This window comes from Ptychodera flava, chromosome 16 (genome assembly GCF_041260155.1).
Source record: "Ptychodera flava strain L36383 chromosome 16, AS_Pfla_20210202, whole genome shotgun sequence".
NCBI lineage: Eukaryota > Metazoa > Hemichordata > Enteropneusta > Ptychoderidae > Ptychodera > Ptychodera flava.
Window position 1 is genome coordinate 26,673,889 of NC_091943.1, and position 260,839 is coordinate 26,934,727.

At 38.1% G+C, this 260,839-nt stretch overlaps 7 protein-coding genes across 10 annotated transcripts; all 7 read right to left on the reverse strand.

Moving 5' to 3' along the window:
• Positions 1–11,243: 11,243 nt before the first annotated feature.
• Positions 11,244–20,684, reverse strand: LOC139114993 (very low-density lipoprotein receptor-like). Its single transcript, XM_070676902.1, has 7 exons — positions 20,560–20,684; positions 17,556–17,627; positions 16,814–16,942; positions 15,775–15,882; positions 14,596–14,717; positions 12,067–12,141; positions 11,244–11,508 (listed from the first exon to the last, which is right to left on the reverse strand). Exons 2-7 carry the CDS (start codon positions 17,614–17,616, stop codon positions 11,362–11,364), a joined length of 642 nt encoding a protein of 213 aa, XP_070533003.1. The 5' UTR covers positions 17,617–17,627; positions 20,560–20,684; the 3' UTR covers positions 11,244–11,361.
• A 9,910-nt stretch (positions 20,685–30,594) lies between these two features.
• Positions 30,595–52,644, reverse strand: LOC139114442 (very low-density lipoprotein receptor-like). 2 transcript variants are annotated; one of them, XM_070676183.1, is made up of 7 exons: positions 52,554–52,644; positions 36,868–36,938; positions 35,761–35,892; positions 34,561–34,671; positions 33,475–33,572; positions 32,557–32,631; positions 30,595–30,879 (listed from the first exon to the last, which is right to left on the reverse strand). In XM_070676183.1, the coding sequence occupies exons 2-7, from the start codon at positions 36,926–36,928 to the stop codon at positions 30,733–30,735; spliced, it is 624 nt and encodes a 207-aa protein (XP_070532284.1). In that variant the 5' UTR covers positions 36,929–36,938; positions 52,554–52,644; the 3' UTR covers positions 30,595–30,732. The 2 variants fall into 2 exon arrangements, with proteins under 2 accessions (XP_070532284.1, XP_070532285.1); XM_070676184.1 differs by having other exon boundaries at positions 36,868–36,935; positions 52,554–52,618.
• A 7,305-nt stretch (positions 52,645–59,949) lies between these two features.
• On the reverse strand, positions 59,950–112,576 carry LOC139114444 (low-density lipoprotein receptor-related protein 4-like). Of its 2 annotated transcripts, none has more exons than XM_070676186.1 (4): positions 112,195–112,576; positions 109,537–109,662; positions 109,259–109,372; positions 59,950–60,373 (listed from the first exon to the last, which is right to left on the reverse strand). In XM_070676186.1, the coding sequence occupies exons 1-4, from the start codon at positions 112,421–112,423 to the stop codon at positions 60,354–60,356; spliced, it is 489 nt and encodes a 162-aa protein (XP_070532287.1). In that variant the 5' UTR covers positions 112,424–112,576; the 3' UTR covers positions 59,950–60,353. The 2 variants fall into 2 exon arrangements, with proteins under 2 accessions (XP_070532287.1, XP_070532286.1); XM_070676185.1 differs by lacking the exon at positions 59,950–60,373 and adding an exon at positions 108,303–108,712 and having other exon boundaries at positions 112,195–112,575.
• Positions 112,577–115,870: 3,294 nt separating this feature from the next.
• On the reverse strand, positions 115,871–139,578 carry LOC139114445 (MAM and LDL-receptor class A domain-containing protein 1-like). Its single transcript, XM_070676187.1, has 22 exons — positions 139,456–139,578; positions 139,158–139,179; positions 136,404–136,436; positions 135,862–135,978; positions 134,645–134,788; positions 134,015–134,209; positions 133,082–133,357; positions 132,438–132,539; positions 131,000–131,146; positions 130,147–130,500; positions 128,680–128,847; positions 127,731–127,988; positions 127,126–127,236; positions 122,732–122,884; positions 121,830–122,204; positions 120,205–120,486; positions 119,526–119,627; positions 119,015–119,164; positions 117,908–118,252; positions 116,934–117,059; positions 116,661–116,774; positions 115,871–116,299 (listed from the first exon to the last, which is right to left on the reverse strand). The coding sequence occupies exons 1-22, from the start codon at positions 139,528–139,530 to the stop codon at positions 116,280–116,282; spliced, it is 3,669 nt and encodes a 1,222-aa protein (XP_070532288.1). The 5' UTR covers positions 139,531–139,578; the 3' UTR covers positions 115,871–116,279.
• A 13,528-nt stretch (positions 139,579–153,106) lies between these two features.
• LOC139114446 (very low-density lipoprotein receptor-like) lies at positions 153,107–175,963 on the reverse strand. Of its 2 annotated transcripts, none has more exons than XM_070676190.1 (23): positions 175,853–175,963; positions 175,045–175,166; positions 174,213–174,338; positions 173,794–173,910; positions 173,085–173,201; positions 171,575–171,697; positions 170,968–171,087; positions 170,058–170,174; positions 167,793–167,912; positions 166,177–166,302; positions 165,501–165,659; positions 164,933–165,052; positions 163,319–163,447; positions 162,146–162,309; positions 160,280–160,506; positions 159,484–159,681; positions 158,509–158,705; positions 157,578–157,697; positions 156,771–156,969; positions 156,193–156,266; positions 154,604–154,691; positions 154,046–154,151; positions 153,107–153,465 (listed from the first exon to the last, which is right to left on the reverse strand). In XM_070676190.1, the coding sequence occupies exons 2-23, from the start codon at positions 175,103–175,105 to the stop codon at positions 153,322–153,324; spliced, it is 2,952 nt and encodes a 983-aa protein (XP_070532291.1). In that variant the 5' UTR covers positions 175,106–175,166; positions 175,853–175,963; the 3' UTR covers positions 153,107–153,321. The 2 variants fall into 2 exon arrangements, with proteins under 2 accessions (XP_070532291.1, XP_070532290.1); XM_070676189.1 differs by having other exon boundaries at positions 153,196–153,465; positions 156,771–157,059.
• Positions 175,964–177,885: 1,922 nt separating this feature from the next.
• On the reverse strand, positions 177,886–185,725 carry LOC139113962 (low-density lipoprotein receptor-related protein 4-like). The gene is made up of 9 exons (XM_070675435.1): positions 185,701–185,725; positions 185,087–185,215; positions 184,359–184,574; positions 182,743–182,914; positions 181,335–181,536; positions 180,262–180,454; positions 179,402–179,524; positions 178,731–178,950; positions 177,886–178,108 (listed from the first exon to the last, which is right to left on the reverse strand). The coding sequence occupies exons 1-9, from the start codon at positions 185,723–185,725 to the stop codon at positions 177,886–177,888; spliced, it is 1,503 nt and encodes a 500-aa protein (XP_070531536.1).
• LOC139114447 (low-density lipoprotein receptor-related protein 2-like) lies at positions 177,917–228,181 on the reverse strand. The gene is made up of 40 exons (XM_070676191.1): positions 227,870–228,181; positions 226,646–226,786; positions 224,465–224,587; positions 223,698–223,814; positions 220,668–220,784; positions 218,476–218,592; positions 216,969–217,085; positions 216,384–216,509; positions 215,699–215,818; positions 214,877–214,990; positions 213,941–214,072; positions 213,232–213,354; positions 208,682–208,810; positions 207,907–208,122; positions 204,053–204,221; positions 203,416–203,578; positions 202,560–202,794; positions 202,029–202,157; positions 200,883–201,041; positions 199,936–200,164; positions 198,377–198,574; positions 197,439–197,635; positions 196,751–196,879; positions 195,984–196,100; positions 195,503–195,613; positions 194,555–194,671; positions 193,230–193,352; positions 192,312–192,428; positions 190,998–191,132; positions 188,525–188,638; positions 186,514–186,630; positions 185,701–185,816; positions 185,087–185,215; positions 184,359–184,574; positions 182,743–182,914; positions 181,335–181,536; positions 180,262–180,454; positions 179,402–179,524; positions 178,731–178,950; positions 177,917–178,108 (listed from the first exon to the last, which is right to left on the reverse strand). The coding sequence occupies exons 1-32, from the start codon at positions 227,985–227,987 to the stop codon at positions 185,725–185,727; spliced, it is 4,461 nt and encodes a 1,486-aa protein (XP_070532292.1). The 5' UTR covers positions 227,988–228,181; the 3' UTR covers positions 177,917–178,108; positions 178,731–178,950; positions 179,402–179,524; positions 180,262–180,454; positions 181,335–181,536; positions 182,743–182,914; positions 184,359–184,574; positions 185,087–185,215; positions 185,701–185,724.
• Between the last annotated feature and the right edge of the window lie 32,658 nt (positions 228,182–260,839).

Sequence of the window (260,839 nt, forward strand, 5' to 3'; positions counted from 1 at the left end):
CTCATATGTACGTTTTCCCTCTCACTTCAAGGAAAGTACATTTATCAAACATACGAAAAGTACAAATATAGCTTGTTTTGTAGGGGAGAATTGTTGATAGTTTGCCCAATATATTCCAATGTATTATGAATGATTTTTTGTGAAACACCGTGTCGACCATATATTGCCTTATTATAGTTGCGCAAAAAATGATGAAACCTCCCCCAAAGGCATGCATGAAATTCCCCGACCCTTCATAAATTCTTGCACGAAATAGCGACAAACCCTGAAAATATACCGGTCCTATCCCCCTGTAATTTCCGTCCAGTGCTTTATACCTTCTATTTTTAAAACATTTTGGGAGGAAACACACCTTAGAAAACTAGCAAGAAGGCTTAAATTGGCCATAGTTTGTGGAAAAGAAAGATGGCGCGTGAAATATTTACCGTGAGTTCACATGGTTCTTTCTCGTATTTGCCCTCATAGTTACAGAAATATGGCTAATGTTTCTGAATAGTGTGCCATTCCTTACGAGTGTCCCAATTGATACATTCATAGCATCGTGGCCCTATGATAAAGAAGCAACACAGAAACGATTCTTTTGTACTCATTACATTCAGAATGAACATTGATGATTACGGATAAATTACCCACAATGTTTACTGAACAAAATAAATAAAATTATATAAACCCATAGAGCGTATACTTACCCGGTTAGAAATTCGGTATTTATCCTTAAATATTAATCGAACAAGGCCTATATAAATCAAACTTAAGTAAATGACAAATTTATTCGTCAAAATAAGTTATTTCCAAGGGATTTGAAAGTGAAGTGAACAGAATTTGAAACCACACTAACGTTCTGTTTTGATTTTTGATTAAGGCGAGAGAGAACAAAGATATGAAATCGTTAAAAGATATTTATAGATGCAGATAGAAACCACTGATGAGGGTGTATAAAGTACTCATGGCTAGTGGTCGTGACTTTGAAAACATCTGTGGAAGCCTGCACTAGCAATTCGACACAGTAAACTGACAAAACGCTCCATCACTGTAATCCATTCGCGAAGGATCATAGGTTGTTTACATTATGTTTTTATTTTTCAAATCGTTTTTCTTTCAAGCTTGTAACAATAGCAATCAGATACTCGTATTTTTCATCAAAAGAGGTGTTCAAATTCATTAGAGTTCATATTGTCTTTTGAACATAAGCATTATAGTATTGCACCTTTCAATTTTTTGTAATGTCAAACCTAAAGTAAAACAGAACAGCTTTGTTTTCAATTTTTGTTTTGTATTTTGGCAGAATGATTTTCAAAGGTTGTAGAAAATATTCCAACCTATCTACCTCACATGTGAAAGGCATGCTTGCAAGAACCAATCAATTTACTTTGCCCTAACGTCGTTACATGTTATTTTTATAGTGCCAATCGGCATAGCAATCTTCTGACTTCTAATGCATGTAAATATCACTACAATCGAAAGAAAAGCGAAACCTTCCTAGTGTGCTGTTTGACCGAAAACTGTTCTTGAAGAATGACAATGATTTTCTGACCAAATGTTATTTTAAGAGGTGTATCCGTCATACGTCAGCAAACATATCATGTCCATAAGAGGTATGTCTGTTTGCTTTTGTTTGACCTTACCACATATCTCGTCCTCACCGTTTTTGCGGTCGTTATATCCATCACATCTGAAATAGCCTGTGATACACACACCATTATCACACTGGAAGCTCGGCCATGGACAGAGCCCTCGAAGAAAATAAGCAAAGTGCATCGCTCGGTCATATTAAACCTATTTCATTATGTACGGGTCACGTTTCCATCAACATATTGGTCATTGTAATATTTTTTCTGGGCCCGGTGAGAAAATTAGGAAATTGTACACACAGTATGAAATATTTGAGCTTATTTAGCGATGTCAACCTATAAAGCCCAAATAGAGGCATCTTGCCGGCAATTTATCGCTAAAAATATCATCATATTACATTTTAACTTCTTTTCATTTACAACACATACTTACCAACATACGCTGCGTGTATTGACATGTAGGATTAGGCGTACGTTATGATCACATAATTTTCTGTCAGCACATACCATTGTTGGTGGCTAGCACCGACATAGGTTAAACAATTGCATTTTAATTGGCTTGTGCTTAAAAGAAACTGTCTATTGCCAAATGACTACAAGCATGATGACAATCGTTCCAAAACCTTCTTCTGAAGCAGGAGAACAAGACAATTCATGCTTCAAAAAGGACATGCGTAATAATGTATGTGAAAGTATTGATAGCCTTGAATGAAGCTGTTTGGGGTCCTGTTAGAATTCGCAACCGCGGTGTTTTTCGAATGCCTCATACATTTCTAAGATGGCCTGATGTGAATTAGGAATTGTAGACATAAGATAACGCCGGTAATATTTCTTTAAACCTGTAAAAAGTTTTCGTTGTAAGTGTTGGTCGCGCACAACAAAAACATATTGACTTTGAACGCGCATTGCTTAACGTTTACCGTAAAATATCAATACTTATATTTCAATGGTTGCAAGTTCAGCAGTCCAGATACAACTTATATTGCTCCAGGTAAATGCATGATAAAAGATAACAATGCAAGTCTTTCATTCTCGAAGATATAGTCAAAAGTGTAATAACTGTGCGTCAGACGGCTCTTTCCCTGGGTATTATAGAAATAAGTACGGGAGGTGTAAGTAAGGTGGAACGCGCCTCGGGGACAAATATTCGGACTCTCAAATTTCTACAATTCTTTTCCGATCTACCACCTGAGGGGCTCATTTTAAAGCTCTTGAAGAAAGAAAAACTTTCACCGTCTAAGTTTATCGGAAATCAAATATTTAATTTGTCCCCATATAGTTAACACAGGGGTGGTGGCCTTTTTGAATTTAAAATATCGCAAAATGTTGGGCAATATGTTTCGCTAGTTCCAAACTTTGCACAGTGACCCTCCGTTTTTATTGCTGATTTGGTAAGGGAATGGCTGAAAGCTTCATTCAGGAAAGTTTGAATAAAAGTTTAAGTCTTTCACTTTCGAGGCGCATACCACCTTAATATGCCTTTTTCGTCGACAGGGGACACTTTATCTTGATTTTATCGGAGAAATTGCCTATTATCTGACTTTCAACTTATCAACTGACATTTTGTTGACCATTTAATGTTGTATTTTGGCTTTTTTTATGTCAAAGGCGGAGCAATGACTGACATTGTATTGTTTGTGACCATAGCCATCAGCATCTTGGAATCCGCATGGTCTTTAGTATCGATATTTCCGAACCAATATTGCTTGTCTTACCCTATACCACGGACGATAGCAGTTTAAAATATTTCCCGGGATTACACTTAAACCTCACACAGTTGAGGCAAACCATCCGCTCCATGTACCAATCAGTCTGAGCAAAACTTCACCATTACCCTTGATCGAAAATGACACTGTAAGGCATAATTGCATATGTGATCGAATAATCATTTCTGAACTAAAGAAATATATATAACCATGCGTGGCTTTGTTGCGATGGCCGTGTTCTACAAAAATAAAAGTAAAACTTACTAACGAGTATCAACCCACCAAGACAAATTATACGGGGGCAAATTAAACGAATGGCCGAATTCTACTCTTGCATTTATACTGTTATGGTGTTCCCTTGCCAGCAATGGCAGCGTGCGGTCAAGATGAATTCCAATGTAACTCCGGTGAGTGCATTTCAGAGAGTTTGGTCCGTGATCAGTGGCCTGACTGTCCTGGAGATGAACAAGAGGACGAAGAGGGCTGGCCCATTGGTAAGTGAGAAAACAGTGTTTGCAATGAAAGAGTAATACAGAAAACATTTCGTCGGATAATACCGAGATAAGTAGCCACTTCGGAAGCCAAATATAGGTATAGATTCTTATGCAATATTTCTTCTCAATGTTTGAGAAGAACTAATTTGTGAACGATATAATCTCCGTCTAAAACGTAACATTACGCAAATCATAAAAATAGACACAATCGGTTACGTTCATTTTTTTGAACATTAAAGCGTATATGAATATTTTAGATACACCATAACAGTGATTGTTTAACGATAATATTATGTTTCGCTGAAAAGCCATTAGTAAATGATGGTGGCCAAGACATTTATATGAATCATCAAAAATGTGCACCAAATGTGATGACGGCAGTCAAATGACAGGGTCCTGACTTCTTCCCGGCTACGGTGGAGTGACAGGACGCACGTATTGCGTACAAACCTATTATATAATATGTACTCACGACGATTAAATCCGAGATGGTTTTGCAATGCAGTGAGGCTTATCTGTGGCCGCCATCTGTTCACTGACACCATTGTGTTGATGCTATACCTTGGTGACCGGTAGTAAAATATGCACTCAGTTTGACCCATACAAAAAACTACGGAACTAATAATTTTCAGGACGCGTGTAGGACTGTCGGACTGCTCGAGTGATGTACAGAGACTATGTTAGAAACCGTTTGAAAAATCTCTCTCTCTCTGTCTCTCTCTGTCTCTCTGTCTCTCTCTCTCTATCTCTCTCTCTCTCTCTCTCACGCACATATTACATAATATTATATATAATATAATATAATATAATATAATATAATATAAAATATATATAATATAATATAATATAATATAATTAATATAATATAATATAATATAATATAATATAATATAATATAATATAATATAATATAATATAATATAATATAATATAATATAATATAATATAATATAATATGATATAATATAATATAATATAATATGATATTAAATGTTTCATTCGTTAATAGCATACATTTATTGATTATCTACTGCAACCGCATGATAGTGATGATAATTCATGTATAGCTTGTCTGATTATTATTATTTGAGAATCCAAACTTTTCTGTAAATCATAGATTACATGATACCTGTTGCAAATAGGATGACGTCCGCTTTTCTAAGTTTCGGGCCACTTTAGTGCCGTCGTGTTTGCATCAATCACATTGGTAAATCCTTCGTGAAGAGTCAATATAACCTCACTATTGGTAATAATTCGGGGTGTATCATCTTAGCTTCAGATCCGTTTGTCTTATCCCTGAATGTTACAAGTCCTGCAAGTAAGTTTCAACTCTGAAATCGCGGTTAAACAAGTTCAGTTTATTTTACTTGTAACGTTTATGATATAAATGCGAATATTAGTATCAATTATTTTGGTAAGAAATACTTCACCCCAAGTATATTCTTATTTATATTTATATCGCCCCATGTGAAGGTTTACAGTATGCATTCAAATTCATGTTGCAACTATTGGTATTCTATTGTATCTGTCAAACTCTTCCTCCTATAATCGATTAAAATCAAGTAATCGCTTTATTTAAGGTGCTGTGACAGATAGACACTCAAAAACCACGACGTGTGTATAGTATTAAATTCATTGGTGCTAGTTATGTACAGTGGTATTCACACGCACAGCATAATCGTACCAATTTCAAAGACAGGCGTCAGCTGCGTGTTAAAACTAGGTACCTATATGCTGTAAGTGTCATAACTTTTGTTAATTTTGCTAATCTAGGGGCAGACCTCTAAATAAATATAATTTAGGTTTCATGGTGTGTTTTGGCGAGTTTGTAGAGGTAATAAATAAAACTGCGCAGCAGGTTGACAGTAAAAGGGAACGAAATCAATACAATTATACACTAAATAGTTTGATAAAGAATTCAGTCAGTGCTTAATGGGTCAATAAACCCTTTTTGTATAAATTTCTTTTAAAGTTCTCCTTGAGAGCAAGTTCGAAGCGGAATGACGGATTGCAGTGGATTCTCCACCATTTGTCTCACAAACATTCGTGTCACTGACGTATGAAATGATACGCCCCCACGTCATTATCTTTATGACGTTACGTTGGGCATTGATGTATACTGATTTTGCTTTACAAGAACCATAATTTTGTCAGCATCCTAGACGCATTATTGTGCGCAAACTATAAAAAGTGGATTTGAAAATCAAAAACACAACTTTTCCCAGCGATTGATGATTGAAGCGTAGAGTTTGCTAGTAATGTATCGATTTGTCGTAACTAAAAAGTGTTGCGTTTGTTTCTATGTTTATTGCATCTTATTTCACCATAAAAACGGCCAATATAGTGCGATGTTTATGGTCTACGTAATTAAGAGAAAAGAGTGCGTAAAATGCAACTCCTTTAGTGTATAGGTTTAATAACGTATGTACGAAGTGCGTCAGGCATCCTGTCCAAATTGCGTCCAACCCTTCTTACACAGTGATATTCAATATGTCATCAGCATGCCGCAAGCTTTTAAGAAACTGTGCTCCTTACTACACATTTGCTTTCATTTTGACCGTCCCAATCCGACACAAAGTTTTTTTGATCCTGAATGTAATTTCGACATTACTTTTCTTATCACAATTAAATCCCTGCATAGTAATATTTTAATAAATAATTGTTCATCGCCAACGATAAGCACCAAGGCGAATATTCTTGAAGCATTTTTGGTACCATCGACAGCAGACATTGTTATACGCTGTACAATTTGTAAACTCTTGCAGGGAATTTTGAGAGCAACACACATATATGCTATACATATCAGAGCGTACTAACCATATAAACTATGCATAACATTTTATGGAGGAATGACCTGTTCAGGAAAAACATGAAACAATGAAGGTTAACTATACAGATTATCTTCGATACCTGTGTAATATCATATGATTATGCTAATAGTAGGTAGGTCACAGTTCGTACCCTGTTTTCCGTATCGTACAATAGAAGAACCGAGCGTTGCCTCACCTCTAACCTTGAAAGTGATAAGCTAAGAGATGGGTCTTTAGACTGATAGCTTGCGAAGTAATGGTGTCAACTGCAATCAGACTTGCATCGAACTCTGAACGGATTACGTTAAAATTTTGTTACTAACGAAATGAGATCATCGAAAAAAGTACAGCATCACATCGCTGCAGTTCTCTTCCTACCGAAGATAGAGGGCATGATTATTCATCTTTGACACGCCAAAGACCTGGTCCTTGTTCTTAAGAGAACAAACAATTAAAATCTGGTTAGTCGTCGCTATCAACCGGAGTCAATAAGGAGAAGGTTTACATTGGTCTCACTGATAACACCTTTAAGGCACGTATGCAATCGTTCCGTAACAAAATGTATGATTACAGTACTGAACTATCAAAGTTTGGAAGATATGGTTCTAGCTTAAGAAAACATGCACCACAACTCGAGGACTTGAGACCCTTTCAGGAGAATGTGTTGTATATTCCTTATGGCGGATAATGTTAAATTTAGGAAAGTTTATCACTCCTTCCAAAGAATTCTCAAATATGACATCCGTGCGACGAAGATTTCGGCACGGAGAAGGAATTTACGCCTGCTGACAATATTCGTAATTTGTACAAGATTAAAGTTGATTTTTATGAAAAGTTGTCACAAGAAAACATTACTAATTAATAAAATTTTGCATATGATAGTGTTTACAAGATTAATGTTGAGGCAAATGACGCAAACGAACTCGATATTGCTGAAAGGATGGATACATAAGCGAGGCGATATACATACATACATACATACATACATACATACATACATACATACATACATACATACATACATACATACATACATACATACATACATACATACATACATACATACATACATACATACATACATACATACATACATACATACATACATACATACATACATACATACATACATACATACATACGTCAGTTGGTAAATTGAGTCATTCGGCATTTTAACCTTGCTGTTCATAACAGTTATAGCTCTTATGCGTCAAACCAGGAATACTGACATAGTACTGACTCTCTGTATCACAGCAGAAAGAAACCATAAGCACATGGTTAGAATCTCCGACACAGCGTACCGCATTTTTTCAATGGTCGCAACAGATAGGCTTTATTGCAATCTACCGTTAAATAGCAAAGTGAGAGAGAGCTCATCATCGATTTGACTCGTCTCGTAGGCTTTAATAGGCTCTCCTTAGTGATCGATTTTAATGTAGCCTTTCAATATTCGTCAATAAGCCTCCAATACACATTTGGAGCAAGATGTTGTCGTCTGGGTCCCCACACTGCGGAGTCTATCTGTCGGTAATTCAGTAGGCATACGTGTGCTTACTGCGTGCAAATGCTTTTGTTATTACAGAGAAAAGCTGCTCATATTACCTGTTTATGATTTCGACTCTGTTATCGACAACACAAAAGAACAGACAAAGACGCAGTGAATCACAGTTTTATATGTTTGCCCCGGTTTATGTTTTCCTCCTAAACATTAAGAAATAATAGAATCCAAATGCCGGTAGGCTTATGTGGAATGTTTAACACAGGTGTTGGGAATTCCTCTCTGGAGTGCGAGATATTCCATTTCGGATGTTGGATATTTTCCTTGCGCCCCCTCGATACTTTCAAACAGCTGCATTTACTGTATTTGTCAAAGAAAAACCACAGAATGGTTTGGCTTATTTCCACAAAAGGACAAAAGAACAAAAGGAATTTATTGCGCATTAGGTTAGTAAAAAGATACCTTTTAATTTAAATACTATCTTTCAATACGGCCGGTATGTTTATCTATAACTCTCATAGACATCGACACCATACAGCCTCTTACTCAATAGGAGTTAACTGAATACTAACTGTGTGAAAATATGTTTCGGATATCTGCAAGTTCATCTAAAATATATATAAAATTTTTGGGCGTGGATTGAATGTGTCGAAAAAGTAGCCCAGAGTCACAGAGTGGCAGAAAGGCAAAGTTGACGTCAAACGATGACGAGATAAACTTAATTAAAATCTAATCCGCCAACCACCGCCACTGTTGATTTTGAAATAATCTCTCACTTCTGGTATAGATGGATCTCGTGCCATGGTAATCCTGGCGACGATAATCGGGCCATAGATACTTGTGAACGTGCCTGTGAATTGGAGTCAAAAACGGCAAGTTAGGGTATTTGACAGTGGGTATCACACATGAAATTTCACATGTTGGGGAACTGACACTGAAGTGAAACAAATCATTTTCAAAACACATTTGTACTACTATGACGTCACAAAGTCTGTTGCACGCTTTGATTTGAATATCATGCGTTAATCCAAAAACCAACTCACAGCCCCAGTCATATTTTAATGAGCTTTTCATATTCCACAAGCAACCACTGGTATAAAGGTGTGCCATTCCTCTGAGATCCATTGTTACTGATGCATAGTAGCACAGACTGACTAATAAAAAGGCCCATATATATGCAGAGTTTCTTACGAGCACTCCATCAGGGCTCAGTCGTTATCAGGTACATTGGCATGAGTGATCATTTCCTTTGACGGCCACCGTGAGAAACTTCGAGGTGGACAACCACTACCGGTATGCTGTCCATATTTTAGGAGCCTCGCCTCCACAGAGGCTGGGAGTCTGCCAGTAGTAAGAGCACAAGATCACTCGATGATGCCGAGTGAATGTTGTTCTCTATATTGTTTAGGAAAGAAAAGTGTCAGAATTTCTCGCAAGGGCCAGCACCCGTGGAGAACCTCAACTAATGATGTTGGACCTATCTTCATTATTATCGTACAAGGAACAATTGCCAGTAGAGCTCTTCCATTGGTTCAACTGTACTCGATGTAGGTATGGCAATGCAGTGGATTACCAAACCCTCATAATTCCGTCTGTGGTTTCATTTGGGTCAAACTATTAGGTCGATAGAATGAAGTGCCCCCTGCCAGTAATCCAAAAATGTTTTATTATGAGAACAGAATCCAGACAGTGCAGGATGAGTGTGGCTTTAATAACACCTGCAAAGAATTAGACAGTGCTGCAAAATGGATCCGCAGTCCCAAGTTCTCGCATCAGTGCTTGTTGATATTGACTATTAGTTCCTTGTTTCTTTCTTGCAAACAGTTTGAGACAAAAACGTATGATGGCTTTCTCAGTCAACAGGATTCTGTCAAAAAACAAGCACCAGTTTCTTGCAAAGAGTTTGAGCAGGAAGAGTGGACCCGGCTGCAGCCAACAGGGAGTCCAGTACCATCAAGGATTCTTTGCACACTGGCCGGGGGCCCAAAAAATTTGTAATTTTTATTCTTGAATGCCAGACACTGACCATAAAGAAAGTCAAAACAATAAGCCATGTCCACGGTCGTTCGTCAATGAAACCTATATCACTTGCGGCAGGTTTTACTGTAGTTACAGTATTTCCTGGAATGGTAGCTGCTGTCGCTCTGAGAGCTAGAGCAAGTGGCCAACTGTTAGCCCCTACAACAGAACAGTTCAGCAAGGTTCACCTTCATGCACATTACTCTGTCATCCAGGACCCGCTGTAATGGGACCTGTACACTGAGAATCTTATCCCTCTCACTAAACAGTTTTTTTCCGCGCCAAGGGTCTCATTTACCAACCACAGCTCATCTTTGAGAACCCTGAATCCATTCTTCAATCTAGTCCTAGTTTCTACTAGCACCTATTCGGAAATGAGTAAATGTGTCTTGCAACAGGCTATGTCTGCTGAATTTGGAATAGTTTCCATGGGCACTTTAATTAGGGAAGGTCAATGTTTTTTTCAAGTTAGCAGCTTTTTCTGTACTAAAGTGAGCTTTCTTGACAAAAGCCCCTAGTTTTTGTAATATGATGTTCCATCTCAAATACTTGCATTAATTTAAAATCATCTGTAACTTAATCACTTCTACCTTCTGCTAAACACCAAAGGGCATGTGCTTGAAGAGCTCTTTTTCACTCCTGGGGGATGCTGTCACAGCACTCTCTGAGCAGGTAAAATACCTTTCTGCTCAGCTCAACAGTTTCCAAAAAAGGTGTCAGGCCCATTCAGAATGTTCTGTCTACATCAGTAATGAAGATTAAATTCTCTCGTATGTAAGTGTGTCTGGCTGTACCTACGTACATATATGCTCATGCAGGCATGTACTTAGGCGTGCATGGAGACATGCATGTGCACATACAAATTCATACAAATGCATACAATGATACGTACAATGATACAATGATACATACAATGATACATACAATGATACAATGATACAATGATACATACATACATACATACATACATACATACATACATACATACATACATACATACATACATACATACATACATGCATGCATGCATGCATGCATGCATGCATGCATACATACATACATACATACATACATACATACATACATACATACATACATACATACATACATACATACATACATACACAGGTAAGTCAGTCTGTATATGTAGTTACTGTTGTTGGTTTTATTAGTATCTTCTATGTATCCAGGTAGCAGGAAATCACAAGGAAAGAGTATCTCGTTGTTTCCTGGTAGTTTGACGTTGCTGCAGGTTGCAGAAAGTTACTGAACAGCAGTAACATTGTTCTTGTCCGGATATTCATTACAGAAATCATCATCGCAGCAGAACGTACACCCGTTCTCCCCGTCAACCTGTATAGGACTTTCATAGCAGCCTGGGCTGTTCTTCTCCATCAATTTTCTACACCTCTGTAATAATTTCAATAGAACATAATCACGGATTTCATGGGAACCGTTTTATTGAACCTGTTTGATTTGATTTTGAAGATCCTTTTTTCACTATTCAATGATTAGAAAAATATCGGGAAAGCTTAAGCTTATATACGTCAATAATCTTTACATTACTTGTAGAAAATACTAAAAAAGGCGCATGAGAGTAGATCTTTGGGGTCAAATCTCAATGAGCCTATACTTCATTAAAATAGTTTGACGGAATAAAAAATTACTATACACGTTAAATATCCTTCACATTAAATTAGGGATTGTGCTGTTGTCCGGGAAAATGGATAATTTTCGGAGCATATTTTCACTACGCGATTACAAACTTGTAAACATTGAGGTAGTTACATATCTCCGTATATTCTCGCGTAACATGATGTATTAGACACGAAGTTACACTGTGTATATTCATATCTAAATGGGAGCACTGAAAGTCAACATTAGCATTGTTCTTAAGCTTGAGCAAAGATGGGGATATTCGTTTTGAAAGTCAAGATCATTGCTACAAACACAAGTTCAATGCCTCACCTCCGCCTCCATGCAGGCAAGTGTCACCTTCACTTTGCCGTTTCTGCGCTGTTTCAAACGGGTTACACATGTTTCCTAGGTGGACGACAAGATGAGAAACATAACCACACAGCGACAGACAGACACGGAAGCGGACGATTGACATACAAATGTAAAAATGAAGAAAGGGAATGGTCATAAATATTATTTTTGAGTTCATCACTTTGCATCTTGTGATGTAACCATCACCAACACGATTGCTTACACGGCAGTGAAATGAGAAGTATTTCATTATTTCGACGGTATGCATAGCGGGTATTTTATGTATGCCCACAACGCCCTCAAGTACCGAAGTTGAGGGAGGAAGTTCGCCTCTGCTCACCTCAGCCGGATAAGTATTCTATCATGGTTTTCACTTGCCGAGAAAACTTATATTTCCATTTTCCATTCCCTCTCTGTCACAAGAAGTTTTTTGGAATTATTCTCTTTTGTGAATAGTTTTATCTTGTATGAGCATTTACATGCTCCACTTGCTCTTTCTGAGAACAATTCTAAGCATTCATAGGAGTCTACCTTAAGGTAGAATGCGCCTCAGGGACAGATATTCGGTCTATCAAACTTTTACAATTCTTTTTTGATGTACCACTTGTGGGCGTTCATTTTAAAGCTCTTGATGTAAAAAAACTTTTTACCGGCTTAGTTTTTCGAATTTCGAAAATTTTATTTTTCTCCATAGAGTTAACGAGGGATGGCAGCCATTTTTAAATTTAAATATCGGTAAATCTTGGGTTTTTGTTTCTCTAATGGCAAAATTTACACGGTGACCCCATGTAAATTCTTGATTTTGAAAGAGCATGTTTGAAAGATTTCTTAAGGAAAGTTTGAGCAAACGTTTAAGTGTTTCACTTTCGAGGCGCATACAGCCTTAATCAGCTTAATGCAACATTTACAGATAATACACATGGTCAGCAGAAGCACACCAGGTGAAGAAATGGACAATAGTCACGAAGATCCATGCATGTCAATGAATTTTTTCGTTAAGTAAAACGAGCATACATATAAGATACAAGTGCTTGGCAGTGTTGTGTAAACACGTGAGTTCTCAAAAAAATATCTAGTGCGCATGCTTAAACTCTGTCTCAAATCGTTCTTCCATGCTCCGCCAATTTGCCGCCCTACTGCGGTCAAACAAAGTTGCTTCCTTCAGTTAATTGGGATTTAGAGGCTAGTGTGTTCTTGCCAAATTTTCGCAACTGGTCTTGCACACAAAGGTTTATCAAGTATTATGTAATTAACATCAGGCTTCACTGCACACATAATGTTTAACTGTACTGTATTTTTAAAACTGACGCTGTACGAAAAATAACGACCCTTCAAAAGAGTTACGTTTGCTGGAAAAAGAGTGACCCTCCCAAATTTTCATGCACAAAAACAATGACCCTCCCCTGCCTGTCACAGCCTGTATCAATAATAACTAAATGACATATAATTTCTTATTTGACCTTTGAACTTTCAAAGAATACTTTTTAACCTTTATACAAATAGTCACTTGGGTGAAATTGCAATATCATATTTGTTGTTCATATCTGCTCTTTCAAACACCCTGTTCTCATAACGTACATCTATATAAATTACCAAACATTTGTAAAAGCACAGATTTAGCTATTATTCAGTTTCCCAATAGACTACAATGACCAGTGAATCACCATTTTGATGAATTCCAAATTCAAATTTTTTGCACACACTTGCACTCATAACCACATTTGTCTAATCAAGTGTCAATATCAATTATCAAGTATCTATAAATACAAAGATTTAGCTAGTTTTGTATTTGAAAAAATTCATCATAGTTTTCCTCATAGACTGCATTGTGTAGTGAATCAACATTTCAGTTAAATTCAAAATTCAAATTTCTTGTACCCATATGTACTTGTAACCACCCTATTCTTACTGAGTAGATTTATATCAATTATCAAACATCATAAATGCACAAATATTGCCAGTTTTATATCGGGAAAAAATGTTCATAGTTTTCTCATACTCTACCATGTATAGTGATTCATTATTTTTTAAAATGTAATCCAAAAATCAAATTTCTTGTACACATGTACTTTTTACCTCGCACTTCAAGCAAAGTACATTTACAAAAAATTATCAAACATACGTAAGTGTGCAGTTGTTTTGAAGGGGGAAATTGTTAATAGTTTCCCTAATAGATTCCGATGTATTAAGATTTGATAGTTTAGGATGAAGCACTGCATCGACCACATATTGCCTTGTTGTAGTTGGAATAGTTGCGCAAAAAATTATGAACCACCCTCAAAGGTATGCATGAAATTTCATGACCCTTCATAAATGCTTGCACGAAACCTAGCGACCCATCCCGAAAAAATACCGGTCCTATCCCCCCCCCCCCCTTGTAATTTTCGCCAGGCCTAAAACCTTCTGTTTTCAAAACATTTTGAAATAAAACAAATCTTAGACAACTAGCAAGAAGGCTTTAAATTACCCCAGTTTGTAGAAAAGAAAGATGGTGCCTGAAATATTTACCGTGAGTTCACATGGCAATTTTGCGTATTTGCCCTCATAGTAACAGAAATATGGCCAATGTTTCCTAATAGTGTGCCATTTTTTACCAGGCCCCCATTGGTTACATTCATGGCATCGTGGTCCTATGATAAAGAAGAGACATAGAAACGTTCCTTTTGTAAACATTACAGTAAGAATGAAACATTGATGATTACGGATAATAGTACCCACAATGTTTCCCGAATAAAAAATATCTATATCAAACCCTTAGAGCGTATACTTACCTGGTTAGGAATTCAGTATTTATCTTTGAATATTAAACAAACAAGGTTTATACAAATCAAACTTAAGGAAATGACAAATTTATTGGTCTAACCAAGTTATTTCAAAGGGATTTGAAAGTCAGGTGAATGGAGTTTGAAACTACACTAACGTTCTGTTTTGATTTTTGATTAAAGCGAGACAGAACCAAGATATGAAATCGTTAAAAGATATGTATAGATGTTGATAGAACCCAATGATAAGGGTGTATAAAGTACTCATGGCTAGTGGTCGTGACGTTGAAAACATCTGTGGAAGCCTGCACTGGCAATTCGACACAGTAAACTGACAAAGCGCTCCGTCACTGTAATCCATTCGCGAAGGATCATAAGTTGTTTATATTTTCAAATAGTTTTTCTTTAAAGCTTGTAACAATAGTAATCAGATACTTGTACTTTGCATCAAAAGTGATGTTAAAATTTATTAGACTTTACATTGCCTTTTGAGCATAAGTATTATAGTATTGCACCTTTCAATTTTTTGTAATGTCAAACCCAAAGTAAAATAGAACAGCTTTGTTTTCAATTTTTGTTTTGTATTTTGGCAAAATGATTTTCAAAGGTTGTAGAAAATATTTCAACCCATCTACCTCACATGTGAAAGGCATGCTTGCAAGAACCAATCAATTTACTTTGCCCTATCGTCGTTATATGCTATTTTTACAGCGCCAATCGGCATAGAAATCATCTGACTTCTAATGCATGTAAATATTACTACAATCGATAGTAAAGCGAAACCTTCCTAGTGTGCTGTTTGACCGAAAACTTGTTTTGAAGAATAACAATGATTTTCTTACCAAATGTTATTTTAAGAGGTGTATCCCTCGTACGTCGGCAAACATACCAAGAGGCATGTCCGTTTACTTTTGTTTGACCTTACCACATATCTCGTCCTCGCCGTTTTTGCAGTCGTTATATCCATCACATCTGAAATAGCCTGTGATACACACACCATTATCACACTGGAAGCTCGGCCATGGACAGGGTCCTCGAAGAAAAAAAAGCAAAGTGCATCGCTCGGTCATATTAAACCTATTTCATTATGTATGGGTCACGTTTCTATCAACATATAGGCAATTGTAATATTTTTTCTCGGCACATAACATATTCGACCTTATTTCACGATGTCAGTCTATAAAATCCGAATAGAGGTATCTTGTCGGAAATTTATCTGTAAAAATATCATCATATTGCATTTTAACTTCCTTTGATTTACACAATATACTTACCAAAATACGCCGCGTGTATTGACATGTAGGATTATCACATTATTTTCTGTCAGAACATACCACTGTTGGTGGCTAGCACCGACAAGGGTAAACAATTACATTTTAATTGGCGAGAGCTGAAAAGAAACTATCTCTTGCCAACAATGACTACTAGCATGATGACAATCGTTCCAAACCTTTTTTCTGGAGCATGCAACAAGACAAGTCAAGCTTCAAAAAAGAAACGCGTTTTAATGTATGTCAAAGTATTGATAACCCCAAATAAAGCTGTTTGGTTTGGTTTCTGTTAGAATTCTCAACTGCGGTGATTTTCGAATGCCTCATACATTTCTAAGATGGCCTGGTGTGAACTAGGAATTGTCAACGTAGGATAACGCCGGTAATATTTCTTTAAACCTGTAAAAAGTGTTGTGTTGGTCGCGCACAACAAAAACATATTAATGCTGAACGCCCATTGCCTGACGTTTACCGTAAAATATCAGTACTTATATTTCGATGGTTGCAAGTTCAGCAGTACAGATACAACTTATATTGCCCCAGGTGAATGCATGATTGGATGGCAAAACAACAAAAAATGCACTTCTTTCATTCGCGAAGATATAGGCAAAAGTGTAATAATTGTGCGTCAAACGGCTCTTTCCCTTGGTATTTTTGTGTACTTATGATTGCAAACATTGTTTTCTAACTTACCAATGGGGCAGCCCTCTTCGTCCTCTTGTTCATCTCCAGGACAGTCTGGCCACTGATCACAGACGTAACTCTCCGGAATACAGTCACCAGAGTAACATTGGAATTCTTCTGGTCCGCATTGTGCCGCTGCTGTTGAAGACAAATCACGAAGAGTCTGCACTTCTCGTCTTGTGGTACCAATTAGATATCTTTTAAATGTACGTCTGCAATATTGTTTTCTTTGTCTTTTCAGCAGATTTACGGCTACTGAACGCACGCGCTCCGAGGACAAATTTTTCGGATGCCAAGACATTTACATATTTGCAATCCTCTCTGGTTTGTTGCTTGTGTGTTTGGAGCCTTTGAAAAGTGTTTACACATTATAAGCAATCATTTTAAATTTCAAATATCTGTAAATTTATTTTTCGTCGTTAAAAGTTTTGTGCGGTAACCCCCATGTTTTAAAATTTCATGGGGAAAAGTTTAAGCATAATTCTGAGGCGCGTCTTGCTTTAAACAAATTGTATTTGATGCCGATATTGTCCATGCAAGCACCTATTTGTATATCCGTTTGATATTCGCCCTATTATACACAATAATGATTTCCATAAACTTGATGGATCGTGAATCACGGCAGTGATCACAGCAACAACTTTTCACTTCAAAATCCGAATGTGTTATTTTCAATACACTATTGATATTGTTGGGAAACCTTCCTACAGAATAATTGCTTATTCGAACAGTTGTAGAAATCTACACTAACCCGGTCTTGCCAATTCCAAGAAACCGACAACAATGACAACAGCCACCAGCAATTTAATCATATTGTTCTGCCCTGAAAGAAATGACAAAACACAACGACAGATGGATTAATTAGCTGATATGATATTTTACACTGAAGACTGTGATTATAGTAAAATGCAACGTTAGAGTGGCACTATTAACTCAATAGCGGGCGCGCCTTGTAGAAGCCATCGGGACGATTAAACAGCATATGGTATGATTCCATTTAATATGTTGAAATGAAAAAAGAAAGAGATCAACTTTGTTTTCAATACGCGAAAAAGCAGACATATGGTCCCTATATCTTCAATTTGTATTTCGAAAAAGAAATAATGCAGTGTAAAAATGCCCCCATGTTCATTACGGAAAAGACTTACTGTAGTCAACTATTGATACTGCCTATACTAAATGATACTAAATGCCTATGTGGACTTTTAAATATGTGTTTAAACATCTGTATCAAGTGACCTTAGATTTAGTGCAGTCATTCAGAATATAGATCGCGAATTGCAAACATTTATTCCCTGTTTAGAGGTATAACATTTGATGAAGTGCTTCTGGACATTCACAATAAATACAACAATTCATTTAGTATGAAAATCATCACTTAACTGACAGGATATTGCTAATGTGTTTGCGTTCTATTACAGTACTGTGAGATCAAGTTTTGTACCAAGTTTTATCCAATTCGCTGCAGTATTTCTGGACATATCACTCTAATACAAAAGTTTACTAAATATTCAAACTAGCAATTAATCGACATGAGTCTTTTCACGCAATTACAGCACTAAAACAACAACATCTGTACCACGTGTCATTAAATTTGATGCAGTATTTTTGGACATATCACACTAATCAGGAAAGTTCATAAAATATGCAAATAAAATATTAATTAACATGATACTAATATACGTCTTTACACACTGTTAAAGCAACGTGAACCCAACATCTGTACCAAGTTGCATCAAAATTTGATTGAAAATTCATTATTATGAAAATTATCTTTTTAAATAGTGCTAAATGTTTTCGCGAGATCAACAACTGTACCACGTTTTATCAGATTTGATGTAGTATTTCTGGACATATCACCCTAATTATGAAAATTCATCAAATATACAAATTAACAATTAATTGACATGTGACTGACAATTGTCTTTGCATGCTATTACAACACTGTAAGATCAACAATTGTAACAAGTTTCATCTAATTTGCTGCAGTGTGTTTAGACATATCACACTAATTATATGAAAGTTCATAAAATAGCAATTAGCATATTTTACTGCTAAATGTCTTTGCACACTATTTTGGGACTGTGTGCTCAAAATTTGTACTAAGTTTCATCAAATTTCCTGAAATATTTCACATATCACCCTAATTAAGAAAATACATCAAGTTTGCAAATTAGCAGTTGATTAAAGTATACTTCTAAATATCTTTGCACTCAAATACAGCACTGAGAGATCAACATCTGTACTAGGTTTCATGACGTTTACTGTAGAATTTCCATGCATGTCACCTTAATTACTGAAATTCATAAAATACATATATTAGCGACTAAAGCCCCACTCGCTGTAACTCTTGAAATTTGTTGACCTCAAACTATCTTCCTATTCTCTCCTGGTTTTCTCTAAATTCTACCCTCTGAAGGGATACGGGCTTTTACTGCATTAGGAAACCATTCCTTTGTGAAACATTTTACAAGCAAATTCAAATTTTAACCGTCATTTTGATTTCACGCCATTTTCAAAAAAATTTAATATCACAAAGGAAACAGAACATACAATGTCATACTTGAAAACATTCACCCCTATGCATTACATTGCACTACTCTGTGCAGTTTATGTGACGATTTCAGAGCAGATATGCACAGTATCCATGATTTTGCTTTTTCACATGGGGCGGCGATTTAATGTTCGGGCAAACATTTAATGGTAATGTTATCTTTATCTTGTTCAAAGTTGCATATACAGTCCCACGGGTAGTTAATAAAAGGTGTATACACATACCTAAATCAGTACATTCTCTCAAACTTATTTTAGCTTGAAAGTGAAATGATCATAAAAATAATGCTAAAAGATACAGCTAGTGGGGCTTTATTTGACATGATATTGCTAAACATCGTTGCATACTATTACAGTTCTGGTATATCAACATCTGTTCTAAGTTACATCGAATTTGAGTCAGTATTTCTTGATATATCACCTGAATTAGCAAAAATTAAATTAAATATGCAAATTAGCAATTAATTGACACAATACAGACATACATGTCTTTGTGCTTAGAGCTCTGTAGTGACCAACATCTGTACTAAGTTTCATCAAAATTGGCACATAGTCTCTCTAGAAATACAGCTCTTTTTAAATCACTAATTATGCATGCTACATCCAAACATACAAAGACGCGTATGTATGCCATAGTGAATTATCCCTGTACCAAGTTTGAAAGGAATAGGCTCAGTCATGTCCGAGAAATCTCAGTGGACGGACGCACGCAACCCAAATCATAAGTCACTCGGACTTCGTCCATTGGGACTAAAATCACATCACTTGCGAGTCATGGATCACATTCACGTATGGTTCTTAATGTACCTGTCGTCACAGTCATATACATTCACTGTCAAATGCAAAAAAACCCGAACTTTTTGGCATTGAAATTGACTGTTATGTCAATGCACACCTCGTGAGTGAAAAGTTATGACTTTTTGCTGAAAATAAACCCAAGAAGTTACTCCTTCATAAAATGCCACTGTCTTCAAGGTCATCTCTGAGAGGAAAATCGAAATCTACGCAACTTTCTATTTCTACAAAAACGAAAAGATGGAAACTCCCCTACCTCATATGAAAAAATCAGTTCACATGAATCTTGACCTAAACAAAATTGTAGCGATCGTGAAAGTCTTTCTCATGGAAGAATATTCCGCCTTGTATAGCAGACAGGCATGCAATTTATGAATCGAAAACGTATAGTATAACATGTTCAATACCTTGTGCACAATTATCAATGCGTCTCTGATTTTAGCAGTAGTTATCCTCGTTGTGAGAAGTGCGGTTTCCACTTGTTTTCTGGCCAGAGTAGAGGGTGACGGAGTCTGTACGGTCTCTGTCTGATAACACATGGTTAGTCGCAGCGCTTATTAAGCGGCTCGACACTTTCGTGCGTGGCTACCATCTGCTCCGTGGTGAGTAGGTGTGATAGGGCATACCTTGATACAAGACATGCCATTTGATTATAAGCTGAAACAGCAACAAAACAAAGAGCTTTTTCGATTGGCTCTGGTAATTTCGGCTACGAAGTGTCCTGAAGGCATGTGTACGCACCAGACATAGATATTAAGAAAATTTGTGGTCAATGGAGCACGTTGTTTGAAAACAAATCATAAAATCACCGGAATTGTTAACACGGGAATAATGCATGAGATTATAAACCATGTGTACAGAGTTATACATCATTCTTTGAAAAAGATGAAATTACAAACAGTTTGAGTAGCTTATGCGCTTCAAAAGTGCGATGAATTATAAAGGAAAACGGTAATATCTCTCTCTCTCTCTCTCTCCTCTCTCTCTCTCTCTCTCTCTCTCTCGCTCTCCTTCTCTCTCTCTCGCTCTCTCTCTCTCTCTCTCTCTCTCTCTCTCTCTCTCTCTCTCTCAGCTCTGTTATCCAAAACCTATCCTACAAGCAAAGTGTGGAATACGCTTTTAACGTGTTAGTCCTTAATTCGTGGTTGCCGAATTTGTTCAATTGATTGCCAAATGATAAAAAGAGAAATGTACATTTTCGATATAATCTTGGTTAATGTGAGTTTTTTTGTTACAAATGCGCTTGCGACTTTCCAGACAGGAATTGCGGACAGTTGACCCTTGTTGCAATAGAGATAACCATTATATTTTCATGCACGTCTCATACAATAGTAGTAGTTTGTTTTGATCGCTGACGTCATTAATATGTGAATAGATGCCGTAGGTTGTCATTTCAAATCACACAGAAAATGCATCTCATTGGAGTGTTATTGGATACATAAGGGATGCAGGGGCATCTAGGTGACCTGTTTTGAGCAAATTTACAAAGAGGTGTTTCACAAACAAATATACAGTCCTAGGGTTTTTTGAACAAGTTAATTTCGTATAGAAAATAGAAGCTGCTCTCAACTACTGCCACCCTCCCTTCGATTCCACAATTCCCCCCTTCCGCTTACTAGTTTTGCTCTCCCTCGAGAAAAACTCTCCACAGGAAGGAAAACTTCACTGGGTGTCGCATAAGTAGTCTTGTAGACACTGACTATTTCCATAATTTTTTTCCATAAAAATGTCAAGTTAATCAATTTGTTTCTCGGTTACACCTCAACATATGTATGCACTCAATCAACTACCAGTACAACCATCTACTGAGTCCCTTCAAAGAGTATTTTCAAAGTCCACAATTCATTTTGGTATGTCAGGCTTGCCCTACATGTCAGTGCAACTCTTATGTGTTCAAATCAGGAATACTGGCGTAAATGTATCAAAGGCTAAAGCAAAGAAGAAAATCGTAAGTTCAATGGCAAAATCGCCAACACAGCGCACCATTCTCTTCAGAACCAAAGGCGATCATGTTGCAGGCTTTATTACACATACCTTGAAATCTACCTTGGACATGGACAAACATAATTTGACTTTTGGTAGCACTGATCAATTACCCTACGGGAAAGCTTAAAGCTTATCCTGCCAATTTCATACATGCCACCATCCGGTCAAGCTTCAGGTTCAACATGATAGAAGCGGTGACCCTCGGAAAAAAAAAAGATCGCCATACAAGCCCTCACTCAAGAAGAGTAAACAGAAGATTTATTGTGCAAAATATATTTGAATATTTTGCATAAGTGTTTTATTTTAAGATACCATAATTAATGGTTAGCATGATTTCCTAATAGAAATGATTGGATATAGGATTGGATGTGCCGGAAACGCAGCCTAAAACTCACATATGGCCAGAATGTGACTCAACACATTTTACCAGAGTGACAGAAAGACAAAGTTGACGTCAATCGATGACGACAGAAATTTTAATGAAAAATCTAATCTGACAGCCGCAGCGATTTATGCCGACGTTATTGCACACTTTTAGTATGGATGGATCTGGTGCCATGGCAACACTGTCGAGGATAATCAGAAACCCATCGAAACAAGTCGACGTGTCTTGCATATTATAAACTGATGAGTGGCATTAGTAATTAGAGGTGATAACGACCAGTCTGGGTATTGTCAGTGGATATCAGATATTATTCGTCAAAAGCTGCACATTTAGGGGGAACTGACAGTAGATTTGGGGGAACTGACAGTAGAGCGAAACGTAACATTTTCAAACGTCATTTGCACTTCTATAACGTCACACAGTCTGTAGTTATTAATCTAGCAACGTTTTGATTTCACTATCGTCAGTTTTCTCACAAATCAGGTCATACAAAAGTCATATTTATGCCATTTAAAGAAAATTCCTTGTTTTCCGTCTTTGGACTTTTTATAAGCCTACCAGCCAGCCACGGATAAAGACAAACACAGACAAACAACAAAAGTGTATAAAACACATGCTTAAGTTTAATTTGGTTGCCTTTGGAAAAATAATATTTTTATTTGTAATAGTGTTTAACATTGTGGTTTGTTTCTTATTTTTCTGTGAAAACCTACCAGCTCTGGACGGCAAACAAAGAATTTTGCTTAAGACGCCTTACTGGACATTACACACTCCACTAGCAGCCACTGTTCAGCTAGTTAACTCTACGTATAAAGGGATGTCATTCCATTGGGGGGAACTGGAGTGACAGATACATTGTAGCGCTGGCTGACACAAGTATGGACACATCGTTACACCCACACGTCATGAAAGTAAGTATACACAGATATGTACATGTATTTGAATGAACATATGGTTATTATTTTGAATGCAACGATATCAATCCTATTCTTTGTGCAGATATTCACCGCATTCAGGTTTATTGTTATGGTAGTACCAATCTTGAAACACAAAGTTTCAAAATTTTGCCCAGATTTTCAAAGGTTTAAACTGACAAGCCAACTTTTACTGATATCTGATATTCAAATAGCTGTTCTTTCTATAGGTATACATTAGAATGGTTCCGATAAGAAATCTTCTCTTAATACCGTTAGAAAGCTTCTGAAAGTGTAAGTAGGCATCCGAACAGTGTAGGAAGAAATCTGCAAAACCTAGTAGTCTTGCCAATTCCAAGAAACAGACAACAACGACTATACGTTCACCAGAAAATTAATCATTTTTTCTACATTGAAGCAAATAGACAAAACGAAAGATGGTTAACTGAGGAAGATAGAACACGCTAAAGACGTTACTATCAAATCTACGGCAATTAAAGTGGAATTAACTATTCGAAAGCGGGCAGGGGTGCTTTGCAAAAAGAAACAGGAAAACTATACATAATCTCCTAATACTCTCTGTTTCGAAGTACGGTTCAATCTAATCTGCTAACACTTAATAAGAAAGTGGTCTACTTTTAATTACAATACGAAGAAACGCAGTTACATGGTCCCTATGTCTACTGTTCGCAAAATAAATCGTTTACTGGTAGAATCACGTCTATAAAAATACAAATAACTTTAACAAAATGTCCAGCATGAGAATACAAACAAGAAAGCAACCACGTTTCTAAGTTTTTTTCGACAAATTGAAAAGCAAGCAAAGTTGCAAGATGCCTAACGGTTTTAGTGATATTGAGCGTGTGTGGTTAACATATCGCAACATTTTTTCGCCATATTGTCATCAATGCAAGTGCTCTCAGAACGATTTACGACACGCATTCCCGTCCGATTCTTTATCGTTTGCAGGTAAGGGGTTGGGTGCAGTGGTGTTCGCAGATACATCCATTCGCTGTCGATGGCGAAAAAGACGGACTCTTGGCACTGAAATGGATTTCGAGTAAATACTCACATCTAAAATGATTTTTTTTACTGTTGCTATTTACAAACTGCCACCGTCTGAAAGGTTGCCTCTGGGGGGAACCTAATTTGTTCACATTTTCTCACGTTCTACGAAAACAAGTCAGTGAAAAATTCCTTACCCCTGTAACACAACTCAGTTCAAGCGAGTCTTGACAAAAAGAAGAAATTAGCGATTGTAAAAGTCTCACTCACTGAAGCATATTCTGTCGTGTAAAGTTGTACAGGACACAAAAGAACATGAAATTACAAAAAACGGATAAGTGTAACACGCGCGCACGTTCTATAACTTGTACAAGCTTGTCATATTTTTGTTTCTTTGTTTTACCAGTAGCTGTCCTTCTATCCAATTGCGGTTTCCGACTTTTCTTTTCTTTTTTGGTCTGAGTAGAGAGTGACGGACACTGCGTCGTCTACGTGTTCAAACACATGACCAGTCACCTCGCCGGCTTTTGCAGCAGCTCAGGGCTCGTGTGTGCTTGGCTGCCATCTGTTTGTTGGCGCGTAGACAGGGCATACTTCGATGTCAGGTATTTAATACACATGCCATTTGGTATTAGCTTGAACAGCAACAAAACACACATCCGTTTCGATTAGCTCGGGTAATTTAAGGCATGAGCAGTTTCAGATGCACTTTGTACGCACTAAACTGTAGTCCATTGGGCACTTTCTGTTAGACTATGTCCTAAACATCGCCTATCATTGTCATCCTGATATTATGCATTCAAAAAATAAACCACTTGTACATAATTTTAAACAATGCGTCATTCGTTAAAAGAACGAGGTTCCTAGGTTTGACAGTTTAAGTAGCTTATAAGCTTAAAATCTTCCTTTGAATAAAAAATAGGGAAAGTAATATGAAATTTCGCAGAAAAATTGATCATAGCAGACATTTAAATGAAATATGTTTTACTGATGTTTGAGGAAGACAAATCTCTGTTCAGACGTGTCTAGTGCAAACAAAATAGAATAATATTGATAGAAGATGAAAAATTACTCGCTCCCGCTGTCTCTCTCTCTCTCTCTCTCTCTCTCTCTCTCTCTCTCTCTCCTCTCTCTCTCTCTCTCTCTCTCTCTCTCTCTCTCTCTCTCTCTCTCTCTCTCTCTTCATATAAACACTCTGTAACCTTCAACAAATGCTATTTGTAAAGTACACTAAACTTTAAAACCTTGAGTCTTAAGTCCTGAAGCAAGATAAACACTCAATGGCATGCAAATATGTTTACACCAAATACATTTTATCTTGACAGAACTGATACATTTTGAGCAATACAGTGCTCTTAAAATTTTGCTGCATTTTTCCAATGTCCGGATATTGCAATTTTTCGACAGGTTTTCTTTTCTTTTCAAAGTTCTTCTATTTTTTTCGACAGAAATGCCGTCTTAGGTCTTCAGCTTACTTGCCTTTACTATGTTATGGTATTTCATATAATCACCTCTGACTAGAATAATTTATTTGCCTGGTGAATGGTACACCATATGTACCGGTACTGTTGCTTTGTGGAGTGCCTGTGGTTGGTCCGAAAGAAAACTTTTAGCCACTGTGGTGCAACAGTCTCTCCAGATTCAACCTTCTTGACCGGTCAAAAAAGCCTGAGTATTGGCAGTAACAGGGAGTAAACGAGAACAATGTGTCCACTCACTAGCTCGTGTTTCGATTCTCAGACCTTCAATCCTTCCATACAAGTAAGTGGCCGCAATATCAAGCCATACAAAACGTTTGCGTCGACTCCCTAAACCGTGGTTCGCAAAAAAATTAGTAGCTTTGATTACTGAAAAGCAAGCGTCCATCAGGCAAGAGTTCACGTAGTTTCAAGAGTTTTAAAAAGTGTACCGTCTCTAAATCTACCGGTACAAATTGTATAATATGTCTTTTAAGTTTACACATTATGCATTGTAGATTCGCATATTGAGGATGTCATTAAGGTAGACGCTAGACTCTGAGCCTTCCGTCGGTTGAGTGAACTCGCCGCCTCGCCTTTCTCAGCCCGATCGTTGAGGGGGCGTGAGAATAAAAAAACGTTGTCTGAGTTTTTCAAATGCCCAAATAAACTCATAAGGCGTTCAATGCCTCCCCCCTCCCGACTTGCAATATATTTGAAATTCCCCGCTTAGGGACTGGGCAGAAATTACAGGGGGAAGGCCGGTGTTTTTGGCCGTAGTTCGCAATTGTTTTTGCGCAAGCATTTTTGAAGGGCCATGGAATTTCACGCGTGCCTTTGAGGAAGGGTCACATTTATTGCGCAACTATTAGAAGGCAACATGTGGCCGATATAGTACTACGTCCAAAAATATCAAATCATAATACAAGGGAGTCTATCGGGCAAACAAATTAGCCTAAAAACCAAGTTATGTATTTATCTATATTTGATGATTTATGTAGAGTACTTTGCTTGAAGTGGTATGTAAAAAGTGCATGTGTACAGAAAATTTGATTTTTTGATTCCATCATAAATGTTGATTCACTATAGTCTATGGGGTAACTGTAAGCATATTTTCCCAATATAAAACTAGCAATATATGTGCATTTTTAGACGTTTGATAATTGACATAATATATGTGCATTCTTAGACGTTTGATGATTGACATAATATATGTGCTTTTATAGACGTTTGATATTTGACATAATATATGTGCATTTTTAGACGTTTGATAATTGACATAATATATGTGCATTTTTAGAACGTTTGATGATTGACATATATATGTGCATTTTTAGACGTTTGATAATTGACATAAATGTACTTGATTACAATAGGATGGTTATAACTCTTATGTATACAAGAACTTTGATTTTGGAATTTCACCGAAAATCGCACATGGTTGAATCAATTATACATTGTAGTAAATACTAGTACATGAGCAAACTATTAACATTTTTCCAACATAACATAAGCAACATCGGTGCATTTATACAATCTTGATAATTAATATAAATGTACTAGATGAGACTAGGGTAGTTACAAGGGGACATACGTACAAGAAATTCGATTTTGAAATTTCACTGAAAATGCTTATGGAATTCCATCCAAAATATTAACTCATTTCTCATGGTAGTCTATTGGTAAGCTATTAAATACTTTCCCCGACAAAATTTGCTATATCTCTGCATTTATGTGTAAATGTCGTTAAATATTGACTCTTTGGCAGTAATAAGTTTCTTGATAAACCATAATTGTGATGTCTGTACAATTACACGCCGAACTATAAATTAAACTAAATAACAGCTACAGCTATTGTCCGTTTTGCGATCACATGGAAAAGGTTTGGAAACAGGATGGCATCCCTAACCTGTCAGGAAAACTGGCCACAATTAACATTATTGTATGAAAAGGAAGCTGTACCTTTTGGTCAAGCATGTATGTTTTGTTCTGTGTATCGACTGCAGCGTCTTGTTCTATTCCCCGCAGCATGCTAGAATAACATATACATTCTGTTTGGCAAATATTGTGTATATGTGTAAAGATCATTGTTCTTGATGAAAAATAGATTCTACTCAGGACTTGAATTCAATTTTAAACAGCAACAATGCTGACTGTACACATATGTTGATAAGTTAAAAAGTGGACTTTTCATTACGCTTCTGCGATTAAACTGCAGTGGATACACAAACCACCAAAATTAGCCAAACGTTATACCTATAAATTGACGACCAAACACATATTTAATATCAGTAAGAGACACTTGTGTTTTAAGTCCCCCTTTAAGTCCCAAATCTTTTTAAATTGCCCCCCCCCCGACATACCCTTGACATTTTCAAATCCCCCGTCATTTCTCCCGCCCTCTCCAGAGTTGTTTGTAAATGCAGCCTCACAATGATCCAAAGATTTTGCAAAACATAAAGTTCATAGATAGCTGTACTGGTTATATGATATTTGTCGTTTTAGTCAAATGAAGTACCCCAAATGTCAAATGTACTCCAATGTACTCAAAGTTCTTTCTAACGAAAGATCATCTTCGTTTACGTCCAAATGCGCAAATATGCCTCCAGGATACAAACACAACTCATCAAACTTTATCCAGGGCACTTAACTAGTCCTATCTTTGCTATAAGCGAAATGTATGTATAGTTAATTGCACGAGTAGGTGTGCTGTTACAGTTGTAATCACCACACTTATGGTCAGGAACTTGTAAACGTCACGAGGCCTAAGGCCGAGTGATGTTTACAAGTTCCTGACCATAAGTGTGGTGATTACAACTGTAGCAGCTCACCTACGAGGTGCGATTAACGACTTATACCACGAAAAACAGGCCAATCTTCTCTTAAATTTGAAAATTACTGTCAATAAATCGTCTACTTTTGATTTGAACACCCACAATGGAATGGAGTGACCCATTGTACGTCGAAAAGTTCACAGAGGTCATTATGCACCTGGCATGCGAGTTTGGGAGAATGACCTATCCCAGACAAGTAGGACAAGCGCTCTGGTCAACTGCAATCTGCATTTGAATAAGGGCTACAGAGTGGTATAATGCACCTGTGTAGAAGTAAACTATTTTAGTTTGATTGGTTAAATAAAATGGCTTGCCTTACTCTATCTTGTTGGCTATTGGCTAGCGAGAAGGAATTCAATCTGTAGATGCATGTGATTGCCTCGTGGATGCATCAGGCTTTCAATACCATTTTCGTGTTTTCGACTGGTCAAGATGGACCTTGTCAACTTGTCTGATCTGATGACCCTAGAGTTCCATGGACGGCCATGTAAAAACAACCAAAGTGGATTTTACACGGGCAAACTGCCCTATAAGAGCAGCCGCTACTACGGAGCGCATAAAATCCACGATGTGTACTTCAACTTATAAAAAAGTACTTGGCGATGATAACACCGACGGGATGATACTATCGATGACCCTTGCCAAGGGATAATCAAGTTCTCCTGCCAGAAAATATACGTCTTTACACAAAGCAAATGTGCAAGATGGCTTGGCCAGACTGCCAGCACACTGGATATTCTGGCAAGGTAATTTATTCTTTTACTAAAATATTTATACACAAAACGAATTCTGTAAAGTTATTAAATTAAATTCATTGACCAAAACAATTTGTTGTGTGTGCGGCAGTATCACAGAATTTCTTTCGACTATTCCACAAACATTACAAAAGGGCTGTACTTATTTCCACGATATTTGTCACATATGTCTTGTGTGTTGATAATTTCAGGTGAATGCGGCAACATCTCTGTACCATCAGGGATTCGATGAGCAGCTTATCAGAACAAAACAAGTCACAGATCAGATGACGGTTTACGCGCCTCAAATGTATGTCTACTGCACAACAAAAGCATGTGTCGAATATATTACTACCACCTCCATCTAGTGTTAAATCAGAGGAATCTGTAAGTAAACCAGTTTCTTAAGTTACGACAAAACAATGTAACAAAACAGACAAGATTGGTCCAACCCTAGAAGACGCCGAATCTAAAGATGGACAGTCGTCATACAAATCATGTCGCTTACATTGAGCATGGTCCAAAGAAAGTTAAAATTGAATTATAAAATGTGATGCTATAACATATCAGTTGAACAAATTGTCTCCATTTTGTTATTGAATGTGTGTGAATGCTTGAGACATCTCAATTTGACCTATTGTTCTCTTGCAAATTAGTAATTAGTCATACTTTTTTTCATATTTAAATAAGTAATCACTACACTTTTATTGATATGATAAAATTTTCTTTCATTAAAGTGTGGTGATTACTTGTTTTACATATGAATAAAAGTATGACTGTTTACTTATTTTGCATAAGAACAATAGGTGTCAGTCGTGTTTTCAGGGATAAATGGGATGGCAAGAACAATAGGTCACATGACCTGGAGTGGTATAACATGAACAAAATGACACATAAAGATGTTCATAACGCTTTAATCATTTCCCTTGGCTGATTTCTCAATTACCATACATGGAAGATTGAACAGTTCAAACGCCTTCGCCTGTGGTACTACTGCTGGATCAACTCCGATCGAGTCTCTCTCTCTCTCTCTCTCTCTCTCTCTCTCTCTCTCTCTCTCTCTCTCTCTCTGTGTATGCGCAATGACTGTGACAAATATTGCATAAATAACCAGAGCTAACGGTATGTTGTTCGCATTTACCAATTTTTAATTGACGTTATTTGCCAGACTGAGTGAAACACAACTGTGTATAATAATGAAAATAATGATAAAACGACAGGTCTTTTCCCGCCCTCGTCTCAGTAGACATCACCAGGCATGGCCTTTAGACTGCAACCACTTCTTTCTTTGTCAGAGACTTGTTACAATGGTCGGTTTTAGCGCAGCAGAACGTGCATCCCCTTCCTTTAGCCACTCCTTTCGGTTCATCTTTGCAGGACGGCGCGTTCTTCTCCTCCAGGCGATTGCATTTCTAAAACAAGGTAAATATTTTTAAAAGGTAGATGCCGTGTCAATTACAAAACTGGAGGTGGGAGATATTTCTTTCCCATTTCCAAAATCAGGCGTTAATATTTTACTCTTTAATTTTACAACAGAAGCTTGAGCTTCCGTGAAGTGTATGTAATTCGCTGATAACAATCAGCTGTACCTGTCTTTCAAGAAATTCAATACCACGTCTGCCGTATCTTCTGTTGAAGAAACTGTTATTGATATTATACAACTCTAAAACGGAGGTCATTTTAATTCGATCTAAATTTGACCATTCACCAGCGCCTTTCACTGACATCAAGATCTGTTCCAGTGTTATTGAAACCACTTCATTTGCGAGGAACATCGGTGTAATATTTGATGACAATCATATATTCCAACAACATATTGGTGCCACTTGCAGTGCTATTCACTTCCTCCTTCGCAAAATTGGTCGTATCAGAAAGTACTTGTCCAGAGATTCCTGTGCCACCCTCGTCCACGCCGTTATATCTTCAAGGCTTGACTACTGCAATGCTCTACTATATGGCTTGCCCGATACACAATTACAGCGGTTACAACGTGCCCAAAACACAGCAGCTAGAATTGTTACAAAGACCAGGAAATCCGACCACATTACCCCCATACTTATGCAACTTAACTGGCTTCCAGTACATCATCGCATTGTATACAAACTTTTGCTGATTACTTACAAAGCCCTAAATGGACAAGCTCTACAATATCTCAGAAATTTAATGACACCTTGTGCCTCATCACGTGTTCTTCGTTCATCTGATAAATGCCTTCTGCACACACCTAGATGGAATCTGACTACCTACGGTCGCCGCTCCTTCTCTGTAGCAGCTCCTGTCCTTTGGAACTCTTTGCCCTTTGACATAAAAACCTCTCCTAATGTCAACATTTTCAAAAGACGCTTAAAAACTTACATCTTCCATAGAGCATTTTCATTGTAACTCTAAGCGCCACTGAGCATTGTTAATCTTTGGATATTAGGCGCTATACAAATTTCTAGATAGATAGATAGATAGAAAGATGTGTCTTAAAGGGCGGGGTTGTCGGAACTGCGCTTTAGGTCACATGGTGGCACGACCAATGTTAACACTGTATCCAAGGTACGTTGACGATAAAAGAACGTTTGTCAGAATGCGCATCACAAAATTTAAATGTCGCAGCTATGTTGACGTGTTATCGTTCATGATATACGTTGTTTGTAAACAAGAAAGTCTCACAAGCGTATTTCCGATGACCCCCTTCTCCCTTTATTAACTCTACCTTACGGCGTTTTTGCTGTTTTTTCTGAGGGCATAAAACTGTCAACACGATTGGAACTAATTTGAGATAATTGGATAGAGAAGTAATGTCGATTTCATCTACAAATGTAACCTCGTCTGCTTTTCATTTTACGTTACACACTTGGCTTTAGAAGTAATTTGTAATATTGCAACATTCAACTATAGGCCACCTAACATTTTTGAGAAATTTGAAAAATATGAAAATCCATTTATCCCAAATTAGTTCTAATTGTGTTTGTCACCAAAATGACTCAAAGTGAACTGTGTAATGCACCATATATTCAAAACAAAAATGATCGACGGAACGGGTACAAACGTTATATAGAAGATTTCGACGGCCGAAAAAGACATCTTATTACAATATTTACCCTTTGGTCCAGACATCCCAACCACACCTTCAGTACGCCATTTTTACTTTGCTTCCAACGGGTCGCACACGTATCCTGAGCATCGGAATGAGGAGAAAAGTCTTAAAATTGATGTTAATGAATGATTCGGGCAAAAAATTCATATCGGTTAGCATAGTTTATATTCACAAGATACACATTTCCTGCAAGTTCAAGTAATTTGACCAACTCACAGCCTACGTATACAAGTTGATTTGTTTGGAGTTTCGGTGATTGAAGTGAAGTAAAAGCTATTCGAAAGTTACAAGTTTTTTTGTTGGTGAATACTGCTTTAGGTATTGCGAGTGACATTTCAATCGCCCATTTCTAGTCGCTGGAGAGACCCAATTTTCAAATTGGGAAATGTTTGTCTTGTTTTTGAAATCCTTTGCTCAGCTAGTGAGCGGCAGTGTTCCCGGATACAAATGCATCATGTACAACAAGTTACCAGAGCAACACGAAACAGAAGTACCGTAGTGAAGTACAATTAACACGATTGGAACTAGTTTGGGATAATTGGATAAACATATTTTTCAAATGTCTCAAAAGTTTTAAATGCCCTATAGCTGAGTGTTACAATATTACAAATTACTCATAAAAACAAATGTGTAACTTAAAAAGAAAAGTGGATGAGCTTACATTTGCAGGTTAAAACGACCTTACTTTACCATCCAATTTTCCCAAGTTAGTTCCAATCGTGTTAATTACGAAAAGACCTACGATTACCAAGCATCTTGCAAACCAACAGTGACTGAATTATGCGTAAAGCACGCGCTTTGGGTGACGTGAAATGTCGGAAAGTCTTGGAGACGCAAGATACCAAGATAATTTGATAATTTTTCTCTCCTTTTAACGAGGGTATGACTGGAGAAAAAGGAAGTTTTTGGAACTTGTACTTACGCTGGCACTACATGATTCAGTGTACTTACTGACTCCACCACAGTCTAGTTCGTGGTTTGCCAGCTTTTTCCAGCCGTTACAGTCATTACATTTTGGGCCTGCGATGAACGAACAAATATGAGAGAGAGAGAGAGAGAGAGAGAGAGAGAGAGAGAGAGAGAGAGAGAGAGAGAGAGAGAGAGAGAGAGAGAGAGAGAGAAGACATAGAGAGAGAGAGAGACAGACAGACAGACAGACAAAGAGACAGAAAGAGAGACAGACAGAGAGACAGACAGACAGACAGACAGACAGACATACAGACATACAGAGACAGATAGACAGAGACAGACAGACAGAGACAGAGAAACAAAGACAGACAAACACACAGACACAAAGAGACAGACACACAGAGAAGAGGAAGAGAGGCAGAATGACAGAGAAGTAGAAACAAAGACAAGGAAGAGCAAACACACAGGCAGAAATAGACACAGAGAACGGAAAATAGTCATATTGAGCAAGAAAAAAGGGCGACATCCAGAGAGAGAGAGAGAGAGAGAGAGAGAGAGAGAGAGAGAGAGAGAGAGAGAGAGAGAGAGAGAGAAAGCTATGTCATTGATTGTCAATCAATAAAACAAACTAAATATAATTATATCTGAATTCATTTTTACGTATTGGATATTGGTATTGATTCACAACATGTTACCGTGAAGATGACGTTAGAAGGTCTATATACACTAAGTATATTTAGAGCCATAATGAACCGAATTCAAGTAGACAAAATGATCAAAATATGGAGGCGTTGACGCTATGTCTTTAAAAAAATCTTATTTGTTGAGACCAGAAGAATAAGAATAATATGCGTAAAACAGTCACATGCATAGTCGTATGTAATGATCGCATAATGTTAATGGCAATGACATTAGTCACATAAGGTATCCTTCTTCAGAATAAAGTACTTTTAAAAATGTTATTTCAACGATCGTAATTATTTTGCAGACAATGCATATGTCAGTTTAGCTTTAACTCCGCGCTTTCTCTGAGAGTTTGTTGGCGCCCTCTCGCGGCATTGCTTGTGCAGTTAGTAGTTAAAAACTACATCATACTCACCGCAGGCTTCATCTTCGTTTTCTTTGCAATCCTTGTAACCGTTACATTGCTGGTAACCAAGGATGCAAACACCGTTGTTGCATTGAAAGTCCCGCCAGTAAGAACAAGGTCCTAAGAGACGTTGAAATGACACCAAGAACGCGAAGTCATGATATATATAACCATCTATCTATCTACCAATCTACCTAGCCATCTATCTATCTATCTATCTATCTATCTATCTATCTATCTATCTATCTATCTATCTATCTATCTATCTATCTATCTATCTATCTATCTATCTATCTATCTATCTATCCTACCAATCTACCTAGCCATCTATCTATCTATCTATCTATCTATCTATCTATCTATCTATCTATCTATCTATCTATCTATCTATCTATCTATCTATCTATCTATCTATCTATCTATCTATCAATCTATCTATCTATCAATCTATCTATCTATCTATCTATCTATCTATCTATCTATCTATCTATCTATCTATCTATCTATCTATCTATCTATCTATCTATCTATCTATCTATCCTACCAATCTACCTAGCCATCTATCTATCTATCTATCTATCTATCTATCTATCTATCTATCTATCTATCTATCTATCTATCTATCTATCTATCTATCTATCTATCTATCTATCTATTGTATCTATCTATCTATCTATCTATCTATCTATCTATCTATCTATCTATCTAAGTATCTATCTATCTATCTATCTATCTATCTATCTATCTATCTAGCTATCTAGCTATCTAGCTATCTATCTATCAATCTATCTATCTATCTATCTATCTATCTATCTATCTATCTATCTATCTATCTATCTATCAATCTATCTATCTATCTATCTATCTATCTATCTATCTATCAATCTATCAATCTATCTATCTATCTATCTATCTATCTATCTATCTATCTATCTATCTATCTATCTATCTATCTGAATTTAACCTACTACCTATCTATCGTTCTACTGCTCTATCTGCAGGTGTTCGACATGTGCCCACTGATGTCATTTCGTCCGCCTGTTTGTCTGTCTGTATGTCTGTCTGTCTCTATCTATCTGTCTCTCTGTCTGTCTGTCTGTCTTAGTATATCAAGCAGCTACATCCATTTCATCTTTGGTCAACGAAAGAGCGGCTGCGTTTTTTGTTGCGATTGTTTGTATCAAAACAAAGAAAGTCCATAATACTTACGTTTTTCACATCCCTCTTCATCTTCCTGTTCTTCGCCGGGACAGTCTACCCACTGGTCGCATCGACTGTCACCGGGAATACATTGGCCTGAATTACACCGAAATTCATCATCTTCACAGTCATTACCGGCAACTAAAAAAAGAAGAAATTTACCGGGCGTGGATATTTCACCCCGTTAAAGCCCCACTAGCTGTTAGGATTTTTACTTCCAAGCTAAAATAGATTTGTAAGAATGTACTAATTAAGGTGTGTGTATACACCTATTCTTATCCACCCGCTGGCACTGTATATGCAATTTTGAACAAGTTAAGATTACACTACGATTAAATGTTTTCCCAAACATTAAATCGCAGCCCCATGCAGAAAAGCAAGAACTGTGGATACTGTGCATATCTGCACTGAAATCTTCACATAAACTGCACAGAGTAGTCCAATGTAATGCATATGGGTGAATGCTTTCAACTGTGACATTGTATGTCCTGTGTCCTTTGTAATATTACCATTTTTTTGAAAATGGCGGGCAATCAGAAAGACCGTTAAAATCTGAATCTTCTTGTCAAATATTTCACAAAGGAATGGTTTCCTAATGTAGTAAAAGCCAAGGGTAGAATTCAGAGAAAACCAGGAGAGAATAGGAAGATATTTTGAGGTCAACAAATTTTTAAGTGTTACAGCTAGTGGGACTGTAAGTCACATCTACCTGATAGGAATGTTAGAACACATAACAAAGCAAAGCATGGAATGTTTATACACGCTGTATGTGTGGTAAAAGTAAGTGAAGTTGTTTGTTAAGGAATGGACGTAACTGTGTGAGTTTTGCCGTAAATACCGTATAAACAAAGCCATACTGTGCGATTTGTTTTAAAGGAGGGCAGTCGTCGAAACTGCGTGTGTGCGACTTTCTTGTTTACAAACAATGTATTTCATGCATGATATCTAGATGCATCAAGTCAACATAGCTGCAACATTTAAATTTTACGATATTCATTGTTAACAAACATGTTTTAATTTCATCAATCACCAAAGTACCCTAGATACAGTGTTTAGGGGTCCCTTGCAACCTTTGAGCACAGTTCCGACGACTGCCTCCTTACCTTCGTTCCTTACCTTGAAGTGCCAGCTCCGATGCGCTGATGGCGATTGTGACGGCCAAAACAACTTTAAACATGTTCTACCTTCTGTAAAAAATGACATTAAATTAACAGATGGAATAAATAAGTGGACATCACATAGAATTCGTCCTGTTTGAATAGACATCAAATCAGGTCCATTAATCAATATCATTCAATGTAACTATGAAATTTACCAGGTCCAAGGAACATATCGAAAATGACAAAGGCAATGGGGGTCATCTTGAACCACGAAATAGTGGTGGTACCAGGTGTCCGGAATGGGTAAGCGTACCCTGCCAGCTAGCTGCACCCGTCAAGATTGACCCAAAGCGACAAATCCATTGTTATTTGGTGGATTCACAAAATTACTTTTGTGAGTCAAAATTTGGTATGCTGTCACTCATCATTCGAGAAACAGAAAAGACGCCAAGAATTTAAGCCGGCAAAACAAATCAACGAACAAAATCCTGCCCATAATCATTAATCTTCGATTCCGCCCGTCCTTTGCTCGGAAACAGACTTTAGTCGGCACGTTTTGAAATCGAGGGTGGGGTAATAAATGGATACAATTGTCGATTTTTAAAGCAAATCGCAGTAAGTGTGATGCAGGGGTAGGGCGAACAATACACACGCCCAGTGACTTTAACCTTTCACTGCAGTACAGTGCACTGCAGTGCAGTGCAGCGCAGTACAGTACAGTACAATACAATACAGTACAGTACAGTACAGTACAGTACAGTACAGTACAGTACAGTACAGTACAGTACAGTACAGTACAGTACAGTACAGTACAGTACAGTACAGTACAGTGCAGTGCAGTGCAGCGCAGTGCAGTAAGGGAACGAGAATTATAAACGGCATCATGTACCACGCCGACACACAACAGGAGCTTATGAAATTAGTCACTATATGTCTTATTTAAACATCTACCTTCAAGAGTACAATTATTTAAAGAGCATTTGTGTACAAGAAATTTGATCACTGAATTTTACCTGAAAGTGGAAATTCATTGTAAGTGATGCAAACTATGAACAATGTTAAGTCATACAAATTTAGCAACATCTGTGCATTAATGTATGTCCCACAATGGATATGGATTCTCTTCACTGGGATATGGTGATTAGAAGTGTTTATGTGAACAGTGGTTTTGAAATTTCATTCAAGTGTCATTTCACTATACATGGTTGTATATGGCGCAAACTATGAGCAGTTTTTTAATACAGAGCTGGCAATAATTGTGCATTTATGTCTTTGAAAACGCAAAGAATGCTGGGTCGAATTTTTAGACACGCGCCCTCTGTGTTCATAACTAGATGCAAAAATTGTCAGTTTTTAGTTTTCAGCTTGCAATTGGAAGTTTGGCAGTGCAGTTACTATTGCAACGATAATGATGGCACAATACGTCCCTTGTTAAACACAATAGGTTGTTATCATGGTAAAAACTGCCAATTTATGTCCAACATTTTTACACTTTGAACAGAAAATCTATACCTGCAGGGTCTGACATCGTGTACGTGTGTGAACTGTTGTCATCAGAGGATAAACTGGGCATAGTGGTCATACAAACGTATATAGCAAGTAATAATTAATTCTGTTTTATCCTTTACTATTACTAATCATGAATCAATACAAATACAATTTCTAATCTTAACTCCTGGCGTGACACCAAGGGCTGAGCCCTATATGATATTATAGTAGCGTAAAGTAGAGTAGAGTAGAGAGGAATAGAGAGAGCAGAGCAGAGCAGAGTACAGTACAGTACAGTACAGTACAGTACGGTGCAGTGCAGTGCAGTGCAGTACAGTGCAGTACAGTGCAGTGAAGTTTAGTGCAGTGCAGTGCTGTTTAGTGCAGTGCAATGCAGTAGAGTAGAGTACAGTACAGTACAGTAGAGTACAGTACAATGCAGTGCAGTGCAGTGCAGTACAGTACAATACAGTAGAGTGCAGTACAGTACAGTACAGTGCAGTGCAGTGCAGTACAGTACAGTACAGTACAGTACAGTACAGTACAGTACAGTACAGTACAGTACAGTACAATACAGTAGAGTACAGTACAGTACAGTACAGTACAGTCTAAACGCATAGCGCAGTACAATGTAGGCAGTTACATTATTAAATCATTTACAATGTGCCGATATACATTTTCGCTTATTTGCCTCATTGACGATATTTGACTCTTTTCATTTGCTTTCTGTCGATAATTTTGAGAATTGAAAAAAAAAACACGTCAGCCTGGGTGGCACACATGTTCATTAAACCATTCAGTTACTAGTCTAAGTTTTGTACGCAATTCTGAGTATCCCCTAACAAATATATTACCTGCTTTCTGAATTTTAATAGTAATCAAAATTTAAATACGATTTTTTTTTCAAATCTGTGACATCTCGTTCTGTCATGTGGCCCTCAAATTACAATTGTTGCCATGCTGCGACTAGCATGCGACATGTGTTTCGGTAGTAAAGTATAGGATTATGATATGATATTGTCATTCATATTATTTCCATTTGTCCTCTGCTCCTTTATCTTTATAATATTTATTTTCCGATTATATCTTGGATGTTTGTATTTACCTGTAGGGCCACTTAAAGAAAATTCCTTGTTTGCCGTCCTTGGATTTTTGACAGACCTATACCAACCAGCGAGGGAAAAAAGCAAACACGGACATAAAACACAAGTGTATTAATATAAGCTCAAGTTTAATTTGGTTTCTTTTAGAAAAATAATATTTTATTTGTAATAGTGTTAACATTGTGTTTTTTCATAATTTTCTCTGGAAACCTATCAGCACGCGGACAGCGAACAAAGAATTTTATTTCAGCGCCTAATGTATAAAGGTTTGCGTCCATTCACAAATTAGTATATTTTGACAGATTAATATCGACGTAGGCAGTTTTTAGCATCTAAAATAAATCGTATAAATTATCTAAATTTTTCCTTATTTTATTGGTTTCATCCAACAAGCAGAAAGATAAGAAAAGTTCCTGTCCCCTACCGGAAACACATAATTTATTTGGCCTAATTCGATAATGGTTCTTTAATATTCTTGAGCTTCCTGTCACATTTTTCACCTTTCAAAGTCAAAGAAACCTATAAGGCCTGATCAAATTCCCCTATGCTCCATAAGGATAAAACCAAAGTATGCTGCAAGGTGGAAAGGTCAAATATAAGTCACTGTTTTCAGTTCGTATGGGTTTTTTTTCCAAGCTATGTAAAGCTCGCTCCGAGTAACATAGGCAGAGTGGTAACGCCTGCATGCCTTTTGTTCCATGGTCGTCTCGGTAGACTATTGCCTTTTCATATTAAAATGAGCATCAAAGGTGTTAAAGGTGGAGGCTTTGTTTGTGGTTGATAATTACACGAGATTATGCGAAATATACGACGAGATGGCATCGTACTGCCAGTCGCGTAGCAACCATAGTTACTTTGTGAGCTCTCAGGCCAGAAACACTGCTTCACGCCAATCAAAACATAACACGCCAGCAGTTTCATAAACATGTCCTTCCTTGACGCACGTGTGAAAGACGGTATGACTGACCGTAAACCATTGAGTAAAACCAGACAGTATCGATAAAAGACTTTCAAATTTGGTTCAAACACACTCATTATATATTCATAAAAATATGAGAGAACTTTTAAAACGGTAAAACCCACTTTCCTGAAGCTCAAAACACTCCCGTTTTCGCCAGCACGTCAATTCTGCTCAGCACCACACGAAAACAACAACACAAACTTTGCCGAACATACTTTCGCTTAACATTGGCGAAAATCCGAAAATTACCGAAGGATTCATGGTCGGCACTCTTCGGAAAAAGAGGCGAGAGCAACCTGAGGCGAGGCGAACATGGATGGTTACGTAACCGCTTCACGCCTTAAACAATACCCGTTGCGACTCAATCTATCTTTCTCTATGTAAAGCTCGCTCCGATTCGACGAAGATCTCAAATATTGTTGATCATGCAATCGTGAATGTCATCTTTGCGAGTATGCCGAGGTTTGCCGAGGGTGATAGCTACAATGAAGCAACAGTGATCAATCACTAGTAACAAAGAGAGTAATAAAGGTTAAGGCTAAGGATGCATGCCCCTCAGGTAAATACGTATAGTTTTGCATAGCTTTTAGTTGCATGATCTGACAATGGAAAGGATTGAACGTGTGTTTTGTCAGTCACTCTCACCATGTATGTATGTATGTATGTATGTATGTATGTATGTATGTATGTATGTATGTATGTATGTATGTATGTATGTATGTATGTATGTATGTATGTATGTATGTATGTATGTATGTATGTATGTATGTATGTATGTATGTATGTATGTATGTATGTGTGTGTGTGTGTGTATGTATGTATGTATGTATGTATGTATGTATGTATGTATGTATGTATGTATGTATGTATGTATGTATGTATGTATGTATGTATGTATGTATGTATGTATGTATGTATGTATGTGTGTGTGTGTGTATGTATGTATGTATGTATGTATGTATGTATGTATGTATGTATGTATGTATGTATGTATGTATGTGTGGATGGATGGTGTTCACTTTGTCTCTGCCAATGTGTGCACATCATTCTATTCTTTGTCGATGATTCCGATGAACTAATAAAAGTTATTCATACCATGCTTGTAAAGCTCAAGCATGGTGAAATTCCTTCACAATAGTTGAAAAAGCTGTCTCCGTGTGATTTTTTAGAACTTTGAGGATCATTGTTTTGTTGAACAACTGCAATCCCTCAAAAGAAAGAAAAAAATCGTTACGACGACGGCCTACAGGGACAAGCAGAGTAAGGTGTCAAAGCGGAAGGTGACGACAGTAATGAAGAGGTGATGCGGTCAGTTTGTTTACAAAAAATATTTAGCTTTACGAATCGGATGTCGTGAAAATTGATGAAATAAGAATGTAAAATTAGAGCAAGGAATTTCAAAGTAACTTTTTCTTCATCGGCTGTGGCCTCTTTCTCCATGTGTGAAAGATAAACAGCGCTTCTATAGTCGTTGGCAAACAGTTTCAGTACATCATTTCATTATTTGTTCTTTTAATTAATTGTCTTTATTGCAATGAATAGCAAGAATAGAAATGTTAAAAACAAATATATATACAAAAACATACAGTTGTTATAGATAACATTAAAAAGAATAATACTGTATTGTCAACAACAGTAATGTCTGTCTCTGTGATAAAAGATAAATGTTTACGCACAGGAATTCAACGAACCCTTGGCGATGCAAAGCACTTCATTGCATGGCTAGATTTACTTGCACCATTCTAAAATCCACCAAATTTTTCCGGCTGGTCTCAGCGCCAGTGCAGTCGAGAAATATGGGGAAAGCGAGGAGGTGGAATAAATCGCGGGGGTTGTTAACTAAATGTGAACGGGAAACCCACCATGATCGGCGATGTTGATGAAGGTCATCAGAAATTGAAGGGGAGCTTGATACTGTATCACCCCAATATGTAATAATTAACCAAATATATAATACTAACCCTATATGTAATGACACTAACCCAATATGTAATACTAACCCAATATGAACGCGTAGTGGTGCCTTTCACTCGTATACGCATTAAAAGGGCCAGTAATATGAACTTTTGATGGTTTGTTCAGTATTTTTATTTTGTATGTCAATTGCAAGTTCTTATTCTACTCCAAAAAGAATGTCGGAACATCCACTAACTAGCGCGTCAACATATCCCATAGTATGTAAAATGCATTGTTATTGTTTTCATTTGAATTCTGGTCCGGACCAGAATTCACTTGTCAACAATAAAAATGCAGTTTCCTCGTGTACAGGGTGAGTTGAAAAGCTGAATGCTGTGTATCCCAACTTGCTGTCGGGAGTAGAACAAGAAAGTACAATAGACATTAAAAAAACAGTGAACGAATCATCAAAAGTTGGCATTACTGGCCCTTTAATGTAGGTTTCCGTGGACAATAAATGGGACAGGCAAAGAGTACAAGCGTGGAAATATCGACTAATCCTTACCAAATGTCACGAAAACTATTTACTAATTTTTAATCCGTTTATGTGAGTGATACAAAAAGTCTATACAAAGTATATTAAAAGCCCCAACATTACCACTAACGATTTAAAAAACATTTGCTAATTTAAGATCTTTTCTATACATCTCACACATGTTCTATTGCAAAGGGCACTGAATGGGTATTACTAGAGCCACAGTTTGGTGTTTATGAAAGGGAGTGTGGAGGACGTGGCGATGCCTGTAAAACATATTTAAACAAATTTTAGACATTATATCTTTACATGAATTCTTACAAGAATATAACGAGGCTAGCAAATGGGGTCAAAGATCTCGTGTTATTCTGGAATCACATCTGTTATAGGTTGTGTGACCGCATTTATCCTCCAGTGCTTGGTATCAGGGACATTTCACTATTGTAGTCTGCTCATGTGGAAAAAGGCAGCTGTTACCGTAGGCAGTTTGCAAATCAATCGGACTATAGTAAGCTGCAAATCTCTGCTCCGATTAGTATCTATGATCACCGTCCGTCCATCATGCTATGATAGAGCAATACGATCACCAGTAGGTTCGACAAACCTGTACGAATTTCTCCACTGTGCCACACAGCCTTTTGTAGTATGCCGTATTTCTACTGCTGGACTTTACTGTTTCAATAATGAGGCGGGAAACTGTCAATTTCATACCGGTTGTATGTTGTGCCCTCAGAAGGACGATTCTCAACGTGCCATTTGTACAATGCGCGGGTACATTTTGCGCGCCATACTGTATATGAATTTTAATGTTCCTAACAAACCAATACACTTTAGACATTGACCTATACCTTAATTTACCAGAAAAACGAAGACAAGGGCATATTTACAATTACTGGTCCTAATTCTGACAAAACAAGGGAAGAGTTGTTATTATCACGATTACATTACATTAGTTTAAGTATTTTCCTGAGAGGACCATAGAATTAATATATACAGAGCAAATTCAAAGATGTCAACCGTAATGGAACTAAGACAACTCGTCAGCTAATAAGAATGAAAAAGAACTTTATCAAGTCAACAAACATGACTTTATGCCTAACTTGGAAGAGCGTCTTGACTTTATCAGCTATTGATGAAGGTGTGGTCTTACAGTGTTCTACAATTGCATTACTCCAAGTTATATGTTGAATGATGACATAATTCGACCTCAATCTCATACATTATTAATACAGTGGTTATTTTATTCACTTCGATCGGATCCTAAAAGCACACTATCTCCTTCTTTCATATTTTCAATTTCGTTTCTCAAAAGAAATCATATCAAAGGGGCAAAGTTGCTGTCTTTTTCCGATTATTTTGGTTATGTTTGTTTCATACGAACAATTACACTATAGGGAAAAAAATGCGTGACTACAGCGAGAAACTGACGCTTTCTCGCAATTGGTGAGAATCTGTTCTTATTCTCACCACTGTCGGTGAGAAAATTTTATTCTCCACTGGAGATTGGTGAGAAATGGACTCCTTGGCGAGAATCAAGTGTGAGAACAAATTCTCACCGGCGAGAATGGAAATTCTCACTAAGCACAGCGAGACTTGACATTCACTGGCGAGAATCATCAAGACTCGTCCTTCACTGGCGAGAATCAGAAAGACTCCGAACAGCGAGTCTTCATGATTCTCGCCAGTGAATTTCAATTCTCGCTGCACTTGATTCTCGCCAAGGAGTCCATTTCTTACCAATCTCCAGTGGAGATTAAAATTTTCTCACCGACAGCAATGAGAATAAGAACAGATTCTCACCGATTGCGAGAAAGCGTCAGTTTCTCGCTTTAGTCACGCACTTTTTCCTATAGTGTTAGTCATGCGGGCCCTTCTCACTGAAACCTGTTACATTGTCAGTTGTCTGATCGTTAATCCCTGATTGTAGATATAACAATACATGTCAATGCTTCGATGACCTAATTATGACACATAGCAGAAATTGTCAGTGGCATATTTAATGTTTATTCGCAAGGCTTTGAGGACAGTAGAGTTGTGATGATTGACAATTCAACATGTTTCAGTCAGCAGAACAGAAAAAATAATTTCTCAAATGGAATGATTTTAAAAGATAGTGATTTTGTCCTTTTAACATTCTTGTCCTTTGTCCTTTTTCATTTTAACACACCTTGTGTGGTAAGTGGATACGGTGTGCAACATGTCTAATAATATATTGATACAAATATGTCGAGTTAATATATTAAGAACTTTGTTGGTGACGGTAAAGCGCCATAGAATTTTTTGCGCGTTCTTTTGTTATCTGGGGACAGCATGTTGTCTGGTGTTTTGACCTCGAGGTCAGTAATCCGCAGAAATGACACTCTTTCATAAAAGTGGCATATTCGTAGCGAACGACAAATAGACGTCCGAGATGAATTTAATATCGGGCCCTCAAAGTGCATAGATGTAAAATTCAAATATTGACTACAGTCGAGATAAAATAGGAAAATTAACACTTTGCGTTTCTTACAGTCTCGTTGCCAATTACCAAGTGCCTCTGTCTCCGTCGATCCTGCGAAATGAGCAATTGTCTTTCCTTTGTCAGTCGATAATTGGATTTAGACAATTGTCATATCATTATCAATAGAAAATTACTCGTTAGTATAATGCTATTAAGCTTTGACATTTTGCGATCATATTGTCCCGTGATTGATGTTATGGACCGTATGTCCACTTCGCGCTCTGAAATTACCATTCTCATTGTTGAATAGGTTGTATAACCGTTCAACACAAGAATCACTCTTATGACTATACTGAAAATACTACGCAAAGTATCAAACGTGAGTGTAAAGAATATTGGCATAACCGATACACCATTGTTGGAAAATCTTAAGGTGGACCGCACCTAGGACTCACAAACCTTTGTAATATTTTTTGTGGGGCTCATTTGAAGCTTATATGGAGTGAACTAAAATTATCACTTTTTTGTGAAAATCGAAAAAGTATTTTTCCCCATAGAATCAACACTGGGATGGTGGGCATAATTCCAAATGTCTTTAACTTTAATGTAATCGTTTCCATTATGGTACCAATCTTTGCTCCAAGATCCACGATTTTTATTCTTTATTTTGAAAGAGAATGATAAGTCTCGGTTAGGAAAGTTTGCGCAAAAATGTAAGTCTTTTGATTTCAAGATGCGTACTACCTTAAGGTAGAACGCGCCTCGGGGACAGATATTCGGACTCCCAAACTTTTACAATTCTTTTCTGATCTACTACTTGTGGGGTTCGTTTTAAAGCTCTTGGCGAAAAAAAACTTTTTACCGGCTTTGTTTTTCGAAAATCGAAAATCTACTTTTTCTCCGTAGAGTTAACCCAGGAATGGCGACAATTTTGAATATCAAATATCGGTAAATCTTTGATAATTTGTTTCTCTAGTACCAAAATTTGCACGTTGACCCCCGATTTTTATTCTTGATTTTGAAAGAGAATGGTTGAAATATTCTTTGAGGAAAGTTTGAGCAAAAGTTTAATTCTTCCACTTTCGAGGCGCATACTACCTTAAGTAACAGGGGTACACAGAACTATTTCTAAATTAGTTTAAATGCCGCAAGCACTGCAGTCTGCAACATTCCTCGACCATGTCTACGGAGGAAAGTCACACAGCATGGTCGTGTCTGAAATGAGTCTGGGTAATTCGTGTCAATTAATTTCGCTGAACGACTGCACAATAAGGTGTGTTAGGGAGCCTTCAGAAGTTAGATAGGGGTGGGCCATGGGAACTGGCGGGAGGGTCACTTTTTAGAAAACTGTCACTTTTTATAAACCTATCTTGAGGGGAGGGTCACTTTTAACAGAAGATAATTTTATGGCCAAACCCTTGAATGTCCATTTGATATTTCCTCAATAGGAAATCAACATTGATTCTTTTAGATATATACACATTATCGACAAGCTTCACAAGCAAGGAAGATGCAATAGTGTCCTACATTAAACATCTTGAACAGTTCAAAGTGATGAAAGACACGAGACAAAAACATATAGAACAGACGGCAAAGTGTATATCAATGATCAAATGTCTATAAATGCACAAATATTGTTAGTTTATATTTTATGTTGGCAAAAAACTGAGCATAGTTCTCTCATAGACTACCATGTATAGTGAATTCAACATTTCGGAGACATTCAAAATCTAATTTCTTGCACACACATCCATTTTTAACCACCTTAGTCTAATCAAGTATATTAAATTCAATAACCAAGCATACATAAATACACAGATTCACCTATTTTTGTACTGGAAAAAATTATTCATAGTTTCCTCATAGACTACCATGTATAGTGAATCGAAATTTTCAATGAAATCCAAAAATCAAATTTCTTGTACACGTATTCACGTTTTACTTCCCACTTCAAGCAAAGTGAATTGACATATATTATCAAACATATATAAATGTACAGATATAGCTTGTTGTGTGGGGGAAAACTCAACAGTTAGCCTGATAGACTCCCATGTATTATGATTGGATATTTTTTGGTGAAGCACTATATCAGCCACATCTTGCCGCCTTTTAGTTGCGCAAAATATGGTGACCTTCCCGCAAATGCATGACCCTTCAATAATGCTTGCGTGATAAATTGCAACCCCCCTCCCAAAATGCCAGCACTCCCCCTTCCTGTGTCCGTAACTTTCATAACAATTAAAATAATCGCTATGTAAATTTGCTGATACTGTTTCAGTTATTCCTGGAGAGAGTACTGCAGTTATCTGGGGAGGGTCAAGTTTTAGAATGCCGGACAAGGGGGAGGGTCACATTTTAGACATAAAGATAGGGGAGGGTCACATTTTACAGTACAGGTGCGCACGGAATTCCCCCTGGCCACCCCCTGTAATTGCTGAAGCCTCCCTTAATATGCCAGTTGTTCATTTTGTTTCACCATTCGCAAGAAAAATCATATGTCGAGAAGTAGATAATATTATAACACGCCACATGGTCAATATGTGTTGCGATTCGCCAGAATACGTCACGTGATAAAAAAAGAAAAACCTTGTCCCTTCTGGCTAAGTGACGAAAGAGGGTGTTTTGAAAGACTTTCCTAACCTAATTTTTTTTAAAGTGCCCCTTCATGTGACCCATACTGTTGGTATCGTTTGCAGAAATGAAAAATGGCGGGTGAACGATGAGCCTCTACCTAAAACAGCAAAATTTCTATTATTATTATTATAGACTTTATTTCGGACTCATTGTCCATATAACAACAAAAGAAAATCTGGTGATAAATATACACAGCTTGGTTAAGTTATACAAAAAGAAGCTTATTCCATAACTTTATCATTTCAGAGTTTAAATATAATGAGTCATACACACATCGTACAATATCATTACTGCTTCTTAGAAGTCTTTGCTTTAAACCATAAATTTGCCTTCGCAGCAAGGCATCAAAGTTATTGATTCTGTTAGATATAAACATAGAGCTTGCACTACTACGTTTATCATAACCCAATAAAAGACGAGCAGCATTATTATAAGCAACTTTCAATTTCCTCATAATATGAACAGAATATTTCATCCAAATTGGACCGCCATACAATTGATAACAATATGTTTTGAAAAGAACACTCTTGACTTCAAAAGTACACCGAGAAAATTTTCTCATAAGCATATTGGCTGATATATAAAAGCATCTCATCTGTCGCTCGATATCGTCATCATCACGAAAGTGATCGTTGAGAACAAAACCCAAATGTGTCTTCTTTGTGACAAATACTAATTTAACTCCATTGAGATACACAGAAGGAATGTGACGAATCATAGAAGAATCGCATCTCACACACATACATTTGGTCTTTTTGCTATTAAATAAAATATCATGAGTATCACCATAGTCACTACAAATATTGACTAACTTCTGAGTTCCCTTGACAGAAGGACTAATCAGACAAATGTCATCAGCATACATTAAATGATTGACGAAAAGTCCTCCAATGTTACAACCTGTTTTGGAATTAGACAGCATATTGCTCAAATGATCAATATAGATATTAAAAAGCTTTGGTGACAAGATCCCACCTTGCTTTACACCATTGGAGACAGTAAAACCACTGGAGGTACATGCACCCCAGCGAATAAAAGTCTGTTGAGTTCGATACCATCTCAGGAGAAATCTGACAAAATACACTGGTACTTTGCGATCAATCAACTTTTTGAAGAGAACCTAATGGTTTACTCTGTCAAATGCCTTGGAGGCGTCCATGAAAGTGACAATGACGTTACTACCATGCTTTCTATAGTAATTGATTACTTCTTTAAGTACAAAGACACACATATCGGTCGAGTGACCAGATTTGAAACCAAACTGGTAATGTGACGTTTCAAGAGAACATTCAATATTTCTAAGTAAAAATAATTCCATAATCTTAGAAGCAACTGTCGAAACTGCAATCGGACGATAGTTACTTTTGTCATTGATATTGTTGTTTTTGTCCTTTATGATGGGAACTAAAACAGTATCGGATAGGCGACTAGGGCAAACATTATGCACAAACATTGCCGTAAAACACATACTGAGTAAAATGGAAACTTTACTGCTAGCATACATAAAATGCTCAGCTGAGAGATAGTCAGGGCCAACAGATTTACCAGCCTGTAGTTTCCCTATGGCATCACTAATGTCACTGGGGTAAACAATGAAATCATTATCGAGAGTACACTTTTCAACAACATCTAACACAAACCTCTGGTCATGTGTCGTATTCACTGAGTTGTAAACGCCAAAGTAATGGTTACGCCACATATCAGCAATATTAGCTTCGCCAGTACAGCCACCCACATTGTTTGGCCTGGACGAACACTTTTTACTATTAATGGAGTGCCAAAATTTTTTGCGATTTCCACCAAAAAGATTTTTGGCCATAGCATCTGCTTTTATTTGCTCTTCATTAGCACGACACGCCCGTAACGGGTACTTAAAGCGAGCATGAGTACAACGTTTAAAATCATACAGTGGACCATGCTTGGGTTTACCAGACTCACGCCATAATTTAAATGCGTCACGAGCAATTTCAATTTCAAACGGCATAGGAACTTGAAGAGATCACTGACTACAAAGATCCAAGTGCAACGTACGGCCTCGGGGAATAGCGAATCATCGCCCCTCTGGGTTATATATGGGCGCTATAGCCCTCATGACCAGGTAATAGATGTTCATCGCCCATCGACTGGGGAAAAGGACATCAGAAGTTATTTTCTCAAAGACTCTTTCACTTGGGTAATAGTGCGAGCAAAAAGAGTCCGGTCATGTGACCACACCGGGTGTGTCGTCCGCAGCCTTGATACAATGGCAGACAATTGCAGACGTTTTCAACAATACTCTTTCAAAATCAAGAATCGGGGGTCACCGTGCAGATCTTGGTACTAGAGAAACAAATTTCCCAAGATTTACCGATATTTGAAATTCAAAATGGCCTTCGTCACTGTGTTAACTCTATGGAGAAAAAATGAAATTTTCGATTTTCGAAAAAAGTAAGACGGTAAAAATTTTTCTAACACCAAGAGCTTTAAAATGAGCCCCCACAAGTGGTAGATCAGAAAAAAATTGTAAAAGATTTGAGAGTCTGAATATCTGTCCCCGAGGAGCACACCAACAATTTGACACAGTAAGCTTTATCAACATTTTGGCGGGAATGTGACCTGAGACGGCATGTTTGTCAGTCACCGAGTACCGTCGTGCCTCTTTGCCCTCCGGTGTTCTCTATCGGGGACATGTTACGGTGACATTGCGCTCAATGCATGCCAAATTTGAACCTGCATCTGCTGCGGTCGTTAACTCGTAAATCAACTTTAGGGACCTGTTGTCTGTACGTGCTATCTGTATGATCATCAGCCGTGCTGGAAAAACGGCCGCGGTGATCGACTACAATATCATCAGATTGGCATGAACCACAGGCTAATTAGACATTATTTGTGTTGATATTTCCAGTTATGCAAAAATTAATTCTGAATATTGATAAATTATAAATATGAATGTTACAGAATAATGAAATCTTGCTTTTTTACAAACAATATCGTTTATTTTGTGTAAATACCTTCTGGAAACCCCATTGTTGTTATAATTATGATTATTAATAAATTATGATTATGTTTAATAAATCATATTTTACACATTGTAATCTGCTTATTGTAAGCAACCCCCTGGAAACCCTTATTTAGTTCACAATCTATGCCAAAATATACAAGTGACACCATGACCCATGTTCAGTTACGGCGAAAGTGTGCAGTCTACGGCGAAGTTACTACACAGTGTATATAATGAGATACTGGCCACATCTTTGCTACAAAAAACATGGTGACCCTTCCCAAAACGTATGTGTGAAATTTTATGACCCTTCGAAACTGTTTGCATGAAAATTGTGACCCACTCCCAAGAAATATCGGCTTTCCCTCCTGTAATTTCTGTCCAGTCCCTTACACAAATCATTCAGATTTTGCATCCATAAACTTAGCAATGTAAAATCTAACCCTCCTCCAGGCCAAGTTTTTAAAATGTGACCCTCCCCCAATTCCTCCTGCCCACCCCTTCATAATAACTGAAGGCTCCCTTATGGCGTCAACTGGGCCAAGGGCCGACGACTCAAAGCGTTTAGACACACACAGTTTGGGCCTAGTCTCATATTTGTATCTCCACTGAAACTATCCTTCAAGCCCGACATAAATTAGTCCGGTCCTGGGCCGACATAGCGCGTTCACATTGTGATTTTGAAAACCAGGGCCAACTCAGAGGCGACCTAAACTTCTGTAGTGTGGACGCACTAGATGAATGACTATATGCCTGTCAAACCATGCAATAACGATGACAAACTCAACCTACGACAGCAGTTTTAGTTTTACACAATATATCAACATGTTAGAATACAGTTTACTGAGAAATAAAACACATTTCCCACTAGTTACGTTGTAATCGAAAGGCAACAATAGCAGCCAATGTCATTTCTTATTGAGTCATTATGACAAATTGCCATTATATATATTATTAAACTTTATTTCAGACAGGTACAAGGACCGTCCATAGAATCAAAAAAGCTACACAGTACACCAAAAAAGCACAACACCAAACTACAAGAAAGTACAGGCAGATTACAAACACACATTAAAAAACAGAAACTGAGAGACAATAAAAAGCAATTCTAAGACTAACGATACAGAAGCTGTCTCCAATAAGATTGCAATCCAGAATACCTACAGTCTGACAAAAGTAAAACTCTTATATATATATATATATATATATATATATATATATATATATATATATATATATATATATATATATATATATATATATATATATATATATATATATATATATATATATATATATGAGATATCTAATCGTTTCCCACTGGAGTTTATGACTACATATGGCTGGTTGATGTTCCTTTTATACCAGTATAATATGATTATAGCAGAATTGGATTATCGGAAATGCAACGTGAATATCAAAGTACACTCATATTGTTACAATCGCATTTCCTGAGTTATCCATTGAAAAATATTCTTTGTAGGTATGATAGCTGTCACTTTTAATAATATTTTCGTCATTTTCACGTAAGTCAAGTGAATTTTATATACTTTTAGTTGGCAAAAGCAAAGTATTTGCATGAAAGAAGATAGGAAGGTATAAGGTTTGTGATCTTAACGGTAATAATACTTACTCCATCATGATAACCGTTTGAAATGTACATACCTCACGCTCTTGCAGGTAAGTATGTCGTGTCACGTCCGTAACGTAATCTTCGCCACCGAGATAGCTGTAATTATTTTGCTGGTGTGGGCGCATATATATAGTTGGGCATTGTCAGTCAAACTTCTCGGCCGCATGCGCAAAACTCGAGCCGCCGGGACCCCTCCCACTCGATGTGGGCGTGCAGGCAGGGTAGATCGATCGAATCAATGTGTTATTCAAATGGCAAGTGGCCTCATCCAACGACATTTCTGCTCAGATCACTTCAAGTGGAAACAGATGTGACATTTTTTTTCATCATAAAAAAACCCCGAGAGCATATGTCTGGTCCCCATTGACGCAAAGGAAACTCATTAAATCAGTGTTTTTGTCCGTTGTAAAGTTATGCATTTATGATTTGTCTTTTATGTCGCGAAATAAACACCGTACGGCGTTCAGTGGATTTATTAGCCTTCACAAGGGTAGTTTGATACAATATGTCGTGATAAAATCATTATGCCACGTAATGATAATCGTTGATTAACGCATTAATGAACTTGACGGTGCCAAACTGCATTAAAATGCCAATTAAATTACTGTCTGTCTGTGTGTGTGTCTGAGGCTACTGTGTGAGAGCCAATCTGTCACTATAGCGCTTGAAAACAATAATAACTTTGATCCGTGTATTGTAATATCAGCTAATTTGCATAAACACAGAGACTCTTTGACGTATTTACTTAAAGTCCACCAAAACTTTTCACGACAAAACTGCAGGAGTCGGAATAAATTAATTTTTGAGGCACATCGTGCATCGCACATTTTAACAAGGAATTTCTAGTCCGATGGTTGTAAATCAAGCTGCATGTTGAAGAAGAGCCAGAGTGGTAACCAGCAACGAAGGCGGCAACTAGAGTGACGAAATGGTAGCGTGAACTAATCAACATTTGATGGCTGGACGGTCAGCTTTCAAACGCAGATGCCGTACGAGTATTTCATGAACTGACAGTGACACAGAGCAAGCGGGAACGTTGCCATGGTACGTAATTCAGCGGCGAGGTGCGAACATCATCGACCCAGTTAATGCAATCCGCAAGAATGTCGTAAACTGCAAGACTTAAACTTTTGCCCGAACTATCGGAAAAAATCCCTTGTAACTATTCCCTTTTGAAATCGAGAATAAAAATCGAGGCTGATTTTGAAAAATTTGGTGTTAGAGAAACAAATAATATTTATTGACACTTGCAATTCAAAATACCTGCCATCCTTGATAACTATATGGGTGAAAATTTCCTTTTTCGCAAGAATAAGACGGCACAAACTTTATTTGCTCATTTAGCTTCAAAATGACCCCCACCCCAAAGAAGAGGTAGACTAAAAAGTACTGAAAAAGTTTGTACTGGAGTCACTACGGTCGATGACTCCATATTGACGACACAAACTTCGACATTGAATGCACAGTTCAAACACCCTCAGTCAATAATGTTAAACTGGAAAATGTACAAACAACATATGGTTGTATTATATTAGGCAATAGAAAGTTGGTAATTAAAATACCAGAGTAAAATAAAAAAAAACTAATCTGCATACAGTCAGGCACCAAATTGACGCGCCATCCTAGAATACAGTCCAGACAGTGCAATGCGCGTGTGTCCAAACACAACACTTGTTGATTTCTATTGAACATCTGTAAGGTTCGATGATTCTAATAAATTGTTTTCATTTCGAATGTAATTAATTATGCATAACTGGTATTTGTATCATAGGAGCGTGTTTTGAGATGTTAATAACGGTACCACCGCTAATTGTTGTGATACTCGTGTAAATTGTACCGTATGAGACACAGTAAGATATGTTTTGAGGTCTGTGAGCGGATGAAATCCTTGATCTTAAGTAATAGGATGATTGTTGTGGTGCGATACCATACAGATAGATAACTATAATACGATTGTACAAGTAGATAAGCTATTATAATGGTGGAATTGTAACTTTGAAAAATGGACTTTTCATCATCAATAGGCACTTCTGTACAGTGTGTTATCAAATTTAAGAATTCATAAACAGTGATCGAGCACGGGTCTTCAGATTCAGCGCTTTGATCAACTGTGGACAAGACCTGTTTGCCACCGCCTCACCCCTGAGAAGGATAGTTCGATAACCCATCATGATTGATGGTGATATAATGCCAGCGGCTACTGCAGTATCTCATTTTAGCCATCTCCAGGTCACATCGTTGATCTCTGCTATCCTGCTCGCATGGGAACCGAAGAAACGACTCAGTAACGGTTGATCAATGTTTTTGCTATATTAAATATGTCTCTCATGGCGGCCAACTTTGGGCTGCTGGTGTGCAGCGTGCTTGGAAGGTTATATCTGATTGGTCGATTGTCACTATTCACAGCAACTTAGGGAGTATATTTGTATCGTTCATTTATAACGGTCAGACTCAGCCAACCAAGTGGATAATAGCTTCCAAAATATGTTGCACATTAGCCCACTTTGGATAGAAGTAAGCGCATTCCCGTATTTGGACCTGCATCGAGATTATGCAAGTAAAATATGCATTATATTATGCAAGTAAAATATGCATTAAAAAACTATTCACGTAAAGTTCACGTAAAGTGGGCGACGACAGTTTGTAATTTGTTATTTCATGATTCAGTCACTATTGTCGGGATGATGTGCCAAAAGCTTAGGATGTGTCATATGCTATTACAATAAGTGATAGTTTGTTGTTCGTATCAGCCACATCAAATATTTACGGCGCCTGTTTCCATGCCATTGATATAAAAATCCCAAATTAAGGTCTATTGTTCCCATTAAATCATATCGTGCCATATGCTGTGCCGGTGGGCGACGATGGCTACGGATTTTCTCAAGTTTGGTCAGGTTTATTACACGGTCCTTCAGTAGGAAATTGATGGATCTATCTTGTTGATCGTGTCTTCTTTGGAAGATTATACACAGCTTGTGTTTCCACTGCATGTTGACAGATGTGGCACAGCACTTCTGTATTTGGCATCATTTGTGCTTCTTGTTTAATCTTGTCTCATCAAAACCTGAGTCATCAAGCTTGTAAGACTCTTGTTGGCGTGATACCATCGGCTTTAGCCTTTGCAAATATTTATTCCACAGTTTAAATTTGTTGTACTACATGACGTGTTGTAAAACATGATGTCATCGTATGTATCAGGTTTTAAAAATATGGCAATGCAAAACAAAAGGTTTTCAAGGTGCGAATTAGATTGATACAACTCCAGAACACCAAGTTTACTGAGTCAAGAAATATACGCCCCTTTAACCTTTTGAGTGCTGTAATTTTTCCCACCAAAATTTTACATTTTCACAATTTTTATGAATTTTTCTGTATTTTTTTATTATTTTAAACCAAACGGACATCACATTTCATTTGCTACAGGTTTTCATCAAATTTTTGGTAAAAATCTGAAAAAAATTGACTGAGGTACATTTTATAAAGGTGACAAAAGTTGACTTTGGCGCTCAAAGGGTTAAAGAAGTATGCGCCTCGAAAGTGAAAGACTTAAAATTTTTCTCAACCTTTCCTCAACGAAACGTTTAACTATATTATCCCCCAAAGTCAAGAACAAATATCAGGGATCACCGGGCAAACTTTGGTACAAGAGAACAGATTACTTATTATTTACCTATATTTGTAATTCAATATGGCCGCCATCCATTTGTTAACTAGACTCTATGGGGAAATAAAACTTTCGATTTTCGAAAACTATGGAAGATATTCATATGCTCCCTAGCAATTATAGATGATTGTGCCCCCAGCTAATTTTGCTTCTGTTTACTTTGTTCATTAGAACGATAGTAATACAGACAATCTGTGGCTGACGAACTATTTGTCCTTTCTATTCCGCGGTGTTGACTTTTAAACATAAATGTTAGTTTAGCGCTTTCTCGTCACGGCGACCGTCTGTTGTCACGCGGTCAGTTAGGCAAAGGTTACAAATACATACATAGAAACACATAAAAATATACATAAATACATACATACATACATAGATACATAGATACATACATACATACATACATAAATACATACATACATACATACATACATACATACATACATACATACATACATACATACATACATACATACATACATACATACACATAGACAGACCGACAGACTGTCAGAAAGACAGACGAACCGACGAACAGACTCACAGACATACACATATTACAGGAGATAGATAGATAAATAGGTAGATAGACAGACAAACAGACAAACAGACAGACAGACAGATAGATAGATAGATAGATAGATAGATAGATAGATAGATAGATAGATAGATAGATAGATAGATAGATAGATAGATAGATAGATAGATAGATAGATAGATAGATAGATAGGAAGGACTACGTTCACAAAAACAGTGAGGGGGTGTGAATTCAGGAGGATTCGAAAATATTGGGGGGCACTAGAAAGTTTTTCTCTGCCTATAGGAGGGTCTGAAAATTTGGGGGTTACCTTTTTACGATTCCATGGTTTGATGGCTAATTCAATGAAACTTTAATAACATTTCAATGTAATCCAATTGTTCTAAAGTTCGCAATAAAGGTCTAGAAGCATTTTGTCGCATTTCATTACTTTCGTCTGGAAACAATCTGAAAATGTATGAATTTTCGGAAAAAAAACAATCAAGTAGGCTTAGTGTTTGGGCAGAAGCTGCAACTGTTGATAATTTTTTCAATATTTCTATTCAAAGTATGAAATAGAGTTTCTTGCTATCTCCCTACAACATGCTGAATATATTCAGTTTGTCGGCAAAAGCCTGTGTATATGAGTGATAATTGAATTAGAGTCCAGACTAAAAGTCATTTGTGAATGATACAAATGCGGGGTACATATTCACAGGCTGTGTTGACAAGCTGAATACTAGACAGTTGCCCTGCTACTGCCTAGGGGTAGTGTCACCGTCACTGCATACTGGCAGTGACAGAGATAGCTCTGACTATGAAGTAGCTGAAGAAGAGTTCGGGTTATGTGACGCCAATGACAGTGAATATCCTTGTAACACTTGATCAGACCAGAGAGCAACACATGGAAGACCAGGAGACTTGAAAACTATCTGGGATTTTTGAATTCTGGTTCATTAGAATAATCAAATATTTACAAAAAAAGATGGAGGTCACCATGCCTATAATGTATTCTCCAAATTTGTTTTAGGTTCTTTGTTGTTGTGAAAGCTCAGCATTTTTCGGGGGAGCTGATTGTATTTTTGCTTGTTGTAGATGGTCCAGACAGAACCTCTCCGCGACGCTGAAAGCCCGGAGACTTTGAAGGGGCTGTACACTGCATCGCAGAGAACACGCTTGCCAAGATCATGAAAGATCCCAGTTTTAATAGCATCATTGAGATCGCGTGTGACTTCGAAACAAAATTTGGCCGGATTTGCTCGACTACCTGTGCGAAAGTGTATGTTATGTTGGGGTAGATTACATTCCATGGCCTTGGTACAGATTATTCTTTATATCTTCAGCGGTAGACCACTTTTCAGCGTTTGGAATTTATTATTTACCTTATAAAAAGCATGCAAACTGCTGCTAACAAAGTGACGTAATGGTCCTGTTATTATCGATTTAGCTAAATAATTTGCACAATTTTTTTTTCAATAAATACATCGCCTGATCACAACTAAAGTGAAGGTGGCGACAGCATTTTCGTCGTTTCATTCTGTCTTCTGAAATTCGTGTTAAAGACGTTTTGTTTACATCGAATACAACTGAAATATTGAGTGCTTACTTGAATCCAAGCTGGTTCAAGTTGTTTGTAAACGTCCTATTCAAGGCTGCTCCTTTGCACAACCAACAAAAAACCCAATAATAGCAATATATATTTTGTAGTAAATGAAATGAAAAGTGACCCATGCGGGACTCGAACCCACATCCCCCGAATACATTTCGGATGCTCTACCAACTGAGCTAATGGATCAGTCGGAATTACTGTGGTCAGTCCTGTCACTTAGATGGGGCTCTTCATTTCATGTGCGTGTATAGTGAGTTTTGGCTAAACTCATTACCTAATCTTTCTGCCTAAGGATCCTATGGATTCAACAGGGACTCGCACAGAAGTCACCAACTTAGGAATTGACTTTTTGGTAATGAGGATCAGTCATACGAATGATGCAAAGCCAGAGAAATGTAATTTTTGGATTTGAAATTGTGACATCACCCACTATACGAATTTATTTATTTTGTAGTAAATGAAATGAAAAGTGACCCATGGGGAACTACAAAATAACTACTACTACTACAAAATAGATAAAATTCGTATACACGTGTGTATGTACGTATATATATATATATATATATATATATATATATATAATATATATATATATACATACATACATACATACACATATATATGTATAAGCTTATTATATATATATAAATATATATATATATATATACATACATACATACACATATATATGTATAAGCTTATTATATATATATATGTATATATATATATATATATATATATATATATATATATATATAATATATATATATATATATATGAGAAATTCAAAATTTAATTGGGATACACTTAATATTGATAGACATGGAACTCTTCCCCAAAGAATTTTTCAAGTGCCTGTCACAAGATTTTGAAATGATCAGAATGGTCGAAAGTGATTAGTCGAAGATAGTTTTTTTCTTTGCTTTCATTTGAGCTTTGGCACGCCAATACCCGATTCTTTTGGGTTATGAAACAGGATACGTGTGCTTCATTGTCCTTTATTTCCTCGATTGTGGGCAGGCGCAAGGCCAATGTCCGACTACCTTAAATTGAGTACTCTAAGGCTCCTAGATCGAGGACCCTGGCATAGATATTGTTGTCGCGTGCAGTATGATTTTTCAAAACCTCCTGAAATTTTAACTGAAATTATGGAACGGATCGCTATTTCTTGAGACGAGTGGCATATAAATAATTATACAGAAAAAGCTGCATAGTGTCATGATAAATACCTTAAAAATAGCTTAACAATTGACAACTGACGTACAAACCAACGGACATTATAACGGAAAAGCAGTTGTACCTGTGTTACTCTGATTCCCAAGTGTACAATACGCCCTCTAGCGGACAAGTTCCTCACTTGTTTTATCGTAATTTGTAGCTTCTAAAACCCTTTTTTCTGAGATTGTTTCTTTCAAAACGCAATGAAATTACGCCATTGTACGCAATGAATAATGCCTGGCCATCTGGTCTCCTTCTGTTCAAAATTATGTTTTCTCTGTTTCTCCTCCGTCAACCATATAAAAACACTGGACAATTTTGGATTGTACTGATTTCACGCGTTGGGCGAGGCTCTGTCATCGGCGATTTGGTAACAGTATAGCATAAACGTGGCGGGAAAATGAAGAAACTTGTACGTATCAATACTTTCAAAATTGCAAGCGTTTGATTTATTTAATCACAAGTAAAAGTCGAGAACAATTCACGTGTTGTCACATGTCCTCACCAGTATGAGGTTTCCGTTGAAATTATGTATTGTATTGTTTCTCATTTTAGCCATGACGCATATTTACATCTTTGAAAGGCTAACTGAAGATTTCATTGTTTCGTTTGCCATATTATAAAATTTTAAAAGGCTGAGCTTTAGAGCATCCGATTGATCGGAATTAAATAGTCTATCAAACTTGTATGCTAAAATGTTCAGTAAATGAGGAGAATTGTACAGAAGAACGTGATTGTGCAAAAAATTGTGCATTTCGTGGATTTTCGAGTTACTACATTCTGAATAAGGTTCACGATTCTGTCTGCTTCAGTGCTATCGCACGTCTCTACGGTTTCACGGTGGTACCTGAAAGAAAGAGAGAAAACGTTATACAGTCAACCGTAATCTAAATATGCCCATATATGGTCAAATGGGCGTTCCTTGGTATAGTCTGGTTCCCTGACCCATTTCCCCGGTAGAGGGCGTGGGGAAATATAGGGTCAGGTACCGGCTAATGTAAACATGGACGCTATTGGGTTAAAATAAAACAAGCTGTGATTGGATGAAAGTAACACTTGTAATTTTTTCTCATCTTTCTTGGGTTTCGCACTTTCAGGCTCACTTGACACCAACTTCTTGTTTGTACCACAAAGCCGTGGAGGTAGAAAGAAAGACTTTCTACCTCCATGATTTAGCCACTGTGACTTAGGGACTGGTCAGTTTCTTCAGCCTGGGGGGGGCCGGTGGATTCATGGGGGGGGGTCACCCTGTTTTTGACTTTGGTGATAGGGGGGGTCACCATGTTTTTTGAAATGCCCAATAGGGGGGGTCAGTGTGTTTTTGAATTTTGACACAGGCTCATCATTGCCTAAAATGCTAGTGTCAGCCACAAAATTCATCATTCAGTTGTATTTTTCGGCGCGCCCTTCGGGCGCGTAACTTTAATAATCAGTCATATTTTTCAGCACGCCCAACTTTAACATAATGTATATCAAGCATACATACATCAGAGATATCTGTATGTTCAATATTTTTCAGCGTGCTCTTCAAGCTCATTACTTTAATATATCATACATCTTTCAGCATGCCCTTCAGGTGCATGACTTTAATATACAAGGCATATATATCAGAGATATCAGGATGTTTCATATTTTTTGGCGCGCCCTTCGGGCGCCATACTTTCAGAGATATCTTTATGTTTGCTAAGTGAAAGTGTACCATTATGAAATCTGCATTTCATATGAAAAGGATGACAAATTCCTGATACTTTTCTGTTCTCTCTGTGAGATTCAGTATGAGAAAGCAACATGCACAAATATTTCACAATATATATTTGATACAGTGACTTATTTTAGAGATAGAAAAATGACAAGATATCTTTCCTTCTCATTGATGCAATTATTTTCCTTTGTTTCATAGGTTTTCTGTAGAAAGATGCTTTTTTATGAACAAAATAACAGTTAAAAAAGGCAGTTTTTGTCATTATTAGCTGTGCTTTTATGGTTTCAATGTTACACAAGAAAGGTCCTCTCAGACACTGTACACATCAGATTTGGCTAAAAAAGCTCTCTATGGTCCTCAGTAGATTTAATTGGATGGTTGGCAAGTCTTAACACCCATCAAAGTTTTTGATTCACTGCTTTTTCCTCTTTGATATTAATGATTGACATCCATTTCTGTAAAACAGTTCAGGACATCTGGTTAAGCAGAGAAAGTGTGAAATACATTCACAGCTCATTCAAAATACAGCTCATTCAAAATGTACTGTATTTAAACTTTAAGATTGACACTTTGAAATTCCTATCTTACAACTGACATGTCAACAATTTCACTAAAACATAGAATGACTATTTAAAATATAAATATATGTAAAATGTAATATATATATATATATATATATATATATATATATATATATATATATATATATATATATATATATAAATTTATGTCCATCTTTTGTTTTACCTTTGTCGCGCCGGGGGGGGGGGGGTCACCCTGTTTTAGAAATTTGGAATAGGGGGGGTCACCCTGTTTTCAAAATTTGGAATAGGGGGGGTCAGCCACTTTTTGACGTCGGCAAAAAATAATCCACCGGCCCCCCCCCCCAGGCCGAAGAAACTGACCAGCCCTTAGCACACCTCTTAATACTTTTAGAACGTCGACATGATGCCTGGCATTTTTCACAAAATTTGGACACCATTCTATCCATCGAAATCAATCGTCGTTCACAGTTCCAACAAAGTTTGCTTTCAATTAGCTGTGATATTGCAGCAGTACTTGTGGCGTGTATCGAACGTGCTCGGGTCATTGGGGTCACGCCACAGTCGGCGATGACCTCAATGACCCTAGCGCGTTCGATACACGCAACAAGTACTGCTGCGATATCACAGCCAGCCTTCAATCACCTCTATTTCCCCGTACTTCTGGATTAATCCTTTCAGTTTATGTTTCCCGTCTTGTGTGCCAATGTTTTTGGTTCGGATACCAGTGTTCGAACATAATTCTGATCCAGTCGAATTTTGACCGGCGTTTTTATGGTAGCAGCCATATTTGTTGTAGCATGTTCTGTCAGGTGACTAACCTCCGCCATCTTGAACAAAATTCTGTTCAAGATGGCTACCCGGTACCTGACCCCATATTTCCCCACGCCCTCTACCGGGGAAATGGGTCAGGGAACCAGACTATCCTTGGTATTCAAAATGCCCATATGAGGGCGCTGTTATTAAATAGCGGCCACCGGCGTATAATTTGTGATTGGTTAGATTTTCTCTTTCCATGGTAACTGTGGCAAAATTGGAACAGGCGACAGTATACCTTTAACGAGGCCCAATATCAACGACGCAAAACGGGTTCGTAGCACTTTACCGCCCAAAAGACTGGCAGATGCTGTAAACCCAGCATGGCATGGCAACATTGATAATTTGTCAGTGCCTTTCAGCGTTTGACGTCATATCGTCTGCATGCAAATAGACCAACACTCACTGTGATATTTATTAGCCCCGTAACAAATGCATTGACACGCACGAAACGTCCATTGGCAAAAATGTTCAGATTTTAAATGCAAACGATATTATTTCTGGTAGAAATGTGTTCTGTTCATGGCATGTTTAATACTACTATGCACAACTACTTACTGCAGTCTTCGTCTCCCGTTCCCAGGACAGTCCTGAATGCCGTCACACACTCAATGATCGGGAATACACCAACTATTGTTACACTGCCATTGACCAGGGTCACACGGGGAACCCCTGTCGTGAAAGAAAAAATCACAACTTTTATACAAGATTGTAGATGAGTATGATGATATCTTCGCCTTCTAGAAGTTGGTACATGTGAATGTGTGTCGCCAAAAGAACTTGGAGATTTACAGATATTAGGCCCCCTACTTTTAACTTTTATTGTATAAAGCCAAAGATACCCACTGCATCCTAATTCGTCTTCGTTGTCTGGACAGTCTAGGATTCCGTCACACTCCCAATAGTCTGGTATGCAAGATCCATCATTGCACTGGTATTCTCCAGCGGAACACGGGGGCACATTGGGAGTACCTGGCAAAAAGGGGAACAGCAAGAAACATTTCCATGCTAGTTTCGTAATAACCACTTCCTAGATTGGAAGATCTGTCGCTCGAGGGCGCTCTCTTCGCCTCCCCCTTTTACAGTCGTAAGAGGGGGAGCGTGGGGAGCGTCCTCAAGCGACGGATCTTTCAGATTGAGTCTAGTCACTTCCCATTTCTTTCGAAAAGTTGTCATTCAGGGGCAGATCACCCCACCTCTTCCCAGCCCACGCCCACAGAGCTGAAACTTTTGCGCAGTTAGGGACCGTCTGAGCTAGATTGCCGCAGTGGTTCAAAATTGTGTCTGTTCAGAGCGTGTTAGGAGCCATTCCAATGCTAACCTTCACATGTTCACTTACGTTTGTTGCTGCAAGAATTTTTATTTAACTTTTGGTGATTTTTTGACTATTTTTACTTTTAATGTCAATCATAACTTCTTGTTCTACTCCCCAAAGCATGCTGAAATACACAGTACTCAGCTTGTCAACTCAGTCTGCATATAATTGCTGATGAGGAAATTTTGGTCCGCACTTTACAAACCTCCTCTATTCTATGGTTGATTGATTTAGTTTTTCTTCCTTCGTAATTTGTCAGACTTCATTTCTTTTCAATAAGTATTTTCAGTTATAAATGTTGTTGTACTGTTTCTTTTTTATTTCTTGATTTCATCCCTTTTCCTAAATTATGATATTCTTTGTTGCTCTGTTTTCCCCACCAATTCCGATTATTTTTTGAAGTTATTTCTTTATGTATTTAGTATCAGAGTATGCACCTATTTTGTTCTACATGTATAATATTTTTGCAACTCTAAATACCTTCATTATATAAAAAATTATATTTAATATATTTTGTTGGGGCCATGAAGGAAGATTAGTTCTGCTGAACTATATTTCATGGTCCCCACCTATTGTACATACAGTCATATTCATGAAATGTAAAACATTTCTTATGGTGAAATAAATTATTATTATTATTATTATTATTATTATTATTATACTTGGGCCTCAGCCCAAGTACATTTGTTTTCATTCCGTGGGAAAAAACTCTGTAAGGTATAACCATTTCTGGCTGAGTTGTTAAATGTCTTGGCTTCATCTTTCTTGGCATAATAAATGGCGTAATGATGTTAACTGAATGGAAGTGATGCTCTCAGCCAGTCTTGAATAAGTGAGATGTGAATATAAATGCTTCTCTATCTGAGTTCTGGCCACAAAATCTTCTGAATATAATCAAAATGTGCATCGAAATGCAACAATTAATGCACCCTCCGTTTCCTAGGCGATGGCACGACCCTTGCTACACCCACTGGACGAGCCAAAGTGGGAGGGGTAATTTCAGTTTGGTTGAACAGGAGGGCTCGAGACCAGAATTTAACATTTAAACTTGAAACATGTTTAATCGCTGACAAGATGTGGACTAGTCTTAATCAAAGTAAAAGTGTGAAAAGGAAAGGTTTTATATCCCAGACACAATGAAAAACATTACGACTGGAAACTGTACCCCCACTTGAGAATAGTAATGCCCACAGCGATGGAGAACACTTATCCTTGAGCTGAGAAAACCAGACCATCATTTCGAAATAGAGCTGCAGATTCGAGAAGCTCGTTCAAATAGCTAGGTACACCCCATATAATAAGGGGTGGTTTCGAGTTTTGAGGGCAAATTTCGCCTCCTTCATATAGAAATCGTACGTTTGTTTTTCCAGGAGAACACACCATTTGACACAAAATTTGCATGTAAAGGGGTCGCCAGTAAGCACGTGGTCAAATCTGGCATAAGAAACAATATGAAATGTTGGGTAAAGCCAGTCCAAAATAAACTGATTTGAACTTTTGTGTTTTGTAATTTATACCACTGCAGTAACATTACCTTTTTTTGACAACATCACACAATGTAATACGTTTTGAAACTGAATACTCCGAGAATTCTGTGTCTCCTTTGCTAAAAAATACGGTATGCCGATTACCATGTAAGGAGATGATGACGTCAAGACAGATTTGCAGTGCGTTTGGTCCTGGATGGTGCACGAAGTTTAGTCAAGGTGGCTTGTGTATTTATTTCCTAAATGGGAGAGATTAGGGTCGATCTAAACGAAGGCCGAAGAATGTTATGATACTCTAAGCGAGCTGAACTCTAACGCAAATGGTTGGATAATTTGGAGGATGTCTAGAATGATCTCGTCTCATTAAGATTATTTGGCGGTCAGTATTGAATTTCAACTGCGTCACAAGTTTGCGAAATGAGTATTCCGTCGAATGGTCAACGAACGATATTTTAGAAATCTGGAGACATGGCACATCGCATTTTTATTTTAGTATTTTATATTTTACAAAAGATTTAAGAAGCAATGATTTTGTCGAAAATTCTGAAAAAAATATATGAAAATTTGATCGCGAACACATTTTTACGTTGGGGTCAACTAGCCCTGCGTACGATGCTGTGTGTTCCGCTACAGCTAATCGCCCCGCTCACCACAGCCCTGCAAAGACCCGTACGTAGGGTCGGTGACTTCAAATCCATTTTGGGACTTGACGTAAAAGCCAAATTACTGCCGAAATTCAGCGTTCTTGGGCCCAAGTCGTATCCCACCCTACCTCAGCTACTCGATCGCTTCCAAAAATGACAGTCTTTTATTCACTTCTCGCAAATAACCGTCGATGTCGGCAACTCTCTCGCTAGCCCTGCGTACGATGCTGTGTGTTAGCTGTAGCACATAGCATCGTACGCAGGGCTAGGGGTCAACATGGGGTCGCAGCCATGTTGCCTCAAAACTTATTTCTGTCTGCACTCAAAACTCAAAAATGTCGGATATGAACCTGAAAAATCGATGCAATTTTGTCAAACTTCGGCGAAATTTCAGCCTATAAGGTAAATTTACTGAAATTTGATCGACAAATAATCCTGAGCTTGAACATGACAGCTCGCCTTCTCCGGGAAGTCAAGCATCCAGCTAGCTGCACATACACAGTTGCCCATATGGCCAGGTTTATGAGATTGTTTTCAAGCGACGGCGGCAGACCGTACGGGGCTCTGGATATGAACCTACCGCCAGTGTAGCTGTAATAACTGTTGCGTTGTTTTTAGTGCCCACGGACGAAGTCCTGGGGGAGTTATAGGTTTGGTCATGTCAGTCCGTCGGCCGTCCGTCCGTCCGTCCGTTCACGCAGATATCTGAGATATCTCAGACATGCCCTGGTCAATGTCTTTCAAACTTTGCACAAGAATAGTACCCAACCCCATACAGATGCACGTCGATTTGTTTCACAATGTGATCGAATTTGGCCGTGTTAGAGGACTTTTTAGTTTACACCTCCATAGACTCCCATGTATAAGGCCAAGAAAAATAAAAATTTAGTTTCTCATCGTATTCATATTGCCTAAAGGATGCAGTGACACAGTTTTTTGTCCCCACGGATAAAGTCCAGGGGGCTTATAGATTGGGTCATATCCGTCCGTGAGTCCATCGTTCATGCAGATATCTCAGACATTTTGACAAAATATCATGTGACCTTGGTGACCTTTGACCTCAAATATACATTATTGTCCATAACTCAGTAACCACAAGTGCTAAACCTTTCATATTTGGTATGATGGGACACCTTATGACGCCACATATTGTACTCCATTAATTATGCGCATATCTTATTTTGAGCGAGCCAATAGAGCTAGAGGTCTGATTTTTGGTATATAGGGATAACTTAGCAATATAATTTGTTTGACAAAACGTCACGTGACCTCAATGACCTTTGACCTCAAATATACATATTTGTCCACAACTCAGTAACCACAAGTGCTACACCCTTCATATTTGGTACGATAGGACACCTTATGACACCATATATTGTACCTCATTAATTATGCGCATATCTTATTTTGAGCGAGCCAATAGAGCTAGAGGTCTGATTTTTGGTATATAGGAATAACTTAGCAATACAATTATTATGACAAAATGTGACGTGACCTCAATGACCTTTGACCTCAAATATATATATTTGTCCACAACTCAGTAACCACAAGTGCTACACCCTTCATATTTGGTATGATAAGACATCTTATGACACCACATATTGTACCTCATTAATTATGCGCATATCTAATTTTGAGCGAGCCAATAGAGCTAGAGGTCTGATTTTTGGTATATAGGAATAACTTAGCAATACAATTATTATGACAAAATGTCACGTGACCTCAATGACCTTTGACCTCAAATATATATATTTGTCCACAACTCAGTAATCACAAGTGCTACACCCTTCATATTTGGTATGATGGGACACCTTATGACACCACATATTGTACCTCATTAATTATGCGCATATCTAATTCTGAGCAAGCCAATAGAGCTGGATGTCCGATTTTTGGTATATAGGGATAACTATAGGGTAGAAATCTAAATATGCCCATCTAAATATTAGACATCTACCATCGAGAACAAAAGAAATTTGCTGTAATTTGAATATTTAAGGAGTTTAAGCAATTTCCACTATAAATAAAGAACCCCTGCCTCAAACTCCACAAAAGTTGCTAGACATATTTTGCCGTTGTCATGCCATTGCTTCGTTTAATAACCAGTTAATCAAATGCCTAATTGACAGGAGGAAATTCAAGACCATATTTGAATAGTAGTATATATTGTCCTCAAAATTACTCTATCACGCCCAAGTACTCATTGCCTTCAGCAATACTGCCTTGTTATTATTATTATTATTACAAGTTTAGGGGCTATAAGTATTATATAGAAATCTAATAACAGTTCATTGAAGCTGTGGGAATTCTGAAAAAGAGGTGTTCGAATGCAGGCCCATCGTGGCAGTCTTGGGCGCGCACAAAACAAGGCACAGCGACTGTGGAGAGTCTATGCCAGTGTATTTGCTGCAAATATACCTTCACGCATGCGCACTCGTTTGCCAGTGTAGTCTGCCAATATGAGCATGCGCAATTATGTTTACCTGCTCGTGAATGTGTAGTCTGTACACTACGTCTCGTGCTATAATCTTGTCGTTGAGCTTTGCATGTTGACAGAAACTGGAATTACTGCAGAGAATACTTTTCAGAACATCAGAAGTGACTCCCTAAGGTAACAAGTAGGACGTTTAGGAAATCCTTTCAGAAAGTTCATGCCGCCTGTGGCCATTTTGTGGAGTATAAGCTTATACGTACCTGGAGCGACGGTATACAGTATTTCTACTGTACATATTGCCAGATAATATTTTGCGTTTCACGTCGTTCAATCATTCAGATGGAAATGCCGGCCTTCTCCAAACTTTGAAAAAAATCAGGGTGACAGACTTTGGAATGCTAACTCTTGTATAACAATGACGTTGAAGACATTTGTATTCGAGCTCGGCAACATTTTTTGATTTGAGAACTCTCATCATGGAGGATTCACTGAAACAGTGAGTATTCAACAACTTTTTCCTATGTCCATGTAGCACTTGTGCAAAAATAAGCGAGTCCAAAGGCCTTTGGCGAATCAATAAATGCGTTTTTCACCAAACTGAAAGGTTGAAAGATGCGTCGGTCACTTTGGGACGAGCTAGATAAATGCAGTCAAACCCAGCTGGGCATAGAAATTTGCCATAGTATGACTTTGTTCTGGAGACGACCGGCCGTGCGGTGGAACTTTGCAACAAAGTTTCCATATCTGAACTGACGTACTTGAATGACAGGCACAGGAAACGATGGCCAATAAAAACGCATTCTCGTTGCATATTGATAATAATGTATCAATCTAAATGACACGGAAATTATGCCTCCTCCCAACAGAAGGGCCATGGTCTATTTTTAGCCCTGCTACAGTATGTCTCAGTGCTGAAAAGGCCATATTGTTGTCATGTTGTCATGGCGACTTTTAAAATTTGCATACAACTGTGAGAGTGAAACGGGTTGTTTATAGGTCACAAAACTTTTGAGTCCCACTGTCGTCCATTACACCTGTTTCCTTGGGCATTAAAGGTGTGCAAGTGTACACATCAAAAGACTAGAAAATTCACTTCATGGGCAGAACCTTGTAAAATAGCCCTTTCTTGTCTGGTTAACGAAAAAAGATACCCCTGATCTAAAATATGCATGGGCTACCAGCCAGTGTCACCAGGATACCCACTTCAGAATATGGTTGCCCAAGTGGACTACCAGGGAAAAAAAGTTAATTTCGAACCCTGGGCAATAATAAACATGAAACATTTAACTTGTAATATTTCCCCTTGTCTTGGCCTGCTGGGTTTTAAAAAAACGTTTAAAGGTATACAGGGATCATGTTCAAATTTAGCCATTGCTACCATGGAAAGGGGAGATCTAGCTAATCATCAGAATCATAGAGTTTATGGGGTCACGCCAGGTCACACAAAAAATAATGCACCACTACATGGCCATAATTTTACTTTAGTTAAACAATCAGAAATATATAATTTGTCTTCATTATTCTTCCTGGAATGAGGCAAAGAAATCAAAATAAATTATTATAAAATGAACATTATTATACGTCGTTAATTATAAATCCATAAAATAAATAAGTACCAGTGAATTATGTTTTAAATGAAACAAAAAAAACTGTGCGCTACTGTTACTGCTTGTGATAAATATAATGGTACATTGGGTGATAAGGAGGATTGGGTTCGGATACTAGTAGAATTAATTTCAGGACATAAGGCATAAATTTAATTCGATAAATGCATAATAAGTTAGTAATATACTATATAACACTTATTTGGGATGACTGCATGAAACACAATTAAAAATGCTTGAAAAATTATTTCTGGTCTATGTAAAATTAATTCTAACACACTAAAATTAACGGAAAACATAATTTTGACCAAAATGGCCCCAATATACATTATCTTTATTATTCTTTCTAGAATGAAGGCAAAGAAATTACAATTATTGTTATTATTATTATAGAACAAATGTTAAAAGTTGTTACTTAGAAATCCATAAAATAAATAAAAATAGTGAATTATGTTTTAACATAGACCCTCTCGGGGGTCTATGGTTTTAAATAAAAAAACTGTGATTACCGAAATGGTTACTATGGCAACATAAAACAAAAATGAACATGGAGTTCATGCTGTTATAAATACACTTAGGAGAGCATTTGCATAGTAACTGGGATTACTTTTAATGGACTTAGGAAAAAAATTGAAATTTTAAAACGCAAATAAGTTACTATGGAAACACAGGGCAGTAAAAATAGATATCATATTTTGTCTTTCTAACCCGAAATAACCCTTTGGTATAATATTTCTGTTGATTACTGGATTTTTACACTGGATATTTGGTCTTTCTAACCCAAAATATCCCTTTGATATAACACATTCTGTTGATTCCTGGATTTTAGATGGAATCTTTGAAAAACTGGTAATTTTTACTCCTGAATGGTTGCCATGGAAACATCTCACATTAAAATGAGTGTGATTTTTTTTTGGTGTGCTAACCAGAAAAACCCTTATTATCAATTTTTACATCAATCAATAGTTCTTTAATAGGAATTAGGGAAAAAGTAACATTTTCAATCCCAGAATAGTTACCATGGCAACTCAAAACATTAAAATAAGTCTGGTTTTGTGTTCTCTGACCCGAACTCCCCCTGCTAGATAATTTTCATATCAATCAAAGTAACTTTTCATTGGATATTAGAAAAACTGAAATTTTCAACCCCTAAAATGGTTACCATGGAAACATGAGGCAGTGAAATCGATATCATATTTGGTCTTTTCGACCCAAAATACCCTTATAATGAAATTTTCATGGAAATTGAACCTATTATTATTCGCGTTATTATTACTATATAATACTTATATTAATTATTATTACAGAGGCCACGTTGACAAGCTAAATAGTGAATGATTCGACATAGTTTTGGTGATGGAACAAGAACTTGCAATTGACATAATAACAAAAATAATGAAAATTCATCAAAAGTTAGAGTTAGTGGCCCTTGGAAGCAACTTACTGTATTTGGCTTAATCATAAACGCGTTTTAGGGACTGGACACAATTACAGGGGGGTGGGCCGGTGTTTTTGGGGGTGGGTCGCCATTTTTCGCGCAAGCATTTTTGAAGGGTCATAAAATTTTGTGCAAGCCTATGGGGGAGGGTCACCTTTTTTATGCATCAAAGCTGAAATTGCATGTGCACGTATTAAAGAATATGGAATACTGAAAAAAGAAAAAATGCCTCCTGGCACTTTCATTTTCTGTCGTTTCCATTTTCGGCGCATCCTTCGGGAGCAAGTTTAAGGGTATAATAAACAATGTATTGATGATCCAAGCAGCCACATTGATTTAAGTTGATGTGACGTAGTGTCATGTGATTGTTATTCATGAGCTGTCATTACTATTCATGAGGGCATGTATATCTCTCTTGGCCCACGTGTACTCAAGTCAGTCTCCAGCTTACCATCACTCTATGTACGTAGCTTAGAGCTTAGTGTAATAAAGTAGCATCTTAGATTATATTGTACTCGCTGTTTCCAGTCGTCTTTACATCCTTTCATCATTGGAATACTAGCCTTGCCGGCCCCGACACGCTACCACATAACCGACAATACCAACGTAACCTCGGTTATATCACATTGGAGCCAGCGGTTGTGATTCTAACTCACATTCTCAAGACGGACTTGGCGGAAACCTGGTTGTAACAAAGTTTAACCCGTGAGTACTTTAAAGACACTATAAGCCGTGTGTAAGGCACACTCGGAACTTTGACAAATAACTGTGTGCTACTGAAAGCTGAGAGACTCGGAACGAACGCTTCTATGGTTGTTGTAACCTGACTTTGCTACAAGCAGCAAGTTAAATATCTGCCGGAACTTTGGAAAGTTATCTGCAGGGGGAGATCGACTGTCGTCATTTTTGTGTATGCATGGTATGTGGACATACCATCATAGCAGAATCTCCGATACCTGAGATATTCCAGTGGAACTGAATTTGCTGATCAACTTAATACTGGTGCAGACGTTGCCGTGTGGACGTAGCTGATAAACCAGAGACGAGAAGTTGGATTTTGTGAGCACTGTCAATCTTGAAGAGAACTCAACCATAAGCCAGCAGAAGCAAGTTCACAGAAGACGGGGACAATTAAAGAAGACAAAAGAACTTTTGTGTGAAGCGAACTTAATTGAACCTTGCCGTGGACACTGTCAATGAAGCAATCGGACTTGCTTTTTTATGACTTTGAAATTTCTCGAAAATTTCTGTGTGCAGAGAATTTTCACAATCTTTTTGTTTCAGTGTTTAATTAATCTTTCAGTATACGCGGGAAGACACACCCGTTGACACAAAAGACTGTAAGTACTAAGAGAAACACTTATTGAAACAAAGTCTTAACGATCTAAAGATAGGTTGTTTTTCTGGGTTGAATGCCCCTTAACTAAGTACCTGTGCAAATCGTACGACAAGAAATTTGCATTTCTGTGATTGTGCACTTGAGTATCTTTTCATTAGCCGTGAATAACAAAGATAAGAAGCCGTGGGAAACACTATCATTCAGTTGCATTCAATTAAGAAATTTACACTGACTGGGTGGGGTCAACACACTGGTGGTTGATACCATTGCATTCTAGGGGTGACCAGGTAAGTGCATATCTCTTACTACAGCCGTGTGCTAGTGAATGAATGAGTATGTCTGATATGGAGGGTGATCATGAAGTATACTTTCCCAGTATGACAGAAAACCAAGACCCTAAAGTTAAAAAAGAGCCTGTTGATGATTATGGCGCAACAAGCGGTTTAAGTGGAAAAGAATTAGCTGAAAACCTAATGCATCAAAAAGAAATTCTTCAGCTCAAATTGAATCTGTATAAACAGGAGCAGGCAAATCACGAGCAGCATTTAGAGAGAGAACGCATGCGTCTAGATGCAGAAAAACAAAGATTTGAGCTGGAAAAAGCAAAACGTGAGATTGAACTAAAGGCAGAAAGGGAACAGCGCGAACACGATTTGAAAATGAAAGAATTAGATGTACAACAAGCGAAAGCAAAGTCGCCTGATATGGATCGTGAGTTCAATGATTGGACTGCTAAGCTCCCTCAGTTCAAGGAAGGTGACAATGTGGACACACATTTGCGTACATTCGAGAGGCTAGCTCGAACGTACAGTTGGCCTAAGAAGATTTGGCCAAAGAAATTAGCTCCGACTCTTGTAGGTAAGGCCCAGGAGGCATATTCTAGTTGAGAGAAGACGATGCCCTAGATTATGATAAGGTCAAAGTTGCTATACTTAGGAAGTATGAGCTCACCAGAGAGTCATACAGAGTTAAATTCAGAGCTTGCAAACATACAGATGAGGAGACATTCTGTATGTGGGGTGATATTGTTGCCGACACTTTTGACCGCTGGATGGAAACAAGTGGGGTTCCGTCTTTAAGTGGTGAAGAGAAATATGAACGGGTACGTGAACTATTTATAATGGAGCATTAGTTGAAGGCGTGCCCAAGCAAATGCAAACATATCTGAAGGAAAGAGATCCTGAAAACTATAAGGAGTTGGTAAAACTTGGTGAGACATATAAATCTGCACATTCTGGCGCTGCTAGCGATCAGACTGAGCGGAAGCGAGGTTTCAAAAGTTTTAACAATAAACATAAGCAGCAAAAGGGTGAGGGAAAGAAGTTTGATAACTCATCCCAGAGTGGTGAGAAGTCAAAGCCCTCAGCTGCGTGTTATACTTGTGGGAAAACTGGTCATTTGGCAAGAAATTGTCCCGAACAAAAGTCTGATAAAAATGCAGGTTCAGCAAAGACAAAGGTCGTTGGCCATGTCAAAAGTCAGGATGACAAAGGCTATGATATTTGGGCTGAATTTGGTAACGATTATCTACTTGGGAGAAATACTTACATTGGGTGTTTAGACGGTAAACCAGTGAGTATACAGAGGGACACAGGTTGTTGTCAAACTTTGGTAAAGCCAGAGGTCGTACAACAATCTAACTATTTGCGTGGAGAGACTTGCAATATTAGTTTTGCAGACGAAACAGTGCACGAGGCGCCTGTTGTCAAAGCCCACATCGAAAGTGAAATTTTCACTGGACCTTTGCGTATGGGGGTATGGAAAGGTATACCCAAGGACGTTCTGCTAGGTGAGGACGCGCTTGCCTTGCAGGATCGCCGTGCGTTAGTGGTCACAAGACGTCAAAAGAAAGCGCAGGACGAGCGCGAGGCTATAGTTAAGCAAAATGAATTGGCGTCTGGCGTGAGAGCAATACCTGTTGAGGAATTGCCGACTCTCAGTGAAGCAGAAGAAAGTGATGATGACTTCGATGAGGAAGTAGAATCATCTGATGAAAGTAACAGTGCTTCAAAACACATTGACGAGGTCAATGAAATCCAAGAGGTAAATGGGTCACGTGACGAACACGATGATTCGCTGGGTATCTCTAGATTGTTTGATGAGGACAATTTAAATGATTGGAAAGCGGATGATGTAAACAGTGGGAGTGAGTGTAATGATACCTCCCATGATGCATCAGCCCTTGACGAGCCGTTTGATGAGAATTCATCAGATCTGAGTGACATCAGTGATGACGAGGAAAGTGATGACGTCACTTCAAAAGTGTCCAAGAATATTTCCATTGGATTAAAATGTCAGCAGGAATATGCTGAAATATTAAGATTAGATCGGGACAAGTTAAGAGAACTTCAATTGGCCGATCTTACTCTTGCAAAGGTGCGAGAGCATGCAGATGCAAATCAATCGTCGGAAAATCAAACTGGATTTTTCTGGCACGAGAAATTATTGTATCGTAAGTGGATTTCTTCACATAAGGTGCGTGAAGTTAGACAAATTGTAGTACCGGCGGAATGTCGCAATGCATTGTTAAGAGTGTCACATGACATACCTCTGTCAGGACACCTTGGCATTGAAAAGACTAAACAAAGGCTGCTACAATACTATTATTGGCCCGGTATTTTTAAGGATGTTGCAGAATACTGCAGGACTTGTAGTCCATGTCAAAAATCTGCAAGACGGAGAGCGTCTGAGAAAGCGCCTCTTATTTCGATGCCTATTATAAATATACCGTTTGAGTTAATTGCAATGGACATTGTGGGTCCATTGAAAAGAACTCGACGAGGAAATAAGTTTATTTTAGTCATCGTGGATTATGCGACTCGGTATCCAGAGGCTTTGGCTATGCCAGACCAGGAAGCCGAGACTGTTGCGACAGCGTTGATCGAAGTTTTTAGTCGAATGGGACTACCTGGTGAAATTTTGACAGATCAGGGTACAAACTTCATGTCACGCCTTATGACGGATATGTGTGCGAAGTTGAAGATCTCAAAAATTCGTACTTCACCATATCACGCACAAGGCAATGGATTAACTGAACGTTTTAATGGAACGCTCAAGGCCATGTTACAACGTTTCGTAGCGGAAGACCCGAAGGAGTGGGACTGATATTTGCCGTACCTTCTTTTTGCGTATAGAGAAGTACCGCAAGCGAGTACCGGTTTCTCACCTTTCGAGCTAATGTATGGTCGAAGTATAAGAGGACCACTCGCCGTGATCAAGGATCAGTGGACTGAGAAAAGTTCACAGGAGGAAAACTTGGCGCAATACGTAATAACGATGCGAGAAAGGCTTGCCGACATGAGAAAAATTGTCACAAAGAACATGGAAAAAGCCCAAGCACGACAAAAACGGTGGTACGATAGGGGAGCAAGGAAACGTTCTTTTAAGAACGGTGATAAAGTACTTGTACTCTTACCTTCCTCCACGCATAAGTTGAGTGCTCAGTGGCAAGGACCATTCACTGTGGTGAGGAAAGTCTCAAACGTTGATTACGAAATTGAGCGGGGTGGCCGTAGAAAACCAAAGCGGGTTTATCATATCAACATGCTGAGAGCATGGAAAGAAAGAAATAAACCGGTGTATTTTGTTGACACTGTTGATGCTGTGTGCAACAAGGACATAGAAAACTCTATGTACTACACACCGGAGGATCAGAGCACAGAGACTTGGAGAGATGTAGTAATTGCGGATTCGGTAACTGCGGATCAGCGTGCGGAACTGTTACGCTTACTGCAAGAGTACAGTGATGTTTTAACTGACGTGCCCGGTTGTACTGATCAGGTAGAACACGATGTGATAACTACTGACGAAACGCCAATTTGTCAGAAACCATATCGTCTACCGCAGGCAGCTAAACAGACAGTTAAAGAGGAACTGCAGAAAATGCTGAAAGCTGGAATTATCACTGAATCAAAGAGTCCCTATGCCTCGCCTCTCGTTTTAGTCAAGAAGAAACAGGGCGGAGTTCGATTCTGCGTTGACTATAGAGGTCTAAATAAGGTCACGGTATCTGACGCATATCCGATGCCTAGACCAGATGAATTGATTGAGGAAATCGGCGGATCGAATTATATATCAACGATCGATCTCACAAAGGGATATTGGCAAATTCCCTTGAGCAAACGTGCTCGGGAGAAGTCTGCCTTTATCACTCCTTTTGGACTGTATGAGTTTACTGTTATGCCATTTGGGATGAAAAATGCGCCAGCAACTTTTCAGAGGTTAATGGATAAGACATTTAATCAGCCCAGAGAAAAAGCATATATGGATGACTTGGGTCCACATGATCATTCATGGGAAGATCATGTTAAACATCTGCGTAGCATATTTGAGAGGTTGCGTAGTTGTAAACTAACTGCTAGACCAACTAAGTGCTATCTTGGTGGCAGTGAGGTTTCTTTCATTGGTTACGGTGCTGGAAGTGGAAAAATAAAACCTATGGCAGATAAGGTTAATGCTGTTGTCCAATATCCAACACCAGTGACAAAACGGGATGTCAGATCATTTTTAGGATTAGCAGGATACTACAGGAAGTTTATCCCAAATTTCTCTGACATTGCGACCACATTGACTGAGCTGACATGTAAAAATAGCCCAGCCAATGTTCAATGGACTCAGAGCTGCGTTGATGCTTTCCAGAAGCTGAAAGATGCTTTAGCATCATCACCAGTTCTGGCGGTTCCAGATTATAATAAGCCGTTTGTGGTGCAGACAGACGCGTCTGACCATGGTATTGGTGCGGTTTTGTGTCAGTATGATGACAAGGGAGAGGAACATCCGGTTCAGTATATTAGCCGAAAACTCCTCCCCAGGGAGAGAAATTACCCAACTATAGAAAGAGAGTGTTTAGCCATTGTTTGGGCTGTGGAAGCTTTGAATCCTTACTTGTACGGAGAGAGTTTACAGTTCAAACAGATCACAATCCATTAGTTTGGTTAGACAAAATGTGTAGTAAAAATCGTAGGTTGTTGCGATGGAGTTTAATACTGCAAGAGCATCAATTTAAGATTGAGTACAAGAAGGGCAGCGAAAATACAAACGCGGACGCATTGTCGCGAATGTGGAGCTCGGATGTACGGTAGTGTGTGAAAGTGCATGGATGATGTAGTGAAAGGGCTGTAGTGACCTGATATACACTGTTTTGGAAAATGCATGTTGAATTTTCAACCCTTATAGTAATGGTGTTTGCCCAGGTTACTGTACCCGACTTAGTCAGTAGTTTTTTTATTGTCATGTACTTTCCTTTAGATTCAGTAGTATTAGCATTGTATTATTTCACTTTGATTTTTGCTGATTTTCTGAATTATTTTGCCGTACTAGTGATGTAGACTCCCTGTCTCCATCAAAATAAGGAGGGAGGAATGTGACGTAGTGTCATGTGATTGTTATTCATGAGCTGTCATTACTATTCATGAGGGCATGTATATCTCTCTTGGCCCACGTGTACTCAAGTCAGTCTCCAGCTTACCATCACTCTATGTACGTAGCTTAGAGCTTAGTGTAATAAAGTAGCATCTTAGATTATATTGTACTCGCTGTTTCCAGTCGTCTTTACATCCTTTCATCATTGGAATACTAGCCTTGCCGGCCCCGACACGCTACCACATAACCGACAATACCAACGTAACCTCGGTTATATCACAGTTGTCATGATTCTACTTATCCAACTCCTCTACTGTACATATAAACTGACCCCTATAATGACGCTTTCAATAACAATTTGGGAGATCACTTATTTGATATCATTCTCCCGTTGACAATCCATCGGGTATAGGTCGGTGTCAAATGTTGCTGAAGCTGTATGTACATTTTTCATTTTTTGAGGACATTGACAGAATACAAACTACTGGTATTCAGAATAGTGCAAAATGTCATTAATAACAACTGGAAGCTTCAGGTCGAACAACTTTTGAATGTCAATTTAGGATCAGATAACCTACGAGTTATTTGTAGTTTCCTCATAGCCTACAATGAATCAACATTCAGTGAAATTCAAAATCAAATTTCTTGCACAACCATGGACTTGAAACCACTCTTGTCTAATCATGAACATTAATACTAATAATTAGGTGTACATAAATGCACAGCTTTACCTAGTTTTGTATCGGAAAAAAAATATTCATACTTTCATCATAGGCTGCCATGCATAGTGACTGAATGGACATTTTAGTGAAATTCTAAAATCAAAGTTCTTGCACAACCATTGACTTGAAACCACTCTAGTCTAATCATGAACATTAATACTAATAATTAGGTGTACATAAATGCACAGATTTACCTAGTTTTGTATCGGAAAAAAATATTCATACTTTCATCATAGGCTGCCATGCATAGTGAATGGACATTTCAGTGAAATTCCAAAATCAAATTTCTTGCACAACTATTGACTTGAAACCACTCTAGTCTAATCATGAACATTAATACTAATAATTAGGTGTACATAAATGCACAGATTTACCTAGTTTTGTATTGGAAAAAAATATTCATACTTTCATCATAGGCTGCCATGCATAGTGAATGGACATTTCAGTGAAATTCCAAAATCAAATTTCTTGCACAACCATTGACTTGAAACCACTCTAGTCTAATCATGAACATTAATACTAATAATTAGGTGTACATAAATGCACAGATTTACCTAGTTTTGTATCGGAAAAAAATATTCATAGTTTCATCATAGGCTGCCATGCATAGTGAATGGACATTTCAGTGAAATTCCAAAATCAAATTTCTTGCACAACCATTGACTTGAAACCACTCTAGTCTAATCAAGAACATTAATACCAATAATTAGGGGTACATAAATGCACAGATTTACCTAGTTTTGTATTGGAAAAAACAATATTCATAGTTTCATCATAGGCTGCCATGCATAGTGAATGGACATTTCAGTGAAATTCCAAAATCAAAGTTCTTGCATAATCATTGACTTGAAACTCTAGTCTAATCATGAACATTAATACTAATAATTAGGTGTACATAAATGCACAGATTTACCTAGTTTTGTATTGGAAAAAAAATATTCATAGTTTCATCATAGGCTGCCATGCATAGTGAATGGACATTTCAGTGAAATTCCAAAATCAAATTTCTTGCACAACCATTGACTTGAAACCACTCTAGTCTAATCATGAACATTAATACTAATAATTAGGTGTACATAAATGCACAGATTTACCTAGTTTTGTATCGGAAAAAAAATATTCATAGTTTCATCATAGGCTGCCATGCATAGTGAATGGACATTTCAGTGAAATTCCAAAATCAAATTTCTTGCACAACCATTGACTTGAAACCACTCTAGTCTAATCATGAACATTAATACCAATAATTAGGTGTACATAAATCCACAGATTTACCTAGTTTTGTATCGGAAAAAAAATATTCATACTTTCATCATAGGCTGCCATGCATAGTGAATGGACATTTCAGTGAAATTCAAAATCGAATTTCTTGCACAACCATTGACTTGAAACCACTCTAGTCTAATCATGAACATTAATACTAATAATTAGGTGTACATAAATCCACAGATTTACCTAGTTTTGTATCGGAAAAAAATATTCATACTTTCATCATAGGCTCCATGCATAGTGAATGGACATTTCAGTGAAATTCCAAAATCAAATTTCTTGCACAACCATTGACTTGAAACCACTCTAGTCTAATCATGAACATTAATACCAATAATTAGGTATACATAAATCCACAGATTTACCTAGTTTTGTATTGGAAAAAAAATATTCATAGTTTCATCATAGGCTGCCATGCATAGTGAATGGACATTTCAGTGAAATTCCAAAATCAAATTTCTTGCACAACCATTGACTTGAAACCACTCTAGTCTAATCATGAACATTAATACTAATAATTAGGTGTACATAAATGCACAGATTTACCTAGTTTGTATTGGAAAAAAAATATTCATAGTTTCATCATAGGCTGCCATGCATAGTGAATGGACATTTCAGTGAAATTCCAAAATCGAATTTCTTGCACAACCATAGACTTGAAACCACTCTAGTCTAATCATGAACATTAATACTAATAATTAGGTATACATAAATGCACAGATTTACCTAGTTTTGTATCGGAAAAAAAATATTCATAGTTTCATCATAGGCTGCCATGCATAGTGAATGGACATTTCAGTAAATTTCCAAAATCAAAGTTCTTGCATAATCATTGACTTGAAACTCTAGTCTAATCATGAACATTAATACTAATAATTAGGTGTACATAAATGCACAGATTTACCTAGTTTTGTATCGGAAAAAAATATTCATAGTTTCATCATAGGCTGCCATGCATAGTGAATGGACATTTCAGTGAAATTCCAAAATCGAATTTCTTGCACAATCATTGACTTGAAACTCTAGTCTAATCATGAACATTAATACCAATAATTAGGTGTACATAAATGCACAGATTTACCTAGTTTTGTATTGGAAAAAAATATTCATAGTTTCATCATAGGCTGCCATGCATAGTGAATGGACATTATCGATGAAATCTAAAAATTACATTTTTTGTACATGCATGCACTTTTTACCTGCCACTTCAAGCAAAGTACATTTACATGAATTATCACACACTTATGATTTGATATTTTTTGGACAAAGCGTTATATCGGCCGCATTTTGCCTTCCTTTTGGGAGGGGACTTCAAAGGTATAGCAAGTCAGAAGGAGGTCTTGAACACATTGCGGGTTTTAGGGGGGGGTATTGAGTAACAGGGGAGGGTCACTTATTTACATGCACGGATAACGGGGAGGGTTACAAATTTTTGTGCATGAACTTTTGAAGGGTCACTATTTTTGATGCAGTGGTTTTTCGAAAAACACCTCCCCCCCCCCCCTGTAAGTTATGTCCAGTCCCTTACTACTTCAAACTTTCAGTATTTGTGTGGTGGGGGAATGAGGTTTGACATCCATTTGTTTGACGTGTGTTAAAATTATGAATTATGCTGGCTCTGATAAACAAAGGCACTTACATGCGCCGTCCTTCACGGTGATGTCATCAATGCCATGTCGCTGGTGTAACTGGGGCCGACATAACCGTCGAAGATCACTCGGAAGAACTCGTCAGAGACAGGCGACCCAATAAGTACTACTGAGTTTTTCAATGTTTCTCTATCATTTTCTCTTCTTTCTTCATGCTCTGAATGATCGGAATAAATAAAATAAATGGTTTATATAACATAACCTAGCCTCTGTGACTCTTTATTTATTTACACTCCATTACAAGGACGTATATCTCTCATACACACATGCTGTAATTAATTAGTCAACACAACTAATTATGCTAATCCGTGGACTTATCGGGGATTTTACGGGTTGGTCAACATCGCGAAAGATAGGAATGGTTACTAAAACGGGAAGGTAAGAAGCTCTCCTGAAATGTGTCCAGAAATTACCAAATTGCGGCCAGTCATGACCATTTATCCAAAATCTACTGCAGCCAATGTATTTCGATGGCCGAGGGGAGCCAGCTACTCTTATTTCAAACGTTTAAATGGTCGCGAACAGTGCAAACCCTGCCAGTGCCTTGCCTGCAGTTCATGGCATGAGGACGTCCGTAAAGCAGGAAGTCGGAAATTGAAACCTCTGACCTTTACGTTGTTTATATGTGGGCAAACTTGTAACATATTTCCCAGGGACAAGCCTGATTTTGACTAGGGTCAAAGTTCGTGTGGTTAAGCGTGGTTCTCTCAATCGGGTGGTGTTGCTAAGGTTTTGTCTGCCCACCGTCCGTGGTGGAGGGACGGTGGTCTGCCTAATGTCTGCTGTGCGTTCTCGATAATTTTGCTGTATTTTTTCACACAAACATCGGATCCGGAAATTCGTTTACGTTTTAAGAAACATTTCGTTCATGTAAGGAAATCATATAGCAAGTACTTCTTGCGCTGGTGCAAACTCTACGAAATATTATGATATCAACGATGTTTTCCATGATAATTTACAAGGTTTCTTGTCTAAATTCGCGGAAATCATCAAGAATATCTAAAAAATACTACACGTAATTATGACTACATTTTGTATGTGTAGAGGTGTTGTTTGCCGTTCCGAACGTATGTTCTACACGTACGCGACGTATGGTTATCACTGATCAGCTGACGATGGAACGTAATTACGTGTAACTAAACTTCTCCATAACGATATGTTACCGGCAGACATGGAGATAATAGCGAGTGAATAGAAATGACGGTGACTGGTTTAAAAAATTCACAGTGCTGGTAAAAATTCTCACAGGCTTCTTAACGTAGTGGCCGACATCATCGGTGATGTCAGTTTGTGTTTCGATGTTGCGAGGTCACCGCTCAGGTGACTTTAGCCTCGTCAATCGCTTGTACGCCAGAAAAGAACGGCCTGCGAGTAACCATGTCGGAAAAAGCTGGAAAAACGGCGATAGCTTGGTGATTTTCGAGCGGATTTCTGGTAGTGGTAGGCTCCTAATAACCATGTTGTCGATGAGTGTTGGCAATTTGGGTGGAAAATATGGACCCAAAGCTAGCCTAACAGTATAAACGAAGTTTTATAGCCCGTGCGCCGCTTCTTTCGGGAATTTCGTGCACTAACACTGCATAAGGCACGATTGAAAATCGATGAATTCCTTAGACTAGTAGCGACCATGGAGCTAGAAACTAGCTCTATGTAGCGACCAACTCTCTTTTACTATGCGAAAAAAGTAACCGGCGACATTAACTCTTTGACGCCGTACAGTCATTCTAGTCATGAGCTTGGTTGCTACCGTACACCAGAAAATAACCGACTTTGACGTCAAAGGCCTGTTGCTGGTACGTACTTTGAGACAGAAAATAACGATATGTTACCGGTAGACATGGAGTTAATAGCGAGTGCAGAGAAATGAAGGTGACTGGTTTAAAAAATTCACAGTGCTGGCCAAAATTCTCCAGTGTGTGCTCCTGCTAATGTGTCACCATTGTGCCTTGAATCACGACGCGGTTTGTAAATTATACTTGGTATATACACTCCCAGAAAACGACGACGTGAAACATACATCTATATAATTTTGTTGAAAAACTCATGAAACGGCAACTCCGGCGATCTTTTTCTGCTTGGTCGGTCGATACTTTTTGGTGGCATTTGTTACATGGAGCAGGACCATGTCTGCTTAGTTATGTTAGAATTTGGCGCTTGGCAACGAAAAGCATGGGCGTTTCCAGTGTTCCTTTCGATCTAACTTCCCGTTTATTTTTGAATAATGAGCAGTGTTTGTTTGCGCATATCATGAATATATAAGCGTCCACTAGGTTTACGGACGTCCTCGGGACACGTTTCCCAAGATCTTCATACCTTCCCCTTTTTCATTAACATCACTATCTTTCCGATGTTGACCAACCTCTGATAAGTCCACGGATTAGCATAATTAGTTGTGTTGACTAATCAATTACAGCATGTGTGTATGAGAGATATACGTCCTTGTAATGGAGTGTAAAATGAATAAAGAGTCAAGAGGCTATAGGTTAGGCTATATAGTCATTTATTTTATTTACTACGATCAGTCAGAGCATGAAGAAAAGGAGAGGGGCTGACAGTGACAGAGAAAACTGAGAAAAACTCAATAATAAGCTTATCAATATGTATGGGCCGCCTATGGTCAAAGTAGATGGTGATTTCCTCGAAGTGCCACGTGTTGTTCTGGTTTCCGCTCTTCGAAAAAATCGGCGCACTGAACGTGGACGTGTTCTCGGAGAGGTTGAGGACTTCCAGGGTTCCCATGCCGGCTCCGAACATGTGGTACCAGAACCCGAGACACACTTCGCCTCTGGGTGGGTAGAATATCGGCGAGAAGAGCCTGGCTTGTTCACCGGGGATGCGTGGCGCAGATGACTCGATGTAAAAGTATCTTCCTGTGCAAGAACAAAATGTATCGTGTGAAAAATATTGAATCATGCATATTCCAAAACGGAAAGGCTACCTTCATTCTATGAACGTTTTACGCTTGACACAAATACCACGTCGTTGTACTTGGCGCCACACAAAGATTAAGGCAATATTCGTTAATTGTCTTGTGGAAATTTAAAACTACTAACTTACATGGTAAAGGTTTTAAAGGTATGCGCAACTTATATCGTCGGCGCTGCACGCGTGTTTTACAACATATATGCAAAGAAACGTGGAATAGAAATTGTGAAAGCGTCAACCCAGATGAAAATTGTTAAAATGAGAGGCGGTCTTTCGACTGACGGAGATAGAGCGGGCCGAGGGAGAAATAAGCAGCGAGACATAAAAACAGAGACAGTGACAGACAAGTAGAGACAGGAGGCGCGAGAGAGTCGAGAGACAGACACAGATGTACAAGGGGCACACATGTTTAGATGGGGACAGAAATTCAGAGACAATAAAGGTTAGGGAGAGGCAGAGACATGAAGGGGAGCAAGGGTACTGGAGAGACAGAAAGGCATAAAAATACTAGAAATTACTGGAGATAGATTTATTTTAATTCGCTTTTTCTTCTACCAAAACCTGTATGCTATATCAAAAGTGTCGACAAATGTTTAAAACTCAAACTACGAGGCGCCAAATGTAAAAAAATAATTTACATACATACATACATACATACATACATACACACACACACACACACACACACACACATATATATATATATATATATGTGTGTGTGTGTGTGTGTGTGTGTGTGTGTGTGTGTGTGTGTGTATGTATATATATAAATAAACAGATTACTTCAAGTACAAAGTAATGAAATCTATTACTTAAGTTTCATGCATCTTGCAATCCTCAGATAGAGTGAAAGGATTACTAGCTCGACACTCTTACATATATGATTGGGACGAACCATTCTATTGTAGGTAGTGTTAAAATTCGATAAATAATATTTGTTTTGGTGGCGACATTTTGAAACCAACTCAGAGCGTTGTTTAACAGTGTAGATTTGTCAGCATTGATAATGTGCAGATTTCTGATATACAAAGATTACATCGCTTGTTCATGTTAGAGTAGCTCAATGCTTTATCAATGATTGACCATGAAATGTCAAAGTCTTGTCCCTTATTTCTCAAGTTCCATTCAAATTTTGACAACTCGGTGTCGTTTTTGTATCTCTCGTTGCGGAACGATTTCATGTGATTAGTGTAGCGCGTCTTGAAGCTGATATAAACCCTCTCTCCGTTGTCCTCCGTTGATACTTTGGCCATGTACACCACGCCTTTGACTTGACAGTTACCCTTCAAGGGGCATGCCGACTTAACCCTGCAATTGCAATCAGCTGGTTGGTCCTTACGCTGTTCTCCGGAGATTACCCTCTTATTGTGCGATTTGATTATGGAAATCAACAGATTAAGGAAGTTCATCAGCTAGTTATCTTGGTGTAACAATTGACGTTCCCTTTCCTGGAAACCACACATTAAGAATGTGATAAATAAAATAACCCCCAAAGTTGGAATCATCTCACGTCTTCGACATTTCGTTCCAAAGTTTATCCTACTTCAACTCTACAATGCCTTCATTCTACCACACTTAACGTACTGCTTAGAAATATGGGGAAATACTTACACTACTTTCCTTGAACCTATTTACCGCCTACAAAAAAAATTGTCCGTTTGATTACTTTTTCTGATTTTCATGCCCACTCAAATCCCCTCTTTCGTCAACTAAACATCCTTCATATTTTTAAATTAAGTAATTACTGTTCTTGCCTTTTTGTTTTTGATTTCAAAAATAACGGTTTTCCAATCACTATTAACAATTGTTTTGAACTTCCTCGCCATGGGTACTCTACACGATCAGTAGAGCATAGCAATTATTGTATTCCTAAAACAAGGCTTACAGTCACACAACACAACATTAAGTATGCAGCAATTAAACATTGGAATTCTCTACCTTCTTCATTTAAGCAAATAACGTGTAGACAAAGGTTCAAAGTAGAATTAAGAAACTACTTAATGAACATATAACAATATGTATCTTTTTTCTTGAGTTGTTTATGTATCTAATGTATTTTATTTCCTCTTTATCTCCGATATGTATTTTTGTCTTACTTGAGCCCTTTATGGCATCATCGTTTGCAGTTATTAGCTGAGTAGTGGCCATGGACTCGACTAGTCCTTATGGACTATTTCTATGGTCCAAACCAGATAAAGTCATACTTTCACAGTGACTGTAATATTTTTCTTGTAATTGTCCGTTTATCTGGTTGAATAAACAATTCAAATTCAAATTCAAATCCTAAATCCTTGCCATATTCTTCATACAGCTATAACTCACTTTTATTGTGTTTCTGTTGAAGATCTTGTGAAGTTTAGACCCCTTTGGAAAATATTTATCGACAAGTGGGAGAAATTTCCTGCCGATGTTAGTTTCACGTTCTTGCTGAAAGGGGGGTTGAACACCATGATATGACGCTTCCTGTTATTGCTTCTCCTCGCTGATTGGTTGGTCTTGGTGAATTCAATTTGTCGGTGTAGCCGCTTGCCTTTAGCGCTGTATTTTATCGCCCTTTATATTTATCAAAGATGCCTTACACTAGATATTGTTGAGATGCGTTTGCTTATTGCGTCAGGTATGTGATAATAATGGTTGGCGGGTGATTAGACTATTTATGGACATACATTGTTTGGTTGTTTGGTTTACGATACGGGTAGAACTTGCCGTCGTTCAGATTAATGTCACATCAAAGAAGTTTGTAATCTTCTGGTTTGTCTCGATCGTGATTTTCAGGCCAATGTCACGAAATATCTTTGTGATTTCCTTTCTGATCTTATCCGCCTTGCTGGCCGTGATATTTTTGAGTACACCAAGCCCGTCATCCCGGTATAAGCCGATTCTTATCATACTTTTTGGCGAGTGTGTTAAGTATATACAGACCCACCAGTTCGCATATTTCAGCACCATCGAAGCTGCCCATCACCACATCGAATAAATCCTTATTCTCTCTTTTAATCCGGGTGTTATGTCGTCAAAAAGGAGGGTCTTCCTCGAGTGCATTATGATATCAACCACTTTATCAGAAATTGAGGTATATTCTCTCGCAAAATCAAGCGATTTACGCAAGAGATCTTCTGAGATAGATGGATAGAAGTTGACAATGTCAAATGTAATGAATCTACATTTTGATTTACCTCGTATCCCCTTGAACCAGTCAATGACAACTGATGAATTCAGGTGCCGCCAACTGGTAAATTCATGAATTTCGCAAAATCATCTCAAAACATGTTTTGGAAGGCTGATATACCGATTTCGTATTTTTAACCTTGACCCAAAATTTGGAGGGGAAAGTAGAGCTGTTCGTAACTGCCCTCCCACTGGCATACGCGGAAAATATGGGCAGACAGTCCATGTAGCCGACAATGAGATGCTAATGATGTGCAGAATGTACAAGTTTCAGGTTTCGTCACAGGCGACCCAAGTATTACTGAGTTTTTCACACTGTTTTCTCTATCATTTTCTCTTCTTTCTTCATGCTCTGAATGATCGAAATAAATAAAATAAATGGTTTATATAACCTAACCTAACCTAACCTGTGACTCTTTATTATTTTACACTCATTACAAGGACGTATATCTCTCATACACACATGCTGTAATTAATTAGTCAACACAACTAATTATGCTAATCCGTGGACTTATCAGAGGTTGGTCAACATCGGAAAGATAGTGATGTTAATGAAAAAGGAGTAACCATTCCTATCTTTCGCGATGTTGACCAACCCGTAAAATCCCTGATAAGTCCACATCTCGTCGTATATTTCGCATAATCTCGTGTAATTATCAACCACAAACAAAGCCTCCAAAAAGTTTAACACCTTTGAAGCTCATTTTAATATGAAAAGCCAATAGTCTACCGTGACGACCATGGAACAAAAGGCATGCAGGCGTTCGCAACGTAGCACAAACTACACTTTTACAAACTACCCACTCAACAGAACGCCTGTCTGTCCGCTGTCTATCTTTCTGTACCGTCCGCATGTTTGGCTAGGCTAGGTTCGCTTAGTGCTAGCCAAGCGACTAGTTAACCTTACAAACGCCTTTGATCGCTACAAGCTGTCAGACCGTTTATTGACATAGTCGATAATCATGATAATGATTGCCAAGAACCGCTTGTGCATAGCCGCATGCGCATATATGTAATGAAAGCCATCTCATTCAGTGTATGTTGATGCACAGTCACTTGTGATCGGTCTATTTCGCTCGGCGTCTATGCCAGACGTGTGTACATATGCCTGTTTTTTTGTTTTTCTCAGGCATATGTACACACGTCTATGGGGCCATAGACGCCGACCGGAATAGAGCGATCACAAGTGACTGTGGTTGATGTCCGTATGGCGTGCCCAGTCTATTTCAGGATGATTTGTCGCTAGTAGCTAAGGGTAAAATATGATGTTAGGAAAAAGGGGACCAGTCCATCGATTTTATATGTAAAGAACCTGACCGCTGTCCCCTTTTTAATACGAACGTGCTCACATTTCTGGAATATTGCCGCTATGAAAACTCGGGTCGTCAACTTCAGGAAGATTTTACACTTGTTTTTTTCTGTGCAGGTGTCGGCTACGCTCGCAGATCGCCAAATCGTGGCGGGCATGTACAGTAATATTATGAACTGTAATTCTTTATTGAATCAGCAAGTCATAAATTCATTCTGCATAGTAAATATGGTTATTATCATAGAAATTTGCCCATCGCTGTGGTCCGGTGCTGTCGACTCCACGCAATGAAGCCATGACAATGTTGCTGTTCTATGACTTATCCACGTACGTACTTACATGCCGATCTCTCAATTGACATATTTGTGACGCCAGTGCACAAATAGCCAATAAAATGACGGTAATCCTGATAAACCCACCTCCTTGACGGGTGATTGACGCAAATTAACTTCGATGCTGTGTGTCAAAATACTTACACATGCAAACACGCCTTACGGCGGTTAGAATATTTCAATATTTGTGACGCAAATGCACAAATAGTCAATAACATTACCAACATGCTGGTAAACCCAACTTCTCAACGGGTGATGGACGCATGATGTCTTCCACGCTGTAAATCAACATACTTAAAATCCGAAGCCCGCCTTTTGGCAAGGGCTACTTATCCAAACAATCCATCGACAGTTCATATTGCCTTGCAAAGATGCGCAACAATACTTCAAGCCTTACTTTGTATTTCTCTGAATTTCCCGTAAACAGAGGCTTTCGATTTTTTTGACAACAACATATCAAATTCCATCGCGCAAATGCTCTCTGCAATCGAATTGTATTGCAGGTATATCAACTCCTCGTTACTCCCCTGGCAGAGATTTCCTCTTTCAAATAAAGTTTTAGCCTAGATTCCTATACGTCCGCTTGCCTACGTACAAGGCAAGCAGACGTATAGGATTCTAGGCTAATAGTTTCAAAAAGAAGACTTTCTTGCAATGTCCAAGTGCCTCGATTAATGGCCTCACTAGACTCTGTCATGAACACCGTACGGTACCGCACTTTTGTTATTCATTTTGCGTGCCATTACATATTGTTTTATGGTTGTAACTGTGCATGGAGCTATAAATTCAAATACCCGGAAAAACTTGTCGCTTTCAGTGATCGACACATCTCACCTGCTAAGTCGTACTGCAGTGGGGCATCGCACGGCAATTACCCACATCGTGCATGCGAGCTTTGCGAACTACTCCTGAAATAGCCGTTCGGTGTTATTTTACACCTGTGAAATTACTTTTGAAATAGGCGTTGGCTATTATTTCATGGCTGTGAAGCCAAGTGTACATCTCTGACAAACGTGGTGATCGAGAAATATTTATGCATGTTACCTTCCAAGTCGCACATAATTCCGATGACATACTTCGCGACAGAGTTGCCCACCTTGCGTTGTAATCTGGTGTAATCTCTCTTAAGTTTGACAGGTCATGGACGTTGATTGACCCAAGATAGTTAGTCTCTTAGACGTCGCTCAGCGTCATCTTGCAATAACGTTGACAGAGAAATGGCGATCAAACGAAATAAGCAGTTATCCGTCCCTTGCAATAGGCAGTCTCATCAAACCAAGTTTCGTTATGCCTTCAACCATTGCCAGACATAAGCAAGAGCACTGATGCTTATAATCTATCGCTAGCGTCTCGCCATTACAAAGTGTAATCACATAGGCCGACAAACAATTTACACGCACCAAATCCCCTCGCACCTTTTGTTTCCACTTGCTGTAAACTAGGACCACCTTGTTTGAACATATCATTAGAAAACCGCACCCAGCAACATTTTAATCCAATTATCAATGGCTGCCAAACCCACTCATGAAAGTTGGCAAGTAAGTAAGTTGGCAAGTTGGCAGAGGCCCCCGCCAACTTCCACCCATGAAAGTTGGCAAGTAAGTAAGTTGGCAAGTTGGCAGAGGCCCCCGCCAACTTCCACTCATGAAAGTTGGCAAGTAAGTAAGTTGGCAAGTTGGCAGAGGCCCCCGCCAACTTCCCTGTATGGAAGTTGGCAAGTTAGTAAGTTGGCAAGTTGGCAGAGGCCCCCGCCAACTTCCCTATATGAAAGTTGGCAAGTAAGTAAGTTGGCAAGTTGGCAGAGGCCCCCGCCAACTTCCATCCATGAAAGTTGGCAAGTAAGTAAGTTGGCAAGTTGGCAGAGGCCCCCGCCAACTTCTATCCATGAAAGTTGGCAAGTAAGTAAGTTGGCAAGTTGGCAGAGGCCCCTGCCAACTTCCCTGTATGGAAGTTGGCAAGTAAGTAAGTTGGCAAGTTGGCAGAGGCCCCCGCCAACTTCCCTCCATGAAAGTTGGCAAGTAAGTAAGTTGGCAAGTTGGCAGAGGCCCCCGCCAACTTCCACTCATGAAAGTTGGCAAGTAAGTAAGTTGGCAAGTTGGCAGAGGCCCCCGCCAACTTCCACCCATGAAAGTTGGCAAGTAAGTAAGTTGGCAAGTTGGCAGAGGCCCCCGCCAACTTCCATCCATGAAAGTTGGCAAGTAAGTAAGTTGGCAAGTTGGCAGAGGCCCCCGCCAACTTCCATCCATGGAAGTTGGCAAGTAAGTAAGTTGGCAAGTTGGCAGAGGCCCCCGCCAACTTCCCTGTATGAAAGTTGGCAAGTAAGTAAGTTGGCAAGTTGGCAGAGGCCCCCGCCAACTTCCCTGTATGAAAGTTGGCAAGTAAGTAAGTTGGCAAGTTGGCAGAGGCCCCCGCCAACTTCCCTCCATGAAAGTTGGCAAGTAAGTAAGTTGGCAAGTTGGCAGAGGCCCCCGCCAACTTCCACCATGAAAGTTGGCAAGTAAGTAAGTTGGCAAGTTGGCAGAGGCCCCCGCCAACTTCCACTCATGAAAGTTGGCAAGTAAGTAAGTTGGCAAGTTGGCAGAGGCCCCCGCCAACTTCACGCTGAAAGTTGGCAAGTAAGTAAGTTGGCAAGTTGGCAGAGGCCCCCGCCAACTTCCACCCATGAAAGTTGGCAAGTAAGTAAGTTGGCAAGTTGGCAGAGGCCCCCGCCAACTTCCACCATGAAAGTTTTTTTTTTTTTTTTTTTTTTTTTTTTTTTTTTTTTTTTTTCCTTTGTTGTCACTTACTCAAAACCTTTACATAACTGAATATATAATACTAAATTAAATCAAGAAAATGCGTGAAATCACTCCAGTATTTCAGATGGATGTCATTTCCCATCACTCTTGCCTGATAAGCGTCTGCGTTTTGTACAATATTCAGAAAAGATATCAGTCCATTCATACTTGGCTTCACTTTTTTACAGCGGCAATTAAACAAAAACTTCTTGACCAGCAATAAGAAATAATTCATTGATTTCCAAGTTTTCTTGGACAAGTACAGATCAGAATCTTTTCTAATACCTAATAAAGCATCAAAAGGAGAAATCTCAATCGTTATGTTGCACTTATTCTGTAATCTAATCTCTACATGTTTCCATAGATCTAGAACATATTCACACTCAAAAAAAGATGTAGAATGCTTTCCTCAAAATTACCACAGAATGAACATTTGTCTGAATCGACCTTTCCTCTTATTTTCAAAAATTTGTTAGTGGTCAGAATTCTACAGATAATTCTATATTGAAAATTGCGTAAAGTACAATCACTTGTAATAGTAAATGGTAAAGAAAAAAATATATTAGAATCAAAGTGCCCAAATTGGCGTTCCCATTTCTGTTTGCATTTCATTGGTTTCAAGTGTTCCATTGAAAATATCTCAAATAGCATCGCATAACTGTTTTTACATGATCCCCTTGACAAAAAAATATTGGGAAGTGTATCATTTACATAATTAAAACGTGACTGACGGAAATGCCTTAACCAACGTCTTGGAACTGCATTTATTAATCCCATGTATTTTAAAAAGTTCGGAGTAAAACTATATTTATCGCAAAAACTTTGAAATGTCAAAAAAGAGCCAGTCTCATCTAAAAGATCTGACAAATACTTGACTCCGTTCTGATACCAACTTGAATAAAAGACCGTGTCATTATTCACCTTCACATCCGGGTTAAACCAATACACTTGGGGATACATAATTCTTGAGTTTCTTACACTGTATTTTGGACCAACTTAGCAAAACTGAATACCAGAAATTATGTCTCGAAAATCTTTTCTTTGCAAAATCTATAGTTTGGTCGGCCGAAAAGTGAGAAAGGTAAGTGAGACTGATACCACCCCAAATAGTAAACAACTTAGCCCACTGTGAATCCTGATTTAACATCAACCTGTGAACCCATGACACATGAACTGCTTGTATAAAAGAAGGGAGATGCGTCATTCGTAAGCCACCGTGTTCGTAATCACAACAGAGGCGTAATCTATTTACTTTATCTTGTTTTGAATTCCAAATAAAATTGTAAAACACTCTCGACAAAATAGTTAAATTACTATCAGATAAAGGAGGTAAAGACGAAAAAATATGAATAAATTTTGAAAGAGCTAGAGTCTTGATTACAGTAATTTTACCACATAACGACAATGGACGCCATGCCCAATTATCTAAAAGAACTTTCACTTCCTGCATCCTTTGTATGAAATTAAGATTCTCAAGTTTGTCTAAATCAACACTGAAAACGATACCAAGTGCAGTAAAGGGTTCATCAACCCAAAGCAAATTCATGTCACGTAACAAAATATCCTTGGAATGTCGTTTAGAACCTATCCAGACCAGTTTTGTTTTCTCGTAGTTGATGCGAAGACCAGATAACTCTGAAAAGTCACATAAAACATTTAACAAATTTCTCAATGAGTTTTCAGTCCCGTCCAAAAAGAAAATGTATCGTCTGCGTATTGCCCAAGAAGAAAAACTTCATCTCTCAGTTTGATACCCTTTATGTTCGTGTTTGCTCTAATTTCATGAGCTAGAATTTCTACACACGTGATGAATAAATAAGGAGATAGCGGATCACCTTGGCGGACGCCTCTTTCCAGAGAAAAAAAATCCGAAAAGTTACCATTATTAATTACACAACTGGTGGTATTTGAATAGAAAACGTTGACCCATTTACGAAAAGTCGGCCCAAACTTAAAATAGTTAAGCACATTATCTATAAATTTCCATGAAAGAGTATCAAATGCTTTCTCAAAGTCTAACAAAACAAGCAAACCAGGAATGTTATCCAATTGCGAAGTCAGCAACACATCGTAAATCAACCTAGTATTTTCCCCAATGAATCTCCCCTTTAAAAATCCTTTCTGATCAGAATGAATAATGGTAGGCAAAACTTTCTTCATGCGATTCGCCATAACACCCGAGGCTATTTTGTAATCAGTATTGAGTAAGGTGATGGGGCGCCAATTTTTCAGAAGGAACCTATTTTTGTTAGGTTTCGGAATGCATGTAATAATTCCCCTCCTTTGCGAAATGGACATCTGACCTGTATGGTAAGCAGAGTTTAGTGCACGAACGACATATTCGCCGATATCTTGCCAGAAAAACTTGTAAAATTCAGCGGGAAAACCATCCGTACCGGGAGACTTGTTATTGGCAATGGAGCGTAAAACATACTCGCATTCTTGCATAGTTAGAGGCCCTTCCAAACTGTCCCCATCCTCCTTACTCAACTTTGGAAGTGTGTTCCCATGCGTCATGAAATTATTCAAACCTTCGACACTATTATCCAAATACCCAGGCATAGAATAGAGACTTTTATAGAACGCGGATTGCGCATTACTTATAGCATGGACATCTGTTACAGTACTACCATCTTCTAAAGTAAGCTTACCAATGGTTTTGTTAATAAAATTTCTCTTTTCTAAAGAACAAAAGTACTTGGTAGGTTTTTCACCCTCAGTTGACCATCTAGCCCGTGCCCTAACTCGACTGCCTTCGACCTGCCTACTACGAAGCTCAATTAACTGCTCCTGTTTTGCATGTAGCTCATCTAACGGTGCCACCAAGGATGAAAAATTAACCTGCTTTTCTAAAACCTCAATCTCTGCTTGCAACTTTTTCTCAGCTTGAATCTGCTCAGCCTTTTTCCTGGCTGCATACGGGATAGTGGCACCGCGAATTTTCATTTTAATCATATCAAGCAGCAACTCATCGGAAATACTAAAATCTGAAGTGCCTTCATTAAGATCTACTACTCTATACTCATTGACTGTTTCACGAATAGTATTTTTTACCAACTCAGCGTACGTATCATCGCGAAGGAGCAAGTATTAAATTTCCAAAAGCCCTTACCACGCTGATTTTGATTTAAACACAGTGTCAAGCTTATCATAGAGTGGTCACTTCGATAACCGGCACGAATAGAGGCTGAAGAAGTCATATGAACAAAATCTGGAGAAATAAGAAAATAATCTAACCTACTTTGGATAAAAGTAGGGTTACGCCTGCGCCATGTAAATTGACAGGTGGTCTCGTGTGTCATTCGCCAGATATCGGTCAAGTTGTACTCATCACAAAGAAGATCAATTTCACGGCGCGAATCGCGATGGGAATCTTTTGTACGCCCAGCAGTATCACTATCGAAATCTCTGACAACATTCCAATCCCAACCACAATAACCGAATCGTTACCTATCATGTCGATCTTCTCTTTGATATTTACAAAAACGTAGGGTCCATTGGGACCATACAAACAAACTAAAGTAAAACGAAATCCTTCAGCTGTTAAGTCAAGAAGAATATAACGCCCGTTTTGATCACTCTCTTCAAAATGAACTTGAAACTCAAAATTATTTTTGAGCAGTACCATCACACCTCTGCTATTACTGTCACCTGCACTAAAGTAAACAGGTGCACCCCATTCTAGGCGCCACCTGGTAAATCGTTTTCTGAACAGCAGTGGGTTTCTTGCAAACAAAAATGGAGGCGTCTTTTTTACGTAACCAGTTCATCACGTCTTTTCTTTTGGACGTGTCACGCAAACCACGTACATTTAAAGAAATAATACTCAAATTATGACTCATAAGTTACATGTGTTAAAGTTTGTTTGCGATCATCACAATTAAACTGTGATTGTAATTGGCATGAACTAGAAAAATAACTTCTATTTCTTGATACAATGCTAGTGACAATAAAGAAATTTAAACCAAACATGAGAAAAACAAGCAAGAAAAACGAACAGCCAAAAAAACCAAAAAAAAACCGCAGCAAACAAGAAAAACCAAGGGGAAAAAATAAAAAAAACAAAAGACTAGGGCACAGAAACACAGAAAACAGGACGCAAGCAAAGAAGAAAGCAAGATATTAGCTGAACATGCTCTAGACATACGTCATTCTCAAAACACTGTAGCCAATGGCTAAAAATTGATATAAGGAAATAGTCTGATACTCATTTTCAATGATTCCTTACACATTGAGTTCATTAAATTTTACTGCTCTGCCGTTTTTAGCAGTTTTCACGAAGGTCGTGCCGAACTTTGTCCATACACTGAACCATTTCCTCTCCTTTCTCATCTTCCGAGCTCTCTGAAAAATTCCAGCATTTTCCTTAGTTAAACTCTCGTTTACGTAGACTTGTTTCGACCGTAGCGAGATTCCAATGTCAGTGTTTTTGACATGACGTAGTTTAGTTCTAGCTGCGTAAAACGTAGCTGCAAGATGGCTTGACTTGAATTTAACCACATACACGGGCAAATCTTGACTGGAACGCGGCAGAGGGTGGCAATTGTCTATATCGTTGACTGATATGGAGACACCAGCTGCTAGGCTTATTTTACAAACCGCTGCACTAATTTCATCAAAAGTTTTATTTTCCGTGTATAATCCATGAATTTCCAACGAGTATCTTCTATGATATTGTTCAGAATCTCTATGTCTTTCTCTCGTCTTTCTTTCTCAGGAAAGTTGGCAAGTAAGTAAAGTTGGCAAGTTAGCAGAGGCCCCGCCAACTTCCCTGTAGAAAGTTGGCAAATAGTAAGTTGGCAAGTTGGCAGAGGCCCCTGCAAACTTCCCTGTATGGCAGTTGGCAAGTAAGTAAGTTGGCAAGTTGGCATAGGCCCCGCCAACTCCATCCATGAAATTGGCAAGTAAGTAAGTTGGCAAGTTGGCAGAGGGCCCCGCCAACTTCCATCCATGAAAGTTGGCAAGTAAGTAAGTTGGCAGAGGCCCCCGCCAACTTCCATCCATGAAAGATGGCATGTAAGTAAGTTGGCAAGTTGGCAGAGGCCCCCGCCAACTTCCACTCATGAAAGTTGGCATTGAGTAAGTGGCAAGTTGGCAGAGGACCCCGCCAACTTCCACCCATGAAAGTTGGCAAGTAAGTAGTTGGAAGTTGGCACAGGCCCCCGCCAACTTCCCTGTATGGAAGTTGGCAAGTAAGTAAGTTGGCAAGATGGCAGAGGCCCCCACCAACTTCCACTCATGAAGTTGCAAGAAAGTAAGTTGGCAACTTGGCAGAGGCCCCTGCCAACTTCCACCCATGAAAGTTGGCAAGTAAGTAAGTTGGCAAGTGGCAGACGCCCCCGCCAACTTTCACCTATGAAAGTAGGCAAGTAAGTAGGTTGGCAAGTTGGCAGAGGCCCCCACCAACTTCCCTGTATGGAAGTTGGCAAGTAAGTAAGTTGGCAAGTTGACAGATGCCCTGCCAACTTCCATCCATAAAAGATTGGCCAGTTAGTAAGTTGGCAAGTTGGCAACGGCCCCTGCCAACTTCCCTGTATGGAAGTTGGCAAGTTGGCAGAGGCCCCCACCAACTTCCCCATGAAAGTTGGCAAGTAAGTAAGTTGGCAAGTTGGCAGAGGCCCCCGCCAACTTCCACCCATGAAAGTTGGCAAGTAAGTAAGTTGGCAAGTTGGCAGAGGCCCCGCCAACTTCCACCCATGAAAGTTGGCAAGTAAGTAAGTTGGCAAGTTGGCAGAGGCCCCCGCCAACTTCCCTGTATGAAAGTTGGCAAGTAAGTAAGTTGGCAAGTTGGCAGAGGCCCCGCCAACTTCCATCCATGAAAGTTGGCAAGTAAGTAAGTTGGCAAGTTGGCAGAAGCCACCGCCAACTTCCATCCATGAACGTTGGCAAGTAAGTTGGCAAGTTGGCAGAGGCCCCCACCAACTTACCTGCATGAAGTTGGCAAGTTAGTAAGTTGGCAAGTTGGCAGCCCCCGCCAACTTTCACCCATGAAAGTTGGCATGTAAGTAAGTTGGCAAGTGGCAGAGGCCCCCGCCAACTTCCATCCATGAAAGTTGGCAAGTAAGTAAGTTGGCAAGTTGGCAGAGGCCCCGCCAACTTCCACCCATGAAATTTGGCAAGTAAGTAAGTTGGCAAGTTGGCAGAGGCCCCCACCAACTTACCTGTATTGAAGTTGGCAAGTAGTAAGTTGGCAAGTTGGCAGCCCCCCGCCAACTTTCACTCATGAAAGTTGGCATGTAAGTAAGTTGGCAAGTTGGCAGAGGCCCCCGCCAACTTCCCTGTATGAAAGTTGGCAAGTAAGTAAGTTGGCAAGTTGGCAGAGGCCCCCGCCAACTTCCACCCATGAAAGTTGGCAAGTAAGTAAGTTGGCAAGTTGGCAGAGGCCCTGCCAACTTCCCTGTATGAAAGTTGGCAAGTAAGTAAGTTGGCAAGTTGGCAGAGGCCCCTGCCAACTTCCATCCATTAAAGTTGGCAAGTAAGTAAGTTGGCAAGTTGGCAGAGGCCCCCGCCAACTTCCATCCATGAAAGTTGGCAAGTAAGTTGGCAAGTTGGCAGAGGCCCCCACCAACTTCCCTGTACTGAAGTTGGCAAGTTAGTAAGTTGGCAAGTTGGCAGAGGCCCCCGCCAACTTCCACCCATGAAAGTTGGCAAGTAAGTAAGTTGGCAAGTTGGCAGAGGCCCCCGCCAACTTCCACCCATGAAAGTTGGCAAGTAAGTAAGTTGGCAAGTTGGCAGAGGCCCCGCCAACTTCCACTCATGAAAGTTGGCAAGTAAGTAAGTTGGCAAGTTGGCAGAGGCCCCCACCAACTTCCCTGTATGGAAGTTGGCAAGTTAGTAGTTGGCAAGTTGGCAGAGGCCCCCGCCAACTTTCACCCATGAAAGTTGGCATGTAAGTAAGTTGGCAAGTTGGCAGAGGCCCCCGCCAACTTCTATCCATGAAAGTTGGCAAGTAAGAAGTTGGCAAGTTGGCACAGGCCCCCGCCAACTTCCCGCATGGAAGTTGGCAAGTAAGTAAGTTGGCAAGATGGCAGAGGCCCCCACCACTTCCACTCATGAAGTTGGCAAGAAAGTAAGTTGGCAACTTGGCAGAGGCCCCTGCCAACTTTCACCCATGAAAGTTGGCAAGTAAGTAAGTTGGCAAGTTGGCAGACGCCCCCGCCAACTTCCACCTATGAAAGTTGGCAAGTAAGTAAGTTGGCAAGTTGGCAGAGGCCCCCGCCAACTTCCCTGTATGAAAGTTGGCAAGTAAGTAAGTTGGCAAGTTGACAGATGCCCCTGCCAACTTCCATCCATGAAAGATGGCCATTTAAGTAAGTTGGCAAGTTGGCAGAGGCCCCCGCCAACTTCCCCACTTGGAAGTTGGCAAGTTGGCAGAGGCCCCCACCAACTTTCCCCTATGAAAGTTGGCAAGTAAGTAAGTTGGCAAGTTGGCAGAGGCCCCCGCCAACTTCCACCCATGAAAGTTGGCAAGTAAGTAAGTTGGCAAGTTGGCAGAGGCCCCCGCCAACTTCCACCCATGAAAGTTGGCAAGTAAGTAAGTTGGCAAGTTGGCAGAGGCCCCTGCCAACTTCCCTGTATGAAAGTTGGCAAGTAAGTAAGTTGGCAAGTTGGCAGAGGCCCCTGCCAACTTCCATCCATTAAAGTTGGTAGTAAGTAAGTTGGCAAGTTGGCAGAAGCCACCGCCAACTTCCATCCATGAACGTTGGCAAGTAAGTTGGCAAGTTGGCAGAGGCCCCACCAACTTACCTGTATTGAAGTTGGCAAGTTAGTAAGTTGGCAAGTTGGCAGCCCCCCGCCAACTTCACCCATGAAAGTTGGCATGTAAGTAAGTTGGCAAGTTGGCAGAGGCCCCCGCCAACTTCCATCCATGAAAGTTGGCAAGTAAGTAAGTTGGCAAGTTGGCAGAGGCCCCTGCAAACTTCCCTGTATGAAAGTGGCAAGTAAGTAAGTTGGCAAGTTGGCAGAGGCCCCCGCCAACTTCCATCCATTAAAGTTGGCAAGTAAGTAAGTTGGCAAGTTGGCAGAAGCCACCGCCAACTTCCATCCATGAACGTTGGCAAGTAAGTTGGCAAGTTGGCAGAGGCCCCAACCAACTTATCTGTATTGAAGTTGGCAAGTTAGTAAGTTGGCAAGTTGGCAGCCCCCCGCCAACTTCACCCATGAAAGTTGGCATGTAAGTAAGTTGGCAAGTTGGCAGAGGCCCCCGCCAACTTCCACCCATGAAAGTTGGCAAGTAAGTAAGTTGGCAAGTTGGCAGAGGCCCCTGCAAACTTCCCTGTATGGCAGTTGGCAAGTAAGTAAGTTGGGAAGTTGGCAGAGGACCCCGCCAACTCCATCCATGAAAGTTGGCAAGTAAGTTAGCAATTGGCAGATGCCCGCACCATTATTATTCTCTTCTATTTACATGATTTCGTGTACCCCATGGTCGTGTCGGCTACATTAGACTATCTGCCAAAATATGGCCCTCCCACTGAATTTTTGATGCCCACTACCCTCCAGTATCTATAATCTGCCCGCTCCCCACTCCCCACAACATTTGATGCTCCCTCTGCCCTCTCCCCACTACTGCAATTTCCCATTGCAAACTAGATGCCTACTAGGCAACCCAGATCAACGCAAACCGTGCGAGCAGCTGGCAAAATAGCTTGGAACATTGCTCCCCTCTAAGTTAGACGCTAAATCTCCCCTCAAGTTCTATCAACCACGCCGCTTTCCCCTCCCTCTACGTATCTTCCGGTGCCCACTGTCAAAAATTTTCTCCCCGCCCACTGAAAATGGTGAAATTTCTTCCCCGCCCACAGTAAATATAGATTTTTTCTCCCCGCCCGCTGATTAGTTTTGAAATTTGCCCGCCCGCTGAAAAACTTCGCACGAACACCTTTTTGCACGAACAGCTTAGTTGGCGGCACCTGTGAATTCCTCCATTGGTTCACACACGTACGTAATCTAATATCATTGTTGATTGTGTCAAGTAATTGTTTACTTACATTGTCCATCTCGGTTTTGGTCGGGTTAATAAGTCTACATGTTGGATTGTTCATGAAGTTGTCTTTGTGGTCCTTTAATGTAATGAAGGCCTGGCGCTTAGCGAGTGTGTCCATCCTTTCTGCAATATTGAGTTCACTTGCTATTTCCTTCGCCTCACTATTAATTTCGTTGTAAACGCTGTTGTTCCTAACTTGTATGACTTTGTTATGTTGTCACGTAACATCTTCTGATAACAATCAGCACTAACCTTGTAGAAGTTACATGTCTTGTCGGCAGGGACAAAAATCTTCCCCGATTTCTTGATTTCGCCGATGTCAGATTTGAGTTTTCTTTGAAAGCTGTCATTCATCTTCCTGAATTTGATATTATCCACCAAATTTAACACAGCCTCCTCAAAGGGTCTCAACTCTTCGACCTGCGGTGGTGCTTTCTATCAGAAAAGCTGCACATTATCAATGCTGACAAATCTACACTGTTAAACAAACGCTCTGAGTTGGTTTCAAAATGTCGCCACCAAAACAAATATTATTTATCGAATTTTAACACTACCTACAAATAGAATGGTTCGTCCCAATCATATATGTAAGAGTGTCGAGCTAGTAATCCTTTCACTCTATCTGAGGATTGCAAGATGCATGAAACTTAAGTAATAGATTTCATACTTTGTACTTGAAGTAATCTGTTTATTTATAACGCTCTGCTTTTGCATTGAGCACAGTAATTTCCCACGAGGACATCTGTATACTTCGATATATATGATATATATATATATTATATATATATATATATATATATATATATATATATTATATATATATATATATATATATATATTATATATATGTACCTAATCATACACGTACGCATAGAGTGTATTCATTCAGACATGTACAATACATCATATATATATATATATAACATAATACATAATAGAGTGTATTCATTCAGACATGTACAATACATACATATGTTTATACATACATCATACGTATACACGTACACACATAATTTTGCACTAACATGCATAAAAACACACATACATACACAACATACATACATACATACATACATACATACATACATACATACATACATACATACATACATACATACATACATACATACATAGACTATAGAGCCCGGACAAGGGTCGAAATTTACATGGACCCTCGCCGCGAAAAAATATATATACGTACGACCTCGTTCTGACTTACTGATACAACTGGACGTCGTTCTGACTTACTGATACAGCTCGAAAATTTTTAACACATAGAACCTCGTGCTGACTTACTGATACAGCTGCAAAATTTTATATACATAGGACCTCGTTCTGACTTACTGATAGAGCTGCAAAATTTTATATATATATATATATATATAATATATATATATATATATATATATATATATATATATATATATATATATATACACATACATACAACATACATATATATAGATAGATAGATAGATAGATAGATAGATAGATAGATAGATAGATAGATAGATAGATATAGGAACTTGTTCTGGCTGACTGATACAGCCGCAAAACGATGATGTATATTCCCGGCGTTGAAGGTGCTGGATGGGAGGCGGTAGGCCTCTCGCGCCGCGCTGGGAAAACACAGTATCGTACGCAGGGCCATGGAGCTAAGAAAGTACCATGGCAGGGCCAAGAATGGCCAGGTATGGCAAGCCAAACGTTGCAATATTCTTGAAAACGTATTTTCTTTTTGCATAAAACATTTTCTTTGTGTAGAAAACCATTTTCTTTTTGTAAAAGTCCATTTTCTTTGTGTAAAAATCTATTTTCCTTGCATAAAAACTTATTTTCTGTTTTGTAAAATCCATTTTCTTTGTGTAAAAACTTAGTTTTCTTTGTGTAAAGAACATTCTCTGTTAAAAAAACATTTTCTTTTTGTAAAACCTATTTTCTTTTTGTACAAAACATTTTCTTTTTGTACAAACCTGTTTTCTTTTTGCACAACCCTTATTCATGTTGCAAAACCTATTTGCTTATTGCAAAACCTCCATTCATGTTGCAAAACGTATTTTCTTGTTGCACAACTTCATTCATGTTGCAGAGCCTATGCTTGCATTCCAAAACGGCCATTCGTATTGTTCACATAACCTTCGAATAAAGATGGCGGCTCTAGTGAAATGTGCTCTGGTCAAAGGTTATTTGCAGATGCCACGAGTAGATTAGCCCACCAGTCGCTTAGAATCTTTGTTTTTGACTTTTAAATAAATATTTTTCAACTAGTTGAGTAATTAATTGTCCCCTCTTCGTATTAACTGTTTTAATCTACGTTGCGGATATAGTTTTGACCAGGTCACAAGATCGAGGGACACCAGTTTGGAGAATGACGCGTACGGTCACTCCCACCTACAGTAGACTTGCTTCACCCGACGATCTAAGCGCCAGCCTACCTAGCGCGAGGGCAGCGCGACATTGCACATCTATACGATATTGGATATGTATCGTCTAGTATCGATGCTAGAAAATATCGATCTTAGAGTCTAGTATAGTTTAATATGACCGCTTAGAACTCGTTACATAATACGATTCATGATTAATATCGATACTATCCGATACTATCATCTAGTATCGTCTAAGTATTCAAACTGGACGATACTTTATGACGACTTTGACTGGGTCCTGATTTATCACGGATTTTTGAATTCTGGCATACTAGAATAATAAAATACTAAAGAAAAAAGATGGGTCACCATGCTTGACTTTTTACAAATGTACGATGAAAAGTCATTGTTTTTCATGAATTCGCGTAAAAAGCAATATATAAAACCATTCATTGCAAGTTCACGCTGTGAATGAAAGTTTCACATTCCCATCGTACAATGACAAAAGTAAAACTCTGAACAGTGAAGACTCTAATTTAAATGAAAAGATTAGTGACTAAATGGAATCATTTTTAACAAATTTGCCATTATCACATCCAAAATTTCAGAAATGAAATCGTTAATTTGATGTACTATTTTAACCTGCCAGTATTGTTGATTTCATACAACTCTGTTTTAAGTAGCATCTAAGTCATACATGTCTGGTACTTTTTTTAAAAAATTGGTCACTAGGTAGGTCCCTGTGCTCAGTTTTTTTTCATAATTTGGTAAAATGTAGCCAGGGAATTCACAATTTGCCTACTCTCTCTCTTGTGTGCTCTTCAGAAGGTGTCATCGACCTGGCCAGTGTTAGAGTAACTCAATTCAGCCTAGATTGATAAATCCAAAAGTCCACTAATGCATTCAAAAATGAATCAATTTACACTTGCCATAGGAATATGCTCTACAAACTGCTGATATCAGGTGGGGTCGAGCATGAGCGAACGGAACTCCGCAAATGTTTATATTTTCTGGGCGTACATCCCTAATAAATATACGGAGAGATGATAATTTGAGGGTGACTTGGAAAATTCTGACCATGTACATGTAGATGAGGGGACTTGAAAATTTTTTATGAGGATATTGAGGAGACTGAAAAAGAAGATTTCAATCGCGGTTCCTCCGACCCCCCCCCCCCCCCTTATTTGTGAACGCAGCTTTACGCGATGGCACTTCTCACGTAAAATTACATGTAAATCAAGACAAATTTTGCTGGAATGTATTTTATATTTTTACGCCATTATCATAATTACTTTTGGTAATTCTAGCGGCTCTGCTACGCGAGGTCAGAGCACTATGTAAGGGAGCGTTTAATTATTATGGCCGGGGGTGGGCCGGCAAAATCCAGGGGGGTCACCTCAAATTTGAAAACTGCAAAAGGGGGGGGTCATGTATTTTTCAAACAGCTCAGAGGGGGTCACTTAATTTTCATAAGTATCCGTCCCGTCAAAAAGCAGTTCAGTGTTCAGAAATATTCTGGGAGATAAAAATGATTCGTTGCATGATTTCATTCTCTGAAGTTATTCACCTGTAAATCTAAACAAAGTATAATTATCTGTCACATGAACATCTTGACTTGACAACTCTGAGGCTTGTCTTATTGTTAATCATGCTCACTGCACTGAGGGCCATGAACAATTCCTATTACTTACATATTAGAGATATAGCAAGTTTTGTCAGGGAAATTATTTAACAGTTATAACCTGTACTGAGACTACTAGTACCATGAAAAGTTAAATAATATTTTTAGGTGAAATTCCAATATCATAATTGTTGTCCACAACTTTTAAATACCTTATTTGAATCAAGTACATTTGTATCAATTATCAAACACCTATAAAAGCACAAATTAATTTAGTTTAGCATTGTAAAAAAATTATTCTTAGTTTCTCATAGACTCCAGTGTAGAGTGAATCAGCATTTCGGTGAAATTCAAATGTCTATAAATACACAGATTTTGATAGTTTTGTATTGGAAGGAAATTATTCATATTTTCCCCTTTGACTCCATGTACAGTGAATCTACATTTTGGTATAATTCAAAAATCCAATTTCTGGCGAACACATCCATTTGTTACCACCCTAATCTAATCAAGTACATTGATATCAATAATCGAGACTATATAAATACATGGGTTTGCCTATTTTTGTACTGGAATAAAATTATTCATACTTTCCTCATAGACTCCCATGTATAGTGGATAAACATTTTCAGTGAAATTCCATAATCAAATTTCTTGTACACATAATATGCACCTTTAACCATCATATTCTAATCAAGTACAATTATGTTAATTATTGAACGTCTGTATATGCACAAGTATACCAAGTTTTTCATTGGAAAAAAAATTATTCACAATTTTATCATTGACTCCCATGTATAGTGGATGAACATTTTTGGTGAAATTCTAAGGTCAAACTTTTTGTCCACATGCCAGTTGTAACAATCCTATTTCATTTAAGTACATTTATGTAAATTATCAAATATCTATAAATGCATAGATATAGTTTTGCATTGAAAAAGTATTACATAGATTCCTCATACATGTATGAGAAAATATATGTATACCATGTATAGTGCATCAACATAATCAACAGCTGATTTTTAATCAAATCCAAATATCAAAATATGTACACACACGCTTGCGCAAAATATAACAATCCACCAGTTATTTCTGTCCAACCCCTTTGAGGGGAAATTTCAAAATTATAGCAAGTCAAAATGGGAAATCTGAGCACACATTTTTAAAGAGAACGTGAGTTGGACAAGCACAAACAGATGTGACACGTGACCAATACGAATGGCCGCTTTGGAATACTAGGATGGGCTCTGCAACATGAATGAAGGTTGTGCAAAAATGTTGTTGTGCAACAAGAAAATACGTTTTGCAACATGAATGAAGGCTGTGCAACAAGAAAGTAGGTTTGTACAAAAAGAAAATAGGGTAGAAATTAAGAGGCAGTGTTCGAGTGATGTCATGTGACCATAATTGTCCATACAAACAATTTGTTTTCAACTTTTAGTGCACCGACAACAATCCCAAAAATTTGTGACCCTCCCCCTTAGAGGAGCTCAAAAAATTGTGACCCACTCCAAACAGAGGCTCAAAATTTGTGACCCTCCCCCAAATCCCCCGGCCCTCCCCCGGCAAATTTATGTCCAGTCCCCTAGGAACAATCCTTCCAAAGGGACTCAATGAATATAAACCCACAGCAATTTCAGATTAAGCACTATTCTGTCTTCCGCATGTAACTCTCACCCCTCTGTTGTAATGTTGTCGCCTTTTGTGTGTATGTACAGTTCCCATCCCTCCGTCGTAATGTTCTCGCCCTTTGTGAACGAGTGTGCACGAGTATTTTTTTCCATTCAGTGATACCTCCAGTTTCGTTTGTATTTGTGTTTTTGTATAGCTTGATAAGGTACGATAGTCGCACCGAAACGTCGCTATTTTATTGCTACTCGGGATTTGAAGCAAGACGGACTTTGAACAACCCAGTTCTATAAGTCATCAGATTGTATTACACACAATATATATATATATATATATATATATATATATATATATATATATATATATATATATATATATATATATATATATATATATATATTCATATATATATATATATATATATATATATATATATATATATATATATATATATATATATATATATATATATATATATATATATATAATTGGGCAACACTTAATATTGATAGACATGGAACTCTTCCCCAAAGAATTTTTCAAGTGCCTGTCACAAGATTTTGAAATGATCAGAATGGTCGAAAGTGATTAGTCGAAGATAGTTTTTTCTTTACTTTAATTTCAATTGAGGTTTGGCACGCCGATAGCCCATTCTTTGGGGTTGTGAAACAGAATACGTGTGCTTCATTGTCCTTTATTTCCTCGAGTGTGGGCAGGCGCAAGGCCAATGTCCGACTACCTTAAATTGAGTACTCTAAGGCTCCTAGATCGAGGACCCTGGCATAGATATTGTTGTCGCGTGCAGTATGATTTTTCAAAACCTCCTGAAATTTTAACTGAAATTAATGGAACGGATCGCTATTTCTTGAGACGAGTGGCATATAAATAATTATACAGAAAAAGCTGCATAGTGTCGTGATAAATACCATAAAAAGAGTTAACAGTTGACTACTGACTTACCAACCAACGGACAATAGAACGGAAAGCATGCAGTTGTACCTGTGTTACCCGAATCCCAAGTGTACCATACGCCCTCTAGCGGTCAAGTTTTTCACTTGTTTTATCGTAATTTGTAGCCTCTTACCCTTTTTTCTGCGACTATTTCTTTCAAAACACAATGAAATGACGCCATGTATATACGCAGTGAATAATTCCTGGCCATCTGGTCTCTTTGTGTTCAAAATTATGTTTTCGCTGTTTCTCCTCCGTAAACTAACCATATAAAAACACTGGACAATTTTGGATTGTACTGATTTCACGCGTTGGGCGAGGCTGTCGTTTGCGATTTAGTAACAGTATAGCATAAACGTGGCGGGGAAAATGAAGACAGCTTGTACGTATCGATACTTTCAAAATTGCAAAAGCATTTGATTTATTTAATTACAAGTAAAAGTCGAGAACAATTCACGTGTTGTCACATGTCCTCACCAGTATGAGGTTTCCTTTGAAATTATGTATTGTATTGTTTCTCATTTTAGCCATGATGCATATTTACATCTTTGAAAGGCTAACTGGAGATTAATTTTTTCGTTTGCAGTATTATAAAACTCTAGAAGGCTGAGCTGTAGAGCATCTGTTGATCGAAGTACAATATTCAATATTGTCTATCAAACTTGTATGTTAAAATGTTCAGTAAATGAGGAGAATTGTACAGAAGAACGTGATTGTGCAAAAAATTGTGCATTTCGTGGATTTTCGAGTTACTACAGTCTGCTTCAGTGCTATAGCACGTCTCTACGGTTTCACTGTGGTACCTGAAAGAAAGAGAGAGGAAAACGTTATACAGTCACCCGTAATCTAAATATGCCCATATATGGTCAAAGGGGCGTTCCTTGGTATTCCAAATGCCCATATGAGAGCGCTGTTTTTAAAAAGCGGCCAACGGCTTATAATCTGTGATTGGTTAGATTTTCTCTTTCCATGGTAACTGTGGCCTCTTTCCATGGTAACTGTGGCAAAATTGGAACAGGTGACAGTAGGCCTATACCTTTAACGAGGCCCAATATCAACGACGCAAAAGGGTTCGTAGCACTTTACCGCCCAAAAGACTGGTAGATTCAGTAAACCCAGCATGGCATGGCAACATTTATAATTTGTGCCTTTCAGCGTATGACGTCATATCGTCTGCATGCAAATAGACCAACACTCACTGTGATATTTATTAGCCCCGTAACAAATGCATAAACGCGCGCGAAACGTCCATTGGCAAAATGTTCTGATCTTAAACGCAAACGATATTATTTCTGGTAGAAATGTGTCTGTTCATGGTATGTTTAATACTACTATGCACAACTACTTACTGCAGTCTTCGTCCTCGTTCCCAGGGCAGTCCTGAATACCGTCACACAACCAATGATCGGGAATACACCAACCATTGTTACACTGCCATTGACCAGGGTCACAATCGTCCCAAGCTGTCATGAAAGGAAAAAAAAACCAATTTTTATACAAGATTTTAGGTGAATATGATGATATCTTCGCCCTTCTAAAAGTTTGTACATGTGAATGTGAGACGCCATAAGAAAGATTTTACAGATATTACTTTTAACTTTTATTGAATAAAGCCAAAGATACCCACCGCATCCTAATTCGTCTTCGTTGTCTGGACAGTCTGGGATTCCGTCACACTCCCAGTAGTCTGGTATGCAAGATCCGTCATTGCACTGGTATTCTCCAGCGGAACACGGGGGCACATTGGGAGTACCTGGCAAAAAGGGGAACAGCAAGAAACATTTCCATGCTAGTTTCGTAATAACCACTTCCTAGATTGGAAGATCTGTCGCTCGAGGGCGCTCTCTTCGCCTCCCCCTTTTACAGTCGTAAGAGGAGAAAAGCGTGGAGAGCGTCCTCGAGCGACGGATCTTTCAGTCTAGTCACTTCCCATTTCTTTCGAAAACTTGTCATTTAGGGGCAGATCACCCCCACCTCTTCCCAGCCCACGCCCACAGAGCTGAAACTTTTGCGCAGTTATGGACGGACCATTAGATCTTGGGAGGGGGGTGGTCAAAGACAGAAAAAAAAAATTTCAGAGCAGAAAGTTAGGAAAATAAAATCTTCAAACTAGTTTGCAAAATAAAAAAAATAAATAAGAAGACAAAGGCGTAAAAAAAATCTGCAAAAGTCTTTACAATTTTGATTTTTTTTTAGATTTTACCGCCAGAAAGCAACTTTCTGTATTTTTTAGTACATCCTCCGGCACCATTTTTAATTTTAATTTATACATTTAGAGTGACTGTATCCCTTATACTGGAAGTTGTGATTATCTTATCTTTTCAGGACTTTTGTATTCTGATCACTTGAAAATTATGAAATTATAGAGCCTGTTTTCTACTTGTTTCCTGCGTACAAACCAAGCAGGTACACTAGGTAAAACATTGAAACTATGGTATGGTTGTCAAGACAGAAAGTTGTATTTGCCTTTTAAGATCAAGGTAAACAGATGCAGGCCACATCAGTTTCATTTTTTTCACAGTTTTATTGCAATGATGAAATCAAGAATGGGTGAACAAGTAGAAACACGTCAATAATGATAAAACAACATATCAAGTCATTATGTATTATTTTGCTTTTAAAAAGGCATTTTCAATTCTTTTTTCTCAAAAAACAGCCTCAAAAAACAACAGCAACACATGTTTTAACATTCAACATACACTACGTAGAATGCCATCTGTCTAACAAATCTCAACACAAAAACACACAAAGGGTTGAACTTTGAAAGTTTCTCGATAGCAAATACTGAATAAATCTGCATGAATAATCGTTTTTGTGTAGCAAATTTCAAAGAAATTGGACAAACCCTTTCAGAGAAAACAGATTTTTTGACCATGAATAGCATAAATTGCCCTAAAAAGACAAATATTGAAATAACAACACATCTATACACATCCAATCAATTTGGACATGCTGCTACAGAGAAATAGATGTTTTGATCAAAAAGGGCAACAATTGCTCTAAAAACACAAATATACAAATTTAACTATATTATTTAGCTTATTTTAGCTTCTCAGCTTGTCAAAATCAATTGTAAATCATGAGATATGCATGATGTTTGGTGGGGTGAATGTAGGCATTTCACCGCGCAGTAGAAAGGGAAGCCAGGAAACCAAAATAGTCAATTTTCAAAACTATAGGAAGCTACTGAGGAGCAAGAAGACCATGTTTCAGAGGAAGATGTGTGATCCGAAAAAAATGCTCCCAAAGTGCCACCAAATAACACCATTTTTATCTCTATTTTTCAAAAGCTCCAACAGCAGGAGGGGGGACACCCCCTCCTGACCTCCCCCCGCAAAAATACTCCCCAAGTGCCACCAAATAACACCATTTTAATCTCTATTTTTCAAAAGCTCCAACAGCAGCAGGGGGACACCCCTCTCCTGACCTCCCCCCGTGACCGCTTGCGTGGCCGCTTGTGGTGCTTGGCACCACATTTTTGCCCTCTTTATCTTCAGACAGCGACGAACTAAAAAAAAATTATAAATCTGAAAATTTACTCTGAAAAAAAAATTTGCACAGCTAATCTAAATTGGAAAAAAAAATTCAGAAATTTACAATAGTAAAAAAAAATTTCACAATTTCATTGTGACCATCCCCCCTCCCAAAGTCTAATGGTCCATCCCTTAGGGACCGTCTGGGCTAGATTGTCGCAGTGGTTCAAAATTGTGTCTGTTCAGACCGTGTTGGGAGCCATTCCAATGCTGACCTTCAAATGTTCACTTACGTTTGTTGCTGCCAGAATTTTTACGTAACTTTTGGTGATTTTTTTTTACTATTTTTACTTTTAATGTCAATCATAACTTCTTGTTCTACTCCCCACAGTATGTTGAAATACACAGTACTCAGCTTGTCAATTCAGCCTGCATATGTGCAGACTCTGTATTGTTATTGTTGATGAGGAAATCTGGTCCGCACTTTACACCAACAGAGGCTACGTTGACAAGCTAAATAGTGAAGGATTCGACATAGTTTTGGTAATGGAACAAGAACTTGCAACTGCTAAAATAATGAAAATTCATCTAAAGTTAAGAGTTAGTGGCCCTTAAAAGCAACTTACTGTATTTGGCTTAACCATAAACTCGTCTGATTTGAACACTTCAAACTTCGGGGTGAAATTCTTCTGATTTTACTACATCAAAACTTCCGTATTTGGGGGGGGGGGGGTGTGAGGTTTGACATCCATGCGTTTGATATTTGTTTATATGAATTATGCATGGTCCCTCAGATAAACAAAGGCACTTACATGCGCCATCCTTCACGGTGATGTCATCAATAGCCATGTCGCTGGTGTAACTGGGGCCGACATAACCGTCGAAGATCACTCGGAAGAACTCGTCAGAGTAGATGGTGATTTCCTCGAAGTGCCACGTGTCGCCCTGGTCTCCGCTCTTGGAGAAAATCGGCGCACTGAACGTGGACGTGTTCTCGGAGAGGTAGAGGACTTCCAGGGTTCCCATGCCGGCTCCGAACATGTGGTACCAGAACCCGAGACACACTTCGCCTCTCGGTGGGTAGAATATCGGCGAGAAGAGCCTGGCTTGTTCACCGGGGATGCGTGGCGCAGATGACTCGATGTAAAAGTAGCTTCCTGTGCAACAACAAAATGTATCGTGTGGAAAAAAATATTGGGATGGCATGCATATGAATTTCCAAAATGGAAAGGCTACCTTTCAGTCTATGGACGTTTTACAGTTGACACAAATACCACGTCGTCGTACTTGGCACCACACAAAAGATTCAGGTAATATTCGTTAATTGTCTTGTGCAAATTTAAAACTACTGGCTTACATGGTAAAGGTTTTAAAAGTATGCGCAACTTATATCGTCGGCGCTGAACGCGTGTTTTACTACATAAATGCAAAGAAATGTGGAATAGAAATTGTGAAAGCGACAACGTAATACGAGGCGCCAAATGTAAAGAAATTAAATTAAACAAGCACCCTTATTGCAGAGATGGAACAGCCAGGAAATGTATATAGAGAGGAATTTTTGATATATATATATATATATATATATATATATATATATATATATATATACGCACATACAACACACATATACATTGGCCATACATATGAATGTATACATATATATACGCATATAGGGTATTCATTTATACATGTTGAATACATAGATACATAGATACATGCATGCATGCATACATACATACATACATACATACATACATACATACATACATACATACATACATACATACATACATACATACATACATACATACATACATACATATAAACAGACCGACAGACAGTCAGAAAGACAGACAGACGAAAGTTTTGCTGTGCCTATAGGGGGATCTGACAATTTTGGGGTTACCTTTTTACGATTCCATGTTTTGATGGGTAATTCAATGAAACTTTAATAACATTTTAATGTCATACAATTGTTCTAAAGTTCGCAATAATTAAAAAAGGTCCAGAGCCATTTTGTCGCATTTCATTACTTTCGTCTGGAAACAATTTAAAAATGTATAAATTTTCGGAAAAAACAATCAAGTAGGCTTAGTATTAAGGTAGAAACTACACTGTTGATAATTTTTTCAATATTTCTATGCAATAATGTATGAAATACAGTTTCTTGCTGTCTCCCTACGGTATGCTGAATATATTCAGTTTGTCGACAAAAGCCTGCGTATATGAATATTGGGTGATGATTGAATTAGAGTCCAGACTGAAAGTCATTTGTCAATGATACAAATGCGGGGTACATATTCACAGGCTGTGTTGACATTTGTCATTTGTCAATGATAATAATGCGGGGTACAGTCTCAGGCTGTGTTGACAAGCTGAATACATACAGCTGCCGTGCAACTGCCAAGGGGTAGTGTCACCGTCACTGCATACTGGCAGTGACAGAGATAGATCTGACTATGAAGTAGCTGAAGAAGAGTTCGGGTTATGTGACGCTAATGACAGTGAATATCCTTGTACACTTGATCAGACCAGAGAGCAATACATGGAAGACCAGGAGACTTGAAAACTATCAGGGATTTTTGAATTCTTTTTTATTAGAATAATCAAATATTTAAAATTAAAGATGGAGGTCATCATGCCTGTAATGTATTCTCCAAATTTGTTTTAGTTCCTTTTTGTTGTGAACGCTCAGCATTTTTCGGGGGAGCTGATTGTATTTTTGCTCGTTGTAGATAGTCCAGAGAGAACCTCTCCGCGACGCTGAAAAGCCGGAGACTTTGAAGGGGCTGTACACTGCATCGCAGAGAACACGCTTGCCAAGATCGTGAAAGATCCAGTTTTAAGAGCATCATTGAGATCGCGTGTGACTTCGAAACAAAATTTGGCTGGATTTGCTCCACTATCTGTGCAAAGGTGTATTTTATGTTGGGGTAGATTACATTCCATGGCCTTGGTACAGATTATTCTTTATATCTTTAGCGGTAGACCACTTTTCAGCGTATGAAATTTAATATATTTACCTTATAAATTACATGCAAACTACTGCTAACAAAGTGACGTAGTGGTCCTGGTATTATCGATTTAGCTAAATAATTTGCACAATTTTCTTTCTCAATGAAGACATCGCCTGATCACAATTAAAGTGAAGGTGGCGACAGCATTTTCGCTGTTTCATTCTCTGTTTTGAAATTCGTGTTAAAGACGTTTTGTTTACATCGAATACAACTGAAATACTTGGTGCTTACTTGAGTCCAAGCTGGTTCAAGCTATTTGTAAACGTCCTATTCAAGGCTGCTACTTTGCACAACTAACAAAAACTAAAAAAACGCATTATATAATATATATATATATATATATATATATATATATATATATATATATATATATATATATATATATGTATGTATATATACATAAATATATATATATATGTGTATATATAATATATATATATACATATGTGTATGTATACATACATATATGTATATATACATATGTGTATGCATATGTGTATGTATATACACATACACATATATGTATGTGTATATATATATAATATATATATATATATATATATATATATATATATATATATATATATATATATATATATATATATATATATATATATATATATGAGAAAATTAAAATTTGGCAACACTTAGTATTGATAGACATGGAACTCTTCCCGAAAGAAGTGTTCAAGTGCCTGTCACAAGATTTTGAAGTAATCATAATGGTCGAAAGTGATTAGTCGAAGATAGTTTTTTCCTTGCTTTCATTTGAGCTTTGGAACGCCGATAGCTGATTCTTTGGAGTTGTGAAAAAGAATACGTGTGCTTCATTGTCTTTTATTTCCTCGATTGTGGGCAGGCGCAAGGCCAATGTCCCAATACCTTAAAGTGAGTATTCCAAGGCTCGTAGATCGGGGATTCTTGAGGCAATATGCTTTCTCAAAACCTCCTTAAATTTTAACTGAAAATAATGGAACTGACTGCTATTTCTTGAGACGATTGGCATATAATTAATTATACAGCAAAAGCTGCATAGTGTCATGATAAATACCTTAAAAAGAGCTGAAAGGCGACTACTGACGTACCTTTAACGGACAATATAACAGAAAAGCAGTTGTATTATACCTGTGTTACATGAATCCAAAGTGTACTATACGCCCTCTAGCGGACTAGTTCCTCACTTGTTTTATCGTAATTTGTAGCCTCCTATCCTTTTTTTTTCGAGACTAATTCTTTCAAAACGCAATGAACTGATGTCATGTATACGCAGTGAATAATTTCTGGCCATCTGGTCTCTTTCTGTTCAAAATTATGTTTTCGCTGTTTCTCCTCCGTAAACTAACCATATAAAAACACTGGACAATTTTTTATTGTACTGATTTCATGCGTTGGGCGAGGCTCTGTCGTCTGCGATTTGGTAACACTATAAAATAAACATGGCGGGAAAATGAAGACAGCTTGTACGTATCAATACTTTCAAAATTGCAAAAGCATTTGATTTATTTAATCACAAGTAAAAGTCGAGAACAATTCACGTGTTGTCACATGTCCTCACCAGTATGAGGTTTCCGTTGAAATTATGTATTGTATTGTTTCTCATTTTAGCCATGACGCATATTTACATCTTTGAAAGGCTAACTGAAGATTTCATTGTTTCGTTTGCTGTATTATAAAATTCTAGAATGCTGAGCTGTTGAGCATCTGATTGATTGAAGTAAAATATTGTCTATCAAACTTGTATGTTATAATGTTCAGTAAATGAGAATTGTACAGAAGAACGTGATGCGATTGTGTACAAATTGTGCATTTCGTGGATATCCGAGTTACTACATTCTAAATAAAGTTCACGATTCTGTCTGCTTCAGTGCTATCGCACGTCTCTACGGTTTCACTGTGGTACCTGAAAGAAAGAGAGAGGAAAACGTAAACGAGGCCCGAATTCAACGACGCGAAACGGGTTCGTGGCACTTTACCGCCTAAAAGGCTGCTAGATATGTAAACCTAGCATGGCATAGCAACATTTATAATTTGGGCCTTTCAGTGTTTGACGTCATATCGTTTGCATGCAAATAGACCAACATTCACTGTCACTGTGATATTTATTAGCTCCATAACAAATGCATGAACGCGCGCGAAAAGTCCATTGGCAAAAATTTTCTGATCTTAAAGGCAAACGATATTATTTCTGGCAGAAATGTATCTGTTCATGGTATGTTTAATATACGTATTAGTTTGAGCTACGAATATGCACAAGTACTTACTGCAGTCTTCGTCCTCGTTCCCAGGGCAGTCCTGAATATTGTCACACAACCAATGATCGGGAATACACCAACCATTGTTACACTGCCATTGACCAGGTGCACACGTGCCAAAGTCTGTCATGAAAGGAAAAAAATATTTTATACAAGATTTTAGGTGAACATGATGATATCTTCGCCCTTCTAGAAGTTGGTACATGTGAATGTGCGACGCCAAAAGAAAGATTTTACAGAGATTACTTTTAACTTTTATTGCATAAAGCCAAAGATACCCACCGCATCCTAATTCGTCTTCGTTGTCTGGACAGTCAGGGATTCCGTCACACTCCCAATAGTCTGGTATGCAAGATCCGTCATTGCACTGGTATTGATAAGGGGCACACGTCGGCAAATTGGGAGCACCTGGCAAAAAGGGGAACAGCAAGAAACATTTCCATGCTAGTTTCGTAACAACCACTTCCTAGATTTCAAGATCCGTCGCTCGAGGGCGCTCTCTTCGCCTCCCCTCTTACAGTCGTAAGAGGAGAGGAGCGTGGGGAGCGTCCTCGAGCGACGGATCTTTCAGTCTAGTCACTTCCCATTTATTTCGAAAACTTGTCATTCAGGGGCAGATCCCCCCTCTCTTCCCAGCCCGAACCCACAGAGCTGAAACTTTTGCGCAGTTGGGACCGTCTGAGCTGGATTGTCGCAGTGGTTCAAAATTGTGTCTGTTCAGAGCGTGTTAGGAGCCATTCCAATGCTGACCTTCAAATGTTCACTTACGTTTGTTGCTGCCAGAATTTTTAGTTAACTTTTGGTGATTTTTTGACTATTTTTCTTCCTTTTAATGTCAATCATAACTTCTTGTTCTACTCCCCGAAGCATGTTGAAATACACAGTACTCAGCTTGTCAATTCAGTCTGCATATGTACAGACTCTGTATTGTCATTGTCGATGAGGAAATTCTGGCCCACACTTTACACGTACAGAGGCAACGTTGACAAGCTAAATAGTGGTTGATTCGACATGGTTTTGGTGATGAAACAAGAACTTGCAACTGACATAATAAACAAAAATAATGACAATTCATCAAAAGTTAGAGTTAGTGGCCCTTAAAAGCAACTTTATACTGTATTTGGCTTAATCATAAACTCGTTTTACTACTTCAAAACTTCAGTATTTGGGGGGTGGGGAAAGGTTTGACATCAATTTGTTTGACGTGTGTTTATAATTATGAATTATGAATGGCTAAGATACACAAAGGCACTTACATGCGCCGTCCTTCACGGTGATGTCATCAATGGCCATGTCGCTGGTGTAACTGGGGCCGACATAACCGTCGAAGATCACTCGGAAGAACTCGTCAGAGTAGATGGTGATTTCCTCGAAGTGCCACGTGTCGCCCTGGTCTCCGCTCTTGGAGAAAATGGGCGCACTGAACGTGGACGTGTTCTCGGAGAGGTAGAGGACTTCCAGGGTTCCCATGCCGGCTCCGAACATGTGGTACCAGAACCCGAGACACACTTCGCCTCTGGGTGGGTAGAATATCGGCGAGAAGAGCCTGGCTTGTTCACCGGGGATGCGTGGCGCAGATGACTCGATGTAAAAGTAGCTTCCTGTGCAACAACAAAATGTGTCGTGTGCAAAAAATATTGGGGTGGCATGCATATGAATTTCCAAAATGGAAAGGCCACCTTTCAGTCTATGCATGGACGTACCCGCGTTTTACGCTTGACACAAATACCACGTCGTTGTACTTGGCGCCACACAAAGATTCCGACAATATTCGTTAATTGTCTTGTGGAAATTTAAAACTACTAACTTACATGGTAAAGGTTTTAAAAGTATGCGCAACTTATATCGTCGGCGCTGCGCGCGTGTTTTACTTCAGATATGCAAAGAAAATGTGAAACAGAAATTGTGAAAGCGATAACCCAGATGTATATTGTTAAAATGAGAGGCGGTCTGTCGACTGACGGAGATAGAGAGGGGCGAGGGAGAAATGAGCAGACAGACATAGAAACAGAGACAGTGACAGACAGATAGTGACAGTAGGTGCAAGAGACTCGGGAGACAGAGAGACAGATTGACAAGGACATACATGCTTAGATAGGGACAGAAATTCAGAGACATAAAAGGTGAGAGAGAGGCAGAGGCATAAAGAGGGACGAGGGTACTGGAGAGATAGAAAAGGCGTAAAAATACTAGAAATTATGGAAGATAGATAAATTTTATATTCACTTTCTTTTCTCCTACCAAAACCTGTATGCTATATCAAAAGTGTCGACCAATGTTCAAAACTCAAACTATTCGTGGAGCGCTATCTGTCAACATGGACAAAGCCCATGCAGGGATGAAACAACGCATCATTAACCCACCAGAGCCAGTCGTGCGATCTCCAGTTGGTCCAGTTCCGATACTAGGAGTTGATCCGGAGTACAACGTCCATTCGAAATCATCACGTAGGTATTGTACAAAGCCACATCTGTCAGTGAGCTCGAAGTAACAATCGAATGGAGTGGTAACACCTGCAATAATTCGTGTTTCAGAACAAGATATTCGTTATACATGCACGCATGCATGCACGCATGTATGTATGTTCGTATGTATGTATGTATGTATGTATGTATGTATGTATGTACGTATTTATTTATGTATGTATGTATTTATGTATGTTATATATATATATATATATATATATATATATATATATATATATATATATATATATATATATATGGAGTGTATATGAATTTATTTTCTCAAGTGAGAAGAACAACAAAGCCAGAGCTGACACGTTTACAGGTTCCAGCGAAAATGTTGAAATACCAGCTTTAGTCGTAAGAGACAAATTCGTGGCATTGGTGATCATAATCCAAACGTACTTACCTATCTTGTTGAAGAGGACGGCGAAGGCATGGAAGCCACGGTAGGTAACGCTGAAGTCGGTGACAAATGACATTGTGATCTCTCGGTCCAGTGGGAAGTATACTGGTTGAGACGACATAAGTAGAAAGAAAGTTAGATCCTCGGTCATATGGGTCTCCGTGTGTCCCCGTTTCTCTGTGTGTCTGTGTATAGTGTCCCGGTTCTGTGTGTGTGCGTGTGCTGGGAGGATGAGAGTGCTTCTATATGAGTCTTTGTGTTAGTGCATCCACGGGGCAGATCGGTTACTACTATCTTAAAAACAGACGGAGCTATTTAAACTTTGACTTGCGGGATATCTGTACGTTTTTAACCATTTCAACAAACTTTAAAAGTGTCGCCCTGCTAGATTGGATTCAACTTGTTGAGCAACCTTCCGAAGTCGATTGTGATGCATGTGAGTCGTACCCTATACACTTACATACATTTGTTCCTAGGGTTTTCATAAATTATAGGTGTCCGTTTGTGTAAATTATGTTAGTTTATCCCTCAAAACTCTGCTGTGTGTTGGGGGGTTTAATTTTATTGTGTATATGACTGTGACGTTGTTTGTGGGTCTGTGCACATACTTATCAGTCGTACCAACGTGTGTTAGCCTTTCAGTGAAATCGTATACGTGTATCGTAACCAAAAGCGTTCTTACTCGTTCCGTTGACTCCTGGCTTGGTCGTGCCGCAAAAGCGTATGTCCTCGATGATGAGGGCGTCACACCCGCAGTCGTTCCCACACGACTCGATTTCAATGTCTGTGAAGTAGATTGCCGCGTACTGGTTGGGCGGGACGTAGAATGTATAGTTGCAGTGCAGGTTGTTGTCGTAGTTGTTGGGATAGTTGGGGCTGTTGAACTGGGTGAAGTTCTCGTAGATATGTCGGTTGCATTCATCTTGTGGTGTTGGTGCCACTGTAGTCGGGGTGTCTACCGTCCCTGTGAGGGGGAAGAAAGAATTGTGGTCTCTGCAGTTTACAATTTTAATAATCTCACCACTTCCTACAGTTTCATAAGAGGGTACGAGAATAATCATCTCAGCGTTCCACGCGTTTGGTTCCGAAAACACGATTGGAACTAATTTGGGATAATTGGATTTTCATATTCTTCAAATTTTTCAAAAATGTTAGGTGCCGTATAGCTGAATGTTGCAATATTGCAAATCACTCATAAAAACAAGTGTGTAATGTAAAAAGAAAAGCAGATGAAATTACATTTGTAGACGAAATCGACATTACTTCATCATCCCATTATCCAAAATTAGTTCCAATCGTGTTCTAAGTAACTTTTTGGCGGGAAACAGCAAACGATTTGACAAAATGTGCTATTGTTTACAAAATAAGCCAACCTCTGAATTACCAAAGGAATAGAGTCGCAGTTTTTTTGTCGAATTATGTATTGAAAAAATTTCTCAGACTCAATCTTGAACTAAAATATAGTGTTTATCAATGCAGGGCGTTCAGTGTTTTGTTGAAAATAAAAACGCTACTAGAAGGGCACTGGTACTAGTCTCTCTGGCGTGGGGGTGAAGAGCTGTTTTGCTGGCAAGTTTCAATAGTTCACAGGTTCTGACCGACAGAACCAGCTTCTCTCGTCGTCTTAACAAGTGCGACACAAAATATAATGACCTTAACGCACCAATTTTATCCCTTCACTTCAGGTAAAACTTGCGCCGCGGCCTTACAGGTAGATTTAAGCACTCTAAAATTATTAGAACTTACTTCGCCGGTCTTGTGAGCACCGATTTTAAACTTGTGGAGCAAATGAAAGTTTCACCGTCCTGTTTCTGTGAAAATTGATACTGTTTATTTTCCTACAGAGCTAAGTGGACAATAGCTTGATAGCGGCCATGTTGGATTTCATATGTCGGTAAATTTGAATGATTTGTTTCTACCATATCAAAATTTGCATGGTGACCCTGATTTTAAAATTTAGGCGCTTTAGACATTAAAAATCTTTGTTTGCCGTCCGCCTGCTGGTAGATTTTCAGAGAAAATTGAGAAATAAAAACAATAAATAACACTATTAAAAACAAAAATACAATTTTTCCAAAAGAAACAAATAAAATTGAGCATATATTAATACGCTTGTGTTGTTTGCCTATGTTTGTTTTTTCACCGGCTGGCTGGTAGGTTTTTTACCTATCACACATTTACCGATGTTTGAAATTCAAAATGGCCACCATCCCTGTGTTAACTCTACGGGGGGGAAATAAAATGTTCTACATTCTTCCTTAAGGGTCTCAGTTACAGTGGCAGACATGACGAAGTCCGTTGACTTACCTGAAGTTGGGCATCGACCGATTGTTATGTCGACATCGTCGATGGCTATATCACCGAGATAGCCGCTTCCGCAGATTCCGTCGAAGGCGATCTGGAAGTAAGTGTCGATATTGACTTCTAGCTCGTGGTGAAGCCACTGGTTCCCTTGGTCGAACTGCCTGAGCCAGAGTCGTGTGCTCTCGGTGTCGTTCGGCTGTGAGCCGTAGACCTTCACCAGGTTCACGGTCAACGTGTTGATGTTAGCGCCGAACATGTGGTACCAGAACGAGACACAGGCCACCCCGTCGGTAGGTGCCCGGAATATCGGGGTCAGTATACGGGCTCTCTCTCCGAATATTCTCGGAAACGAGGTCTCAATAAACATGTAGTTTCCATCTGAGAATGACGAATTCGTCAAAGAAAGGGAAATTTATTTTTTTTTAAATGTGGCAATGGAAATGATCACATACGAAACTGCTAAAAGCTCTTTCTCAAGGGAGCGGGTGTTTCTGTTAGAAAGTGCTCTACATAACAGGACGTTTCATGGACAAACGCCAAAGGAATATATGTTCAACAGAAAAGTTAAGGACAGAAACTGAAGCCCGGGGCTATATATAGGTAGATGCACTACTTTATGTTTCGATATTAGCATGTAGACGCATGGCTTTTTGTAAAAGCGTGAAGGTTTATTTTTCATTGCTTATCATGAGTTTCATTCTGAACCATACTGTTATATTCAATAAGCCCTCTGCTTCGTCAAAAAAAATACTGAGCAGTGAATATGTTAGCTCGAAAATTTTGACACATTCCTATACACAGTCTCAATGATACGATGACCCCCCCCCCAAAAAAAAAAAAAAAAAAACAAAAAAAAAAGAACAAAAAAAACAAAAAAACCCAAACAAACAAAAAAACATACGTACTGAGATCACCGAAAGTGTGATCGAAATCGGGTCCGGTGTTGGCGCTGGGGGTTCTACTGGACCCTTTAGTCCAGTCAAAATAATCCTCCTCGCTCTGCATGTAGCCGCAAGTGTTGAGGGATTCGAAGGAACAGTAGTTTGGCAGATCGACAGCTGAAAATACAGATCAGCACTTTTTAGGGAAAAAATGCAGAAACTTGTAGCGTTTTGAAATACAGAAAAGTGGCGTGTGTAGCCAGGCAGTCTTAAAATGAGACGTTATAATTATGATTGTCTTTCTGTTGACAGGCACCCATGTAAAGACATTTACATCGCGAGGAAAATTTACTTTCACCATACTTGATGTGCGGAGGCTTTTAACGAACGCAGATAGAAATTGCATATGAAAACAAAAATAAAGAAAGAGAAAATCTATAGTAAATATCAAACGTTGGACATCTCTTTCAAGTTCGCACAGCTTCTGAAATCGATCTCTTAGTAAATATGGGGAAAAAATGGTTCGACATCGACGATCACTGTTCGAGAGAGAAATGTGTCTTTGCTGGCTATGGGTGAGAACACCGCCAAAATTATCTTGAAAACTTTATTTAAACTTATCTCATTATTATTATTCCATTGTTTGGTGATTTAATGATAATTATATCAGTATTTGGCCATTATTTTGCAATTATTTGATCATTATATGGATATTATTTTGACATGATTATGAACTTATTTGGTAATTCGGTTGTTTTGACATTATTCAGCATTGATGTCTTGATTTGGAACTTATTTCATCATTATTATGCCATTATTTGGTCATTTTTATGTCATTATTTGGTCTTTTTTATGCGATTATTTGGTCATGATTACGACATTGTCTTGACATTCTCTTGATATTGTCTTGACATTATTATGTTAATTCGGTTCTTTTGCCATTATTCGGCATTGATGTCTTGATTTAGAACTTATCTCATCATTATTATGCCATTATTTGGTGATTTGGTCATTTTTATGTCATTATTTGGTCTTTCTTATGCAATTATTTGGTCATGATTACGACATTGTCTTGACATTCTCTTGATATTGTCTTGACATTATTATGTTAATTCGGTTCTTTTGCCATTATTCGGCATTGATGTCTTGATTTAGAACTTATCTTATCATTATTATTCCATTATTTGGTGATTTGGTCATTTTATGTCATTATTTGGTCTTTCTTATGCAATTATTTGGTCATGATTACGACATTGTCTTGACATTCTCTTGATATTGTCTTGACATTATTATGTTAATTCGGTTCTTTTGCCATTATTCGGCATTGATGTCTTGATTTAGAACTTATCTTATCATTATTATTCCATTATTTGGTGATTTGGTCATTTTTATGTCATTATTTGGTCTTTCTTATGCAATTATTTGGTCATGATTACGACATTGTCTTGACATTCTCTTGATATTGTCTTGACATTATTATGTTAATTCGGTTCTTTTGCCATTATTCGGCATTGATGTCTTGATTTAGAACTTATCTTATCATTATTATTCCATTATTTGGTGATTTTGTCATTTTGATATCATTATTTGGTCTTTCTTATGCGATTATTTGGTCATGATTACGACATTGTCTTGACATTCTCTTGGCTTTCAATTATCTGACCTCCTTTATTATCTGAACTCATTATTTGACCTGCATTTGAACCCTACCCAGAAATCATTTCACATTCACAATGGCGCAGTTGATACGGTCTGTTCCCTCGCATAGAGATAGAAAAACGGGCTTTGCGTAAGTTTTAAAGCGCAGCTCAGCACATCGCGTATCTAGAATAGTTGGGCGTGCTCGAAAACTGAGATCGACCACAATTTTGGATTAAAAATCGATTATTTTCGGCGGCGGAACTGGGCTGTGTTGGGTAGCCTTTGGTGGCCTGTAGTATTAGCTATTACACCTAGCCGAGCGTACAGGTCTGTGTACCGTGTGTTCTCGGCGTTATATGGTACAGGCCCACGGCACGTTTCGTAGATCGTCGTCGGATGGGAAGTGACTAAGACCGAGGTTCGGTCTTCGGCCTCACAGTGTCAGTCACTTCCCATCCGACGACGATCTACGAAACGTTCCGTGGGCCTGCTATGTTATATGGTGGAGGCCGTATAACACCGGAAAACACAAGACCTGTACGTACGCACGGCTAGGTTACACCCAGCCTGCCACACAGAGATCAGTAAAGGTATCGATACCGTGGACGAAAACGACAATCGCCGCGCTGTCTTAAAAAAATCGCAACACATAGAAGACTAGGGGACTAACAGTTACCACGGATTTTTGAATTCTGGCATATGAGAACAATCAAATATTAGAGAAAAAAGATGGGGTCACCATACTTGATCTTATTCAAGTGTACGATGAAAAGTCAGTTTTTCTAAAATCACTTAAAATCAATATATAAAACCATTCATTTCAAGTTCATGCAGTAAATTAAATTTTCACATCTCATTGTACCAATAACACAAAGTTAAACTCTGAACAGTAAAGACTCTAATTTAAATGGAAAAATGTGTGACTAAATGGAAACTTTTATTTGTTATTAAATTTGCCATTATTAGACCCAAAATTTCTGAGATTAAAACATTAATTTCATGGAATATTTTAACCTTCCAGTATTGTCAATTTTGTAAAACATTTTATAAGTGGCATCTAAGTTGTACATGTCTTGTACTTTTGAAAAAACAATTTCGGTAGGTCACTGTGCTCATTTTTTCACAAAGTGGTTAAACGTAGCTAGGGATACATAATTTTCATACTCTCTCATGATTGTCATTTTGTGTGCTCTTCAGCTGGTGCCATTGAACTGGCCAGAGTTGGATAAACTCAAGTCGGCTTAGACTGAGAAATCCAAAAAGTTCACTGATGCATTTAAAAATGGATCAATTTTAGAACTTGCCCTAGGTATATGGCTCCACAACCTGCTGATAAGAGGTAGTGTTAAAGATTTGCGTGCAGAACGACACATTACATGTTTTTTTTACTCTGTGTGCATTCCTAATAAATATGCGGCTATATGGTAATTTTGTGGGGGGGACTTGAAAAATTTTGCGGGTATTGAGGGGGGGGGACTTGAAAATTTTTGAGGGTATTGAGGGGGGGGATCTGAAAAAAAAACAGATTTCAATCGTGATTCCTCCAGCCCCCCCTCACCATTTTTTTTTGAACGCAGCCTTAAATATGTTTGACCTTGACAAAGCGATTACATTGTCGTATTTATTTGCCAAATATAGACCACACTGCATTTGATTGTATTAGCCTATTAGAAGCAAAATCATCTCAACATACTCGTGCCATTATTGAAGCTTTCTTATCCAGATGAGTCCAGATTGGAATTATGAAAAAATGAGAAAGCAATACTTTTATCTTTTATCTTATTTTACGGCCAGTTAGAGTTGCACCTGTAAGCTACAGACTGAAAAGCCGGTACTAATAAGTATCAAGGAAATATTCGTTCAACGAAGATGTTTTATCGTAGGTATGCCACATAGGCCCTAATATTTTTGGTTGGTCGGGAACTATTCTCGAGCATGGTTTTTTTTTTATTGTAAACTCATAGGGGCACGGTCGATAACCTAACGACTTTTTATTGCTTTGTTGGTATGAAACCGCAATGAATCAAAATACTTCTTTAAGGCAGAAAAGTCATAACGTGGTGAGCGGGGCGATAAGCTGTAGAGGAACACACAGCATCGTACGCAGGGCTAGGCTAGGTGTAATAGCTAATATACTACAGGCCACCATCGGCTACCCAACACAGCCCAGTTCCGCCGCCGAAAATAATCGATTTTTTATCCAAAATTGTGGTCGATCTCAGTTTTCGAGCACGCCCAACTATTCTAGATACGTGATGTGCTGAGCTGCGCTTTAAAACTTATGCAAAGCCCGCTTTTCTATCCCTATGCGAGGGAACAGACCGTATCAACTGCGCCATTGTGAATGTGCAATGATTTCTGGGTAGGGTTCAAATGCAGGTCAAATAATGAGTTCAGATAATAAAGGAGGTCAGATAATTGAAAGCCAAGAGAATGTCAAGACATGTCGTAATCATGACCAAATAATTGCATAAAAAAGACCAAATAATGACATAAAAATGACCAAATCACCAAATAATGGCATAATAATAATGAAATAAGTTCCAAATCAAGACATCAATGCTGAATAATGTCAAAACAACCGAATTACCAAATAAGTTCATAATTATGTCAAAATAATATCCATATAATGATCAAATAATTGCAAAATAATGGCCAAATACTGATATAATTATCATTAAATCACCAAACAATGGAATAATAATAATGAGATAAGTTTAAATAAAGTTTTCAATATAATTTTGGCGGTGTTCTCACCCCATAGCTGGCGGACTTACCTGGCAATCCAGGCAGAATCTCGACGGAGGCCCGAAAACCCTTGTAAGTGATGGAAAAATCACTCTGGAAGAGGATTTCGTTAACTCCATAGTTGTTTGGCAAGAGGTAAACTGTTAAGAAGATAAGATAAAGAAAATAACGGTTCTTACAACAGCACTGTATCCCAATGCAATCTCATGAGGAGGTCAAGGACGATAAAGGGCGCAAGAGGAATTAGACATGCTTTTTTTGTATTAGACTTTGTATTAGACTTTTTTCTGGTTATCGCTTCAAATCTATACCATGTCCATTTTTCCCTTTTTTATGTTCCAAAAAGAAACATTAATAATAGCTCCCTCCAATCCACCACTGACACATAACCTAAAGTGGTTCACAATATTGCATTAATGAAATTAATAAAAGACCGAACTGACTCAGTGTGTAGGCCTGCCTTCTCTCCTGAACAATAAAAACGTTTGAATGATAGAGTAATTGGTTGCTGCTGGTGAAAAACAAACAACAACAACAAGAACTGTTGCGGTAATCACAGACTTTTTACCGAAATTTCAATTAACAGAAGATAAGCCCCCTCCCCACTCCCCTTTCGATTTACGTTCGCACTCACCGGATGCGAAGAAGGTCTGGCCGCAGAATCGGATGCCATCGATGATCAGGGCGTCACAGACGCATTCGCCAACGCCGCACACCTCGATTTCCACCTCCTGGAACAGCAGGTAAGCATAGTGGCCGTCGGGAATGTGGATGACGTAGGTGCAGTCGGCATTGTTCGGGTAGTTGTTCGGGTAGTTGGGACTTGAGATGTAACCCGAACTGCATGTGAAGTTGCCATTGCAGCTGATATCGCAAAGTGGTTCGGGTGTCGCTAATGGTGAAGTAAAAAAAAAACCAATACTTGAGTAATTTCTTTCCGATAGCAACCTTTCGTTCAATGGCTTGTTGATAAAAAGATACTCGAAATTTTGCGTATAGAGTACGCTTCAAAATAATTTAAACAAGTGTAACCCTGCCCCGGACTGAAAGATCCGTCGCTCGGGGCGCTCTCTACGCTCCCTCGTAGAGGGCGCCCTCGAGCGATGGCTCTTTCCGACAGTCTAGCCTTGCCCGAAAGTCATGAAAAACCTTCATTTATGGACAAATATAAATAGAATCTGTGCATCTATGATGATATTGGCGAGGGTACAAGTTATCGATCGTTAGTTTAGGGTTTGGGTGTAACTGCATTCGTATTTAATCTTCTTTTGATGATAATTGTAAGCTTATTATTCTCGTGTAGTTTCTAAATTCAAGTGTTAATATTTCCCTAGAATAGAATAGGTTCATCGCAAATTAACACTTATTACCTGTTTTCTCATGGATCGTCCAGAGCCATATATCACTGTTTGACGGCGCACTCTTTGTGTGCCCAAGTAAAAATCAATTCTATCTATTACAGCACAAGTGCTCGGATTAGCTGAGGGGTTTCTCAGGTGAAACTCAGATCACGCAATCGACGATAGTACGATATCGAGCGCAGTTAGACAGGAAATTTTCAAGAAGACGTGTAAAGTACTTACGCGTGCTGGTTCCGCAGTCGTCTTCGTCTTCGCCTTCACTGCAGTCTACGATGTCGTCACACACCCACCAAAGTGGAATGCAGGTACCGTCGTTGCATGTGAACTGTGTGGCTGGATCACAAGGCATCCTGGTCGATATATCGTGTGCGGTCGTTGGCGCCTCAGTAGCTGGTGAGCAAATCATATCAGGTCATGAAAGTCCTGGCTTTTCCTATGACTCGTCAGCCGCAAAAGCCGTTTATTTCTTATTGACCCGTGCGGTTTTTCACATGTTCCCTCGCCTTCAACACTGCATTATGGTGTATTTTCAATCAACATACATTTTTTAGATCCACTATCGACTCTGTGTACTTTTTCACCCATTGATAAATGTGCACTATTGTATGTCATGTATGCTATTAAATTCATTAATTTATTTTTAAGTCGTATTTTCTGACATAATCCAACCATTTACATTCGTCTTTCCTTCATCAACGCCATTCGGCAAGGCTGAAAACTACTCGGCTTTCAGTGGACAATTTTACAGCTCACAATAGCCTTAGGGGGTCCAGTTGCTTTGCAAAGCTACGATAGGACTCCTAAAAATCCAAATTTGTTCTCACAACAAAGGTTGACCCCAGCGTCAGTCGACCCGTCCATCTCGTCGACTTATTTTGCTGTGATAGTTTTAAATCTATAATGTCTCTGGCAGTTTCAGTGATCAGTGTTTGGACCAAGGGGTTGCAAACGTCTTCCTTAGTGTGTATCTTTGGGGAACAATCGACGAATAACATTTGTTACGTCTGATGTGGGAGTAAAGTAATTGTTAATGGAAATACTAGCTCGATGGCTGATTCCTTAACGCGCAAGCAGGATGCAAAAACTTATGGGTTTCTTATGGTTGAAGACCTTACACCGTAATTTCACTATGGGCATCCAAACATGTGAAGCCAATATAGCTTTAACCTTCTTTTTAAATTTTCTTTATCTCGTCATCCACCGATATTGCACCACAATTTTCATTGTGAATTCATTGTTGTGGACTGGTCCTACCTGAAAATAAGTGCTTTGACAAACTAGTATAAATTTAATTTACCGGGACAAATCATATAAAATGAATTAAATAATTACACCCCGGATATTGGATCGTGACTTCATTTTAACATTTCTGCTGCAGGCTGGACTGGAAGATCCGTCGCTCGAGGGCGCTCTCTACGTTCCCCCATCTCGAGCGACGGATCTTTCAGTCTGGCCACAGGGGCACCCCCAATATATGATTAAATTAAAATGAGGTTTGAAATCAAATGTAGAGCCTCGGTGAGGCGACTAGCAAAGAACAAGAAAGATGAAAATGCTGCCATCTGTCAATATGATTTTCATCAGATCGGTCCGCCATCAAGACTGCCAGTAATCCGAAAAGGGGAAACCCTATCTGTTACCTGTTCTCAACGAAAAAGCGCCTGGCTGGAAGACTGCGGAGATACTTACTCACGACGGGGTGGCAGGCACGGTTGGTAACTTCAATATCGTCGATAGCGAGATCAGATCGGAAACCAGTCCCACGGACGCCCTCAAACACCACTGCGTGCCTGCTGGTGGCCAGGAAGTCCACCTCTGCGAAATGCCAGGCGTTGCCTTGGTTACCGCTCAAGGTGAAGATCGTGCCTGATGGAAGTGTGTCGTCGTCGTTCACGTAGACATTCAGTGTGCCCATGTCTACACCGTACATGTGATACCAGAAGCGAACACAGCCCCTGCCGGTGGTGGTGTTGTAGATGGCGGTACCGAGTCGAGCTTCATCGCCCTCGTTACGACCCGAACCTTCTATGTATAGGTAATGACCTGAATTATAAATAAATAAATAAATAAATAAATAAATAAATAAATATGCTTAGTGGATGGACCTCATACGCGTGATGATGGCGCTGTTTTACGAAATTGTGACAACAAGACGAGCTAGTAAAGAGACTTGTTATTCTATTAAACTTATCGCCATAATGGCTTGTTGTTGTTCACTACTTCAATACACCTGGTATTTAGGTTCAAGCAGAGTCTGTGTGTACAGAGTTTGAACGCATTCTCACTGTCAGATAACTTCATTGCCGACTGGATAATTTTTTCTGATTATAGCCTACATTTATGTCCTGATGATGGGAGGCGATATGAAGATGCGGATTGAGAATTAGAGGAATGGTCACAGTCAGCCAAGACTGAAGTGTAACTCAGTATGTATCATTTGACAGTATACTTATATACTTATATAAACATTTCATGAAATTTCTACAGTCTCGGCAGAATTAAACAAAACAACCCGCATTAATGACGTCATAACGTTTCATACCAGATCCAGTTGTATGATCTCCACTGGGTCCTGTATCACCGCTTTCCGTCGCTCCAGTGTGTCTCGTCCAATCAAAATGGTCGTTGACGTCTTCGACGTAGCTGCACATATCGGTGTCGAAGTCGCAGAAATGCGGAGAGGGGGTCACTGTATGGAATTCAAAATGACAAATTTTGAAAACGAGGTTGACGTTTTACTGTCCGTGGTGCTTCTAGTAGAATATTAAAATCGCCTTGACAGCAACTAAAGAAATTGAAAGTATATACATGATTGTGAAAGATATATATCCAATTAAATACTTTTGGTCATCAGTGGGCGAATTTCACTCGAATGCTTGTGTTCCTCTTAAAACCCCGTCAGCTGTTTATGTTTTGCATTCTTTTTCTCAATACGATTTTTTTTATTTGATTTGATTTTGATTTATTTAGCACTTAAAAAAACATACAATACAAACAAGGACAAAGACAAACACGAAAAAGTTGGGATAAAACAGAAAAGTTAAAAACTTATTTTTACTGTGGTCCCACGAAAAATAAATTCACAAGCAAATCGGCACGACAACAATTTAATAAAAAACAAAATCATTTTTCTCATAGATTCATTGCTTCATAAAAAACTCCTTTAACTTTCTTTTAAACAGAGAATTTGAAGTAATACTCTGTATATTTCTTGGAACTTTGTTCCATTCAACACTAGCTGTATATACAAAACTATTCTGATAAAACCGAGTCCCACCTGGAATAAAAATAGAATACGGTCCGGAGCTCGTACTATGTACATGACCTTTTAAAAAAAATTATCTGCCAAATATTTCGGTGCTAATCCTAATCTAACTCTATGAACTCGAATGAGTTTTATATGTGCGACTCTGTGGTTAACAGGTAGTTATCCCATTTGTTTGAAGTGAACAGATTCAAGGTGTGTTCTTGCTGACATACCAAGGACAAACTGCATAACTTTATTTTGGGAAGTTTGAATTTTTTGTTTGCTTTTTATTGACTCTCGGCACTGTACCAGTAAGAGCTTGCACAATCAAAATGGCATTTTATCAAACAGCTAGCCAACAGTTTTCTCGTATGACAATCTAAAATATAACGATATAAAAATTTGAGACGAGCATGTTTTTCAAATGCAACATATGCCTAAATACTTACCACAGAACTTTTCTCAAACATCGGGGACTCGGGGACTAACGCAAAATTGAAGCGATATACTTAGCAGTCTGTGGGATGAATAACTGCTGCAGTGGGTATGCCCGAGATAAGCTGAGCGACTGGGACCCAGTCTAAATCTATACCCGCCAGCTTGGCTTTCTTTTCCATAAAAAGTTTCCGCCGAGAACGTATAGCATCTGCAGCGAATATATACAGTATGTTTACTGCCCTGTATTGACCTCTATTCTGGAGGTTACAGGGACGAGTCTCGCGCCGTTACTTACCTTCTACATTTTGCCTTCTGACGATGGCAAAGAATCCGCTGAGTTGGGTGTTGCCGTCGGTGACAAATCTCACTCGGTGAACACCTTCAGAGACGTATGAAACTGAAACAAATTCGAAATGCATGTTTTATGTTGACGTAAAAGTGAGGGCGCCAGGTTACTCTGTGATAACTTCACTTTGAACCCTATTTTGAGTTTGGAAACAATGTGAAATTTACTCCCCCTGAAAATGAGCTAAAATGGCAATGTTACCATGTAGGCCTACATACACTACGACTGGGACTGGTGACTTGTGCGTTTGTCGTCTTGAGAGGTGATTCATGTTTATCAGGATATGTCGACGCTTTTTCACGCTGCCAGGGAGGTAGAGATAAAGCTGGAATATATCATGATGTTATCGCTATCACTTAGCAATCACTATTGTGTTCCCCACCTCTCTGTGTTTTAGGCCTTCACCACCAAACCAAGCTATTTTGCGCATTTTCAACAATAACGCCTAAATGTACCATTTTCGGTGTCACAGAAAGTTGCAAAAAGTATCTTTACTGAAGCACTTTACTCTTCTGGAGCCATGCTTTACATTAACTCCCACCCCTACCCTTCTCCATCAGACACTGACTATCGGTGCCACGTATAAAACTTACCAAGACCATTTTGTCCAGGTGGTTTAGTTCCGCAGTATGCTTCATCCTTGACGTAGAGGGCGTCGCAGGCGCAGTCCACGCAGAACTCGACGTTGAAGGAGGTGAACTCGATGGTCAACTGCTGGTGCTGTGGTACGTTGATGTAAAACGAACAGTCGCTGTTCGGCTCGTATTCGTTCGGGTAGTTCGGACTGTATATTTCGGCGTAGTCGGCATCGATGTATTCGTCGCAGCTTGCCTTGACGTCCTTCGACTTTTGCGCAGGAGGATCGTCGACTGTCAAGTTGTAAGAAACAATACTGCTGTATTATTTTCCAGAATGTACGCGTGCCACAAGATCATCAAAGTTATTCCATCCCATGAAGTTTAACTGAGATTTGCGAAAAGTCCACTTCTACCGTTGTCATTTTCATCAAACTTCGCATTGCCACAAAAGATATAAGACTTACATCTTACACCATGTTCGAATTTCAACATATTTTTAGGTAGTATGCGCCCCGAAAGTGATAGCCTTAAACTTTTTCTCAAACTTTCCTTAAGGAAGCTTTCAACCATTCTCTTTCAAAAATCAAGAATAAAATCGGGATCACTGTTCAAATTTTGGTACTAGAGAAACAAATAACCCAAGATTAACGGATATTTAAAATTCAAAATAGCCGCCATCCCTGTGTTAACTCTATGGAGAAAAATAAAAATTTTCGAATTTCGAAAAACTAAGCCAGTGAAAAGTTTGCTTACACCAAGAGCTTTCAAATGAACCCCACAAGTGGTATATGAGAAAGGAATTGTAAAAGTTTGAGAGTCCGAATATCTGTCCCCACGAGTATACGTAGAATTTTACTGATCAGCTTGCCTGCCTGCCGCAACTGCTTATGCGAAAGTCCCGTAACTCGTCATCGAAATTTTATTTAAAACAAGAGAGTAGAATCTCACTTGAGTTTTCTACGCTCCTTCGACGTCTGGTCGACGTCTGTTTCTTCTCAAGAGCCTCCATGTGGTTGTCGAATATGTCCTGCCGAACGAAGCTGTATATACCGCGAATGTCCACGTGCGGGTTTGGACTGGAATCTTTCTGGATATTGGCTGTCAAATCCGCCTTTGGCTCCCCTTCTCTATTCCCATACACTCCTGAAATGCGTGTACGTATTTAGTTGAGCTCAAAGCTTCAATCAGAATTCGAGCTGTTCCAACAAAGTGTACTTTTTCACTTAGAGGGAAAAAAGACTGTGAAGGTGCGAAGTTTATGCAGTGAAACGAAATCCAATCTACACTTGTGTCATATCATATCATATCATATCATATCATATCATATCATACATACATACATACATACATACATACATACATACATACATACATACATACATACATACATACATCCATCCATCCATCCATCCATCCATCCATCCATCCATCCATCCATCCATACATGCATGCATATAGGCCTATAGTCAGCAGACAGACAGACAGACAGACAGACAGACAGACAGACAGACAGACAGACAGAAAGACAAAGGAAACGGACTGTGAGGCAGAAAGAGAAACTGACTTGTACTAACTTACCGACTGGCAATTCTTGCTGTGTCAAGTCGATATCTTGCGGGTTGTCTCTGGCTTCTACGGCTGCATCGTGTTTCTTCACGATGAAGTCAGGCAGTCTGTACACCTTGGCATCGATTGGACCGTTTACGTTATTATTGGGTTTCTCTGGTGAAAAAAATTGGAACACAGTGTAATGGGAAGAAACGTTTTCACTCAGGTCAGGAATTCTGAGAGGATTTCTTCAACTCAAACAAGATAACAACTACATATATGTATCGTGGATTCCCTAAAAAGCCATGACAAGGACCGTGCCCAGGCAAGTTATCTGAGCACATTGGTCGCTTTGAAAATCGCCAAATTTAGAAGTTGAGTACCATCAAAATTGATGCGTTCAATTTAATTTTTTTCATTTATTATCAAGTTTATACAGTTTAATACTCTCTCTCTCTCTCTCTCTCTCTCTCTCTCTCTCTCTCTCTCTCTCTCTCTCTCTCTCATATACGCAATAAAAAGGAAGATATACAGAGCAACCAATCATTCCACCATTCAATATACGAAAAAATTGCAAGACTTGAGAGAGAAAAAGTGATGCTCTCTTGCAATTGTGAATAACTTGCTATTTTCACTGCTATCTGTGAGAATTTTTAGTAATCTGTGGTGAGCAGTAAGAAATGCTCTCCATGGTGAGAGTCAAGTATAATAACAAATTCTCACCGGTGAGGGACGCCAGAAATTCTCAGCAATATTTAGACTGGTTATTTTTACGGTGAGGATATATCATACTCATCATTCACTGGTGAGAATCAGCCAGACTTGTTGCCACATGGTGAGAATCAATCTGATTAATTTTCATCAGTGAATAACGAGTCTAGCTGGTAGATTCTCTATGATGAGTATGATACATTCTCACAGAGAAAATTACCATTGTGACTGTGCATGGTGAGAATTTCCATTCTCACCGGTGAGAATCTGTTGTCATCCTTGATTCTCACCAAGGAGTGCATTTCTCACTCACTGCTCACCAGTGAGAATTCAAAATGTCTCACTGACAGCGGTGAGAATAGAAAGAGATTCTCACCAATGGCGAGAAATCGTCACTTTCTTGCTCCAGTCTCACAATTTTTTTCTTATAGTGATCATGGCATGGCACTGTCAGTCCAGGCGTTGAGCACGGAGGTTGGGAGCATAGCGAGTCGGCGCCGACCTTCCTGGAAGCAAACGCACGATGTCTGGCTTACCTTCTATGTCCTTTATTTTAGCCTCTAACTCTGCAACCGTCAGTTTTACACCATTAACGTCTTCTGCCACTCCAGCAAAGTGATTAGCAATGATGTTGGCCGAAATACCATCCTGTACTGCTCGAGAAAACAACATGTTTTTATCAAATGTATTTTTCAAGCCAGAAAATATATATGAGCTTTCGCTTCTGCCTCTTTTAAAACTCAGAAACATTGATTCGTGGATTCAACAACGATTCTTCTAGAAAGTGAGGCTTGATATGTGTTTAAACAAAATATACTGATGTAGGAATCAGTGATACTTTACGAATATAGCCACATTTTTTAACTCTCTCTCTCTCTCTCTCTCTCTCTCTCTCTCTCTCTCTCTCTCTCTCTCTCTCTCTCTCTCTCTCTCTCTCTCTGTTTTTGTATGATCATTGTTTGATGACGTCACTTTACATTACGACAGTCGATAAATTCATTCTGCGCATGTCACCAGAGCTCCTCAATGACAGTGTTTGTCAAAGCGTTCGGAAATCTATTACCGAAATTTTACTTACGTGCTTTCGCAATCTCCTTTTCTAGTTGCTTATCTGTTAGGGCGAAAATGATATAAATTGCATATATTGTCGTCTCCAAGTTTTCTAGAAAGAATTCATCAGAATAAACTGCAACCGATTGTGAAATTCTTAATATATGCGTAATATCAGCATCAAATGTTTGAAGAAAGCATGTCTTGTCATTGAAACTGCTATTAAGAACTTCACCGGATTGACCCTGCTAGCTTTCAAGACGTTGGGGCGTGTAATTATGTAAATGCTTCCAGGGCAGAACAGTATTTCGAAAGTGAGGTGATATTTGATGTGTTTCATCTGTGGCTATGTGCTTCAGTGTCAGCTTTGTCGGTACTATACATGTTGCATCGGCAGAATTCATCGTTCGCCCGTGTGAGACGGTGGAAAGAACGGGATTAAATTGTACTTCACGCTTCGAAAATATCGTTGAGACTTTGGTCTCAGCGAAAGAAGTCCTGAAAACGTCACCGTGACAAAACACGCGGTCGTACTCGGACTCACGATCGGTCAGTTACTCTCAGAGACCGTGGTAAGAAATAAAAATGGTTGAGTACATTCTTCAAGTATTTCATTGCGGAAACAAACCCACAGAAAGAGAGTCACATTTTTTCTGTTCTCCTTTCTAGTGACTAGAACTAGGGACAAAACACTTATGACTCGGTACGATGTGGTTCTGTCGTCTTCATTTCTGTATCTTGAAACTATTTAATAGTCTCATTTAAGTCGCTTACGAGCGCTTTTTTATTTGTTGGTACTCGGAAAATCACACAGCTATGCTTTCAGAATCATACGGACATAAGAAAATTTACAGAATTTTCCGTGACAAGAGTGACGCCTCTTTTAAATTCTCTCAGCCTTGGATGGATGGCCAGTAGAGGGCGTGTGACATTTACGTCATCCCATGATTTTAAGAGCTGACAAATGTTTTGAACTTTCTACCTTTCACCTAGCAACGAATGAGTGTTTTGGTGTGGCAAGCATTCGCTTGAAGGCCATGAAATGACGAATTTTTGCCAATAGAGGAGATTGCTGACGATAATGATATTATGCTTATCGTGCGATTGGCTGAACGCCTGGCTTTTGTTTTGTTAATAGGGTCCACTTTCCGCAATTTGGACAATTTATCGATTTATGCTCCAATTACTTTCAATACCTTACTTGGCAGGTGGCTATCACGGTGACAAACCCAAGATGTCAGGGCCGCGTTTCTAAAAATATGCAGCCTCATGTGATATTGCGCACGTCGACGAATGTGCTTGCAAAACTCTTAAGTTGCACTCTGCAGACTTGAAGGATATTGAACTTTGAACAACTGCGTACTTTAAAAATCGTTCTAATTTTGAAAAAAAAAAACTGGCCATGAACAGGGGAGATAATGTACTACAGACAGTGGACAAAAATGTCTGGTTTTGACACAAGAAATGATTCTTTATTACTTTGGTCAAAGGAACCGTTCCACATCTAACTTTGAATGCGCAGTTCATGTCTTTCATTCAGAATTGGATTTTTGGTTAAAGTCAAGTGGTTGTTACCAAGTACCGCCTTGATGTTGAGCAAAAGAATGAAGCCTTTCTTTTAATAGTTGTCTGTTTGAAGGAATAATAGATATAAACCCATAACAAATCACGAAACAAGGCACTATAATTTTGCATTCAATGAAATTTCTTTGTGCTTATTAACGGTGAACTTCAGTTTTTGCCGAAAGAAATGCACGTGACGAAACGGAATATACATAGAACGATCTAGGAAGAGCTATTGTTACCATTGAACAAAGACTAAAGCTCGCAATTGTATGAAATTCGCTTTCAAAATAGTTGGCCTTTCTTCGTATTCTCGGTGTTTGATTTGATTTGGAAGTCAGTGGGTAGTATGACGTCATTATGAAAAATGCTTTCTCAGCGTTTTTCTTATCGGACTATTAAAATTCAGGCTTTCGGAAAATAGAAAACTATTTATGATGCAAAGCTACAGCAAACAAGCAAACAAACGTGAAAGTATCTTTCTGATTACATTTATAGAATCGGGTTGCTTTGGGGCTTTGTTTTTTTTTTTTTTTTGAGGGGAGAGGATAGTTTTGTCTTTAAGGTAGAACGCACCTCGGGGACAGACATTCGGACTCTCAAACTTTTACAATTCTCTTCTGATATACCACATGTGGGGGTTCATTTTAAAGCTCTTGGTGAAAGAAAACTTTTCACCGGCTTAGTTTTTCGAAATTCGAAAATTTTTATTTTTCTCCATAGAGTTAACACAGGGATGGCGGCCATTTTGAATTTCTAATATCGGTAAATCTTGGGTAATTTGTTTCTCTAGTACAAAAATATGCACGTTGACCCCCTATTTTTATTCTTGATTTTGAAAGAGAATGATTGAAAGATCCCTTGAGGAAAGCTAGAGCAAAAGTTTAAGTCTTTCACTTTCGAGGTGCATACTACCTTAATACAGAGAACAAATTGTTCACTGATTTTGATGTGAAATTCCTACTAAACCTGCCAACCTGAACAATGTAATATTTTAACTCATTTTCAAAATATTGAAATCGTGGCGGAGGCCGAGAAGTTCAAAACTGTCACTCAAGTTTATAGCACAATTTGGCCGTACCTACCGGAAAAGGCTATTGGAAGCAATACGCCCCGTTCAGGACACCGTGTCTCAACCTATACGGATTAAGTTCCGAAACGCCCTACCGTAACCAGCTGGTGACAGCTGTATCGACTTGACAACTAAAACTACACTTACCTTCACCGGATTTGTTTCCATTCTGAAAATAAATATAGAAAGTAAAGCGGCGTTAGAAGCTATCAACATCACAATATTATTATAATAAATTATTGAGATATTTGCTGTACTTCCTTCATGGCTTATTTCTGAATAAAAATACATAAATGTACGAAACATTTTGGGCAATGTCGGCGTGATCGACAGCTTGAGGTTCATATTTGGGTTGTTTGAACGCCAAACGTTGACAATTACTCGAGATAAATCGCAAAAGAGAAGCAAAACACATATCGTTTTAGGATGGCAAAAAGCTATTTACCCCATTTCGCTTGGCAAGCGTGACTTGAACGATTAAAACGCTCAGGAAAAGCAGGCAGGCCAGACGTAGATCCATCTTGAGCCCGTGTCGAGTGGAGACAGGTGGGAATAAAGTGTTACCCCTTCCGCGCTCGAGTTTATAACATGGAACGTACCATTCTGCATTCGTTGGAGAGGGGAGTGCCTAGCTTGAGCCGAAAGAATGGATTGTTAAAAACTTCGAAGGTGTGGTCAAAGTGAAAATAAATATTACAGGGCATAGAGTGTGAAGGAAAATTTTCAGCCTCGCTTTCGCAAAAAGTATTCATATAACAGCAAACAGAACAGTTTCATATTCTCAGGATAGATATGCATGCAATGCTTTCCAGTTGGGGAAAATCCCTCAAATCTTTGTACGTTAAAAATAATTTGCAAGTTCTCATTCTGAACATCCCTTCCAATAATCTAATGGTCCATTCCTGAACTGTGATTATCAGAACTTTTAGTTTGTTTATTTTTGTGAGTGTCAACTTGACTGACAGCCACTTTCGTCACACTGCATATGTGCATTGTTTGTTGGTAACCTCTGCCTACGTCATCACGATGCAAAGATTACTGAATAATTTGACCTTGTAAGGTCAAACATTAAGTTCGATCTTATGTGAATGCTCGTATGTTCTCTGTAATTTCAGTAAGGCTGCTATATTCCTTCATGCTTTTTACTCTCATCGTCTTTCTTTTAAATCACCCGGCTCCAACTAATCCCCTCAAAATATCAACATTTTTTTTTCTGAACAGAACATTCCATCGGACATAGAAAAGATGTGCTAATGACGGGGGAAAGATAATGCTACGAAACATATAAATCAAACGGTTCATTGGATCCCGTAAAATATCACGTGACCTATCAAATAGAGTGCTTTCAACCTCATGCTATGGCTATAGGTATTAAGGAGTTGTAATAATGGTATAAAAAATAAGAATCAAGTGATATTTGATGGCGATTTTAAACCGACTGTAGGACCAATCTGATTGCCGTTGGACGTTTATCTGATAAAAATCTACACAAAAACACCAGATGTGATTTAAAATGTCAAGCGTATCACAAACCATAGAAAGAGACCCTTCAACAGATACAGATATTAGTGAGAATTCATGATTGCTGAGGTTTTCGCAATCAAAACCGATTTTAAAATGATTTTCATGTATCCGAGTCCTGCAGGAGGGAAGTTGACCCAGGGCCGGACGTACAACGACACAGATTCCGTAGAATCAGGATATTTGTTTTGCCAACTTGACAACTTTCGAAATTTTCTAAATTTATCTTGACAGACAAGCGTCGGTGCGTTGCCGATCGATCTCCGCTAAGTGCCCTTACAACAGATTTATCATACTTGAAAATCAACTTTCCTGACAAAACTGATTTTGAGATAAGGGCTGCAGAACAAACGCCTGTCGGGTTTGTAGTAGCAACCGAGCCGCCAGTACCAACACGCACTCGAATGGGACTTTATCGTCCACAGAAATCACACATTTTCAGTGTGTCGGGAGAGGTTTTCCGAAATTCGAACTTTCTTCATGTCTTAGCGTTCGCTGCCCAATACCGACATTCCGCCCAAGTGACAACTTAACGGCCATTGACAAGCAACGGTACTCGTGCCGCGCACTCGTGGCATCGGAGTGGGCTCATGTTAGGTTAAAACGTTGGTTTATGTTTTCTGAACTCCTTAGACCACTAAATCTGCCAACACAACATTGAGAGTAAACGCAGTCTTTGTTTAGCGAATGCATTCAAAAGAAAAAGTTTGTATAGTTGCCCTTGGTACCATTTTTACGGAACGATTTCGCGGTATTGTTTCCTTTCATTGGTATTTTCATCTGATTTTCAATAAAATCTGTCATATTTTCTAATTCTACGAATTTATAGGAACGTGTGTTACGATTGCGTCCAAATAGCGAAACCACCCTTCTTTTTTTCAACAAAATTTTCAGCGAATTATGTTTATCGCCAATAATGTGTTTCAAGATTTGTTTGATAAAATAATATTTACACTCGGTCAATTTGACAGAGAACGACGCTGTTATTCTTGATAGCTGTGATTGCTTTTAACTGAGCTAATTTTTATTTCAAACTGACTGTCGGCCTTTAAGGTTATTTCTACTTGCAAATGTCGACTAAAATGACTTGCTTGACCTTCGTGACTTCGTGACGACGCATGTCAGAAGTTCTATATTAATTAAGAGGTCAGGAATAGCTCTAATTCTGTTACAGATAATTAAACAACAACCATTTAGATTGTTTTCGAATGTTAGAAAGTTTCCTGTCGAAGTTAGTGCGATACATATAGAGTCCCCACAAAATACTATCGTTGAAAGAGACTAGAAAAACTCAAAATCTCAAGTCCCGGAGGGCTTAAATGCTTGGCATATTCGCGCACGCGCAATTGCTGGTATCCATCACAGTGTGAAATGTTGAAATGTGACGTATGTTTCGTAAAGACCCAGAATTCCTTAAAGACTCTCAAACTTGACTATAAAAACTATTAAGAATAGAAATACTAAATTATACTGTCTGTCGTTTAGCCTTGCAATTAATACGAGAAATCTCCCAAACGAATATATCGCGAGTGCATGGTATGTGAAAACAGAAGTTACACCAATTTCGGACGTGACGAATCGTTTGCAACCGCCTTTCACCCTCGGGAAAGTACAACCAGTGTTAAAAAGTCACGCCATCCCATTGTAACACAGTTTCATCTCAAGCGAATCTTAAATCGGGCACAATGAATTATTGATAAGGCAAACAATACGGCGAAAGTAATAAAATCTTGAGCAAACAAATGCACCCCTGTCATTGATTTTTATCAAAATATGCTAGAAGTGCCAGATCGTCAAGTACCTATATCTGAAAAAGTGAGCCTTATCAGTATTGTACCTCTTGGGTGCAGGCACAGGAATCTATGCGTAAACAAAAGTAAAGAATTCCTCCCCCTAATAATTCAAAAAGAAATTGTCAAAACGCTTATCTTTCATCCTCAAGAACTATACTGAAAGTTTAATAGAGCAAACCTGATACAGTTTACTGACCAGTTGATTAATTTTGAGGGCCATTCACGCCTACGCTACATATGAAACGACTATCCAACATAGGGCCGGAAAGACTGGTGCGTGCATGGAATCACATTTTCGCCAAAATAATACTGTCAACAGGAGAGAGAGAGAGAGAGAGAGAGAGAGAGAGAGAGAGAGAGAGAGAGAGAGAGAGAGAGAGAGAGAGAGAGAGAGAGAGAGAGAGAGAGAGAGAGAGAGATGACCAGTTTTTGCATGAACAATTCCCGATTGAACGCCTGAATACACATACAGGTGGTGATCCAACCTGTAAACCTTTACCGACCTGTGCTTTCTGCGAACAGAAATGTCTTGAGCTTGTAAAGCGCGTTTACCTTCTAAATTGTGTTCTCGGAGGACGGTTTTGTCGCGATGAGACATAGCGACCAGTGCTTTGTTAAACCGTGTGACACTTTTGTTACTGTTATCACATAGCGACCAGTGGTTTTGGTAAAGGTGTGGCCCTTCTCACACCCTTTGCCGCGGGCAGACTGAGGTCCGATGAATCGACATCGTACACATCGCGCGTCTGCCACGGTGATTTCACATATGTAGTATTTCGCACGCATTTTTTTTTTCCACTTTTACGCATTTTTATGATGACACATTCCTACGATTTTTAATGTAGAATCGCTATGAGCAGTTTCATCCTTTGTACTTTGCAATCGTTTTCCTTGACTCTGCCATTCACGCTGAACAAAGTTCAGTAACTAATGTAACTCCCAGTATTTTTGTCCTGCTCGTCAAAAATTGTTTCTTGTCCTACTCAAAAAAGCATGTCTTCTCAAAATATCTAGTGTTGAAACCATATGGACAGTGTTCCGCTCAACTGTCTATATTGGAACAGGTCAAAAGGCCCACCGTTCAACTCGCCATTGTGGTATGTTTGTAATGTCATCGTTATTTATACGGTGAACGATTATAGCACTGCATGTCATGAACAATGTGTTGTGTTAGCATAGCCAGATCTTTGCAGTTTAACATACGTTTGGAGAAAAGAACATATCAAAATTAACAATCATCGCTCGTTTAAGGTTGTACGCGCCTTCAAATTGAAAGATTTAAAACTTTTGCCTTAACTTTCTGTGAAGGAAATTCTAAATCATTCCCTTTCAAATCAAAGAATAAAATTAGGGGTCACCATGTAAAGTTTAGTGCTAGAGGAAACAAGTTACCAAATATTTCAATTTGCCGACACGTGAAGTTAAAAATGGCCGCCATTCTTGTGTTAGCTCTATGGAGGAAAGATACAATTTTCGATTTTTACAAAAATAAGCCAGTGAACATTTAATTTAGTCCACGAACTTCCAAATAAGCCCCCACAAGTGGTAGATCAAAACACACTGTGAAAGTTTTAGAGTCTGAATATCTGTCCACGAGGCAAATTCTATATCGGGCACCTCATAATGTGTTTCGAATGCTTATGCGTTTCGAAAATTGGAAGACAAACTTTTACACAAACTTTCCTCAAGGGATATTTCAGCCATTCTCTTTCAAATCAAGCATAAAAATCGGGAGTCACCGTGCAAATTTTGAACGAGAGACAAATTATCCGAGATTTATCGATATTTGAAATTCAAAATGACCGCCACCCCTGTGTCAACTCTATGGAGAAGAATATTTTTTTTTTTAATTTTGAAAAACTGAGGCGGTGAAAAGTTTTCTTACACCAAGAGCTTTCAAATGAACCCCCACAAGTGGTAGATTAGAAAAGAAATGTAAAAGTTTGAGAGTCTGAATATCTGTCCTCCAGGCGCATTGTACCTTGAGGCCAATATCAATTCCTTTTCAATGACTGCTTTGTCACTAGTACTGTGGCTGTACCTGCGGAAATTAGATTGGGTATGGTGGGTCATGGGGTAAGGGAGGGGGGAACTGTTACCCCATAGCGCACAACTGGTAATGAAATTAAAGTTTTAATAAAAATGAAAAAATAAATACTGTCTTCAGAAAAATGACAGACCGAGAAAGATATTACGAATCAAAACATCACAAGTTGATTAATATTTATCAATGACTGTCAAGTTTATCTTTTTCGGTGATCAGGTCCGGCTTAAGACGTGTATCCACGCCTCTCCAGGCTAGAAGGTCATCTAAATACGACATCTTGACAATCAGCATGATCGTCTTTGCCAATATATGCAGTTACCACAAACTAGTAATGCAGTATAATGGTGTCGTTTACGTCCGTTGCGACATGAACCCGTATTAACTTTGTATGCTCATGCTCTGACATGCTCGCACACGAGTCGGACATCTCGACACATCGCAAACTGGCACAAAGCTCTGTTTACAGTAACCGTACACAGAACAAAAAAAATGAAGTATGTTTGTGATAACCTGGTTTACCCCTTATCTTCATTCAAGAAGCCTAAACTTCTTAGATCAGAAATAAACATTAAATAAAAAAAAATCATTTAAAAGTTTAGGTGAAAGAGAAAAATTCTGTAGGATTTGTTGTAATGACGTCATTGCCATATTTATGCAGCTGACCAATTGCCCGACGTGAAAGTTGTCTCCTGCTGCGAGGCAAATAATCCCAACGTTGGGTCTATAAGATTAGTACACTCGTCTCAACGCAAACAATATGCTGTGTATGGAATGTAACTTTGAGTGGAAATGGTTTAGCAATGGGACAAGAAATGAATTCACCACGCCATTATGAGTCGATGACCTGTGTCGGTCGATGGGTCATTATAGTGGAGCTCGGTACAGAGAGGAATCAATACTGGCAACAGTGATAGGCGTGAGCTAAACACCCACACGGTGTCGATTGTCCACAAGCTTTGCACTTTTTGCAGAAATCAAAGATAGAAAACGATACGGTCTCCTTTTATCATCCTTATCGTTTCTCCTTATATCTTACAATCGAAGATTTAAACACGATCCTATCACAATGTCAGAACCGTGGTTTACTTTTCTTGATCTATTTTGTCACTTTCTTAAAATAAAAGATGCTGCTTTTGTACAAATTTAAAAGACAACTTCCGAAATGTTAAATTCAAGTTTTTTGTTTTGATCCCTTACAACAATATGGCAATACATTATAAACAAGTTTTAAGTTATGTTTAGCGGAATTTGAGTAGCTATGCCTTTGAAAATGGAATTTGTCAAATAACATGATACGTTTGTCGCAGTAAAAAATATTGATGCAGGTTCCTACATAGAAAACTGTGCCATACCGGTTAAGACACCTGTATTGCTTTGATTCAACATATCATAAATGTTTTCAGTTAGGACAGTCAGGCGACTTCTATACTGTCCTATCAGGGACTAGATGCCACTTTGGAATTCCAATCAAGGCGTACAGCACAGTGTGTCCACTCTGTATTGGCATGCGCATGTATTGCCCCAAGACGTAATAATCAACACATTTTGTGATAACACTTTTATCCTATTTGAAACCCTAACCAAATATGTCATAACACTTAACCTAACGATTATATTATACAAGCCAAATATGTCATAACGCGTAACCGATATGAGTACTTCAAATTTACAGATATGAACTAATACTATAAAATTCGCTGTTTACTGGCTACAAACGGAACCCAGGACGTCAGCATGTGACGCGTGTCGTGTAGCTCAGATAGGGCCTCTGTGACACCAAGTAAAAACCGGCAATGTTAAACATTTGAATTCGAAGGGTCATCTAAATGCTCTCATACTTTTGCAAACTTTCACTTCGGAATCAATCATGACAACACAAACAATCAGTTAAGATGGAATGGGCCCTCGGGGACACATTCGGACTCCGAATTCTACAATTCTTTTCCGATCTACCAACTTGGCGTTAAAAATCTTTTCGAAGCCTTCGCTTTTCGAAAATCGAAAATTTTATTTTTCTCCATTTATAGAGTGAACGCAGGGATGGTGGCCATTTTGAATTTCAAATATCCGTATCTCTTGGGTAATTTGTTTCTCCAGAACCAAATTTTGCACTGTAACCCCAATTTCTATTCGTGCTTTTGAAAGAGGATAGTTGAAAGATTCTTTGAGAAAAGTTTGAGCAAAAGTTTAAGCTTAAGTCTTTCATTTTCGAGGCGCATACATGTACTACCTCAAGTGGAAACTGGAAAAGAAAAACAGGTTCGAGAAAATGATCCCCTTAGAACAGAGACTAACTTAAGTCATTTAAGACAGTAAATTAAGAAAAACAATGAAATATACGTTTACAATCTTCCATTTTCATACTTATGCATAGTTATTTCTACAATCAGCACAATCAGCACAAGCTTAACTATTTGATCTATCAGGAACTTGAGAACATAATCATACAGTCTCCCTTGACCAACATGACGATTTTTATTTTCTTACAATTATAGAATCGAGGCCAGGAACTTTAACAATTTTCTAATTCGTATAAATATATATATATATATATATATATATATATATATGTGTGTGTGTGTGTGTGTGTGTGTGTGTGTGTGTGTGTGTGTGTGTGTGTGTGTGTGTGTGTGTGTGTTATTGAGTCGGCTCAACTTGAAAATAAGGAAATGATTGTACTGGGGGATTTTAATATTAACCTTCTTGCATCGAATGGGGAAGAATCACTATTTATACAGATGTATGATGTCATTGAACTTTGAACAACTTGTGAATAGTCCCCCGGCCGGTTTCATGTTCTCTTTTAGACCATATCTATGTGAACTATCCCCTTCATATTTCTTCTGTGTGTGTACCTGAAGTAGGTCTCTCTGACCATTACCCTATCTGTGTAATTAGACGCCATAACAGTAATTGTGGTGGTACTGGTGATCATAAATGTTAAGCACAGACAATATCGTAATTTCGTTCCAGATAGTTTTACCAGAGACTTGAACTCAGTCTCCTGGCCTTATGTTGACAATATGAATGACATCAACGGCACTTTTAATGAGTGGATTAATTCCTTTAATTCTGTTTGTAACAACCACGCCCCCTACAATGTCAGAAGAGTTAAAAGGCTAAAACAGCCACCATGGTTCTCTACACATATTTTAGATCTCATGCACGCTAGGGACTTCAATCTTGTCAAGGCTTCCCGTTCAAACTCGCCTGATGACTGGTTCCTTTACAAATCTCTTAGAAATAAGGTTGTTCACACCATTGCCTCCGAAAAACGTCGTCATTATAAAAATGTTTTTACAGAAAATTCCAGGAATTCTTCGGTTGTGTGGCGTACTGTTAATGAAATACTGTCCCAAGGAAACTCCACATCCCAAAGTCCCCGTATTGTTCACAATGATGTATTGCTCTCTGACAATAAGGGCATCGCAAATGCGCTTCAGACCCACTTTACAAGTATTGTAAATAGTTATCGCCAAAGTGTTCACACTGAGCCAGACTTTAGTCTGATTAAAGTATGGGTAACTGAACAAATGGATCCTGCCCCTGTCACTTTTCAAATCCCACCTATTTCCTGTAGTTTTGTTATGGATCAACTTTCTTCATTAGATATCAATAAGACCGAGGGAAATGACAACATTTCCCCGAAACTTCTCCAAGTTGGTGCTGCCAGCATTGCTAATTCTGTCACGAAAATATTTAATTTGTCAATTGTAAATGGTTCGCTTCCGAAATGTTTTAAATGTGCTAGAGTTGTACCAGTTCACAAGAGTGGGTCAAAACAACTTTTAAATAACTACAGGCCCATTTCCATTCTGCCTGCTTTATCGAAGATTCTTGAGAGGCATGTTTACAAGAGTTTCTATGATTATCTTCAAACAAACAATCTTTTGATCAGCTCGCAGTCTGGTTTTAGACAATTTCATTCATGCCACACTGCACTTCTTAAGCTTACAGATCAACTTTTAAATAATATTGATCTGGGTTTGTATAATGGTTTAATGTTTTTAGATCTATGTAAAGCTTTCGATCTTGTTGATCATCAAATTCTCATTAGAAAGCTTTCTATTTATGGTGTCATGGTTCCTCTTTAAGCTGGTTTCGATCGTACCTCACTGATAGGAGTCAGTTTACCAGCTACTTAGGGGAGAAATCATATACTTTACCAATTGTATGTGGAGTACCTCAAGGCTCCATTTTAGGACCACTTTTATTTCTTTTATTAAACATTCAGGACGATGTGCTACCTATCTCTACCTGGGTTAACAACAATGCGATGTCCATCAATACCACAAAGACAAAGAGTATGATTGTAGCGTCAAACCCGAAGGTTAAAAATTTAAAAGAGTCAAATGTAACAATTAATGTATGTATAAACAACTGTGAGATTTCAAATGTTTTCAGTCACAACCTTCTCGGTATTGAGATTGACAGTACTCTAAGTTGGGATAATCATGTAAATAAGTTGTGTAAGAAATTATCTATGAGAATAGGAGTCTTGCAAAGGCTGCGTCCTTTAACTCCTTATAGTGTCCTTATTTTAGTTTACAATGCCACTTTTCTTTCTGTTTTCGATTATTGCTGTACTGTATGGGGAAACACCACAAAGAGTAATTTACAAAGAATTTACAGGCTTCAAAAGAGAGCGGTCAGGGTTATTTTAGGTGTTGACATTACAGTTTCTACACGTACACTTTTCTCTCGCCTTCATTGGCTACCCATTGACTTTCGAATTGATTATTTCATTGCTGTAATGACCTTTAAAATCTTGAATGGGCTTGCACCTGATTACTTACACCAGTTCCGTTATATCTCTGACGTGAGTAATATTAATACCCGTAGTTCTAGTAACAGGAATTTATACGCTCCAATTTTCAAAACAGCTACTGGACAGAGATCGTTCATTTATCAAGCCACAACGATTTGGAATAATATTCCTATTTCAATCCGAAGTGTTGAAAGACTATCGCAGTTCAAATCTCAATTGCGCAATTTTCTTTTTCAAAAATTCATTAATGAGGGTTCATCACTGGATTAGATGCTTTCGTTGTATCTTTTCTTTTTTTCTGTTGATGTATAATTAATTACTTTGTATTAATTTGTTGCTTTCTTGACGAGGGCTCTGATGTAAATTACAATTCATTTGTAACTCAGATTACCCTCTATAAATAAAGAGTAATAATAATAATAATAATATATAAAATTGCCTCGTGCAGTGTTGACAGTTGGCGATCTAAAGTCGGTGAATACGATGGTCATGAGCTCCGAGTGATGGTTTCTAAAACCTCCGGCTGTTTATGTCATTTTTAGTGAGTTGATAGATATATACAGTTTCAAGAGGGAAGAGACTACGTGTGTACGACGTCAAAATCTTTGCCCTGCCCAAGGTGTAGTTTAGTCTTTGAGTTCAAGTTTGTGAAATCAAGAGTTGAGCTTATTTCTCGCTTTTGTACAATACTTTGAAATCTCTGAAAAAAAACTATGCCAAAGCAGATGCAAATGTGAGGGTTTTTAATTTCTAAGTACCTATGAAGTGCAGTGCCATCACAGGTAGGAAATGCAGCACTGCTTTGAACGAGCCAGAGATTGACACATCGAAGGCAGAACACTTAAAAGCTGTCGCGGCGCCCTAGATGAGGTTTACAGAGCGCCACCACTGGTTGGCCATGTCATGCGAGTGGTGCATTGGGAAGCTGTCGGGTGCAGAAAAATGCATGTACACACCATGGACGAATAAAAAGTTTGATCTCAGTAGATTACTTCTGTTTAATGCATTCTGGAGTGTTCATACAAATAAATAATAACAAACACCAGACAGTCGTAATTTTCATTAGCAATTCTGTTTTCTACGATTTCCCGTACCACAGTCCCTGTGGATAGAGGGACTGTGCCCGTACATACGATTTTAATCTCCGGAATTAACTTCAAATGTTACACTAAAATGGTCATGTATCAAACTAAAACAAAAAACAGGTTTCTCTCTCATCCTTTGTCTCTTACAAAAACGATACTGCAGTATGGTTTACTATTTCACTTCCGTTGTTGGGGTTTTCCAAGAGCTATAAAGATCCAACTATTGACATGAGAAAAAGCAAAACTGGGAATGTTTACAAGCAATGTTAATTCTGACATCTTGGTGTTGACAGTAACTTTTACTGTTTATAAATCTACATTGTGACCGTGAGATCTTACAGACAACATCTGTTACATTTTGTGCCATTTTTTGTGCCATGTGTAACAAACAGCCATTTTTCCATACAAGTTCTCCACATGAACATGAAAAAAAAGCCAGACATGGCTTATCCAGATTGATGTACACCAGGATGAGAAACAAAATATTTTCTGGCCATATGCGTACATAAACTTGCATAACTGCAACTGTTGTAAGGTCTAATTTAACTTTTGAATAGACAGATATCAGATATGGAACAGTAATATAGGAAACATTTTAAATAAAATTTTGTCAATCCAGAACTGCCATAGCAGTCTTTTTAAATGCTCGTCAACACCAGTGTGCTGCAAATTTTTCAGCATTCCGACATTCTGGATTACAATCTTGACATTCATATTGACGGCAAACAACAGTTTCAGGCCTTCATTTCCACTGGTGTGATGTCATTCATGTCAGCTAATAGCACTTCAAGGATGGCCATACAATGCACAATTTTGGCTTACGAATATTCACCATTAATAAATAAATAAATCATTATCATTTGATTTGCATACCTAGACAATGCTCATTGTCTCTTTATTAATTAATCATTTATGAGGGAAATCATATCAGACAGACATCCAGTTACTTAGTTACTGATATGGATTACAAGTTTGATGAAAATTTGCAACATTTTTCACGTTTTCAAATTTTTTTTTTTTCAAAGAAGGGTTACTTGTTGAATTCAAATGCCATTTTTATAAGAACATGATATTTACAGGTTTGTTGTGTTTAATGCACATGCACAGTACTAAACAAATAAAAATAAATTTAAAAAAATAAATATGCAAGCTTCTCAAATATTTTAAAGAATAGCTCCTTTCAGAAAGTTTGCCCATATTGAGATTTCCATGAATCCTAAATAATTTACAGCGGTTTGTTCAATTCTTAGCAAGAAAGTCAAACTATCCTACAATATCCACTTTGGATCGATATCTTATATGCCTTCTTTCCATGAAAGCTGGGTTTTGTTGTCAGGAACTATATACAAGCAATAAAAGGCTGTTTCCCATTGCATGCATGTTCTCTGATATACCTACATCACATTTGTCCGTCTGGAGACAAATGGTTCATAATTTAGCTGTCCTTGGCACTGAGAGACGAACTTACACATTTCATTTTAACAATTCTGCAAAAATTGAAAAGCACAGGTCTATGATCTCTTTTCCAATGTATGTATGCATGTACAAAGTTATTACATTATGTGCACTGGTGAGCATTTCTTTTCATTTCATTTCAGGGAATACTACACAAGTTTGACAGCTACACTTATGTTCATATTTTAGGTTTAATGCACAAAAGTTTTGCAGATGAGACATTCTGTTGATAAGAAACGTTGTTCATACTGATAATAGCAACCTAAAAGTAACAGAGGTGTTGCGCTGTCTAGACAAACGATGATACAGGTAAACTTTGTACATACACATGGTCAACAAATGCGGTGAAATCAATTGATACACAGTGATACAGTTGACCAGTATTTGTGGTTGTTTTGGCTTCCCTTTGTCTACCCACAGTGTTGTCTAACTGTTTCGCAAACAGAGTTTGGTCCACACTCAATGTTACTGACAGTGAGTGCGGACCAGTGTGTGGAGGGAATCGTAGGTCAACAGGTCAAACAGTAATACCCAGTGTTGTCTAACGTTTCGCAAACAGAGTTTGGTCCACACTCAATGTTACTGACAGTGAGTGCGGACCAGTGTGTGGAGGGAATCGTAGGTCAACAGGTCAAACAGTAATATTGTTGTGTTTACATCAAAACACCAAAGCGAGTTGGCCCTTTTTTCATAACCTTCATCTGCAAAACAGTTTCAACAACATGAAAATTGAAAATAATGTACCCCATATGTAACTGTCGAGCTCATGTGAAATTCCCTATACATATAATATGTATTTTGGACAGTAATAAAAGGAGTTTAGCATTAATGTCATTGGACAACGTAATGTACAATCTATGTAACTAATGAACAAAATCTAGGAATTTTGATGAAGGCAATAAACGATCAGAGTCTCTAATCTTGCAAAGAGAAATGTACATCTTTGTTAATTTCTGAACAAAAATGTCAGTATTATTATTATAAACTTGTTAGATTTGCATATATTCAAATTTGTATATATATTCAAATTTGCATGCATTCAAATTTGCATAAATTCATATATGGTAAAAGTCATGCCAGCAACTGTGACCAATGAAACATCAGTAGCAATACTGAACAGTTTTGGTGGCACATTATATTTTGCCTTCCAAGGATTGGCTCTATCATAAATACAAAGATCAAATTATTTTATTAGCACCAAAGATTAAATTCTTTTCTTTGTGTAGTGTTTGTACGTACTTGTATTTTCTAACATCATATTTAGTTAAAATACAGTGGTTGCCATCATGGTAAGGTTCACCTTATACTGTAACCTAGCCAACACTTTGACTGACAGTTTTAGAGGTGACCTCAAGTAGCAAAAAAATACTTCAGGGCAAGTAATGCTTACCTGTTTTGTCAACTTTTGCAAATTTTCTCTTTTTTTTCATATAGTAAAATATAACTCCTTCATTTGAGCTTGAAAATGACAATACATTGTACCTCATTGTCTCTGTCCATAAACATTGTTGACACGTTCTTATTGGAACAGTACTCAGTCTAAAGAAATTATCTTTGCGTATGTAATATGTCAACACACGTGCATATTCTTTTGCAGGCAAGCAATGCTTGCCACAGAAATTTTTGTCATTGAATGCAGATTTTAAACAGGTATTCCAAATTCTCTATCGGGATACGAGACGCTACTGAAGGCCGAGTCATCACTTGATACAGAGATTCCGTCTAACTGGATCGGTTGATAAACTCCGTATTCCAATTTCAGTTTGGGTTCATTGGCATTCTCCTCCTGAAATCACAAAGAATGTTTAGAAAGTCAACTTCGATATGATACATAGTGTTAAAGAAGAATCATTGCTTGATGAAGAAATTCAGTATTTTCTGTTTTACTTGCAAATGTCTGCTGCCTGCTTTCACTTTTAAAATTTTGAAAACTACTGATTTACTTCAAAAATGCCAGGTAGTATTCAGAGTTTTGTAAAATGTCCACTTCTGTACGATGTAATTTTTGACAAATGCTATGCAAGACTAGAATTCAGTTGTCAACAGTTTCAGTGAACATCACATTGGTACACACACGCTGTGTTGAAAAGTGGATGACTAGACGTACAGACGTGACTTCAGAATAGAGTAATGAACTCTGTTATGTAATTGCAACCAAAACGATGGAAAAGAAAAAAAAAAGGTTACACAGTAAAGATTTTGAATGTGAATGTATGAGCAACATAACCGCATTATTTAAGAGGTTTGACTTTTTTCACAGCTTTGTAATATTCAGGAACCAAGAGCTGTCCTCAAGCACTCATGCTAGAACTTTCTATGTTTGTTTTTGGATACATGTATTTAAAAATAACATCTAGTACATTTACCTCAAACAGTTCATTGGTGGTACCTGCATCAAGGTCAGTATGAGAAATGTAACTGGGACTTGTGTACAATGCACGAGGACTTCGCTGAGCCAAAGACTGGAAACGCCTGAAATGATATTGAAAGTTGTATCAGGCTGCAGGCACTGCACCTGCTACACTTATTCATGTGCGCCAGTCTTCAAGTCCTCTGTGATGCACTGATGAACATTTGACATATTACAAGTACTGGTATTGGGCTGATGCAAAAAGACAATTCAGATATTTCTACATTGACTAAAAAGAGATCAGCATTGTTCGCTGCCAGATGATGTACAACTGTTTACCTCAGTCCAAAGGAAAGATTAGAGAATCACACATACTAGTCATTTGGCTAATTGCCAACCTACCGTAGTCGCCAAACGCCACTTTGGCAACATCTCAACCAAGACAAAAGGTTTTAAAAAAGCTTACTAACAGTAACAAATAAATACCATTCTGTTCTCTTTTTTTGTGGTATTTGCCCGACTTTATTTTAAGAGATTGACAAGACGACAATCTCTGCATTGGAGGAAAACTTACCTGCGGTTTTTGACAAGTTTTATTGCCACACCAGACAAGAACAATACAATAAGAACGGCAAAGATGACGGCTATCAACCATCCAACATCTAAAAATAAAAAAGAATAATTCAATATACAACGATAAAATTACCAAAAGATTTATTTTCTTCTGCCATATTTCTTGTCGCATTATCTCACATTCCTGATTCAATGTGTAGCCATGATAATTATTTGTGATATGAATACTGCACCGGAAGTGACCCTGATTGCAGGTGTTATATTCAGTAGTCTGAAATCTTTGAATGACATAAAAGGATAGGAGAGTGGGGACAGGGACATATTCAGTCAAAAGAGTACTTGTGAGAACAAAACAAATTGAACCGTACATGGCTTTTAAGGTAGTTTGCGACTTGAAATGCAAAAAGTAAACTTTTGCTCAAACTTTCCTTGATGAAACTTTCAACCATTCTCTTACTCAATCAATCAAGAATAAAAAATCAGGGGTCATCATGCAGGTTTATTGCTAGTGAAACAAATTACTTGATAATTACCAAAGCTTGACATTCGGAATGACTGCCACCCCTGTCTTAAGGGACTGTAGATAATTAAAATAGGCGCACGGTAAATGAAACTAAGTGCGTTTGTCCTAAACCCCCTCCCCAAAAACGAAAATTTGGAAGTGCAAAAATCAAACCAAGCCTAATTCTGCATCTGCATCCAACAATCGGTGATTACGTTGCTATGAAATCACCCATGGGCTAGTGACCCCCTCATCCCCTCTCTAAAATCAATTCAACAATGACGCAACCAATAGAATGAAATGAAACAGTGTATCCAAAATGATTGTAATGTTATTTTACTCGAGCACTGATTCACATGTATGTAAAAAGATTATTGGTGTAGCGCCAGTGCCTTACTGGCCTGTTACAAGCCAAACTATGTAGCATGATATTTTGAGATACAGAAAAGCGTGTAGCGATATGTTGTGACAAGGAAATTTGTAGTGCAATTTTTGTGCACGGTATTCGAAGGACAGCCAAACCCCCTCCCTCCTAAACACAGAAGTTGCATTTACTGTGCGCATGTATTCGTTATCCATGGCCCCTAAATCTATCTATTGGGAGAAAATAAACTTTCCAATTTTCACAAAAATAAGCCAGTAAAAAGTTGAGTTACTCTGGTAGCTTTTAACCCTTTTCCTGCCAGACAGTAATAACAGTAATAACTGTATCACTTCCCCATCAGCCAAGTCAGTATAAAAGCGGTATTGAGCCAAAAAATGACGTATTTTCACCCACTTGGCTTGGTCTGTTACAGCATCTTTTGTCCAAAAAAAAATCAACTTTACAGTATTATGTTTTCAACAGCCTTCAAATGTACAGTATTATGTTAAGATACATAATATGGAATACGTTGTGTTTCATTAATTTTAACCATCTTGACCTGGTGGTGAAATATGGACTTGGCAGGAAAAAGGGTTAAATGAGCCCCAATCAGTGACAGGCCAGAAAAGAATTGTAAAAGTTTTTGTTCGAATATCTGTCCATGAAATAGTTTTCACTTTTCAATAGTAACAAAAGTCATGCTTAGCAACCGTTTCAAACTTACATCCATGGTCCTTTGATTTATCCTTGCTGACTAGTTTATTTGTACACTGCAGTCCAAAATACTCTTCACCACACCTGTGACAGGTGAAGAAGTCATGAAGTTCTTAAGTGGCAAGTGGAATAATCAGTCATTTATTCAGATTTATATCATAGAAGCACTGGTTTTCATACAATATTACAGATCAGATGAAATGTTACAACTCTACAAAAGAAATTTGATTTGCAAAATATTTGCAGACCACATTTTTATCCTCCCCTCAAAAAAGTGTAAAACCAATCTGTTCTGCTGATGAAAATTAAGGTTCTGTTGATTTACTGTCACTGCAAAACCACATTAATGTTGAACAATACTTAAAGTCAGAATTTATAAACTGTGTAGGATGTAGAACTTCATTACAGTAAACAAAACACAAAACTGACAGCAATTCTTTTGTTAGCATGATTCATGGACATTTGTCAATTACAAACACATACGTTTTGTTAATTATTTAAGCTGAGAGTATTTCTTGAATTATTACAATAATCTGTCCAAATACTCAATTTTCTCCAACAGTGCACATATATAAATAATGCACTTACTTGCATTTTGGTTGTCCATTTGCCAAAGAGCACACACCGTCATTTTGACAGAAACCATTGCACACACCCATCAACAGATCAGATATTCTGTTCTTCATTTCTGTTGTGGTATCTGGGCGGTGTGTTGGCAGGGTCACTGTGTCGGTGTCCTTTGTGTTTTGGCTGACGACCCTGTGGGTCACTGACACTCGCCCTTGATCTGTGGCGGGAAAAGTTGTGAGAGATTCCCCTTGCATGTATTTGGCTGTTGTCTGCATGTCACTTTCAGAGAATGTCTTTGTAGGATTTTCTGTAGCGAGAATAATATTTAGCTCTTGAAAGTGACATTGTCTTTCCATCGTTAATACAAGTTTTTTTCTTATGCCAATCCTAGTTGAACAATTATTTGGCAATTTCAGACTTGATTTGATAAATGTTATTTTCATGATAAAATTCACACAACGATATAAAGTCAGTTGTCAAAGGGCGAGGCAAATACAGATAACAGCATTCCAGGTCTACCAAAATCTTGGCTTGTATAGTTGGCAAAATTCAGGGGACTAACGGATTGGTTTGATACTAGTCTAGAAAATCACAAGCTATTATAAATGGATGTGTTCATTCGTGACACAGTAAGTGGTGCATCCACTCTGATAGTAGGACTACTATCTGCAGCTCATCCATAAATGTTACCCATCAAACATTAAAGAAATCCCAATGTGAAACGGAAAGGCACATTCTGACTTTTCATCGGATGAAATCTGCAATCAATCAAATCACAAATGATGACAATCTCTGTCATTAAACATGATATTCTTAATTCCATACCTTGGCACTGTGTTGTAGAGTTAGCAACAGATTCATATCCCATTGGGCAGACACAACTGAATCCCTCTGGAATTAGAACACACAGATGGCTGCAGGGACTAGCTAAACAGTGGTTGTAGCCTATGGGAAAGAAAGCACAAGGAAACTGCTTATGCGAGTTCACAATACAGACAGCCACTGGGCTGATGTACGTTTTAAAACTAAACACATGTCATTCAAAAGTTACAGCAAAAAATTAGAAGCTTCCTTCATGACATACCGTATAAATATAAAGAAAAGAAAATTTACAACATTATGAATGATATTGAAGTTGGATGGAATTTGATAACTGCTCTTCCAACATTTGTTCATTGTGATCTTGGTCCTTGTTCTCGACATCTGGGATTTTGTGATACATGCAGTATGTATAAAAGTGTAATTTTGATGGGCGTTGACTGGATGATGTTGAATTCACAAGGCAGTAACATTGTTGTCCATGGTTATAATGCAAATTCCTTACCTTGTAATCTACAACACTTTCACAACTATTTTAGAGATTTCTTATGATATGAGCGTTATTCAACGTGGTCATAGAGTCTAAATACAATAGTCGCAGTGAAAACATGGACCACATGAGAAGCATCCAATTGGAAATGTGAATTTTTTAGCTTTGTTGTGTCTCTGTGCTTGGCCGTTTCCTGGTCTTTATGCTTTTCCCTTTTTTTCATTGCTTTGCAATTTCTGCTTGTTGTTTAAGCTCCTTGTATCTTTTCTATGCATATTCATATCCCAATTAAATATTTTCTAAAAAATCCCTAGCCAGTTGCCTGACTTTAAACTTGATTCACCTGGCAGTTTTGACCTTTCACCCCCTTAGGGAATGAGAGGATGACACCAACAAGGGTTACCATTGTTAATTGAGACTTTTGTCCTTGCGGAACACAACACTCACCAGGTTTCTGTCGAACAGGATGCATGACCACAATATCCATAGGATTTAAGAGACCACTTCGAACCACCTGTTGATCTTTACCAGTCCATTTGTTGGCCGACTCGATAGATTTGGTTGTCCAGTCTGACCAATACACTCTGTCCTCAAACACATCTATTGCAAAGGGATGGTGGACTGTTGCGTGCTTCAGAGTGGTCCTGCAATACCACAAGTCAGTAAAAACAAACAGGGAACAAACAAAGGCAGGTCAGTTTTAAACCCTTTGAATGCCAAAGTCAATATTTGTCTCCTCATAAAACATAATCAAGCCAATGTTTTCAAGATCCAGATAATTTTTTTAGACTTTTGCCAAAATTTTTGATCAAAAACTGTTGCCTATGAAAAGTGACGTCAATGTGGTCAAATTTCTAAAAACTTACAGAAAAGTTCATAAAAATTGGTAAAATAATGCACTTAAATTTTGGCAGGCACTATTGAAACACTCAAACAAAGAGTTAAAATACATACTAGAGATCAAGCGAAATAATTAATACAAAATTGTTCTTACTAAATATAGATCTCATGCCTCTGATTGCTTCAAAAAGTAAAAATAAAATTGTGAATATCAATGAAAAATTATTATAAAAAATATTATTGGATGTGTAATGCATCATCAGAAGCATACACGTATACCACACTGAAACCTGATCCAAATTTCCTGCTGGAGTATTTTCAATACCTAGATATGAGTGCAGATTTGAATGACTTTTTAGCAACAGTGTGATGGTGATGATAGTAGTAGTAGTAGTAGTAGTAGTAGTAGTAGTAGTACTTGTTTATTATTGTGACTTGCAACTCCATGAGTTGCCAATGGGCTTGTATGTCACAATTTAATTAAAATATAGAGAACAGTGCTAATCATTGACTTGGGAATGACAAGAATAAACACAAAATGGTCTTGCAAGCACGAAAAATTCCAAACTGAGGATGTCTTACCGGTCAGAGCCGTCCATATTGGAGTATTCAATCACATCGTGGCTGGCGTCTACCCAGTAGAGTTTCTGCATGACATAGTCAATGGTGATTCCATTGGGAAACACCAGCTTTTCAGTGACTATGGCTTCCCTGTGTGTGCCATCCATCCAGGCTCTCTCTATCTTTGGTCGATTACCCCAGTCTGTCCAGTACATATACCTTACAAAATACAAACAAACCATACGGTATGCATGTATATACATAGCAGGGTAAAGTAAGTATTAATCTATATACAGACAAAATTCAGCTAAAGTCTTTTTGAAGAAATTTGTGTCGTAGTTTTTTAATAACTTCTCATTACCAACATCCATGTTTTTTTCATTTTACCTTTACTGCACGCGAGTCCATGACATGACTATGTTATTTAATTTAACCCTTTGAGTGCCAAGTCAATTTTTTGTCACCTTTAGAAAATATACTCCAGTCAATTTTTTTCGGATTTTTGCCAAAATTTTGATAAAAAGCTGTAGCAAATGAAATGTGATGTCCATTTGGTCCAAAATTATAAACCAATGATAGAAAAATTCATAAAAATTGGTAGAAATGTTGCACTAAAATTTGGTGGGAACAATTCAAGCACTCAAAGGGTTAAAACAAATCATAATTAGACTAATAAAACCTATTCAATTTATAGTAAGAAATGCAGAACAGAACTTGATTATGGAACAAAATTACGTTCACATCATCTCAAGATGTTTTGAATCAGTATTCAAATGAAAAATGTTCAAGTGAGAGCAAGTACACAATATTAGCTTACCCACTGTTGGGGTCCAGCGCAATACCCCTTGGTTCGTCCAAATCCTGATCTATTATTTTACTTTGGTGAAGTCCCGACAAAGTACAGACACCAATCATATCGATACCAGTGTTGGTATAGTACAAGTTCCTGCCGATCCAGTCCACAGCCAAGCCTTCAACAATTTCTACTCTCTTCAACAGGACTCTTATCTCCTCGGATGATTTGCCTGCCCTCTCAATGGTGCCCTGTCAGGACAGTGAAGGTATCTTGACTTGAACATGTGTTATAGTGGTAAAAGCCATAGTGTATCCAAGGAATTACAAAAACGTAGCTCAAATTTAATCTATTCTATTCTGATCGATAATGTTAATTCTTTTAAGGTAGTATGTACCTTGAAAGTGAAAGACAATCTTTTGCTCAAACTCTCAACCTTCAACCTTTCTCTTGCCAAAGAATGAAAAGTAAGGGGTACCTGTGCAAAATTTGATACTAGAGAGAAAAGTTACCTAACTATTTCTGATATTTGAAATTCAAAATGGCCGCCTCTCTATGTTAACTCTTTGGGGGAAAAATAAAATTTTTTGATTTTCAAAAAACTTAGACAGTGAAAACTTTTCTTACACCAAGAGCTTTAAATGAGCCCCTAGTGGTAGATCAGAATAGAACTGATAAAATTTGAGAGCTCAAATATCTTTCCTTGAGATGCGTTCTACCTTAGCAAGCCTTTATCCTATAAACACTTGTATAGAGATAGTTTGAGGTATGTTTACACCTAGACACAAAGTAAGTAAAACTTATCTGTTCTCTTGTAAAAATTGAATTGATATGATTTCAGGTTTATTTCTAAATATAGTACAAAGAGCACAGCATTGGCTTCTGCTGAGACAAAATTAAGACAAATTCCGTTGATTTTCTGCCAGTGTGTTCATTGGGCAAGACTGAACAAGTCTGTGCCCTCACTGAACAAATTTACATAAATTTCATCTTAGCAGTCCAGTTGTTTCCAAAGGCCAGTTCCCTACTGAGAAAACTCCATTTTTTCATTATATTAGATTGTTGCTCAAGTTTGCCATACATTGTTGCAGTCATGGTCCAATCACTGAACATGATATACCCTTTTCAAAAAATATCCATAGTTTGGGTACACGCTATCCTGTCCAGAGGGTCAGATGGTGATTAAAGATTTCAATAACTTGCTTTTAAGCAAAAATGTAAGCAAGTGCAATGTAATTTTTTGTATTAATTACTTAAATTTAGGAGACAGGTAATTGTCTTAAATTTCAAAAAATACATATGAAATAATTTTTGAATATCAATGATTAGAATACGATACTTCCGTTATAAGCCCTGGTCAATGAATAGAAAGGCCCTCATTGAGATCTTGTCTTTTCAGATCATGGCATTCATTGAGTTCAGTCTTTGTGAATGTTCTCTGCTGATACACAACATAGAGTACATTTCTAACCTTCGTAGTCATAATACATGAAGTAACATGTTCAATGGTGTGGTTAGTCTACCTGTACAATATTTATTGATCAGGAATGTGTCACCAAAATTTATATGTGCAAATAAGGGTTTTCCCGCTGACTGTCTGGCCATGTGCACATTCAAACTATTTACACCACTTAGGTATAAACACCATGCGATACACACAGCTTTCCAGCTTAAAGTTAAATGGGACAGACATTTGAACTTTCAAAATTTTTACAATACTTTCTTGGTCTATAAACTTATTTCATTCTAAGTCTTCTTTTCGTGAAAATCAAAAATTTGATGGTTCCACTAGAGTCAACACAATTTAAAGTTTTCTTGAATAAAGTTTCAGCAAATTATTTCAATTTCGAGGCGCATACCACCTTAAAAAGTCACATGGATAATTCCCACCTTTACTAGCACACTCCAGTACACATTCCCTTCCACCGAGTCAACGTCTATTGAAGCTATGTAATTATCAGCACGGCTGAACAATGGCTTGTGTTCATGCCCTCCAGCTAAACTGAACATGTGTATCTCTTTAGTGACCGCAAACAGGAGGACAGGTTCAACATCTGATGGAAGAGAGAAAGTTACACAGTGGGTACGAAAGTACATGTGCTACAGAATGAAGTCCAGTTATCATGTGTCTCTCTCTCCTACAAATTGATCATTTCTTATTAGTGTTCACGGTTTCATATATACAGTTAAGACAATGCTGCTGCTGAAGCAGGTTGTGCTCAATCGTTTCAAAAGCTCTGTGATCTCTTCTTGCTGACATGTGTAGTGGTCTCGCACATGAACATCCCTGTACTACGTCACTAGTACAGAAATCTGCGGGAAATTCGCGAGAAATGGACACTTTCTCGCTTTATTGTGAGAAGTAAGCGAGAATACATACTTTCTTGCTATCAAGCTGCGAGAACTGTGCTTTCTCGCATGCATCTGCAAGAAATTGTGAAATTTTTGTGAAATGCTTACACAGAAGAATACAATTTCTCGCAGATGCAGAGCAAGAAAACAAATTTCTTGCTGATTGATTGTGAGAATTCAGTTTCTCGCAGATGCTGAGCGAGAAAACACAGTTCTCGCCAGCTGATTGCGAGAAAATTAAATTCTTGCTAATTTATTGCAAGAAAGTATGTATTCTCCCTTACTTCTTGCAAAAAAAGGGAGAAAGTGTCCATTTCTTGCCAATTTCTTGCAAATTTCTGTACTAGTGTACTGATTTGACCACTTTGTTTGGTACAATATATGTATGTGCACCTGATTTTGTCAACAGAGTACAATTTTACGATTAGTTTACACACTTCTCGGACCCAAATTTACAACTCTCACAATTGCTATTGGGTAGCTTCTTATTCTACTCTTCAAAGTTATTAGAAATCTTCTAAAATCAGGCATTTGAACAAAAATAAAAAAAAACTAAAACTGTAACTGTACAGCCGAATAAAAACATTTGGTTAATAGATACAGTTTTCTTTTTTAGATTTTTATTCTAAATAAAACAGTTTAATCATGTTTATTAATTGCACGCCTGGACACCTTGAGATACAACCAGCCAAAATGCATTCATATACAGACCTGCAACTTTACATCTGTGATGGTCAACATCAAGTGCGTAGCCGGCAAAGCAATGGCATCTGTAACTCCCCTTTGTATTCTCACAGACCTGGCTACATAATGGTGGAAAGACTGCACACTCATTGACGTCTGAAATACATAAGTTGGGATTGTTCAGCTTATCCATAGCACTGTATGAAATTCAACATCAATACCACAGTTTAACAATTAACATTGATACAATCTGCAATTTATAGAATATACTGACTCTGAAAAAATCTCATTTTAAATCAATGTGTCCCTAGATAGTGTATTTATCTACTCTGTAATATTCAGAATATTTCCTGTTCTGCCACATGCTATTCTGTCCAAAAGGTCGGATGGCGATGAAAGACAGAAATAATTTAGTGTTCCCACACAATGAGCATAAAAATATATCATAGTATGAGGTAAGTGAAATATGGTGTTTTCAATCGGGTTCGAACTCACAACGTACGGCAGCCAGTCACCTGGCAGAAAAGCAACAGACAGAACCACTTGGCCAAATCCCCACTCTCAAAAAACAGGGTTCAATAATGGAGCTAAGTTGTTACAGTTTTCTGACTGCCACAACTCAACACTGCTGCAGAGTTCATGAAGCACTCGCACTTACATACACGCTATCAAACATCGCACACAAACTTTATCGAAGCAGTGAAAATACTAGTATCTCAAATTCATATATTTAAAATGTTACTGAAACATTGCTAAAGGAACTTAATCAATTTGCTTTCGTAATCAAAAAAGTAGAGATCACCATGTAGATTTGGATAAGATATAAAGATTTTCCAAAATTTATCGATATCTAAAAATCCAAATTTGCAGCTGTTCCCTGTGTTAACTCTATGGACAAAAATTAAATTTTTGACTTTCACAACAGCGAGAAAATGAAAACTCTCTACATGAAATTAAAACTATCTACTGTCGATTGACCAATCAGAGTGCTCAATTCAGGGTGTTTTATCTACTCGTAAAGCCTTGGTCACCAAACTCCAGAAACGAATGACAGCGCCGTAGTAAAGTACTGTCCAATCAAAAGTGAACATGTCATATTCTGTAGACATCTGGTACGTTTTAATATTCAAATTTGGTAACACAGCGGAAACCAGCTGCAATACAAAATCTGCTGTGCCCTAGGGCATTTATATAATGTGCCCTAGGGCATTTATTGGATGTTCCATTACATTGGAAGGCTATTTCACAAATAAAAGTTTTAATTCATATCCTAAACATGTTACATTGACAAAGGGGACGGTTGACGTAAACACATTGAAAACGAAAATATATCAGTTAGGGGCGATAGTTTTTAAGTCGGATAAAACCCTCGTACTCGGGCTCTTCTGGTATATAAAGTCCAACCCAACGATAAAATGTCTCGGCCTGCGGCCTCGACATTTTATGGTTGGGTTGGACTTTATATACCAGAAGAGCCCTCGTACTCAGGCTTTATCCTATACATGAGTCTACACCAGCAGTAAAGTAGTACCGTGCTGTAAAAATTTTAAAGTCATAAAAATCCCCTTGGCACATTTACCTCCACAGCCTACAATAAACTTGAAATGTCACACTAGAAGGGCAAATTTAGTTAAAACATACCATCACAAGTCTTGCCATCTGATGCCAACGCATAGCCCTCATCACAAAAACAGGCAGCTCCTCGTGGAGTTGGGATACACTTGTGAACACAGTCTCCATTGGAATAGAGGCAGGATGAGTCTGAAATTAGAATGTACAGTGAAAAATGAAAAAATGTTCCCCCAGAAACACAGAAATCACCATCCACATCACGATGTTATCACCCTGTTTCTTGCTCAGAATACTCACTTGTATAGATTCAAGAGTGTATCTTCATGGACCAAATTAAAATTGAATTTTCAAGTGTCATACTGTAACAATATAGCCACTGCTTATAGATACAGCATACATAGATAGAGATCATGATAGAACTGTGTACACCATCTTTCATGGCAGTACCATATTGCATTACTTCTTATTCTGTTGAACCAAAGCAGCTTAAACCTTGATTTGTTCAGCTGTGGAAATGTTGGTGGAGTTCGTATATACCATAGCATTAATGCTTCCTTGAATTACATTGTAAAACCAATAACAAGTACCTAAAAATATATTCATAGATGAAGCTAGATAGATGTCTGTTTATACTGACCACAGTGTCCGCCTTCGTCTGAGCTATCTGGACAATCATCGTAGCCATTACAGACCACATCAAGTGTCACACATGATCCAATGTCACAGTGATACTCGCTGTCTCCGCACATTTCTTTCAGTCCATCTTTTTCAGTGACAATAGTGACAGTTGTACTCACTGTGCACAAAATATCAGAGTTCATGTTTTACAGTTATTGGAAAAAAAGAATTAGCACAAAAAGATGGCTGCAAACTGTAGTCTTTTTTGCAAATTCATCAGGCTAAAAGTCTAAGGCTAAAAAAAAACACTTTTAAGGTTTGACTTGATTTGTGATTCTGTTCTTTACTTAGTCTGAAATACTTATGACTGCAGTCAGTGCTAGAGAAAACAAACAACCATCAGACTGGGCTGCAGCAAATTTACCCACCAGGTCCTGGGATTTGAAGTCTAAATGAACAAAATTCACCCCTGTTCAACAATGCATACCACACTTGAGTTTATAATATCATTATCCTTGGTATGGTTTGACCACTGAAGTGAAAAAGGGGTGATAATTAAAGGTTAAGAGAAAAATGCACACATTAAAGTAACTGGCAGATAAATGTTCACAACGCATTGACATTTTCTCACATTCAGCACTTCAACACAATTCTTTATTATTAATAACTGTGCCGGTGTATGGAAAGTACTCTACCTGCAGGGCAGTGTTCTTCATCCGATCCATCTGAACAATCCTTGTCACCATCACATCGCCATCTTCTTGGAAGGCAGACCAAACTCTCACGGCACGTGAACTCTTTAGATGAGCATGTAGGGGGCCCTGCTCCACAGTCAAAGCAAAATTAGGATTGTTGTGAGACAATGCACACACTTGAATGATGATGTTACATTACAAAGGAGTATCTCTGTACATGCACACGCTATGTTTAAGGTAGTATGCGCCTCGAAAGTGAAAGACTCAAACATTTACTCAGACTTTCCTGAATGAAACTTTCAACCATTCTCTTACCAAATCAACAATAAAAGTTACGGGTCGCCATGCAAAGTTTGGAACAAATTACCCAACATTTTGTGATATTTAAAATTCAAAATGGCCGCCATTCCTGTGTTAACTCTATGGGGGAAAAATTAAATTTTGAATTTTCCTAAACTAAGACGGTGAAAGTGTTTCTTTCTCCAAGAGCTTTAAAATGAGCCCCCCCCCCCCCAAATGGTTGATCAGAAGAGAACTGTAGAAAATTGATAGTCCACCTATCTGTCCTCGAGGTGCGTCTTACCTCAAGACAAAGTGCACAGAGTGGGTGGCATTGTTCCAACCAATCATAGGGTATATTGCTTTCACCAATCAGCTGCTACTTCAGATTAATCCATTGGAAATAAAGTTCCAAGTTTTCTAAGTCTAACAGAGCTTTCAGCAAGTAGACTGTCTTTGAAGGCTATCCTGTGTTCTGTTTTAAGACCATTATATACACAATCTTTATCTATGAGTGGTTGTGTTTTGCTTTAGATCATCTTAAGGTAAAATGCGCCTTGGGGACAGATATTCAGACTCTCAAACTTTTACAATCCTTTTTTGATCTACCATTTGTTTTAAAGCTCTCCGTAGAGTTTACACAGGGACAGCAGCCATTTTGATTATTTCAAACATTGGTAAATCTTGGGTAATTTCTCTAGTACCAAAATTTGCACAGTGACCCCAATTTTATTCTTGATTTTGAAAGAGAATGGTTGAAATATTCTTTAAGCAAAGTTTGATCAAAGTTTAAGTTTTACACTTTCGAGGCGCATACTACCTTAAGTCTGCACACCTTATGATATTTGCCTGAATATGCCTTTCATATGCTTATTCGTGGCACACACTAACACAACATCATGTTTGTTGTGTACATCAAAGCTGCTTTTATTCACACATTGTAGTTTCAGGAGAATTGGCTTAGTGAAGCAGAACAGTTGTCCCCATCTTAGTGTAGTAAATACAGCTGCCCTATTTTGTCCCTAACTCTGTTATTCTTGCCAGTTGTGGATCTTGTTACGTGTGCACACCAAGTCAATGTGGCCTAACCCTTCCATCACTATGATTTGGCCAAAAAACTCATTGTTATCAATGGTGAGTGTGGACCAGTTTACAAAGATCAGGGGTGAAAACGGTCAATGGATGCACTTGCATTATTTTCACTGAACATTTACAAATTTTGAGAATTCCACTTTTAATCAGATACTCAATCCTTAACACCTTTGCATGAACAGTACAATATCTAAGGAAGACTACAGTTTTTCTAGCTGTGCAGTATTTTGGCTAACTATACATACCACAGTCTAGTTCATCCGACCCATCAAAACAGTCTTTTTCATTGTCACAATGCCATTCAGTCAGTAAGCACTCTCCATTTTCACAACGAAACTCCTTACCATTACATGTATTCTCGTATTCTATTGGGAAAAAGAGGTCATTTATTCAGATAGTCTTATATCTTACCCTTTCACTGACACTGCACATGACGTTCCTTTGATGATTTTATAGAAAATGTATTTTTTTGATTTCCACTATATTTTGACCGAAACAGTTTGAGTTGAATGTAACACAGAATTGTGCAAAAATACTCATAACTTAAGTGTGATTAAGGAACTTAAAATAAAGAAAAAAATCAACTGCAAATATAGCTGCAAAGCAGCAATAACCGGGTTTCGAGACATCTCAGTGCACAGGGGCAATAAGAGAAATAGATCACATATCTGATGACATATGGGTATATTTGTGAAATAGAGGTCAAAGGTCATCCATGTCACGGGACATTTTGTCCAAAAACTTTTCTCCCATAGTTTTCCCTATCTACCAAAAATCAGATCTCTAGCTCTTTTGGCTTGCCAAGAATTAGATATGAGCATAAATAATGAGGTTAAGGATGTGCTGTCATAAGGTCTCCCATCATACCAAATTTGAAAGATGTAGCAACTGTGGTTACTGAGTTATGGACAAATATGTATATATGAGGTCAAAGGTCATCGAGGTCACATGACATTTTGTCATAAAAATTCCATCCTATAGTTATCCCTTTAGACCAAAAATCAGACCTCTACCTATATTGGCTTGCTCAGAATTAGATATGCAAATAATTAATTAGGTATCGTCATTTGACATATTGACAATAGATTTCTATCCCATAGTACACCCTGTGTACCAAAATTGTGCTCTCTGGACCTGTTAGTTAGCCTAGAATAAGATATGCACATAATTAATGAGGTCTTGTTACGTGCCATATTTCTATCCCATAGTACTCCCTCTGTACCAAAATTCGGCTCTCTAGCCCTATTGGTTAGCCTAGAATTAGATATGTGAATAATTAATAAGGTCTGGTCATGTGACATATTGACAAAAGATTTCTATCCCATACTACTTCCTGTGTACCAAAATTCAGCTCTCTAGCCCCATTGGTTTGCCTAGAATTAGATATGTGCATAATTAATGAGGTCAGGGTCACATGACTTGACCCAAATTATTTTGGTGAACATTAACAACTAATGATGGTCTATGTCGAAAAAGAACCAGACTCCTAGCTCTATTGGGCATTTGTAAATCTATAGGCGAGGTCAAAGGTCACTGAAAATGTAAAAAATAATACTTTAAAAATCTTTTTCTCAAAATCGGCCAGGCCTATGACCTTGAAATTTGGCATGAAGGAGCCCAGGCCTATGGTCTACAAAAATTTTGGACAGAATTTTGATTGATATTTTTTTATGCAAATAAAGTCAATTTGAAAGTTTGTTTTCAATATGGCCGCCAGGTCACGTAACTCATTGTTATGGTCATGTGATCACAAAATTACTTATGAGGAGTTTAACCTATGTGCCAAATTTTAAGTCTCTAGGTGCAACGGTGTTTGCGTGGCAGTTGTATTTAGAGGATGGAAGAAGAAGAAAAAGAATAATGATAATAATAATAATAATAATAAAAAACAGAACGATTACTAGAGGGTTTCGGACCCATGGTCTCGAAACCCTAATTATTAAAGTTTAAAAGGAGAGTTCAAAATTTAAAAAAGTCAGTTACATGACCTTGCATTTACACAGACACTGCATTTCAGCTTGTATCCTTTGAGAACAGGATCTTTATCTTTTGAATAATGAATTTTTAAAAAAATCATAAAATAATCAATGATTTTTGATAACTCCTATAGGTGTAAGAGATGGTATACAGCAGAAAGGTTCGAGATGAAGGCTTCTTCCCCAAGCACAATTACAAAGCACAAGCACAAATGAAAAATTCATGATTGACAGAATTTAGTACTGCCACAACTACAATTGTTCTGAACATGTCCTGATAACTTAAAGAGAAATGACTATTGATGCACATAACATGTACTAGATTTCTTCTGTGGAACAAAATGCTAAACTTGGTATTTTGAATATATATACATATAAAAATGGGTTTTTTTATGAAATGTCGAAGCTAAGTCAAATATACAGCAACATGATTTTAAAACACTTTGGAGGGATAGTCTTACTACAAGGATTGGTTAATTTAAAAAATTTAAAGCTAATATTAGCAAAAATGAGAAACTTATTTCATTATCTTACCGCATCCACTTTCATCACTTCTGTCACCGCAGTCGTCATCATAATCACACTGCCAAAACCCTGTTATGCATTCACCATTGGCACAATGGAAATAACCATCTGGACAGGTCTGATTATCTAGTTCAAAAAAGCACTTAAAAATTATCACAATTTGATACTAGCAATATATAGTAACATTTGAACGTTTCATGGGACTTGTAGATTCAAGCTTCGCAAGCATAGGTTAACAAATACTCCATTGATAATGAGCCATACCATGTGATTTGCATATTTGAACAATGTTGATTGAGGTAGCATATGCATTTCAAAAGTTAACTTTTGCTCAAATCTTCTTCAATGAAACTTTCAACCATCATCTTTCAAAATCAAAAATAAAAATCAGGGGTCACTCTGCATATTTTGCTACTATGGAAACAAAGTACCTTTAATTTAACAATATTTCAAATTCAAAAAGGCCTCAATAAATGTAATAACCCCATGGCAAAAAATTAAACATTTAATTTTAACTAAATAATGTCAGTGAACTGTTCAGTTATTCAATGAGCTTCAAAATGAGCCCCTTAAGTGATAGACCAGAAAAGTATGATAAAAGTGTGAGTCTGAATATCTGCTCGAGGTGCTTTGCATAAATGAAATCATTTATTTTGGAAATCTAGCATTAGATGTTTGCTGACAATAAAATACTGCAAAATACATGTTCCGCAGCTACATATTCCAATATCCCAACTATAACATATCGCACTGTACATGTTATTTTTCCACATTTAACACGGTTGCTTTCAACTTTGTATATCCTGATGATATTTTTAGATTCAGATTTGTGCAGGCTAGGGATTTCAGCCAAAATGAGTTAATTTAAATAGAGGTACATTTTAATGACCCACCATTACAATATGAATGAAAAGCCTACCGCAATTTACTTCATCTCCGCCATCCGTGCAGTCCGGCTCAGAATCGCACTTCCACAATAATGGAATACATCGTCCTGATGAACATCTGAGATGAGTGGCTTCGTCACAGTCTGTGTTTTCTAAAACCAAGAGTAAATGACAGTATCCGATGTATATGATAGTGAGTATGAGTGTGTGAATGCTTTATGAACTTTACGGCATGTGGTGGGTTTGCAGTCAGAAAATTGTAACATTTATTGAGCCACTCTGTTTTAAGGGTGGGGATTTAACTGAGTGGTTTTGACTGCGATGTCAAACAACTCAGCTACGGTATGTTATGTGCAAATTTCAGTTCTAGAGACCCAAATTACCCGATTTACCATATTTGGAAATTCAAATGGCTGTCATTCCTGTGTTATCTCTGTGAGTAAAAAAATTACCCGCTTTTCACAAAATAAGGCCAGTGCAAACTTATTTACTCTATAAGCTTCAAAATGACCCCAACAAGTGGTAAGCCAAAAGAATATTGTAAAAGTTTGAGAGTCTGAAAATCTGTCCCCAAGGCACATTCTACCTTAAAGTTAACATTGTTCATAATACTGGGGAGTAAAGTATGACCATACTCACGGCAGTATGTTTTGTCTTCATCAGAGCCATCAATACAGTCTTCTGAGCCATCACAAACCCAGGTAGTGGTAATGCACTTGTATGCATCGCATAGGAAATCACCTGGTGTACAAGTTCTGGCCTCTGTGGAGGAAATAAACATTTTTACTAACTGGGCAGTATCTCAAAATAGTTGCCTATTGGCCAAGGATGATCAAGATTTTTGATGTTACGGGTGCTTAATGCCTGCAAGTTTCCATTTTCTCCATGTGTGATTAAAAAATGCATTTAGCATTGTTTACTTTTTGAGATATAAGCACCTTTACTTGCAGCACAAAGTGAAAATCTACGATTAACTACTATAAATACAGGGGATTGAATAATTTATGCCAGTTTGGTCACTCTGACTACTCTTTTGATGTAGTACTTCCTTGAAAGATAACAATGTGATATTTTTGCAAAAACTAAAATACAATCTAGTTGGTTCACTCAAATGACCCAAGGTCGCCTTGTGCCAAAATATTTTAAAAAAATAATGTCAATGACACTGGGGGCTTACATTTGTTTTGATATTGCAGGCTAGAGTGAGTATGCTTAACTAAGTTTACCCCTTTGAACACACATACCAACTTTAAAAGAAATAGGACAAGCGATTTCAGAGAAAATGTTTTTCTGACCAAAAATGGGGAAAAGTGCTCAAAAAATACAAGTATGAAAATTTCACCACAATTTTAAGACATTCATTTAAGTATGCCTCTAGGTACATGCATACCAAGTTTCAATGCAATCAGAATAGTTAATTCAGAGATGATTTTTTGACCACAAATGCAAAAAAATTGCCTTCAGAACACAAATACAAAAATTTCACCACAATTTCACACATCCAACAGAAAACATCCCTAGGATTATGAGTATCAAGTTTAAAAGCAATCCAACAAATGCTTTGGAAGAAAATGATTTTTTGACAAAAAAATGCAAAAATTACCCCAAAAAATATAAATGTGAAAATTTCACCCAATTTGAACAAATCTGACAGAGGCCAACCCTAGGATAGTGCATACCAAATTTCAAGGCAATGGGACAAGCGCTTTCAGAGAAAAAGATTTTTTTACCAAAAACAGGTAAAATTGCACCAAAAATACAACTATCAAAATTTAACCACAATTTGAAGAAAATTTAACAAAAGTCACCATAGAGAACCTGCATACCAAGTTCTATACAAATCTGGCCTGTGGTTACAGAGTTTTAGCAATTTGCAGGATTTTCACTTTTATCTCATTTGCATATTTTTGACACCCACATGTTCATTTGAACAAATTCACATCTCCACCTTTCAGTGCACCTGTACGCCAAATACTGAGAATGTAGATGCTGCGGTTTAGGAGTTTTTGATGTAGACCAACATACATCCGCACATACTAACATACATACATACAAACAGACGCCGCTGACCTACCATATAAGCTCTTTAGTTATATATACATATATCAAATGTGAGCTAAAAATTACAATATTATGTCATTATGCTCACCACAGTCTGTTTCATCAGAGCCATCACCACAGTCCTGGCCACCATCACACACCCAGGATGTGTGTATGCATCTACCATTATCACAGATGAAATCTCGCGCCAGACATGTATGTCCACCTGCAATAGAATATACTGTTAGGAAAACACTGCACTTATTTCTATTTCTGTGGCATTTTTGCTTTCTTTCTTTATTTTTTTATGCATGTTTATTTGGTTTTTGAACAGTATACTTCTTGTAGGTTTCAAGGAACACAATGTTAAAAATTTAGCCATGGTGCTCTTTGCTAAAAAAAACCACTACAATCCCTCGGTACCTATTTGTAGTCTTTTAAGGTAGTCTGCGCCTCAAAAGTGAAAGATTCACACTTTAAAAAATTGTTCAAGCTTTCCCAAATGAAACTTTCCACCATACTCTTACCAAATGAAGAATAAATATCAGGGATTCCTTACCAATTTTGGCACTAGAGAAACAAATCATCCAACATTTACCTATATTTAAAATTCAAATGGCCACCACCCCTGTGTTTAACTGTATGGGGAAAACAGAATTTTTGATTTTAAATAAACTATTTCAAAAAGGTGAAAATTTTTCTTACACAAAGAGCTTCAAAGTGAGCCCCAACAAATAGCAGACCAAAATATATTGGAAAAATTTGACAGCCCGCATATCGGTTCCTGCGATGCATTCTAGTGTCTAAGTCTTACATACCACAGTCAGTTTCATCAGAGTTATCTCCACAGTCGTTCTGTCCATCACAGACCCAGTACATTGACAGACACTGGCCATTGTCACAGTGGAACATGTCAGAGGCACAGGAAGACAATGCTGGAAACAAAACCAAATGAATTTACGCAAACTTTAACCCTTTCACCGCCATGGTTTGTCCCAAATCCATTGTTTTCTATGGTAAAGTTGGACCTGTATACAGGGAACTGGGGGTGAAAGGGTTAAAATGTTCACTCTCTAAATTTTTAAATTGCTTGACAAAAAGTCACAGTACACTGTATCTATTTTGTGCATCCCTTGAATTGAGTCTCTGTGGCTTCCAAATCTGGAAAATACATTCAGATTTAATTCAAGTTTTGATGGCACGACGATAAAGTAAACAGTGCATTACACAGCCTTACCTTTGCATGTGGCGTGGTCTTCCTTTGATAGTGCCATGTCATTTGGACAGGCACATGTGTACCCATTTGGATTGGCTAGACAGAAATGACTGCACCCACCATTTGAATCCTCACAGCCATTCTGACCTGTAAAGATATTGAACACTTTAAGCCCTCTTTCAGCTTATAGTGAGATATAAACAGTTCAATAAATATTTTGTATGCAGCAAAACATTTTAGGGTATATGGAGCACAGGGGAGGGTTGGAAGGAACTTGACTATAATCATGAATTCTAAAGGGTGCAGTCGAGAATTTGTTGAGATCTTTTGACCAATGCATAGTTTTAAAATCAGCTGAGATAAAAACTGAGCATATTAATATTTCTTTATTAGCCATAAAATACATGTAGTGCTTTCGCAAAAACTCCTCAGGGTAAATACATTTTGTGCTACTGTCAAATTGCTGTCTACATGAGGGTTTAATAGTTTCTCTTGTCAGAAGTGGGCAGGTGATGGACTCATCAAAAAAGTATCTGATTGCAGGTTTCATCAAATCCATTTTCAATGAATATAGAGCCATGGGTGATTAAAACTGGTTTGTGAATTCCAATCATGAATTCATAAATGGGTTTTTGCACTTCTAAATTTTGCTCAGGGGAGGGGGAGAGGGTAGGGGGTTTGAGGTCAAACGCAATAAGTTTGGTTTGTAGTGCTCATCTGATGATTATTCATGGTCCCTAAATGGATGCAACAATAACACAGCAATGACACTCCAAATTTTACAAGCATGATATTTGACCTTTCGATACAGAATTTGGGGTTAAAAGCTTATAGCTTAAAGCCACCGTCTCACCTGATTGAGCGATTTGAAATGCCATTGGATCAATCACACATATGTCCAATACATCATTCATGAAAGAATCCAACACGGTTTGCTCGTTTTCGCCAGTTGTTTGTCAGCCTTGTGGATGTTCCCTAAGAAATCAGTTTCGAGACTTTCAGAATAGCATTTTCCAGAATTCACGTTATTGTGTTCTCAATACATGGCAACACACATGTAACAAACATCTTTTGTTTAAATAGCAAACAATAACAAATGTCTTTTGTTTAAAGTATACTAATGAAGTGTATTTATATAATCTATTAATAGTAACTTATTACATATGTTGAATATTCATATAATGACATTCAGTTGCCAATCCCCAGTATGCGGCCATTTGATTCACAAATCAAGCTCACTTTCAGAAGATGGTTGAAAACTTATGTAATGCACTACTGAAAATGAACTTTTTGAGCTCAACACATGCAGTGTATAAGCATCAGCTGACACAATTTCTTTTTGATCTTGCATCATATTTCTGCACATAGTATCCCCTAACTTTAAAAAGTTAATCAAAATAGGAAAAAATTACGTTGAAGGCACAAACTCTATTCCAAACAGATGCTTAAAGTGTAATGATACATAAATGCAAAGGCTTGCCAATACTTGCAGTTAGGTATGCAAATATAGATTGATAATGATTCAAGATCAACAGAGAATATCCCTATTCTGGGGAGTCATGCACTCTATAACTGTAGAAGATAGGCAAGATGGCTGCCTTTAGAAAAGAATCTCTGAATATTATTGTATTTGACAATAATCAAATTCTGCATCATCTTACCAGTGCTCCAGTCAGACCAGTAGAGTTTGTTTCTGACAACGACAAGTGAAAAAGGGTGTTGGAGACCAGACACAATCAGTTGACGGTCTTCACCATCCAGGTTAACAGTTTCTAGAACATGACAGAAAAACTCCCTCATTGCAAACCATATTAAAGGCCCTGTAGCTGTGACGCGTTCTATTTTCCCTGGTTTTAAATTCTACAAATTTAAAGGATATATTCTTTTACTACTGAAAAATTAGACAATTAAATTTAAATTTTTTTGATATTTTGTTATTTTGATTTCCCGTCATTTTTAAAAACTGGTAGAAAACAAAGCATAGGATGTCCCAGTGGAAAACATTCAGCACTATACATTATATTTGACTACTTGATGTTACTGTGAAGATTCCAATGCATTTATGCACAACGTACAGTGTTTTTGCTTTATTTCCATGAGGGCCCAATTTTACGTTTTGGCAAACATTTATTATTCATCTTGCTCAAAATTGCATATGCAGCCCCAGTGGACAGTTTATTATACTTGTATAAACACCCCTCAATGAGTAAATTCCCACGAACTTGTTTTAGTTTGGAAGTAAAATCACAAAAATAATGCTAAAAGATACAGCTATTGGGCCTTTAACGTAAGTGACAATTAAAGAGCCCATTGCTGTAGTATCCAATTCAAATTTGTATTATTTTTGTTCTCTAAAACTACTTTTTAAATTCTTTGCCCTTAAGTATACATATCTTGACATACCAAGTACAACCTTACTAATACAGTAAATTGTGCCACGTCATTGTTGATAAATAAATTGACGTTCAGACTAAAATTAAGTTGCCAACAATCATATTGGAACACATACAGGCTTTGCTGACCAGTTAAACAGTAGGGATTTTGATGTGATTTTTAGAGCAGACCAATTGTATTACACTAAAAGAACAAAAGACTGAAAATATACATCAGAAGTTACAGTTCAAAAACTTTTTACAACATCGTAGCTGATCAATCAAGATTTCCTTCTACTCCTTTGTAGTGCAATGCATGAATCAATGTTGCCTATTTTTCATGAAAGCACTGTGAATATTAATGACCTAAATACATAAATTGCATACATATTCACGTTTGCTAATGAATATTCATGCCTCACCAATAGAATCTGTGAAAGCATCAGCCCAGTACAGCCTGTTTTCTGTATAATCCACACAAAGACATTAGGTGAACCAATATCCGAGTCAACCAATATGTGTCTGTGACTTCCATCCATCCAAACCTTCTCAATTTTTGGTTTGCTTCCCAGTCAGTGAAAATAGAAGCCTGTGGCAGAAGACAATGGACAACAATTTTAAGAAATATTCGTAGATCAACATTTTTCTTTGAATGACTGTAATGAAATAATGCGTTTAAATGAAGTCAGTGAGATTATTCAAATTTTAAAAATAATTTCATCTCATCTTTTCCAGTTTTATGCGACATGCTAATGATTTTGTTCAGGCTACGAAGCTCAGCAAAGAGTTTCTGATTTAGCACTCACTTTTCCTGTATTCCCTCTGACACATCAACCCAGGAAAACATCACAATTTATACTAACATATATACTCTAGCTTTGATATACCAGTATAATCTAGTTGTACCTCAAAATGAAAGACTTAACTTCAAATTTGCTAAAACTTTTCTCAAGAAAAGTTTTCAACCATTCTCTTTCACAATCATGAATAAAGATCAGGTGTCACCGTGCCAATTTTGGTACTAGAGAAACAAATAACCTAATATCTACAATTATTTGACATTCAAAATGGCTCTCATCCCTGTTTATCTCTAAACAGGAAAATAAAGTTCCTGATTTTTGCAAAACTAAGCTACTATAAACTTTATTTACTCCATAAGCATCAAAATAAGCCTTCACAAGTCGAACTTCAAAAGAATATTCCAAAAGTTTGAGAGTCTGAATTTCTGTCCTCGAGGTGCATTCTACCTTAACAACAGAAATCTTGAGCACACTTTCATTTGCTCACAACTAAACCAACTGCTGGTAATAACAGCTGAGGAATCACTGATTGAGGAAGGAAAACCCTCCGTACCCCTTGGAGGGATAGAGAGCAATGGCTCTTGGCTTTTCAAGCTCATCTTCAATCAGTGTCATCCTGGAAAATCCATCAAGTGTGGCCACTTCTATCTTGACAGTGCCGGAGTCAGTCCAGTAGAGGTTTCCAGCAATCGGATCTATGGCAATGTCATCAACAGTGTCCAGTCCGTCCTGAATCACAATTTCACTGAAAAAAATTTTGAGGATATTAAAATTTATGAAAAAGATACCTGCTTTACTTTAAGAGTTTTTAATTCTTTAATATAAGGTGCTCACTACACTCTCAAGACAAACTTTAACCTTCTCAGTCTCATGCATTTTTCTCTCAGGCAAATAGAGTTCTAGTGAGATGGATTCAAATTATGATGTTGTTACGTTGACAAGAGCTGGCAGCTACCATAGGTAATACTCACAATACATACACGACTTTCATAGACTGAATAAAGATCTCCAATGAGGAAGAGAACAGTGTTAAGACTGAATGATTAGGACAATTAATCAATTAATTAAATCATGTACGATTAAGCACCAAAGAAATTCAAGGTTCACTCTAACTGTGTTAAGCCTATGGACAGTACTAGATTTATTATGACATGAACATGGCCCCCCAAGACAGTCTATATGATACACGTAGAATTGGCAGCCTAAAATGGTCAATATGCAAACATAGGAAGGATTTGAAACACCTGTCTTCAGGTAAACCACAAGTGCACAAGCCGATCGAGTCACATAATTGACTAATTGGAGTTGTTTCAGTTCATTTTAGACCCTTTCCCCAAAAATAAAAAACAGGCTAAACTTAATATTACCTTTGATTCTTGTGGATGTTGGCTTTGCTGATTGTGTCCCTGGACACATCACTGTAGTATACCGTTTCTGTCGATGGGTGATAATCAATGGCGATCACATTGTACAGGTTACCAAGGACGGTGTGAGGCACAGTGTCATGGCTGCTACTGCCATCAACGTACAGTCTCTTGATTTCTTTCCTGGTTGTGAACAGCAACGCCAATGAATCTGTAAGACTTCCTGAGAGAGGAAAAGAAATTTATTTGAGTGATTGATAAAGCTTTATATATGGTCGATGTTTGTGGGGATTAACAGTTCAGTTGAGCAGAATAATTCACAAGGCAGTTGTTTTGAAAGCTGGTCATGTCTATCATCTGGAATCCTGGAATCCATTATGCAATATTACAATCAAGAAGACCACACAGGATTTGTTTTAATTATTTACTGATTTATCTATTTAAAAGTTTGTTTGTTTATTTTGTTTGTTTTGTATTCAATTTAGAAATTATTATTTATTAAATTTATCTAAATATGTATATATATATATTTTTTTTTTATTTGTTTATTTACTTATTTATTTGAAAGGCACCTAAACACTTATTATAATTGTACAAGGTGGATGTGCCGATATTCTACATGTATGCTGCAAGAAAGTAAACAAAAAAAACGGAAATGAGAGATTAACACCTACTTTCACAGGATACGCCATCTGACAATAGTTCATCATAGCCTTCAGCACAGACACACGTGTGGCCATCATTGGGAGCAAGCAGGCAAAGATGACTGCACCGACTTCCATGGCAGGGATTCACACCTGGAAGAGATAGCAGACAGGAAAAAGTCATACCCACGCTGGTAGTAGTCAATAATCCATTCAGTGCTTGGTTGTCCAAGGACAAGTGTCTATGCAAGTCGGGTAACCCTGTTAACTATTTTGCCAGACCTACATGCCTTTCATATCACATTAACTATTTTGCCAACCTACATGACTTTTTATATCACATAAAGCAATCTGTATAGACAGATCTACTTGATAAGTGGAATTGCAAAATTGTTAAGGCCTGGACTTAATAAATTAGATTTGCTCACATTCTATGTACCTATGACTTAACCCTTTGACCAAAGAACCCCTTGTAACCTTTGATATATATCATGCTGAAATTTCATTATAACAAAGTGCTACAGGTCAAGAAAGAATTCACTTCAGGGACAGAAACTCAGACTAACAAACTTTTACATACTTCTTTGATCTATCACTGGAGGAGGCTCATTTTGAATCTCATGAAGTGAATAAAAAATTTGTATCTTCATGGTCAATTGCGGTAAATCCTGTGGTACCAAGTTTATTTCTTTCCGGGATAACTGCTCTCATGGAAGTGATACGTGACTCAGCAAGGTATAGGATTCAGCTGACCTTACACCGAGGTACCTGAACATTTTTTTTTCTAACTTTGCTGTAATTTGCTTCCTCACACACCACAAACCAGACTTGGTTGAAGGGGCAGGGAAATGGGAATACCACTGCCTATGTTTGTAACAGACTGTGCCCACCTGGCGGTTGGAGTGCAGGGTGGTACACTATGACACCCATAGGTGCCTCCATCTCAGTGAACAATGAGCTGTGGTTCTTGCCAGTGAATTTCTCCGCCTTTTCCACTGACTGCAGATCCCAGTCTGTCCAGTACAAAGTATCCTCAAATACGGCGAGACCAAATGGGTGGAAGATCCTGTCCGTGACTATTTCCTGGAAAAAATTAAGACAACACAAGTAAATTCAAAGGCTTCCAAAGGAGCTGATTCATATCATGGAAAGAAAACATTATTTTTTTTATAAATAAGAGTTCAGGAAAGGGATTTCGTCCCAAATGCTAATTTTTACAATGTATGATTTCTATTTCTAAGATTCCAGTCATGAAAACCAGTGTGGACATTGGGTTAACAGAATAATCCGGACGTGAAAGTCTGTTAAACAAAAGAAACAATGAAACCGACAATATCTAAGGTAGAATGCGCTTCAAAGTGAAAGACTTACACTTTTGCTACAACTTTCTGTACGGAAACTTTACATCATTCCTTTTTGAAATCAAGAATAAAAATCTGGGTCCCCCTGGCAAAATTTGGTACAAGAGAAACAAATCATCATATATTTACAGGACACTTGAAATTCAAAATGGCTGCCATCACTGTATTAACTCTATGAGGAAAAATAAAAAATTTTGCTCTTCAAAAAAATAAGCTGGCAGAAACTTTATTTACTTCATGAGTTTCAGAATGAGCCCTCATGAGAGGTGGACCAAAAAGGTGTAAAAGTTTGAGAGTCTGAAGATCTGTCTCAAAGGCACATTCTACCTTAAAGTGTGTATATATTATCTGGAATGGGGCTAGTGGTCACTTTTTGGTATGAAGGGGTGAATTTTGACAACCAGAACATGTTTGCAATATGGGGCTAGTGGTCACTTTTTGGTATGAAGGGGTGAATTTTGACAACCAGAACATGTTTGCAATATCCATATACTTAAAATGAGACAAAATTTGTATTTTTCACAACATCTGAATTACTGATCCCATCATTCCTGGCCGTTCAACCTTTCTGTTACAAATCAAAGTTGAAAATAGTTCCTTGCCTGGATGTTTTCTCCATCCGCATCCATCATAAAAATTTTATCCAACTTGGCGTCAGCCCAATACAGCATGTTTGTAGTGCTGTCCAGGGTGAGACCATTGGGCCAACCGATGTTATCCTCAACGAGCACATGGCGGCTGGTTCCATCCATACCAGCCTTCTCTATCCTTGGTCTCTGGCCCCAGTCACTCCAATACATGTAGCTACATAGTGAAAAACAGTCCATGAATTAAATTGTGATAAAACACTCGTCACAAGTTTATGTGATTGCAAGCTACAATTGTCTGCTTTCTTGAGGGGGGGTCAATGAATCTTCTTTCCTGTTCGTTTGGTTTTATTGTTATGTTTTGTTTCTGGTGAAATGTGACTCAGGGACAGATATTCAGACTCTCAATTTTTTACAATTCTTTTCTGATCTACCACTCTAAAAATCAAAAATTTTACTTTTCCCCGTAAGAATTAACACCACGATTGCAGCCATTTTGAATTTCAAATATTGATGAATATAAGGAAATTTGTTTCTCCAGTACCAAAATTTGCACGGTGACCCACGATTTTTATTTTTGATTTGGTAAGAGAATGGTTGAAAGTTTCATTTAGGAAAGTTTGAGCAAAAGTTCAAGACTTGTTTGGAGGTGCATAGTACCTTAAGTATTTCAAGAGAGCAAACAATGTCACATACAACCGTCTGCTCTCAAAAAATGACTTTTTTTCCAAACTTTGGTATTGTTGCTTTGGGAATACTGGTACATGGCGGAGAAACCTGTACATTTTTTGTTGTCTAAAAGGATTTCATCGATGTACTACAGGGAAGCCTAGTATCAAGACTGGGGAACAAAAGTAAAAAATTTCTGAGGTCCATGCGCTTCTGTAGTAACAGATGAAAATCATTTTGAGTAGAGAACATATACAAAACAGCAATAATTGCAAACTGAGAGCATAATATAAGAATGGCATATATTAGGCCTTTACTATTTGTGACCAAGGGACATACATCATATGTTGTCTCTGAAATGATTTGGAGAATATATAATAGATCTCATTACAGTCAAGAGTACAGTTGAGTTTTAACAACAAGGAGTTTTTATTGGCTTTGAAAAATGACGTCAGTAGGTGTTTTGTACGTGAAAGTGTCTGATGTATAGAAAAAGCTTATTTTGAGAAAGGGGTTTGAGAAAGGAATGAGTTGATGGACATCGAATGCAAATACATATCTAGTTTCTATCAAAGATTTTGAATACCATAACAGAAGATTCTCTAAACTTTCATTAGCAGTAAAAGGTCACTGGGTTTCCGAACACAACCAGAGAAAATTTTGAAATCTTAAGACTGCTGTCCACTGGCAAAAGCCACAGTTAAGGCAGTACTAGCTAAAGTTTGAAAAGGAATACTATGAAATGTAGACTTGCCCTTTATGAGGATCAAGGACAATCGATCTCAGTTCATCGGTGTCTGTATCTATGATTACAGCCATCATGTTGCCGTCCATTGTGCCGACAGCAATGTGCTTGAAAACAGCATCTGTCCAGTATAGCTTCTCATTGATCCAGTCCACTGCCAAGCCATCAGGTGTGTCAAGTCCTTTCATAAAAACAGAAAATATTTGCTTTACGGAGACTAATTTTACCCATAGTCCAGTGTGCCTGCATTGAGCGTTCCACTTGAACCTAATAAGCTTCAAACTCCCAACTGTTGAAATTCAACAACTTGCTGCCTGACAATGGCAAAGTTTATTGTCATTTTAGTTCCATCTGAACATCACAGACGTATTCGATTGCACTGTCTGTGAGCTATAGGTACAATCACAAATTTTGGAATTCCAGCAGTTGAAAGAGTCACACAGGTTCAAGTTGAATGCTGAGAAGCAAATACTGCCATCTGAGTAAAACCTGTGTATCAAATGTAATTGATGTACGTATACATGAAAGCCATCCTTAACAAGGTCGAGGAATTTTTGCCCAGATATGGTATAAATCCTGATTAGGAGGTATCAAAGTTGTAAATAATTATCCTCTCTCTCAGGCAAGAATAATCTTCCAAGTCATTTAAAATTGGAATCGAGAAGAATGGTGCACTGAAAAGCATGTTGACAGAAATTTTACAACTGGTTGATCAATTTGTCTACACATGGGACACATGGTAGATTTCCCCAAGGAATCTCCGACTGTACAAATCATAATGAATCATAGGATATTCCCAGTACTTTGGAGTGGATACAAAATTGTGAAATGTCCATAGTTGACCATGTAAAACATGCAGTTTTTCTCATGTTTTTAAAAACTTTGCAAAAATATTATCCAATGGGCTGTAACCATTTTGAGGATTAAAGTGCATGCATTCCTTTCATAGAACAGAAGTTCACTCTCTCTTGTACATGTATGGATGTGATGACCTTGAACCCTAGGCTTCTGACTGCAATTTATCTGTTTGAAAGTCCAGTGAACTTTTTAAAGATCCATAAGCTGTAACTTTGGTCATTTTTTAAATTTTGTTTGTTTCTGTTTATCATCTGCAGTTTCTGGTTTGAATCCCTGAACTATGGAGAAATTCCTAATATTTGGCTCATAGATATACCCTATATGAGTATAATCTGGATTGTTATTGTTTAAATTTTGTATTCAGGTCCGGACTAGAATACATTTATCAGCAATAAAAATGGTCATTTCACATGTACAGGCTGTGTTGGCAAGCAGAACACCAGGCATTGGTCATGATGATCGGATTATTGTAAAATTCTGTGGTTGATACATTGAAACAGAGTAGTGAAAAATTAGTCAACAGTTACAGCTAATCTCCCTTTAAATGAATGACTCTTCATGTAGGTATAGTCCTGCTCACATCAAAATGTCTTTAATAATTTAGAAACAATTTATATGATAGTTCAATATTTTACAGTTGTGACACTGAAATGTACCATTTGTTTCATCCTAATCCTTTTTATTATCAAGTTGAGCATGGCCCTTCTCATTTCCTAATGCAAAGTAGGGCCTGTACAAAGGTACATGGGGATGACAGACCTACTTACCGACTGAAATGACAGTTTCCACATTGCTACCATCCACCTGACATGACCTGATGACTTCCTCGTTCACATCAGTCCAGAATATTTGTTCAGAGTTTGCGTAAAAACTCAGAGCAACAACATTTTCCAGGTGACTTTGTATTGGGTAGTACTCATTGTGGTGAAAATTTGCCGCACGGATGTCACTGCGTGTTGCAACTATTAATAGTGGTTCTCCATCTGGAAAAAATAGGATGGGTTTCTTGTAAGCTATATTATTGTAAACAAATAATATGACAAAAGATTCTCATATGCTAAGGTGAAACATAAACATCAAAATTTGTTATGAATACATGTACACTGTAGCTGTATTTTGTTATGATGACAGGGCTTCCCTGACTGCGCTTCATTCATAGAACTACGGGTATTTGCAATTCTCAATAGCGCCCTCAAAGTCAAGAATGATATTCTCTTTCTCCAAAGTTGCTGTGCAGTTTTAGTTACTTCACGATATATAAATGTGAATTTTTTTGAAAAATGTGTACCTTTTCCGGTCAGAAATGGGAAATAGCGCCCTCAAAGTCAAGAATAAAAATGTCTTTCTTCAGGTTGTCATATTGTCATGGAAATCCAGACACTAAGTAAAAGGTAATATTTGTGGTAAATTTGTCTTCACATGGCTATTTCATGACATTAAATTCTGATTTCTCTCCAATGAAAACCATTTTCACAAGGTAGACAGATCAACCAACCTTCAGCTTTGCACCTGCGACCATCAGGTTCTAGTGAGTAGCCATCCACACAGGAACACTTGTAGGATTCCTTTGTGTTATCACAGCGCTGACTGCACAAACCGACAACCTCTAAGCATTCGTTGATATCTGAAATCAAACAACAAAAGAAACTTGCAACTGATATCTGTTCACCCCTATTCCCTGTGAACTTGACCAAATCACCAGGTAGAACAATAAGTTTGAGCCAAACCATGGGCGTGAATGGGTATAAACTACTCAGTAAATAAGAATCAGATCTAGAAGTATATAAACAACAACAAATGTATGTATTACCCTATGTATGTGTATCCAGTATACAGGCAATGCATAGATAGGCTTATACATAACATACAATTACACACACACACACGACACAGACAACTTGCTAAACATGGAATGTTTGTTAGAACTTTTGACAAAAATTTATGAAAAGTGTTAGCACACTCAATTTTTTCACATTCCCTCAATCACCCCGGGGTGCATTCTTCCAAAAGGACACTTGAACACTTTGTAAACGGATGTCGTCATCAAATTACCAGCAATCTGAACCACTCTGTGTACTTGCATGTACACAGACTGAAAATTGCACTCACCTTCACAAGTTCTGTTATCTGGCATCAGTCTGTGACCATGCTGACACTGACAATTGCTCCAGACGGAGTCATCTGACAGTTTTCACTGCAGCCGTTCTCTCCACACAAATCAAAATCTGTCGGGAGCCATTGCAGTGAAAATACGTGGAGTTACTCTTCATGACTAGACTTGCGAAAGCTTAAAAAAATCACTCCCGCCTCTTTTGACACAATTTTAAAACATTTCTATATACTGGCAGTATATTTCACTAATTTTGATGTCTGTACTATAGAGTTGAGTATTCTCTGAACGTTTCAAGGAAATGAAATACAAATCTGTACTCTGAAAAGATTGTTTTGAAATCTTGGCTTGCATTGCATGGCCATTCAATATTGGCTTTATTTCTCGGGCCATGTGAATACTGAGCTATCAACTATCAAATATAGTTAAGAAAAATTTCAATGGTATTGACAACAACAAAATTAATGGTGCGTAGAGCACAACAAAATAGACCATGCTGTCCAGAAGACCAGATGGATGTCAAATTGTACCATGCAATTGCTCATGTGCATATTAATTGCTGAATCAAATACAACACAATCAAAATACTTTCTGATTTAAGAATTAAGATGTTGTGTCCTGGAGAACTGTCTTTTGGCAAATAGCACAATTAAGACCTAAAACCTCAATATTGCAGATTAAGTGTAAAAGGCAGTTTCAGCTGCAACTTTATTCTAGGAATTATTTCTATCAATAAGAAAGTTTCTTGTAATTCCGAAGTACTGGTGTTTTCATTTCGGGATATGCAAATTAGTAAGTGTAGCATTACAAACCACAGAGATTGGCTTCATCAGATCTGTCCACACAGTCGTAGTTGCCATCACAGAGCATTGACATATCTATGCAGTCACTGCCATCAATACACTGGAAGCCGTTACACTCAGCGGGCTCTACTTTACATTGAAAAAATTCAAAAAAAAAAGAAAACAACATTGCACAATTGTAACTTTATATCAAAGCCGGACACTGCCTTGCTTGTTCACCTTTACACTCAGAAAGTTTTGTTTCTTCCAACAGTTTCAATATGGAGTCAGGTCATTTACTAACTGAACAAAAGGAGTTCGGTGTCGTCAAAATATTTTCTTTGGTCCACATATAGGTCTTGTGTGTTCAAAGATATGCAAGCACCACTAGCCCTTCTTGACCTAGCTTGAAATGGACGCTACAGCTTACGTAACGTCATCAATAACCAACTCCAAGGCAACGCGCACCCTGTCGAGGTATGTAAGAGTGCTTTCAACAGCATACTCCGAGTTCAAAAACCGAGTCGGACTTACAAGTCCGAGTACTCGGACTTGCATACTCCGAGTAAAACTGCTTACTCGGACTTGTATACTCCGAGTACATGGCCTACTCGGAGTTGAATACGCCGAGTTACACTTGCTTATAGAAAAACAATGCTGGAAAAACAGAGGAAATATTCGATCTTGTGATAAAAATTTGCAAACAGCGTATACAGTACATGTACTTCCAGTCGCTCAAAGAAAAGAGTTGTTAACGCGATCTCTCTGATCTCTGATCTGTGTAAAATACCATCTTGTACAACACGCTCAAGCACCGTGGCTCACGCCTCAAGTCATTGTCGTTGTCGAGTGTAGCTACCGTCACGCAAATTATTAGTTTGTCTTGTCTTTTCGTTTCATTACCGGATCAGATCCTGATTTGATACATGACTTGAATTGGGCACAACAACGTTTCATGATCACCGCGATGCATCGCGGCGGATTACAATATCCATGTATTAGAACACGGACGCCATTATCGAATATGAATGACCTGTCGACCTGTGACGTCATGGCCTTGGTTTGCTAGCGTTGCTGCGAGGCCATGATAGACTTTCCCAAGCATTTTAGGCATATTTATGTCTTGATAAAATAATTAAACTAATAATTTTTCAAAATAAAATGAGCACAGTGCGCTCGTGTATAGTATGAACCCAGTGCGAGTGACCACTTGGTCGTAAACAATGACCTGACTTGACCTGTGATGTCATGCATTTATTTCGCTAATCAAACGATTGTGCGATATCGAACTGAGTAACTGGCTAGACTTGCCTGAAGTTTATTGGCTTTACTGTAAATGTTATGTCTAAGTCATCTTTCAAAAAACTTCGCTGCTGGCCGTGGCAGTAGCTTTCTTCTGATGGTAAAATCACGGTCGCTCCTTGTGGAGGGACCGTGGTTAAATATATACATTGCGCAACAGATTACAAGACATCGTGAAAATGAAATTCTTTTTTTGAAAAGAGCAGATTTTCGACATATCGATCCGCGCTAGCCGTAAACTCCGTGAGTAATAAAATACATTTTTTCGACAGATCGTTTATTGACCGGTATGGCAAAATATGCACTAAGGAACACGTATCGGCGTATTCAAGTACGAGTAGGCCATGTACTCGGAGTATACAAGTCCGAGTAGGCCATGTACTCGGAGTATACAACTCCGAGTAGGCCATGTACTCGGAGTATACAAGTCCGAGTAAGCAGTTTTACTCGGAGTATGCAAGTCCGAGTACTCGGACTTGCAAGTCCGACTCGGTTTTGGAACTCGGAGTGTATGGTTTGAGATACTCTTACATACCTGCCCTGTCAGCTTATCAGGTGCTTCACACATTTTAACAATCATATAGTGTTTTCTGACTCTTTGTGAAGGTAAACTAAAAAAACTTATAAATGATACAACTGAAATGTTCGATTTCATCGAGAAAAAGTTTCAGATGAGTCACTGATGAATCATTGTTTCAGCAGATTAAGGCAATGGATAGCGATTTAGAAACAGACTCACCACAGCCATGTTCGTCATCACCATCGGGGCAGTCCCTGATACTATCACATACCCAGTCGAGTGGAATGCAGTGACTGCCTGGGCACAGAAACATGCCTGTGCAATTGACCGGCTCTACAAATCAAATAAAAAAAACAATCTCAGTCACCGGGGAAAAAGGACATTCCTTTTTCATTAAAAATCGTTGAAATTCAATTTCTTAATCAACATAATATGTGTTTTGAGACCGCTACAAAACACAGATTATACTAAACTATATATACCACACTCTGTGCCAATTTTAACTGGATCTGCCAGGTACTTGACATCAAGGAGTTTGGACATTCAAGTCAAAAATATTCTGTTCGGTCTTATTAATTATACAATCCCCTGCGCCAATCCACCCCTCCATTATGGATGACACCGCTTTTCTGACAAAATGAGACAAAGAAATTTTTTTTAGAGTTAAAAAAATATCTAATATAACATTATACTAAAAATTATACTCCAATATAATCTGTCTTACGGAGATTACTGGTAGTGACCATGGTGAGCACAGTGTGGTACATAAGGTACAATTTCTACCACGGAAATATACCTGAACATGGGGTATACATCAAATATGACTTACATATATGTCATAAATAAGCAGGGCTTGACAATTTTTTTTTCCAGTTCACTTGTTCGTCGGACAGGTGGATTTTCAATTTCACTTGTCCTCACCAAAATTGTACTTGTCCTCCATTTGTAATAATCAGGACCAAATACTTGCGACGAATATTCTGTAGCGGCTTTCAGGGCTTTCTTATTTTGGTAATTTTCGCCGATGTTGATGTCGATTTTTCTCAAAAGTTCACATTGAAGTAGCCATGCGTACGGTCTGTGTGTTCCCGGCGTTATACGGCCTCCACCACAAGAGGCCGCATATAACGCCGGAACTCACAGACCTGTACGTAGGGATAACATTGTAGGTACATATCATACATCGGCTTCTCGTGTTTGGCAAGCATAAATGCCGTCGTAAAAAGATTGGTCAGTTTCCGTCGCTGGTCGTCGTCATTCGGTTTACGCAATGCGAGTGCATGCGATCAGGGTGTTGGCAAGTGAAACCGTATCGGGTCAGCGGGACCCACAAATTTCCACAATCATTGTCCCCGTCAGGATCTCATCTGTGATGAGCCAAACAGTCCAAATACGGTTGACTAAACTCGTGAGACCTTTCGATTCAACGCGAAACATGTCGCATCCGTCAAGAAAAGCATTTCGCTTTCCCAGTGGTTTGGCAATGGGGTATTTGAGACACGCCGTACAGAACATTTTGGAACCGTCATATTTCAACCAAGGCCACTGTGCTACGGCGTTTTTCCTCATCAAACGCTTATGTTTAGATTTTTTGTCAGAAACATCGTTCTCATCGTCACATCGATTCGTCGATTCTCAGACGATCCCACTCACGCTGGCCCTCGTGGCGCCGTCGTAAATCATCACAATGTTGTTTCTCAGAGTTACACAATGCCCATCGTCGTAAAGCACATGCCTCTTTACGGCAACAACTTTGCTTGATTTTTGCGTAGGTCTGCGGAGCGGAAATTACGCTCTGGCTCTTAAAATCCACAATGCCTTGTTTGCGTTAGTGGAAATATTACCGTAAAATACATGTTCGTCTACCTTGCGAGGCCGCATAAATGATTTTGAAGTACTGCACGGTCGCTCGGCGATAAGCAATATGATTGGGTTTGCAATTTTTTACCTAATTTGTTCGGGAGGAGCAGTCAGCATACAACAAAGAAATGCTGTTTACGCCAAATTTTTAGCGACTTTTTTAATTGAACGACGAAACAATTTCATGTCAATCATCAAAATTTGCAAGATTGTGTGAGTCGGCAAGTGAATCTCAGAAGAACGTCACAATTGTATCTAAAAAAGTCAGTGATTGACATTTGTGTGAATGACAACGCAAATCGGGCGACACGTGCACAACCGCAACTTAGGTTCGCGTTGATTGCGCCAGAAGTTGTATAAACAACTTGTCCGGCGGGCGACCAGATTTTATTTTTGACTTGCCCGAACGTAAATTTCACTTGTCGCGGGCGTCGGGCGATAGGAATTGTCAAGCCCTGAATAAGAGAGAAATAATTAAAGGTATACTGTCACCTGTTCCAATTTTGGCAGTTACCATGGAAAGAGAAAATCTAACCAATTACAAATTTTTAGCGGATGGCCGCTTTTTAAAAACAACGCCCTCACATGGGTATTTTGAATACCTAGGATTTGAAGGAATGCCCCTTTGACCATATATGGGCATATTTAGATTACAGGTGACTGTATACCTTTAAGCCTATAAAGCTACTATCCCCATTTGCGCATTATAAAGTCTGTCTTTCCCTTGGAGTACAGTGGGGTTATACCAATATTTTGGTTATGAAAGGGTTTATGAAAATCTCCAATGTCAGTGATGCAGAGACTAAATTGGTATATCCAAATTGCTGCTTACCACAAGTCTCTGGTTCATCTTCTGCCAGAGGGCAGTCTGATTCACCGTCACACATCCATTCCTTTGGTACACACACTCCAGAGGAGTTACACAGAAACTGAGGATCTTCACAGATGGGCACTTCTGGCGGCAAATCTGAGGGGAGAAGAAATTTGAACCTTGAACGCTGGGAATCAAGTGGATGGTCTCACTGTCACTTTACCCCAGTGTTGGGTTTGCTAAATTCATTATGTGTTCCTAAATTAGTACCACAGCACTGCTAATGTTTCAATGACTTTCGTGGTACAGTTACCAATGCTTGTCGACATGCATGAGTATTGAAATTTTGTTGTTGTTTTTTTTTTAATAAGAGATACTTCCACATTTACAGGTTATGCAAACAACATCATCACAGCAGAGGTGCCCAGAAATCAGACACTTCAAAGTAAATTACACAGCTATATAGTAAGCAATACGTGTCACTTTGTTATCAGTGAGTTACTTCATCTTGAAAGCAATACAGTTTTTCATTCCATTCAACTGCAGATACTTCGTGAATGTGGAGGCCGCATGCACAGTTGCCATAAAGTTTATCTTGGTAAAAGGAATTCAGTCTAGCTCTGGTAAAGGTGCCTAGCTTTGGTGGGTTTGGCTCATTAGATTTGGCGGGTTTGGCTAATTACAGGAAAAAGGTCTGTGTCGAAATGAACGGACAGTAGTAAAGTCCAATCAAGAAATACTGTTTATTTCCAGGCTATTACTTCATAATCAAACAAGTAACCAAAATTTTTCAATGCATATGTAAAGTGACAGCCATCTTAAAGGTAGTATGTGCCTCGAAAGTGAAAGATTTTGGACAGACTTTCCTGAATGACTCTTTCAACAATTCTCTTACCAAAGCAACATTTTGGGGTCACTGTGCGCATGCAAAGTTTGGAACTAGCGAAACAAATTGCCCAACATTTTGTGATTTCTGAAATTGAAAATGGCTGCCATTCCTGTGTCAACTCTGTGGATGAAATTAAAATTTTGGATTTTCAAAAACTGAGACGTGAAAGTTTTTCTTTCTCCACGAGCTTTAAAATGAGCCCCCACAAGTGGTATATCAGAAAAGAATTGTAGAAATTTGAGAGTCCGACTATCTGTCCCCGAGGTGCATTCTAACTTAATTTTCTTAATTTTAGGTTAATTTGTGAAGCAAAAAAGAGTAGGCAGTCATTTCAATGGAGTTACATTATATTTTGAACTGACAATAAATTGGCTTTACAGACTCTGCGACTATCATTGCTTAAGTACAACATTACTGTCAGCTAAGTGGTAATGACATTGACTTACCACATCCAAATTCATCAGTATGATCTCCACAGTCATTGTCTCTGTCGCACTGCCACGTCATGGGAATACACATGCCATTCCCACATGTGAACTGTTCTGGTGAGCAGTTGTCAGTTTCTGAAAAGAACAATTAAAATAGTGAAATTGAAAAACATTTTCTGATTGACCAACCGGTATCTTGCATGCACAATAAGACATGGTAGTCTCTGTAGTTGCCTCGACACTTAAAGATATTATTATGTCACCCTACATGACTTTTTTAACCAACTAACCATCCGGAGAGCTCTCCTAAATCTTGGGGTCCAACAGAGCTTGATCAATTAAAAAGTGATTCTGTCTCATCAAGTTTGCACTCCTGTACGACAGGGAAAGGGCAAGAATGATTGAAGTTGTGATTTGGAGTACAGAATGCACACAGCTATTACATTCATGTAGGAGAATTCATCTTGTCTGATGAGAATTCATCTAAATTTGGCAGTTGTAGAAATGTCGCGTTAATTTTTTATTAGCAATGTCAGGTGCTTGACAAAATTTTCTGCCATCACAAAAAGAGGTAATTTTTAATCTTGAACATCTTGTGAATGAATCATTCATTTTATATCACAAAATACTTGTTAGATTTGCAAGAAATTTCTTCTCTGGCAGATAAAAAGCAAAAGAAAAAAGAAAAAAATTACAGTTCAGAAGTCTTTTGAGTAAATTAATGAATTTCTGTAACTTTCTTTTCGGCAACCCAGTCTTTGCAAAAATTCAAATTTCCAAGTCATAAAGTGAACTTGCTTCTGTCAAAGATATTGTGTCAATTTGGCTTCCTGGCCACCTTTGACCCACACCATACTTCCTGACCCCAAAACTTATCCCTTCTGTACTAGGAGCCCTGAAGTAGGATGTCAAATGTCAAGTTCAAGTGTTGCTTACCACAGTTGGCTTCGTCCTCTCCATCATCACAGTCAGGTTCATGATCACACACCCAGGTGTTCATGATGCATTTGCCATTGGTACACTGAAACCAGTGGGCATTCAGACAGCCACTCTCACCTCCTGGCAGTGTCAAGATATCATCAAACTTATTGAAGGGTTGGTAACGCACCTCAAAAATTAAAGACCTAAACTTTTGCTCAAACTTTCCTCAAGCAAACTTTCAACCAATTCTCTTTCAAAATCAAGAATAAAATTTGAGGTCTCAGCACAAATTTTGGTGGTAGAGAAACAAATGACCCAATATTTGAAATTCAAAATGGCCGCTATGCCTGTGTTATCTCTGTATGGGGAAATAAAATTCACAATTTTTACAAAACTAAGCTAGTGAAAACTTTATTTACAACAAGAGCTCCGAAATGAGCGGGCCACAAGTGGCAGGCAAATAGATTATTGTTAAAGTTAAGAAGTCAAATATCTGTCCCCGGGATGCATTCTACCTTAACCCTTTCAACCCCAGTTCCCTGTGCACAGGTCCAACTTAACCATAGAAAACAATGGATTTGGGACAAACCATGGTGGTGAAAGGGTTAAAAAGAGAACTCATCATATTGAAATTTCAGTAACCTGTCTTATAATGTGCACATGCATCTGAAGGGAAAAGCTTTTTTTTTCTCAATAATGAGACAGCAGTTCACTCGATAGATCTTATGGGATACATATGTAGATGGGATCATGGAAATATTCCTTCTTCAAAAAAAACAAAAAAGCATCTTGAATGTTAACCCTTATTCTACAGAGTTCACAGGTCATCATCGGGTCAAGTTGGGTAAAATTAATGAAGCATAACATGTTCTATATATGTTGTATTTAACAAAGACCTGAACATTTGCAGGCCCATGCAGACATGAATTTATTGACTAAACCTGCTGCCAAGTAGCTGAAACTTTGTAGACATAAAAGTTTGACCCTTTTTCTGCCAGACAGTATCACTTTCCCATAAACCAACTCAATGAAAAGCGGTATTGAGCCAAAACCATACATATTTCCACCCATTTGGCTTGGTCTGTTCCAACAGCTCTAAGTCCATACAAATCGTATTTCCAGTATCTGTGATTTCAGAGGCCTTCAAATGTTCAAATTTTTGTAATAATGCACCCAATGGGACGTATACTGTGCTTCACTGGTTTTCAAAAAACTTGACCTGAGGGAGAAATAAACGTGAACTTGGCAGGAAAAGGGTTAAGGTCAACACCACCTTTTTTTACCGACTTGGCAGATGGGGAAGTGACGGGTCTGGCAGGATGAAAGTTACCACAGCTTACCACAATCTACTTCATCAGATCCATCGTGGCAATCTGGATCACCATCACATTTCCATCTTACAGAAATGCAAGGCCCACCATCACACTGGAATTCTCGTGGAGAGCAAGTAATATTACCTGAAGACAGAGTATGATACAGGCAAGGTATACAGCACTGGTATTATTCAACAGTTATTCAATTAGTTGACACCAAGACCAGGAAGAATAATTAAACTCTTCCTCGGAATCACAGCTTCTACTCTAGCCAATTTGGAAACTTTTATGAAACTGCTGCAAAATATATACTTCTGATTTTAGTGCTGAAGGAGAAGTTTGTTTTCTTCTGCAAACATTAGGAAATGCTCAGAATAAGTTCCATCAACACTGCTTATATATGATATAATACTTCTATTATTGTGGACAGTTTTGACACCAAGTCATTAATAACAATGAATAAATGGGAAGTTTTTCCAGTTCACAATCAATTTAAGGTAGTATGCACCTCGAAAGTGAAAGACTTAAACTTTTGCTCTAACTTTCCTCAAGGGATCTTTCAATCGTTCTCTATCAAAATCAAAAATAAAAATAGGGGGTCACCGTGCAAATTTTGGTACTAGAGAAACAAATTACCCAAGATTTACCGATATTAGAAATTCAAAATGGACGCCATCCCTGTGTTAACTCTATGGAGAAAAATAAAAATTTTCGCATTTCAAAAAACTAAGCCGGTGAAAAGTTTTCTTTCACCAAGAACTTTAAAATGAACCCCCACATGTGGTATATCAGAAGAGAATTGTAAAAGTTTGAGAGTCCGAATGTCTGTCCCCGAGGTGCGTTCGACCTTAAACAGAAAATTTCACTCACCCCTCTACAGCTTTGCCAATAAAAGCCCCAGGAACAATGTGAGTTTTAAAGTACCATCCTGTGCTTATGCAAAGTCATTTTTCTTGGCATAATTACAACACTTACATGTTTCTTCATCAGAGCCATCACCACAGTCATCATCCTGATCACAAACCCAGTTTTCAGGAATGCATTTGCCAGTCTTGCAGTGGAAAGCATTCGAAGCACAGCTACTGCCTGTTAAAAAAATATGATGGGACTAATTTCATCTCACACATTTCTCAAAGAAAATTTCTGAACACTGGATCTAAAATTGCTGATCACATCCCAAATTGAAAGAATTTTACTCAAGAACACACCTTTAATCAGTGGATTGTTTTATATACATCAATATCATTATTACATAAGCTGAATAGTGCACAGATACAAGAACTTGAACACTAATCATGATGCATCATTTTTCACAATAACTTTCATGCTTGATACCTAGGGTATACTTAATGATTTGTGACAAGCTATAATTGGGGGGTGACTGTGATTATTGCCACTGTTCACCATGACTAATCTCTGATTGATGTGTTTGTCAGCTGGAGTAGTTGGAACTTACGGCACATTTCTTCATCGGAGCCATCATGGCAGTCCTCCATGGCATCACATTTCCAGTCTTTGGGAATGCACTGACCATTTCTGCAGTGGAATTCACCATCCATGCACGTCTTCTCCTCTGTGTAATACAACAACAATATGCTATATGTGTAACATATTTGTGAACACTACTGTTGGGAAGATTGAAAACAGCACTGACGAGGAATTTGGTCAAAAAAGCCTTCAGGTAGTATGCACATCGAAAGTGAAAGACTTAAACTTTTGCTCAAACTTTCCTTTCAGCCCTTCTCTTACTAAATCAAGAATAAAAATTGGGGGTCACACTGTGCAAATTTGGTCCTAGAGAAACAAATAACCAAATATTTACCAATATTTAAAATTCAAAATGGCCACCATCACTGTTAACTCTAAAGGAAAAAATAAAATTTTTGATTTTCGAAAAATTAAGCCGGTGGAAAGTTTTCTTGCACCAAGAGCTTTAACCCTTTCACCAGTATGGTTTGTCCCAAATTCATTGTTTTCTATGGTAAAGTTGGACCTGTATACGGGGAACTGGGGGTGAAAGGGTTAAAATGAACCCCTACAAGTGGTAGATCAGAAAAGAATTGTAAAAGTTTGAGAGTTCGAATATCTGTCCCCGAGGTGCATTCTACCTTAATAACAAGTAGTGTTTTGAGCAGTGAAGCATAGACCCTTTGTGCATTCAGCGGTTGGGTTTTGTTGATATAAGAATTATTATTCTCAACTGTACATTGGCACACTTCTCACCTGTACACCTGTTTTCCTTGTAGTGAAACCCTGTTGGACATCCGCAAACTGGTCCACTTGTTGTTGGAAGGCACATGCCACCATGGCAGGACTTACTGAAGTCATCTTCTCTGCTGCAGGCACTAGTCTCTGTGAGGGACAAAATGGTTGACATGAAAATTAATATTCTACTATTTAAAAGTATCACTGACAAGATCATAAAATTAATGTCCCATGTATTCTTCAATCAACACATCGACAACAATTATGACACTGGAAAGAAATTGTGAAAATATGCAACATTGACATTATGATGTATTCTGAAATGCTAGAAACTGTGTAAGTCTTCATGTGGAACAATCAAAGTTGGATGTTTTCAACTATCAACCCTTTTACACAATGGTTTGGCCCAAACCTATGGTTATTGTTAAGGAGTGTTGACCCGTTTAGAGGTAATTGCGGGGTGTCAAGAGAAGACTGCTGTACGGAGTTTTCATGCTGTTACTGCAAACATTGAGATTATTACATTTATGTTTTACATTCAACTCCTCACGCTTGCTAACAAATATTTACACTCTACCTCTTAAAATTTCAATATTTCGGTTCAGCCCAAATTTGACAGGGTGGCTGGACCTGAACACAATAAAATAGGAATTTGCAGCTGAGAAGACCAGCAAAGCTTTGGCAATTTATCTGTCAGAAGCACTACCTTTCACAACTGGCTCCATAAATACCCTGACATCATACGCCCCATTCACATCAACTTTAACCATGTTCTCCTGGTTGCCAAAGAACTCCGATTCTTTCAGACTGTAGAGTTGACTGAGGGCGCTGTCCGTCCAGATGACAGTGTTCTCATAGACTGCGACTCCAAACGGATTGGTCAGACTTTCAGTCAATGTGTACCTGCCAAGGAAAGTTGACAAATATCTCACTACAAGTAAAAGTTTCTTTCAGTTGATTCTGACAGACTATACCAGCATATTCCTCCTTCTACCAGGCTCCTCAGACAAACCATAGAAATACATACCACTTAAGAGACGGAGGAATATTCAATCTAAAAGAAAATTTCGCTTTCTACCTTGTTTGAATTATTTTTCCTTCATCCAAAGTTATATCAAACTACCGGCCACTTGGAAATGAACTTCCCTGATGAAGAAAAAAGTCGGGGTGATGTACATGTACAGTGATGCCTCCTTTTCCTTCATTTGTGAAATACTCAATTCAATCATTACTTAGCTAGTTTTACTCCAGATCTGAAACATAGGCAGGGGTGTTGATGGACAACGCACCGCATTGATTTGTGTTTGATGTGTATGATCTATCCAAGGACAGCAAATGTAATATTGTAGAGCTTTCTCCTGTACTGTCAGACAACTTTCGACTTTTAAAAGAGCTAGGTGTTAAATTGAGTCAACAAAATGCATTCTGTATTTCATTAGAAGAGACAAATGAATCCCATCAGGTCAATCCATGAATGAAATTTGGGACAAAACAACCAGGCCAAATAACCTCACAATGCTCTGTTATCATAGGAAATTCCATTCATAGTAATACAAAGAATGACAAAATATTGTAAAACCTATTTTGTTTTTAGTATGTGTACATGATTTTCCATGCTTGGATGACATATCACCAAGTTTATACCTTTGGCTCCCATCAATGCCTGCCATTTCTAAAGTATGTAGCTTTGCATCGGTCCAAACCAGACGTCTCGTCTTCTTGTCAAGTGCGATGTGATTTGGCCAGCCAAGGTCAGAGTCTAAAATGACCGTTCTTTCAGAGCCATCCATTGCAGCCCTCTCTATCTTAGATTTCGTACCCCAGTCAGTCCAGAACATCAATCTGTGATGCAGGCAATATTAGTTTGAGTGTATTTAGAAATGTTCAAGTTCCGTTATGTGGAATTTGTTCTTCTTTCTCGGCAGTCATGTTTTCAGTTTTGTAAGCCAGTTGTAATTTTAAGGTACTTTATCAATTGTTATTCTGCATAAGTATGATTCTTTGTGAAATATACCCCCCGACCCAATCTGTTCCTTTACAAACTATTTTACTTGAATTCACATCCAAGGGCTACAACATTCTGTCAGTATTTTGCAATTTGTTTCATACGCCTGTCGCTACAGGACCTTACATCCTGATACTTCTGGTGTTATGCAGAATTCAAAATTCAACATTTTACTTGAAGACAATATACTACCTTTTCCCTAAAAATACACAATCTCTGTAGGTTACAACTGTGCAATTCAGTACAAAATTTACTGAATATCACACTGTTGGATTCTATACAAACATAATTGCCAGCTAGTCAGGTCATGTAAGGATTATAAAATTAAAAATGGATAATTGTTACTTAAAGTTCAAGGATTTTCCAGGACTTCTAGCAATTTTTAAGAACATTTTGAGGTCCAAAATACCATTTCAAGAGCTCATTTTTACAACACATCACTTTTTATACAATTTCAGTAATAACTTTTACGATATTACTACTGATTGTCTCGCCATCTTTTTTGAAACTATGGATGGATTATCAATTTTCAAAGACTTTCCACGACTCAATTTCATTTTTAAGTACTTTTCCAAGACTTTCCAGGAGGTTTTAAAATTCAAAGAATTTCAAGGACTTGCCAGGAATGCAGGAGAGCCTGTAACTGGCAACTATGCAAATGATAACAGTCTGTTAAGGTAGTATGCACCTCGAAAGTAAAAGACTTAAACTTATGCTCCAACCTTCTTAAACGAAACTTTCAACCATTCTCTTGCCAAATCAACAATAAAAATTGGGGGTCACCGTGCAAAGTTCAGAACTAGCGAAACAAATTGCCCAACATTTTGCAATTTTTGAAATTCAAAATCGCCGCCATCCCAGTGTTAACTCTATGGAATTAATTAAATTTTGGAGCTTCAAAAAACTAAGATGGTGAAAGTTTTTCTTTGTCCAAGAGCTTTAAAATGAGCCCCCACAAGTGGTAGATCAGAAAAGAATTGTAGAAATTTGAGTCCGATTGTCTGTCCCCGAGATGCATTCTACCTTAACCCTTTCACCCCCAGTTCCCTGTGTAGAGGTCCAACTTTACCATAGAAAACAATGGATTTGGGACAAACCATGGTGGTGAAAGGGTTAAAAGTAGGATTCTTCAATCATGTTTTGGAATTGAAGGCGCTGACTAAAACCCATCTGAAATTCTTTTTTAAAGATTATTTACCCTTCTTCAGGAAACAAAGCCAATCCTCTGGGCATTTCTACTTCATCTTTGACCAATGTTCTCCTAACACTGCCATCACCACTGATAACTTCAATGACCCTTCTGCCAAGATCTGTCCAGTAGATGAGACCCGTGCTCTGGTCAACTCTCACAGTTTCTGCCGAAGTCAACTCACCCTGCACCAAGGTGCGTAGGTGTGTGCCATTGAGGGCACTGCACTCCAGGTTACCTGGTGGAAAAAGTATGAATGACAAAACTTCTAAGGCTGGTGTATATTGACTCACTGGTAGCTCAAAACGTGCAGCTACTTTTCATACAGAAGAAGGCGACAGCTAATTGGTACACACACACAAACACTGACCTTGAGCTTGACATGCACTTCAGTGATTAGTATGAATGACTTTAACGTCCATCAAAGTGTCAATGTAACTGTGAAATCTACTGCATGTTTCTATGTAAACACGAATTTAAATTATCCTGATGGAATATTTGGTGAATCAAGGTCTACTGCATGATGAACAACATAAACATTTTTATTTTTTTTAAAGGAAACTTATCAGGTAAGAGTTGGAAAAATATTGTTTTAACCCTTTGAGTGCCAAAGTCTATTTTGTCCCTTTTAAAAAACATAAACCCTAGGCAATTTTACTCAGATTTTGCAAAAATTTTGAGACAAAACTGTAGCAAATGAAATGTGATGTCCATTTGGTCCAAAATTATCAAAAACTTACAGAAAAAATTCATAAAAATTGGTAAAATTTTGCACTAAAACTTTGGCGGGAGAAAATTACAGCACTCAAAGCGTAAAAGTAGATTTTACAGTAACAAGATAGACAAGGTAGTATGCAAAATGATCCAATATGGCTGTTTCATAGGATGTCAAATTGTATGCTCATAGCAATCTTACACTTGTTGGACTGTAATAAAGTATTTTTTTTATCCATTACCTGTTCCAAGGTCAATCCAGTACAACAATCCTCTTTGCCAGTCAATATCCAGGGACATTATTTTGGAGAGGCCAATGTCAACTTCTAATTCTTGTCGCTGACCCGTTGACATTTCCAATGTGTAAAACGATGAACGATTTGCATATATGACAGACAAACCTGATGGACATTCATGTAAAAAGAAAAACATTGTCAAAACAGTGTGAGAAAAATGTATATACTGTTTCTTATGACATAGATTTTAGACATAAGCCAGTATATTGAGAGTTTCAGTTTAATTTTTCAGGTCTTCAACGCAATGCTGACCTTCAGAAAATTTTACAGGATTTTGCAAAAACAAAGTTTGGGCTTGGTTTGGAAAGGATTGGGCAAATTAAGTTACCAGAAATGAGTATTTTTCCTGAACCATTTAATTCACCATTTAATTGTTGTACCTTTTGGATTTACAGATTGCAATTTAGTATGGTTCAATATCAAAATACAACAGAATGTTCTAAATACTGCTTCTAAGGTATTTAGGTATTGGAATTTGAGGGCTTTTAAGTATAAACAGGGTAACCACAGACAAAGAGAACATGTACTCACAGAATAAAATCTTTTATGAGCCCTACATATTACTCACGGTGTTACCACATGGAAACTTTACCAACGCATTACCATTAAAAGAGTATACATATACACTGAGTTATATTTCACTGCTGTTCACATTGTAAATTTACATATTCGATTTGATGAAGAGGGTGGTACTTTGAGTCCGTACATTAGGGGAAGGCTGCATTAACTTGCATGGTACCTGAAACCAGAGTCCTTGCCTGACCAACTCGGGTGACAAACAGAAGACTTTTATCCCCTAGGTGTGAATGTTCCATTGTTATGTTTATCTAATCCAGCTGGTGCCATTGTAGTGCCATTGTAGGAAAGGCAGGTCTGTGATATTGATCCTCTAGGGAAGTCGGGTATTCCTAAGTTAATGGAGCTTTCCCGTAATGCAAGCCCTAACAATGAGAAAATCACTTTCCATTTGAAGAGTGTGATTCATTACCATCACTGCCATAGCCTGACATACACACTTGACACTATAGCCGCATTGACGCCACAAAAATCATCCTGGACGAGAAACAACATTCAAAATCCATCCAAATTCACCTGTGCAAGTTGCACCATCTGAATTCAAGTACTGATCGTCTGGGCAGGAGCACACATGACCTCTGCTGACCAATGGTGATAGAAGACAGAAATGACTGCACATAGCTGCTCCACCTTTGTAACATACATCTGAAGAAAAACAAAACCAGTTTCTTTGTAATGCCTACAAACCTTGCTATGTATGTTTTTTAAAATTTACATAGAATTTGGGAAACAGTACATTCAAACCTAAAACTGCTTGCTTCTGTAGTACCTGCTTGTCCATGATGAAGTTCATTTTGTTTTATCTATCAAGTTGTGTGCAGAGCACAGATTTATAAATGAAGCAGTTTAAGCTTTTCATCAAATTTCCATAAAGATTTACAAACTGAAACTATTGCTATCACACACTTACAATGATACTGCATCAACCTGATTTCAAAAAGCACACCGAAAAGGGCTCTAAAATGAACTCCCACAAGGGGTAGTCCAGAACAGTATAAAAAAAAATTGTATGCCTGAATATCTGTCCCCGAGGCACATACTATATACCTTCCATGGGAGGTTGTCTCATTGGATGGAAGACCTTCACATCAGTTGGCAACCAGGATGTTACCAGTGTCTCACCATCCATACCAGTGAATTTATTAGCAGAGTGAATGCTGTGGGATTGCAAATCAGTCCAGTACAGGGAATCTTCAAAGACAGTCACAGCAAACGGATGACCCATTTCAGCGTCTCTCACTCTCCGGCGGTCATTGCCAGACAGGTCACATGAGTCAATCACCTGTCAGCATACAGATTAAGTTAAAAGAATGAAAAATTGTCAATAGAGGGCGATGTATAGAATTAGGTTTGATGGAAGAAGAATTAAAAGCACTGAGCCGATGCGTGTTCAGTAAGGAATAGTAAATTGTATATCCACTTCCCACCATAAAAAAACTGAGACTTTGTTAAAATCATGTTAAAATGAACAGAGTAATTTTAAAATATAGAGATGAACTGCTTCCACAGACATTTAAAAATAAACACCTTTATGAACATATGTCAATGCTTTAATCTATACTCCCAAATAAAAATAGGAAAGTTCAATATGTGATCTGAAAATCTGCATGAAAAAACACTTCTCCATTGTTTTCAGGTGACAAATCTTGATAAAAGCAAAAAAATACAAAAAAGGGCAATATAGCCAACCAGAAAAATACTATTGAAAACTGCTAAAATATTATCAAAAACTTTGAAACTTTGCAAAGAATAGTATTAAGCCAGAAAAATATTATTGTAGCAAATGGCCAAGATATTATAGAAAACTTTGAAATAAACTTTTTTATCAAACAGGGAAATGTGTGTACTATGACAGTGCTTTCAGCTGAAACACTGCAAGACAAAAACTATTGACACATCCAACCTGTATGTTGCCATCAATCCAAAAGAGTCTACTGGTTGAATAATCAATTGTGAGTCCATTGGGCCAATGAATTTCCTTCCTGATTAAGATCTCTCTTCTGCTCCCATCCATTCCAGCTTTTTCAATCTTTGGTATTAAGCCCCAGTCAGTCCAATACATGTATCTACAATAAATCACCATTCATGAAAAAATCAAGTGACTGCAGTATGATTTTACTTATCCTATCAAAGTGTAGATTTTTAGTTAATCTTTTACAGGTTTGTAATTTTCCATTTTTTATGCCATTGGCTTTCCATAAAATCTTTCCTTTTGTGTCTGTTTTGCTTTGTTATTGTTTTATGATATACTTAGTGCCTTCACATCAAATTTGCTTGCTGTTGATCCTCTTCAAAAAATGAAAAGAATCAATAAATGAATGAATAAATAAATAACTAATTGAATTACATCAATGTATGAATGAAAGGAATAAATGAATGAATGAATGAATGAATGGAGACATCAATGAGTGTTGTATATGAATGAATCAATCATGAGTAATAAAATCAATGAAATGAATAACCAATGAACGAGTAAATGAAAGAATAGATTAAATCAATGATTGAAAGGAATCTTTATAATTAAATGACCAATTCCTTACCCGTGCTTGGGATCTAACACAATAGCTCTTGGTTCATCTATATCAGAGTTGATGAGAACTTTACGAGTACCATCTAAGATTGCCACCAACACCTGCCCTGGTTTGGCAGTTGTCACATACAACTGCTTGCCAACCCAGTCAAAGGCAAGTCCTTCAATTGTTCCCAGATCTGGAAGAAACAAATTAAAGAGATTTGGACTGGAGTCACGTACAGATACATTTTGTCATGGCCAGTGAAGTAGTGTTGTTGATGTTCAGCTATTAATAATAATAATAATAAAGTAAATTTGTAATGCGCCTAATCTCTAAACAGAGCTCTAGGCGCAATAGTAACAAAAATAAAATATAACAGGGGAAATGAATGAACCACCGGGACTGGAGACAAGGTAAACGAAAAAAAGGTAAACTACTGTTTAAAGAGATAAGTCTTGAGGAACGACGGAAAGAAAGGGTAGAGCTGGAGTGGCGAACCGCTCATGATAATAGGTGCACTATTTAAAATTATATCATACCAGTATATTGATGGTGCAAATACAGCGATCTGATTGGTCGAGACGCGAAACGAACCGTGGTATATTGGCGATATACCACAGCTGGTAATTACATGCGAGCTCTTAGCTTGAGCAAAAATCCGTCTTTCGATGTTACACGCCAGAATTTCAATATACTGTTATGATATAGTAGCAATAAATCACACCCAGCGACGGTATACCACTCGATTTTGGCCAGTCCACTTCATATATGCACTCGCTATGCTCGTGCATATATGTCGTGAACTAGTCAAAATCTTGTGATATACTATCGCTGGGTGTGCTTCATTGCTTAAGTATTACATGGCTGATTCAAATGGTCTTTCTCCCCCTTTATATATGCATCAGAATAACTTTATGAGACGTACGTGTTATTCACAATGGTATTTTGACCAAAATGTTGGCCAGGCTTGCAAAATCAGTGATTTATCGATGATGCTGCAGGTCGACCATTCTTTCGCCAGGCCTATTGACTGCAAAGCATAAGGCATTGGAACCCTACTCATATTTAAAGATGGGACAGCAAACCATAAACAAAACTGAAACGGTTCTCCTCTATACAAGCTTGTGATGGTATACATACAGAGGCCCAGTCATTATTGTCACAATCATGGAAGGTGCAAAATAATTTATTTGTACACATACATGGCATACCATAGACTCTTGAGAAAAACGGGACAGGCAACTGCTGAGGTTTCTTTGTGCGATCTATTTTAAATACATTAAAGTTTATTTGCCAAGCGGTCCCCGACAACAATACTTCGTACTTAACACTGAATCTCATTAACGATCAAACTGACGTTCTGAATATGTACACTTTGCTCTTGCATGGCACGTTCCGAGTAATGACACAGAGAATTTTGAGGTTTTTTGATACTAGTCATGGTGAATGTTCTGGTAACGATGAAGATCACATTTTGAATTCAAGCCGAAGCCAACGGGAAAAAACCAGACGATAAAAACAGTGTACATTTAGCCATAGACGCTACAGAAAACTCTTGCTAGATATCGACAATATAAGTTTACATTCCCTACCATAAAAATCTCCGATAACAACAAACATTTACAAGTTAGACAGGTTTACACTTCCCCAGTCCTGCGAAACAAAAATCTGACCTTTATTTCATCTGTCACGCAACATTTGACGAAAATCAGGGAACACAAAAAATGACTACTCCATCGGAGCTCAAATACACGACCTCTAACATTTTGGTACTGTTTTAGCCTAAAGAAACACCAAAGTTTGGATAAGCTATACATGTTTACATCCGCAAAGTACTAAAAATACATTTGTAACACTGACTTTCGCTGTCAGGAGAAACTTCGCGATAAATCGGGACTATCCATCGTTGATGGAGTCAGAAGCGGTAAGGTAGACATGCATTTACACAAAGCTGGACGCTGTCCTCGTGAATTTGGCCGTTCACAGTTTTCAAACAACAACATTTCAGTAGTTAACATACATACTTTACCGAATCATGGAGCACTCCTCGCACAGAAAATATTCGACGGTTAAAAAACTGCAAAAACGAGGGAAAATTCGGAGATACACGGACGATTGCGGAATGTAAACAACTCTGTGATGTCAACTGCTGTCAAGTCTGGAACTGCAGCGGTATGTGTTTTGGATTTCTATTCGAAACTTTGTCACTTTACAGCAACATACTGACTCCCTGCAGACTTCTAGTTGCATCGAATCTCGCTACCAATATGTAAAAGTACTTTAAAACATTTTGACGAATTCTTCTCAAAATGTTATTTCTAAAGATGGACTTGCGGGTAATCCGAAATAACTTGTAATCCGAAAACATTATTACCGTATACCCGCATGCACGTGTCTATGAACCGGACGTTGTGCAGTCGATCGGGTCCAGCTTCATTCCGTCCCCGACCCATTAACACCTCTTAATTATTCCAAGTAGGATCGCACGCTGCTAATCCCATAGACCCTTTGTTCTCTATCGCAGTTGCCTGTCCCGTTTTTCTCGAGGGTCTATGGGCAAACATGGCAAAAATTGCCCCAAAATACAAAATTGCAGATTTCATCATAATTTCATTAAATATCATTTAGTTCATCTGTAGGAACCTGTATACCAAATTTCAAAGCTATCAGATGTGTAGTTTTGAAATACACATTTTTTGACCAAAAATGGCAAAATTTGCCCCAAAAATACAAAATTACAGATTTCATCAGAAATTCAATATATATTACTTAGTTCATCTATAGAAACCTGTATACCAAATTTCAAAGCTATCAGACCAGTACTTTTTGAGTAACACATTTTTTGACCAAATATGGCAAAAATTGCCCAAAAATACAAAATTACAGATTTCATCAGAAATTCAATATATATTCTTAGTTCATCTGTAGAAACATGTATGCCAAATTTCAAAGCTATTAGACCAGTACTTTTTGAGAAACACATTTTTGACCAAACATGGCAAAAATTGCCCAAAATACAAAATCGCAGATTTCATCATAATTTCATTAAATATCATTTAGTTCATCTGTAGGAACCTGTATACCAAATTTCAAAGCTATCAGATGTGTAGTTTTGGAAATACACATTTTTTGACCAAAAATGGCAAAAATTGCCCCAAAAATACAAAATTACAGATTTCATCAGAAATTCAATATATATTACTTAGTTCATCTAGGGAAACCTGTATACAAAATTTCAAAGCTATCAGATCAGTACTTTTGAGAAACCCAAAACCCATTTTTTGACCAAAAATGGCAAAAATTGCCTTAAAAATGCAAATTGCATATTTCTGGATAATTTGAACATATCTGAAATAAATCATCCCTAGAAACCTATGTACCAAATATCAAAGCTATATGACTGGTAGTCTTGAAGAAGAAGATTTTTAAAGATTTTTTTACCAAAAATGACAAAAATTGACTTAAAAATACAAATATGCAAATTTCACCACGATTTGAACAAACTGAAGTGAGGTCACCCCAAGTGAAGTGCATATGAAATTTCAAAGCATTTGGACTTGCAGTTTCAGAGGAGAAGGCAATTGTTGACGGACGACAACGACGGACAACGACGACGACGGAAAATCAACCTATTTGATAAGCTCCGCGTCGCTGACAGCGGAGCTAAAAACTTGGTAAAATGACAAGGAAACCAGGTGAAATTTACCCGTTCACCTCTGAACAAATATGTGGTTTATTTTAATTTCCTTTCTCCCACGTGGTATTTATTTCTATGGTTTGTCTACAAAGCCTGGTAGAAAGGGATTAAATTTTGACAAATGTGATAGCATTAACCCCACGGCCACTGAAATGAAAAAAACAACACATTATTCCTGACCAACCTGAAATGACTTTCACCGGAATTCCATCATCCAATGGTACTCTTTTGATGCTCATGTTGGTGACATTTACATAATATATGAGCTGACTTGACCAATCAAAATCCAAGACTGTGAGGTGGGGAAGGCCTGACGCCACGGCAACATACTCCTTTGTGCCATGCAGACTCAGCATCCGCACTTCATGTTTGTTGGTGAATATTAACTTGGGTTCAGGACCTGTAAAAGGTGGATGAAACACTTTGTCACTGTGTCTGGCAAACTTCTTTTTTGACATTTTGGCAAACCTCTATACACTAGCAAGATATGTCTGTTTTTGCTCTACGTATCAACTATGCACAAGGCTTGTAAACTACTACAATACAAGTAGTATGTTTGTCGTGAATGGAGGAAATAATATCTGTCATTTACAATACAGGGCAAGTATACTTTTTGAATTTCTATGACACCCTGAATCTTCATGCTTTAACTCCATGGACACAAAAATATGATACCGTTAAAATTCTCCAATTTCTCGACAGATCTGAATACTTTTGAATCAGAGGCAAGAAAAGCCTGAAAAATAACACTCTCTCAATTGACTTCCTTTTCAATAGAATAACACACCTGTCTAGCTACAGGTACTCGTTGTATCAGACTGCACAAGTGAGACTAACAATAGTGATACTGAATTATTCATTTAAACCAAAGTTTGAGTTGATGCATTCCCCTCCCCACTCCATTCCCCCCACCCCCATGACAAACATAACTGCAACCATATTACAACATCAAAACTTACCTGTGGCTCTGCAAGTGACACCGTCAGGCTCCAGCAGATATCCCTTGACACACAGACACTTGTAAGAGCCGAAGGTATTCTCACAGATATGGCTGCATGAACCGAAGACCTCTGAGCATTCATCGACATCTGCAAAGTGCAACACCTACATGAGTCTGAGAGATCTACACTAGCATGGTATTTGAAAAGCAGGGTACGTGGAGCAAATTCAAAGCCACACAACGTGAGATTATTATACATCTACCATCTGACAAGAACAGCAGAATTTTTGTGTGAGCTAATCAAAAGTGTTTTTTATAGTATGGAATGGGCATTCTGTGAAATTGACTATTTCGAGGTATCTGACTGCAGTGCATATTCTGTAAGTTCCTTTGCACATTCACTGTTGAACACAGTTTGCAGGAATACATCTTAACTGCGCTCTTAACGTACGCTGTCAGGGGCACGTCCAAAACAGTGTTTCATACTTGCAGGAGAAATCTGAAGAATATTATTGTGACGTTGCACAGAAACGGTCACTATACCAAGGCATTTGATGCCATACTTATGAATGTAACAATAAGATGTACTATAGTATTTGGAAAATGTCCCAAAGGATGCACAAGGACATTTGCATAGTTTGTCGCCAAGACTGTGACGTGTTTAACAACATGTTCGAAGAAACTCTTGAAAAATGTAGCCATGACTATACAGACATAATTGCTTTGGGTGACTTTAACTATCCCATTAACAATCCTTTAGATGATGTAAGTGACAACTTTTCTTTATCACAAATTGTCAACCAACCAACTCACAAGAAAGGTAAAATATTGGATTTAATTTTTGTTAAAGAACCAGAACTTTGTTCTGTACCAACGGTTACCTTTGAGCTGTTTGACAGCGATCATGCTGTCATTGAATTTGTGTTTAAAACACATATTACTAGATTAAGCAAAGTTCCACGCATAGCTTTTAATTTCAAAAAGGCGGATTTTGATGGCCTGCGTTCATTACTAGATAAAGTCCCTCTCCATAGTGCACTACTTGACTCTGACATTAATGTTAATTGGCAATGTTGGAAAGATCTAGTATTCTTAGCAGTAAAGGAGTTTGTACCAACCACTGTAATTAAGGATGTCAACAGACCTCCCTGGGTCGACAGTGAAATCAAACACTTTAGCAAAAAGGTTCAAACAGCACGGAGAAAGGCACACCGCTCTGACTCAACAACAGCTTGGTCTAACTTCCGCAAATTAAGAAATAAACTTAAAAATATGTGTACTCACAAATATAATGATTACCTACAAGTCCTCAGTAACTCAGTTAAAGAAAACCCCAAGAGATTTTGAGGTTTCTTCAAAAGTAAAACGAAATCTAAAAATATTCCAAATCAAGTTAAACTCAATGCCAAGACAGCCACCCAGCCAAACGAGAAAGCAGAACTTTTCAATGATCACTTCAAGTCCATTTTACTTCTCAACCCTTGAATCGAACTTATCCAGTAACTTCAGTATTCCAACATGCTGGTCTTGGCAGTATTAGCATTTCGATCGGTGAGGTCGAACATATTTTAAAACATCTGGATACAAACAAAGCCAGCGGGCCTGATGAATTGCCAGCCCGAATTCTCAAAGAGTGCTCACATGAATTAGCACCTTCATTGTGTTCACTATACAACAAATCGATAGAAACAGGTGCACTACCCGATGAATGGCTGTCAGCTAATGTTATTCCGGTGCACAAAAAGTCTGACAAATCAAACGTCATTAACTACAGGCCTGTTTCCTTATTGTGTATTTGTAGCAAAGTTTTCGAGAGATGTATTTTTAACTCCATTTATCCACATATTGAACCCCTTCTCCATCATATGCAACATGGTTTTACTAAAAGACGTTCCACGACTACACAACTTGTACAAATATTTCATCATGTAGGGAAAATCCTCGATCGGTCAGGGCAAGTCGATATAATATATCTCGACTTTTCAAAGGCCTTCGATTCCGTTCCACATGACCTTCTTATCCACAAAATCAAATCTTTCGGCTTTCATAGCACTTTACTGCGGTGGTTCACTGCATATTTGTCAAACAGAAAACAAAGAGTTGTTGTAGAGGGCTCAAATTCACAGTGGTGTAATGTATCGTCCGGAGTACCCCAGGGATCAATACTGGGGCCTATGTTGTTCCTGTTATATATTAACGATTTACCAGACCATGTTAGTTCAAACAAATGGTTGCACTTTTTGCAGACGACTCCAAATGTATCAATGAAATCAACGACATTTCTGATTGTCTAAAACTGCAAAGTGATATCAACAATTTAGTATCATGGAGTGAGAAATGGAGCATGCTTTTCAATGCTGAAAAATGCAAGCTCCTTACCATTAGTAGAAAACGCAACCCCATTACCTATACTTATTCAATGCGTGGTGTTTCCCTAGAAAAAGTTGACAGCATACGTGATCTTGGAGTCGAAGTTTCTTTAAATATGTCTTGGGATAAGCATATCAATATATCTGTTACAAAAGCAAACCGCATGCTGGGACTGATTAAACATACATGTGGCCACACCTGTTCCACTAAAATGAAACTCCAACTGTATTTATCCTTGTCCGTAGTATTCTTGATTATTCATCCCAGTCATGGGCTGTCACGACTAAGCAATCAATGCTTCATCTTGAAGGTGTCCAAAGGAGAGCCACAAAATACATTCTTGGATATCCCCAGGAGAGATGGATTACAAAGAGCGTATGATTAAATTGAATTTGCTCCCATCGAGCTACAGGAGAGAATTAATGACTGTGTCTTTTTAGCTAAATGTTTTACTGGTATGTATGACTTAAATTTAAGCCAGTTTGTCACATTTAAATCTCCTGATGACACTTCCATGAAGATGCCATTTTTAAAACTGAATGTTTTCGTTACTCGTTTTTTAACAGAGCTTTTTACTCGAGTAGTGTTATGCCCTTTCATGGCAAATCTTCAACAAGTGTTAGGTCATACAAGTCTATTTTATTAAAACATTACACGGTTTGTTAAACAATAATTTTTATCCTGATAACACTTGTACTTGGGTGGGAAGTGCCACTGTAAAAATTGCCGTCTCTGTTAATTTCTCTGTTTTGTTTTGTTCTGTTTTGAAATTTCTTGTATTTTTTTATGACTCTTTTATTCTGCGTTTGTCTTTCTGTTTTTAATTTTGTATGTGTAACTTGTTACATGTGTGTTTTTGTGGAGGTTGCTTTTGTATAGGTGTTAGTCACCTGTGCGACTCATCCTGACTTTATGTCAAAGCTGAATAAATAAATAAATAAATAAATAAATGATGTCCAAAGTGTATCCTCTGTACCATTTTTGTAATAACCTCATCTTATTTCAGTGCTGCATCAGAGACATTCCCCATTGTCAGTCAGTGTACATTATTTGGTGCACTTATAATGTATGATTGCTGGGAGTAGTTTTGAAATGATGTTAATCAAGAATTTTGCATAATATGAAAACTCTTTCTGGCAAGTAGTCTTTCCACCTGGTCAACAGAGGTCCCTTACAGTGCAGAAAATGAGCTGAGATATTTCTACTGAGAAGCACAAATCTAGAAGAAACACTCTGAATAATTTAAAGACATATGCAGTTATATATAAAAACTATCTACTGTTGATTGACCAATCAGAGTGCTCAATTCAGGGTGTTTTATTTACTCGTAAAGCCTTGGTCACCAAATTTCAGAAACGAATGACAGCGCCGTAGTAAAGTACTGTCCAATCAAAAGTGAACAGTCATATTCTGTAGACATCTGGTACATTTTAATATTCAAATTTGGTAACACAGCAGAAACCAGCTGCAACACAAAAATCTGCTGTGCCCTAGGGCATTTATATAATGGGCCCTAGGGCATTTATAGGATGTTCCATTACGTTGGAAGGCTATTTCACAAATAAAGTTTTAATTCATATCCTAAACATGTTACATTGACAAGGGGACGGTTGACGTAAACACATTGAAAACAAAATATATCAGTTAGGGGTGATAGTTTTTAAGTCGGATAAAACCCTGCGGCCTCGACATTTTATCGTTGGGTTGGACTTTATATACCAGAAGAGCCCTCATACTCGGGCTTTATCCTATACATATACATATAAATATATATATATATATATATATATATATATATATATATATATATATATATATATATATATATATATATATATATATATATATATATATATATATATATATATATATATATAGCCTATTGGGATTATTCTGATCAGAAGGAATCACCACTTTTCTAGAAATACACCATATATATATATATATATATATATATATATATATATATATATATATATATATATATATATATATATATATATATTATATATATATATATATATTATATAATATATATATACCTATATATATATATATAGCCTATCGGGATTATATTCTAATCAGAAGGAATCACCACTTTTCTAGAAATACACCAGAATCTTCACATGGCTTGACAGGAACTCAGGGTTCCCCCAGCATATGACCTGCAATATTTTTTAACACTGTCCACGTATATACCTTCACAAGCTTCATTGTTGGGAGTCAGTCGTAAGCCAGGGGTGCAGTCACAGTGGTAGGACGTCATGGTGTCCACACAGATATGGCTACAGCCGCCATTGTTGACCGCACACTCATTCACTCCTATGGATGATGAGAGGAAAGCATCACAACAGATAATTGAAGAACGCATTCACTAGGACTGAGCATCAAAAAAGTTTACAAACAGGAAGATCACAAAGACCTTGCCGTCTGTTTTGACTGCATGAACAGAAATATTCAATATTATGTATGCAATACAACAATGTCTTCATATACAGCATTTCTTTTCAAAAGTATTTTGTCATAACTTGTTCACTTTTAGCGGTGATGGAAATAATAAATATATATATATATATATATATATATATATATATATATATATATATATATATATATATATATATATATATAATTTATAATTTTTTTTTCATCAAAAACATCGAAGATTTAAGAATAGAGGATACATGTCGTGACACCTGACCTTTTATTACAAATTCTGTGACCTATTTTTATTGAGATTTCTGGTCTGCTGTGTTTGTTATACTGCTTGTTTGTGTTGTTGAAAGGAAAGTTTTCAGGTAAGGATGATGAAGAAGAATTTCATTTCTTTCATTAATTATTGTTGAAGATGGATTCAACTAATCATGTATGCTGTGCCTTTCCAAATGTACTCTGATTTGCATCTCACCGCATTTTTCTGCTTCATCACTTTTGTCTCCGCAGTCATCGACGCCATCACAGACTAGAGAGCTGTTGATGCAGTGGCCGTCATTGGCACATTGGAATTCAGTTGCAAAACATCCAATCTGGCTAACATCATCTGTTACAATTGACAGAAGGTAAAATGGTGAGAAAATCTTGACAATAGTTTGTACCCATAACCTACTCGGCTGTTTTTGAAGTGAATATTTATCAAACTCAGCCAGTCACACACCCCATCCTGCCATGAAATACACCTCAATTCAATGAAAAGTCCCATATAAAAAGACAAGCTGGTCATTACTTCTATTAACCAAAACAATTATTTGAAAATTCATAATGAGATTCACAAGAACATTATTTACAACTATGTTGATGTTAAGGCTGGTGGATTCTGACAGAGGGCAAGTATTTTTTTCAGGGTTACTTGCCCAGGGTCCAGTGAGTCTGAAAAGGATTTTGTTCTACCCTGGCCTGGTTCAAAAAAGTGACAATAAATATGAACATGTTAGGCATATATAAAGGTGCAATTTGTACAAAATTGTTTTTGTGCTCATCTCCACTCGAGTAATTGTGGTGCACCACTTATTCATATGCAGATTAGTAAACACAACACTCTTTTTAATAGTATGCTAATAAATTACATTCATAAGTGTTAGATTTACTATTGTACATATGAATAAGTGCAATGGTTTACTAATTTGCATCAAAAGAGAAGGATTGTGATGAGTGCTGGAGTATAAGCACAACCAGAATATGGGGTCATGTGGCCAAGAGTGGCATTATACCTAGCTAAAAGAAAGGATACATCCATTTTAGTAACTTTCATTTTAAATTTTAAATCAAGTCTTTTATTGGCAATAATATTGACAGGCACTTGTACTTCACAGTAATTATGAAATTAGTGAATCACATAGACACTTACTGCATATTTCATCTGAGCCATCAGTACAGTCAAGAACTCCATCACACACTTGCAGATGTGAAATGCAAAGGCCATAGCCACAGCTGTGTTGCTCAGGACGGCATTCAACAGAGCCTGCAATGTCAGATAAGAAATCATTCTGTTTGTGTACGTCCGTTTGACAGAATTGCACGGTACAATTTTCTTTACAGAAAGTAAGTCTCGGCAGAGAATTATATGAGCATGCTCTATATCATTGCGGGAAACCTCCATTAACTTAGGAATACCCGACTTCCCTAGAGGATCAATTTCACAGACCTGCCTTTCCTACAATGGCACTACAATGGCACCAGCTGGATTAGATAAACATAACAATGGAACATTCACACCTTGGGGATTAAAAGTCTTCTGTTTGTCACCCGAGTTGGTAAGGCAAGAACTCGGGTTTCAGGTACCATGCAAGTTAATACAGCCTTCCCCTAATGTTCAGAATGATTTAACTCTTTGAGTGCTGTGCTTTTTCCCACCAAAATTTTAGTGCAACATTTTAAAATTTTTATAAATTGTTCTGTAAATTTTTGATAATTTTGGACCAAATAGACATCACATTTCATTAACTACATTTTTTATCAAAATTGTGGCAAAAAAACTTGACTGGGGTATATTTTATAAAGGTTACAAATATTGACTAGGGTGCTTAAAGGGCTAATTATGCCCACTTACCAACAAACACTACAGGTGCTTTGTGTATCATCACCCATCATACATGATTGAACCAAGACCATGAAATTCAATGAATGAAAAGTCTGCAGACAGAACAGAAAAAAGTCTTTATACACTCACTACATTCGGTTTCATCCAGTCCATCAAAGCAGTCCTCTTCTCCATCACACACCCACTTCTGAGGTATACAGAGATCGCCACAGGAAAACATCCCAGGAGCACATGTCGCATTTGTTGTACCTATAGAAAAACATCCAAGCAAAAGATAAAAATATTCCAAGTTTCACATAAATCTTTAAAAACGTTTTTATCATGACAATGAACACAAACACCTCGATCAAATCAATTTTTGCCACTTACAACTTACACCTGCACAATGTAGACATACATATGTGTGTGCTGTTAACTGTTCAGTCTTCACAAGCCAATGTGAAGACTGCTTCATAATAAAATAAGTACAAAATAAACACACACGTATATCCAATCTTCTCTCAAATAAGTCTTCATGATTTAACTGCCAGCCATTTTGATCATCACAGTGTATGTATAATCAAACTGTATTTCCTAAACATTTCATCAATACTTCAGCCAGTTGGATATTCATGTAAAACACTAGATGCACCCTCTACAGTTGGCTTTCAATGAATATAATGCATGAATGCACACTACATATATATGTGACATGGTGATTATATGTTATGAATATTCATTTTTCATTAATATCTACAGTATCATATGCATATTCATGAAACATCTTCACCTGCACCTTAATACACAACAGCATGAAAATCTTGAGGAGACTCACCATTACAATGAAACTCATCGGATCCATCGGTACAGTCAATATCATAATCACACAACCAGATAACCGGTACACAGAGTTGATCTGACAAGCAGTAAAATTCTGTCTCGTCGCAAGAATGTACAGCTTCTGAAATAAACAGAAAATAATTGTAGTTAGTTGATATAAAGCATATGATGATATCTTTTCAAACACAATGAAAAAAACAATGATTTCATCCAATCATATTTTTACCGGTAACCTCACCATTTTGATCAATTGCCAAAAGATACAAGGTCTTCCCCATCAATGCCATTATTTGTTGGATGACAGCAAAATTTGTATTGATGATATCTATTATTTTGAATTAGTTTCTGCCTGTTAAAAAAAAATTAAGCTAAGTTTAATTGTACAAAACTGTCAAAAATTACAGAAAGGTAAATGGCATGCAGCACCGACTCCAAACATACTTAATTAAGTACAAGACACTTACAAATAAAAACACTTTGGTATGGCAAAGGCAATGACCAAAGTAAAGTTCACTGGTGCTTCTAAAGCCCAATTAGGAGGACAGAACGATTGACTTTTTGATATTTATTTCACTCTTACCACAGTCATGTTCATCACTGCTGTCCATACAGTCCAGATCTTGATCACACACCCAGTCTGATAAAATGCACTGACCGCTCTCACACTGGAACTGGCTCTCCTTACAGACGACCGGTTCTGTAATACGACAAGTGCACTGGGCTGTAAATCAAGCTTGCCATGGCAAACACCAATCACAAGAACACACACTATTTGACCAATCACAAATATCCACTCCTGCCTACACACTTTCACTTGGTTAATCCACATGTCTGTTTGTTTTTGGAAGGGCACATTGCCAAGCAGAACAGAGTATCCTCCATTTTGAATGGGCTAATCCTTTACTTATTGATGAATTAAGGAAATACCAAAAGGATTCAGATTTCCCTTAGACAGTTGGTAGGGGATAACCTATTATTATCCACAAAAACACCGACGTTATTGGGGGGATTTTCAGCAAATCCACAATAATGAGATTCAGAAACTATTACAATCAGATATGGAGTTGCCGGCTACAGCCCATGATGTCATAGAAATACAAGCAAGTTATGTAAGTTTTGAAACTTGCTCAGCAAATCTAATCCCTGTCAAAATATGTAACTTGCAGGTTTTTGCTCAAGATGCCCTTTTCATATTTCCAGTGAGGAGTCTAAATAGGCAACAGGAATCTCTTTTGGAAATTTCACATCTTTATAAGAATTTTTTTCAGATTTGAGCAAACTTTCACTGCCATTGAAAAAAACTGTAGTTGAGAATTTTCAAAACAGGCATGATATACAGCCATCTTTTTAAACGTGATGTCAACACTTCTGGTGGAAGACAAAATTGACCGACATTAAAACGTTGAAGTATGCTACATGTAACAATACCAAGACCAATAAACAACACGGCAAAAACAGCACAAAATTTGACGGACAATGTTTTGAAGGTCGCCAGCATCAGCTGTGTTGGACACATTGATTCCCTGAGTATCACTTTAGTCAGATAAAGTTGCTCTTTTTCAAACCTTTTTCATGTATCTGTGTGACATGAAAAGTAGTTTGCATTGACTTCTTGAAACATGCTGAAATACCGGGCAACTGTGCACAACATCAACTCTGCTTGCAGCCAGACAAGATAAAACATTCAGCTAAACTTTTTACCGTCTGTACCAAAAATTCAAGTTCTGTGCACAGCTCTCACAATTGTCTAGAGGTTAGAAATGAAACCATCCGTTTGCATTCAACAAAAGGCTAATTTCTTACACTGTTGCAGTTGTGTATCGTCATCATTTCATACACTGAGTGACTTTACGAGAGTATTCCATGTTTTCTTGATATCACAAAAAGATCAAAGAAGAGTGACCTTGTCCTTTTGAACCCAAGTCATCTAGCTCTTCATTAGCCATATTAGTTTCCAATTTACCAGCTGGAGACAGGAGTAGAACAAGTACAAACAACAGACAAACAGAGAGTACAAACAACAGACCCACTGAATTACAAATCCTTGGTAGGAAATCAAAAACAAGTTTCAGAATAAAAGTACGTACTGCAGTCTGCCTCATCGCTTCCATCTTCACAATCTGATTCAGTATCACAGCGCCAAAGCATTGGGATGCAAAGATTACCACATAAGAACTGATCATCCTTGCATCTCTCTGCAAAATCTGAAAACAAAACAAAGGATGTAGATGTAAATACATGTACTAGGATGCCTGCAGATAGTAAATAGGAAAACATTGAGAACTCTGATATGAGAATTGATTTCACTCAGATCAGTTGATTCAGGCATTACCACCTTAGCCATGGATCAGTAAGTTTTAACCCTTTTACCACCATAGTTTGACCCATGCCCATTGTTATCAATGGTGAGTGTGGATCTGCTTACAGGGCATTGGGGTGAACAGGTTAAACTGGATGATTAAGAGTTACAGAGAACTACTCAACTAGATTTTAAGTCCACCATAGTTGCGCTGACAGTGGATCCTTACAACTGTTAAATACAGGGGTTTCAAAAAAGTTTGAAGTAGAGAGCCCAAACTACAAAGTAAGTGGCTGCAAATGGCCAAACCATGAAGCGGTCAGGGGGTGGGGGCACTGGGGGGTGACCTCCTTCCGGCCAAAGGCCAAAAAGATGGAAAAATTCACTATAAATAGCATTTATATATTTGTATGTATGCATTTCATTATGGATTTTACCCCGTCAGACAGTTGCAAAAGTAACTTTTTTCCATGGGAAAGCCCCTGCACAAATCTGACACAACCTTGATAGCATTTTCAGGAGTATAGCATATTCAACCGTTTCTAAACAACATACTATCCCATTAATATACTTGAACTCAAATGAACATTCCCCACTGTGATGAATTGACTTACGACTGCTAAAAGTAGCTGAAAGATTTAGTATTCGGCGGTTTAATGTATTATTGATTCCCTTACATTGTGGCAATGTTTATTTGTCATAGGGAAGTAGGTGAGAGTAGGAAAAATCCATTTTGTCGAGAGGTCACTGTGACAAAACAAATCATCTGTTTGCATTCTGCAAAGGGGTAATTTTTGACACTTTTGCAGTTATGTACTGCTGTCATTTTGTACACTGACTAAGCAAGCAGTATTCGATGTTTTCTTGATATCACAACAAGGTCAAAAGAGGGAGAAATACTTTTATCAGGAAATTGAGAATTTGATGATTTTTTAATTTAAGCATGAAAGTAGGCCGCTGGGATGTATGTTTATTTCACTATCTCTATCTCCATGGTCTCAAGGTAGTGTGCGCCTCGAAAGTGAAAGTATAAACTTTTGCTCAAGCTTTCCTAAATGAATCTTTCAACTTTCTCTTTCAAAATTAAGAATGTCACCGTGTTTTTTTGGTAATAGAGAAGGAAACCACCCAAGATTTCCCGATATTTGAAATTCAAAATGGGTGCCATCCCTGTGTTAATTCTGTGAAGAAAAATAAAATTTTGGATTTTCAAAAAAAGTAAGACTGTGAAAAGTTTTCTTACACTAAGAGCTTTAAAATGAGTCCCTACAAGTGGTGGATCAGAAAAGAATTCAAAAAATTTGAAAGGCCGAATATCTGTCCTTGAGGTGCGTTCTACCTAAGCCTTTCAAGCCTGAATTCTACATGGAAGGGTCATCCAGGTGAGTTACCAGAAAGTCAGGCCTGAAAGGGTCTTAACCCTTTGAACCCGGCTCGGACATAAATGTCCGATGACGTCATAGAGTACCAGGGGGTCAGGGTGCAAAGGGTTAAACACATACGGTAAGTACAAATACAACTTCTTTTGTTGGCTTTATGGTGATTGAAAAATAAGACAGATGATCATACAATATGGATTACCTGCCATGAGATTTGCAACAATATTTGGGAAAAGAACTCCATATACCCAAAACACAGCCACGAAATAGGGTATATAAAATAGGTTATACAGCAGCCCTGGCAGATGCCAAACACAAAACCCTTTTAGTGCTGTAATTTTTCCTACCAAAATTCTAGTGCATCATTTTACCAATTTTTAACAATTTTCTGTAATTTTTTGGTAAATTTTTGATCAATTTGACAATACTCTTCATTGGCTACAGTTTTGAACAAAATTTTGGAAAAAATATTGAAATAATTGTTTGCATGTGAAAAATAATTGTCTGGGTCATATTTTACACTGTACACAAAATGTGGCCTTGGCACTCAAAGGTCTAAACATCAATATATTTTTTACTTGCAACATATATGATAACATACCACAGTCTTCTTCGTCTTCACCATTGGTACAGTCTTTCTGTCCATCACATTTCCAGACAGTTGGTATACACTGGCCATTCCCACAGTCCATTTTGTCTTCATCACAGGGTCCTGTAGCTGTAAACAATGATTTATGAACAAATGTTACAAGCCAACCTTGTAACAAGAATTCAGAGGGCGCCCTCTGGAGGCAAGAACAATGATTCGATCAAGGGAGGATTAAAGGTATACAGTCAGCTGTAATCTAAATTTGCCCATATATGGTCAAAGGGGCATTCCTTGGTATTCAAAATGCTCATGTGAGGGCGCTGTTTTTAAAAAGCCACCGCTTAAAATCTGTGATTTGTTAGATTTTCTCTGTCCATATGGTAAGTATGGTACAATTGGAACAGGTGACAGTATACCTTTAATTCAGCCTCATACGGGCTTCCCTGTAGGACTAACTTAGATTGTCACAGAAATACAAAAACACAACTTTTGATCATTTAGGAGGGGAGGGGAGGGTATTTCAAGCTAAATAACTAGTGAACATTACTGTCACAGTGATATTGGTGACTGCAAGAATTTGTCACACGGATAAAGCGTAAATGATGTGAGCGAATTTCTCTGGGTACCAATAGCTGTAACTGTATTGTAAGCATGTCAACAATTCACTTGTGTAACTTTCAAGACTTCAGTTACATACATTGCAAATGATGAATTACAAAAATCAGGGTGTTATTTTTGTGAGATTTGAGATTTGAGCATAGTTGAAATAATGTTGTTGCTGAATCTCTGTCAATATCAGATTAAATAACATAGATGTAAACACTTTCAACCTAGTACCTGCATGGTATCATGGGATGATGACATTACAGAGTGCCTCTGACAACTCTACCAACATACTGTATGAGATCAAAACACAAAAATGGATACAATATCTTGAACGTTTCGCACTTTGAAGCACACATCAAATGGTTGTGTTGTATATCAAAGATAAATTTTTTCTCTCGACTTCATCAAATTTACAGGTGAAATTCTCCTGGAGTTGATTTATACCTACGATGTATGTTACAACTATTCTTGTAGTTTACGACCTCTCCTTGGTTTCTGTGTGCACTATGCTCTCTCACAAACCTACGTCTAGTGATCTGTACAAGATTTTCGCCAGAACAATTACATCGCTTGCAACCCCTTGAAGTCAATCATGAAGTTTGTCCCTCTAGTAATTGGCTACATATGCTGTAGGAGTTTCTTCATAAATGTTTATTGTGCCCAAATAGCACACAGCTCAATCTCAAGTTCAGTAAACTGGAATTTAACACATGGTATTAGCAAACTCCTATGAAATTCAGAAGCAATGTAATATGGATTGTTTATCAGCATATTTTTTTTCATGTTTCATGTTCAAGAAAGCAACACATAAAATAACTAATACATGAGCATATTCAGGGGATTTCAGTAATCATCTGGTTGTAGACCAACTGAGGCGTCAGGGAAACCATCCAGCTGGTTATGCGTTATCACAGTTCAAACTAGTCTCTTGACTTCTCCTCAGTTATAGTGTGTGCTTGGAGGGAGCATTATAGTGTATAACTTATCCGAGGAGAGGTCTTGAACTATTTTTTCTCACTGTTACGACATAGTTACTGACAAGAGAGACAATAAAATTGCTTACGCTGACAACTGTGAGGTCTACCAATGTCAACAAATTACACAAGATCTGTTTTTACTCTGCATGTGTGCAGTCAAAGCAACCAAATGGGAACATGCTCAGTTGTTTAATAAAATGTTGAAAGCGACAAAGTTGCCCTTTTTGACCTTGTTGTGACATCAAGAAAACATGGAATACTTGCATAAAGTCACTCAGTGTACAAAATGACAACAGTACATAACTGCAACAGTGTCAAAAATTACCCTTTTGCTAAATGCAAACAGATGATTTTGCTTGTGACCTTCTAGACAAAGTGGTTGTTCTAATTCCGACTCCCTTTCCTGTGACAAATAAACATTGTCACAATGTAAGGGAAAGATGCTGTCCTTTACAAGCATTCAGTGTATTGCAGGGTGGTGGACTGTGGGGGATGTGCGGGGGGTGGGGGTCATCTGAAATTGGAAAACTGCAAAGGGGGGGGCACTTGATTCTTAAAAATTTCCATCTTATCAAAAAGCCCTGTTTCAGTGTACAAAACATTCCAGGAAATAAAGGTGATTCTTTGTATTATTATTACTCCTTGGTGGATCTGTATTAAAGAAAGACAAATTTAGCAGGGTTGTATTTTATAATGGAGACAAAAGTCTACTTTTGCATTTAAAAGGTCAAAGTTATCAGAGCATTGATACATTGAATGTACAAATTCCTACAGCTTCCTTGAGATGGAAGACAAATGAGTTGACTTTTTCTAGGTCAGTGAAATTACAACAAGTAACTTGCAACAGTTTCTCATGTCTTTTATATTTCCTGTAAAAGTGGTTCATTTTCAATGAGTAAGTGAAAATTTCAGCTGTTTGCTAGTGCTGAGCAGTACTGCAAACTATTTAAAGCAGCCTGAATGTGATTTAGTTTGTTTTATTCAAATGTGATTTACAGAATACCTTCACGGCAACACCATCTTCAAAACCATAGTTTCACGTAAACCAAAGAGATAAAAGATTTAAAAATGACTAAAGTCACAACTTAGAATTTAAAGATGTCCAGAAAATTGTATAAAACAATTGAAAAGAACTGATGAAGAAGGGGGCAAGTGACAGGAAATTGACTGCACACATTACTCTACTGTACTGGTCAGTCAAAGCCTAGCACAAGCAATGTACAAACTTAATTCCTTGACACCCTTATTTTGACCAATCACTACATTTTTTTTTATTGCAAACAATCTCCTTCACCAATCACTAGATTTTTTTTCTTTTATTGCAAACAATCTCCTTCACAACATGTCCATTACACTGTCTTTTGGTTCAAAACCAGCCGTTCCCAAATTACCACGTCCGAATACATATATTTTTACATAGGGGTTAGGAAAGGTCAAAGTTGAAAGGGGATTAACATACCACAGCCCCATTCATCAGAGCCATCTAAACAGTTGTCTTCACCATTGCATCTCTGGTCTGTAGAAATGCAACCGCCTCTCACACATGAGAATGAACCCGATGTGCAATTGTGATTACCTGCAAAGAGAATGTGTACAGAAACAGCAAACATACTTCATTACTGATCTGGATTAAAAACAAGTCTCCTCATAGTTACACTACAGATATTGACCATTTACACTGAATTGTTGCTTTTAGAAGAAGTCCGATGACAATCACAAGTAGAAAATTAAAAGAAAGACATCAGTGACAGAAATTTTTACAGGAATTTCAGATGTCATGCATAGTTAATGTCATAAGAGTTCATCCTGTCATTTCCAGGATTCAAATAAATTTGCTCGGAATTTTCCTGGACTTTGTCATTGTGCTCTACAATAGGTTTAACCTGGAATTTGAATAGACCCACATGAAAACGAAATCATGCAGAAACACAGATTGAACTGTTGTGTGCTCTTGTACACACGTTAACTAACATTTATTTGTTTGTACCACTGTGAGAAGGTGTCTTCAGCGCCCGTTTTTTCCAAAGAAAACCCTACTCATAGTATGAGTGTAAAATTTTATTGTAGAGTAGGCCTATTGTAGAAACCTTTTCACTAGTGAACTCACCCTGATTCAATGTTGGTAAACGATGTCAACCTATTTATGTTACAGACTGTTTACAGAAAATGCTTGAACAATAACACAAACAAGATATTCCATTTCAGCAGTGAAGGCACAATACTCACTGAAGCAATCAATTTCATCAGTCATGTCATCACAATCAACTTCACCATCACACCTCCACTCAAGTTTAACACACTGTCCATTGCCACAAGGAAATTCTTCCACAGTGCAACGACGGCTCATTCCTGGAAAAAAAGTATAAAGCTGTACGTCAAGATTGTCCACACTCATTTTAATTTCCAAAGTTACACAGAAAAGGGAAACTTTTCAACCGTGGTTTTTCTCTGTCATCGTATGAATTGGACACAGTGAACAATAGGAAGGGGTAAATCTGACATGTTAAAACTACTTCTCTAACATAAAATCACATAACTGAAGCAGGCAGAAAGATGGCCACTTTGCCATGAACAAACTTTGAAAACACAGCCCGGGAATCATCTGAAAGCCTCTGATTAGAGTCGCTATGATAATCATTCCACAATGCTTAACTCTTTCGTCTGATCTGGTTTGTTAACACATGATGGGGTGATGAGGTCAGTAAAAGTTTACGGAGCATGTTTACCTGGTTGACACTTTTGATACTAGCTACATTTTAATGTATGTCTACAAATGAAAAGAAATACAGAATAGCTAGGCGGTAAGGAAATTAAGGAAATATGTAGGTCGACATTTCCTGGAATTGAGCCTTGTTATTAAAGGGGCAGTCTTCAATCCCTGGTTCTCGCATTAGTGGTTGTTGACATTGACTATTTATGTGATTTTGGTCCTCTGTTCTCCTTTGAAATTTGTGCACAGTTAGTCAATTTGCTCAGAAATAAAACTGATAAAAAACCTGCCCCTTTAAGTATTCAAGGTTGACATAGCCTGTACATTTGATTACAGGCCTCTGATCATCACTGATGCAGCTGTGTGATTTGCAGGCTGGATGCACTGCAGTGCAGGAGCAACAAAAGGTCTGGCTGTGAATCCATAGCTGCATTGGTGGTTTTCCGGTTGGGTATTCAGTCTTACACCGTGGTGGCAACAAAAAACGTCAAAGTCAAAATCAACACATCAGGGCAGAAAACCAGTCAGAAAACTGCCGGCACAGCTATGCATGGACCCACAGCTACAAAAGGCAGGCCAGGCGTTGATACACAGATACTCTACTGCTTTTTAGCAAGAGTTCCTTTATGCCCATCCCTGGAATTGCAGATTTTCCTTGGAAGAAGGACATCAAATACAACTGTTGGAGGGGTACAGAATTAAGGTAAAATTAGCGTTAGTTTTAGGTTAGCATACTTTTACAAAAGTGTTGTATATCCTACCTATCTAACAAAAAACTTTCCTAGTTTTGTAAGGACACTATGTGATATTGTATATCTTCCATTTGATTAAATGATTTGTAAATAATAATGCTGAAAGAGTTCAATCGTTGGGCCCGATAATTAAAACACGCTAATAGTTTAAATCGTTTAATTTGCACAAATATAGAAGTGTATCGGGACTCATTCATGATGTATTATAATTGAACAGTCCCTAGCCCTGCGTACGATGCTGTGTGTTCCGCTACAGCTAATAGCCCCGTGAGCGGGGCTATTAGCTGTAGCGGAACACACAGCATCGTACGCAGGGCTAAACAGTCCCGTGCTGTGAAGTTCAGTTCTGCACAGCCACAGCACATGCACAGTGGCTGGTGTACCCATCAGTGGCTCACCATCATCAAGCTACTAGTGTACCGTGTAACTTTTGTCAACAGAGATGACAATTCGCCGAATGTACAACATCTATGGAATATTTCACCTTTCCGGTATAAATGATGGCTGGACGTCGCGCATGTACTCCATGGAAGCTACGTCAATTCAGCTCAGCTGACCCCACGCCATTAAAGTTCAAATCGAGGTTAACCTCGTTCTCGCACCCGAGTTTCGGATGCAGGATGCTAGGATCTAGGATGGTGCATCCATCAGCCGTCACACCGGTAAATCAGATGTTGAGCCTTGAGGGGTGTGGTCAGTCTAGAGGTGCGGTACAGATAATGATGGAAATGGAGTATCTAACGCTAAGGGTGGATGTGAATAGGTTTGCAAGTTACATGTATCTCCCCTCTATTTCAAGAATGTGGGCCGTTATTGAAACATTCACCTTTACAAAAAAAGCAATTTGAAAATAAAAATTAATACAATCGAAACTAGAGATAACATATATCCTGACGGTTTCTCTGACTTGATGTAAACATGTAAAGCCGCAGTGAAGTTTCTTACCGCAGTCATTTTCATCGGACCAATCGCCGCAGTCGTTATCGCCGTCACATCTCCACCTGTGCGGAACACAACCATCCGTTCCCAGACATTCGAATTCAAATTCACGACAAGACGAGCCGACTCTCTCGCCAGGTTTTTGTTCTGATTATGGAGAAAACAAGAGGTGGTTAAAGTATGCGTTCGTTTATATTACGTGAATTTCACGACAAGACATTAGCAAAGTCACTTATGGCGTTTCCATACTATATCACGTGTTCGATCAAAGTTACTCGTAAAAAATGCCAAATACGCAGTAAACACCAAAGCGTGGTTTGGAAGGTCAGCATGTCTAAAATATGGCAAATTAAAAAGGTGCTGATACGGGACTTGATCATCAAAGATTGAGTAAATCGCCGTGTTGGTTTTTGTTTTGTTTTTTTGTTTTGTTTTATTTTGTTTTCCTTGAACAAATAATTCTGTAACACTTTGCAGAACTGGTGAAAATAGTCAATCGTGCCTTCTCAGTTTTGGTCTTTCATTGCGTTGTCTACACCCTCACATGCGACGCAGTTAAAGTGCTTTGCCCCTTGCAAAAAAAAGCGCGCGCTTTTTGCACTATGTACAGCGTTACGACGATTTAGCGAGCGAAAGACAAACGAGTCACGAATCACGGCATGCGGCAGTCGCCAATCGATTATATCATAACTCTGATCACGGACTATGTAAATTGCACGAACTGCTTATCAGAGTGTCAGAGTGTTATGTTTAATTAGCAAATGCGAAACTACCGAACTGTTTTCATATCAACTGATCATGATGTAGAACAGACATGTTTTTGCCTGACCTGGAACTTGCAGGCCGACGAAACGTCAATGGCATTGCGTTCATAACCCTTGGCGCGCTAATACAGTATCAGGCTGGCTGAGCTTAGCGACGCCATGCATGATCGATCGAGGTTACTCTGCCGCATGTACCGTGTGCTTCTTGTAACCTCTACCAGTACGAGGCGAGCATAATTTTTACAAGAAACCCAAAGTCTAACGGTTCTTTACCAATGAACCGATATTGCGGTTGGAGAATCCCTATTTATTTCAGTCCAAAAAATCGTCGGTAACAGTGTTTAGTAACACACATCGCGGAAGGCGAAGCATAATAGTAAATATCATTATTAAAGTATGAAAATTTATAAAATATGCTCAGGGTTATTTTTATATTAAAAGAATGAAGAAAACGGCGAGAACTTACCTGGTACTGTTTGTACAATTTCAAGACGTAACAGGAATACCGACAGGTAGATAAAAAGTATTTTGCCGAATGTAACCCTATTCTTGAGTTCGGCTGCTAGTCTATACATCGCCGACATGTAGCGTTTCACCTTGCTCTGTGAAATGTTGAAAATAATGACTTGTGGCCTTTCAAAAAACTGAGACAAACTTTGGCAGAAAGGTGGACGTCCCGTGGTACCCTCTTCACCGGCAACTTTCAAAGGTAATATGCAGCACAGCTCGCCGGTGCAAGCGGCGGCAGTTCAGTTCAAGCTAGCGCGTAGCAGGCTGTCTCGCCAGTTCCAGAAACAATGTAACAAGTGCGCGGTCGCACCTGTAAGAAATATTAAATATCAGTCGTGACGTCACTTACATCAGCTGGCTGCAGTGGCTTGCCAGCGGCAGTGTACGTGTACGATACCTCCCGGCAGTGACGCGCCTCTGCACTCATATTCATATTATTTCACGGACACAGGAGCGGAGTAGAGGTCGAGAAGACGTCGATGGGTAAAGACGTGTCAGAGGGATTGAAAGGAATGATTCGCTATACTCATATATTTGGGAGGGAACTGAAGCGATCGAAAACCCTCCCAAAGATTTCGCTACACTTTCAGTATGCTTTATATAAGCTTACTAAGGCTGACTTATTATAAACCTTTTAACAAAATTTTCTTATTTCACTGCATGTTCATGATGTGAGGCCATTTGCTATATTGTAATACTAGTTGAGTCGATCCGAAATTTCGCAAAATTCATTCTTATAGAAATATAGTAAGCAACCATTTGCAACTCTTACTGAAAAGAAGTGAATGAATTAATAGCTCATAAATGGAATTCTGGATCCTAAATAATTTCACGTGAAGCAAGCACCATTTATACCACATTATTTTAGCGCCTCTCAAACCTGTGTCGCCGTTTTCGTTCACAAATGTTTTGTGTGAACCGATATTTGGAGAGAAACGACCAAGGTTACACGATGGAATACAACTGGCGAATCAGGTTTTAAAAATAAAGGGAAAAAACCAACAATGTGAGATTGAATCTCAATTTTGATCTATAAATAATCGACGCGGACATCACTCGACGAAAGGAAACGTGAACGGAAACGAGAGTTCACGCTGACCGCCAATGAGCAAATGGTACAGACACATCATCGCTAAAGTCACTAAGTGTACAAAATCATGATGGTACATAACTGCAAGAGAGTCAAAAATTACCCTTTCGCTGAATGCAAACGCATGATTTTGTTTTTAATCTCGAAATTGAGTTTTCCTGTTCTGACCTACTTTCCTATGACAAATAAACAGTGCTGCGATGTGAGAAAGAGCTGCTTTCTTTATCTATATGAAAGGCACAAGCAATCAAGATTTCATAGCAAACAGCTTGCATGAGGACCAAACTTTTAGGAAGTGTATGTTCAGCTGTACACGGTGACAGCTGTAGTGACTTAATTTTTGGTACAGACCCTAAAATGAATTAATCTTGTCTGGCTGCAAGCAGAGTCGAGGCTGTGCACAGTTGACCTGTATTTCAGTGTGTTTCAAGAAGTCAAACAATGCGAACTACTTTTCATATCACAAAAATTCATACAAAAGGGTAAAAAGAGGCGACTTTGTCCCTTAAAAGCAAATACGTTCCGGGGACAGATTTCGGACACATTGTTTTTAACACTTTTTTGTCTGCTTCTTGTATGGAAGTCTGAGGAGTAAATGAAGTTTTGAACGTCTTATTTTTTTGAAAATATAATTTTTTATTGTTAGCACAGGGTTGGCGATACTGTGAACTTCAAATGTCAATACAATTTCGTAGTTTGTTTGCTCAAATGCTAACCTTCGCTTGTTGAACCCTGATTTTATATCATGATTAGGAAAGAGAGTGGTTGAAAAGTTTTAATAGAGCAAATCTTACAAGAAACACGATTGGAATTAATCTGGGATCTTAGGATAGTGAAGTAACGTTGGTTTAATATGCAAATGTAAGCTCATCTGCTTTACATTGCTTTTGCTATACACCTGTTTTATGGGTAATTTGTACTTTCGCAACTTTCAACTATATGGCAATTAACACTTTTGATAAACGCAAACAATTCAAAGATCAAATTCTCCTAAATTAGTTCCAATCGTGTTATTAGAGTTTATAGCTTTTAGTTTCGATGCACAGACCATTCTTTGCATGTAATAATGATACATTATCTCATCATTATATCTCATCATTATTATTCTATTATTTGGTAATTTGTCTTAATTATTGCAGCATTTGACAATTATTATGCCATAATTTGATCATTATTTGAACATTATTATGACATGATTATGACATGATTATGAACTTATTTCATAATTCGTTTGTTTTGCCATTATTAAGCATTGATGTCTTGATTTTGAATTTATCTCATCATTATTATTCCATATTTTGGTGATTGGGTCATTTTTATGTCATTATTAGCCATTATTATGCGATTATTTGGTAATGATTACGACATTATCATGACATTATTATGCACTTATTTAATAATATGATTTTTTGGCCATTATTCTGCATTGATGCCTTGATTTGCAACTTATCTCGCCATGATTATACCATTATTTGGTGATTTGGTCAATATTATGTCATTATTTGGTCATTATTATGCAATTATTTAGTCATGATTACGACATTGTCTTGACATTATTATGAAATTATTTGGTTAATTTGGTTGTTTTGCCATTATTCAGCATTGATGTTTTGATTTTGAACTTATCACATCAATATTATACAATAATTAGGTGATTTGGTCATATTTATGTCAGTATTTGGTCATTATTATGAGTTTATTTGGTCATGATTACGATATTATCTTGACATTACCTTCGCTTGCAATTATTTGACCTCCTTTATTCAGTCCGGGTCAGCTCCAAAATTGGAGACTCATTATGATAATGTATTCCGGCATTCAGCCAATCATCGACCAGATTACATCATTAATAAAGTACAGGTCACGCTGGGTCACAAATTAGCCACCAATGTGATCGGCAGTTTTGGGCCGCTTATTAAGCCCCTGTCTTGTGAATTTCGACGAATTTCGACAGTCAACATAATCCATGTTCTCTGCAGCAGGTCATGTCCAACAAGGAGTCCAATTAGTGAACAAATATTCGAAATATTGACGATTCATTTCTACCCCAAGTTAATCGATTTCGCTCAAGTACCGAGAATCATTTTGTGGATGTTCGTCATCTCTATTAGAAATACTGTTATAAAGGTTATTTGTGTAGGTACGCGTATAACATTTTGCAAGAAAGAAGAGCAATGTCAGAGCTTTAAAACGATACCTGTTTTGTAGTTGTCAAACGCAGACTAAAAATGGTACGCGATTTTGAAAATGTGTTGACAGAGTGGCCACACAACTGTTCCCCATACGGTAGAATTTGTATCGCTGCCTTCTCCGACACAAATGGGGTATTCTGAACGATCTGTGTAGGTACACGATTTATATTTCGCAGGACTTCAAGCTAGAGTCTAGGAATCACAGCGATATATGGGGTTTGGTTGTCTCAGCCAGAATAAAACTGGTACGCGATTTTGAAATTGTGTTTTGACAGAGTGGCCACACAACTGTTCGACATTATGACAGAATACGGCGCGGGAGTTCGACACAGTATGGCGTACGTAACGAAGGACGCATGTGGAGGTTGCCAGGAAATACAATTTTTACTGATGGTGCGCTGGCCGCTGATTGGCTAATGAGAGGGGGAAAATATTACGGTATAGCGCTCCAATTTTGGAGCTGACCCGGACTGTTATTATCTGAACTCATTATTTGACCTGCATTTGAACCCTACCAGAAATCATTGCACATGGAGATCAACAATGGCGGCTGAATACGGTAGATCCCCTCGCATAGAGAGAGAAAAGCTGGCTTGCGTAAGTTTAAAAGCGCAGCTTAGCACATCACGTATCTAGACAAGTCGGCGTGCTCGAAAACTGAGATCAATCACGATTTTGGTTTAAAAATCGATTGTTTTTGACGGCGAAAGTGGGCGCTCCAAATCGGAAGCCATCGAGCTGTCGACAGTCCTGCCACGTAGAGCTAAAAGGTGTTACTATTACGTGAAATCTGTCATATAATCGGCCCGACACGGTTTAAATACTCATGAACTTGGGTATAACGACGTTTAAAGGGCAAACCAAAACATGGTCGGGGCCTCGACCTCCACGCCTACCTGCCTTAGCCTATGAAACCCGGCCCATCAGTAAGCTTACTCAATTTTCATAGAGCCGTCTTTTTAAAATTGTGCCCTAAACATTGTGTCTAGAAAACTTCAATGTGGTTTCGAACGATTCCTTTTTTGAAGAAAACATCTAATCTTAGTAATTTAAATATATACACCATGATTTATCAATGTGAAATATATTATGCTAAATGACATTAAATCCTGAATTATTTATAGGTGATTACACTAAATCACAGAAATCAATGGCGGGATGTAAACAGGGCGGAACATTCCGATTTCCACTGTACCCGATTATCAGAACTTACTTTTCATTTTCTTGGTATAGTTCAGAACGTTTTGAAAGAAATCCGTTTCTCATGACTGGCTTCAACAAATGTAGAAATAATTGCGGTTTTTCGATATGATTTGAGTTGGGCCGGTGATCTTTCATTTTCACTTGAGTACAATGCGTCTCTATAGGCGAGATATTGAGATATAAGGCTTATGAAGTTCAAAATCTAGACGATATTGTATGTAAAATTCAATAAATTTAACAAACAGGTTGACAAACAATTTATATGGACAGAGTCAATAGTAAGCAGGGAGGAAATTTTAATTCCCGTGAATATTTCAATATAAAAGTTCCAAAATGCAGGTAAAATATATTCGTACATTTCCAAGAATTTCCCATAACTGATGCATCTTTGAAGTTACGGTTAATATTAAATTTCTTCCTATATGCCCACGGTGAAAAAATTGAGTGTGTTTCAAGTCCTCGCATACTCCCCGACATTTTATTTTCAAAAATACTCCTTGCAGTAAATGTTTATTTGTTTTAATAATTGCCAATGTCATACTGTACAAGACACGGCACAACAGCTGTGTGTATGACGATGCGTCAGTGTAGGCAGTATGTTTTATTTAGGGCTACCTAATCAACACAGCAAAAAATATGTAAAACTTGCTACTTGAAAAAACAGCTACTGCATGTTCGGCCGTGTGGATTTGATAAAAACAAATGTTTTCGCTATTAATATCGCGCTCTGCGAAAGAAAAACAACATCGCACAATCGAAAGGGAAAACAAAAGAAAGAAACAAACCGTTCATGGGGAGAATACAGTTTTAAAGGTTGGAGTCCTCACAACGAATCAACATATTTCTTTACGGCGGAAAGTCATAACGTTTTATAACAAACAAAGCAATAAAAAGTCGTTAGGTTAGCGACCGTGCCCCTATGAGTTTACAGTATAGTTCCAGACAAACCAAAAATATAATGTGGCATACGTATGATCAGACATTTTCATTGAATGAATATTTCCTTGATACTTTAACGCCGGTTTTTCAGTCTGTAGCTTACAGATGCAACTGTAACTGCATGGCCGTAAAGTAAGATAAAAGATAAAAGTAGGTCCTACACTTTCTCATTTTTTTCATAATTCTCATCTGGACTCATCTGGACATGAGAAGGCTTTAATAATGGCACGAGTATGTTGAGATGATTTCGATTCTAATATTGCAATACAACCAAATGCAGTGTGGTCTATATTTGGCAAATAAATACAACAATATAATCGCTTTGTCAAGGTCAAACATTTACGAAAGAGTATATAATAAACTATAGATTATTAGGAATAAATCAAAGATTGATTTCGGCGTGAACTTCTATTGAAGTCTTGCGTAGACAGTGACATGTAAAAATGTTTTATATTTATTACATTGTAAATAAGACTTGACAACCGGAAAACTAGTTACTGCAGAAGCATTTATTTCAGAACATATAGGGTGTCGGAACACAGGGATGTCACAACTGGGGTGTTGGAGCCGGGGCGGTCACCATCCACTGCGACCGCATTGGCAAAACGCGAGAAACTTCAGAGACTTTCGCGTCGAATGACATAAACACATAATCTTGGTCGCGCTTCGCTCCATGGAACTGGGGTAGAACATGGAGGTAGAAGGAGAAACTCTCTCCATAGTCCAGTCAATCTACGAGATTTTGGCACCTAACCCACCACAAATTGCAACAGAATTTTTTTCTTCAGAATGCATTTTAGTGAGGTACCCGAACAACATTTAAAAGTTTACTCGAATCCACCTTGGGAAATATGTCTAATTTGCATAAATCAAATATGGCTGCCAGCAATCCGACAAAATAGCATAATTGGCCATATATCACATATTAAACAAGCTATTTCAGTGATTTCAAAGTCTGACACTAGTTATTTGGCTCAGGGAATCATTTTGGAGGTATTAAGTTTCATATAGGCACTTCATTAATTTGCATAATTCCAATATGGCGGCCAACATTCCTACAAAAAGACATTTTCGGTCATATACCACATATTAAACTAGCTCTTTCAGTAATTTTAAAGTTAAAAGTATATTTCTTAGGCATGGACAAACGTTTTTCGAGATGCAATGATTTGCATAGGCAATTTGTTAATTTGCATAAATCCAATATGGAGGCCCCATACCTACAAAAGACATTTTCTGTCATATACCACGTATTAACCCTTTGGGCGCCAAGGTCTAGTTTTGTCAACTTTATAAATAAACCACGGTCATTTTTTCTGCCTTTTGCCAAAATTTTGATAAAAAAATGTAGCTGATGAAAAATTATATCCATTTGGTCAAAAATTATGGAAAAAACGTACAGAAAAGTTCGCAGAAATTGGTAAAATATTGTATAAAAAATTTTGCGTAAAAATTACAGCAGTCAAAGGGTTAAACAAGCCATTTCTGTGATTTCAAAGTTTACAGTATATTTCTTTGGCATGGACAAACAATTTTCGAGATGTAATGATTTGCATACTTAGGTATTTCGTTAATTTGCATAAATCCAATAGGGTTGCCAACATACATACAAAAGACATTTTCTGTCATATACCACGTATTAACCCTTTGGGCGCCAAAGTCTATTATTGTAAACTATATAAAATGTATCACAGTCAATTTTTCTGCTTTTTAAATTTTGATAAAAAACTGTAGCTGCTGGAAAATGATATCCATTTGGTCAAAAATTATGAAAAAACGTACAGAAAAATTCACAGAAATTGGTAAAATATTGCATTAAAATTTTGTGTAAATAATTACAGCAGTCAAAGGGTTAAACAAGCTATTTCTGTGATTTCAAAGTTAAAAGTATATTTCCTTGGCATGGACAAATGATTTTTAAGGTGCAATGATTTGCCTTGGCACTTCGTTACTTTGCATAAATCCAATATGGCGGCCAATATACCTACAAAAGTCATTTTCTGTCATATATCATGTATTGAACAATGTATTTCAGACATTTTGAAGTTTAAATATATTTCTTGAGCATGAAGAAACACCTTTTGCGGTTCAATGTTTTTAAAAGACACTTTGATAAGTTTCAGAAATTAAATATGGCTGCCAAATTAATGACCGAATAGCTTCTTATATGAATAAGGTTTTGTAGAGATTTTAGCAACCGGAATATCAAGAAAAAACTGTTAAGAGGGCACTTCACCCAATGCAGCGTATTTTGCTCAAAATAATTTTTTTCCAAATATTCATCCAATTTGATTAATTTGTTAACCCAAGATTAAAAATTGGTTAGGCTCACCTTTTAGCTTGGCAAGCAGTCGTAAGTTGCATGATATAGAAGGGGTAATTTATGCAAATTTATGCAAACCACCCGATTTTCTGCTTCCCTTTTATCCGAATTTCAAGATTTGCAAAGAATATAAATCTAGTCTGGCTGGGTCAAATTTTCTGAAATTTTCACATTGTGTTTTAAAGGTTATATAACAAAACAACTATTTTGTTTTGCAATAAAATTCTGAAGCAAAAAATGTCAGACTTTTAAAAACTTGATCAACACATAAACTCACAAAAAATTGAAAATTGAAGATTAATTCAAACAGCTCATCAGCCCAACAGAATCCAACTGTTACACGATACAAGCATGTACATCTGGAAAATGACACTTGGAAAAATGACTCAAGATGTACTTGTTTGTATTGTGAAATAGTTGGATTCTGTTTTTGGATCAATTGTAAGCCTTTGCTAAAGCATGCAGTTTTCCGATTTTTTTGAGTCTGTGTGTCCATAAAGTTTTTATGAATCTGACATTGTTTGCAATAGTGCTAAGTTTCAATGTGTGTGTATTATGGCCTTTTTTAAATTTTGGTCATATCATTTTTTCTGTTTTTTTGCTTTGTTGTGTTTATTGTATTTTGGCTGTTATGTGTGATGACTTCTTGCCTGTCATCTAGGGGATCTTATAAGGATGCACCCATCCGTAAGAAGGGGGTTCAGTCTAAATAAAAAACTAAAGATTTTGAACACGTCTTTTTTTAACAGTATACATTACAGATTACATGTTTTGACACTGTACAGAGTTAAACACCCATACAAATTACGAAAATGCCGTACACAGATGAATCCAATGTTATATTCAGAAAGAGAATATATTATTCACAAGACTAACAATCATTAACAGTCGTCATATATAGAAAAATTAAAATTTTAAAAATACCGCAATTATACAGTGTCGCTCAAATTTGATCAGAATTGGTACATACCAATGATCAACAATAAGTGTTGTTTCTATCTGTTCAGTGCAGGAAATTTCTATGTTGATGTTATGACAATGATTTCTGCACAACCAGAAAAACAACAAGAAATATTTAAACCAGAAAAACAAGAATGACAAAAGTAAATAACGTCTGAAACTTTAGGTACTGGAGGTCAACTTTAGCAACATGCATAGCAGAGAATGTTTCAACCATGGATGTACAAAAATAGACATCCATGGTTTGAGCAGGTCTGTTAATATGTCACAGTTCATAAACAATCACAGGAAATGAATAATAAGCTGTTTCAGTTACTGCCACCACTCCCGCACATAATAGGTACCCTGCATACAAATGGGTTAAAGGTCAAAACCTCTTACTCAGATGTGTGCGCTGTTTCAGTTATTGCCACCACTCCTGCAAATTTGCAGGATTTCCCCTTTTTCTTACCTCATTTGCATATTTTTGACAATGAAACAACGTCACATCTCAACCCCTGCATCTACCTGTACACCAAAATACTGAGATGGTAGCTTTGGCGGTATGGGAGCCTTTGCGTGTGACGGACATACATCCGCACATACATTCCTACATACATACATACATACATACATACAGACAGACATACAGACGCCATAGACTCACCATATAAGCTCGCTTTGGTATTTATATCAATACCAAATATGAGCTTAAAATGAATGTCCAAGGACTTAACAGTTTCTTCTTAATAGTTTCCTAGTGCTAAACACTATACCAAACCCTTATTTATATTAGAAGCTATTAAGCCATGGGGCATTAATATGGCAGCCATATTTAATTTATGCAAATTATCAAAGGTTCTTTGTAAAATTGAATCACTAAAAGTGTTACTTCATACCAAGAAATATAGTAAAAGTTTAAAATCACTGAAATAGCTTGTTTAATGCGTGGTATATGACCGACAATGTCCTTTGTAGGAATGTTGGCCACCATATTGGATTTATGCAAATTAACAAATTACCTATGCAAATAATTGCATCTCGAAAATTATTTGTCCATGCCTAAGAAATATACTCTTAACATAAAAATCACTGAAATAGCTTGTTTAATGCGTGGTATATGACCGACAATGTCTTTTGTAGGAATGTTGGCCGCCATATTGGAATTATGCAAATTAATGAAGTGCCTATATGAAACTTAATACCTCCAAAATGATTCCCTGAGCCAAATAACTAGTGTCAGACTTTGAAATCACTGAAATAGCTTGTTTAATATGTGATATATGGCCAATTATGCTATTTTGTCGGATTGCTGGCAGCCATATTTGATTTTTTGCAAATTAGACATATTTCCCCAAGGTGGATTCGAGTAAACTTTTAATATGTTGTTCTGGGTACCTCACTAAAATGCATTCTGAAGAAAAAATTCTGTTGCAATTTGTGGTGGGTCCAACCCTATTTTGACTGGACTACCATGGGTATAATACCATATCTCTTTAACTTTGTCTGCTTGGCATGCTGGGTGTAACCTAGCTCTGCATGCCAGGGCTGTGTGTTACCGGCGTTATAAGGCCTCCCACCACATGTATAACGCCGGTAACATACAGCCTATAGCCCTACTAGTATGGCGAAAGTGTCCGGCTTTGGCTACGCCTCCCTTTAATGATGAGATAAGTTCAAAAATCAAGACATCAATACTAAATAATAGCAAAACAACCGAATAAACCAAATAATTACATAACAATGTCAAGGTAATGTCGTAATCATGACCAAATAATCGCATAATAAAGACCAAACAATTACATAAAAATGACCAAATCACCAAATAATGACATAGCCTAATAATGATGAAACAAGTTCCAAATCAAGACATCAATGCCAAATATTGAAAAAAAGAACCGAATTAACATAATAAATTCATAATAATGTCACGGTAATGTCGTAATAATCACCAAATAATCGCATAATAAAGACCAAATCACCAAATAATGGCATAATAATTATGACATAAGTTCCAAATAAAGACATCAATGCCGAATAATGTCAAAACAACCGAATTACCAGATGAGTTCATTATCATATCAAAATAATAACCAAATAATGATCAAATAATTGCGTAATAATAGCCAAATACTGACATAATTATCACCGAATCACCAAAAAATGGAATAATCATGATGAGATAAGTTTAAATAAAGATTGCAAGATAATTTGGCAGTGTTCTCACCCTATATGCTAAAGGGCGACTTTATTATATACAGTTTTACAATTGTGAGGGGGATATTGTGGCTAATTGTCCTCTGATACCTACGCAGAGTACTGCTTACTGCTTATGGTAACTTAAAAAGCATTGTGTAAATAAATAAACCCTGTCAAATTCCCCTTCAAATAATCTTCTCTAAAATTACTGATTTATAGCAACGACAAAATGATTATCAGAGACTATAGTACGGAGCTGTTTCGAGGAAGATTTGCACAATGCCTGTGACTTCTCGTGAAAATAAATCAAATATGTATTTTTTGGTCATACACATGAAGGTCTGCAAAATCTATATGATGTAAAGCCGATTTGATATAAACCAAGATTAAATTTAAAAAATCCAAGCATAAATCCTATAACAAACTGAAAAAAATATCTGAAATAAGTAAACAAAACCACGATTAAAAAGATCTTTCAGGAAAACACTTTTACCACTCACAAGAATGTTTTTGTTGTTCCAAATTATTTGTAAAGACGGGGAAACTTTCTCTAACATCCAAAAGCAATCCGTATCTTCAGCATTTCACTGTAAATTTGGACGTTTTATCTTCAGTGTTTGAATTGAAAATTTACATTTTAAAATAAGATATCATCAAATTACTTTAAGGAAATGGTTAAGGGAAATAAGCTGTAACTTGTGGCAAGTTTTTCAGAATCTGTATATCAACTACCGTGTCTGGCCCTAACTCGTTTGTCATGCTGAAATTTCGTGTATTCTTTTTGTCAACACAGCTTGTATGTGTGTAATGATCATTGTTTATTGTTTACAAATGAATTCTAGTCCGGGCTTGAATATAATTTTCAACAAGAACAACGTAGATTATAGTTATATAGTTTGAGTTGATGTGCCAAATACTTGGCATTAAATTGCAGTTAAGGGATTAATGCAGAAAGTGTAGGGAAACCACAAAACAAAAGTTCTGAAAAAAATAGCCAAAAGATACAGCTTATGGAGCTTTAAGAACAAGTTTCCAGGGGCGAAAATTTGACTTTAGATACTGTTTGATCCAAATCATCTTAAAGTCTATCTGCGTTGCACAAATATCTAACATTCGCATACCTCCTTGGAATATGCCATCTATCATTGTGTCACGTGCTACTCTGTCATGTCCATTACACAGATAAGAGTAGATTTTCGAATTAATTGTCTTCATGTCACTCGGATTTACAGTGATAAGATTAAGGATGTAAATGAACTTTGAGGCGACAAGAGTTTTAAAAATTTGGAGCCTACTGTACATAAAATGGAAAGAGAGCTCTCTTCCAGCACTGCCAAATTTTGATAAACCTCCTAATGATGCCTTAAGATTCAATTTATAAAAGCTGCATCTGTATCGCACGAAAAGTTTTTTTAATGTGTACGATAGTGTTTGGTTTGTGTGGGGAAAGCTTATGGCGAATGTATAAAAATGAAAGAGGCTCCCCACCTTACTATCCAAAAGTTTATGTTGCATTGGTTTACTAGCCACGTAATTGAAAACATACCTTCTGAAGAAATGCCTCGGTTTCGACTCGAAGGTTTCGCTGGAATCTATTTTCGGGAAGTAGAAGAGCGTTGAAGAAGTATGTTGATATGAAATTCCAGTCAGAGTCACAATACACGTAAGAAATAAAAGTGCGCCTTCTCGAATAGTTCAGGTTTTTAACCTTCGTAAAAACTGAATCCACAAGGAAGTTGAATCTACCGGTTGGGACGAATTTTATCAGAGATATATTATTATCTTCGACCAAAGGGTCCTCGAGCTCCGATGATGATGATGATGATTAAACATTTAAAAATGAAGAAAAATAAAATATATTTGGACTCAGTAAAGTTGTTGTTGTTGTAGTTGTTATTGTTGTTGTTGTTGTAGTTGATAGTATTTGCAGAAAAGTGACAAATTATGTGCTGCAAAATTCAATACAGCCTCACTGTACACCTCCATGCTATAACATGCGCTGCAAAATTCAATACAGCGATATTGATGATGATGATGATGATGATGATGATTAAATATTTAAAATGGAGAAAAATAAAAATATATTGGACTCTGTAAATTTGTTGTTGTTGTTTTTATTATTGTTGTTGTTGTTGTTGTTGATAGTATTTGCAGAAAAGAACGAACTTCAAGTATGCGCTGCGAAATTCAATACAGCCTTACTATACAATGCGCTGCAAAATTCAATACAGCCTAACTATACATGTGCGTTGCAGCCTAACTATACACATGTGCGTTGCAAAGCTGTATTGAATTTGCAACGCACATGTAAACGCTATCCGGTCTCTCCGGGACAAATGAAACACTATATTTGCACAACAAACGATGCAAAAAGGTCTCTTTTTGCCCTTAGTCTTGTTTGGCAGCAACAATCGATGGCTGATGATCTGGTTCAAAGTTTTCGTTTCCGAAAAACTTCACATACTTCAATAGAAAACATGAAACTTCGTCGATAAGAGAGAGCATTGAAATAACCACCATGCATGTAAAATTGTTCCTTTTATTGCGTAAATTTGCCAAGACTGGAGTAATAATGTTATGTTTTGATCATTCCCCACCTTGCAGTTAAAACTGTTCAAAGAACAGCCAAAAAAATACAACAACATAAACCGATGATGTTGTCCCTATTGCGAAGTATATCACAAAGGAAATCAACGCATTGCTATAATATTTGGCAGCATTTGTCAGTTACACTAAAATGATGTGCCACTAGAACGGTAGCATTATATTCGTTCTCGTCCAAAAGAGCAGATAATTATACTAGCCGTGCCAACTGTGTACTATATACATTGCTGCAAAAAACGCATCATAGTCCAGACTAAAAGTCAGTGTTCCATGATAATGTTGGAAATTTCTCATATGCTTGATGTATGAAGGTAAATGTAGATTGCGCCTCGGGGACAGATATTCCGACTCTCAAAATTTTACAATTCTTTTCTGATCTAGCACTTGTGGGGGCTCATTTTGAAGCTCTTGGAGAAAGAAAAACTTTCGCCGGCTTAGTTTTTCGAAAATTGAAAATATTATTTTTTCTCCATAGAAGTAACACACTGAATGGGTAAGTAGGTTAGGTCTTTTCCCACCAGGTGTCAGTACATCATCATCGTTTTCACAGGGTGAGTGGACCTACATCAAGAGAAAGGCAGTGAAAGGATTACCATAGTATACGCTGCGTACTGTAGCTCGACAACACGAGCGACAACGGATATGAACGAGAGTAATTTACGATAAGTCCAATGAGGGCGCACTTTCAAATTGTTTGCCACCGCACTGCAGGTAACATTTCGATGACTTCTTGTGAAACAAGTGATCATCGAGCGCGATCTTTGTGTAAACCAACACGGTTAAGCGGATTGTAACAAATTATGGCCGACGTTAGAAAAGGTTTTTGTTTCTTATCCGCGTGTGCGTCGATCTAGACGAGAAGCTGTAGCCTTTCTATTTCTCTTTCGCCCTACCCCAAATATGAGAAATGACAGTGTGCAGTGCACGGAAGAAAATGTAAATATCTATATGATCACGTGTGTCAAGATCTGTACAGTGAACTTATTGCGTGTTGCGTGTCAGACTTACCAATGCATGTGGATATTCCGTTTTGTGTTGTATTTGTGTCAATGTTTGATTGTGAGCTCCAGATAAACGACAATAAAAACCCCACGCCCCGTCTTACAAGAACAGATGTGAAATATATAATTTTTTAACGGAGCTTCAGTTTTAATTAGTTTAAACTTTGTTGTAAATCACTGAGACTATATATCAGGTCACCATCGGCGACTTTGAACATTACTTTGGGACGTTTCAAAAAAATATTGCCTTTCCTTTTGTTTTCCGTTAGTAAATCCGAGACCATTGAAAGCAATGAAGATGACATACTGGTATCATGTATGTGGTGAAATTGAGTTCCAAGGACCTGAATATTTTACCGTGACGTGGATTGTTGCATGTCTTTCATGTTTGTTTGCCTGTATGTATGTATGTATGTATGTATGTATGTATGTATGTATGTATGTATGTATGTATGTATGTATGTATGTATGTATGTATGTATGTATGTATGTATGTATGTATGTATGTATGTATGTATGTATGTATGTGTGTATCATGCATGTATCTATGTATCTATGTATGAATCTATGTATCTATGTATACATCCATGTATCTATAATATATAAATATATAGATATATATCTGCCATATAATATGTCTGTCTCTCTGTCTGTCTGTTTGTTTGTGTAGAGGGACTTGAACTCGAATACCTACGACATGTGCGTGGATTTGCTATTCACGGTCACCGAACGCGAACATTAAAGCCCTATTGGCTGTACTTTTTACATTTTTTAGATGTTTGAATCAAATGCAACTTATGTAAAATGCTTACCAAAGTTTGGCCACATTACGTTTTTCAAACATTGGGACGCATGAATTAGATTTTAACAATTGATTAATTTTCGAGTTGCGTAGCAAATATGGCCCCGCAAATATGGGCGTAAGCGTCTGAATTTACGGGCCAAATCCGTCATCGAGGATTTCCAAAGACGATATACCTAATAAGTTGAATCAAAACCATCTCTTCGGAGATTGGATGGTATTTTGTTGGTAAGCAAAAGGCAAAAATATACAGCTTATTAGCTTTAATATATGCGTCAATCGGTCTACCGAACGGTATTTCTACACTTTTCAGCTCTGCCTCTCTCTCTCTCTCTCTCTCTCTCTCTCTCTCTCTCTCTCTTCTCTCTCTCTCTCTCTCTCTCTCTCTCTCTCTCTCTCTCTCTCTCTCTCTCTCTCTCTCTCTCTCTCCATCTATTTTGTGTTTACGTCTACTTGTCGGTTCCATCTGTGCGCATCTCAGTTTTCACTCAATCGGATTTGAGATTATTGCTGTGTGATTTCCAATTAGCATCAATTCGCTGTGTTCTCCTGGTGCTCACGTATGGTGCCCGGCTTGTCGTGCAGCCGTGAATCGGCTCATATGTCAATTTCAAGGACATAAATTTGAATCCTAATAGCTGGCTTGCATAACAGGTCCAATACCAAACAACCCTACAGAATGCAGCACAATGGCTTAAATGGAAAAGTGACGTAAGGTGCAAAGTGCGACATATGGGCTGCCCTGGTGTTCAGGATTGGAAATGTGCTAAAAAGCGCATAGTGATGAGTTTTGGATGACTTTTTTATTGAATCTCGTTATGAAATTTCACTCTAAATGCTTGCAATACTGACAGCTTTGAATGTTTTGGCGATTAGCGAATTAGCTCGAAACGGGTGTCTAAAAATAGTACTGATCACGCGCGAGCCATATTCGCTTCAATCCTCGCCTCGTGAGCTGGAACTTCTCAATTATTTTCCAATAATTTTTTGTTCTGTCCGTTAAATCCAATTTTGTTTTCTTCTCCCAGAATACTATCGAAAAGCCCAGCTTTCAGCCTGTCAACACAGTCGGTATTATAAGTGTAATGCCATTTGATGTTATTATTGACAAATATATCTTAGTCCGGACCAGTATTCATTTATCAACAATTAACAATGGACACTGCGTGTTGTACACAGTGCTGCGTCTCAGCATGACTGATAACTTGTATTTCGACATAAAATTTAGATAGCGTATAGCAAATGTATCTGCTTTGCAGAAAGAAACCTTGAAAATCTTGTACAGATGTTGCCTCTTTAAGTTTTTGCGAAAACTCGAAGGCATTACAGAGTCACGCAAACTGGCGGCATTGATGTTTTATCGAACGCGGGGAGGGTTTTGGAAAGATACGCTCTCTCTCTCTCCTCAGTTGGGCAGTTAATGTCAAATCCCAAAGCAGCGCCGTATGCCAGTGTTAAATTAGTCTCGCGGGACGAGGCGAATGGGTTCTAATTGGGTTTCGATACATAACCCGGGGGTCGTAACAATAGCACTGCCACGGGCCATATGCTCGCTAACAGTCGCCCATTCTGCGCCATATTGTTCCCGTGTTTTTCTTCCGTGTACGTAAGCACCATATCACCAAAGCGATATCAGTCGCAGCGCTCGTGTGTTTGGCCACTTTCCCCGGTCGACAAACACAGCGAGTCACTTTCTAACAGGGGCGCGATTTTTTCACGTAGAATTCAACGCAAAACGTTAATTTCTCACCGCCGTCAAAGTCTGAGCAGTGAAAGATAGGATGTCAAGTCACGTCAACGCGTAATATTATTCGAAAACAAAGGATGTAAACAGCTCCTCCAAATTTCTTACCACACATATTGACCAAACATTGTTTATTTCAAATCAGACCAACACAGAAAAATAACATGTTCTGTAAACTGCCAAATGCAACTAAAGCCAGTGCTGTGTTCAATTTGAAGATGAAATAACATGCCCATCTCTTTTTGGCCTGCGCAGCGAGGCAGCGTGGCGCATTTGCCGATTAGCAAAAATTCTGAACGACCTGAAGCAATTAGATTGATTCTTTAAAGTCTGAGATGTAACATAATTGTTCATCAATTGCATAATGGACAGTCTTATGTCTGCATGAGTTTGTCTCTACCTGAAGTGCTTGTATTGACAAAGCAAAGGAAATTTCAAGTGTCCATCGGAGTACATAAACGTAATATGCACATGTGTACAATCATGAGTGTAAGCGCAACTGAGCTGATGAAGGTGAGCGCTTGCGAATATGTATTGTCAATTTAATAAAGATCACGCGTTCAAGTAAGACCAGTGTGTACCGATGGATGGATGGATAGATGAATGGATGGATAGACGGATGGAGGGATGGATGGATGGATGGATGATTGGATGGATGGACCGATGGACCGATGGATGGCTGGCTGGATGGATGGATGGATGGCTGGATGGATGGATGGATTGATGGATGGCTGGCTGGCTGGCTGGATGGATGGATGGATGGATGGATGGATGGATGGATGGATGGATGGATGGATGGATGGATGGATGGTTGGATGGATGGTTGGATGGATGGATGGATGGATGGATGGATGGACCGATGGATGGCTGGCTTGATGGATGGCTGGATGGATGGATGGATGGATGGATTGATGGATGGATGGATGGATGGATGGATGGATGGATGGATGGATGGATGGATGGATGGATGGATGGATGGATGGATGGATGGATGGATGGATGGATGGATGGATGGATGGATGGATGGATGGATGGATGGATGGATGGATGGCTGGATGGATGGATGGATGGATGGCTGGATGGATGGATGGATGGATGGATGGATGGATGGATGGCTGGATGGATGGATGGATGGATGGATGGATGGATGGATGGATGGATGGATGGATGGATGGAAGGATGGATGGATGGATGGATGGATGGATGGATGGATGGATGGATGGATATATATGGATGGATATATGGATGGATCGGTAATGGACGGTGCGAATGGGTGGGTGAATTGATAGATATCTATATATGAATGAATGAACGGACGAACGAATGGATGGATGAATGAATGAATGAGTTAATAAATGGGTGAGTGAGAGAGTGAATAAATGAATGAATGAATGAATGAATGAATGAATGGGTGGGTGGTAGGTTGGGTGGGTTGATTGATGGATGGATGGATGGATGGATGGATGGATGGATTGATGGACAGATGGGTGAACGGAAATTTCGATGTGTGTACGGCCACATGAATGTCTCGTGTTTGAATTGAGAATCTCTCAGGTCGTACGTCTTGGTTTACCGTGTAAAAAATATAATTTCAGGAATTCGGCGTTTATTTCGAGGTGTACATCTTTGCTGAACACGACAAGATAAGCCTTTTGTATTAGTATTACGATTTTCCGGCTCATTATCGAGGGGCGACGAGGAAGAAATTTTCTTGATTCTAACTTTTGGCGGTAAGGACGAGGAAGACTAGCAAACGCACTGATGGGACTTCCATATAGTGTTCACGGTTTCAAATCTGGGAGCTTCTACAAATCATACGTACATGACTGCGCGTCGAAATACGCCCCATCTGTTACCCTACTTCTGCTGAGAATGGGTCATAGGTCAGAGAGCAATGACCCGTGCTCCTCAATTAAGCATCTGTTATTAGAATATAATACAGCCCATCATGTCAAAGGCCTAAAAGAAAGTGTGTATTTGCATGAGCGGGCGGATGAAGTTGTACAGTTAATATTAATTACAAAGCGCCACGCGAGGACGTGGTGCTTGCGATGTCATTAATTCAATTAAGGAACTTGTAAGCCGTCATCAGCAGCTACTTAAAAACCCGTCACCGCAAGTACTCGTCGACGGGTACGTTTACGTAACTTTCCACGTGCAATCGTTCTGTACTCAATGAACAGACATTATTACATCCCTGACTCAAAGAAGTGACAGTTCAAAGACGTGAGGTTTCCGCCAAAGAAATCGAAAGAATCTTCCTCTCTTATCGTATGTCGTACCTGAGCGCAATGATAATTTGTTACAGCACGTGGTTACAGCTTAGTTTTTGTCTCGTTCCAATTTCTGATTGATTGATTTATCGATTGATTGATTGATTGATTAACTGACTGACTGATTAACTGACTCTACATCGAATCTAAACCAGTGCACCCTTTTCATTCTTCTCGACTTACAGTGTATAGTAAAACTTGCGCGTCCCCTGACAACAATATTGACTCTTGTACGTGCAAACGCTCACTGTGCACAGCCCTGAAGTGAAGATTTAACGAGCCGAAGTTCTATGGCAAGCCGACAAATAATAAACATAACGTGTACACATTGCGTGCCGCGGAAGATTGAACGCTAACACTGATCGTACACTTTGATCGTCACTGCCTCCGCCAAACATTTGGCACTTGCGCGCTGTCCTTTTCCGTGATACGCTTATGACGTAATGCTTGCTTTCAAAAACTCTAAGGCATCTCATATGCTGAAGTTCGAAAGCCATAAATGTTCAATGATACCTGCTTTGAGGTAGGATGCACCCCGGCAACAGATATTTGGACTCTTAGTTTTATTACAATTCTTGTTCATATGCTTGCGAAGGCTCATTTTGAAGGTCTTGAAGTCAAGTGAGTGTTCATCGTGTTCGGTTTTGTGAAATTCGAAAATTTCATATTTCGATAGAGTTGACACAAGATGGCGGCCATTTTGAATTTGAGATGTCGGTAAGTGTACGGTGACTTGGCTATTTGGCACAAAATTCACTAGGTGACCCTTTAAGAGGATGGTTTGAACTTTCCCTGTAGAAAGTTTGAACAAAAGAGTTCATGGGTCTTTCAGTTCGAGGCGCTGAGTTCTCGCTGAACGTTGAGATATGAAACAGATTTTTATTTTTGGATGTTTTATTGTATTTGACGTAATGTGACAGAGCCCACCTTAACACTCAGTCCGGCCTTCTCTATGGAAATTCTCACGTTTTCTCAGGAGGCCTCTCCCATGGCCTTAAGTTGTGAAGCAGCTGGACCCCCTAGGATCAAGTTAATTGAAAAATTGTTCGATATCCGTTCATCTGTAGACTTACTTTTTTTGCTGTCTATTTTATTCACTCTTACTTTATTTGTGACGTTTTTCTGCATTTTCTAAGTGGAACTGACAAATAAACCCTCTCACAAAACAAACTGTTCAGTTTGAACTGTCAACAGTTGGTCACGAGGATCACACCATAACATGGATATTTTCTTTCGGTCCATTACCACTTGGTGTGCTGTTGTCCAAATTTTAGTTTGGGGAAAGCTTGTCTCAGAAGAGAGTGGAGCCGCCAAATGACGGCAAACGTCATATAATGTGGAACGAATACACAGCTGACGTCATTGAAAAACGAGAAATTTGTTTCAGAAATTTATTTTTCGGCACACTTACTTAGCATGTCGCTACGTACATCTGAAGAGATGAACGCGTCAGAAAATTAAAAATCGTGGTATTTTTGTAAGGATAATGCTCAGAATATTAAAGCACAATTATTTTTTGTCGTTTCCTGGCCAGAGCGATGTCAGCTTTGTTATCTCCTCATCTATGAGCACCTTTGATACTTATCACTCCGGAGGGGAAATAATAAGGCGCCCTGAAAGAAAACACTTGATGAAGGGCCAGACATGGCCCGGTTAACCACCGAATAAGGGTTTTAGCGCCGATTAAATGCTCATTGTTCTTGGACGTTCTGGCCGTGTCATTGCTCTCCGCCGCTCTCTGTCTCACCTCTTTGTCTCGTCCGGCTGTCCTATAATCGTCAATTACGGGCGGCGTGGAGCAAATCCGCCGTCGAGCACATCCCCGGCTTCAGCCGGGCAGGGATTGTAACTACGGCAGCCAGACAATGGGCTGAGGAATCGGGCCGGGAGAGTCTGGTCGTCTGGTCATGCTGCGAACCCGTTGTGTCAATCCTTCGTAAACCCTATTGTCTCGAGGATCAGAACCTTAAAGCAAGACAAAAACTGGACAGGGATAATGTGATTTTAACCACGTGTCGTAATTAAACTAACTAATCACTGTGTCTTCACAAGGCGAAACGTCATTTTTTTTCTTCCCAAACAATTTCTTGTTTTTGCCATGTACAAGGAGGGACAGGTGCGGATGCCCGGGTCCCGATGTCATGCAGTGAAGATCTTTATTTCGAACAAATCCTCAATTAAAAGAAAAACTGTATCTTCTTTGCGTGCTGATAATTTGCAACTGTATATACAAGGCCAACAATAATGTACCTGACAGTCGCACGCGTGCGTTGCAGACTAATGCGCTATTGTAAACAAACGTTCTGAAAACTTCGACATGGTTGTTCCCATCCCCTGGGAGTGGAAATTTGCCGGCATATGTGAGGCACACACGCACCAGTCTTAGATAAACGCTTACTTTACCTTTTGTGAAAGAGGCGTGAACAGGAGCTATTACGTGATCATAATTTCTTTTCTCATCCTTTGTTGCTTGTATTTTTCCCACTCAATGGTGTGTGGTTGTGGTTGTAAAATATGTTCAGGGGGACCGGAAGACTCTGGTAGTACTGTGTCCTTCGACACATTCGATGACTCCGGTTTTCAGATCAAAATGGCGGAATGAGACGAAAAATTGCTCCTCGTAAATAAAATATTTGTGTAAAGAAAGTCGAAGCAGACAGACCTATCTGCATTCAGTCTGCCTCGGACAATTGAGAAGGAATTGTCTCAGACGTTGCCCGCTTTACAGCGTTCATGTTGCGAGTTAGTGCGTCCGACCTGCTTGCCTGCCGAGATGGACCTGGATTTCAATTAGCCGGATGAGCGTCTCTACTGGCAGAACCGCATCTTGTGAATTCTTTAAAATCAGTACGTCCTCCTGTAATCCAGTGAAATTGAACAATGCTTAAAACAGAAACAATGTGGGGAAGCAGTCGGGAACATCCCTGATCGACACCGACTACAAGTGGTTTCCGCACGTGTTTACCGAGAGTGACAGTTGACAAACAATAGCCATGCAGGTGTCACTAAAACGGCTTCAAGGAAATTATAGAAAATAAACTTATAGAAAGCGTATGTATGTATGTATGTATGTACGTATGTATTATGTATTATGTATTATGTATTATGTATTGTGTATGTATGTATGTATGTATGCATGTATGTATGTGTATGTATTACCGTGTGTATCGCCGTCCCCTCTGTCTCTGATCTCTCTCCTCCCGTCTCTCTCTCTCTCTCTCTCTCTCTCTCTCTCTCTCTCTCTCTCTCTCTCTCTCTCTCTCTCTCTCTCCTCTCTCTCTCTCTCTCTCTCTCTCTCTCTCTCTCTCTCTTTCATGAGGCTGTTGATAGTTGACTTGAATCCACCGCGCTGGAGGGCCCTACGAAAGCCCTTCTCTCCACCATGTCCAAGGTGCAAAATTTGGACAGACCGGTAAAATTGCTGAAATACTCCTACACAGTACCAGTACCTTACGTCGCAATTTAGGTTCTCGCAAACTTTTTGAGTCCTACCGAGATGTCTAGCTGTTTAACTTATCGAAAAATACTGAAAAATGCAAATGTTTGCACATACTGTAGTTTTGAGGAAATTTAAAATGAAAGTGAATGTTTTCAATAAGGGTCAAATGATCAGACTACTCAAAGGTAAAGCCTGGGTATACAGGTAGCAAAATGCGTAAAAATTGTTTACTGTATCTTAGCGACACTGATAACGAAGCTTTTTCTTCTGAGTTTGTTTGTTTATTTGTTTGTTTGTTTGTTTGTTTGTTTGTTTGTTTCACGGAAGGTTCTTGTGTGGTACTGGACTTGAAAATATGTGAAGATAACTAGCATTTGTATAGCATAGTGGCTGAGAGAGCGTGTTGTGGAACTGTTACAATACGGTTGCATTTCCAGCCAAGCAACGCAACTTGCTGTTTGTTCTAATAGCTAAGTATGCATGTATCCCAGCTCAAAAACAATATTGTGATACAATCCCACCACATATTTGACTAGAACGTTTTGATGAAAGTATTTATTTGTGGATATTAAGTGTTAATCGATCGGAGATCTAAACGGGTTCTTGTTCCAAGCACGGGTGAAGCCTTGAGACAGGACCGTACCGCTGAATGTTACGATGTGAACTTCACGTTGACTGTTGATGTAATGCAACATCAGTGTCAACAGGTAGCAATATCATTTATTTGTGCAGTCAAAAGCCAAGAAAGATACACCAATCTGCTCAGAAATAATTCACAATAGCGGCTATGACTTCCTATCACCGACGTGACCAGGAAAATAAATATTTTCTAGTCTTGAAAGACAGCTCTTTCCTAATTTAGATAACAGAAATGAACGACACCTACCAGAGGTTGAAATTCATGAAATATCTCAAAATAAGCTTTTCCGCTTCTTTTTCCTTAAGCCTAAAGAAGAATATCGTATGCAAATGAATGTATAATTCTTTACGCGGTACTACCACAGCTAAATCCGTTATTTTTCGTTTGTTAGTTTGTCTTCTATATCATGAGATATCTTTTCTTGTACAGGCCTCGAAACTGGTAGAGTATAACTAGAAATTTCCTCAGGAAAAATTTAAACCACCTTTCAAAATCGAGAATAATAATCAACGGTCACCAGGAAAATTACAGTACAGATTGAATAAGAATGACCTAACAATGGTCGCTATCCCTCTGTAAACTCTGTAAGAAATATCAATTTTCCGATTTTCAAAAAGAAACACGTTGGTGGAAACTTCATCTACAAAAAGCAGGATACCAGCAAAGTTTTATAAAGATTTTGGAGTCTGAATTTTTGTCCTCGAGGTGCATTCTACCCTTTCATGTTGTGCACCTCAAAATTGGAAACTGAAACTTTTGTTCAAACATTGAGCAGGGAAACGTTAAACCATTGCCAATCGAAATTAAGAATATAATCACGGGGGTCATTTTGGAAAATGTGGTACTAAAGACACAAATTACCTAACATTTATTAACACTTGATATTCAAAATGGTCGGTATTCCTGTGTTAACTCTGTTGGGAGAATATAAAATTGTCGATTTTCACAAAAATGAATCGATGAAAGCTGTTGTTATTCCATAACCTTTAAAATGAGCCCACACAAGTGTTGAGCCAAAAATAATTTTTTAAAGTTTGGAGTGAGAATCGGGATATCTGGCCCTGGGGCGCATTCTACCCTTTAAGGGAAACATCACTGTGACGTCGGCTTAAACTTGAAGGTTTTCTAGGCGAGATAGACTTGGTTCAAGTCTGTGATTTGTGAATGTTTGAGTTGGGTGAACGCGATGATTTGTGTTCTGCTTTAATGTGAAACGCGTGAGTGAGTTTAAACGCGATTAGTGGGGTGAACTCTATACATGTTGATGTCTATTTATCTACATATCCTGTATACTATCCGCATAGGTTTGAAACGAATGACTACCAAAAACACATCACCCACATTTCCAATTGTTCTGTTCTGCAATGAAATAAATACCATCTTCTTGTTTGGTGAAATTTCCTCAGCTGTCCAAAAAACCTCCCTCCTATCATGGATGGAATGGACACTTTACAAGAAATCAACTGTTAATCGCTGATAATTGGAGAGCGAGCCCAAGGCGTGCGCCAGTGGATTGGTCACTATGGGAGTTGATATGCACTCAATTGGCTCTCGCCTTGATTGGGGTAAAATCACTAGTATTAATCGTGAAATTAATGGTAATTGGCCCATGTTGGTCTTGCAATTAAATCTTATCTTCCAACTGATGACATTTCTTGACATTCTATGATGATAACGGGGATAGTCATTTAATATCAAGAAGAAGAAGAAGAAGACGAAGAAGAAGAAGATGATAATGATGATGACGACGATGACGACGACGACGACGACGTTAGTGGAGTCGACAACGACGGTGACGACAATCGAAATGCACCCACAGGAGGCGCTCGCTCTTTGCAAGAAAAAGAGATTTTCCTAAGAAATGCAGTTAGCGTGACCACTTAGTAAACAGGGGAAAAGCTCAGGGGACGCAAATTTCTCCGATAATTACTCCTTCCTTCGCCCCGGGAATACGCCGCAGACTGAAAAACAGAGAACCACCACGTGAACTCTTGGTCGCGTGTGTAACTTGTGTAATGCGTAATATCATCATCACTCACTCTCAAAACATATGCCTGTGCACACGTGCGTGCAGACATTCCCCCGCCATACAGGGTTGTATGGCGACGAGGGGTCGGATGTGAACAGCGACCTTTGACCTTTGTCATCTGCTTGTGATTACCAGAGTGTCCGTCACCTTGCACGTGGCGAGAGGAAACGCTTGACCGCAAACACGAAAACTCCCCGTTATAGCGCCTCTCGCCCAGCATGGCTTACCGACGCGACAGCGGGGATTAAGTTCGCGATTTCCGTTTTAATTTCATACCCAACTTTGTTGAACATAACGACGTCTTTTGGGGTATACAACGAAAAGGCAGTTTGAACTATTAAACCAAGTTTACAGGTTTTATGCTTTTTGGAAAAAGGTAAAAATGTCAGCTACAGCCTCTGAACAGAAAGCGGCTCAGAATTTGACGGGTTTACCGTGAGTTCGACTGGAAAACCTGTTGTCGTTGGTTAATTAACGATTTACGCAAGCTACCACGTGCAATATGGCCACTACTAGGCCAAAAAAAAAAAGAAATGTTTCTGGTCAGGTCTTTCTTTAAAAAATGGTGCGGTGACGCGCATTTTTTTTTTTTTATTTTTTTTTTGCCTCAAGGGAGGGAGGAGGGTCAGTTTTATAGTTTTATCAATATAGTCACATATATACTGTTCATGCAGTCACTGATCATTCCCCCCAAAGAATTTTGTCTTTCTCTTCAGCCATTTTGGTTTGGTGTCAGCCACGGCCGCCGGCCACAAACAGAAAAAAAAGGGTGACGCGCTGTTGTTCAAGTGACGCGCGCGCTGACCAGAAACATTTATTTTTATTTTTTTGGCCTTAGCAAAAGCTAATAAATGGACCAACGGTTCAAAGGAAATTCTTTGTAAAGTATTATCAACACACTCTTTTCATATTCCGAAAACCGACGAAGTCCATTTCCCGACGATTTTTTTATCAGAAGATGTCTGACGATGTGCCAGGAAATCTGCCCTTGAAGCGAATGCGCAGGTGACAGCAAAATAATTCATCCGATGGTGACTGCAGTGTCTTTGAGTATGTGTGTGTGTGTGTGTGTGTGTGTGTGTGTGTGTGTGTGTGTGTGTGTGTGTGTTACTCGACAAATTACTATATTGGTTTGAATTCCGAATTATGGTGAAATGTGGACGATAAGTGTACCTTAACTCCGCTATATGACATTTAATCCAAATGATGATTTGATTTCTGGAACAGTAACTGGAAGTGTATACAGACGAGCTACAAACGGCTTCTCTCTCGCCTATAGACTTGATTCAAATCGGTGAATTTCAAAAAAATAAAATCATTTGTCCTAGTTTCTCTTGTGTCTCTTCTATTTTACAAACCTATTAGAATTTGGCAGGCCAGGTTTTCCTACCGATTGAACGCGTTAACTTTGAGTCTGCGCAGTAGTGAGTTAGTTTCAAGTCTGCCGGATTAATCAGGTCAAATCAGGTCCAATAATCATTATCATTCAAGGTAACTATGAAAATTACCAGGTCCAAGGAATATATCGAAGACTAAGCTTTAAGACGCGCACCTGTCGACCAACACCTCTTCTTCGCGTGTAAAAAAAACAACAACAGTACAATATCGGCAATTTAATCCGGGAAACCACAAAGTTTGCAGAGTTTAGGAGACAAGGTGTGTCAAGGAGCGGGAAAGTATTTGATGTCGATGTGAGATCTTGGCGAAGGGAAAGCCGGGGCAATCGATTCAGTGCGGAGTCAGTGACGGCGTTTCCGGCAACGCTGTGTGCAGACGAGGAGACATCTGTGTGCACGAGTTTCGTAACAACCGCGCTCTTTTCTCTCCTCGTCCTGCGCGTCCATATGGGAAAACTTAATAGGGCGCCCTGCAGGGGGTTCGGGCGACCTATTTCTGACCCCGCTGTTCGCTTGCTTCCGCGCTTTCTCGCTGAGAGAAAGGAAAAGTTGCAGGGCCTGGTCTCAAATTCGATCTACTTCCGCCTAGCGAACAAGACGACAGGCTATGCGTACATTTGACACCGCAATATTATATCTTATAGCCAAGATATTCTTTTTCGTCCTTGACAACTTCATGGTTGTACCGGAAGTACCAGGTCTTTGCCGCTTTTGAAAGCCATTAAGAGTGGTGCTCGCGACATACCTTCATCGATGTGTGATAGCGCGCCAACCTCTTTGTGAAAAAAAACCAAATCAATGTCACGCGACCGTTATTCTCCAGCTATTATTAATATTTGTTCGCGTGGGCGGACAAACACCGTGTTGAAAATACTCGGGTTGTAAAATGACACTCAGGTCTGGCGATTTTGTCAAGATTTTTTAAAATCTTTTTTATCTGCCCTTTATCGGGATTGTGGCTGTGTAAAGTCTCACAACATGGTAAACGAATTTAGGTCGCCACCATACCTCGGCTTTCTCCTTCTGTGTATTGTCACACCTGAAAAGTTGTCCAGACTGCTTTTGGTGAGATGTGATGTTTCATGAATGGAACCAATTGCTCAAATCCATTCCGTCTTTTTTTCCCTGTACATTTACGTATTTTATATTTCATTTTTAAAAACTCATATTATTTCAAATTGTATCATTACGTTGTTGATCAAACTTAGAGCGGCATAGGTGATCCCATTGCCTGACCGAGTATGTCGGCATGTCGCTCTCGGCTGACTCTTCCGTGGCACCGATAACCTTCAATAAAACAAATTTCCTGAACTGCGAGGACGGGGATTCAAACACTGAGCTACCACCGCTGCGTGTTCGCTCACTCAGCCACCGTAAGAGTAACCGTGATTCAACAGTATTGAGTTTTTTACATCGAGAATCACACGTCACAGCGCTCAGGAGATCAACGGCTCTGCTATGACGTCATTTCAGCGCATCAACAATTACATCGCTCCTTGTTATTTTGTTCATTTGCCTTTTTGTTTTCTTTAACTTTTCTCACTTTTACATAACCGGACACACTAAGTCATGCACTCGTTTTGAGAGAAGGTCAGTTAGTGTAACTTCATGTAGTGCTGCACAGTCCCGTGTATGAAGAGAATTTGACGTGATATTTATACCTCCGCGCCGCTCCCTCTTGTCATAGAAAGTGATGTAGCGTTGACAGTATATTTCATATGTATGTATGTATGTATGTATGTATGTATGTATGTATGTATGTATGTATGTATGTAGGTAGGTAGGTAGGTAGGTAGGTAGGTAGGTAGGTAGGTAGGTAGGTAGGTAGGTAGGTAGGTAGGTAGGTAGGTATGTATGTATGTATGTATGTATGTATGTATGTATGTATGTATGTGTATGACAGCAGTTAAATACATGTACCAGCAAGAAAATTTGCCAAGCATGGAAATCTGCTGTTTACTCTCTATGTCAGCCTGTGTCAAACGTACGGAACGAAAATCAAACTGCGTTCCTGTTCACTCGAAATAATTGAGACATCATAACTCTTTCTAGGACCTAGCTGCAGGCCATACATGACCACAGTCTGGCTCATTGTGGACATCAAAATTTTAACGTTGTTGTACCTTTTTTTCCTCTTCCATTATTTTATTTTAGCCCAGACAGTCAGATACTGGGGTTTATTCGAATGCCATATCGCATTGTACCACTTTCCTTATGTTATTCTTCGTACGCCAATTATACCACGCCGGTATCCAGGCAACGACACGATCTAAGGCAGTAAGCCAGTTTCTTATACATCCGTTGCCACGGCGACCGGGCTCATTAGGACTGCATTTTCCATCCTCCTATTATATTGGAAGATCTCTTCAGTACACGCTTGCTGTTTTGCGATGTGGCCGTTCTTCAGAGCAGTGTCACCTAGACATGGAAGTGGCTAATCGAATCGATAGAACCCATCTATTTACTCAGTACATCCATCTAGATGACGTATAAAAGTGCCATAAACACTCTGAATAGTAATTCATTTTCTCTTCCAACAAAAATTATCAATATTTGTCTATTCTATATAATATTTAATAATTTGACTGAAATTGGACTGTCCCTATGATACACAAGTTACGATGATATAATATGTCGCATGTTCGACATTTTTCTTTCCTTGGAACATCTTTCTGTCTGTATGTCAGTCAGTCTGTCTTCAGAGCAGTGTCACCTAGACATGGAAGTGGCTAATCGAATCGATAGAACCCATCTATTTACTCAGTACATCCATCTAGATGACGTATAAAAGGCCATAAACACTCTGAACAGTAATTCATTTTCTCTTCCAACAAAATTATCAATATTTGTCTATTCTATATAATATTTAATAATTTGACTGAAATTGGACTGTCCCTATGATACACAAGTTACGATGATATAATATGTCGCATGTTCGACATTTTTCTTTCCTTGGAACATCTTTCTGTCTGTATGTCTGTCAGTCTGTCTGTCTGTCTATTTTATATACGCATACCTCTGTGCATGGAAATTGCAGATTTATCTGACATATATTATAGCTAGTTGTTATAGCCAGCTATTTATCTAGCTGTACGATTTGTCTAGCTTTACGCCTGTCCCCGTCTGTTATCTATACCTGTCCCCCTATAATATCTGCCATCCATTAATCTGTTTATCCATCTGACATGTATGTATGTATGTATGTATGTATGTATGTATGTATGTATGTATGTCGGTTGGTCAACCTCTGCAGTTGTCAGCGTGACTGCGTTTTGTGTATTCAGAATTGTTTCGTAGACCTCAGAAAAGCACATATTGAAACACATGTGTACAATGTGACAATTAAATATGTAAGTTTAAATCACACTATTGCATGCCTGTTGCTAAGCCTCAGTATCTCTATCACCAATTTGGATTGTATGCATTTACCATGACGCACTCTATGGCAACCCCCCCCCCCCCCCCACCTCCGAAAGGACTAGTATCGTCCGCTGGTTCCAGTGCACTTCTCGCCGGGACCTCTCGTAAGCGTCCACTTGGCACATACGGCCTTTGCGTTTGATTCGGCAACTTTGCGATGCGGACATGAATGCGTTCGGTTTCGTGAAGGACGCCTTTATACCAAGAAACCCTCACCGTATTACGGTTCCAAAGACGGGTCTAAAAAGAACGACCCGTATTATCATGATAGCGCATTTGGAGTGAAAATGACGGGGGCGGGGCGTGCAGGTTGCCGACAGAGCTCCTAATAGACATGACGCGTGGCAAAGTATGCGCTCCCAGCGTGAGTCGTGGACACATTGTTCCCAAATTCAGCCAGCCGTACTAGACACATTTACCGAGAGTAAGTAAGAGAGATGGAACTCACTATTAAAATGGTTTCAGTTTTGGACTGACGAACCACAGTGTCCGTTTAGGCCTGCATTTGAGATAGGATTGCGAACTGGACGTTTTAGGAGTCCATGGTGACGTTGCTTCGCTCTCGCACAAAAAAATTGACTTCTGGTTCAACTAAATGAAAGACGATTGTCGATTGCACCATAGACGGTAGACAGGAAGACTGCTGTCTATGATTGTACATGTTGAGTTTTGTTTGCATCACGTTGGCTGCACGATTTCTTTGCGGGAACTCAAACGTCACAGCAGTGCGACCTGGTGGCAGTCTACAGGGGACGTTTAAGCCTGTCCACAACAGACCACCAGAGCGTATGTGAATCACAGAGCCTTCCAAAGTAAAAAGTTCTTTCTTGCGTCGTAAAAACAAATCCACGGCCCTTTCAAATACACTTTTCGTCACCGAGTCAATACCAATTGGCCATCACTGTGACAGTCACCGAAGCCAGGCCAGTGAGGAGGTGAAACTCTGTGCGCACGTGCGCACACTGCATGTCAAACCCTTAGAGTTGCAATGCCATTGATATTTCCAAAAAGATGATCGAATAACTCAAAAATATTTTCGGGAATATTAAACTTACGAGCAGCCGGTTTTGTTTTGGGGGGTGTTGGGTTTTTTGTTGTTTTGTTTCCTAATTCCGCTCTCGAATTTTCGGCGAAGTTTGAGTACATTCTATGCTGCGAATGATTGATAATTACAAAACGGTCGCAGAAAAAGTGCGCCAGTACTCGTCATCCAATCGATTTCACGCTATTTACGTTCGAACACATGGAGTAACTTGGCCTTTGTTCGAAATTCAACGTCTGCACCATCACAAACTGGCGCTATTTTATCGAGAAGAGCGGCTTTTCGGCCTTGCCTGCCGAATCCGTAACCACGCGCAAGGCGAGACTCAATCATATCCCGCCCTTACGCGATCTGTAAAAAAACGGAAGATGTTACTGACAAAGAAAAACGGCGCCTTCCTTTCAACAATAGAAATAGCGTTTGAAGGACATTATAATAGCGATATGATGATGACGGGCCTTCGAAAGTTCGGAGACCCTTTCTTTCTGTAATTTGCTAGCTGTGTTCTCCTTCCGTGAATGAGAAGGGGGAAAATGAAACGAGTGCCACTTTAATCTAAAATGCGCGCAATCCACCGGCCGACGTACGTACGTCCGATGGCTTTTTGTTTTTCCCCTCCTGTCAGCCACGTTGCATTGTGCTCGCCAAAATCGCTTTGTTGGCGTAATTGTCTAGGCTGTCTTATGTACGTTAGTCCATCTTCCATTTACGGAACCATTAACACGTCATTATTATACGATCGTTTGTCTTCTGCACGGCAGTGTTCTTGCAATAGAGACAGGAAACCCTCTCAACGAGATGAAATCTCTCTCTCTCTCTCTCTCTCTCTCTCTCTCTCTCTCTCTTCTCTCTCTCTCTCTCTCTCTCTCTCTCTCAGCCGACCCGGTGTTTGGATCGCCAATTAATGCTTGCCAGTAATAGCTTATCTACAAAGAATCACGGCTGCTTCGCTCGCAATTTCTAAATCGCCATGAAACTCAAACAAAAAACTTGGCATAAAACACAAAATGTACAGTGCATTTAGGCTGGTTTCCTTTTTTCCAATTCGATGCGTTCAACAGATATCACCGGAGAAGTATATATTGATTTTCGACAAACTGAAAAGTTCTTTATAGAGATTCTTTGCTTGGGGATAATATGACGAAAAGCGACGATTTTTACTTAGAAATCATCATTGTCACATCATGATCATCGTCGTCGTCAGCATCGTCGTCGTCGTCGTCGTCGTCATCATCATCATCATCATTATATTCATCATCATCATCATCATCTTCATCATCATCACTCACCACCACTACCACCACCACCACCATCATCATCATCATCATATCATCATCCTCATCATCATCATCATCATCATCATCATCATAAACAACATCATCATAAACAGCATCACTATCCCCATGATCATAAACGTTACCGCAATCAATGACCATCAAATTAGTACACAGTCGTCCTGACCAAAACGTTATGGTCACTGCAAGCACAATCACAACCAAGAACGCCGTTGCCCTCTGTAACCATATCACGTTAACGGTGAACGCTATGATCCCCTTCTCTCGTTTGCGATTATTGGGATACAGTGAGTAAAATTTATACTAAATTAAACGCGTCAAGGAACCAAAGCAACGAAATCATTCCAGAAATTAG

Excerpts from the sequence above, each read along its gene's own strand:
- LOC139114993 (XM_070676902.1), bottom strand. The coding sequence starts at position 17,616 with ATGATTAAATTGCTGGTGGCTGTTGTCATTGTTGTCGGTTTCTTGGAA. Across the intron at positions 16,943-17,555 it reads CTTGGAATTGGCAAGACCGG|CAGCGGCACAATGCGGACCA; the intron begins GTTAGTGTAGAT and ends TGTCTTCAACAG. Across the intron at positions 11,509-12,066 it reads TTGCCTGCATGGAGGCGGAG|AGGTGTAGAAAATTGATGGA; the intron begins GTGAGGCATTGA and ends AAATTATTACAG.
- LOC139114442 (XM_070676183.1), bottom strand. The coding sequence starts at position 36,928 with ATGTTTAAAGTTGTTTTGGCCGTCACAATCGCCATCAGCGCATCGGAG. Across the intron at positions 34,672-35,760 it reads TGAAGAGGGATGTGAAAAAC|GACCTTGTTCTTACTGGCGG; the intron begins GTAAGTATTATG and ends AACGTCTCTTAG. Across the intron at positions 32,632-33,474 it reads CTGAATCATGTAGTGCCAGC|GATACGTGTGCGACCCGTTG; the intron begins GTAAGTACAAGT and ends TCCGATGCTCAG.
- LOC139114444 (XM_070676186.1), bottom strand. The coding sequence starts at position 112,423 with ATGTTCGGAGCCGGCATGGGAACCCTGGAAGTCCTCTACCTCTCCGAG. Across the intron at positions 109,663-112,194 it reads CACCGTGAAGGATGGCGCAT|GTACTCCCAATGTGCCCCCG; the intron begins GTAAGTGCCTTT and ends CCTTTTTGCCAG. Across the intron at positions 60,374-109,258 it reads GAACGAGGACGAAGACTGCA|GTACCACCGTGAAACCGTAG; the intron begins GTAAGTAGTTGT and ends TCTTTCTTTCAG.
- LOC139114445 (XM_070676187.1), bottom strand. The coding sequence starts at position 139,530 with ATGGATCTACGTCTGGCCTGCCTGCTTTTCCTGAGCGTTTTAATCGTT. Across the intron at positions 134,789-135,861 it reads TAAAATAAAGGACATAGAAG|AGAAACCCAATAATAACGTA; the intron begins GTAAGCCAGACA and ends TTTTTTCACCAG. Across the intron at positions 134,210-134,644 it reads ACAGCAAGAATTGCCAGTCG|GAGTGTATGGGAATAGAGAA; the intron begins GTAAGTTAGTAC and ends CACGCATTTCAG.
- LOC139114446 (XM_070676189.1), bottom strand. The coding sequence starts at position 175,105 with ATGAATGATGTATTGGACATATGTGTGATTGATCCAATGGCATTTCAA. Across the intron at positions 173,202-173,793 it reads CTCTGATGAAACTGACTGTG|GTGGACATACATGTCTGGCG; the intron begins GTATGTAAGACT and ends ATTCTATTGCAG. Across the intron at positions 160,507-162,145 it reads ACTGGAGTGTGCTAGTAAAG|GGCACCATTGAGAGGGCAGG; the intron begins GTGGGAATTATC and ends CTGTCCTGACAG.
- LOC139113962 (XM_070675435.1), bottom strand. The coding sequence starts at position 185,725 with ATGCCAGATAACAGAACTTGTGAAG. Across the intron at positions 184,575-185,086 it reads TCGCAGGTGCAAAGCTGAAG|ATGGAGAACCACTATTAATA; the intron begins GTTGGTTGATCT and ends TATTTTTTCCAG. Across the intron at positions 178,109-178,730 it reads AACATCCACAAGAATCAAAG|TGAAATTGTGATTCAGGACG; the intron begins GTAATATTAAGT and ends AATTTTTTTCAG.
- LOC139114447 (XM_070676191.1), bottom strand. The coding sequence starts at position 227,987 with ATGTCGGCGATGTATAGACTAGCAGCCGAACTCAAGAATAGGGTTACA. Across the intron at positions 224,588-226,645 it reads GTCCGATGAAAATGACTGCG|GAATGAGCCGTCGTTGCACT; the intron begins GTAAGAAACTTC and ends CTTTTTTTCCAG. Across the intron at positions 188,639-190,997 it reads AGATGAACCAGAGACTTGTG|AGCCGGTCAATTGCACAGGC; the intron begins GTAAGCAGCAAT and ends TTTGATTTGTAG.